Source organism: Aspergillus affinis (assembly GCF_023601865.1).
Source record: "Aspergillus affinis strain CMG 70 chromosome Unknown NODE_26_length_314309_cov_85_634089, whole genome shotgun sequence".
Classification (NCBI taxonomy): Eukaryota; Fungi; Ascomycota; class Eurotiomycetes; order Eurotiales; family Aspergillaceae; genus Aspergillus; species Aspergillus affinis.
In genome coordinates this window covers 1-268,311 of record NW_026515807.1, presented here as the reverse complement: position 1 = coordinate 268,311, position 268,311 = coordinate 1, and the positions used below count along the sequence as shown (strand labels likewise).

The following is a 268,311-nucleotide window of genomic DNA, read 5'->3' as shown; positions in this document are numbered from 1 at the left end:
AAATTCACATGACTTCGTACAGTTTTTTTTAAATCAAAACCAGGGACGGCGTGGACCAGAGAAGGGAGGTGCCTCCGATGGCAAAAAGCGCCATGGTCATCGCGTGTCCTTTTTCCTGCTGCGAGTGGATCCGGGAAAATGGCGATAGGGCCGTAAAACTAGATCAGAGATATCGCTGCAGCGTGCATCGATACTCCTTCCCTACCTACGGTACTACATACCTGTAAACCAGGACCCCCTGCCTACGTCCGGAGTACACCTCGTCCATTCACCCCGAGAGTAATTAGGTAGATCTGTCGGTGGCTGTTGGTTGGGGAAGAAGGATCCCCCCCCCCCGCTACCTGTTTCTCATTAGTATTATTGGTATTTTTTTCCATTGTGGTTTAAAGTTTGATTATTGACTTCTTCTTCTACCTATTATCATGTTAAGTGGGCTATAGACACAGAGTTAATTCACAGCATACGGAGTGAGCCTAAATGATGCGGTGTCTTTAGCAGTGATTCTTTTTTTTTTTTTTTTTGGTCTCCTTGATTTAGATCCCAGATTTTAATTTACATCTTACACTCCGTATCCCTGGACCCAAGCGATGGAAGGAATATCCCGCAGATCTCTATGACATTCCATCCGTACCAATGGAGAAAAATCGAATGCCGTTTGTTCTGACCACTACGGAGTACTAGTCAGAAAAGAAAGAGACAGAAATTAAAAGACACTTCGTTCACTGTGCGAGATTCACGATCGCCAAATCCCGATTAGACCCAGAGTTGGCCCGCGGTTGACCCCTTTACGGTACCAGACCGTTCAGGTACTCCATACAGTACCATGGTTGCGAAGGTTACTAATAACGTCGACGACAAGAAGTCTGACAGATAACTATTAGGGGTGAACAGGACCCAGAGCCTCCCGCCGTCCGGTGTACCGCGCCTGTTCCTTCTTCTGGAATCGAATTCCAATATCCACTGCCATTATACTATAAAGGAGTGACGCTGTGTAAGTGGCGTTCCTATAGTCTTGTCTTCTGGTACATGGTACAGATTCTGCGGCGGTCAGAGCCCCCTTCACCGGGGAGATGGCCAGATCCCTGGTTCAGCGATATGTTTATTCTTACTATCCTTATCATTGAGCATTGTCATTTTTTTCGGGGTTAATAGGGTGGGTACGAGTACACCGTACTGCTGGGTGCCTACCGCGAGGCACTGTGGCGTGGACAGGCTCCGTAGTAACGTTAACTAAATCTTTAGAATGACCAACCTCGTCATTAACCGGAGCGCTTGCAGAAACCTACTCCGTCAGGTCGTTCGCAGAAAGAAATGTCATAGATTGCACAACGGTCATCATCTTAATTAAACAGCTGGAAGGGTGGGATGGCCCAATTGATGAGTATACACTTGCTACTTGCATCCACATCCGATCCAAATCTTGTTCCAGCTGGCGGGAGTATAGATCGAACCGGATTCAACTCTCAACGGTTCAATACAGCGTAAACAAGCCGCAAGTCCGTCGAAGGAAAGGGGGGGTGGGGTGGCAGCCCAGGGATAGAAGTGGTTGTAGAACAAAGAAGCGCCTGGTCTCCCCCGAATCTTACCTTCCTTCATGCACGTAACTCGTTCCAGGGCGCAGAGCGGGCCAGATACGTATGGATACCGTAAGCCTGCATTTGCATTTTACATACTGTACAAAATGTTACCTACTCTTATTATTTTGAATTGTAATGGTAATAACAACAGCCTGGTTCTTGCCGTCTCTCAAAGCGTGGACTCCGGGCCTGCTTCTTCGAGGATCGATTGGCTTCGCATTCCTATCCCTCGTCGAACTGCAGCAATGGAATCCAACATGCTACTGTAACTCTATGCAGCTCGACCCGTCCCAGTAGGACATTTCCTGGAATCAAAATGTCGCCACCTCGGGATGCGGAGTTTTGACACCGGCCCAGGTCCACCTGCTGCAAAATATCAACATCTGCATGCTGTTCATTCGCTGTCGCCAATCCTACCTGCAGCTGATGATGCTGCTATTATCTATCCAACCGTACCACTGTAACTACGCGGCCCCGCACGCACAAAGGAGGAGGGGAAAAAAGCAATTTGCCAACAAAAACAAAATCACCATCCATCAAGGGAGTGACGAACAATCCGACAATATCATTCATACAGTCTACGCAAGGTCATGCTCAAGATTCATCCAAGGGTTTGGACTTGACCTTCGCTCGGTCTCGGGTTGACTGCTTACAAACCCAGTCGCTGCCTGCGCGCCCATTCATAGACGCCCCCATGGAGGAAAGATGGAGAATGAGCGGTGAGACTGCCCTGGCACAATCCTCGTCGTGACAGCTTTGACAGATATTCGATAGATATCGACGAGCAAGTATCTCGCCGAGTCTATTTCTGGTAGAATAGATGTATCGCTTTCGTATTCGGTACATCAAAGCATGGTTCGTTGCCACTTCCTGCTTCGTGGCTGTTGTTGTTTGGACCCCGTTGGTGGATTATGCTGACAGCCGCCTGTCTCTTACCTAGCTTAGAACCACATGTAGTGGGATAGTGCCATGAGGCTTCAAACTGCATCATGTCCATGTACCGGACAGAGGAGAAGACATTAGCATGCGAGATCACCGTTGCTCGTGTCCTTGATGTTGGAGGGCAGGCAGCCGCTTGGTCTTTCCGATTACCTTCTCTCGAAGTGCCCTCGAAGGCCAACAGGTACCGGATCGTACATTTTGTGGACAAGTTTTTAATCGATGCCTCTTGCAATCGCATTGAAACCGGTCCTTACACCGATAATCCCACACCATGCGTCCCATGTATGCATGGCCGCATCCCTTCGACCTTCGGCTGAAACCAAATTTGATATCATTTCTAGGGACTCAGACATAACCTGCTTTGGCACGTTCATTCCACTGGTCCTGTTGACACGGAGACTTCAAGTTGGGTTTATTGAAGGCCTGACGTCGGCGTAAGGGGCGAAGGGGCGAAGGGGGAACTGCATGGCAATTTGCCACAGAGAGATCACACGTTTTCCTAAATGGGTAAACAGATATGGGGTAGCACATTGCTTCCAAGAGACTCGGGTCTAAGAGAGCGAGAGGGGGAAAAGTACTCCGTATTCTAGATTCCCAGTCCAGGGGGCCTTCGGTGTATACTGAACTTCCTGCTGTATAGAAGTTGGTAGGGTTATGCAGGGCATTCCCGATTTGGCAGGTCGACAACTGCGCCAACTTGCAGGTCGATGTTTGGTGTCCAACAGAGAATTTTGGGTCAGCCAGTGGTACACCTCGTTCAGTGCTACACAAACCATGCTAGCCCAGGAACTCGGTCCGATCAGCCTATCATGGGATCCAAAGTATGAAATCATGGATTAGTACCTACATGATGCCGTGCCAGTTGTGATATCCTCGAATTCCTGCACGATTTGTCATCTCCGGTTTAACATTCAATGCGACGAGTAAATCCCGCAAGAGCAATGTATTCTATACTCGTCTGTGAGGATCTCAGGAGCAGCCAGTTTCACGCAAGGTATTCGCTCCCTTTTGCCTGCCGTTGACCCATGCAGGTGGACTTCATTCAATGTTTGCATTTTGCTTCAGCCATCCGGGAACCCCGACGCCACAGGGATCGGCATGTCAGCCTCATTATGTTCTTGCCACAGTGGCGGCGAGCTACTCCTAGCAGGCTAAGCCTAGCACCGTGCATCGCCACTAGCTTCACTAGCTTCACTAGCCTCGTTAGCCTCCCTAGCCACAGATGGCTGCATGGACCACCTGACGGTCTGAGTCGGTCCCTACAGATTATCCGATAATGAGGCCGACAAACGCTAATTTGCGCTCTGGGTCTGAGGATCAACGGCGCAGCTGAGTGTCTACACCGTGTCAGCGATTACACCACGCTGAACCACTGGTTGGATGAAAACCTCAGCCGGTAACCGCTGCCGAGGACGGAGTATTACGATTCGGGATATAAGAATTCAAGGGTACCCCATAATCGCCAATGGACGTCCTAATAGCGCTTTAATAGCAATGGCCACAGTATTGGGTGATACCGGGGTTACTGAACCAATCCGGGGCCGAAGCTCCTAAGAACTGAGGCTACGGAAACCATCCGCGTGCTTTTTCAATCAATCAATACTCTGCGTGCTCTCCCTGCTTTCTGGGAATGGTGGCTTTTCTTTGGAGTAAGATAGAATCTGGATTTGATCTGGGAGCTTCCCGCCCACCGGGCGCAAAGGAACCCTGGTTATTCCTTTTGCTCGCCGTAACATCTGAGATGAGTCGCTGTGCGGAGTTAAAATCTGCTTATGGATCTACGTTTGATTCACATTTGCGCATAGTCCTTTTTTTTTTTTTTTTTTTTTTTTTTTTTTTCAAGGAAAACTGCAATAATGACTAGAAGCTACGTTAGGGTGCTCACCTTAGTATAATTGAGGAATACTAGCACTCGACCATTCTGACATGATCGAAGTTGTAAAACTGAGCCCGTCAACTCCACAACCGGCAGCGCATCTAGATAACTCCAAATACTCGATTATAAATGCAACACAGATATTTGGTAGACATATTTGTATTTATTGATGATAATTGATATCCCTTGTGCTCCTTTCGCCAAAAGAATCGCCGGATAATGGCTAGCATACCGAGGATATCCTGCCAGTACGCATTCAATGCCTTGGAAGTACCGAGCACCTCTATGGACTTGGCTGAAGTTTGATGAATTACCGATGGAAGGTCACGACGCCTTAATATTAGTACACAGGCTTTTGAGATATACGCGGAGGATAGACCGGCTTCTTTGGGCCCTCAGAGGCTTCAGCAAAAGGTAGTCATTCGACATCGACCTTGTTCCTTTTATTATCATTATCTATATCATACTCTCATCAGTTCCCTAGAACCTAGTTCTGACCACTTAAGAATTGTGACGTGTCTAGGAAGCCCCGGCTTTCATCAGTTGGGTGCTGGATACCGTGTCCACACCTGAGTGTCTAAGAAATTTAACCGCTCATGCGTTGCAACGTCGGTTGTTTCCAATACATAAATGGTGTTTAAGATTCCTCATTTTAACTGCTTCCATCTCATTAGTATACTCCATGGTGGTCGGGATTCTGTGATTACGACATGTACATCGACTGGGGTTCCAGTATAGATTGACCTGGTGGTGTCTTAACGCGGCAGTAAATGATTCTGGGTCCTGCATGCGCCATACTCATCAGGCAGAAATATAGCAGAGACACGATGCCACAAGAGCTCGCTCAAGATGATGTTGGTGAGAGATAGAGTAATGGACTTTCTCAGTCCGGTGATAATTAAAATGGGGTCAATGAATATGTAATGCCTTGCTTCGACAATGCATTCTCGATGTACCTAAAATGAAGATAAATGGGTAGAGAATAGCGAGACCATTAGCCGTTTGGTAAGAAGACCTGTATTCTGAGCATCTATCCCAGTGACTACGATGCTGTGCCTTCCCAAATAGGCATGAACCGAAGGACCAAAATAGTTGAATAGTCATCATTAGGATCTAATGCTAGATTCACCCAAACAGACAGATTCAACGCTACCTACGAACAACCCCTCAAAGTCGTACCCGAAAGGTCCGCAATCGAGTACACCACCATCCCTTTTATCATCCCCACCGGCCGCTTCTTCATAACATATTCAGCATTGGCGATGTTCCCTATGGATGTGGTCACGTGCCGCGGACGGTGCATATGGGAATCTGATTGAACTCTGCCGACTATATAATGAGAGAATATAATCATACAAATGTCACTATCTCCACAGATCAGATACAGCCGTCGATCGCGTGATCCGGTAACAAGGTACCGATGAACCCCGAGCAACAGGTGCAGTCGGCGTTGTTCCTGATGACTTGCCACAGACCTTCAATGCTCGATGGGAGGTTATTTTCTCGGGAGGTGTTCGGTTGTTCTCATGTGGTCCGGGATTGGCGCACATAGCCCAAGAATGTTGGGATCCCATACAATGTCGACTTACTGCGGTCTCCGCCTCATCAAAATAATAGCCAGTTTGACTGGCTATAAGGAATTCATATCTTAAAACATATCGCAGGCGTCGTTATGATTGTCGCTATGATCCTCCTATAGTGAGAAGATGAGGATGTTTGAACCGAGGTCAGGTCAGCTCTACTGCGAGGTACGTAATAAGTCGAGAGAATAACAGGCATGCAAGTAAAACCTTATGTGCTGTATATTGTGATCAAACCCAGGCTTCAGATATAGCTTCACTATCAAACTGATATTCTCCATCTGCTGTGGATGAGCAGCGCTGGGTTTGTTGTCGCTATATCTGAAAGAGACTGATTACCTAGGCACCTGTATGCGGGCTTCCGAGATGGTCACTGCGTTGCTCTAGATGAACCATGTCTTGAATTGACCGCCAAGGAGGATGCAACTGTCAATGAATTGATGATCAAGAGCTTCACTCATTTGGATTCCCATGGTAAACGAATTGGTGCATGTCTCTGGGTGCTTGGTTGATTGCGACTAAGCTCACACCCTCGTGTGTATATACCTGCACAGTACCTACCATGTACCTACCAAGTACCTATACTAGTGGTTATGTCATGCATAGAGAATTACGAAACGCTTGGCTGTTTATGCTTATCATTAGCGTTTGACAGGGGGTACCGATCGAGTCCAGCGCACGTGGGAGACTTGTCATGTTGGCGTGATGTGCGCTTGAATCTCGTATGTAGGAAGTGATAAGGCGGGTTGGATCGAGAGGTCAAGATATACAGAGAGAATAGGTAGAATAGTCGGCGGTTCTATGATCTATCCTGACTGGATTGTCGCTTTTGAAGGTCTGTTTGGTGCTGGTATGTCCCGTGGATATATCTTTTTCTTTATTAATAGTATTCTTTATGATGTTGTCACTTGGTTTTACAATAATAATATTTTTCTTGGTACTATGAAGGCTAAAGCCCACGGAACTCCGGGAGATATTTTGATTATGCGTTAGGCAAAGTACTACATTTCACACACTTATGTAGTTCATAATATCTTTGAGCGTTTTCGGTCATATCTGACTCATGCCATATTCAAGGGCGGCGACATACGTATGTTTGGTTTACTTGTAGTTTAGTTATCGGTCAAGAATGAGGATGACATGCAACTAGAAAAACTGCTTTTCCGAACCCATGTTTCAAGCTGCATTCTATAGAGGCAAGGGCGCCTTCGCCCCGTGATTGTGGCAACCTGTGAAGAGAACCTCATTATTTAGAACGGAGGATATTGGTACAGTCGCACAGCCTGGCTTCATCATGATATCCTACCCCGGGGCGTGCCTATTATATAAACAATTGCAACCAATCCTTCTTTGGGCCAATGGGAAATATGTCGTGTAAATGAGCATAGCACGGCGGCTAGCTCGCTACAAACCATCGGACTGGATTGTGTCGATAGTCGATTCAGCCGACTGGGGATACTGTTGTGCTCGGGGCCATTTCACCTGGACTCGACTTCTATGGAGAAACGGTTACATCGGGATCTATGGAACCACAGCAGTAATAGGGGAGGGTTTTTGAAGATGCTTCGAGGCACTACGCATTCGAGAGAATGAATGATAAACGAAAATGGGAAAAAAAAAAAAAAAAAAAAAAAGGAAGCGAGAGAGCAAAATGGAGAAGAAAAGAAAAGGAAGAGAAGAGAAAGAAGGAGAAAAAGAAAAAGAATGCGAAGAGATATACCATCAGTGGAGCGAAATCGGCCGCATTCTGAAAGTTGGGTAGACTCCAGATGGAGAGTACTCCGCAGTGGCAAAGAAAGGGTAGAAAGAACCGTTGGACCAAGACATTAGAAATATCCATGATCATAGGAGCTCCTTCCTCCCCTCCACCGAATCAATGAACATGCCCAGGAGCAGGAAGATGTCGATCGCCAGCGATCAATACATCTTTCTGAGGTGCGTGTCCACGTCAGCGTCAGCAGCGGCAACTTCTGATTTTTCTTCTCCCCGGTCGTTCTTCCAGGCGGACAAATCAGATTCCTATCATCCAAGGTATTACACGAAAGAGGTGCGAAATCGAATCTGATGTGCGAGGGTTGTGTCTCCCCCCCCCCACACGGGTAGATAAGAGATGGGGGAAAGTTACTGCAGTCTGTTACTAGTGAGGCACTTCGCATCACCGATGCGGGGAGGTGCTTTATTGTACGAGGCTACGGGCTATTGGGAATAGTGGCAGAGATAAGGACGATAAGACTAGCAGGTGTGAATCATATGAATAATAATGGGATGAAATGGATTGACAGGAAAAAGGCCCGACGCAAGGATGGGACGAGACGGAGGGAGGGCCGCGAGTGAGACCAATGGCCACCGGAGGACACATGGCGATGGGGACAGCCGTACCCAAGAGCCGAAATAAGATGCATTAGTGGGAGTGCTTGGCGGCCGATCCTTCGAACGGGAGGGAGGGTGGTGGGTACACCGTCCAACCCTGGGTCGTGCAGAGTGCAGATGTCTGGTGCATTGAAGTCGGAGGGAGAAAGGTGAAAGGCGAAGGCGAAGGCGAAGAAGGAGGGAAGAGGGGGGAAGAAGCACGGCAAGTGAGGACGGACCACCGAGTGGCAATGGATTCATGGAACCGATGGAAGAAAAAAGCTTTGGATTGGTCCCAAAGGTTAACTCTAATCTCGGACTCAAGTCCCGATACCCCGGCTCAGGCCAATGGTACGTGCATCGGAGTAGACTGCACCGCGCATACCCTGGTGCATCTGTGCATATTCGACACTACTGTACGTGGATACTAGCAAGCTCTATGCTATGAGTAGTTGAGTACAGTAGGATCAAACAGCAAGGAGGAGACGGCCGATCGGAGGATATCACGTCGCAATGATGTCGTCGAGAGAGAGAGGGTGAGTGTCGCATGATCACATTGATCAACCCCTTCTTCGCACCCCACGATGACGGTAGAGTGGTACTCCGGAGATGAAAAATAAGATTAGTCCTGTTTTCGGAGGAAACAGGAAGAGAAGTTCCCCGTTTCCCCGCCTGGTGACTTGGCAATTTGGGCATATGGGGAGACCACCGGACCGCCCAGTTGGGTTAAGCGAGGGGCGATAGCTGATAAGCTGCGGTGAGTAAAATGATCTGATAACTGATACGAAGGGTCACGTGTCCACCGCCGGTCGGCATTCTTGGCAGGTGGTCGGCGAACTCTGTACTATACGGAGTACTCCTATAGAAGCAACATCCACTGGACTGGTTACATGTAGACTTTCACTGGACGGGATTAAACAGGAAACTGTCTGGTAGAAATATCCTCTCCCAGTCCCAATGTTACCTGGTCTCTGCCATTCCACGGTCTCCCGAGTAGAGACGTTGACTCAGCACGAGGATTTCCCGGAAGCCGAAAGCGGGCTGGCGGGGGGAGCGGGTTTCCGCCGATAGATAAGAGGAAAACTGTGACATTAAAGGATCGAATAACAGCCCGAACTTCGGACGTGCCGGCCATTCCGCCCTTTTCCCACCAATCGCCGCCCGGTGCAACCGTTCCTCTCGTCGGGCGTTCCCACACCCCGTCTCGTCCGACTCCGGCTGCCTCGCTTTCCTCCGCCGTGCCTTCCTGGAACATAAAGCCTCTTCTTTGTCCCTTCGATTCCCTCCTTCTTCCTTCACTCACTCACTCACTCACTCCTGCTCTCCATCTCTCTCGGATACCCAATTGACTCCTGCCTCTCTTGACTTTCTAGTCTTTTGCAGCACGGTCCAGAGTCTCTTTAATCCTTAATACTTCTCTCTTCAAAACTACCTTATCGCCACCTCCCTTCACAATGTCTAACCTTCCCATCGAGCCCGAGTTCGAGCAGGCCTACAAGGGTATGTCTCTTGTCGATTCATCTCAATCGACTACTTCCCCATCGCAAACAAGAATATTAACCTTGGCCCCCTGCAGAGCTTGCCTCCACCTTGGAGAACTCCACTCTTTTCCAGAAGAACCCCGAGTACCGCAAGGCTCTCGCCGTCGTCTCTGTCCCCGAGCGTGTCATCCAGTTCCGCGTCGTCTGGGAGAACGACAAGGGTGAGGTCGAGGTCAACCGCGGTTTCCGTGTCCAGTTCAACTCGGCCCTGGGCCCCTACAAGGGTGGTCTCCGTTTCCACCCCTCCGTCAACCTTTCCATCCTGAAGTTCTTGGGTTTCGAGCAGATCTTCAAGAATGCTCTGACCGGTCTGAACATGGGTGGTGGTAAGGGTGGATCCGACTTCGACCCCAAGGGCAAGTCCGACAGCGAGATCCGTCGCTTCTGTGTTTCCTTCATGACCGAGCTTTGCAAGCACATCGGTGCCGATACCGATGTCCCCGCCGGTGATATCGGTGTCACTGGCCGTGAGGTCGGCTTCCTGTTCGGCCAGTACCGCCGCATCCGCAACCAGTGGGAGGGTGTCCTCACCGGTAAGGGCGGCACCTGGGGTGGTAGCTTGATCCGTCCCGAGGCTACCGGATACGGTGTTGTCTACGTATGTTCTCCATTGGATTCTCTCTTGATCCTACATGACAGCAACAGAAGCTAACAATCGCACAGTACGTTGACCACATGATCAAGCACGCCACGGACGGCAAGGAGTCCTTCGCCGGCAAGCGTGTCGCCATCTCCGGTTCCGGAAACGTGGCTCAGTACGCCGCTCTCAAGGTCATCGAGCTGGGTGGATCCGTTGTGTCTCTGTCTGACAGCCAGGGCTCGCTGGTCGCCAAGGATGGCAGCAGCTTCACCCCCGAGGAGATCGACATCATCGCCAAGCTGAAGGTCGACCGCAAGCAGATCGCCTCCATCTCCGGCACCGACGCCTTCGCCTCCAAGTTCCGCTACATCCCCGGTGCTCGCCCCTGGATCCACGTCGGTAAGGTCGACGTTGCCCTCCCCAGTGCCACCCAGAACGAGGTCTCCGGCGAGGAGGCTCAGGCCCTGATCGCCGCCGGCGCCAAGTTCATCGCCGAGGGTTCCAACATGGGCTGCACCCAGGCCGCCATTGACATCTTCGAGGCCCACCGTGAGGCCAACGCCGGCGCTGCCGCCATGTGGTACGCCCCCGGTAAGGCCGCCAACGCCGGTGGTGTCGCCGTCTCCGGTCTCGAGATGGCCCAGAACTCGGCCCGTCTCAGCTGGACTGCCCAGGAGGTCGACGCTCGCCTGAAGGACATCATGGAGTCGTGCTTCAAGAACGGTCTCGACACCGCTCGCGAGTACGCCACCCCCGCCGACGGTGTGCTGCCTTCCCTGGTCACCGGTAGCAACATTGCCGGTTTCACTAAGGTCGCTGCCGCCATGAAGGACCACGGTGACTGGTGGTAAATTATTCCATCCAGTTCAGTCCAGTAAACTCATCTACTCTCCCTCAAAAACGAGAGGTGGATGATGTTCCAAAACGATCTGTGATCATGATGACGAATTTCGTTTGATGTTTTTGTTTCGGTTTCTCAAGCGCGTGATTCGGGATAGAGGCGCCGGTTTTATTTTTCCTTAATGTTCATGTAGATAGGACGTGTTTTTTATGCCAGTGCATATATTATGAATATACCTATTTTATTTTTATCAACTTTCTCTCCTTTGCTGTCTTTTTATGCTTTACGACATGGTAACTATCATGTACCATGTGGGTCCTGCGTTGTACTAAGAAAGTAAAAAGTTATAAAGATATAGTTAACTAACAACGTAATCCACGGCCGAGCCGTCCACACGGTCGTCCCGTCCACTTCCCCCGCAACCATCATGAATTTGAAGTTTTACGACTGACAACATCATTGAATTAGACTGTATGAAATATAAAACGAATAGCTATTTACTAGGGCAGCTTCGTATTGTATGTCTAACTGTCCCACAGCCATTGCAGCGTGATGGAGCGCGTTGGCGAGACACAGGTGTAGACTTATCAACCTGCTCATTAAGCTGCGTATCAAGCTGCTGAGTGCGGTCACGGCCTTCCTGTACAGATATAAAGAGATCATTTCCTACAGACGTGCGTTTTCTCGCTTCTTTATTTTTCGCTCATTTTCAGCTCGTAGAACCTTTATTTCTTGCCATTTGCGCAGCTTTTTCAAGATGTTGGATATGAGAGACTGGACTGTTAGAAAGTGTTCTTTTCTTTTGAAGACTTCTTTGTAGCCTTTGAACCTTACGATCAATCTGGCGAGAGTTCTGAGGTGTTTAAAAAGCCGATGATATTGAGCCTTCAGTAAGTAATGGTAGTGTTAGTGTGCGAAGTTGAAAGGTGATTTTCTCAAGAACTCGGTCTTGATCAAGTGGTTTAAGACCTGATCCTGCAAAGCCACTGCATCTGTTTTTTTGAGTCAAGATTTCTTCACGTGCAGAAGGATATAGGTGTAAAAAATCCCCCTTGTCAATATGGTTATTTCCAGCCGCCATCATCTTCTCAACTAGTTTTCTGTATGCGCATCTAAGCGGTCCAAAAATACCAACATCAAGTGGCTGAAGAAGATGAGATATATGCGGAAGCATACAAAGACAGATAATTGCATTCTCTCTGCAGAAAGTATCAAATTCTGCAGATTGATGACTTGAATGACCGTCAAGAATAAGCAACCGTTTTGCACCAGTTGAATGGAACTTAGAAAAAGGATTAAACACTTGCGTTAACCACTTTAGGCCTATTTCGGCTGTTGTCCAGCCATTGGTACTGTTGGTAAGCCTCCAATCTAGAGGAAGGTTAGGCTCTTGATACCGCGGAGCCTGGTGTTCTTTCCCTTTTAAGATAACCACTGGTAGTATAGCAATTCCCTTAGAACTCACACATTCAATAATTGTTACCCATTCGCGATTGCCTTGGATGACTCTTCGAGGTCTTTCACTGCGTTCCACTGCAGTAATAACCTTAGAGGTTGTACAGAGTCCCATTGCAAAGCCAGTCTCATCAAAATTCCAGATATTATCTTCATGTATGCCATGTTCTTGAATAGCTTCGCGTATAGCTTCAAACCATGGCTTTATTATTTTTGGATCCTCTTGCTTTGCCCGCTGATATGAAATTCTTCGATTTTATCTTGTACGTAGCTCAGAACAGCATTTAATAAATGAATAGGCCCAGTTGACTCCAAGAACTGCAGTCGGATCTTGTGTATGCTCGCGAAGTAGAGTCTACACCATTCCACGTAGAAATTCGGGTCGAATTGAAAAGCCTCGTTTATCTGCATCTAGCAGTCTCTTAACAAGGACTTCTTCTTCAAGAGCTGATAATTTATGGCCACTAGCGCGTGTTTCTGATCGTGATTGAATTCCATTGAGCCGATCAAGGAATGTGGTCTTTGGCACTCCAAATATTGCTGCAGCCTTTGATTTTGAACGAATTTTTTTGTTATTGTACGCAATGATTGCCATTTGAATTCGATTTTCTTGAGATAATGGCATTTTGAGAAATGGTAGTGATTAAATGACGCGTTGAAATATTGAAATATGATTATTGGGAAGTTGCGGGGAAAGTGGACGGGACGACCGTGTGGACGGCTCAGCCGTGGATTACGTTAACTAGTATTATCATTACTAAGTGAGGTATAATAACTAAACTGCCGACTTTACATCGCAGTATATGCTAGCTATGTACAGAACAAACAATTAAATTCCAACCTGGTTCGTTCGATCCAGATTGAACCATCCCTTTTGGTTTTCTTCCGAATCCTGAATCGGGATCCATCAGGTAGGTCCAAGCACTATGATTAATATCTAGATAAAAATAGATAGATAGTCATCTCTATCGGTCGAGTCTAGGGACCGGCTCATTAACTCCTCGATTATGCAAAAAGTCCAAAAAGTTGGTAGTTTTGTTTTTTTTTTTGTTCTCTTTTTGAAGATGACGGTCGTCGCCACACCGGGTAAAAAGTAGCCGTAAGAGTCGTAAGATTGGGGTATCATTGAAGTGAAGGGAAATTGGGATGTGATATAGAGAGATGAATAGAAAGAAAGAGAGAGAGGGGGGGATAGAGGAAAGCGGAAAGGATAGGAAAAATGGTAGGGAAAAGCGAAACCCTCAGTTTTCAGGCCACGGGGCCAGATCATGCATGAGTCCGCCCTGTATAGACGAGCGCTTGGTGGTCGGAGGGTTGTTCGATTGCGACCGCGACTGCGATTGATCGGGGAGATGTACAGTAGACAGCGGATCTGTCAGCACGCTGCGTCGGCGCGAGAAGACACCTCCGGTTGATGGGTTCTCTTTCTCTCGCTGCACGGCGTTCGGCTTGGCACGACTGCGGCGTCGATGACGGCGTAGATACTCGTTCGGAACAGGGTCGACTTGCTTCTTGGCCGCGGGCACCAGGTTCAGGTACAGCGGGAAGATGGCCCCGGCGCAGAACATGGCCACCAGGACGCTGTAGGAGAAAGAGCCGCTGCCGGCCAATTCGGCGGCATACTGGGCGAAGGGAAAGCAGGCACCGCCGCTGATGGCCATAGTCAGCAGCGAGGCGGCCGTCTTGGTGTGTTGCGCCGTGCCGCGCAGGGCAATCGCGAAGATAATGCTGAACGCGCCACTTTCAAATAGGTACACCATGAGTCCCATCGCGACGGCCGCAGAGCCGGTGGTCTTCATGCAGAGCACGGCGAAGACGATCATGCCCACGTAAGACAGAAGGAGAATCCACCGTGGTTTCAAGAACCACTGCAAGAAGGCGGCGAGAAATCGTCCCACGGCGAAGACCGAATGGCCGATGGTCAGATACTGGAAGCTATCTAGGCTGGATCTGTAAACTCTGTCAGTTACTGAGGCCTCTTTTATGAAGTGACATATCATCGAAGGGTGAGTTTTACCCAGGGTCAGACGTGTCGACAAAGCTGGCGAAGCTTTGGGACAGCACCTCCTGCCCGGCCACGTAGAAAAATTGCGAAAAGATCCCTAGCCCTAGCGTCACCCAGATCACGGGGACACCTAGCACCTTGGTCATGTTGTCTGCGCGGCGCCGGTTGGCCAGCTCCTCCAGATCCTCGTCCGAGGCTTCCGGAATGGGAAGGTAATAGAAAGCCACGGCCAGCAGCACGTCAAACAGCGCAATGCCCAGATAGGTCCACTGCACGTCCACCAAGGCCGAGACGTCGGTCACGGATCGGAACAGGACCTTCTTAGCCAACAGCGGTGAGAGGACACTACCGACCGCCTGAACACCCTGGGAGATATTCAGGCGAATTTCGGAGTTCTCAAGCGGCCCGCAGAGCGCAATGAACGGGTTGCCGGCAGTCTCCAGCACGGCCAGGCCGAATCCCACGATGAAGTTCGATATAGTAAAAGCGGAGTACGAGGTCAGCACGGCCGACGGCCAAAAGATCAGAGTGCCGCAGGCGTATATACACAGGCCCGTGATGAAGGTGGCTTTGAATCCCCATCGCTTTAGCACGACCCGACCGACTAAAGGCGGTCCCACGAAGTACCCTCCGAAGTAGACGGCGTGGAGACCCAGCGAACGCCACGCATCCAGTCGCACGATCTGCTGGAATTGACTATTGAGGATATCCAGCAGTCCGTAGGCAAAGCCCCATAAGAAGAAGAGAACGGTGGTGAGGGCCACGGGAGCAATCGATTCCTTGTTGCTCAATTTGAGCATGCTCGTCGGAGTTCGCATATTGACAAAGTCGAAGAACGTGATCGTCGGGGGGTAGGAGGCGCTGGTGATGGTTGCCGTATTGGTCTCTGCAGCTTCGGCATCCGCAGGCGCCGGGTCACGGACCGTCAGGAATTGGAGCATGTCCAAGGGTCCTTCTGTATCTCGTGGGCTACCGCTACTGCGACTTCCCGACGGCGAGTTGTGTTTACTCTGATGCTCGGTCTGCGGCATGGTATTGAGGCCGCTCGGAATCGCATTCGGAGACGGAGGCTGGACCATCTCTGGCAGCTCGGGCATGGCAGGGTCGACCGTCGGTTGCGAGCTGCCATCGGAATCGCGAATCAATTTGGGGAGGATGCGGGCTACCAGTGGTTTCAGACTGGGCACGCAGGCGCAAATGACCGACACGTTGACTTCGACGACGGACCACATGAAAGACAAAGAGGCAAACCCTAGACCAGTCAGCCTTGGAGCGGGGAGGGGGAAGGACAGGGAAGAAATACAATTAAAGTCGTCGCCGGGGGAATCTTGGAGGTGAAGCTCCTTAAGAGCCACTTGGCGCGAAGTCGCGGCATTCTGCAAATAGGCAATGCGGATGACATCGACAACGGCGACGAAGAAACCGAAACTGAAGGTGATGACCAAAATAATCTTCTGCTTGCGCGGGAGTCGCATCTGCGTGAGGATGGGATTGGGCAGAAAGAGAATGGCCAAGTCGGTTATGATATTGACGGGGGAGGACGAGAGGTATAGCGTAAGGATGTCGCTGCAGGTCGCACCGGGCGGCTTGGGGAAGGCGAATGCGGCGCCTATGGGGCGACATTGAAAGACATTGACCAGGGTCAGGGCCAGGCCGGCTGCATTCACGACGGCGAGAGTCACATAGTTGGCCCAGCGGAACACTTTTTCACCTTGCGTCAAGGTCAGGTAGAAGACGAGAATGGAGGTTTTAACGGCCATCAAAGCCGGATTCTAGCGACGGTAAGCGAAGGGGCACGTTGCCAAGCGGATAACGGCGGAAACCGAGTCCAAAGTCACTCACGTAGAGCACGGTAAAGGCATAATTGGCGCGATTGAGACTTGGACGAGCGGCGGCGTCGATGTCGGGATCGTGGAGACCCAAGCCTTTACTAGTCGCATAGAAGAGGGAGAAGGAGAAGCCAAAGTCAAGAATCTGGTCGCATCATTAACTCATCCATCCGATCAATCCCCTGTATCTTTTTATTTCTTTTTCTTCGTTTTTGTTTTTTTAATTTTTTATGTCCGGACTTAATCCACGTACCCAGGCCAACAACATCAAATAATCATGGAGACCGACTTTGCGCACAATGCAGAGACGCGATATAAAGCGCAGAGCGACGAATATGGATGCGACGACGAAGAAGACAATGGACACGACCAGTACTTGGGGGCGACGGTCGTCCATGCTGAGCGATCGGAGTTGGCGGAGGCATTAACAAGGCGGCGCGAGATGATTCCACGTTGGCGGATCCATGGCGAGGGATCTGGGGAGGTAACGGGATAAAAGCAAGCAATTCAATTTCAGGAGAAGGACCAAAGTACCAAAACAAAACCAAACGACAGAGAGGAGAGGAGAGAGGAAGAAGAGGAGAGTGAGAAAGAAAGGGAAAGCGAGATGAGGAGAAGCGGAGAAGGAAAGAAAGGGAAAGGGAAAGGATTGTGTGGCGGTGGGTCAAGGGACTTCTCTCTGGGTCGGTTCCTGGCCGGATGATGTTATCCTTACAGACTCATCCTGATTATTATTTAACATACGGGGTCGATCCGCAGGGTGGAATCTGGAATATTGAACATGGAAATATTGAATATTGGGCCTGATATTGCCAGGTATGATGCATCCAGACTATCGAAAGGGCCTGCAGCGGCGGTTGCGGTCTAAGATGCGACCTCCTCTGGCGCTCTCCATTTGGTCGTGAATTCTCCGATCTGATCTAAGACACACTCGGTCGACATAATCCCATTGTCTGTGGGACTCCCCCGGATTCGACCTGACCCCGTGTCGTGAATTGATGCTATTCCTTCAAAGGGTTGAGAATCCAATTGCCGGCCTGCGTCTTCTCACTCCCCGACCATCCAACATAAACAAACAGCCCCTAAATCCGCAAATCCTGGGGAAACCAATAATTTTCCTCCCTCGCATCTTCTGTCAAGCCACTCGACAAGATCGACAACGCCCCCGTGATCAGTCAGGGATGGGAGAAATGGGTCCAGTCCGCACGGCGTTGGACCCTTCGGTCCCTCGCAGACCTGCAGCGCGCTAATTCTGCGATCTTCGACTTCAGTGAACTTTGATTGCGGAGAAGACAATCCACGATGCAACCCATCGTCCATCACATGGGCGCCGAGGTGTTCGTCTTCCTATTCCCAAACGTAACGGTTTCCTCTGCTTCCCAGGGTTGGAATCGGATGCCGACGGATCTGAACGGAGGGGAAGCGAAACTATGACTATGAACTCGCTTGCGATGAACCTATCGGTCGGGCTATATAAAGTTAGCAAGATGGCGGGCTCGAGGGATGCTTTGAAATGGAATGCGATGAAGAATTGAGACTCGTCGCTTGGAACAGACTGATCTGGAAATGAGACCCGCCTTTTTGCTGGCTGCTCTGGCGTCGACTGGCGTCCAGGCCAAGTCCGAGTCCGACTGGGCCAAATCTATCTGGGACGATGTCAAAGAAGCCGTCACTTGTGCCAGCTGCGAGGGTCTTTTGGGCACTCTCAAACTGGTGGCCAACCTGGGCCAGGAGGCATTGATCCGGGTTGTCACGGACGTGTGCATTATCAGTGGCGTATGTTTTGCATTCTTGTCCTTTCTGTCGGGTCGATCTCCAGGGGATGCGATCGCGTCTGATCTGATCTGATCTGATCGCTGCATGTCATATATGCTGACTGTCGTCTCAGGTCGAAGATGTCGACGTTTGTAAAGGTCTCATCGCCGCGCAAGGTCCGGCCGTGTACTACGTGCTCAAGGAGCTGCACGTCGGCTCGCACACCTCCAAGACCTTCTGCGCGCACGTTGTTGGCCTCTGCGACTATCCCCCCGTGCAACCCGACCACCTCAAACTGCCGCCGGCGCCCTCCACGGCCACTCGGCCTCCTCCCAGCGGCCAGTCGCCCATCCGCGTCGCCCACATCAGCGACACACACGTCGACCATGCCTACCAACCGGGAGCCAACGCCTTCTGCTCCAAACCGCTCTGCTGTCGGTCCTGGACCGACGGCGACGCCCCCGGTCACAACGCCGCGCCCTGCGGTCCCCTCGGCGACCCGCACGGCGACTCGCCCGTGCAGCTGGAGGCCAGCATGATGGCGGCCGTCGCGGCGCTGGATCCAGCCTTCACGCTCTACACGGGCGACGTGCCGGCCCACGACATCTGGATGGTCAACCAATCCTCTGTGCTGCGCGACTTCAACTCCACCTACGACCGACTGGGCGAACTAGGCCTCGTCTACGCTGCGTTGGGCAATCACGATGCCGCGCCGCTGAACCTCTTCCCTGCCTCGGACACCGGCATCCCGGCCTCGCACCGACCTCAATGGGCCTACGACGCCCTGTCGGACGACTGGACAGCGCTCATGGGCGCCAACTTCATTACCCCGACGAAGAACCCTGAAGGCTCCTATTCCATCCTCCACGGCGACGAAAACAACAGCGACGCCACCCCCCTGCGCATCATCTCCTACAACAGCGTTCTCTACTACAAGTACAACTTCTACGCCTACACGGACCCGATGCCAGCCGACCCCGACGGCCTCTTAGCCTGGCTGATCGACGAGCTGACGGCCGCCGAGTCCGCCGGGCAGCGCGTCTGGCTTGTGGCGCACATTCCCCCAGGCGGACCGGACACACTACACGACTACTCCGCGGCGTTCGACCGGGTTGTGAACCGCTACGCCGACACCATCGCCGCGCTGTTTTATGGCCACACCCACACCGACCTCTTCCAGGTCTCCTACCGCGACTACGCCTCCGGCAAACGCACCGCCCACTCGGCCTCGGCCATCGGATACATCGCGCCGTCCCTAACGCCGACGTCCGGCCCGCCTGCGTTCCGTATCTACGATATCGACCCCGTGACATTCGCCGTGCTCGACTATACCGTCTACATCGCCGATCTGCCCACCTACAACTCCACCCACGAGTCAGCCGCTCACTCCTCTCTGCCAGCACCATCACCCCAAATCCAGTGGAGGAAGTACTACTCGGCAAAGGAAACCTACGGCGCGGTACTCTCGCCCCCGGTGACATCCGCCACGACGGAACTGACGCCGTCATTCTGGCACAACGTCACGGAGGCGATGGAGCGCGACGAGGCCGTGTTCCGAGGATTCTGGGAGAGGACGACGCGCGGGTACAACGTGAGTGAGTGCACGGGGGCGTGTGCGCGGACGGAGATCTGTGCGTTGCGGGGCGGGGATGCACGGTTTAATTGTCGGATTGGGAAGTTGGGGATGGATGACTTGGCGAAGAGGGAGAGTTTGCAGATGGATGAGCAGGGGGATGGGAAGGTGAATAGGCCGGGTTGTGATGATGATGGTTTGGGAAGGGTGTTGGGGGAGATGTTGAGAAGGCCTGGCGTGGAGAGGTTGATTCGGGAGAGGGCCGGGTTGGAGTGACGTACCTACCTGAGTGGTCAATTGTCATACGTGCATTGGCCACCGTCTATCTATACGGAGTAGGGAAGATTGACAGAGTTATGAGGTACATACATAGTAGAAGCAAGTACGAGACAAACATAGCCAGTCAAAGTGAATAAAGCAGATGATATTGTCAATATTGTCAAAATATCTAGAGCCAAGAATCTCAGGTTTGGACAAAACGCAATTGAATCAAGATCGATCTACGTAATCTCAAAACTTTTCATTGTTCATCGTGGCTCAGTCTCCCAGATAGAATTCCCGATTCTATCGACTTCAGCATATATCTATCGTAGCGTCGTTTCGGAAGGCGTTCCGCGTGTCCCCTAAACTTGTTTCTCGAAAAGCGAATGAAAAAAGAATTGGTTTAAATACCCCGAAAAAAAAATGTGAAGAGCTTTATCCACATGAAGAAGAAACAAAAGTCAGATGCTCCGTTGGAGTTCGTCAACGTGTGAAAATAAGTCATAAAAGAGTGACAAGAATATGAAGAAAAAAAAAAGTTTGGTATGAAGAAGAGAAAACAAGAGGGTATAAGAAGAAGGTCAAGAAGAAGAGAACACGCTTTCAGCGATCAACGCTTAATTGAACTTCCACTTGCCCTGCACGCGACCATCGACTGCGGAGGCCACGGCGTCGAAGGCAGCACGAGACAGATCAACGGAGCCGGCGTTGCAGCCCATACACTTGTCAACGACCTTTGCGGTTGTGGTCTTGCCGTTGTACTCGATAGTGATCATGCGGCCGCAGTCGCTGTCTTGCATGACCTCGTGGGACAACGCGACAACGTTTTCGGTCAAGCCGTCGTTGGTCCAGCCGCAGCTGCTGGGGCTAGTGGAGGAGGTAGCAGTGTCGTAGAAGGTCAAATCACCCGTGCTCCAAGATCCGCCACTACTGCTGCTGCCGCTGCTTCCACTGCTGCTGCTGCCACCAGTGGTGGGAGCAGGCTGAGCGGCGGCAGTAGTGGTGGGTTGTTGGGCAACGGCGGTGGTGGTGGGCTGCTGGGGTTCAGGCTGGGGCTCCGGGGTGTAAGTAGGCTGAGCCACAGAAGTCACGGCAGGCTGAGTAGGCTCAGGCTGTTCGACCTGGGTGGTCGTGGGCTGAGGCTGAGTGGGTTGAGCTTCCTCGCTGGTGGTCTCGGGCTCGGGCTCCGGGGCCTGGACAGTGGGAGCGGCCTGAGGGACGGAGACGACGGTGGTCTGAGCAGCCGCGGTGGGAGCGGGAATGTTGGCATAGATAGTGGTGGTGAGATCCACGGTGGTCCAGACGACAGTGGTGGCGGTCTCATAGACGACATGAACGTTGTTGCCGTTGTCGCGCTTGTTCAAAGGAGCGGCAGAGCCGAAGGCTGCCAGGAGAGAGCCGGCAAGGGCCAGGGATTTGGCAAGCGGAGCCATTGTAGTTGAGTTGTTGAATTGAATGGAGGTGTATAGAGAGAGAATTCGGTATCAATCAGCAAGGAATGTCCGGGTTGAATCGACAAAGGAGGGCGATCAATCCGACAGACTGCACAGCAGTAGATGGATAAGAAGGAAGGAACGACAGATAGAACTGTCTAAGATACCAATTGAAGGAAAGTGGGAGAGAGAGAACGTGGTGATGGAAGGAAAAGAAAGGGACAGGAGGAAAGAGCGGAGGTAAGGTATTTATCGACCTGCACCGGGGAAGAGACAAGCGAAGGTACCTACTCTAGACAGGCCCTTCAGGAACTCCAATGAACACGCGGTGGAGACTGGAAGCAAAGGAAAAAAAGCCCCGGACCCACCGAGTCCAGCTCGTGAACCCGATTTTTCATTATTGTTTTTGCGAGCATTCCATTCCATGGATTCCGGTCAGGCACCTCTTTGTGACTGGCCCTGTTCCCCTCCCTGACGTGGTTGACTCTCATCTTCCTCTCCTTCATTTCCTTCATCTCAGCCCATTTCATTTCATTTCATTTTCATCAATCAATCCAATCCCATTCCCTCCGAAACTGACTGTGCCGCCATCCTGGGTAACCTTTATTCCATCATCAAATTCAGGTACCCGCTTTTTTCTTTTCCTTTTTCTTCTTGCTTTTTCCGTCATCTAAACGGCTCCTTTTTTAATTTTCAATTTTGATCCTGTTCGTTTTTCCTATTTTTCCTTGCGCCGATCGTCCGATTGGCAGCCTCCACCCAACGCCGGCGTTACAGCGTGTCGTGTCTATTCCCTTTCCAGGGCATTTGGGCCTTGTTAACCTTCCACTAACCTCGTTAGCCCAGGCTTGGTCCTTGGTTAAAAGGTCTGCCTTCTGCTGGTCGGGTCCAGGGGGATCATCGTTATTGATTTCGGATGTCTACGCCACGCTATCTAGTTCGGCTGTTAGCCTCTTGGTCTGAGTCTAGTGCCTTTAGCTTTAACCGTTTCTAGTTGACTCGACTCGCGTCAGCTCCAGTCCGAGTTGAAAGAATGGAAGAAAAATTCAAACCACAGAAAGCACCGCGCGAAAGAAAGAAAGACCAAGAGGGGGTGGGCATGGATCCACTTGCGGCCACCGAGACATACGCACAAAAGAAGAGGATGAAAACGAAAGGACTACATAAGACTGACTGGGCACTAGACTCAGACTAGCAGACCGGTCTAAGACACGCACAACACAGCCAGAAGGCTCAGAAGCCGAAGGCTTAGACAGGGACAGGACTTCCGAGGCGCACCTCCAAACCTTTCCAATTCGATTAATCCATACAATGACCGCAATTCCCGCCTTGTGCGACCTGACTGACAACACGAACCCTGCAAAGAGGCCTCCGTGAAACAAGTCAAACAACCCTTCTCTGGGCTCGCTCCCAACGTTAGCGTCCCCGGTCGGATGGCGCGAGATCCCGGTACAATGAATTCAGGTCCAGACCGGACCCGGTGGGCGCAAGATGGTCTGGAGCAAAATCTCCTCCTGAGCCCTGCTAGTCTGTTGGCCACTCGATGGGTCTCGATCGTAAAACCCTCGGATTGGGCTGGGTGGCTCAAGAGCGCGTACAACGCCACTCTGGACCTGCCAATTGCTGAAGATGCTCTGAGGGGTCGGCGAACACGACCTGCATGGACCTGACTCACTCAGGTACTGCATCAATCATCGTTCAGCGTTGGGGAGGGGTTGCCTGGCTGGACCTGTCCAAGGCGGGGCTTCTGAGCCCTACTCGGAGTAGAGATTTAATTCACGCAGCCCGATGAATCTCGAGATTTACAATTCTTTCTTTCTATCCATTATTAATCTAATCGGCTTCGCCGTACGATGACCTCATCCAGGTGGTCCGAGCCCGACCGGAAATCCACGGACATTTTTTGTTCTCGTTCTTCCTGTAGACTGTCCGGAGTACTGTGTAGAATTAGATGCACCGCAGCACCGTCAATAATCATCTACGATCCGAGTCTGACGTGACATGCTGGGCGCTGACTTCCTGTACTGTACTCCACTTTGAACAACGCATCTCGGAAAACAACTGCCATTCGACAAGTCAATCTATCTAAGGTATAAGTCACTATCGCCATAAAATCCATCAGACATGAAATCAGCCATCCCAAGCCTTGCCCGGATGAGGTCTTTTTTTAGGTACAGAAATTTCGGATAAATCACAGCAAGGCCTTTAAGTCGACATGAAAAAGAAAAGTGAAATAGAGAAGAGAAAAAAATAGAACAAAAGAAATGAACAACAAAAAAGAAAACCTGATATCCATCAAACTCATGATATAATTACATGCAAAAAGTTAGCAGAAATGAAAAACGTCCCAGACGCCACCCATCCATATTGATCCCGTAAAGTTCTTCTAGCCCTGGCACATGACGCAGGCTTCCTTGTTCTCAATGCTACACTGGAGCACCTGCTGTGAGTAAATGTCGTTCTCCCGCTCCTCGCTCTTCTTGGCACTGTCCTCATCCTGGGCAGTGCGGTTCTCAACCTCCTCCTCGCGAGGGGTTGCGGCATCGGCGGCGATGGTCCGGGGGCTACCCTGGTCTTCAAGGGTGGCGTCTTCGCTGTGCCCGTTGACTTCGCCCGCGGAGGAGCGGGGAATCGCCGAGTACGTGTTGGACGCAGCGCCGCCAGTCCGCTTCTTGAGCGAGGCGCCGGCCCGAGCGATGTTGGTGTCAGCAACCTTGAGCTGCTCCTGGTCCACGGTGAACTGGATGGGGGCAGAGGCGGCCATGGTACGCAGGTAGTACATGCCGGTCTTCAGGCCCATCTTCCAGCCCGCAAAGTGCATGCTGGTGATCTTGCCCATGGTGGGCTCCTTCAGGTGGATGTTGAGCGACTGGGACTGATCGATGTAAGCACCCCGATCGGCCGCCATCTGCAGGATACCCCGCTGGGAAATCTCCCAAACGGTCTTGTAGAGAGCCTTGATGTCGGCGGGAATGTTGGGAACGTTCTGGACTGATCCACCATCCGCAATGATACGGTTCTTCATGTTGTCTGACCAGAGACCCAGGTCGACCAGGTCCTTGAGCAACCAGGGGTTGACAACCTGGAACTCACCCGCCAGAACACGACGCGAGTAGATGTTCGACGTGTAGGGCTCGAAGCACTCGTTGAAGCCCAGGATCTGACTGGTACTGGCCGTGGGCATGGGCGCCACCAGCAAGCTGTTACGCACACCGGTCTGCGCAATCTTGGCCTTGAGAGCATCCCAGTCCCAGAGGTCAGTGGGAGTGCGATCCCACATGTCGTACTGGAGGATACCCTGAGACACAGGAGAGCCCTCGTACGACTCGTAGGCACCATGCTGCTTGGCAAGGTCCGAGGAAGCAGTCAAAGCTCCGTGGTAGATGGTCTCGAAGATCTGAATGTTCAGCTGTCTCGCCTCAGCCGAGTCGAAAGGCAAACGCAGGGCAAGGAAGGCATCGGCCAGACCGTTAACACCGAGAGCAATAGGACGGTGACGGAAGTTACTCTTCTTGGCCTCAGGGACAGGGTAGTAGTTGATGTCGATGATCTTGTTCAGGTTGCGAACCAGAACCTGCACAACCTCGTGAAGCTTGCCAAAGTCGTACTCGCCACGAACAGCGTCAACAAAGGTAGGGAGGGCAAGAGAAGCCAAGTTGCAGACAGCGACCTCATCGGGAGCAGTGTACTCAACGATCTCAGTGCACAGGTTGGAGCTACGAATAGTTCCCAGGTTCTTCTGGTTGCTCTTCTTGTTGCAAGCATCCTTGTACAGCATGAAGGGGTTTCCGGTCTCGGTTTGAGACTCGAGAATAGCATACCAAAGCTTCTGGGCCTTGATTGTGCGACGGCCTCGGCCCTCCTTCTCGTACCTGCATCTCATTGTTAGTCAACCCGACATGGCACATGACCTCTCAAACAAACAAAGAGAAAACTTACTGTTCGTAAAGAGCATCGAACTCGTCACCGTAAACATCGGCCAGTCCAGGAGCCTCGTTGGGGCAGAAAAGAGTCCAGTCACCGTTGGCCTCGACCCGCTTCATGAACAGGTCCGGAGTCCAGAGGGCATAGAACAGGTCACGGGCTCTCACTTCCTCCTTACCGTGGTTCTTACGGAGATCCAAGAACTCGAAGACATCCGCGTGCCAGGGCTCCAGGTAGATGGCGAAAGCGCCGGGGCGCTTGTTACCACCCTGGTCAACATACCGGGCAGTGTTGTTGAACACACGGAGCATGGGAACGATACCATTGGAAGAACCGTTGGTTCCGCCAATGTAGGATCCGGTGGCACGGATCCGGTGAACATTCAGACCGATACCACCAGCGGTCTTGGAAATCATGGCACAGGTCTTCAGGGTATCATAGATACCATCAATGCTGTCTTCCTTCATATCGACCAGGAAGCACGAAGCAAGCTGGGGTTGAGGGGTACCGGCATTGAACAGGGTAGGGGAAGCATGAGTGAAGTACTTCTGGGACATCAAGTGATAGGTCTCGATAGCCCGCTCAATATCCTCTCCATGAATACCGACAGCCACACGCATCAGCAGATGCTGAGGACGCTCGGCAACCTTTCCATCCACCCGCAGCAAGTACGACCGCTCGAGGGTCTTGAAGCCAAAGAAGTTGTAGTTGAAATCCCGGTCATACACAATAGCCGAGTTAAGTTCATCAGCATGCTTCATAATCGTCTCGTATGTTTCCTTAGATATCATGGGTGCTGGCTTTTTATTTTTCGGGTTTACATAGTGGTAGAGGTCGGAGATGACTAGCGAGAATTGCTTCTTAGTCTGCTTGTGGAGGTTTGACACGGCAATACGTGCAGCGAGGATGGCATAGTCGGGGTGCGTAACGGTCATGTAAGCGGCAGTCTCAGCAGCCTGAAGAAATGGCATTAGCACGCATCCCTACAGCACCAGTATTATCCGGGAACCATACCAAGTTGTCCAGCTCGACGGTGGTGACACCCTGGTAGACACCAGAGATAACCTTCTGAGTGATAGCAGCAGCATCGACATGCTCAGGATCGAGGCTATAACACAGTCTCGATACACGAGCAGTGATCTTGTCGAACTGTACGCGTTCCTTGCGTCCGTCTGGTCATGGCGGTTGAGTTAGCAAAAAACTTTTCTCAAGCAAGTGGCAACGACGATGAGGAAACTATGGCCGCGGTAACCCAGGCCGAGTGTTTCCCCTCTTTCATTCCTCGAGGGGCAGTGATGATCAAGATTGCTTACCTCTCTTGTAGACAAACATTTTCACGGGTGGCAGGAAGTCGAGGTATGCGGGAACAGAAATTAGAAAAGAAAAGAAAAGATAGGAATAGTATTACTAGAATAAAAAAGTAGTAAAGCTCTGCAAGGGGTATGAGAAAGAGAAAAGTCGTTGAAAGATGGGGTGAGACGTTAGGATGGGAGGAGAGGAGAGGGATGGAAAGAGAGAGAAAAGAAGACAGAGGGGCAGAAGCCGTGGTAGATATTTGATGTCGCCGGGGCAAACGCGTTGCCGGTGGATTATCAACGCGAATTTTCGTGTTTGGCCCAAATGGGCTTCCCTTGCGCAGCCTAAGGCCTTCCTGCTCCGCCGGCGCCGGAAACACGCGGTGAGCGCGGGTCACGTGCCGACGCTCCTCGCTCCTCACGCCACAAGAACGCGGCCGACCCGATCTCGTCCAAGTATAGATCTACCGGAGCTGACTCGATGCCGAACATGCCTTACTCCTCATGGCTTCCTTGCGGAACTTTGATCGGTGAAAGCGGGTCTTGTACTCCAAAGTCCTCCGAAAAATTGATCAAATGAATCCTAGGAAATTATTTGACCGACTTTACAGACTATGAGCCACAGAAACATCTACCGTTATTGCTACTATACCACATAATATGAGTAGCTCATGAAACAAACAGAGGTTATTGGGTCATAATATCTTCGCAAATTGTACATTGCACTCTTCCTTGGCTAATGTGTTCCCATGAATAGGAAATTGACTAAGAAATGAAACACGAATTGAATGAATGTTACATGGTATAAATGTCGGGATATTGAATGGCAGTTGGGTCAAATAAAAGCGACTTCGGTCATTACAGTGTGGCGGCGAATCCGACGAAAACCACAGCTGCAAACGCAGCAGCAGAAACATGTTTATCGGACGAGCCAGCCGAGTTGGTCTGAAGAGGAGTTTCTTCAGAAGTCGAGCTGGGGCTGGACTCAGCGATGGAGCTAGATCCCGAGCCAGAGCCGGAGCCAGAGCCGGAAGTGCTCGTCGCAGACGCAGTCACAAACCCAGTTCCGGTCGACGCGGTCTTCGTGGACTTGGAGCTGCCAGTCGAAGTTCCGGTAGCAGTTCCGGTGGAGGAGTCTGCGGAAGATGACGAGGAGTTGATGGCTGAGTCGCAAGACTTGTTAGTATTTTTTCAATGCGACGGACGTCGACCAAATAGAACTCACCAACTTTGTGGCCCGCGGAAGAGCAAGTGTCGGCGAATTGCTTCAGAGCATCCTCCTTATCATCACCACTGCAGGCATTCGCGATCTTCTTCTGCACTCTGTCGACGCAGACGGCCTTCAAGTCACCGGGACTCTTCTCAGAGCTGTTGGTTGAAACTGTCAGCAGATGACCGGTGTTTCAGCGTTTCATTCCACGAAGCGGAGCTACTCTAGCATACCCTAGGGCCGAAAGGAGGCAGGCGGAGGAATCGGCAGCAACGGCGATGTTGCTGAGAGCAAACAAGGACAAAAGGAAGGCGGACTTTGCGAACAACATGATGGTGTCGGAGTAATTTGACCGTGGAGGCTTCGGGTAATACGCGATTAGGGGGCTGAATGGTTCAAGTCCGCGGCGGGGATCGCAATCGAAATAACCGGAGAGGGGTTAATAAAAGAGCGACTATAGCGATTTGAAGTGAATACAAAGAGCGTGGGTAGAGTATGAAAGAGAGACTGTTTGGTCAGAAAGAGCGACAAGCAACGATCAACGGGCAAGCACAACCATTTGAAACGCTGAAGAATGGAAGTGGGAGATGGAAAGATGAAGAGTCCCCAGCGGAGGAGTGACCCAAGAGGGCGACGACCCTGCCGATCCCTCGGCCTTACCACCACCGGCGGCACTCTTTCACGTTCGTGACAGAATTACCGTACGGCTTGGATTTCTCCTGGCGGGTCCAACTGCCCCGAGCAGCGCCTGGTGGCCACTCTGCTTGGCCAGCGCGGACTCCTCCAGTGGGGAACCCCGGGTGTTTGATTTTTTGCAGCGTAACACGCGCGGTATCACTCGTGTAAGGTAATATCAAATTTGCTTGATGCTCCTGAACGCTCAGCGCCGGGAAGTTGGAGGCCCTTGCCTGGAAGTAAGTAAGGTGCTAGGTGCCGACCTTACGTCGTTACCTGTTTTGTAGCAATCGGAATGACCCGATGATCCTAATCATGCTAAACCCATCTAGAGCTGCCGGTTATTGTGTGCCTTGCTCTCATCCGCTAGAATGGGGCGGATTCTCGGCCGTTGAGCATTCCATTAAATTCCAAAAAGTAGGTAGGTCACTATAAAATGGTGGGGGTACTGTCCTATAAGATTCTTTGAATTGATTAAACAAGATGCCGCCACGATATCCAGCACCAATAGAGCACTCTTGTAGACTTCTATAAATTCTGGAAATCTCTCTAACTGTTCTCTTATCAAATGTATGGGAACATGCAAATTTTCCTGAACTGCAAACGCAAAAAAAAAAAAAAAAAGAGTATAGCTGTATCTTCATGATCTCTTTCCATTCGTTGTCGTTGTCATCAATTCCATATCATAGCGCCCCTTTTACTGGTCCCACCCGGAGTCATAATTACTTGAGATGATCTCTTGCACCTCCAATCGCTCCTCGATGATCTCTTTGCCATTTACGAGATCATTCTCCGTCACGCGCTTGTCAGCCTCAGTCTCGTTCTGTGCAATCCCCGCCTTGACGTGTCTTGAGACCAGCCTCTTCCGAGCGACTTCGAAGTCGACCTCGACCAGCCAGAGCTCATCCATCAACTGCGCAGCCCGGTTCCACGGCTCTTTATTCAGACTGAGGTAATTCCCTTCGAAGAAGATGACTCTGCGACTGGCCGGAATGGCAATATCTCCATCCACCGGGTCCTTGACCGCATGATCGAAACTGGGGGCGTAGAGACTTTGCGACTCCGGCGTCAATGGATCCCGCAGGGCTTGCACGAGTTTCAGAAACTTCTCCCCGTCAAACGTGAAGGCCGCGCCGCGCCGAGCGACGGCGTACTCCGGGTCGGGCATCTGGGCCAACTGGGCTCGCGTGTAATGATATCCATCCATTGGGACGACTGTCGCCACCGGTGGTGAGTCTGGATGTTGTGTGCTATAGAGTTTGTTGATGCGATTGGCCATCGTGCTGGACAACTCTGTCTTCCCGGACCCCGGGATCCCACTCACTCCGATCATCAAACGTGCATCAGACGGCGTAGATTGAAATTTACCTTGAAGAGGCCTGTTAGTATATGTCTTGGCCTGGCTGCAGGATTTGCTACTAGGGAGGCCCCGAGGGGGCCGGGCGAATGGGTTGGATGCGCCAACGGTGGGAGTTGCACAAGGCTGAGACCTTTTACTTACCCCATATCTTATCCACGAGCCTGTCTACTTGGGAATCCATTCTTTTTAAGGTACCAATGTGCTCGGCAGTAGCTGAAGCAGTCCAAACGGTGGTAAACGACCGGAGAATATGGGGTTAAACGGTGGGAACCCCGCGTTGCTGTTCGCGTGATCGGCTATAGTGAGGGTCGCGTTCCGGCGGACGTACAGGCAATGAAACGACTATAGAATATAGACAACCGAGCCCCAGTAGTCAAAGCCACCCTTTTCCGCAAGACGATCGAAGAAATATGTTAGAATAGGTTAATGGGGCGAGAAAGCTCCGCGGCCTATTGACATAAATAAAGGCGAGCGGCGGGGCTTGTCATCGGAGTGGGGTTTTGCGATCTGTAGCATCATAGCGCGGACCAAGGCTTGCTTGCCGCTACGTCACAGGGGAGCTTCAGTTGATCCGGTCTCCCTCGGCCAAATAAATATTTTATTCCACTCCGAGCCGCTCTTATGGAGTACGGAGTACAAAGACAGGAGTTCCTGGGAGCCCCCCTTTTACGTATTGCATCAATATTACGAAGTGCTCGATGAATCAAGTGCTCATGAATATAATATCGAGAACCTTGGTCCTGTCCTCTGTCTTTTGATTTCCATGAATATGATTGTCACACTTCTGATGCCTTGACATGTCTTCTATGAAAGTGATATCAGAGTCTTGAAAACTACAAAGCAATGGTTTAACGGTTTAACAGGATCTGATCTTCGCCCATTGACGAGTTCCTTGCAAACTTGGTAAGCATGTTGTTATCGATTGTTGATCTGTAACAAATACCACAAAAATACATACAGGGAAACTGATCAATATGAAAGTTAACCCTCTTTATTGCCGAGTGCCTTCTCGCCCACTGCTGTAAACTGCAAGTCACCGCTTCAAAAGAACCCGAGAACGCCGAAATGTGATATCCCAGTCCACCCCCCACACCCCGAGATCGGGTAAAGAAAATAAGAAGAATTCTCAAAAAAGCTCAATATTTGACACAGAATCATAAATTATGTGAAGTTTTCTTTTACGGTTGTCTCAATGGTCCGTCTGCACCATCGGTGGTGGACTCATCGTTGGAACCAGCCCTTTGACCAATGGTCCGAGACAGCCCAGCCGCCGCCCACCAGTCGTCGGGGATATCCTCCCGGCGAGCGAGTCGATCCAGTATGGCCTGCATCTGATGAAGATCGGGGTCGGCGGAGGTATCGGGAAAAGCGAGAGAGATTGTAGGAATAGGAGGATGGTTGCCCATGGTTGACTGTTGTTGAATGTTGTGCGATCGTCTCATCATGTCGATCTGGCGCATCCGTCGCCGGTATCGTCGGAATAGAGAATTTTGGTTGATCTCTTCGTCAGACTCTAATTCCGAATCGGAGGAACTGGAGTAATCGCACGGATTGAGAAATTCTGGGTAGGGATCAAGGACCATCTGCACAGTTCCCGGGTTCGAGTCCAACGAGCTTGGAAGGGTGCCGAACGTGGTCGAGCTTCTGGAGGTCCCGTTCCTCGAGGCGTTCGTTCCGGCAGCCGTTGCCGAGGTGAAGGAGGAACTCGCGCTGGGAAGTGTGGTATCGGGAGTGATGGTCGTCAAAAGCGTCTCCCACGCATCGTTGGCATGGTCATCGTCAGGGCTCATGCTCCTTTGGCGATCTCCAAGACCATCAACAACCGACTCGCGGCTTGCGCGGTTTGCCTCGTTGATGGATCGTTGGCCGACTCGGCGCAACAGCGGAATATTTGATGCAACATCCCCGCCTAGGCTCTCGGGTCGGGGAAAGGGGGACAAACGCACGGCATCCGGGCGCAATTGAGGGGAACTAGTTCGATGGTGTACAACTGCAGGGGTGAAACGTGGCGTAAATGAGGGTGACTCTTGATCCTGTCGATTTGTCACATCGTCGCCAGGGGATGAGCGACGGTACAAATCAGAGACAGTCGTGTTACGCGGAATCCTCAGCCGCTGACCAGGACGGCTATGTCGGAGGACATCGTTCAGCAGCCGCTGGCCAGCCTCCCGAGCGCTGGAATCCGTGAGACCGCTGGTCAGGTCAAACGGGTCGTCGCCGGAGCCCGAGTTCGGAGCGAGAGAGCGCACATGGCGCTGGAGTCCGTTTGTTTCTCGTTCGATCTCATCCACAAAGGGGCGAGGGAAGGGAGGGCGCAGGGTTGCGCTGCGTAAAGCGGAGGAGCTACTGTAACGCGAAGGACGCCGAACGGTGGCCTGGCGACGGATTGCCGAGCGCGCAGCGGCACAGGGGTCTTTGATAGGATTGTTTTTGGCAGCCTCGGTAGAGGAGGGCTCGCGGAACATTCTATAGAAAGTCAGTCATTATGATGGCCCTGTGCGCTAGAAGAGCGACGTCGGCAGCACAACACCTCGCGCGTAAGTCCCCAACAGCAAATCCCCAAATAAAATGGTAAGAGCAAAAAGTCCAATACTCACGGTATACCCATAACTACAAAGGAATTGTGTGGATCAACCACTTTGGGGTGGGAAAGGAACGAAATCCGATCAGAAGAAAGACACCAAGGCCGAGTCACGCTAAAAGTGACGCGAAATAGAGGAGAGGAGGTTGCGGGGGGAGAGGCGACAAGATGGATTCTGTTGATGGAGCAGCGGCAAGATTTGGTTTTCCTCCTAAGGGTAAAAAGCGGAGGCAAAGAGATTTGCGCCTGAGGCGTTCCCCCGATCGCGCGGTCACGCCCAGAAGGGAAGAGCGAAGGCTGGGAGATGTGGCGCAACGGGAGGTGGCTCCGCGTACAACTCAGCACAGCCGCTACAGTGTATGAAGTGAACACAGATGAAGTATAAGTATGAGAGGACTCGAGAGTCGAGATAGATCTAGAGATGAAGGCGACACCTGAACGGAATCCGATGACGGATTCCTTTTCTCCAAGAGGAGACGAAGCGACTCTTTAAGTCACACAGCCTGTCTAGTTCGTTCTGTTAAACGCCGTCCACGAAAAACCACCCGTCCCGAATAGGCATAACGCCAAGTTTTAGCCGCCTGAGGCATGCACGAGTCACGGCCTTATCGCGTATCGCCTTTATCGGCAGCGCCTTCGGGAAACTCCCAGGATCGGCGGAGTTTTCGTCGGGAAAAGGGCAGCGTCGCTTGTGACCGGACTTATAAGGGTTTGCGGTAATTACCTGCCTCTATTATTGAATCCTCCCTAGCTCTTCGTGCTCTCATCCAATCACTGACCAGCGCCTTGGTCGATTTTCTATAATACCCAAATCACCCTACCCCGGGTTATGACATAACCACCTCCCATCTTGTCATCGAGAATCACATACTTGGAGGGATGATTGAGCTCGGCCTGAGTCGCATTTCCCGTCTTGTCCAGCAGACGTCGTTGAACTGGCAGGCCATTCATATTGCGGGAACAAATGGCAAAGGGTCCATCAGCGCCTATCTATCGCATCTGTTAACTTCCGGGGGTGTTCGCTGTGGCCGATTTACATCCCCGCACCTAGTCGACCGATGGGATTGCATCACAATCGGTGAAAGAGTCGTCCAAGAATCGCTCTTCCGCCAGATCGAGGCCCAGGTCAAACTGCGGGATCAGACCCTGGGTATTGGAGCCAGCGAGTTTGAATTGCTAACTGCGACGGCCTTTGAAATCTTTCACCATGAACAGGTTGAGGTCGGGGTAGTGGAAGTTGGCATGGGCGGACGGTTGGATTCGACCAATATCCTAAAAGATGTTCTCGTGTCGGTGATCGCGAAGATAGGGCTGGATCATCAGAACCTGCTTGGAAACACGATCGAAGAAATTACCCGAGAGAAGGCCGGCATCTTGAAGCGTGGAGTTCCATGCGTGGTGGACGGCACCAATTCTCCGGCGGTGATTACCACTCTCCAAGACCGTATCAAGGAACTCAATATCGACGCAACTTACACTCACCCGGAAACCCCAAATGAACACTCTCCGTCGCTTGGTCAACTCTTCTCCAAGCTGGACCTCTTGCCGCACCAGCAGGCCAACATGTGCTGCGCCGTTTCAGCTCTCAAGTTTGCCTTACCGAAGCTACGCCCCGACTCCGGGGTAGATTCGCTACTTCCACATCTTTCGAACGTGGAGTGGCCGGGGCGCCTACAAAGTATATCTCTGGCGCCTCTTATTGCTCGGGAAGAACCCATTCTACTAGACGGTGCGCACAACACCCAATCCGCCGAAGTTCTTAGGCAGTATGTGGACCGCAGACTCCGTCCGCAATCAGGGAACATCACCTGGGTCATTGCAGCTTCTCGTGGGAAGGATATACCCGAGCTGTTCGGTTCGATTATCAAAGAGGGCGACCGTGTCGTCACGACGGCATTTGGGCCCGTTGACGGGATGCCGTGGGTCAAGGCAGTTGAGCCCGAAGAGCTCGCCACCTGCGTTCAGTCGTTCCCTGGGATCGGAGAAGTCCAGTCGTATGGGAAGGACATTGTCGCTGCTATTGATTGGGCTGCAAAGGAGGCTAATGGCAGTCCGCTGGTCATTGCTGGCAGTCTTTACCTTGTATCGGACGTCCTCCGGCATCTGCGGGAGGCCAGGACGTCGTCATGGGCCATGCAGTAGTGGTCTCCATGGCAGCGGCCGTAGCAACAGTACCGGAATAGTTTGTATATACATTTTAACCTTCTATCAATTGTAATAATGTTATGGGAAGAATCCGGCCTGGACGTTGCTGCATCTGCGGTGCCCAATCATGGGCATTCCAAGGGTTACTAATCATATACAATGAACCAAGATTAATTTAGTATCTACTCCATAGTAAATATGAGACCGCTCGAGTCAAGATGAAGTGGGGAGCAAAGAAACTGGCAAGGGAAAAAAAAAATTAAAATAGATCGGCTTTTTTCGATAAGGCTGATCGGAGATACAGAAGCCGGTCGCTGCGTCATGCGCCAAACCGCCGGTGGAGAAGGGGAAAGTTCAAAACACTCTTCAATTTGCTACAGTTCCCTCCGCAGCCAAAACAGCAGGTGCCATATCTCGTTGGATCCATCTTGTCCGTCGATAACGGTGGGTTTTATCGACTAATTTCAAGTCCCACCCGGATTCGAGCAGCGACAAATCTCGAATGAGGAGCGACGCGTTGGTCGAACGCGGCTCTATGGGTGTGAGAGCACGAATTCCTTCTGTATGGCTCTTTCGCTTTTCGCTTTTTGCTTTTTCTTCTTCTTTCCTCCCGAATCCAGCGGTGATCATGCCATAATTCCCCCTCGGTGGATCTGATCATTGCTGGTGCTTTCTGGTGTGCTTTTTTTTTCTTTCTCGCGATGACTGACAATTCACACCCAAAATAAACAGGCTCGGCTGACATGAATGATTGCGATCGATCCCCTGGCTCCTGCCTGTCCACACCTGCCGTTCCTCACCTGAAACCCTGCATTCCGAGACAAATCGAATAGGTCGAAGTGATCCAACGATAAACGAGGGGGAAGCCGATTCACTACCTGCCCGACGATGGTCTCTCGAGCCAACGAGGGGAACGAGGGGCCTCCTCCATCCTCTAAAACCCCGAATGCCCCCGCCAAAGCACGAATAGCGAGACTCGGCACCAGCCCATCGAAAAAAGAAGATAAAGCAAAGAACGACCGGGTGATCAAGTCATCAGCCAAGGATGTTGCGGAACTTAAGGATTATGTATGGACTTGGACCCATGGTTTCTCTCTAAACAAAGATTCGGCCCGCTGACATACCGAAGCAACTGGGGGATTGCCTGGGAAAGGGCGCATTCGGGTCGGTCTATAGAGCCCTCAACTGGAATACCGGAGAGACCGTTGCCGTCAAGCAAATCAAGCTCGTAGACCTTCCCAAGAGTGAGCTGCGGGTTATTATGGTACCGAACTTTCATCCACTATATCCGGGTATCTGCTAATTTTGTGTGCTGCAGCTGGAGATCGATCTCCTGAAGAATTTGGATGTAAGATTTAGCATCTGACTAAAGTTTCGAGATGGCCCCCGGAATATTAGCTGACAAACTTTACTCCAGCATCCGAACATTGTCAAGTACCAAGGATTCGTGAAGTCAGTGGAAACTTTGAATATAATCCTCGAGTATGTCGCCTTCCCATCTCGGTTATGCGATGTTGAATCGCTAATGGCGTCAGATATTGCGAGAATGGCTCCCTCCACTCTATTGCGAAAAACTTCGGCCGTTTCCCGGAGAATCTTGTGGGCCTATACATGTCGCAGGTGCTTCATGGTCTCTTGTATCTCCATGAGCAAGGTGTAATACACAGGGACATCAAGGGTGCCAATATCCTCACGACAAAACAGGGCCTAGTCAAACTTGCAGACTTTGGAGTGGCTAGCCGTACCACTGGGCTCAGCGAGTCCAGTGTTGTTGGTACGCCTTACTGGATGGCTCCTGAGGTGATTGAACTTTCTGGTGCAACAACAGCCTCGGATATATGGAGTCTTGGCTGCACTGTGATTGAGTTACTAGAGGGAAGGCCTCCTTATTATAACCTCCAACCCATGCCTGCTCTCTTCCGTATTGTGAACGATGATCATCCCCCGCTCCCTCAAGGTGCTTCACCGGTGAGTTTCTTTCTTTCGTCTGTACCCGTGGAAGACGATCGGTGGTTTCGGTCTCTGACAAGGATACTAGGCCGTCAAGGATTTTTTGATGCAGTGCTTCCAGAAGGACCCTAACCTTCGTGTCTCGGCAAGGAAGCTGCTTAAGCATCCCTGGATAGTCAATGCACGTCGATCAGATTCAGTGGTCCCTAAAAAATCGACGGAATACGAGGAAGCCGTGAAAAGTGTTCAGGAGTGGAACGAGGCCCTACGCTCACCGAGTGCAGGAACCCTCCGGAAGCCATTTAAAAATGATCATCAATACACAGGAGGGCTACCTTCATCTCGAAATACGCCCACTAAAGACTCCCTTCCGTCGCCAATTGCTACTCATGTGGCAGATCAATTTCGGTCCCCGATCTCTCCGGAAGAGGACAATTGGGACGATGACTTCGCCACAGCCATTTCTCCCAGCGCTTTGCAATTGCCTCACCTTCGGCCACAGGACAACTTTGGAGGAATGCTGTCCTCAGAGAAGCTCAAGGCGTTTGCATCTCTTGATGGGACGGTATTGAGGTCAGAGGATAGCTTCGATGAATTTGAGGACTCCTTCCAGGGCTCATTCGATTCTGAAGACCTAGAGACCATCCGCCCTTCACCGCCGAAACGAGCTATCACTGAAGGCGGGCAACCACACAGTCGCTCGCCGTATAATTTTGCTAACGGCACATTCGCGCCTATGCAAAACGTGCCGATCCTAAATCCGAACCCGGTGCCGCCCATGAGGCAGCCACGCCCAGCGTCATTTTACAAGGAAAACTCAGTCGAAGATTATTCGGATCTGATCAGGGCCAACGAGGACGTCTTAGACCGTAAGCTGGGCGCTTTTCAGGTGAGTAATATTCTCTAATCTAACCATCGCCAAGTTTTGTTTCTTCTAACACCCAATAGGAGGTGGACGAAGACGCTGCGATGTTCGAAGACATGGCCTCGAAAGAGATAGTGCGATATCAACCCCGGTCCAAGGATAGGGGAGATCAGCAGCCCCAGCTTAGAAAACAGATTTCAGTCAAGCGCCACCGATCAGCAATAGAAATCCAGCGTTTCACGGAGAATGAAACCGATGAGGATTTCTCCGATATCTTAGGCACAGGTGTAGTTACTTTGGATAAATCCGAAAATGATCGACGCCCAGACCCAAGCACGTTGATGTTGAACTCGAAGCTGGCCAACAATTCCTGGCTCGGGGACCAGGATGATGAGGATGACCCCTTTGCCCAGCTAGAGGAAGGGCTAGATGAAATGGATCTGGAAGCTAACATCGCCCGTGATAAGCACGCTCGACTTCGCAATCAGGTCGAGGGGCTTGTGAGCTCTCTCAAAACTTCGCAGGACGAAGATGTTCTCGGGGAGATCTCGGAGCAGCTACTGACAGTCTTCTGTGATCTACCGGAAACGAAAAACATCATCATCAGCGCCCACGGGATGCTGCCAATTCTTGAGATCCTCGATATGTGCCGTCGTCGAGACATAATTCTATGCCTTCTGAGGATTGTAAATGCGATCATTTTCAACGACTACGAAATACAGGAGAATCTCTGTTTTGTGGGAGGTATACCTATCATCAACGAATTTGCGTCGAAGAAATATCCCCGAGAGATTCGGCTCGAAGCCGCGGCATTTGTACAGCAGATGTATCAGACTTCTACACTTACCCTACAGATGTTTGTCAGTGCAGGAGGATTGAATGTGCTGGTGGAGTTCTTAGAGGATGATTACGAAGATGAGCGAGATCTTGTCCTGATTGGAGTGAATGGCATCTGGAGTGTCTTCGAGCTTCAGGTAAGAACTTCCAGCAAAGAATGGGGGCGCGCGAAGCTAACAAGCACTCTAGGGCTCAACACCCAAAAATGACTTCTGTCGAATTCTATCGCGAAATTCTGTTCTTGATCCTCTATCCCTCGTTCTAAGTCGGGTTCTGGACGAGGACGGAGCGTTGGCCGAGGTCGTCGAAGGCCGGATTGCAAATATCTTCTTCATTTTCTCCCAAGCAGAGAACCATGTCAAGGAGATGGTCGCCGAGCGAACGGTCCTGCACAGTAAGACTTCTCTGAGGACTGATATCGATTGAACTTTACACTGACAGTTCTTTCTAAAGGGGTACTGAAAGAATTGAAGCGCATGACACCAGCGCATCAGATCACCATGTTGAAGTTTATCAAGAACTTGTCTATGCTGTCCACGACGCTTGACTCACTTCAGAATTCGAATGCAATTGATGTGTTAACGGATCTACTGAGGTCTACCATTAAACGCCCGCATTTCCGAGAAGTGTCAAACCAGATCCTGAATACGATCTATAATATGTGCCGCTTGAATAAGTCTCGACAAGAGGACGCAGCCTTGAATGGTATCGTGCCGCTCCTCCAGAAAATCGTGAAAACTGAGCGGCCACTGAAGGAGTTTGCATTGCCCATTCTCTGCGACATGGCGCATTCAGGCAAAGTTGGGCGGCGGGAGCTGTGGCGCAACAAAGGTCTCGCGTTTTACATATCCTTACTTTCCGACCCGTATTGGCAAGTCACGGCATTGGATGCCATATTCACCTGGTTAGTATGCACCCGCTGGAACCAAGTCTGCATGTAACTAATTCTGATTTCCATGAGCAGGCTTCAAGAAGAGACGGCCAAGGTTGAAGAGCATCTACTAGAGAATTGCAATGACAAGCTATCTTTCACCGATGCAATCATCCGGTGTCTGACCTTGTCAAAAGCCAACGCATTTGAGAATCTCCTGGAGCCTTTGCAGAAGCTTCTGAGATTGAGTCCTCCGATTGCCTCTACTCTCGCTCGGCCAGATCTGTTCACGCGGATTGACCAAAAATTGCACCACACCAAAGCTGCCGTAAGGCTGAATCTACTCCGCATCATATCCAGCATTTGTGATTCTAGCGAAGAGCAAGGCGGACTTCTCGCCAAGTACGGCCTTTTGGACGCAATTGGAGAACTTGAGCACGACCCCGCCATTCTCGTAAGAGACATGGCCGGGAAGCTTATCAAGTCTAACGAGAGGAGCGAGGCTTACAGTCTCGGTAAACGCAAGCCAGGTGTGAGACGGATGAGCATCTCCACCACGCCACCGGGCTTGCTCACCAACCAGTCTAGTCCCACCACCCCCCAGTTCAACCGGTCCAGCCAGTCCAAAGCATACTACGAGGGAAGAGAAAGCCAAAGACACCCGCGGAACGCCCTCAGCGGCTCGGCACTGGCACTCCGGCCTGGGAGTAGGGACGGCGCCAACCCTGGTCTTGCAGTGGGACTGAATGGAAGCTCCGGTCCGTCGAGACATCGGCTGTCGCGAGGGATTTCCGACAATCGAATGTCCCATGTCGACCTTCTACCCGAAGACAATACTCGACCATCAAATTCGGTGTCCCGTCGGCCATCAATTATCCCCCGACGACGGCGTACGGCGCCAGCCGACGCAGACTAGGCGCTACGGATATACGTTCCTTGTTGCTGCGTCTTCCACTTCCATATGATTTTCTTGTCTCTTTGTGAAACTTGGACATTGTAGCTGTCAATATTGCATGGTGACGGCGCTATGGCGTTGTGTTTATAGTTGTAGGTCATCCTCCTGGGTACTGGATATAAAGACGGGGGCAGGGGTTCTTGGACTTGTTTCCTGGGCATCCATCTGCCTGACTTTAAGAATGAGAAGAGATCTTTGGCTCCGCGTACATGTGTGTGTCTTCAGACGTAGATATACCAGTAGATCTAGAAGATTTGAGTGAGTTTGGCTCGGCCTCGGTCTGGACTTAAAGCGGCAAGTGGTGGAGCAAACCGGGATGGGGATTCTCTCGTGCCCTTTCCGCTCCGTTAGTTCCCTCTTCCTGACCTCCGTACTTCGGCGGACAACCATGGCCTGGTGTTACTACCGCAATTAACTGCGTCTCTGCTACCAGTCTCTTTCTTTTGTCTTGAATCTTTGTTCCCGGTCGCTCTCCGGACGGCATTGCCCTGGATCCGGTATGAGGGCGGCGCTCCGCGCTCCGCTGCGGGCATCTAATTTTGATCCCGCAACGGCCCTTCGATATTCGACTTCTACCCACCCTCCCTCTAGCCCGTCGTTGCTACAACCGCGAGCCCCTTCGATAATTCGCAAGCCAATTTCCTCATTTGCGCAAGGATTTCGGGAGTCATGTCGATACCGCGCCCCCGGGCAGATCGGGCCCTTCACGTCTTGCGCTCCTTTCTCCTCGAAAACGGCGACTTTGCTGGGAAATAGTGGCGGTAATGCCGGGGAAAACACAGGTTCGGGTCGATCACAGAAGAGGCTTGTGAAATATGCGATCATTGGCGGAACGCTGGTCGTCGGAGCCGTGGTGTTCTCGGACGACGCTCAGCATATCTACCGCGCCGCGCAGAGAACGGGGAGGGTTGTCGGCACATTAGCGGTGTGTATTAACGAGTAAGTTTTGAAGCCGGTGTTACGATCTGCTATATGGCGCCCCGTGTCCGCTCACACATGCTCGTATCCATCAGTTACCGAGTCACCCTCAAGCAAGAAAGCTCGTCGCCCGAAGAACGGAGTGAAAACATCCGGGCTTGCCACAAACGATGCGCCGAACGAACCCTGCGAGTTCTCGAGAAGAACGGCTCCATCTTCATCAAGCTGGGACAGCATCTGAGTAGCATGGGTTATTTGCTTCCACTGGAGTGGACGACGACCTTTGTTCCGCTGCAAGACAAGTGCCCCGTTTCGTCGATCGAATCCATCGAGCAAATGTTTGTGGCGGACACGGGCCGCCGCATCGACGAGCTCTTCTCTTCCTTTGACTCGGAGCCCATCGGCGCTGCGTCTCTGGCCCAGGTCCACATCGGTACGCTGAGGGAGACCGGCCAGAAAGTCGCGGTGAAAGTGCAACATCCGGCGTTGGCGGAATGGGTACCCTTGGACCTCGCCTTGACTCGGTTCACGTTCTCGATGCTGAAGCGCTTCTTCCCCGAATATGATCTGGAATGGCTGTCGAAGGAAATGGATTTCTCTTTGCCTCAGGAATTGGATTTCCGCATGGAGGCGGACAACGCTACGAGAGCGAGCGAGTACTTCAAGGCGCACTCGGATGCTCCATTGGTTATCCCGGATGGTAGGCCGTCCTTCTTATACTCCGTATTTGCCTGGTTTATACTAACGCCAATGCAGTTATGTGGGCTCAGAAACGGATCCTCGTGATGGAATTTATCTCTGGCAATCGACCTGATGACCTGGAGTACCTGGACTCCAACCACATCAATCGGGACGAAGTCTCCGCGACACTGGCACATATATTCAACGAGATGATCTTTGGCGACAATGCCCCTCTGCACTGTGATCCGCACGGCGGAAACATCGCCATCCGAAAGAACCCCAGTCAACGTCACGGCTTCGAGATCATCCTCTACGACCATGGCCTGTACCGCGATATCCCTCGCGAACTGCGCCGCAACTACGCCAAGATGTGGCTCGCAGTCATCGACGCGGACGAAGGGCGCATGCGCGAGTATGCGCGCAAGGTGGCAGGCATCACCGACGAGCAGTTCCCGCTCTTTGCTAGCGCCATTACCGGTCGAGACTACACCAAGGTTACGAAGAAGAACATCGTCTCTCAACGCACTAACGCCGAGCGTGACAGCATGTCCGGTGCCCTCGGCGAGGGCATGTTGCAACAGCTGGTCGAATTGCTCGGTCAAGTTCCCCGGATCATCCTTTTGATTCTCAAGACCAACGACCTCAGTAAGTTCACACAACTCTTTTTTTGTATGTACTCTTATATCCTAACATCGATTTCCATCAGCCCGCAGCCTGGACGAAAACCTTCACACCCGACAGGGTCCCGTCCGCACATTCCTGATCCTCGCTCGCTACGCCACCCGCACGGTGTTCGAGGAACAAATAGAATCGATCAACGAGACAGGCGGGATCCTGCGCATCGGGAATTTCCTCCGCTTCCTCCGTGCCTGGACCGGGTTCCTTCGCGTCGAGCTAAAGTTGTCCGTCTACGAGACCCTGCTGTCTCTGAAGTCGCGGTTCGCTCAACTCTGGTAGGGACGGGGCTCTTAGGTACCTAGTCGATCGATCACAATAGTCCACACACTTTGTATACATCCCCTTTTTTAGTCTGTTGTGTTTGTGTCTTTTATTTTGGTTTATACCGTTCTTAGTTTTATGGTTTGATAGATTGGCACGGGTGGGTAGAATCTGTGCATCAGATGGCGTTTTTCCCCCTTCTCCTTGATTTCCCCTGCTTGGTTTCCATATAATTGTTCCCCCACCGTTTGCTCTGATTGTTTGATTGTTTCCTTTATGGTTCAATAAAATATTGTATGTACCATACTCATAGAATCCGGGTCGGCAGGCAGTTTGCATCACCACTGTCATGTGAATAGATGAATAGATCCATAAATATCTTACGCGGTATCCGTTCGAATTCAGAACAAATAACGAGCTATTCAAGAATGAGGGGTGAATTTCCTAGTTTGTATAAAATCTAAAGATGGCATCGCAAGTCCAATCACGCCAGGTACCAGAATAGCAGAATAAAGAAAAGATGAATCATCACAACACGCAAGCAAGAGCATTCATTCCATTGAAAATAACTAATACAGGCGAACAAAAACACAAAGCTGTTTTCGCCTTGCATATCCTGAGTCAATCTGCCAGCGCGAAGTATTAAAAAAAAAAAAAAAGTCCGAAGAGAATGGTAGAGTAATAAGTGAAAAATCTGTACATCATTCAAGAAAAGAAAAAGGGGAAAACTTTCGGAAACCCGAATTTCCAATCTGAGTTTGGAACATGAAAAAAAGAAATTCAACACAATCAGGGAATCATATTTGGTATCGCCTTGTTCCTTTCACAACACGTTGGTGTTTCTTTTGGTTGGTGTTTTTGGGTAAGATTTGAGAATTTCAATCTTTTTTTTCGGTGGAGATTATTTTTGGTGTTTTAATTAAAAAAAATTTAAAGGCTAGCGGAGGCACCGCCAGTCTTCTCGACCTCAACCTCAACCTGAGGCATGGAGGCACCGGTGCCGCCGAGGTTGGTCGAACGAGCCTTGGGGTTCTTGGTGTAGTAGTCCGAGATAGCCGACTTGATAGCATCTTCAGCAAGCATGGAGCAGTGCACTGTTTCGGTTTCTGATTAGTCACTGTTTCTAAGCCACGAGAAAAGAAAGGATATCAACACTTACGCTTCACAGGGGGAAGGCACAGTTCCTTGGCGATATCGGTGTTACGGATCTTGCCGGCTTCCTCAAGAGTCATGCCGCGCACCAACTCGGTGAGATAAGAAGAGCTAGCGATGGCGCTACCGCAGCCGAAAGTCTTGAACTTGACGTCGCTGATCGTGTGCGTGTCCTTGTCGACACGGATCTGGAGCTTCATCACGTCACCGCAGGCGGGAGCACCGACAAGGCCGCTGCCGACGTCCTCGCCGACCTTCATGGATCCGGCATTTCGCGGGTTGTTGTAGTGGTCTAGCAGTGCTAAGACGGTCAGTATTTTCCTCGGGTCTTTTTCCTTTTGACGGGGTTGGAGGAGGTGATGGGAGGGCTTGAGGGTTCATTGGACCGATGGTGGCAACGCGTCCGCAGAGATCCCTGTGAAGAGCGACCGGGCGACTTATCTTTCTCGTGGTAGCCTCGTCGCTGAGGGGCGGGAGATGCGCGGAAGATGGGCTGCTGCGTTTGCAGGCCGGACAGGGCGGGTGTGATGCGAGGCGACACGAGGGTGCCGACGGAGCGAGGGGCGACTGTGACGAGACGACGGAACATGATGAAGGATGTGAAGAATTAGGAGAGAGCGGAGTAGAAGAAAGGTATCTTTGGTGATGAAAAGGCAATTCAAAAAGCCGTTAGAGACGATGGAGAATATGGGGTAGTGAGATGGAAGATAGAGAGAGGAAGGAAAAGGTTAGGTAGGTTTAGTAGAGTTGGATGTAATGTCGATGAAAGATCGATCGAATTAATTCATTGATTGATTATTCCTCGCCCTTAGACGCTAGGCCGCATTCGGAAGCCCCGTTGCCTCCGCGGGTCCGGCCTCGGAGATGACGTTCCCCCGAGCTCTGAAGTCCGGTTGTTATGACTTCTTCTGACTTCACCTTGAGTCAAGTGGATTCGATGAGTGATTGCTAGATTATGATTCGAGAGGATATTATTACAGATCATTCAGCACAATGTCATTAACCATTGACATTGACCTCTTTCCTGGAGCGCAATGGAGGGAGGGGAAATGCTCGAACGGACGCTCCGAGGAAAAGGAAAGAATTAGTAAAGGAAAGGCAGTCCAGCCCCGGCGGTTCGTACGAAACGTCGCTTACCCGATAGTAGACGGCAGTTGCATCCCTGTCGCAGGTCGCAACCAACGGGAACGCCTCCGAGGGAGTAACGCGTCCTGTAATCAATACCTTATCAGCCCGCCCCTTCGTCGCCCTCCATCTGATAATCTTCTCGTCACGGGAACTCCTCCTCACCATGTCCAAGAAGACCCTGGGTCGAACGTCGGGCGTAAGTCGGTTTCAATTTAATTTAATATCCTTTGATTCATTTCCTTTTCTTTCCTTTTCTCACACTCTCTCATATGTGTATGCATGTCACTTCCCACGTTGAACGTAAACATATATATACCCGGAAGCTCGACCGAAAAATTAACCCAACTCCAGTCACTCAACGCCCCCATAGCCGCCTTCACCATGGCCATCCTCCTTACGACCTACTGCGTTAGCTCTATCCGCAGCGCTCGTCGCGAAGCCCAGGTCTCGTCGGCGAGTCCTACTCCGGCCTCCCGTCCGAGACCTCCGGCTGACAGGAACGACCAGCCGGCCTGGGTTCGGCAGGCTCTCGAAGAAAGCCGGGACTCCGAGCAAAGGAACGGAAAAGCGTCGAGTTGAAAATCGAAACAGCTGGCTGGATGCTCTGGAAGTATCGTGTACACTCCGTACTGTTTGTACTAACTCTGGGGCTACGGCGATCGACATGCATCTGCGGAGTTTGTTGTGGCATTTTTCTTTCATTGTGACCAAGTGTCAAAACAAGTATTATATTTTTATCAAGTCTACTAGCTAGCGACAAAGCGGACTGTGTTTTCTCGAGAGAATACCTAGTCAATAGACGTTAGCAATGGGTTATTGCAGAGATAACAGCGGACAGATCAAATCAGGTTCGCCGTCATTCCAGGATCAGAATTTTCAGTGTATTGTAATAGTCATATCCGGCCCATTATTGGAACGCGAATCTCACATAAAAGGGTTCATCTTCTGGAATGGACGGGCGACAAGGGAGAAGGGAGGGAGGATAAACAGTACCTTTTCCCACTGCGCTGTAAGTGTTAACGTTGACGGTTGGATGATGGGTTCTACAGCAGAGAGCAACAGGTAACCAGAAAGGGGAAAAAGATCCTTGTTCCGAACGACGCAGAAATGCAGAACCCGCTCAACAAGGAGGACGAATTCAAGACATCTGATTGACTGCGTCTGCGCGGAGACAGGGCGCAGGATCTTCAATGTTTTCATCATTCGTTCCACCGACTTGTTGTTGTCAGGAAGTTTAAAAGGGGAGATCCAAAAACTGGAAATTTCGACTTTGTGGGTGTGTCACGTGGGCCCCGCCTGACATCATTTCCCAGGCATTAACAGCTCCGTCGTAGGGCATCAAGCCAGCACGTAACATTGGGGCTCCGCTTTCGTTGTCTACTCGTTCTCTTCAATTTCAGACATATCAAACATTTACATTAGCCCTTAGTGTAGCCGCTGGGCTGTCGAGAGGTCCTTAAGGCAGTAGGTATAAATGGAGGATTGTATGTACATTGCGAACACATGCAAAAAGCCGATTCAAAATCAACGCTCAGAAAAACATCGCAGTCTTTCGCCGGGTAAAGAAGCCCACCATATGACGGATGAAATCGGGAAAATAAAGATCTTCACATGTCAGAAGAGAGCCTGACCACTCTAGGGTTAACGCCATGTCCTGTTCACCATCGATGCCGATAAACGTTCGTTCAGTCGAGGCGGTTCCATGACCGTTGTGTAGACAAGAGGCAAGCTTGTAGCCGGTAAACGGTAGCCAGAGACGTAATAAGATATAAAGGATGCAAGAAAAAGAAAAGAGGAGAAAAAGAAAAAGAAAAATTCTAAAGAGGGCCTTATTCGCAGGTACGAGCGACAAGAAAACGCCGGAGCAAATAAATGGCTTCTTCTGTGGCCAATAGCAGAGGGTGCAGACCGTGTGAAAGGAGAGAAAAAGACCGCCGACTCGGTTCGTATCAGCCACCAAGTAATCTATTCGTCCAGTTATATTCCAAACGGATCTTATGGCGTTTCCTCCTCCATATTCCGCTTCAACGACCCCTCGTGCTGAAGGTGACCGATGTGCTTGCGAAGGTATTCGTAGGTCAGCATTGTGGTCATAGCAGCCGGAACGGCACGGAATAAATTGGTGCCGATTCCAGAGTAGAATGCGCGCCATCCTTCTTCTTTCAGAATGGTCTGGCATGTGCGGATGATCCCTGTGTATCGGGGTCGGTTAGGCATGCCATCAGACGATGCGGCACCCGGAGGCCTACCACGGTCCTGGGGATGGTCCAGTCCTCCACGGAATGCTATCTCCTCGGGCGATGGCGCAGGGGCTGTCCTTTGCTGCGTCTGCAGCCTGGTCCGTAGTACTTCGTGAGGGTATGTCACGGTGCTGGCGCATATTTTGCTCAGGAAGGTAGCAAAAGAGATTCCGATCCAGTGGGAGGTTCCATTGTCGGGATGCTCTCCGATTCCATATCCAGTTATAGCCATTTTCAAATATTCATACAGCGGGAATTGGATGGCCACGTGAGTCAGTCCTAGCAAGGCGGGCGAAAGTCCAGAGTAAAATGAGCGGATTCCTTCGGTCTTGTACATTTTGCGAGCCGCATCCCACGTGCCGGAATACTGCCATGGAGCCCGGAGACCCTCGCTATTGGATTTGGTGCTTTGGGACATGAGTCGTGTTTTGATCACCCAGATTGGATTCGTTGCTATCGTGGAGCAGGCACCGGCCGATATGGAAGCATAACCTCTTGAGAGCCACCAGCTATCTGTGCAGTGCATGAAGTTTAGCGGATCAATATCTCAAGCGGAGAAAACGGAGTGTTTAACGAACCGGTAGATTCATAAAAGTATTCTCGAGACCGGTCATAGACCGCCAGATAGACGGCCCACGTCGGCAGATATCCGAGAAGCATGGGGCCAAGTCCTTGGTAGAGGCCTCGAATGCCATCTTCACGCCATATCATTCTGCCCGTGCCTAGCATGCCTCGGTATAGTGCTTTGGTTTCAACCACATTAGGCCCTCTGCGTGCGAAGCCTCCCTGAGCCTGCAGCTTGGTCTTAATCACGTCGAGGGGGCATGTTACGATACCAGATGCCACGCCGGCACTGGCTCCGCAGAACGGCGCGATGTAGATGTCGGGAACACGCGTGAGAAACAGTTCGAGGCGAGTGACAAACGGACTTGATTGCGCTTCGGAAGTCCCATGGAGATGGGATGACGGGGAATTGTCGGGATGTGTAACCTGCTGCTGTTGTTGTTGTTGTTGTTGAGAGCCCTCGGCACCTGAAGTGCCGTGGCCTTCTGAAAACATCGTTTGAGTATCTCCACCAACACTCGAATCGATCTATCTATCCGTCTTAGTTGTCACGAGGGCTCCCGGACCCGAGCATATCGGTGCTCGCTCCGGAACCCAAAAGAATCTGTTTTGATCGCGGCGGTGACGGATTTCGTCGTTCGGGGAGCTTGTAGGTTGAGACGAAGGAGCGGAGGAGGAGGGCAGGAATTGCGTGCGAAGTGTTCCGATGCTGCCGGATTGTCTAATCGTTGGACGTTGCCCTATCCGAAGCACAGACGGGGCGGGGTCTCGTGAAAGCAGCGCGGCTCCTCGACAGGAGCTAAAATGACAGGGCGAATGATTCAACGGTTGACGACCATCATACCTATCAGTTCAAAGACAGCGGCAATCGAAGAAGGTTGGGGCCCAAGAGAATCAAGTCCGCTAGAAGTGTCGGGGAGAAATGCGAACCCGGGACAGCGCGGAGGATTGTGAACGAAAGTGAATCCAAGTTACGAGAGTCTCTTCCGGTCAGGTAGAGAGAGAATCCACCCCGGCTTCAAGCGCATGGAGGCCTGAGGCAGCAGTGAGACCATCGGTCACGTGTAGCCTGTCGGAGCGGGCAGGGTGAACCTTATGCCTCAGGCATGAAGGATCGGATGTTTTTGGGAAAGTCAGCCGTCGAACCTCCGTTTTGCACAATCTCCAACGTCGGGCCAACTCTCGCTCAGCTTGACTGACACTCCGCGAACCACCACCTCCTCCTCCCACATCATCCCGTCAATTGGACCCAGAACCTCCTCTTCTGGAATCATTCACCATGTCCGCTCCTTCTCTTGCCGGCTACATCGTCAAGCGCCCCTGGCTCAAGCGCTGGATGACGCCAATTGCCAACTGGTACACCGACGCTGCCGGCTACCGGAAACTCGGGTTGAGGTAAACGCCCATCCCTCCACGATTCCCAAGGGCAGGGACCAAATAGAATGGGTTTGGAGATGCGATAGAGCTCGATTGGGTTGTCGACCCTCTCCTTTTTCTATTCCTATTCGGTCTCTGTTCCGGGTCCCGATCTGCGCCTTGTCCGCGGAACAATTTTGATACCATTGATCCCCAAAGAAAAAAAAAAAAGTCGCAGAGCTGACCGTGATCAGGGCCGATGACCTGGTCCCCGAGGAGAGCGAGACCGTCCAGACCGCCATCAAGCGTCTTCCTCCCAAGGAGGCCTACGACCGTGTTTTCCGTATCCGCAGGGCTTTCCAGGTTCGAACCGACCTCCCATGATTCCGGAAGCAAATCAGCGAACTAACCCACCTTCTCAATCAGTGCTCTGTCTCTCACACCCTCCTTCCCGCTGCTGAGCAGACCAAGCCTAGCGAGGTGAGTCGATTTTCGTATAATCTCGCCTGCAATTCGTCCCCATACCTCCGCAAAAGCCATCGGCCAATCCCGTGAGCCGGATTTGTCACCTGATGCACGACCCATATCCGATCGATCCAACGCCTCGAAAGAGGATCAGATATCACTATAGGAGTTATCGAAGGGACTCGAGGCTGACAATTGTCAATAGGACGTCGAATATCTGAGCCCTATCATCCGCGAAATCGAGAAGGAGCAGCAGGAGCGCGCCGATCTCGACAACCTCGTCGTCAAGCGGTAAATGTCCAATCTCAGACATTACTGCCGCAAAATACAAACAGGAGCGCCGGGGAAATAGACAGGCTAGATAGAGAGACAAGGGGGGATTTTTTCTGACCGTCGCGCTTCGCTGCGATGGACCTGCGCTGGAAGTTAATTGACTTTGATACGTTCGATCACGTGTACTGATACTGTACAAATTCATTTGTCTCGATTTTGTTGACCATCACATCCTTGCACGTTAATCTTGACGAGTAATCCGTAGCACGAGATGAGGACAACGGGGTTCGCGCTGGGAGCATGGCCTACCGGCGCTGTTCGGGTTCATCTCCATACCCATCCCCAGGACAACAGTAATCTGGTGCTGGCATGACCGAGTGCAGGAAAGGCCATGCCATTCATGCATGCTGTTACCAGGCGGCCAAGATCGTGTCACTCAACACTGGTCATATAATACATGTTATACCAATCAAATCAATGGACTCCAACCGAATCCCATAGAAACAGTGGAACGAACGAACTAACGAGATGCTCTCACGTTTGGCTCATGGATTCAATACAGCAATGTCTACGTTCTCTACCCGCCACATGTACCACATGAAAAGGCTCCTACGTGTCCATGTGAGACTGGTGGCTCTTTTGTCTTCGCCGTGGACCGGGAAGAGGGGATTGAGGGCTCTGCACGTACCTGTATGGGGCGAATTTCGCTGCCAACTCCAACATGTCTTTCTCGGCCATATACTTGAACTTACCGCCTCCCTTTGCCTTGAGCTTACTCACATCCTTACCCACGAATGCGGCACAGCCTCTTCTGTTTCAAAATGTCAGTTCATGGTCGAAATCTGGGGGTATGGCAAGCACGGCACCGGTGCTGCCAGGCTTCGAATTGCGTAGAAAAAGGAATAGGGGGCCCGCTTACTGCACACCCAGATCACCAGTCGAGAACACATCTATGCGCTTCAGGGCGAAGCAGGCGAACATCTCGACGGACCACTGGCCCAGGCCTCGGACGGCGATCAGTTTCTGGAACAGTTCCTCATCACTGGCATTCACCAGCATCCGGGCACTCAGGTCCCCGTCTACGAACTTCTGCGAGAGCCCCTGGATATACTCGGCCTTGCGCTGGGAGAGACCTGCCGTCCGCAGCGTGGGGATATCAAGCCGGATGATCTCCTCGGGGGTGGGGAATCGAATATTCCCCCCGGAGTTCGCAGGATCATCTCCTTGACCTTCGGTCGTCGTATTGAACAGGGCGACGAATTTGTCGCGGATCGATTTGGCCGCCGCGCCTGACACCTGCTGTCCGATGATGCTGACGACCAGAGCGCGGAACGGATCGATCGGCTCGGCCAGTCCCTCGGGCGAGAAGAGGGGACACGGATGCTGGTTGATGACGGGCTCGAGTCGCGAGTCCGCGGCGATCAAGTGCGCGAGGGCTTGGTCTAGGAGCGTGCCCGTAGTGGCCGTCGGACGAGGTCGACCGGTCTTCCTGGGAGAGGCGTCCTCGGTGCTGCTACCGGGCGGATACGCAACAACCGAAGAGCCATGGGGCGTGAGGAGGGGGGCATTTGTCCCGTGAAGCTCGACGGGTCGGTCGAGAGGCGGAGGGGTAGAATGCAGCGACCGGTTGGTAGAGCTAGTCGTGGTGGTGGATGGATCGAAGATGTTCTGGGGCGCTGCTGCTTCATGTCCGCCCGCAGTGCCGTCCCCGGCTGCTGGTGCTGTTGTCGCCTTAGGCGGGAGGGGGGTCTTTTTCACTTTCGAGTTCAAGGCACCCTTGTTCTTCTCCGGTGCTTTTCGCGCCTTGGTCACTCCTTTGCTGCTGCTGGGCGGAGCCCTGCCGGCTTTGTTTGTCTGAGTGCGGGCTTGCAATAGGGGCGATGCGGCCTTGCTGGGTGTTGCGCTTAGGCGAGCAGATCGCCTGAGAACCATCATTAAGATGAAGGTCTATTTATATAGACTGGTCCGGGAGGTGACGGGTGTGTATGTATCGATTGACGTGGACTATAGCTATGAAGGTTGCAAGCAAACCGCGTCTGTTTGTTGGCAGGTATGCATTGATGTCTGGCGCTCTTGGGATGTGACGCATGTCAGCTCGGATAAGTCATCCATGCTTTGTTCCTGTCCACATTCTTGCCAACCCGTTAACGGGATTTTGCGGGGGGTTACATCTAAAATTTGATGGTTTTTCTTGGATACGAGAAGCAGATATAGACCAGGTTTGTACTACTGGTTCGTACAGACGATTCGTCCTGTGGCATTATGGAGTTCGGTAGTTCCTATTTACTCTCGACATTTGTATGTTGGCTAATCCGGCAAAACTTCGGCCACTACCAACAAGAATATTGTTTATTGGTCGCATAAGTTCAATTTGATCATTCAATATCCCTACTAAGTGCACTCAGCCCATGCATGATAACATACTCAGTAAAGCGAAGGCCACCCTCGCGTCTAGGAGCACTCGCACAGGTCAAAGGGTGTGGTAGTACTGCCCGCTACTCCTACCCCATAGTCGCCCAGCAGGAACGTTATTCGCCATGTCTCGCATTCTAGTCTGGTCGAAGTAAACCTTCTCTTGCAGGGTAAAATTTCCAACCTCTGTCTAGATACTACTAGTACTACGTACAGGGCTCTTTTAGGTCTCGTAAAGTGTAAACAAAGCCAGGCGAAACACGAAGCTCGCCCGGGTCGATCTCACGGGTCTGCGGTATCAACCATAAAGATCAGAATCAGAATTATATCTAGGTAACACAGAACAACCCCAGTTTGCGTCATCTGGCAGACGCAGCCCACCGGGTGAGTTTTCGGCCATCTATCTAAGACCCGACGGCCAGGTAAAGTACGGAGCATCGTCCTGTCAAACTGCAAAAAAACTGGCCCAAGAGGGAGGAAGTAATTAAACGGACCGCAACCGCCAGACCCTGGTGGAGAAGCCGTAATAATTAAAGCAGCTCAGGACGGAGCAGGGTCAGGCCGCCAAGGGGGGTCACTATCAAATTATGAATACTATTAATACGCGGGCCGTTGGTTCCAGACTCTAGTGAGGATCTCAGAATACAATGACAGCAGTCACAGGATGCAAAAGCCCCCATCGACAATTTAACATCGAAAGCTTCGCTCGGGAAATACTACTGGAAGCCAACAGCCCGATTCGGCATGCCAGTGTGGTCAGATAATAGCACCTCCTGCGTGGATAGCATTACAATTATCGAGCCAGTCTGGCCCGGAAGCACGAGAGTGGCACTGCTAGCAGGGGTGTAAGATGAGGATGGTCGGCCCCAAACTCTGCACTTGCATAACTATCTCCGACGAAATACAACCATCCAGAGGATAAGCAAAATACATACACAGTACGTGGTTGCACGAGCGAACGCTGTAGTGAGAACTATAATATTATTCTGTGATCATCAATTGATTGAATTATGCGCGTGTTTTTTTTTTTTTTTTTCTTTTCGCGTCGAGGGTTCCATCCATGAAGGGTTCTTCGTCCTCAGTCCTCGACGAGGCCATTAATCCTCCCTATCAAGCGTACAGCTACCTGTGCTTGGCCTCTGGTGGCGTTCGGGGGTACGTGCTGCTGGATGATTACATTATTCGATGATCAGACCCGACCTGGTGTAACTTGAAAGAAGATCACACCCAGACAAAGAAATGACATGGTCCTGAAGATGAGTCGATGAGACGAGGGAGTTTTGAAATTGACAAGAGACAATGATACTATATACAGCAGCAAGCGGGAGAGTCTCAGAGGCCGTGGAGTGTGGGCGGACTACAGACTTACAGGAGTAATTAAACAAATCCCACCCCCATAGGATTAATTGCAACGGATACGTTGTGGAGCAGACAAATGGGGCGTCCACGCCGGCGGAGCTGATAAGTGAGCAACTCTAAACTGCGCAAGCGATCGAAATAAGTGACCGACAGTCAGTGAGTCGACAGACAACAATGCTAAGCATTATTCATCTTATGAAGGAGGGCGATTCTCGAGCTGACCTCGAGTCGATGTCACAGGATCGAGTCCCGGTTGGACCTCCTTACAGCATCGAGTGGTTGATGCTATTTTCATGGACGAAACGATGAATCGAGGACACCCTCGCGTTGAAGCGATCACGACGCAGTGCTACATCATCAGTAACAGAATTCGTTGACGAAGGGAGGGAAGGGATCTGAAGGCGTCTATTATTATAAGTGACGATGATGAATATTTCCGCAAGTCGCGACTCGATAATTAGTTGGTGAGTGATCGCAAGATGACAATTTCAGGAGCTTTGCACAGTCCAAGTTTGCATGGTGGGCCGCGCGACAGTACAGTATGTAACGATGTGACAGAACCTGTTACCAGCGCGATACATCGACACGTGATTGGATCTGGACTTTGCCACTTTATTTTTATTATTCTCTGCTGGTACGGATACTTGTGACTTTTGACCATGATCCACCTCGTCCATGGTACCCGAACGCCAGCCGAATCCAAGCTTCGAGGTCCAGTCCTCGCACAAAAACAGTACACTGAGTATTTGTGATGATTGAGGATGTTCTCTCGAAGATACTTCGTAAAGTATGAATGGAAGAATGGGGTCCTGTCGGTCACCTGAATCCGCTACATTTCGCGACGAGGCAAATGGCAAATGCCAGCACCCCGCCAACTACCCGGCGTCGCATACCGTCCGAGTGGCAGGCAGGAGTCGCAGGACAACTGGGAATTCCCACCGTATCGGACCGATCACCAGGTTCTGACCTTGGAATTCTCCTAGCAACTTTTCTGCTGGATTATTTTGGTCGACTCAGCCTCTGGTTGGACCATGACGACGACGGTCGCATTCCAGTCGCCTTTCTAGAATACCTATCAAATGGGCAACGGTATCAAGGAGGATGGGATGGCCGGAAACAGAGGTCGACGGACGATCCGGCGGCGGATAATGATCGTTATATCGAAATGGCTGGATAGTGCCCCGTATAGAACTACAGATATACACATGGCGACATTTTGGTCGAGGAACGTCCCAGAGGAGAGTATCGGCCTGGTATCCGTACCGGAGTCTGGCCCCTCCTAGCGGCTATACTAGTCGGCTGGTAGATTAATGTTGCAACCGATCTTCACGATGATCATGAAAACTGAGCAAATCCGCTGTCGTTCACGCCAGGCACGGAATATCGTTGCTCTGTTGGATGGAACAGCTGGCAGAGAGTTTACTCGACAAGTAAATATGGGTACCTATTGATGTTGATGATTTACCTACTCCAGACGGGGAGGCTGCCCTACGCGAAGTGCAGAACTCTGATCGCTGAACCTCGAGAGTACATCGTACCGCGGATGGATTGTACCAACCGATGGCGAAACCCTCGAGATCAGAAATCATGATAATAATAGGTAACCACTGGAGGTGTCAGGCAAGACCAAACCAGACCAAACTGTTTCAGACATGAAAATGAGAAAATGAGCAGAAGCTAAAGGGGGTTCGGGGAGCGAATCAGCGGCGGGGGGCAGCCCCGACCATTGGCGAGGTGTTACAGGATGGGGCGGACTAGCCACAACGGACTCATTTCCGGCCAAAAGAAGTGAACGGGAAAAACAGGATTCCTGCGTAAGCCTGCGGGATGCGCCGCGGGTCTTTTTTTTTTCTTTTTTTTCTCCTCCCCGTGTGGTAGACCAAGGGGGGGGGGAATGAATTGGACAATTGTGGTTAATGGATTCCTCCCCCCCCCTGCGAGTTCCTGTTATTGTTGTTATTGTTATTGTTTATGAAGTGAGGAACCTGGAAGGGAGGGAATAGTAAATAGCAGGACAAGTCAATAATCGAGAGAATCCAGGACGTTGATCAATAAGAAAAATAGTAAACAAATTGGATACATACCATACGGTACCTGACCACGTCCTCGCCCTGACGGGATACTCCTGTACGGAGTACAGTACCGTACCTGATACCAGACGCCCTCGCAAGGAGAAACGCCCCGTCGCAAAAGTCTCAAAACGACCAGCTCCACTTCTCGGGCCACGACTGACTCCTTTCCTTGTCCTCCCTGAAAGTCTGTCTCTTCCTTCCCACTTCTGACGCCTTTTCTTTTTTGCCATCCAGTCCCTCTTTTTCTCTTTCCCTCTCCTCTTCATTCTTTGAGAACGTGCCTGCCTAATCCGTGCATTTCCCTGGACCCGGCCGTCTTAAGCTTCCCCTTCGTTTGAAGCCTCCTCTCTTTTCTTTCACTCGTTTATTTATCTTAAACCCCTTTTCAGCTCTTTCGCTGCCACTCTATATTGTCTTCAAAGGGCCCGTCTATCGCCCCGTTATCATATCCATCTCATCCATCTTTGGTAAGTCTCTGCTTGAACAGTACTCATCTTCTCGCAAGTCATGTTTGTTTACTTGCCCCTCCTATCCTCCTTTGCGGTCTTTTGCATTCCCTGATGGAGGTTGAGGGCTTGCGCGCTGTCTCGATACCAGATCGGAAAATGCTAACTGGGTTTCATCAACAGTAGTGCGAAATCACATCGAACAATGGGTTTCCTCAAATATGCTCTCCCCGCCTTGATGGCGACCCAGGCCGTCTTCGCTGCCGGTAAGTAGAGCACTGCGCAATAATACCTGGACTCAAGAGACCAGTCCCATTCTGACAATCGCGTAGACTGTGGTAGCAGCGGCAAGTCCATCACCATCGAAAACCAAGAGGATGCCGACAAGTACTCCAGCTGCAAGACCCTCAAGGGTGACGTTGAGATCAGCGAGCACGTCTCCGGCGACATCAACATCAACGGTGTTGAGCAGATTGCCGGCAGTCTGACTGTCGATGGTGCCAACAACCTGAGCTCTCTGGCCGCCTCGAGCCTGAGTTCCATTGGTGACACCTTCAAGCTGAACGGTCTCACCACCCTCACCACCCTCAGCTTCGGTTCTCTCAACAAGGTCGGAACTGTCAAGTGGGCCGCTCTGCCCCAGCTGCAGAACCTCGACTTCAACAAGGGTATCACCGAGGCCGACGATGTCACGATCACCAACACTGGTCTGACCAACCTGGACGGTATCTCCCTGAAGACCGTCGGTACCTTCGACATCACCGAGAACCTTTCTCTCAAGACCGTCAACGTGAACAACCTGAAGAACGCCACCGGTCTGATCAACTTCGCCGGTAACATGGACTCCCTGGAGATTGAGCTCCCCAACCTTGCCGGTGGTAGCAACATGACCTTCCGCAACGTTTCTTCCGTCTCCATTCCCTCCCTCAAGGAGCTGACCGGTCAGCTCGGCTTCTGGGGTGACAAGTTCAAGTCCTTCAGCGCCCCCAACCTTACCGAGACCGGTGACTTGGTCTTCAACGACAACCAGAAGCTCGCCAACATCAGCATGGGCAAGCTCACCAAGGTCAACGGTGGCTTCCAGATCGCCCGTAACAACAAGCTCGGCGAGATCAGCTTCCCTGACCTCGAGACCGTGACCGGTGCCATTGACTTCAGCGGCAAGTTCGACAAGTAAGTGTTTTGCTTCGTGGGACTTCTGGATTCATTCTATATTCATACACTAATTCTATCTCTAGGGCTTCCCTTCCTTCCCTGAAGAACGTCCGTGGCGGTTTCAACATGCAGAGCACTGGTAACTTCAGCTGCGACGCCTTCAAGAAGCTCGAGGAGGACAAGACCATCCGCGGCAAGTACGAGTGCTCCGGCAACAAGGCTCACCCCACCACCAAGGACGGCTCTTCCGGTGCCAGCGGCACCAGCGGCGGCAGCAGCGCCTCTGCCTCCTCCAGCGAGGGTGCCTCCCCCATGAACGTTGCCAACATGCCCGCCATGGGTCTGGCCGCCGTCTTCGGTGCTCTCGTCCAGTACGCTCTGTAAATGCAGATGCCGAGTCGATTGAATGTGTGTCTTTTCTTTATAACTTTATAAACCCTTGTTTATGGTCGTGTAGAGTCGTCTGATAACCATTGGGGCTTTTGTCCAGTACCTTGTTGTTCTTATGATAATAATTGAATCTCGTTTGAGCAAAATTCTTAATTTGGGATCTGTCCTCGGAACCTGTTGGCGCGGAGTTTTATACAATGTTGATTACCTCCCTGTGGGCCCGGAGCAGTGGCGGGTGATCTGCGATGTTGACTTTGCCGCAAAGCCCCATGGGCAAGACAAAGTCCAGGTTTGAGGGCCAAAGCCTAACAGTTTTGTTCTTATTTCTTTGATAGACATTCCTTTCGGAGTTTACGTTTACCTGTTTATGATAGTCGTCCTTCTCAATGACACCTTTTTTAACCTTCTACCACTATGGCTCACCACTAGACTCTAATTAAGAATGATCCAACCCCACTGAAGCAGGTCGACTCGAGAGCCGACGGTGACGAAGACCGCGTCGAGCTGAACCCGATGGATCCAGTGCCAGCTGTCCACCCCATGGAGCCACTGCAATCTGCAATCTGCTGCAATCTGCAACTGCAGGCCTTGGCAGAGGCCGACTGAAGAAACAAGAACAGATGAAGTCATGCACGCTTCGGGACCAGAAGTGAGTGATCTCATCTTCATCTCCATCGGGACGGGTGCGGCAAATCATGTACCGTGTATCTAACTTTCTTACCCATCATCTTCCTTCCCATGAGGAAGCAGGAAGGGCGACGGCCCGTGAAGGGTATGTGCTTCGTACATGGATGGAACCGTGCATGTGTAGGCCCGTACACCGTACATAACCCAGCGATCGAAGAAAAGAAAGTTTTTTTTTTTCTTCCGCCCCCCGAGATCATGAGACGATGGAGGCGAAATGACCAGTCAATTCTTCTCTCGCACGGGATTTTGCAGTCTGCGTCTCTGACTCTCGCCCTCGGGCTGTCTTGCTTGTCTGTCCTGTCTGTCTGACTGTCTGCATGCTTCGCCACTTTACGGAGTAGCCCGGAGGAGATTGCCACTTTTGAGATCGCGAAAAGACCCAGTCCTGGGCATAGAAACAGGAGACGTGCATGGATGAGCACCCATCCGGTGCTGCGGATTCTTCAGTCACGGGTTTCAACTACCTAGGACATTTACATATCTTGACAAACCTTGGGGTTGAGTAGTATAGGAGCATAGGTGGTTTCCCTATGATTCAACTCTCGGAGAATATACAGAGGGGTCTTTTTGAAAGAAAGCACGTGAACAATTCACAACAAATCTCATACAGAGTACATATGTATGTACGTATGTACGTATGGCATATGGAGTAAGTCATACGCAATTGCCTCTTTTCCTGGCTCTATCTCCCTTTCAAGTGGGTCGATCCATCCATGAGCCACCCTTCCCCTTCCCTTTCCCCTTCCCTTCTCCCCCCGGTCTACGGGGACATCCGTGATCGATCTCAATAGTGGGTGAGAGTCGGTTAGAGATCGCCAGCCAGTCCGGATAGACGAGGCCTAGATGCAATGCAGCCCTTTTTATTCGAGCTGAGGCTGTGCGGTTACTGGTCGGGTCAAAGATCTTAGGTTTTTGGACCTTCTAGTTAGGAAATGGAGGTCGGGTTCGGGTTTGGGTCGGGCTGGGTCTATTGATGATGATACATGGTAGGTGAGTGAGCGAGCGAGTGAGTGAGTGGATTTGGTGGAAGGAAGAGATCCAGAGACCCAAGCCCAGCCAGAAGTACCAGCACCACCAACACCACCAGCACCTGAGTGTACGTGTACGGAGTACGAAATACCTACGGCCGCCAAAAGGTCTGTTCTTGCTAGGTAGGGAGGCAGGTGCCTGTCTTGCAGGCACGAGAGAGTAGAATCTATCCAAATGCTCCTCCTGCTGCTGCTCGGACCGTGGAAAGCAGGCAACCGAATGGGGAGCTTTCATGTCAGATTTACTCCCCATAATATCTACTTGCGTCGTACTACGGTCACGCTAAAGAAAAAAAGGTGGATTAATCTAAACAAAATGGCACCTTCCAACCGAGGATATACAGTGCATACTCCGTACATTCACGAGAGCTAGAGAGAGAGAGAGAGAGAGAGAAAGAGCGCGAAGACCGAAGCGACGCGAACTGAACTGGACGCAGAGAAATCCCCGCACCGTAGCAAAGGACCGAAATGGGGGGATGCGATGATCTCCAACTTTAAACACGGCCAGGTTCTTTTTATTTTTATTTTTATATTTAGTTGGTTGTGTCGCGTCATCTCACGCGCTCTAGCACTTTTTTTTTTTTTGCTTTTTTATCGGTCTTGACATGGTTTTTATTTTTAGTAGCTTGCCTCCTCTCATCTTCTCCGAGGAAGGGCATACCTAAGGACAGAAGAAGGGGAACGAATTGAAGCATTCCAAATAAACTACATGGATAAAAGTGAAACTCTACGGAAGGGGAGACCGGAAACCGCGAGAACGAAAGAGAGAGACTATTTGGAATGACCGTGGTGAACCCATGATAGATAGATCGATGATACCTGTCGGATGCCTTGCATGAAAACGATATAGAGTTCTGGACCTGGATGCCTCAGGTTTCGTCCGTTAGGGCTTCGTCGGTACTTGCTGGCTTAGCTCATCCCGCGTACTTAGTCTCTAGTGTCTACGCCATGAGCGGAGAAAGAGAAAAAGAAAAGAGGAGACAAGACCGAAAAAAAGAAAGAAGAAAAAGCAAAGAAAAGTAAACGGGAATTGGGCTGTATCAGAATCCCGATCACGATCAGAACCGAGGATTGACCACCTGGTGCTTTTCCCCTGTCCTTCTCCAAGGTCCAGAACTTGGTCCAGTGGCAAGATGGGGATGAGGATGGATGGATTCTTCGATCGCATGAGAGGATTCTAATCCGGTCGACGGGGTCGCCGAAGTGATAGACGGAGAAGAACGAGGGGAGTCTCTCTGTCCAGTGAATCTAGATGTAATGCATGTACTGTACTTCCTATCTGCATACCCTTGCTAGAGAGGGAGGAAGAGGAGAGAGCAAGAGGAGAAGAGGAGGGAGGAAAGGAAAGTGGACTGTCGAAGGCGTACCTCAACCTCCACCCTAGAAAGAAAGAAAGACACAGAGAGAGAGAGAGAGACTCCCCCTTCCAATGGACCACCAGAAAGGAAACGACGCAACCTGAAACATCGCACGAGTTCCAAAGATCCCAAACGCAGCTTTTGGATCACCCGAGTCCATTCATTTTGGTTTTTTCTTTTCTTCCCTGCAGACTTCTTGCCATTCTTTCCCCGAACGGGGGCGTTGACGACGACCTCGCCGGGCGTATCGCCGGCCCCCGACATCCGACATATAGTATATACATACAGAGATACAGGAAGTAGTTTGATACAGGTTATGGAGATCTTGCATGCGTGGACCTAGCGTGCACGCAGGGAATCCCTGTCTATTCTTTTATTTGGTCGTCTTGCCGTCTTGGAAAAGAGGAAAGAAAGAGGGGGAGGAATCCACCGTCCAGTGTTTTGTCTTCGCGGGAAATGCATGTAGGATGCAGGTGGGCTAATATGTATACGCTTATGCATGAGTATGTGCGTTGGAGGGGGGAGGAGAAAAAACCCGGTAGAAAAAACAAAATAAAAAGGATGGATGGACAGGTCGAACAAAAAGCCGCGGATGGACAACGCATTGACATGGATTGGGTTTAGGGTCGTCGTTCGCCGGGGTGGGGATTCTGATATATCATTTCGGGGCGGTTGAGGTCAGTTGAGGGTGCCTTTATTGTTTTGTGTTTTTTATTTTTTATTTTTTTATTTTTTTTGTTTTTTTTACCAATTCTTCTGGGGAGGTCTCCAAGTGCTCAGATGATGGTATTTACGAGGAATTTACGAGGGATTCGATTTTGATGGGAGCATCAGACACAATGTCATATCACGATCACGCCGTCCCGATCATTCTATACATCTATCGAACTAAAAAAACTTACTCCCTGCCATGTCACCACAATCAACTTAATAAACTCAACCGGTCAGGAACCGCTGGTGTGGATGGGATCCGAGGACCACCAACCCCAAATAAACCGGAAGGAAAGAATGACTTTGACCTCCTCCCAAGGGAAAGGAAGCCCCTGCTATAGTTCCCCATTAAGGTTCATACCATTTCCCCTCGAGTCGTGGCCCTTGATTCGGCATTCCCAGAATCGATCATTCAACTGGGAAGCCCATGGATGATTCGAGACCACCATATATCGGAAATTATCAGAAACTCGTCGACTCACAGGCCGTTCGGACATTTTCGACTGGACTGGGCTAGTCAACAGAAATGTGGACAAGGCTATACTACCTAGCTCCCAGTACCTGCTGCTCACTCGGGTTCCTTCATGACCTTTCCCCGTGAGTTTCATCTGCAGTGGGTGATATCTAGTTTGGGAAGGTCGTTCTATCCCTCCATTGACTCTCGTATCACCAATTCGGCACGTAACAAAGGTTGTGTCTTCTATGGGGTATGATGAGCGATGTAACCGCACAAGCTCTGAGTTTAACCATAACAATAACATACTTTTTTAAATTTTCTTCCCCCATGTAGGTCCCAGAGAAAGGGAAAAGGAAATCGTGATCATGTTCATGACCAGAATCCCAAAAAAAGGTTCGTGCCTGGGTTGCGCCTCTACGTGCCACATGTTGAGCTCCTTCTCCCAGGAATTCAAACAGGGTTTCTTGTCGGATTTGTTTCATGCTCTGGATCTGGCAGGGTGGAGACGTCGATGGATGAAAGGGACTGCCAACTCATCCGCTTATGTACGTGCTATATTAAGAGCCTCCACTCCTAACCGTCTCCCTGCCTAGCGTCTAGGCGATTGGGAGTCCGGGACTAAGCTAGGATTTGCTGGGATATCGCAGATTCAACGGACGGACTACTGTCAAGTGTCAACTGTTGGCTGTTAAGACTAAGGCATCCTTAGCGATGGCCGAGGAAGTGTCAGTTTCCCGATCGGGTAAGATTTGCCCTAAGTCAATCACAACATCTACCATCATAGAGACATTCCCCCCCTTTCGCCATGACTTTCTGTCCAGACTAATACAGAGAAGGGGATAATAGAAAAAGGTTAGGGCCAGACGTAGATCCGGGAATTGAATCAGGTGCTCGATGACGAATATTATTGGACTGGTTCTCATTTCCCAAGGGCTGGTGGCCGGAAGGGTCAACGTGGGGCTGGCTGAGAAGGAACCTACGGCCATGAGATCCATTGGATTCTTCATAAACTCGTCTTCAAATCTTATAGATCCGGAGGCCACGAATATGACAGATCTTATCCGCCTGCCATGCAACCCACCACCCCCGTCCTGAGGCGTAGCAGTTAAGTTACACATCACTATTGTTGCCCTTTGGTTCGTTGGTTCCGCGTCTCTCTCCTTTTCCCTCCCTGTTGCCCTTTTTCTTTTTCTTCTTTTCTGTCCCTTCCTCTGGATCATGACGTATACGGCTTCTGTTGGCCCGTCCCCGCGTAGTAAGGGCTGGAGATCCAGGTAGCACCACCACAGTCGACGGCGTCATCGTGGCGATTTGCCATGCCATTATTATCATCGATGCAGGTCTGCGTATCAGCCTCAAACGCCATTTTTCTTCCTTTTTCTCCAATACATTCTCCTCTCCTCCTAGGCTCCTCCCTCCGATCGTTTCGAGCGGAGATGCCCGAATTCGTCCGTTGGAGATGTCACTCCCCAGATGATTCCAAATCATTCCTGACCGGGTCAGTTGGTCACGACCAAATTAACTCGCCTGGGCGAAACGGAATAGCCTGAACTGGAAAAATCCAGAACTAACGACGACTGGGTCTGACAGCCGTCAAACCCTGGTCACTGGGATCTCCCGGTGACCCAGTTCGATGGGTCCCTTGCCCCCCTCTCTATCGGTCTATCCTCTCCAGTCCCCTCGGGGCTGTGGCGATCAAGAACGAAGGTCTTTTTTATTTTATTTTATTTTTTTCGGCTCCGCGTTTGGACCCTCCCTTGTTCCAGATGTGACCCCCGAATTGATTATTTCCTTTTGTAATTAAATTGATTCTGTGCGGGTTCGGTTCCATCCGGTTTGTATGTACGCCATGGGCCAGGATATTTAGGATCCGATCAGCATGGTGCCGATTGATAGAGTGATCTTCCACTTCGCGGTCCTTCCAGTAGCTACTCCGTGCATAGTAAGCCCACCCGTCGTAATTGGTGCCCGTTACTCCTCTACTGCTGCCTCCTCGCAGGAGTTGTCTCAGGTACTTTTGTCATCAAGGCAAAGTCCTTGCTTCGTGCTATTGGGCTCAGATCATCTGCGGAGTGATGATCTGCCCTCGGGGAGCTTCCTGTGCGTCGGATGTTTATGTATAGTACTCCGTATACTACTAACTATCTACTCAGATGGGTTCTCTTGCATCCTTCACGGCTTTCCGGTTTGGTTTTTATTTCCCATATTTTATTTATTTTCACAATCGTACTTCTGCCCTCTCTCGTAGAACAGATCCGTCGTTTCACTGGGCGGGTTACTACTGCAACTTATTCTGGTGAGTACGTAGGGGTTTCCAGGTTCTTTGGTTCCTTCTCTCTCGTGATGGCTAGTTCGCCATGCTATTGACCATCTGAAGACACACTAACTTTCATGTCTGCTTCGTCTAACTTTATAGTAGCTGCACGCATGATGTTCCTGAGGGCTTGGGGGGATACAATTGTACACATACGGTAGTATGCTCTCTTTCTGTCTCATCTGGGGAAAATACATTTGCCTCACTCTACGATCCCTTCTCACTGCTTCCTCATTTTTGTTCTATTTCCCCGGGGAAAAAAAAGCCTCTAGGCTGGCCACCTGGTTAGTTAAGCGCCGGAGCGCAGTTCCGCAACAAGCCACAAGGCATGGCGAATCCAGAAACACAAAGGAGATCGCGCTTGTTCAGGACAATGGAAACGTTCTGGAGCTCTGGGGACGCCCCCGGGGGCGCTATTTTCGGGGAGAAGACAAGCAGCAGGCCGGTTGGGTCTAGGCCTATACAGGAAGGGCAGGGAAGAGAAGTACACACACACATACACAGGTACTTTCCACCTGGTCGAGGGATTAGGAACGAAACGAGAGAAACATTAAATATTAAATAGAACAAACGATCGAGAAAGAATAAATAATATATAAAATAAGAAATAAAATAAAAAGGAAACCAGGTAGAAAGTGGAAACTCGGTCGAAATGGTCCACGATCATTGGCTCGACGACACTATTGATGGCTTCGATGCAAGGGGAACCGAATATACTCCATTTTCTGCCCACTTCTTCCCTCTGCGTGTATTATTCACTCCCCCCCCCCCCCCCATCGTCAGGACTTACCTGGCTAGTTACCTAGTTACCTAGTTACCTGACTTACTGACTATTTTACTTGCCTTTGGACCCGTGTAGATCGAAAACCCGCTGCAGCGGTGACAAATCAAGGGTCTTGGATCCCTCCCCCGTCCAGACCGGTTTGTCTATCGCGATCAGAGCACGTTGATTCGTCGATCTGGACAGGGCTCGGTGAGTGATAGAGAGCGCGAGAACGACAGAAAGAATGAGTGTTTTCGAACGTACACTCCACTGCTCGTCGAACTCTGCCGGAATCTTCTTTATGGTTCCCCGCGTCCTTCTGGACTCGCCTCCCCTCTCTCTACCTTACCCCCTTGGGAAGGGCAAAGGTGTCCATGACGGGAGAAGGGGGGCTAGAAGGACCAAAGTTAACGTCCGACAGACAAAGCAAAAGCCGGATTTTGAGGACAAGAGGGGCCTACACTACTGGGGTGGGTTGCAGAAGGCGGAGGGTCCGGTTTACAGAGTACAGCTACATTACATCCAGACGTGCAGGCAAGGTAAGGAAGGGTAGGGTAGGGGAAAATGGAATTTCGAAAATGAGAATAATAATGATTAAAATAAATTTAAATAGATTGAAAAGAAAAGAAAGGAAAACAGGAAGAAGAATAATGTGAAAGACCGTCATAATAATAGCATGGTTGAAAATCGATCTGTATGTCATCGCCAACCCTAATTTGCATCCAACTTTCCCGGTTGAGGTTGTCGCAGATCTGCTGGGTTGATACATCCTGCTGGGTCGGTACTTTCTCGTCCGGTCGACTATCCGTCTTGTCTAGTGCCCATCAGATTCTAGTATCGATAGATTGCTGCAGTTCATCGAGTCTGAGCGCCACTCTAGTTCCTCTCCCCCCCCTCTCTGCCTCCGTCGCCATGCCCATCCCCGAACAAGCCCCTCGTTCACCTTTCTGCATTCGAGATATAAAACATGCAGCGGATCGCACCGTATCCCTGGGGAAGCAAGCCTGTGTTCTTCATCTTTTCTGCACCTCGTGATTCTCTCAATCTGAATTCGATCCTCTCCTCCCTTTATTGTTTCTCGCCATAGCAACCTCCCTTGATTGTATATTGTCGCTGACTCCTGACTTTGCATCCTATTATTATAATTCCTCTAATCTATTATTATACATCGATTCTTTTTCTCTGCCTTTTATTGTCATCATCATTATATCACTCGTCGTGTCTGGACTCAACCGCCTCCCTGGATCTCTCCTACATATACCTCTCTTGATATCCGTCTCAGACATCCACTTCGTACATACATATCCATCCTCCACCTAAGCACATACGCAATTTAAGACATACATATCCAAACCCCTCTCTCATTTTACTCGCGGCCTATCGTCCAGTGCCATTCTCAAACAAGGACCATAATGATTGAAAACATGGGTCCTGTCTCAGAGATCTCTCAGCGTTGCTCTCTTCCGTGAGTTTCCCGCTTTACATCCTTACCTCCCATCTCTCCCATGCAATGCATAGCTGACAGGTGTCTCTTTTTCTTGCCAATAGCGGTGTTCGGTCCCTATCTTCGAGCACCTCTGCGGCTGCAGAGATGACAGAAGACCGCCGGCTACCGCCGCTCCCCCGCGTGGATCCCCTGCCTCGGGGGCCCTTCAACCCTTTTGACTCGACCGCACTGGCCCATAGTCCCCAGGGCTCCCAGGACTCGTTTGTGGTCAAATCTTCGCCATGGCCTGCTGCCGAACACATCGTGACGCCTCCGTCGCCGGCCAACTCCGCCGACAGCACGTGGCCCGAGTCGCAGCAGCCGCAGAAGGCCTTTGAATGGCCCCAGGAACTCACCGCATCCGATCTGATGAGCCTGATCGCCCCGAAGGAGATCAGCCGGAAGCCCCCATTGCAGCAGCTGTGCGGTCGCAAGCGAAAGGGAAGCATGATCTCCGGGGAATCCGACGATCAGCGGGAGAAGCATCGCATTGCGGAGGGCAACCGACGAAAGAACCTGAGCCACCTTCACCGGGAGTTGGACAGCCGCATCCATAGCTGGTTCCTTGAGCGCGCCGGATGGAACCCGGCCAAGAGCCTGCCGGAATCCAAGGAGCACATCGTGCAGGGAGCCATCTACCTCATCGACTTCATGCTGCTGGTCATCATCCACCTCATTCGCCAGGAGAACGAGATGCCCCGACAGCTGGCCGAGAAACTCCAACCGCAGCTCCGCTGCATGCAGCTTCAGCAGTTAGTATCCAACCTCCAGGAGCAGAACCAGCTGGCTCAGCAGCAGATGAAGGCGATGAAGCAGGAGAACCAGATGCTCGAGGAGCGCAACCAAGCCCTTGAGATCCAGCTGAAGTCCTACGAGCACATGTTCCGCTCACCCAAGACGGAGCATTCAACCCCCCAGTCGCTGGCACCGCTTCCCGACAACAGGCCTCGCCACATGCTGCCCGGTCTGCGAGTCTTTTGCGATGAGATCGGTGCTCCCGGAACGGAGGCATCGCGGCTGGAGCCCTTCCCCACGGTGACTTCGCAACCCTACAGTCACCATATGATCAGCCACACTCCTCCCATGACGGGGCCCTCGTCACCGGTTTTTGTGCCGGCCTATTCGGTGCCTCATTCCCGTCGTCAGTCCGTGATTCCTTCGCCCTGAGGGGGTCCTGAACTGGCGCGTCTGGTCGGGAGCATCCCGCCAGGAATTTCTTTTGCATAACACATAGACTGGGGATCTTCTGGATCTGGAGCCAATGCTCTTTTACTTTTCCGTTGTTCTTTTTTGGGGTTTATGTTCAACCGTCCTTTCTGGCATAGCGTGTGCGTTGTATCATCAATTCTTGACTTATTTTGGGGAGACAGGGGGCAATCTCACACAACTCCCCCTGTCTCATCGAGTCATCGAGCAGTGGCATTCTACCACTGGCTCGATCTCTCTCGCTTCATTCGTTTCCACTGTATTTTAGGCGAACCTGGAGAAGGCGTGACGTGGTGTACATCCAAAAACCAAAAAAGTCGGGTCGGGGCATTTATGGGTTGGTTATCTCTTGTTTCCTTGTTTCCTTTTTTTCATTTCCTTTTTGTGAATCTCCTTTTTCATACATAATTATCCTTTCGCTGTTGATATTGGGAAGCAAAGCCACTACAGCTGGCGGTCTTCCTATTGTGATCCTCTCATGAGCGGTCATCCATATATATAAACTGCCTGTCTATTAACAAACACACATACATACACGGCTGATTTCGGGGGGGGGTTTTTTTAATTGAATTTGCCTGTCTGACTTTATTGCGATTGCCTGTACGCGTTCTGTGGGAGTTTCTGGGACCAAGCGACTGTTGGTGAATTATCGGTGTTCTGAGGCAATACTTGTGGGAATTATAGAACGGGAGTGAGTGGTGTTTCGACGAGCAAGGAGGACCGAAATATGGAGAGTCATGCAAATGAATTTCATTTCCTATTGATACTATCTTCTAACTACACTCTGTATCCTATAAACTCCATATCAAGGGCTAGAACTACTCCGGACTCCGTAGGCTAAAGGCAACAAAAGCCCCTATTGCGGGTGCCAAGAAGGAGCGAATCCGCCTCGGACTGGTCCAGGCGCGATGGATGTCCACCGAGTTTGACACGACATGGTTCGGTTTTCCCACGGGGTAAAGGGAAGATACTAGTAGTTATATGGATTGTGGACGGTCGCAAGATAGCAATTCTGAGCATCAACCAAGAAGCTCTCTCGTAGATATCAGACGTGTATCCCATCGTTGTTCCTGGCCGCAATCGTAGGGAAACGGGATTGCGACGTGCTATAAAAAGCAACGGGCCCAACCGACGAATCTCGTTCGAGCCTCGTCGCTGCTGCCCTCTTTCTCTCGCTCGTTCGCTCTTTCGCTGTCTCGCCTTCCCTCTTCTTCTTTTCTCTGGTCTTTTTCTTTCTTTTTGGTGCCCTCGTTGCCCTCGATTGCCAGTCCATTCGTTTTATGTTGAATTGAATTTGGTTTAATTTCCTTTTGGTGGTTGTTGATTCCCCTGCCGCGTCCCGCCAGTCAACCTCTTTTTTTTTTCTTTTTTCTTTTTTTTTTTTTTAAAAGCCAAACCAAACCCTTTTTCGACCTTCCCGGCGATCGCGGATTTTCCCCTTCTCCATAATCGCATTAATCGACCTCCTTTCGCCTCCTCTCCGCCATCCGGATCGTCCACTTTCTATCGCCTCGAGGCTCTTTGGCACCGGAATCCAAACGCCACTGCCTGGCCTTGTCGACGGTCGCTCCTTAATCTCTCCCCCTCCGGCCCCGTCTTGCCCCCCCTCGACTTCCGAGTCGTGTGCTTCCGCTCGCAGGGTGACTTTTTAACGACCGTTTTCTGATCGATTCCTGCTCGTCCACCCCCAATCTTTCCCGCGATCGTCGCCTATCACGGGCGTCGACAGCTTGTCATCCGTCGATAATCCGGTCCATCCACTTCGTCTCTTCATCCCTCTTTTCATTCCCTTCTCGCGAGGATGCTTCTCCCCAAGGGTGGTGTGACGTGGAAGTCGGCTAAGGCTCGATTGCCTCCATGGAGGGCCGTTCTTTTCCTGGTGACGAGGACTCGCTTTCTCGTGTCGGTTGCCCTGACTGGCTTGATGATTCTGTTCTGGCGTGGGATTAGCAGGTCGGCTTCGGAAATGCAAAGGTAATCTCTTCATTTTTTCTTTTTTCTTCCTCTCCCAGGCCCCGGGACACGTTTCATTCCGACCGCTCGGTCGCGAGCCCGTCCGATTCGCAATCCTGGGGAAAGCGAGGGCGATTGAATCTGACTGACTCGCGGCGCCTTCTAGTTTCTACTGCTACGGTCCTCCTAAATCCCCTATGGAAATGTCCTTGAACGAAATGGTCGAATGGAACAGCCATGCTCAGTCGCCCGTGCTCCTGAATCACCACAAACCCTACGAAGTCAACTCGAGCACCATCAACCAGGTCGAACTGAACGGAATCAACTCGAGTCCCCAGGCGGTCGCCAACAACGAACGCGTTCTTATCCTGACGCCGTTGAGAGATGCGGCTCACTATCTGGACAAGTACTTCGAATTGCTCTACAAGATCACGTACCCTCACCATCTCATCGATCTGGGCTTCCTCGTCGGCGACTGCAAGGATAACACCCTGGAAATTCTGGTGTCGGAACTGAACCGGATTCAGGAGCAAGCCGATAAGGTTGCCTTCCACAGCGCGACCATCGTGAAGAAGGACTTTGGCGCCGACGTCGAGATGAGCGTCGAGGATCGTCACTCGTTCGCCGCCCAGGGACCGCGCCGTAAGGCTATTGGTCGCGCCCGCAACTACCTGCTATATTCGGCCATGAAGCCGGAGCATTCCTGGGTGTACTGGAGAGATGTCGATATCACGGATAGCCCGGACTCTATCATCGAAGACTTCGTGGCACATGACCGTGATATCCTTGTTCCGAGTATGTTTATTTTTTATTTATTATTTATTTTTGGATTTCCATGCGTTTGTCGCGTTGACCCCCGAGGCGTACGCTAACTGTTTTTGTAGACATTTGGTTCCATCGGTATCGCGATGAGGTTGACATCGAGGGCCGCTGTAAGTAACCAAAATGAAATTTGACCCGACCACCGACCTGGATAGTTTACTGACCGCGCACAGTCGACTACAACTCCTGGATTGAATCCGACAAGGGACGCCGTCTCCGCCAAACCCTGGACCCCGATACCGTCTTGGCCGAGGGCTACAAGGAGTACGACACCGGTCGAAAGTACATGGTCGGCATGGGTGACTGGAGAAATGACAAGGATGAGGAGATTGAGCTGGATGGCATTGGTGGAGTTAACATTCTTGTCAAGGCCGACGTCCATCGCTCAGGTATGTTATAACTCTTTAATCCTTGTTTCATGGGGATTATGAAGGAGCATGGCGCTAATGATGGCTCAGGAATCAACTTCCCCGCGTACGCCTTTGAGAACCAGGCCGAGACCGAGGGATTTGCCAAGATGGCCAAGCGCGCAGGATACCAAGTAATCGGCCTGCCGAATTACGTCGTGTGGCATATCGATACCGATGAGAAACCTGGCAACCTCGGAAACCGGAAAGCATACTAGATCTGACACCTCGAATGAGGGGCGTCAGTTTCACTTTGTCTATCTGTTATTCTACCACTAAATACCCGTTACCGTGTATATCCGACGCCGTGACTGGGGCGGTTACATTGCATGGAGTCTTCCCTTCGCTGTCATTTCTGCCTTCTTCGTGTTTTCAAAGTTTTCTGTCACATTTTCTTCCACGGACGCTTGAGACGGAATCTCATGATTCCGGTAATTATTCCTTTTAACTTCTTGTCGCGTGTTGAGGATTGTCCGCCTCTTTTTTATCTTTTTTTCTATTTTTCATCTTTTTTTTTTCACTCTTGTTGGCGCTACGGAGAACAGTGACGTTCAGCGGTATTGAGGCTCATAGAGAGAGAGGGGATGGGAGGGTTGATTTGAGCTCTTGTCATGACTGGGACTGTGCCATGATCTTGCGTTGGGAGGCCCTGCGGGCTTGGGTCGTGTTCTTGGACAGCTTCCGATGTTCCCCTTCGTCAGGTCTGGAGGCAAGATACCTCTGTCGGCGGAAAGGTGATCTGCATGATGCGTCTCATCTTGCGTGGTTCACAAAAATACCATGTTGGACAACGTCCTCGGAGCAGTTGTTCAGAAACAGACCGGATTGATGCCGAACGTGAGGAAATAGGCATATGGTGCTTGGCGTCCATGTACATACATATATAGGCTACAATTTGTCGGGCTGTTATGATTGATTGACTGATTGACTGATTGATGGTACCGGGTTAGGCTGGCTGCAGCGAGGCCGGAGTATTGAGAATTTGTAAAATGCATTGATATTCCATTGATATCCGATTGTGCTTGACTGCCTGAGGCCAAACAACTTGCAACCCCACCCGAATCATCCACCCCTCATCTCCATCCACCTTCAGCTATTCCTCAAACTCCTCACTGCTACCTCCTTAGTGCCTCCTTGGTAACAAGAGTTCTTTTTAACGATCTCCAAGATCAATACATAATGGCTCCTCTGAACGAATTCCTTTGCATCATTCCCGACAAACCGGGGACCTTGGCGAAACGCCTAGAAGTTCGCCCGTGAGTATCTAGGTCTTTGCAGTGCAATTTGGAATAATTACCCAGAGAGGACTTATCAACTGATCAATGGTACTTTATGGACTGTGAAGACAACATCTTGAGGGTATTAAACCGCTCGTCGAGGCCGGACAGGCTGTTTTGGGTGGTATGTTTATCTTCACTTCCTTTTCTTTTCTTGCCGCATACTACTTTCATCTTTGTGGTTTTTGTCTTTGTTTTTGATCTGTTATGCATACATTTCATATTTCTTCTCTCCACCTTTTTATCCTCTTTTGTTTTACTACCTAGCTACCTACAACAAGACTAATCAATCCCCAAAGGAGCCATGTTCGACTCGCACCCCACGGAAGGCCAAACCCCTTCCTTCAAGGGCAGTGCGATCATGTATCTGGCCGAGAGCAAGGAGGCCGCCATCGAGTTGATGAAGAAGGATATCTATACCGTCTCCGGCGTGTGGGATGTTGAGAATGCGCAGATTATTCCGGTATGTTCTCTTCTTCTTCCCCTTTTTGGTTTCAGTTCGTGTTGCTCTTTGATTTGCGTTCTGGGGTTCGTGGGGCTAGTTCTATTACTTGGGTTTGAATTTACTTTGGTTACTATTGGAGATTGGAGAGGAAGAAGTAGAGAGCTCTAGAGAGGACCCTGATGCTGATATTTGATATGATATAGTTCAAATCCGCCGTTCGGGTTGGGCTGTAAGGGTCTGTGCTTTGGGGATATTCTAGGTAGTATACATATAGGTATTCTCTATAGCATACTCGTACCATGCATGCAATGCCATTTCTCAGCCCTTGTCTATAGTTTCGCCTTTGGCGTCAACATCGTCTCTGCTACTTTGCGTCGTTGGATCTTGCCCGTGGCGGTCTTGGGGATCTGCGCTACAATCCAGACCTGGAATGCGGATTAGCTTTCGAGAGCCTGTAAAGCCTCGTGTCTTGAGGCCTGAGTATTGCAATGAGATAGACTGACCTTCTTCGGAGTTTTGAATTTGGCCAATTTACTCTCCACCCAGGCCTTCAGCTCCTCTTCTGTCGCGACGTCGCGACCCTTCAGCACCACGGCCGCCCCAATGTCTTCTCCGTAATGGCCCTCATCCGGGATGGCGAAACACACGGCCTCTGCCACCTGGAGATGATGCAGGAGGGTGTTGTCCAGCTCGATAGGGCTGATCTTCTCGCCGCCCTTGTTGATAAGTTCCTTGATACGTCCAGTGATGATCACGTAGCCGTCCGCATCCAGCTTGCCCTGGTCGCCCGTGCGGAAGAACCCATTTGGCGTGAAGGATGATTGGTTGGCCGCCGGGTTGTTCAGGTATCCCTTGGTGACGTTTTCGCCGCGCACGCAGATCTCGGCCTCGTTGCCCTGCGGCACCTCTTTGCCCGCCTGGTCGAGGATCTTGATCTCCACGCCCTGGCCGATCCCGACACTACCAGGTTGTCGCTTGCCCGGGGGAAGCGGGTTACTGGTCATCTGATGGGCGGCCTCGGTCATGGCGTACGCTTCCAGGACCGGGGCGTTGAACGTTCGTTCCAGATCCTGGAACGTCTTTGGGGATAGTGGGGAGGAGCAGGAGCGGATGAAGCGGATCTGGGGGATGGGGTTGGGCAAGGGGGTCTTGAGGAGGACTTGGTGGATGGTGGGCACGGCCGTGTACCAGTTGGCCTGGTAGGTGACAAAGTCCGACCAGAAGTGCGAGGCGGAGAACGTTTCCGGCACAATCACCGATCCCCCGGCGTAGAGAGGCGCCAGGAAGGCTGCCAAGAGACCGTGGACGTGGAACAGCGGCATCACCAGGTAGGTGCGATCTTGCGGCGTCAATTGGTACGTATCGCGGATATTTTCTACATTGTGGTTAGTTGAGCTTATCAGGAACGGTACGGCGACAGGATCGAGGGAAGTCACGGACTCATCGTGGTAGTGAGATTCCTATGGGTGAGCGGAACCTGCGTCGATCAGCGTCATCCTGGTAGTAGGTAAGCGGACTGTATGGAGGAAACGTACGGCCTTGGGCCTGCCAGTCGTTCCACTGGTATGCAACACGAGAGCAACGTCATCGGGCTGCGCATCGTGGACCCCGACACCTCGATTGCCAGCCAGCTTCCCTTGCTCCTTGACATCTAGAACGATTTCCGCACCATCCCAGTAGCACTCGGCGATCGCCGCATTGTATTTCCTCGCCGCCCGGACGGCCGGACCATTCTGCACAAACGACCCCCGGGGAATCAGCACCAGGGTCGAGCTGAGATCGTCGATGTAGAACTCAAACTCCTCCTGCTTATAGGCGGGGTTGAGCGGAGCGGCGATGGCGCGCTGCCATGACGCCGCTAGGAAGGCGACGATGAACTCGTAAGAGTTGACGAGAGCCAGTGACACTGCACCACCGTGGGTAACTCCCAGGTTAGCCAGCTTGGCCTGGAAATTGGCGACCTGGGCATGCAGCTGAGAGTAGGAAATCGACAGGGGGGCGGGAGTCTTGGGGGTCTTGGGAACCAGGATGGCGACGTCGTTGCTGTCGGACGAGAACGACCGAGCCAAAGTAGTGGCGACTGTCATTATGGGGGTCTGTCTTGGCTGGCAGGGATCAACAATGGAGGAGAAGCAGTAGTAGAGTAGCAGAAGTAGAAGCAATCCGAAGTAAATAATGGTATATTGTATTTGAGTAGAAGAAACTACATTTAAGAAGCAGGAGAAGAGAGGAGTTTCAAAAGTCAGGCTACCGGATTGTTGGTTTGACACCGACTCACTTAATCAATCATTTTTATCCATTTGCAGCAGTGACTCCGGAGTCCTCCGCGGAGAGAGCAGAGACCCAGGGGACTGAGCTTCCGTCTTTCCACGAGCGAATGCACGTAATTACGCCAGGACGGAGCGAGCCCACTTGGCGTCCGTTTTGGCGGTGGACGGTGGAGCTCCCCGAGGGCTGAGTCAGCGGGTGACGGCAAACCCATCAAACTCGACAAACAGCCCAAACCCAACTCTTGTTCCTTACTACTACGGAGTAGTGTTCACGGAGATCACGGAGTAGATCTCATTGACATCCTCGTCTATGCAGCCATGACGTCCGACTCGACCCCCTCAAAACCAGGGGGCATGCTATCTCTATACGCTAACCTCCTGGACCCCTCCGCCGACTCTGCGTCTCCCGGTACGATCTCGCGGGCCCCCGTGGTCTTCAAGCAAGCCGAGGGCGAAGCGCCGTCGGATGAATCGACAGCCAAAAAGCAACAGCAGTTGAACTCTGGTAGATACTCCGTCCTCCTTCAGATGGCAACCCTCCTTTCACAACGTTGATTTGCTCACTTGTGTCCGTCCTCGACTCTGATATCAGCCTCTCTCCGATTCCAACCGACCAAAAGACCTCAGCTCTCCGCGCAGAAACCCAAACCGAAACCGAATCTACCCAAGACCTCGCAGCTCCCTGCTGCGTCGAACGCCTCGGTCAAAACATCTCTAGCAGACTGGGCCGCGACCGAGGACGACGATGTGAATGGATTCTATGCCGGCCCGAAGCGACAACGCGGCGGGCGCAAAAAGCGCAAGAAGAACCGAGATGCCCAGGAGATGATGCAGAACTGGGACGATATCTACGATCCGTCACGCCCCAATAACTACGAGGAATACAAACACAGCGACGAGCAGGTATCCGAGGTGCGGGAATGGAAGGATCGTCTCTATGCACATCGCATGGCGCGATCGCCGAGTCGGGATTCGCTGAGTGATGATGATTATGACAGGCCGATGAACCGTGCGTTTATACTGATTATGCCTTGCCTCTGTTTGAGCGAGAGAGAATGTGTCGAAGGCTGATATTGTATAGGGCAATTCGCCCCTCCGAGTAACTTTGCGCCACCTCCGAATCTCAACGACCTCCCACCTCCTCTACCACCGATGGAACCCCCCGTCTCCGTTCATTCCATTCCCCCTCCACCTGCCGGCCCTCAGACAACGGCAGAACCTGCCCCTCCGACTCGGTCCTTGGATGCGCTCCAGCCGGCCTCGGCGACGATATCCCGTGCGCCGGTCCGATACACCCTGCCTCCCCCTCCGAAAGACATTCCTGCCTCGGAGGCGGAGCTCGAGGAAGTGTTTGCGAAGGAGCAACCGGTAGAAGACGAAGCCGAGGGGAACGGTCAGCGATCACTTCGGCCGGGACAGCAAGGATTCGCCGAACGACTACTGGCCAAATATGGCTGGACAAAGGGCTCTGGATTGGGCGCAACGGGCTCCGGCATGGTCAATCCGTTGCAAGTCAAGGTCGAAAAGCAGAAGAAGCGACCGGATTCGGAGGGTGGTGGCTTTGCTACACCTGCTGGCAGGGGCAAGATCATCGGCGGCGCGAGGAAGAAGGAAGACGAGGGCAAGTTCGGCCCCATGAGCGACGTCATCATTATGAAGGGCATGCTCGATGGCATGGACCTCGAGGCCGAGCTGGAGGACAACCAGGGGGGCGGTCTGATGCGGGAAATCGGAGAAGAATGCTCAGAGAAGGTAAGATATCTTTACTCAGTCCTTTCATGCAGCGTTTCTTGGATCTAACTGGCCTTAGTACGGCAATGTGGAACGAGTCTACATTTCTCGCAGCTCGGGTCCTCCCGTGCCGGTGTTTGTAAAATTCACCAACCAGCTATCGGCTTTACGAGTGAGTTATCAGACATTGCAGTGATATTGTGTTTCTGTTACTGTTACTGACAAGTGGGCTGGCCAGGCTGTGAATGCTCTCGAAGGACGAATATTCAACGGCAACGCCATCAACGTTCGATTTTTTGACTCGCAGAAATTCGAGCAGGGAATCTATGAATGACCGACCATAGCATAGAAATGAATATCATGGAACTGATCAATGAAACCGATGGCATTGTTTCATGACAATGTTGGCCGAACATATTCTCAAAATCTCGTCAAGGGTTATCGGTTTCTCCCAAATATTTGCGTCCCTCCCAGAAAAGCATGAAAGAAGAAAGTCCAGGGAATGAATCCCAATCGTCAAAAGGTAATTCTATTAAAAAGATCCATCTCCTCGCCCGCAGTACGATTTGTACAGCGGAGGACTGGCGCATCATTCTCGATCGGGGAGCCGGTTGGGCTTCTTTCGTGTATGCTTGTAGTTGTGGAAGATCGCCCGTCTGCCATCAGGGCAAATAACTTCTTCTTTTGAGACCTGTGACTCTTGCACTCGCGACACAGGCCGATCATGGGAATTTCGCACATTCTGAGTCCAGAACAGCTATAACCCGTTCGGAGGATACTCTGACATGCAATGCGCGAATTATAGCATCGGGTAGTGTGGGAACAGATAGCATGATACCAGATAATTGCATGGCACATTGCAGCAAATCTCTGATCGTATTATGCCGTCCTACATGAACCAGGAGGAGAGAATGGTATTTATGATAATGGACGTAATAAAAAGGCGTGGTAGGACAAGGGAAATATCACATAAGATATGAAAGATGGGGCATGTATGACATGGTCGGTTCTCTTGGCCTTTATATTGGGGGGACATGATCGCCTCAGTCTACTTGTACAAAGGTAGGGCAATGGGCTCCCAAAGATGCCCAACACCCACAAGGAAGCCCTGTCCTGGGATTTGCCCTGTTGTTGTCCACGAGTCTTTATTCGATAGATCGCCGCATCATCAGAGGTGTGGCTCCTATTGATTCCTTTGTGGTATTACACAAAGACCTGGGGACAGCAAACAAAGTGAGGCAGACGCCATAAGCTGTTCATATTTCATAGTTCCATTCATAGTTAGTAACGCTAGTTTATAACTGCAGGTGACCGGGAGCTGGTCAGGTGACTGGCCCGCCCGTGATTGGCCGTGGCGCATCCAACCCGCTGTACATCCGGGCAGCCTTTCACTTCCTCTGCCATCTTCCTTCTTGTGCCGTCACGAACTGCTTGCGCTTTTCTTTCTCTTGTATTCACTAGATAGTATTCTTTCCTTGACTGCCCTCTTCTTCATCTTTTCTTTTCGCTACTTGCATCTGCCTCCCGAAACTTCCATCTCCTTTCATTGGCATACTACTGTACCTCTTCAAGACCACACTTGGATCTTTCTTTACTCATACGATCTCAAATCGCTCCGTCGCAAAGGAAAGCTAAGAGCCCAGCGAAAATGTCACTCTGCCAAAACCGCTTGACTGAGGAGAGGTACGTAGCAGCCTCGCGCCATGGCCTGTCGCATCATCTCCAACTTCCGACCTGATGGTAGCCGCTAATCGCGAACTTTCGACCCCGCACAGGAAGCAATGGCGCCGTGACCATCCTTTTGGCTTCTATGCGAAACCCAACCGCAACGCCCAGGGTGTTCTGGACTTGAAAAAATGGGAGTGCGGTATTCCGGGAAAGAAGGATACGATCTGGGAGGGTGGAATGTTCAAGCTGGATGTCATTTTCCCCGATGGTGAGTTCTTGCCTCTTTTTCCGGTGGTGTACTGGGTGGTGCTATGATTGGAACTTGAGACTAATCCTACTGTTTCTTCTTACAGAGTATCCCACCAAACCTCCGAAATGTACGTCTTGCTGAGCCCTATGTCATGGCCTGCAAAATTCAGGCAGAGCACATACTCCGCTTCCTTGCTTTTTTTTCTTTTTACCTACGTTGCGCCTGTCTGGGAGAAAGAAAACTGACCGTGTCCATTTGCGCTATCGCAATTAGGCAAATTCAACCCTCCACTTTTTCACCCTAACGTCTATCCCTCCGGCACTGTCTGTCTTTCGATTCTCAACGAGGAAGAGGCCTGGAGACCCGCCATCACGATCAAGCAAATTTTGATCGGTATTCAAGAGCTCCTCAACGACCCCAACCCCGAATCGCCGGCGCAGGCCGAAGCCTACAACATGTTCAGACGGGACCGGGCGGCGTATGAAAGCAAAGTGAAGCAGATCGTGAAGGAGAACCCTGGGCATTGAGAGAAGGAGCCGGGAAATTAATGGACATGCGCTAGCTTTCTTTTTCCTTTTCTGTTCCATGATATCCTCTCTTATGTCCTTGTCCTTTTTTCCTTCTTCATTTTCTTCACCATCTTCCGTTAGATTGTCACATTGCATTTTGCTCTTTACCTCCTAAATCTGTGTCGAGATCGGTGGAAACTCGGGTTGATATCGGGAACCTGCGAGCGGTGATGCTTGGGTGGATTGCGCGCAAGACACTCACTCCTGGGGCACTGCCGTCATTGAGAATCAAGCCGCATATCGCAAGTCGTGGCGATGGAACATCTTTTTTATTTTATTTTCTTCTAGCGAGCAAGGAGTTTATAATGAACTGAAATGGGTGGATGAGCCAGGCGTTGAAGACTATGATTGGTTTTGGTTTCATTAGGGTTCTTCCATTTCCTTGGGTTCGTACACAAGTTGGTCGTAAGTAGACCGCAGTGCATGCCGGAAGTAGCGCAGAAGAGTGACGGCCAATTGTAACTGGTGGTTTACAAGCAATTGAGCGAAGGGATCGCAAAGCATGGGTGCATTCACAGTGGGGACAGGGGACTTGCCGGGAGCGGTTATCTTATCGGTGAGTCAGTCGAAAGATTTGTGGCCGAAATCGCCCCTCGATTCCCGCCCCGCCGAACAATTTAAACCAGAATTTCCCTCGCTGCTCGCTCCCCCATACTTAGTTAATCACAACCTCCTTGCCCCCCTCCATTCCTCTCCCGCGGATCTTCGCTGTCTACTTCTGTGCTTCTGTGAAGTCAATTGCTTGTAGCCAGCATGTGTGGTATCTTCGCGTGTCACCAGTATGTCTCACTTTCTCTTTTTCTCTTTGTCCAGGCTCGGTCAAGCCCCGCGAAATTCCGGGGCAGAAGAGGGCCGCCCTTATTATAGTGTCATTCGAGCTGATCATCATCCGCGACAAGTCATCCCGATGTGCAAAAATTCAAGCCTACGGCCCTGCGCATGGCCAAGGCGTAAGTCTTCCCTTTCTTCTTGCCAGCTCGCAGAGTTTGGTACTGACTGTCTGTTCTTTTCAGTTTGCGCCATCGCGGTCCCGATTGGAGTGAGTCACACCGGTGCTCGGTATACCGGAGCCGTTTCATGTTAACCGAACGACAATAGGTGGAAACTTCATCTCCGAGGGTACTCAGGGAACCGGTCAGTTTGACCCCCAAGGAAACAACAAGCTTGCTGAAAGCTAATTGACTTCGCAGTCCTTGCCCACGAGCGTCTGAGTATCGTTGGTGTCGGTACGTACTATGCCAAGAGTCCCGCTGCCGAGTTTGCTCGTTTAACACCCTTTTCCACAAAGATTCCGGTGCCCAGCCCCTGGTCAACGACGATGGCTCCCTCGCCCTCGCCGTCAACGGCGAGATCTACAACCACCGTATCTTGAGAAAGCAGCTCAAGACCCAATATACCTTCAAGACCCACTCGGATTGCGAAGTGATCATCCCTCTGGTATGTGCAACGGAGGTCGTGAGGCGCAAGGGAGGAGTGCAGAACACAAAGCTGATGAGCTCTAGTACATGGAGCATGGCCTCGATGCCCCCAAATACCTGGACGGCATGTTCTCCTGGGTTCTGTATGACAAGAAGGAGGACCGCGTGATCGCTGCGCGCGACCCCATCGGTATCACCAGCTTCTACATCGGCTGGTCTTCTCAGACTCCTGGTGCTGTCTTCTTCGGCTCCGAGCTGAAGTCGTTGCACCCCGTTTGCGACAAGATCGAGGCTTTTCCTCCTGGCCACGTTTATGACTCCAAGACCGGCGCTATGAAGCGGTACTTCGAGCCCAACTGGTGGGACGCTGAGAAGATCCCGTCCACTCCTGTCGACTATAAGGTCATCCGTCATTCCTTGGAGAAGTCCGTGCGGAAGCGCCTGATGGCTGAGGTTCCTTACGGTGTGCTGCTCTCCGGTGGTCTGGATTCCAGTCTGGTTGCCTCGATTGCTCAGCGTGAGAACCTGCGCTCGCAAGAAGCTGCTAAGCAGGCGCTTGAGAACCAGACGGGCGACTCCGAACTGGTCGGTATTGACGACAGCAACGAATTGTCCAGCGTCACTACTTTCCAGCAACTGCACTCTTTCTCCATCGGTCTTCCCGGTGCCCCCGACACGGAAGCGGCCCTCGAGGTCGCCAAGTTCCTCGGAACGAAGCACCACGCTTTCACCTTCACCATCGAGGACGGTCTCAACGCTCTGTCGGATGTCATCTACCACCTGGAGACGTATGATGTCACCACCATCCGTGCCTCCACTCCCATGTATCTGCTCAGCCGAAAGATCAAGGCCATGGGTGTCAAGATGGTTCTGAGCGGAGAGGGTAGCGACGAGATCTTCGGTGGCTACCTTTACTTCCACGCTGCTCCCAACCGCGAGGAGTTCCACAAGGAAACCGTCCGGAGAGTGAAGAACCTGCACTTGGCGGACTGCCTGCGCGCCAACAAGTCCACTTCCGCTTGGGGTCTGGAGGCCCGTGTGCCCTTCTTGGACAAGGAGTTCCTCGAGGTCACCATGGGCACGGATGCCAAGGACAAGATGATCACCGGAGACCGCATCGAGAAGTACATCCTGCGCAAGGCCTTCGACACCACCGACGAGCCGGACAACAAGCCCTACCTGCCCGAGAAGATCCTCTGGCGCCAGAAGGAGCAGTTCAGTGACGGCGTGGGCTACAGCTGGATCGACGGTCTCAAGGACCAGGCCGAGAAGCAGGTGACCGACGAGATGATGAAGAACCCCAAGCCCGAGTGGGGTAACGACATTCCCGACACCAAGGAAGCGTATGTTCTGCCTATCTGAACCCGGCGAAGCCAGTGACAAGACCGGATCTGACTGACTTGAAATAGGTACTGGTACCGCACGATGTTCGACGAGCATTTCCCGCCCTACTGTGCCGGCACAGTCGAACGTTGGGTTCCCAAGTGGTCGAAGCAGACCGATCCCAGTGGAAGGTAAGTGCTGTTCAAAGCACGGTTTCAACTATTTCCCCCCTCTTCGTCAGTAGTAGCTGACAATTGTGCCTCCAGAGCCATTTCCACCCACAACGCCAAGTACGACAATGCCGAGTAAATTGTATGAACGTTGGGATACATCCTGTTTGGGGTTTGGATTTTTGGCATAGAAGCATGCATAGATTCGTTTCTACCCGAGAACCTAATTTGGGGGGCCTAAAAAAGCGTTATGTTGCTGGGATAGATGCAGATGAGATCCATCTGCTCTCCCGAGGAAACAAAATCTAATCGATTCTCCTTATTTCTAGGGTTAATCTTAGGGGATAAGACACCCCCTCGAAAGTAAGACAGTAAGGTTTATGAGCCTTGGCCATGATTAGCGGTCCTCGTAAACTAGTAGGCTAGATTAAGTTCTTTGGTGGTGGTGATCATGGGGCTGGGTTGGCGAGAAATCCATGGATACCGGAGAGAACCACCTGCAGTTCCAGTCTGCCAGCTCAGGCTGTACACCGTATAGGTGGAAGCGGAACGGCGGTCAAGGGAGGAAAGATGGAAAGGAGTGCTCCGTCTGGAGTTCTGGCGTCGAGGTGAAAACAAACCGCTGGTCCATGCCAAACGCTGCCCAGTGCTCGGCTGAGTCAGACTGCAAGCCCCAGGCATCGAAGTCACGGGACTTTGCGGCTTTTGCCGGCAGCCGGGCGCCAGCCAATCAGAGGGGCAACCGGTTCCCGTGGCTTTCCCCATTGTTTGGCGACTCTCAACCTCATCTTTCCCCCATCGCTTTTCTCTCCTTCCCTTCCCTCTTTTCCCTCCCCCATCATCCTTCTTACTTCCATTCTCAATCCGACGTCATCCCCCTAACGTCCCTCCCTCTTTTCAAAATGTCTGCTCCTGCTGCTTTCTCCGACATCGCCAAGGCGGCCAACGATGTATGCCCTGCTGAAATCCCAGTCCTCTTACGTGCTGTCGACCTTAGCTGAGGACAGCTCCTCGGGAAGGGATTTTCGTGCTAACACTCGACGCAACAGCTCCTTAACAAGGATTTCTACCACACCGCGGCTGGTATGTATCTTATCGCCCGCTTTCGTTCACCATTGCGATTGCGATTTCCAACTCTAGAGTGCCTTTCAACTAACGGAATTCCAATTTAGCCAGCCTCGAGGTTAAGTCCAAGGCCCCCAATGGCGTCACCTTCAACGTCAAGGGCAAGTCCGCCCACGAGGGTCCCATCGCCGGCACTGTAAGTTCGGCCCGGCCGCCTAACCAACCAGATGCAATACAGAATCGCCTCTAATATGTCTCTCTGAAAATAGCTTGAGGCCAAATACGTCGACAAGCCTACCGGTAAACGCCCCCTACGACGCAGACCACCCGACCCCAATTGCACACCGCTGCGCAAGTACAAACCCATGGAGTTCATGTTTTCGTGTGGTCATGTCTTGTCCAAGCGGTTTCTATTCTTTTTCACCTCAAGGATAAGTGATCATGCAGTCAGGCTAATATTCCGTCCTCGCTCAGGCCTCACCCTCACCCAGGCTTGGACTACCGCCAACGCCCTCGACACCAAGCTCGAGCTGGACAACAACATCGCTAAGGGCCTGAAGGCTGAGATCCTCACCCAGTACCAGCCCGCCAAGCAGTCCAAGGGCGCCAAGCTCAACCTCCACTTCAAGCAGCCCAACCTGCACGCCCGTGCTTTCTTCGACCTGCTCAACGGTCCCTCCGCCAACTTCGACGCTGTCCTGGGCCACGAGGGTTTCCTCGTCGGTGCTGAGGGTGGCTACGACGTCCAGAAGGCCGCCATCACCAAGTACTCCGCTGCCGTTGGCTACAGCGTTCCCCAGTACACCGCTGCCATCACCGCCGGCAACAACCTGACCGTCTTCGCCGCCAGCTACTACCACCGCGTTAACGCTCAGGTTGAGGCCGGTGCCAAGGCTACCTGGGACTCCAAGGTCGGCAACTCCGTCGGCCTTGAGGTTGCCAGCAAGTACCGCCTGGACCCCTCTTCCTTCGCCAAGGTAAGTGATTTTCGCACCCCCGCGACAGGCTGCACACTCTGAACCAGGCTAATCACTTTCCGATGAACAGGCCAAGATCAACGACCGTGGTATTGCCGCTCTGGCCTACAACGTTCTCCTCCGCCCCGGTGTCACCCTCGGCCTCGGTGCTTCCTTCGATACCCAGAACCTCAACCAGGCTGCCCACAAGGTTGGCGGCAGCTTCACCTTTGAGGCTTAAATGTGTCCAATACCATTGGCCCCCCGTTTACTCCTGAGGTCTTTCGTATAGCCTGAGGATCGCAGATTTTGAAACATACATAATAGCTAGATATGCCGTCACGTTTGCGCTCTGGTTGGTCCTGACGAGAGGAAATGTTCTGGAGAGTGTGGGTCGTTACTGAATGTCATTTCTATCTAATCATGTATCGTAGTTGCGGACGATAATTGTATATCAATCCAGTCTAAATTTCCTTTGCTGATCTAGAGAGACGGCCCGAATTACAGTACTTGAGAGTTCTAAATGTGGATTATATATAATCTATGTACAGTGGGCCTACATCATGTGCCGTGAGTGAGGCATGTCAAGAATATCTAGTCATCCTTCCGACGCGTAGCGGCCTTGCGTGCCTTCTTCTCGTCTCCAGATGATCGAGTGATTCTCGCCACACCAGCCGATGCCACCAGCATGCCACAGACGATGATGAACCGCATCACGAAGTCCCCCGAGGTGGGGATATGCTGCTCATTCATCGTAGAGCCCATTTCACGGGATCGGCGCTGCTGCCGCCGCGCATCCTCCGCCGTCTGCGTGCGGTAGTGACCGTGGGCATTAAAATGGTATACGGGATTCCGATGAATAAACGACATAGGATCATCTTCATGCACACGACTACCACCACCACCACCACCACCTGGCGCCCCAGCGCCAGCGCCAGCCCAGGCTCCTGGCCCGGCACCCGGCGGTGGTTTCCGATTCCCGTAGCCCCCATGGGCATAGAAGCTCGGCGGCGGGCCACGGAATTGACCGCGGCGTTTACTGAGGCCGCTGGCAGGTCGGGACCCGGCGTAGGATCCGCCCTCGTTATGGAGGTTGGCGCTGTAGCTGCTGTGACTGCCCATGGGGTGTTGACCCGGGTGGGCGGTGCTGTGCGTAGAGGAGGACATGTGCTGGGCTAGGATGCCGTGGTCGCGATCGTAGGTGGCGCGTTTGGTGTGGTTGCCGAGGACATTGTAGGCGGAGGAGATGCGGGCGAAGCGTTCGGAGGCGGTGGGATCGTCGCGGTTGCGATCGGGGTGGTGGCGGAGGGAGAGGGAGTAGAATTCTCTGTGGGGGAAGGAGGGGTTAGGATTGAGGGGAAAAATAAGTAGGGTCTTCTTTTTCTATCTCTTGCTTGCAATTGGGATTGGGATTGGGATTTGTGGGGAAGGGAAGGAGGATGGTTGGGTGGTGAGTAATGGAGGAATAGTGGGAGATCAGATAAGATCTGTAGGTATGTGTGCTTCATTTGATGAAGATCACTTGAAGACCAAAATTGGGGCAGGTCAAGCACAAGAAATTGGGAAAATGAAGGCGCTCACTTCTTGATCTCCGAAGCCGATGCTGTCACCGGTACTCCGAGGATATCATAGTAATTGGGTTCTCGGTGGCCATAGCGAAAGGAGGCGGTGGTAGAGAAGGTGGCTGCGAGTTTGGGAAGAGGCGAATGGCGACGACTACTGCGAAGGGCAATCCGTAGTCGAGGGACTGTCATCACGCGGGAAAAGGGCATGCCGGAGATGGGAAGGGTTCACATTGGGGAATTGAGGTATTGAAGGAAGAGAAAGAAGTCAATAGGGAGGGAGAGAAAGAGGGAGGGAGGCAGAAGGAGAGCGAGAGCTAGAGCGAGAGCAGAGGAGGAGGGACTGAGGCAAGAAGGCAACGAGGCACGAGGGAGTGGAATTCCGCTGATCGGCCCTGCGTCATCGCTGCCTTAGAATCGAGGATCGCGTCACCCGGCTCAGGAAGGGGATGGGAGGGTTCGGTGGGGACAAGTATGATCACGGCAGACGAGGATCTGGAGACCCGAGGAAATCTGAGATGAAGAATGAGATCGGCCTCTAGATCGCCCTCAGATGTGTGTCGTCAAAATGTCGAGAGTATAGACTAATTATAGAGTATAGTTAGTCGGACTCTTGATTAAGTCAGTCTTGGCGCCTGAAATCCCGATTCTTCCTGCGGCTTTCCCCTCATTTTTTCTCTCTTCCGCTACCTCAACGTCTGCCTACCCTCAACCACTCCACAACCATGGCTGCTCAGGCTAGTGAGAACCTGCAGAAGCTTGACCGTAAGTGGCTATGTGGCTCCCCCTTTCCCCCCACCGGTTAGATTCCGAACATTTTTCAATTGATAAGATTCCTATAGTGAACGGTCAGAGCGCCGACGCAAAGGCCGACGCTCCTGCCGCCGGTCAAGCCGAAGCCGGAGAGGCGGACGATGATTCCGACGACGATGCTGATGACGGAAACCCTGCTGCCGAAGGCGCTGCCAACGGAGGTATGTCTGTCGAACGCTCCCCCGATCGGGTCTTCCCCTCCCCCGCCATGTGCTGATTCCGGTTCTTTATCCGCCACCCAGCTGCCAAGAAAAAGAAGAAGCGCAAGAGCAAGAAGAAGAAGAAGGGCGGCGCCAAGGTCCAGAGCTCGCCTCCGCGAGTCCCCGTCGCCAACCTATTCCCTAACAACCAATTCCCCGAGGGCGAGATTGTCGAGTACAAGAACGAAAATTCTTACCGAACCACCAACGAGGAGAAGCGCTACCTCGACCGCATGAACAATGATTTCCTGCAGGAATACCGCCAGGGAGCCGAGGTGCACCGTCAGGTCCGCCAGTATGCGCAGAAGAACATCAGGCCGGGCCAGACTCTGACGGAGATTGCGGAGGGCATCGAGGACTCCGTGCGTGCTTTGACCGGCCACCAGGGTCTTGAGGAAGGCGACAACCTCAAGGGTGGTATGGGATTCCCCTGTGGTCTGAGCATCAACCACTGTGCTGCCCACTACACCCCCAACGCCGGCAACAAGATGGTGTTGCAGCAGGGTGATGTGATGAAGGTTGACTTCGGCGCCCAGCTGAACGGCCGGATTGTCGACAGTGCTTTTACCGTGGCCTTTGATCCGGTGTACGATCCCCTTTTGGCAGCCGTCAAGGATGCCACAAACACTGGAATTCGCGTATGACTATCCCGGACGCCTTTGTATCTCTTTCTCCCAGGAACCCTGCAAACTAACGGCTCGATATAGGAGGCCGGCATTGACGTCCGTATGAGCGATATTGGTGCTGCCATCCAGGAGGCCATGGAGAGCTACGAGGTGGAACTCAACGGCACCATGCATCCTGTGAAATGCATCAAGAACCTCAACGGTCATAACATTGACCAGCACGTTATTCACGGTGGCAAGAGCGTTCCTATCGTGAAGGGTGGAGACCAGACCAAGATGGAGGAAGGCGAGGTGTTTGCCATCGAAACCTTCGGTAGTACCGGAAAGGGCTACGTGAGAGAAGATGTAAGTCGGAAGAACCTGGTGTCCCTGGACCTCTAGATAGACTAACGCCGGCTGTTCCAGATGGAAACCTCTCACTATGCTTTGGATCCCAACGCGCAACCCGTTCCGCTGCGTCTGTCCTCGGCGAAGAATCTGTTGAATGTGATCAACAAGAACTTCGGCACTTTGCCCTTCTGCCGCCGGTATCTTGACCGACTGGGCCAGGACAAGTACCTCCTCGGGGTAAGTTAAGACTGAGGATTTGATGTATATGCGACCGACTAACGGTGGCTTTCAGTTGAACAACCTGGTGTCGTCTGGCATTGTCCAGGACTACCCGCCCCTGTGTGATGTCAAGGGCTCATACACGGCCCAATATGAACATGTAAGATCTCGGTCCTCCCTTGTTCGACCCTCATAGTGTAGACTAACCCATCGATGCAGACCATTCTCCTGCGACCCAACGTTAAGGAAGTGATCAGTCGTGGAGACGATTACTGAGCAGGTCTTCATTGGATGACGAGGACTTGGATGGATATACTCAATGAAGCGAGATGTTTACGAACGAACTGTCTATAGTAGAAATTCCCAAAAGCAAATGACACATCAAGTATCTATACTTCAAACAAATCAAAGAACACATTGAACACTGCCCTGAATGCCCTGAAATCGGCCCATCGGTGGCGACGGGTACCTAGCCCCACGTGGAAAGCGTGACTCCGAAAGGCTCACGTAGCGGCGATTAATCAGAGCACTCGGATCACTCCACCCTCGTCCACTTTCTCTGGCTTTCGCTTGCTCTCCCTTTTCCCTCTCACCTCCCGTCCATGGCGTAAATTCTCTTCATCCTCTCAATCTTGCCGCCACCCCCTCGTCCTCCCATTTCACCATGCCGTCCGTCGTCGCTACGGCGCCCACACCGCAACTCCGCGTGTCCGCCGCAAAGAAGGGCTCCGCCGCCGATGAGAAGCTCTCTCCCCGAATCCCTCCCCCCGAGACGTCCGCCGTCGATGATCATTTCTTTTGGACGTATACAGAAGAACCGCATCGGTCTAGACGTCAGGCCATCATCAAAGCCCATCCCGAGGTACGGCCGCCGTCCAATGGACTCTTACAATAGTTGGCCTTTCTAACCGGTCTTCCCTTCTAAACAGGTAACGAAGCTATGCGGACCCGAACCGCTGACCAAGTATGTGGTCCTGGGCGTCGTCTCACTGCAGATCTGCTGCGCATATCTGCTTCGTGATACGTCCATTCTGTCCTGGAAATTCATCGCGACGGCGTATATAATTGGTGCGACGGCGAACCAGAACCTGTTCCTGGCTATCCATGAGATCTCTCACAATCTGGCCTTCCGGTCTCCTTTGGCCAACCGCCTCTTGGCCATCTTTGCCAATCTACCAATTGGAGTGCCTTACAGTGCTGCGTTCCGGGTAAGTGCTAGCTTGCAATCCAGAAGGACCTGAAGTGTTCGTGCTAATGTAGACTCTCGGTCCGATAGCCCTACCATCTCACTCACCACAAGTCCCTCGGCGTCACCGGCCTCGATACCGATCTTCCCACGGCCGTGGAGGCCTTCCTCCTCGATTCCCTCCTGGGCAAGGCCTTCTTCTGTACCTTCCAGATCCTCTTTTACGCCCTCCGTCCCATGTTCGTCTACAGCCCTCCGTTCACCAGCATCCACCTCGTGAACTTGATCGTGCAACTATCCTTCGACTTCGCCCTCACTAAGCTCTCCGGTGGGTCGCTGCAGCCGTTCTTCTACTTGATCGCTAGTTCCTTCCTCGCCGGCTCGCTGCACCCCTGCGCGGGGCACTTCATCGCGGAGCACTACTTCTTCTCCCAAGTACAGCACGGCACCGAGTCCATTGAGTACCAGAAACAGAACAAGAAGCAAGAACCCCACCCTCTCGACTCGTTGCCACCCCCGGAAACCTATTCTTACTACGGCCCCCTGAACATCTTCACCTACAACGTCGGCCTGCACAACGAGCACCACGATTTCCCCGCCATCCCTTGGACGAAACTGTACGCGCTGCACCGTATCGCTGCGGAATTCTACGAGCCGCTGCCCTGCCACCACAGCTGGGTGTGGGTCATCTGGACCTTCATCCTGGACAAGAACGTCGGCATGTGGTGTCGCGTGAAGCGGGCCCAGGGCGGCCGGGTCGTCGGTGGAGGCGGTAGTAAAAGTGGCCGTGGTGGCGAGGGCATCTCTGCCGTGTCGGCTGGTCCGGACGAGTCAGGGGATGGGTGGAAGGAGAGCGAGCTTCAGAGCTGAAAGTCTCGTAATTAAGTTTCTTTCCTCTTTGCCATCTGTTACATTATATGATATGGTCTGTTGTTACCTTGGTGCCCGGGGTCTTGTCGATATGGATATGGGCGATGAATGTATCAAAATATACTAGAATGATTTGATGTACTGTACTTCTGACAATGTTTCCTTGCATGTTGAATGTTTTTTTATCGAGATAGATTTCTCTTGAATACTACCTTTACCGACAGGAGCAGCAAGAAAACATACGCAAACAACATAAGATACAAGGTAGCAGCAACATACAAGTAGAAACCGACACAGAAAAGTAAGTACACATACATACATAGACCATTAACTAGCGTCATCATAATTGGCCGACGTGTCTGGGGTAATGCAGGCAGACATTCGTCTCATTAATTTACTCGCTGTTAGGAAACAAAAGACAAAGGAACAGACCAGATCAAGGGGGAGGTTTATGACGTCGAAGCGTAAAGAAGAGATGAACAAATGAGAACAGAGCCCTGGTGCCTGAATCCGATCATAACAGATCTCATATCCCCTGTGCACCACTGCGGACATAGTAGGCATACCGTGCCATACTGAATCCTGTCGGGCAACGGTATGAGAATACAGGCAGCGTCTGAGAAGTTCTTGAATGGATATGGGTGTTTTTTGGTAATCGAATTTATGATGGAAGTGGACTCGCTACTCCCACTTGGGTCATCTCGTAATAAGGCGAAAAGGGAAAAGGAGAAAAAAGGAAATGAAAAGCCACGACGAGGGGGAGAGTGATAATGAGCTGGGCACATAGACAGTAAAAAGAAAAAGAAGCGATCAAGAACATAACTTGATGCTGATGCCAGCGGAAAAGCAGAAAAATGGAAAGAAAGGAAATAGGAAACACTTCAGAAGGGAATACAGTTGGTCTGTAGAGTAAAATGGGTACTAGAAAATAGAGGGAGTTTGCAGAATTGAATCAAAGCAGGAATGAAAAGGAGAAAAAAGTGGAAATGAAGCGATCGGTGGCTAGAACAAGAAGTAGGCGATCAGGAAACTTAGCAGACACAAGCCCGCAACCACCTGCACCGGCACACCGGCCTCGGCGGGCTGGGATTGCTGTTGCAAAGCTGGCGCGGTGGACTTCTCGGTCTCGCCGGGGATCTTCCTCTGCCTGAGGCCCTGGTCCGCGAGCCTGTCCTTCAGTCTCTGGATCTGAGAGTTGGCGTCGGCAAGTTGCGATTTCAGGTCGGTGCTCGACGGAGAAGTGGCCATTTTCGAGGACGTGGCAGGAGCCCCGGTCTGTGGGCTAAGGAGTTCGCGCTTGGGCTTATCGCTAAAGTCTGGCGGTGGGATAGGTGACGTGTCGTTGGCGGCTTTGCTGGTCAAGCCCACGGCGGGGGTCTCGTAAGTAGCGTTAGGGGAAGTGTAGGCGGGGGGTTCCTCATCAGGGACACTCTGTAGCAAATGGTTAGCTATTAGCCCCTATAAAGATTGGGCACGTTGCGTGAGACGGAGAAACGTACGGTGCCATTGGCTTCAGCCCCTTGCTCGGTAGGTTCAGCGTCCTCCATAGACAACCAGTTCACACGGATCTTGCGCTCTTGGATCGCCGACTTAGAGGCTTTCTCGAACTATGCAGTAGTTAGAATTGTACGTGTGCGAAATCTATAATTCCGGGGAAGCTGGCGTACAATGGAGGTGACATTCGAGAATTCCATATCACGGGTAACTGCGACGGTCTGGACAAGGAACTTGTCCTTGCACTTGGCATCGGTGGCAGGTTCATCCTTCATAGCCTGCAGAAGGACTAAATAGAAGTGTTAGCAAGATTGTCCCCGGGAAAGAATATGACATGTGCCAAAGAACAACCCACCCTGGACCTCCACATTCTTTCCAGGCTCAATGCGGCCAGAGTTCGGGCGAACACAGTAGCTAGGAGGTGATTAGTTGTCATCCAACAGTCGGAACGGAGGGAGTAAATCGGTGCGTACTGCTTCGGTGCGGTGGTTTTGACCTATTCACAGAGTCCATGGTTAGTATGCGATCAAGGATTAGAGGGGGTTCTGGCATCCATACCTTGAACACAACGGGTTCGGCGTTCTCGTTATTCAGGTGCAGGACCTGGCAGACTTCACGGTTGAAGGGGCCTGTGTCTGATCAGTCCGAATGTTCCCAGAGATAGGGAGGTCATGATTCCGGGGCAGCACTCACGCTGGAAGCCCAGCTCAGGCGGGTCGAGGATGACAGACATTGCGAAGGCGAAAGCGAAGGTGAAGGCAGCAGCGCGAAAGGGTTAGGGATGCGCGGACAAACAAAGTGGCCAGAGAAGAGCAGTGAATCCAAGGGTTGAGGACAGAGGGTAGCGCGCTGTGGGGAACAATTTAAGCGGGCGAAGGGCGGCCAGACAAGAGTGGATAATGGGAGGGATATTAACACGGCCGACAGATTATTATTAGAAAGGCGTAGGGGAATTGTGATTGAAAGTCGTTTGGCTGTCTTGCGATTTCAGGTGTCCAAGGTGTCGACACTGGCTGACTCAGCAGTCACAGGGCCGCCGGTCAGGTGATGTCATCACGGGGATCTCCTGTTCCTTTTCGGCGGCTTCCTCTTCCCTTCCCTCACTCACTCACTACACCGGAGTATTCTCATGGCTATTAAGAGACGCGATGCCTTGACTTTACTATCAATCTAGACATTCCTTTTCAATGTCTCATATCTCTCACACCCACCCAAACTGACCCAGATCGAATTTCCCCGTTCGGACTATTGTTCTTCGGGATCCACCGGTGCACATCCTCGGAACCTTTTCCAAGAGTCTCCTGAACCAAAGACTCGGGGCACTAAACAATACATGTGATGAGGATCTTGCATCAGCTGGAGTCGCTACTTCACGGCTAATCTGGTTTGATGATATAATCGCCAGTCTCTTAATCTAAACAATAACTTCATTCACCTAAACCACCCGCTAGAACTAACTCCACACCGAACGACCTTTTCACGTGGTTGATATTGACGGTATTCAAATGCTATTGGTATTGTTCAACTAGCTACACTGTACTCAGATAGTGAGGGACGGACTCTAAGCGAAGGGATCTCGCTATACTTGGACCCCTGTGGAATATGACCTGCTGCGTCCGATCGAAGAGGATGTTGAGTATTGCTTCCTTGTATTTTGCTGGCCATCTATGCCCCTGAAAAGTAGACCAATACGTCAAGAATATTCCCATTCACCAAGCAATCTGGCGTCTTCCGTAGGTCTGCTCATTCCGGTAGAAAGAAGTATACTTCTCCGAAGTTTCAGCGCAGTGCGGGTCCTCCGCTCGTTCCATCGTTGCTAGCGATACGTCACCTGCAAGCTCACCTGTTCTGATCTCTTCACCTTTACTACCTCTACGTCGACCGATCATCCTTGTCTCCTTTCTGTACTTCCACATTATCTCCTTAATTACCGAAACACTTTGTCCCTACAGCTACCTTTGCATTTTCCGGACAACGCGCTCGCTTGATATATTACCCCGCATCCTAAAGCGTCACGTCTCGATCGCATTCTTTCACCTTCCATCTACCGACATCGTTGAGTTCAGTGCAAAATGGGCTCCTCCGATCTAGACCAGCTCATTGAGATGGGCTTCGACAAGGAGAGGGCAGAGCTGGCCGTGGCCAAGAGTGGTGGTCGTACGTACTTCCCGATCAGCGTTTGCTACAGTGACTTGGATCGTTTGAGTAACCCTCACTAACCCCGAACCACCCCCAACAGTGCAAGGCGCGCTCGAATGGCTCGAGCAAAACCAAGACAAGTCAATCGAAGAGATCAAATTGACTGCAACCAACGATGATGCGGAGGAGGGTCCCCCGTTGCAGCCTGGCGAAGAAGCGAGAAGCTTGGTTTGTAATAAATGTGGCAAGAAGTTCCGAAGCCATGCGCAGGCCGAATTCCACGCCTCCAAGACCCAGCACGTCGACTTTGAGGAATCCACGGAGGAACTGGCACCGTTGACCGACGAGGAAAAGAAGGCCAAACTGGAAGCGCTTCGGGCGAAGTTGGCCGAGAAGCGGGCTGGACAGTCTGAACAAGACAAGGCCGACAAGAAGAGAAACGAGGTAAGCGGATACATGCAGGCAAACTTCTTCTAGGCGATGACAGCCACTTACGCACCCTTCTTTACCACAGGAAATTCGACGAAAGGGCAACAAGGATTCGCAAGACGCTAAGGAGGAGCTCCAGAGAAAGCAGCAAATGAAGGAGGCGGCGAAAAAGAAGCAGGAGAAGCAGGATGACATCGAAGCCAAACGACGCGTCAAGGCCAAGATTGAGGCACAGAAGGAAGAACGGCGTTTGAAGGCCGAGCAGGAACGAGCAGAACGAGCTGGTGCGGCGCCTCCCTCTCAACCGGCAGCTGCTCCTTTGCCCACCAGCTCTGGCCCCGTGGCATCCAAACCGGCTTCAGCGTACACGGAAACTCGTTTGCGATTCCAGACCTCTAAAAGCAACGTCATGAAGACACTCCCGGTCACTACCACTCTATTCGAGGTTGCTTCGGCTTTGGAACAGGAGGATGGCATTCAAGTCCAGAGCTTCTTGCAGACATTCCCGAGGAAGGTGTTTGATCAGGAGTTCTTTGGGGAGTCTCTTAAGGACCTTGGTCTCATTCCCAGCGCTAGTCTCGTAATCCAGTGATTTTAGCTGCTGTGGACCTACGTCACATCTAGTCATAATGAAAGAAATATTTGCTATGAAATTGAACAGAATTAAAGGTAACTTGAAGAGTTTAAAATAAAAAAACAAATAAAACTTCCCTAATGGCAACATCTGGTATTGTCTGTTAAATGGGAGATGGCGGTTGTGACGACAGAGCACGTGATGTCGCGATAAGGCCGTGTCGCTATCGGCTCCTGCACGCGTCTGCCTCAACAGCTGCCTGCTCTCTCCTCCACTTCATCCATCTCTCCTATATAACTCACTCGGAAGACCATTGGATGGTTGATTATCGCGGAGAATAATTTGTCCTACTATTATGCCCGCGTGAGTTTGCCACAGCCCCCCTTATCCCCTTCCATCCACCCCGGCTCTAACTAGAGCTAACCGCGTCCGTAGCGTTGGTGACCAACATCGCGGTGGTCCAAAGAGCGTCATGATGCCAAACGCGAACGGATCTACTACAGGAAACCCTTTCGAGGAACCCCAGCGACGCATGAACGAATATACAGCCCAAGAAATCGCCACACTACAAGCACGCCTTGATAAGAAACTGGGCCCTGAATACATCTCGTCGAGACCAGGTGCGGCTGGACAAAGGGTGCACTATCTATCTGCCGACAAATGCATCAACCTGGCGAATGAAGTGTTCGGGTTTAATGGCTGGTCCAGCTCGATACAGAATATTCAGATCGATTTCGTATGTCTCATGGCAATCATCGCCCGCGGGGTCGACCGAGGGAACCGCAATGCTGACCTCAAATAGGTGGAAGAGAGTCAACATACTGGCAAAATCAGCTTGGGATTATCCGTAATCGTTAGGGTTTCTTTGAAAGACGGAACTTTTCATGAGGTATGTCGACTTATTGTAGCTATTTTGCCTAGCTCAAACCAGAAGCTCATGTGTTTATTACTTCCAGGATATCGGTTACGGTCACATCGAGAACTGCAAGGGCAAAGCTGCAGCTTTTGAGAAGGCGAAGAAGGAAGGAACTACCGATGCTCTTAAGCGTTCGCTGAGGAACTTCGGTAACGTCTTGGGAAATTGTATCTATGACAAAGATTATGTTTCGAAAGTCACCAAAGTGAAGCCCGCACCGGTATGTGTTCATCCCATAAGTACACTGTACGCCTTTACCTAACAATCCTGCAGGCGAAATGGGACATGGATGATCTTCATCGGCATCCCGACTATGCCCCGATCAAAAAGGAACCCGTTCAACCACGACCGGCTCCAGAAGATGACGACCTTCCCCCTCGTCCTGCGAATGCTCAGAGGGCAAACAGTTCTAAGGATTCTGCGACTTTCGATGGTGACGGGGAATTTGGAAGTATGTCAAAAGAGAAACCCCTAGGCAAACTATACTTGCTAATGACAATAGGTGATCTATTTGATGAAGCTGATTTCGGGGAGGCCACGAATGGGAACCCAGATGAAATAGTGCTAGGCCCAGAAACGCAGAAATTCCAACAACCTCCCACTCCCCTAAACGGACCAAATGCCTACCGGGGACCCCAAGGGAACTACGCCCGGCCTCCGGTAAGGCCTAATTCTGCGGTCGTGACACCTTCCAAACCGGAAAGGCCCTCTCCAGCACCTGGGGCCAGGCAAATACCTGCACCCGCGCTCAATGCCCGAAACGTTCCCAATGCGGCTCCAAATCCGCAACAAAACTTTACCAATGCAAGGCCCATGCCACCAGGTCAGTCTAGACCAAACCAAGCCTCTGCCTTAGCCGGCACAGGTGGTCAAGTGCCGATCAAACGAGAGCCGGGGCCACTGTCCAATGAAACCAAACCACAAGACATGCTTCCTCCCGGGAGCTCACCCGCTCCATCTGCTGGCTTCTTTTCCGCCCGGGCGGTCGACATGCTCAGGGACAATCCGAACCCTATGGCGAATGCCGCGCCTGCCTTCGATCCTCATGCCGAAAGTCCCTCCATCCGCAAAACAGCGGGCGTCGACCACACCAAAAGCGTGCCGATTTCGCGGCCTATGCTGGCAGCGGCCTCGCCATCTACTAATAATTCCCGAGACTTTGTGAATCCCTCTACAGACGCACATCGAAGGATCGGCGCACCCGGGGCTAGTGGTGTCGGCAGCCCCATGAATAGAGGACCGTCAACTTCATCCTATCGCCCACTGACGCGACCCAATATCGACCCACGCAGCGTCAACAACAACGCAGCAGCAGCATCAAATGGGGCCAATATAGGGGCCCAGGGTATGCCTCATAATATGAACGGAAAGCGACCTCCCCTAGGGGATGTGACGAACGCAACTCACCCCGGTGGAGGCAGTAGTGGGCCTGTTCCCAATGGCATTAATGATCCCAAGAGGGTGAAAATGGCCGATGGTTCAACGATTCAACAACCGCCGCAACAACCGCTGCAAAAACCACCCCAACAACCCTATCAGAGATAATAGAAGTTGAATGGGTGATAAGAGAATATACCCAACTGACCGCCTTATGTGATGATTGTTAATTTTAATTTCGGTACTTTGAATGGTGACTCGGCGTTCAGGATGCAGGGCAAGGACAAGGACCGGGGTCAAGAAATGGCTTCTTTTTTGCAGGATTGTTGATTTGATTTGAACTTTTATTTTCATCGATTGGCCTTGTGTAATTTCGTTTCCTGGCTATTCCTCCGTTTCCCCTGGAGTGGCATTTTTATCTTCTATATGGAGGGGCATTACAGGAAGTTGACAGCTACCTGTCCAATTGTCAAAGGGGAAACAAACCATTGATATTAGACATAGTTAGGCAGTAACTTAGTTGAAGAGAACGAACCATGTCTTTGAGATGGAGTTCTATCGTACATGCATGACATTTCCACAATTCCATTAGATGCCCGTCTTTATTTTTCTCTCTCTCTTTTTATTTTTCCGTCTCAGTGGAGGAATTAGAGTATCAGTGAATGTCAAAGAAACAAAAATGTGCTTGTGAATACATAGAACACAACAAGGTAGAAAAAGAAAAGATCATGACAACGAAGAAATAAATGCTGATATGCGCCAGGTGTTCCCCTATGACCATGAGGGTTCAGGCGATGACGCAGCATGAATTGACAGCTACAATGCTTTTTAATTAGGGTCTGTCATTCGAACAGGCTTTGATGGGGCTCGTCGACGGAAGAAAATGCTGTCGGTCACAGGAGGGAAGGGGGTCTCCGTTTTGCTGGCAGACGGCCAGATCGGGGATCTACTGGAACCTTCAGATGCATCTGTCAATGCCCGATGAGATCGCTTGCGCGATTGAACTTCGGATTTCACTATATCTATACTTAATAGGGGTAGTTGTCTTGGTGAAGGGTCTGGGATGAAGATTAGAACTAGAATGAGGGCTGGAGCGAGAGGGAAGACATACCATCATCCTTCATCCTTGCTGTTACCTCCATACGTTCACGTCTACCTTGGCTACCAGGAAGCATATTCCAGTTGCCAATAAGGCTAGGCTTGACCGCAGGTTGTATTGTCGGCTGTTCCTTCTCAACAGGTACCGCAAACTGCGATGAACCGCTTGAAATAGTGCGCGTTGGCGAACGATGATCTTTGAAAGATTGTGGAACAAACGCTGCGGCCTTGACACTCAGGCGACTTGGGGGACTTAATGCCGAAGGTCTATTTCCAGTCGGGGTGCTGTCCGTAGATTGATTGGGTACCTGAGAACCCTGGGTCCCAAAGCGTGGAGGTGTCGGTGTTTGCGGATCGTTCAAGAGCTTGCTTTGAAGCTCATCTTTGCATTCCTGCAAATTTTCTTTTTGTTTATCAGAAATGCTTGTTGATTTTAGAAGCTTACAGAGCATCTCCATATCCTCACTTCTGGATGACTCGTTCCCCTTGGCCATCGCTGAAACTGCATGGAAGTCAATCCGTCTTGCCGGGGTCGGCTGAGTTGGTTCCTGTTTTGGGGTCTGAACCTGCTGCGCAAAATCTAGACCTTCCAGGTCTTGAAAAGAAGGACTCATTAAGGGATCATTCTCATTGCCATTCTGTGCGGAGCTCTTTGTAGGCGTGGCGTTAACATCCAGAAGTATTCCATGCTTGTCTTGGGCGCTCTTAGCGTTGGATATCTCTTTCAGTGGTTTTGTAGAGCCTTCAGAAGACATTTCGAACTTTATCTTTGGCACAGAAGTTTGTACAGGCTTTGAAGGTCTTGGTGTTATCTGCGGCTCTGGGTTTATGACACGCTCGGAAATCGGTGTTGAATGAGCTTTGTCATCTTGACGCCCATGAACCGAATAGTTCGAAGAAGGCAGTCGGACCGTCACGAGAGATCTTGCAGCCGATTCATGTGATCCTTTGGGGTTAGCGGTCTTCTCATCCTTGAAAATACCACTCGAGCGAACCGAGGAAGTTGCTGACCTATTCTGAGGATGGTTTGCCGGGAGGTTGGAAGGGGCATGGGAATCGGCAGCACTGTCATCTTTAGGACTGTGAGTCGAGCGAGTCAGGGAAGTAGCCAGCTCCGTCGTGGGATGCTTAAGGACCATCCCTGATGGTTGCCTAGGATGCATTGTGGCGTCATTGGTCTTATGGATTGAATCACTCAGGGAAGTACTGGGCTTCTGAGAAGTAGGGGCCTTGCTGTCATGGGGGGCCTCATGGGCTTTTTGATTCGATTGAGTAGTCATGCCCGGAAGGACATATTTTTCGAACAGCTCAGATGAAAGGTCTTGACGAGACTTCTTGTCATCGGCAGGCTGGTGAGTTGATTCACTCAAGCCCGATGAAGTGCGCAGCTTCTTCTGCGGAGGCTGTTTTGTGCTTAAGGGAGAGTTGTCGCCACTGCCATTATTAGAAACAATTTCATCAGCAACAAATAGACTCTGTGAAGGCTTGGGGTTCTCGAGACTGCGCTTGGCTGCGTCGCGCGCAGCTAGGAAAGCTGCCGGTGAACTCATTTCCACAGCAAATTCGGGCCTGTTGCTGGGATCAGATGGGCAGACTGGGCAAAATAGTGAGACTTACGCTGGTCTTCTGGTCCTCAGGGAAACAGGAGGTGGTTTTTTGAATGCTGAAATCGTGGAGAGAATGTACTCAGCTTTGATACCCTTCACAACTTCATAAGACAACGTACCTCCTTTGTTCACATTGTGCTTCTGGTTCTCATTGCTAGCTCCCCGCAAAAGATTCACAGACGGCTTTCGAGATAGAGTGGGTTGTCTCGAGGATGCCTCGCTATTCTTGCTTATAGCAGACACACTAGCACTTCAAGGTATCAGCCCGCGTATATTATTAGACCAAGAGTTATCAACTCACCTGCGCAGCGAGTAGCGCTTCGATGTCCCCACACTAGTATGATTTCCTGCGTGCATCGAAGGTTTTGGCACCGCCTTCGAAGCAAAGTTGCTTCGATCAGCTCCTTGTGTGTATGATGGAACATTGCTTCCGCGAATGGCAGCATTCAACTGGAACCGATGGCTCTGCCCGTCGAGAAGGCTGTCCAAGTTTTCCAAATCTTCGGTGTCACCTATGCCTTTGTGGACGTCTTCCCTCGGGTGTTAGCTACAAGAACCGCTTAAATGACTGAGTGCAAAGCGAGTGCACTTACTGGCCCATGCTGAGAGCTGTTCCTTGTTGGCTTCGGCTTTCCGATATGCGTCGGAGCCCTGCACATTGGACATGCGACCGGCCTCTAAGAATTGCAACGAAACGTTGTTTCTTCTTTTGATGTCTGCGGTGGAAATGTACTCGCGTCTGGCAGACCCAAGGTCCTCCTGTGGATGATATGGTCAGAGTCCGACAAACACAAGTGATCATGAAAGGTCTATGGAAATGCCTACCATCTGCAGCTGCCTGAGCCGCTCAGCGCGTTTTGCGGCTTTCTCATCTTCTGGGTCCATGATGTCTCTTGTTAGATGACCAGAGGTATGAAGATAGACCAGAGTACCCAAAAGTGATGGGGGGATTCAATGTTAGGGAGAATTGAGAAAGGTAAAGAGGGAGTAGAGTGAGTAGAGGGAAGGTTTGAAACGAGTGAAAGTGTTAAGGAGCAAGGACAACTGCTTGCCACGTGAGCAGGCGAGGCAGAAAATTAATGATTGATGGTGTAAACGCAAAGAGAAAACGTGCGGCGTGAGACAGTGAGACTTGTGGAAAAGGTAAACGAAAGACGGCCGCCTGAGGCCTTGAGACACGGGACAGAAGGCGGGCTTGATGGAATGTTTCTGTTATGGCACGTTCGACAACATAATGTGGATGAATGAGATATTTCTACACAGAGAGAGGGAGAGAAGAAAAGAGAGAGTGAGTGTGAGGGAGAGGGGGATTGGTAAAGGTGAAGATCAGATGGAGGTTGGAGGGGGAGAGGAAAGGGAAGCAGAGGACAAACGCCGAGAAGAGGAACCATACTTCTTGTTTTGCAGTGTGCATCCTACACAGTCTTAGTCCCGTTTGCATCAAACGTGAATACCGGTATGGCAATCTACACTGTATTTTGCACGCTATAGGATATGGATAGACCCGGTTTATTGCGGCTAAGTGAAGAATTAGAAATCACCACTTCCACACATACTGGATATTCCCATTTATTTTGAAGAAATTACCGGAGATTGTCTTACGAGACGCATAGCCAAATCTACTGATTGAAGCCCATGTCCAGGACTATCAGCCTCGTTTATGAGAAGTGCAATCCACCAGGTGTTAAATAGCATGACCTCCAGATGGCCCTGTGGCGCAATGGCTATATAGAAAAGCGTTTGTTACATTTAATCTCATATAGTGTAGTAATACATCGAACTTCCTTCCAGGTCGGGGAAGTCAGAAAGGCCAGGCATGGTGACCCATAGGAATCTGGGGGATTTGGTACGGGTATAGCTATCTTTATGTACAGTTGCCTGGTAGCAGCGAAAGCAGAATTCTATCCGGCTAATAAGACACAAATTTACACTGGCTAGGCACTACAAGTGCTTGCGCCTCCGTCATCTATCAGGCGAGGGTCAGTTGTCAGTAATCTCATTCTAGAATGTGGTAGATGAATGTTGGTCATATACGCACTTCTGATCATTTTGGCAATTGCCTGCAGTAGACTGACACCCATGACGGTTATTCCAAAAGCAATACACACGTACGCCGGTATCTTTGCCTTCCGACTATTGTTACTCAACTTGATGTAACATAGAGGCGGAAAGATGTATGCCAATGCCGAGGCACTGGTGGCCCCGATTAGCTCAAAGACTGCGCCGAGATCGCAGGTAATGAGAGCCATGGCCATCGAAGTCAAAATCAGTGCGGTGGTAAATATCAGATGGCGGTTCATATTGAACGGCTCGTCCGGGAAATAATAGGTTGTCATGACTGATCGACATACAAACGCCTCCAGAGGCAAGGTCGTGAGCATGTTTAGGCCAAAGCAGCTATTGCGGTTAGCTCGACCGAAAATCACAATAGACCGCCAAGGAACCTTACAATCGCGCAATGTTAACCATGATGTTGTCGGACGGAAAGTTGTTGAGCACATTGCCTTGGGTTTTCGAGCCAAAGAAAAGGAATCCCGATATCCCCATTGTCAAGCACATCAGCAGCGAGATTCCCGTGGAGTAATGAGTCACCATTGCGAAGCGATCCATAGTTGGTTTTTTCAAGGAGCCGTAGATGAGAAGACTGTTATGGTCTGAAGCTAGTCAGTTTGGGTCGCTGTCTAATCCAAGACACAGGGCTACCTACGGCAAACAAAAGCTGTCCAGTGTTAGCTTTACGGAAGTTCTTAAGTAGCTGGTACGGTGAGAGCGTGACATACCAAAAGAAATCACACCGACAGCTTGGAAAAAGCCAGAGTTTACCAGGAGCAGACTTTTGACCTCTCCTCTAGAATCCGACGTGACACGGAATCCTTGAGTGAGCACAGCCACCAGAATCACAATCATACTTAGTAAGGCCAGTGTGGAAGCTTTCGCTAGCTATATGACTGTTAGAACCTGAAAGCCCGATAGTGTAGGAGACCAAACCTTCGCAATATCTCGATACAAAGAGAGCGGGTACGAAACACCCAGGACAAAAAGCACGATAGTGGCGCGCCTGTCGGTAAGAAGCCAAAGGAACGACATATCTCGGAGGGAGGGGAACAAGGCGCTGAATACATGTGGAATGGTATCTCCTACAATAATACAAAATGCAATCATGCCACCGAACGCAAAAGCCCATTGGGCAATCGAGATAGCAATGAGGCCACTTTTGCCAAAGCAATGCTGCATCGTGGCCTGAAAGGAGTCCGCGCCGCTCAGCTTGGAGTTGACCACGATGAGACGGATTGTCCAATCCACCACAATGGTCAGAGCAATCAGAAGCGCAAGACCTGTTATCAAGCCTGCCTGCTTCAGTGCGTAGGGTTGACCTATGATTCCGGCGCCTATGATGCTGTTGGCCATGTTCATGAATGCCATGCGCATTCCGCTCCGGGGGCGGGCATCTTCTAGGTATTGTTCGGGAAAGAAATCCTCAGACGTCGCGAGAGTCACACTCGGGGCTTCGATATCGGTCAGAAGAGGCACCATCTGTCCCCTGTTATTCCTTCCAGATCGATTTCCGCCGTCGCGAGCGTAATCTTCTTCCTCCAACCACGGCGAGTCCTCCGAGGTGCGGGTATATGCGGCCGGTTGCTGATCATCTTCTGGGTCGTCCTCAAGATCGAATCGAACCCGGTTTGTGGTGCGAGGAGGGCGACGTTGTCCGTCAGGCGTAGGTTGAGATATGGAGGATTGTTGCGGCGTTGCATTGGGGAGTGCGGAGGGCGAAACCGGGGTTGCGTTGACGGGGTCAGGACGGGCTACAAGCTCATGTTCTTCGTTAGGGGTCCCTGGAAATGAGAGGGATCCATCTGGCCTGTCAAGGCCATCGTGGTCAGCCAAGAGCGATTCCTGTCCTTCATCCCTGGGCATTGCGGGTTGTGATGGATGATTCTATTGCCAGACAGATTACAACTCCACGTGTAAATGGCATGTTTTGGCGCCAGGTAATCACGGGGGAGACACGTGATGTCTTATCGATAAGGAGCTATAGAGATAAGATAAGCTCAATAGCCCGCCGATAACCGTCAATAGACAGACTCGCGCTCTCTTCTTCTTGTCTCTTCAATCTCTCTTTGTTGACATTCTAGTTATCTATCTATCTATCTATCATCTCTAATTCTTCGATCGTCGGAATACGGCTCTATACTTTCCATCTCCCACGACTGCGCGCCCCTCTCCGCAAGGCAAAAATCCAATACCCATCAGATATTGCACACTCTTCTCCAGAGCCATAACGGTGTCTTGTCGGTATAAATAATCGCCGATTTGATCCTTCGGCGGGACTGGGGTCAATTGCCAGTCATCGGCATCAATACACTGGAGCAAAGGCGTGAAGGGGTGATCCAAGGGATTCTGGTCAACTTGTTCCCGTAAAGAGGCGAGCCACCGCTGATGATCTTGTGTGCCAATTCGAAGGCCAGTCTGGTCACTTAGAATGTTGCAAAACTCATATACGGTGATGCCCTGTCGACAATCGACAACGCTTTTAGTGTTTTTATGGAACACCCCTGCAACGACGAGAGATGCGATCTGATCAGCCCCAGCAACGGGAATCCACAATTTCTCCAAATCTTCGCTCACGGCGCCGAGTGATACAATGCAGTAGGCCAGGCGCCATAGGAAATCCTCCGTGTGGGCGATGCCCTCCCATCGTGTGCCGACGATGAAACCTGGCTGAACAATCCGAATTCGAGGCCACTCGAGAGATTCTTTTGATTCGAGGCGACTGTTATATTCCTCGATAATCAAACGCGAAAGGTATTTTGTTTGGTCATATCCGCTCGCTGTGGAGAGCTTCTCTCCGATTTGATCCCTCGTGTCTGTGGGAAGTGGGAGATAGCCCCCTGACACGTAGGTGAATGGACAAGGCACTGGCCTATAGGAATATGCTTGCAAAAGCGCGACGGTACTGTCGACGTTGGCAGCCTTCAGTTTGTTGTAGTCTTCCAGCCAATTGACGCGTGCCCCGTTATGGATGATACCATCAATATGTAGCTCCGGAGCCCTCCCACGCAGGCAATTCCAATTGTTCTGGCTCAGACCCAGTTTGGGCTTCTTTAGATCGCCCAACCAGACAATAATTCGGGAATCAAAGTCACCCTTCCACCAGCCGCCAGCCGCTGCCTGTGCATGAGTTCTTTCCCTTGCATCAATCTCGCTGTCTGCGCGTACCAGTCCAACTATGCGATCGACTTCTGGATTATACAAAAGAAATCGCAAAATCTGAGTGCCGAGAAAGCCCGTCATTGATGTCAGGAAAATTGTCCGCCCACGGATATGCAGATTGGGAAATTGGGTGCTCTGCATCAGGTTGTCGAGTTCCCGAAGAATGTCCCTCTGCGATGCGCCTTCCGCGCTCTCAAGGTTCTGTAGCAGGTGCTCCTCCAGCTGACATACAGTGATGCCGGATTCCAGCAAAGTCTGGATGCTAACACTTTTCTGCCAACGGCGACGGATCCAACCAGCTAGATATGCCAGCTGGATCGAATTCAAGCCCACACTGGAGAGACTGAAGTCTAAGCCCTGAAGAGTCTCCGAGCTTGAGTCCTGTGAGCCGATGATCAAATCCGAGATGGTTTTGCTAATCTCAAGAGCTATCGCACGCCTATGGTCAATCTTCGGCCATTGATGAAGTGCCTTGCCACCAGGTCTCAGCGCCACGAGCTCAGTGGAACTGAGCTGCGTGAACAGTGATCGCAGCTGGGGCCGATCAATCTTTTTGGACTGATTGCACGGTAGCTCTGGCAGGGGTATGTACACCGTCGGTACCATGTAGCGTGGCAGTGTTGACCGTAACTTCTCACTTAGCTCGCCAGCAGAGACTGATCTAGGATCAACGTTGCCCACTTCCACAAAGGCAATAATCTCCGTGGTGTCATGCCGGTCATTGCCCCCCGCCGCTATCACAGCTGCACGTCCGTGGTCAAGGCAAGAGCTCATCGCTATCTCCACTTCCCCAAGATCGACTCGAAATCCCCGAATCTTGATAAAACCACTTTCACGCCCGCAGTAGGTGATACTGCCATCCTGCTCACACCGGGCTAGATCGCCAGTCCTGTAACATCGAAGGCTGGTGTCGCCTCCTACCTGAGCGGCGAAGTTGGGAGCCGGTAGGAACACATTTGCACTTGTCGCGGGCTCATCTAGATATCCTCTCCCGAGGAAGGGGGTCTGGATAAGCAACTCGCCCTTCACGCCGACCGGCTGCAACTTGCTGACATCGCTTGGATTGACGACCCAGCAGTTGGCACCAATTCCCCGACCGATGTTCTTTGCGCTATCGCTGCGGATGATCTCGAGCTGAATCGTATCCCATATGCCAGTTTCACTTGTCCCGTAAATGTTGCTGAGCCGGACATGATTCGCCCAGCTGTCAATAATTCTTTGCGAGGGAGCCTCGCCGCCAATGTAAAGATTTCTAAGACAAGGTACTTGATTGGCTTGGAGTTGATCTAGAACGACTGGCGTTAAGGAAGCGTCGGTGACTTGAAGGGCCTCCATCACCGATTCAAGAGTCTCGACTCGTTGTTTCTCAGATGGCACGCACACCTGACCTCCGGAGACAAGGGGGCCAAGTATCTCACAGATACTAGCGTCAAAGGCAAAATCTGCAAATTGAAGAAACTTGGTACTTTGATTAAGCCCGAAGCTTTTCACAATCGCTCGTAGCCCACCGGAAACCGCATGATGCTCATGCATCACCCCTTTAGGCTTGCCTGTGCTGCCGGACGTGAAGACAATATATGCGAGACTGGAGGTATTGAGGTTAACTTCTCGATCCCAAGCTTTGGGAATCAATTCCAAGTCCAGAGAGGCTGGGTCAATCATTTGAATGCCTGACAAATCGATGTCCTCGAATCTCTGCTGAACGTGTCTCTCGGCGATGAAGAGTTTCGCCTCCACTCTCCCAAGGATATCGGACATTCGATGAGCAGAGCAACCCTCGCTGATCGGTACATATACAGCACCGGCACGAAGAATTCCCAGGATCGTGATGATGGCTAGTGTAGATTTGTTCATGCAAAATCCAACTCTACATCCAGGCTGAACACCAGCCCCCCGAAGAATGTCAGCAATGACGGCTGATTTCTGCCCCAGCTGCTTATATGTAACTTGTTCTCGAGTGTTCGAGACTGCGACTTCAGTTGGTCGCTCTCGATAGTGTCGACTGACTAGATCGTGGATGCAGGGTGATCGTTCTTCCTCACCACATATCGCCCATGACCGAAGTCGCTGAACATCATAAGAACTGATCAAGTCGAGTTCTGTGATTGGTGTTTCATTGCTATCCATGGCATTAAAGCTATGCTTCATAGTACCGATAATAGCTTGAAGAGGTATGTGAAACTGTCGGTCACAAGGCGAATAGACGCCGAAGGAGAGGCATTGGCTTGTCGGGCACACCGTCAACAGTAACGCAACCTCGTGAACTATCAGCAAGAGATAACGGCATCAAGATAATTTGGCTCTGACAAACATTTCCCAACTGCTGGAATAAAGACTCTAGCTCCTTGTGGTAGCAGACAGCATCCGTGTCGGAGGCCTCGAGAAAGAGGACTGCCGTATTAGAAGCTGAATCCTTGTCAGCAGACTCCCCACGTGTATCCTTGGCTTCTGAGAGGGCTTCCTGCAATTGTTGAACACTCCATTCATGCTCAATCCGAAGAGAAAGACTCTTAACAGCATTCTTTCCCAGCGGCTTATCTTCTGGACCGGCCCTCGCCACGACGAAGGAGACAAGAGGCGTATCGAAATATCTGTCAACGAGGAGAGCCCACGCAGATAGAACCCTGGTTTCTGCATCGCGGAATATCAAGCTTTGATCCCTCAGCACCAGCTCACGACCAGTCAGACGTCCAAAGTTCGCATCAACGGACTCTGGTCCATCCAGGCAGTAACGAGCTTCCACAACTTCTGACATTTTGATGATTGTAACAATCAAGTAGAACTTGCCTTCTTCAAACACACAATGCCTCCCATATTTATAGAGCTTCTTTGCCTCTCCGATAGGTCAAAATTCAGGGGGTGACGTAGAGACTATAAGTTGATGCAAGATCTGAACATTCCTCGATCTCAGAATTTTAGGCAACAAAACCTTGTATAGACCCTCATGACTGTACCAGGGTTACCATTTTGATCTTTCTGCACATTGATCACGAAAGAATTCTCTCCCTATATCAGAAACATAATGTCATTGGTTGTCATAACTATACTGTCTACCTCGGTAGAGAAGGGTTCTCCGGTCTTACCGAAGATCACAGCATGCGCCTTGCCTTTGGGTCCTTCCTTTTAAGGAAGTGCAGAGTCATGGAACTCAAACTCTTAGTAGGATTTACCGTGGACTAATTATTTGTCTCGTACTGTCATGCTGTATAGATACCAGCGAACTCCCTTGCATGACCTCAGCTCGACAGCATTCCCGTTGAACATGCAGCCCAACAAATTCGGTTTTGGATTGATAATGGAAAGTCTGAGAGGGGTGCCCTTATGCACGCTGTGCAAAGTTACTAATTAACGAGGTATGTCAGTTGGATCAAAGGAGAAAATCTCCAGCCTTATGAGATTTCATCAAAAAGTTTCGTCATTCCTCGGGAAATTGGTTTACAGCCAATAACCTGTTCGTCAGCCCCAATACGTAATTGGCATCTCTGTGCTTATTGCTCACATATATACTAATGCTGAAAGCTTATAACAGAAAGATGACCACTGACCGATTCAAAATATCTTGAATGTCTGCACCTCGTTCTACTACCATTCAGCTAGTCAAGCTCATATCTTTATTTTCTTTTCTCTCAACTGGCATTGTCATTCAATCGGTTATTATGGCCGACTTACTTGGTCTTGGAGATGTGCCGCCTCGAGGCATAGATCCAGCTCTCGCTGAGAGCTGGATCTATGAATCCCAGGCTCAAGATATAGCCCCTCATCGGAACGTGGGCAGGTAGGTAATAGTCGTATCTGTTTTTTCTTTTTGTCTTTCTACTAATGCAAACCTATCACATCACCTTAGCTTCGTCAACACTGCTTGCAGCGAAACAGCCCAGAACCTCACCAAATTGAACTTCCAGAAGAACCAGGCCTGTGTCGAAGAGTATGCGTCTATTTCAGAGTATGCCAGCTCGTTAGGTCTTTCGAATCTCATCAATTAATATCCTCGTCAGATGTGCAGAGAGATGCCTGGCGATCATTGGCCATCTGTGGAATTATGAAGGCGAAGATCCAGTCGCCGGGACAGCTACGAGTGGATCTTCTGAGGCCATAATGCTCGCTGGCCTGGCCATGAAGAGGTCCTGGGAGGAAACGTCTGCCAATGCAGGGCGCCCCAACATTATCTTTGGCTCGAATGCACATGTATGCGTGTTCAAGCTAGCCAACTATTTCAACATGGAAGCGAGAGTTGTCTCAGTAAGCGAAGCTACGGGTTTTGTATTTGATGTATCGAAGTTGCCAAGTCTAGTAGATGGCCAGACCGGTGAGCTTCCTGTATATCCGAGCAAGATCTCTATTTCCAACTAACTGAATTAGTGGGAATCTTTCTTACCCTGGGTAGCACATTTACTGGTCATTATGATCCAGTCGCCGATGTGTCACAGACACTTTCGTCATATAAGATGAGCACCGGTCGGCATGTTCCCATCCATGTTGACGCGGCAAGTGGTGGTTTAGTCGCGCCATTCGATCACGGCTCCAGTCACCGTCCCTGGTGAGTATAAAATCAGTATAGCCAAGCGGGAATACAATGACTGACAAAACATATACCACCCCAGGGATTTTCGGAACAGCCATGTGCAGTCGATCAATACGTCAGGACACAAGTTTGGCCTATCATCCTGCGCCGTAGGCTGGTTAATCTGGAGGGACCGGTCTTGCGTTCCACGGAGTCTCCAGATCGAATCAAACTATCTGCGAGGAACACGCACGGACTTCTCTTTGAGCTTTTCTCGATCCACTGCTCCCATTGTGGTCCAGTATTTCAATTTCCTTGTACTGGGTTCTGAAGGATACCGCTCGAAAGTCCTTGCCCTCCTTGATAGCGCACGTTCATTTGGAAACTTGCTTGAAGGCACCTCGCATTTTCGCTGTCTTAGCCCTGTACAGCGTCAGTCATCCATGTTGGCACATTGCAAAGATCCGTGTCGTTCATGCTCGGAAAATTGTGCGGCAAATCAGCCGCTCAGTCACTCTCATTCCCAGGCAGGGATCCCTGTTGTGGTATTTACTTTCAAGCATGACTACCAGACAAGCCATCCCTTCGCGGCCATTTCCCGCCTGAGTGATTGGTTATACGAACGTGGATTTTCTGTCCCTCGTGAGTCTCATCCTGTCCAGTAGATCTTCTCAAATCGACCTATTGACGCTGATGGTTGCCAGATTATGTTTTGAATGGCTGGGGGATGAACGGCGATGACATTCACGTTCTTCGAGTCGTAGTACGAGAGGATGTTGTTCCTGAAATGCCAGTGTTACTCGATCTCCTACTAGAGGGAATGGCATATCTCGAAGGGAAAGGGTGGGAATGAGCGGGTTCAATTAGATTCCACATGACTTGGCTTTGTCTTGCCTTAATGCCATGTCAGGCCGACAGGCATCCAGCTAGTATCTTTCTTTTTCGGCTTCGGAGACTCCCGTTCAACCCAACATTTGGTGTACTCTCGTTTCTCTTTTGGCAGCCCATCTAGAAAGAAGTTCCTCGTAATGACATTCCATTTGAATCTCGGAGCAGAAACCTTCTCTTCATCCAGCTACGACTTGAATCTAGCTCTCCACGCCTCGGCCGAACTTTCCACGCCACCAGGAACTTGGAACCCATGGAGTACAGAAGAGTCTTTTAGAAAGGAACTCATCACAGGAACCATATGGGTCGATCAGGGTGCCTATTTCCAATTGCATCTCTACATCACTTTCGATTCGGAGCCAGGCATACTGCTTGGCTCAAACTCGAAGTTCTTTTCTTGGTTAGGTGATATTCTGGGCAAGTCGAAGGTACGGTACCTACAAACATATGTCCTAGGAACCAATTCGCATCTCCTTGTGCATCCATTCATCTCACAAAGTGAATTGACACTGCCTACAGTTCTGGTCCGAACTCGGTCTCGAAGTTTCATTCGAAGGTCCCAACAACATTCTACATGAGCAGCACCTCCCTCCGAATCCCTACCTATCATTCAACTTCCGCAAAAGCACCGGAAAATCTCCAGCATCGAAGACGTCGAGAATCCCCACCGCACTACAGAGCCCCTGCGACGCGCTCCGTGTCGATATGATCCCCACTGTCTTCCTATCGTCAATCACCGTCAGACTAGAGTATACCAGTTCCGGCCAGCGCGCTCGCCAACTCCTACCGTCGTGCTTGGCCACCGAAACGGCGCAAACCCCTATACCGGATACCACCCTCTACAACCGTCCAGTGGGCACATTCCTCCACTACAATCCACCCGACTTCTCCTTCGACCCGCTTCAAATACCCACAGACAAGTTACAGTATATAGAAGAGGAACTGGAAGCCTTCCAGTCCCTGATCTCAGATACTGAACCACCTCCTGGACCTGGATCCAGCCCGCCGAGCTGCTTGCGCGAGCTAACTACACTACTCAACACCGCGTTGGTAACTTTGATCGTTGGAGCACGAAAATCCACCCGCAAAGGCCTTCCAAGCGAGCAAGAAACCCAAGAACAACACCTGATACCTCTCTCCCGCATTGCGCCATCGATTTTCAGTCCTGGATACCGCGACGTGAGTTCTCCCATACCCTCTTAAATCCACACACATGACTCAACCAGATCAACCGCTAATGCCATTCTGAGCCCCTACAGTCCATGAACCAACGAGCCCAGTTCATCCCCTCCGTCGCCAAATCTATCACGTCGATCATAAAACATAGTCGGGATCCAGGCCTCCAGAGCAACGCCATTGGATTCCAATGTTCTAGCCAATCTAAGCCAGAGGTAGAGGCCGAAATAAGCAACACACATGGCCATGATACCGCTACAGTGGGTCTCAAGAGCAAGCTAAAAACCTCGTTTTGGCGCGTCGCCGCCAATCAAGTTCTTACGACGCAGAGGTGCCGAAAGAAAAAGCGCAGTGTCCTGATCTTGGTCCCCGAGGTGGAGACGGAGAGCGAAGACGAACCGTCATTTGAAGATGAGATTTTGTTTGCTGCGACACCCACAGACGAGATTAGATACTCCCTAGGAAATGAAATTAATGGGGATGGGGGAGACTCTGATCGGTACTTAGGGACTGAGGATGGGGGTTCTATCTGTGATGGAACCGACGCCGAATCCTTTGAGACGATTGATAACGAGTGCAGTGATTATTCGGGAGATTTAATCGACTGTCATGAGAGGGAGATAGGCTGCGTCGACGGGTCTATATCTTTTTCAGAGGGTTTGGTGTATCATGGTCCGCAACGCAGTTGCGAATGGCAGTCCGATGATCTGAAACATCCACAAAGTCCTCTTCTCTTATCGGATGGGCCAATAATCGAGAACAACCCTCATGAGGAAGCAGACGAAATCATGCTATGCGATAACCTATAATCAATGTATAATTAGAATCCAAGATAGCTATATAGTGGAGATTAGTATCATATATCGAGCGCTTTCAAGAACTGGGCCGTTCTAAACTTGGAAAGCTATGATGCAGCAACTCCCCGGTCATGGTGACACGGGATGATCAAAGTCTCGTTTGGGAGTGCAGTAAAGAGCTAAGCATACGTGATCATAAAACAAAGTCTTAAATGAATCAAGAGAAAGCAAATAAGGGACCAACCCATTAAGGTCTCCGTCTGTCTAAGCCGGGGAGGAATGAAGACAACACCAACAATAATGAAACAAGCGTATCAAGTCCAGCATAACCTCCAAGTCCAACACGCTGCATCTTTGTCTTTGTCGGTATCAAAGTAGGTAGTAGTGGTTTTAGGAAGTCGAAAGTAGATAAAACATATTATAATGCGCCGGCTCAATGCACTGGTCTTTGAATTTCAATCAATAATTCGGTGAGACTTGTTGAAAAATTCGCTCAAGATGGGTGAAAAAAGACAAATCGGGTCGTAAGGTCATCATTACGCAGCGGGTAGCTGTCGCTTAAGACACTCTGACTCCGTGAGGCACAGGAACAAGATGTCTAGGGAGCTTTCCGTTGCGTTCTTTCTGTTCTGGAGGTTTGGTAGGCTGCCACAAAGCTGCGCCGGAGATTCGAGCCGAGGGAACAAGCCTAGATGCATCGAATTCCTGGATGAACTTCTCGTCTAAAACTCTAGATTTGGGCCATGAGTAGTTTCGGTATTCGCTGAGAGCGTCGCGTAGTTCCCATCCCTGAAGTTTTCGGAAACAGGCCACCATGCAACCAGTACGATGCTAGGCAGATAGTTAGTTCCCGGAAGCCTGCGGAGTTGGTAGTAGCTGGGGACTAACCTTTCCCTTATTACAGTGGACAAGGACGGGATGATTCGCCTTATTGAGAAGGATTTTGAGCATGTCAATCACAACGCAATCGGAAGTTTTAACAGCAGGATCCTTGTTGGCCAGGATAGGGATGCGAAAATGTGCGATGCCGTTGTCTTCGAGAAATCTCGCGTGACTTGCGGTGTACGGCTCATCCACCAGAGTGCTGTGATCGTTAGACCTTTGGGCTCCAAAAGTACGATGATTAAGCCACATACACAATAGTTTTTAATCCCAAAGGCCTGAGAGCCGGGAGGTTCCAAGGATGAGGGAACGCGCTGCGATAGATCCCCTTGACAACCTCCCCGAAGTTGGCGGGCAGCTCTGGATGCAGAAGCTCGGGTTCCATCGATGAAGTGACACGACAGGCTTGCTTCTCTGTCACAGAGTAGATATATTAGTGCACTCGTGTTGATATTGCCAAGGAAGGAGGTGGTTTGTTTCTCTAGATCTTGCTTTTGGGGGCGGGGAGGGGAGGATCAGGAGACTCACCATTTTGCGCACCAGGCGAACCGTTAGCAGTACCCTCCGTCAACGGAGGCTTTGCCACACTAGTAATCATACAAACGGAAGAGCTTGAACTTGAGCTCCCTGAAAACGGGTTGATGGTTTCCATGTTGAAGTAGGTAGAGCTTCGTGGACAGTCTCGGGACGCGGTATCTCGGAATAGGGAACACGAACGCTGTGCGCGCGAAAATTTCCAGGCACAACTTAGCCTGATCAGGACCCAGTTGTTTTCCTAACTGGAAAATCAACAGATCTCGAGGGAGGCGAAGAGACGCAGTCTAGTCAACCTGAGAAAGACATGAGAAGTCTAACCCGGAGGTTCAGATAGACACGAGAGCTTGAAGAACCAACATTGTGAACAATGGGGAAGAAATTGTGGAAAACGACGATAAGACGCGTAGCGAAACGTGCAGCTCAACCACAGGGTAGTTGTCAGAAGCAGCAACAAGGAGGCGATAAAATGTTGACGGTGAAAGAGAAGAAAAAGGGAAGTGCAGTTGCAGATATGGGCGGTGAGCTGATGGGGGAAAAAATGAAGGGGAAAAAAAGGAAGCTGGGAAGCTGCGTTTGGAGGCTACTGCCGGGTGCAGGCTCCAGCAAACAAACCTCAAGCAGGAAAATATCAGGACGTCAAGATTGAAGAAGATCTAGAATTCAAGACACAAAAATAGTTTGAGAGGGTTTATTGGTGGGGAGAAGCTCTCTAGCTATTTTACCCACTTCGCCTGCAGAACGTGCTTTCCTCCGCAAAGGAAGTTTCCAGGCCCGAGATTGACTCATATCTTCTCGTCGGACACTGGTCAATCTGCTGTCATCGAGACCTGAAGAAAGCCACGGCTAGCCACTGGGAGCGACCCAGGGTTCGGTTAAATCAAGGATGAGGGACAAGGTCATTTCGATTGATTAAACCCATCGCATCCGTGGGAGAACAGAAAGGCTAAATAAATGTCTTGAGCAAGCCCAAGACAGAATTTATGTGTGTATTTATTAGACGAAACGGCAAGAAAGTAAGTGGTTGATGTCTACGCTCTAAACCAAAAGTGAATAAATAAAGAAAAAGAGATAAATCATCCAGATGAACAGGGTGTCGCAGGCTCATGGAAGATATACGCAGACCTTCGATCTACGACGCTTCTTCGCCAAGTCCGAACATTCGAATAGAGTTGTTCCACGCACTAGAAAAGATTAATCAGGTTAAGAATGGAGCCTCCGCGGAGTGGAAAGGTACGTACGCTTCGCACACCTCCTCCACGGTGATGCCCTTAACTTTGGCGATGACATGGGCGACATGAGATATTGCCACAGGCTCGTTGCGACCCTTGACCATGCATCCCTTCTGCCATCTCTCCTTCTTGACGGTCTTGGGGAGCGCCGTTGCCCCTTCCAAGTATTTGGCCGATGCGTGGGAAGGTCGGATTTCGCACTGCGTTCCAAATACAGTCAGCAAGCCGGTCGCATCCCAATTTCAAGCCCCAGAGATTCCACAAACCCAAGGACCATCTGTCTCGATCTGGATTCGGTCAAGCGGAATGGATTTGACCACTTCTAGGTTTTCCTCGGTCTTCAAACTGCACCCGTTGACCCCGATGTCGAGACCAATGGCCACCATACGGTTCATCTCTTCCAGCGTGCCCGTAAAGCTGTGCACCAGACCCCGTTTGGGAAGTTTCGCCAGGCGAGGCGCTAGTAGCTGCTCGAAATCCTCACTGGCTGCTCGGGAATGGAGGAAAAGAGGAAGCTGGATCTCCACCGCCAGATCTAACTGGGCGGCGAAATATTTGAGTTGAGGTTCTTTGGGACTGAGGAACAGGCGATCGTAGTCGAGACCGATCTCCCCAAATGCAACGGCGTGTCCGGCCTGTTTTGACTCCAGCGCCATAGTCTTCACTTTGTCCAGCATTTTTGAAGCACCCTCGGGATACTCATCAAATAGTTTTGCCTGACATGGATGTACTCCGACCGTCGCATAGCAGAAGCCCGCTGGAATCTCGCGTGTCAGTCAACTCTGTCGGACGTAGAAAAGAAGGCCCACGAAGGTATTGCACACATACGGTAGGCCTGAGCAAGTTCAATAGCACGCCGAGACTCCTCCAGATCCGAGCCGGTGACCATGAACTTCTCGCAACCGCCATCCCGAGCACGCTGGATGATATCGTCTAGGTCACTGTCATGGACTTGTCGTCCATGGTATTCCCCTCTGAAAACGGGATCGCTGAGATTGATCCCAATCTAGAGATTAAGGGGTCCTATCAGTTACAAGAACTAGATGTTATCCGTTAAGAGAGGGGCAAACCGACATCGACATATTTTAAAGGCTTACTAGAGTCGCCCATTCTGATCGATGCTGCGCTTCTGGGGGAGTCTGTAGAGAAACTGTGTCTGGTCTGAGCAATCAAGAGAGACTGATGCGGGACAAAGAAACTACTGCCAGATACTGCTTCTAAAGTGAGCACGAGACCACCGATTCGCTGCCCGTCTTCAAGGAGACATTGTTTAGGTGTGCGAAACATACCTGGTCTGGAGAGAGACAGGCGTTGATGCAACCGAGCAGTGTGTTTTACGCAGCCTAGAAAGGGCGTATTACTATTCCCAAGAGATCTCAAGAGACTGCCTACACCAAGAGCCACGTGCATTGAAGAACGTTAAAAGACTTAAAGTGCCGCCTTTGATTGTGGACCAAAAACCCTTCGGCAGCGCAACCCAAGATCCACACTGCGCCGATGATGTTGGAGGCAAAAATCGCGGGATCTCCAGCCACGGTGGCTGGTGCATGTGGTCTGACATAAGCGCCTCTCGGGCAACCAGTCCGCGTTCCTCGTCGGCGTTGGTCCGATTTCAGGCACCCAGGCACTCAGGCATGTAGGCATCCAGGCACCCCGGCACCCCGGCACCAGGTGGACGGAACTTACACCGTCTCGCTTCTCCAAATCAACTCGATTTATCAGTCACAGCATTGCATTAACCCATTTCTAAGCATATATTCACCTTATGAATTATACACCTAATTACGACTTCCTAATCTCGGGCCTCTCGCTGGTCTGCACCGCTCGGCGTCTTTTACCCCGGACCTCAGGCCGCAAGTGGAACCGGCGAGCATCAGTGGTTCTCCACTCTCGTTTTCCTGATAATGCGGAGGAGCTGCTTCTCCTCTGCGACTTGGGTCTAATTCTCTCTCAGACTCAATTACATTCGCTTTGATCGCGCCATCTTTACCAGGACTCTTCTTAACCCAATCAGCACCCACGCTGCGTATTTGAAACCGACAGACTGGAATTAGCTAGGGAGAATCTCTGTTTACCATGACAGACAATAAACTAGTGTCGACCAACCAGGTCGCAGGGCACAGTACTCCCGAGAATTGCTGGATAGTGGTCAACAAGCAAGTGTGGGATGTGACCGACTTCGTTGAGGACCATCCGGGGGGCTCTAGCGGTATGATCTACTCTGTAGAGCCTATCCGACTATACATGCTAATCTGTCTGGCTCCACGATCTAGTTATTCTCAAATATGCCGGCCGCGATGCCACCAAGGCCTACTCGGAAGTCCACGTCCCCGGCCTTCTCAAGTCCAATCTCCCGCCGCAGAAGTACATGGGCATACTGGACGAATCGACCATCGACGACGAGTGGGTCAAAGAGCCCCCCGCGGAGAATCCGCAAGTGATCCTAGAGAATGAGAAGCCGCCCCTCCACACGCTGATCAACTCGTACGACTTTGAGCTCGTGGCCTCCAAAACTGCCAGTTCAAAAACATGGGCCTTCTTTTCCAGCGCTGCGACAGATCTCCTCACGCGCGACGCGAACAAGTCCTGTTTCGACCGGATATGGTTTCGTCCGCGAGTGTTGCGCAACGTTCGATCAGTGAATTCCAAGACGACGATGCTAGGGGTCGATTGCAGTCTGCCGTTGTTCGTAAGCCCGGCGGCCATGGCCAAGCTCATTCACCCGGAGGGCGAGCGGGCCATTGCCAGAGCGTGTGAGAGTAAAGGGATTATGCAGGGGGTATGTTCATGAAAATATCAAAAAGAAGCGATGCCTGTCCATCTAAACCCTGAAACGAGCAGGTCTCCAACAACTCCTCGTACCCGATGGAAGACTTGAGGGAAGCCGCCCCGTCGGCCAGCTTCTTCTTTCAACTGTACGTCAACCGGGACCGCGCCAAATCGGCGGCACTCCTCCAGCAGTGCTCCGCAAACCCCAACATCAAAGCAATCTTCGTGACGGTGGACGCCGCCTCGCCGGGGAAACGCGAGGCCGACGAGCGCGTCAAGGCCGACGAAACGCTGTCGGTCCCCATGGCGCCCTCCAAGGCGAAGAACGACAAGAAAGGCGGCGGTCTGGGACGGGTGATGGCCGGGTTCATTGATCCCGGTTTGACGTGGGAGGACCTGGTTTGGGTACGGAAGCATACGCATCTCCCCGTCTGCCTCAAGGGCGTGATGTCTGCCGACGACGCCATCCTCGCGATGGAGGCCGGGCTGGACGGCATCCTCCTGAGCAACCACGGCGGGCGCAACCTGGACACGAGTCCGCCATCCATCATCACCCTGCTGGAGCTGCACAGGCGCTGTTCGGAGATATTCGACCGCATGGAGATCTACGTGGACAGTGGGATTCGACGCGGCACGGATATTCTGAAGGCCGTTTGCCTCGGGGCCACCGCGGTGGGCATGGGCCGAAGCATGCTCTACGCTGCCAACTACGGTCAGGACGGGGTGGAGCATCTAATAGACAGTAAGTACCGAAGCCACCCTATCCCCGTCTCGGTGGACAAGTTGCTAAGAAAGCACACCGCACAGTCATCAAGGACGAATTGGAAACGGCCATGCGCAACACCGGAATTACTTCCTTGGACGAAGCCGGCCCCGACCTGGTGCATACAGGAGACGTCGACCACCTGGTGCCTCTTGCCCGGCAACATCCATATGCGCGCAAGGTCGCTAAGGGACGTCGTCGACCGGCGACCAATTCCAAGCTCTAGACGGGTTTTACACAATCTAACGGAATTTACGCCACCACGCTCACATGAACCACATGAGTACACATAGATAGATACAAATCGCCGACCAACAGGATCAAGGGGAAATACAGTAAACTAATGCAACGGGTTGCATAGCCTTTGGATGCCAAAGCTGAACCATGCTTTGTTTTTATCTTTGCACCGGCACTTGACAAGGCTTTTGTTTTTCTGCATGCGATGCTGCAGAAATGCCTAAAACCCAGCCGAAGCTCGAGAGGAAATATCTTTCTTCGGGTTGTTGATGTGTCCTAGATAGAAGGGAGGCCGGAATTTGTAATTCAATCAATCGATACCATTTGAGTCAGCTATTGCGTGCCAATGGCTGTGCAGTTCCTTTTCGAGTATGCGCCTTCATTCTCCGCTAGAGAGATCGACTACCTGGAGTATGCGACCGGCCGCAGTGGCAAGCGACGACGGAGCGGGAAAGCAAGACGAGGGCAAAGAAGGAAAAAAAAGGGGAACAGACAAAGGATCCAGGGGGTGACCCGATGCGGCCTAGTGATGCGCAATAAATAGGAAGCGACTCCGCAAGGATCGCCCTCACGTGCGCCGCCCTCTCCACTCACCGCCTCTCCGGCCTCAACAGTTGAGAAAAGTCAGGCAATCAATCAGCGCCATTCCAATGATAATCCGATCCGTCATCAATAATTTATTCTCGTTTCTTAAGTCCGACATGGGACTAGTCCTGGTCAGCCTCTTTGTCCAGAAGAATTACTCCGTACGCTCCTCCACTCGACCGTGGAAAGCGTTGTACTTCCCCGCGGTCCTTTGGAGAATCATTGCGTCACCTGTCCGGGGGGGTAAACGGAGAGTTACCTTAGTCCCTCCCAGCTGTCGGTGAAACCGTGCAATAGAGCATCCATTCGGAGCACGGAGTCGGTGGTGAAGGAGGGCAGATAAAACACCACACCACCCCTCCTTTATACTCCGGATCTCTTTTCCTCTTTCGCTCACCTGAGAGCTCCGAAGCCCTACACAGTTGCTTATGTCTATATTGTTTTTACCACGCGAGAGCATGACACTCGGCGTTACGACCGAGCCCTCCGCGTCATGACCGGTATCGATTACACCTGGACTAAGACAGGTCTCATCGACGAGCTGAACCTAAACCCACCTCGTTTGAGCTGGCATCGCCCCTCCAAGGCGGCATCATGTCGATCGGTCGTTTGCTCGTTAGCTCGAGCCTAGCGATATCGAATGATCGATAGCATCGAGGAGTAGCCATCCGCGGGGCTGTTTGTAAAAAAACCGTAAGAGATCAACGGTGACGATGAAACATGTGGAAAGTCGTGACTATCTTTTCCGTAGACGAAGAATTAAGGGACAATGAGAAGGATCATCTTCCTATCACGATGCGAGATCGTCGTATTTCCCCGAGGTGGGTTACGGGGACAGAACGCAGAGTCCCTCTGGACATCCAACCGGACCGGGATGGGAATGGAAGAAAGACGGAGGAGAAGGAGGGGAGCGATGAGCGATGAGGGAGATGAGTGGCCAATGCGATGGGGGATCATCAACTGACCTTTTCCTTCGGTGAAGACGAGGAGTCATGGAATTGTCCGTATTGTCTGATCGATTGGCCGTTTGGACGCCCGCGGCGCCGGGAGATATGCAGGCTTGACAGTAGGATTTATAAGGGTACAGTGTTGTTGGCTACTGAAGGAATTATTTTCTTGAGTATGTAATCTGTACGGAGTAGTGTTGGTGATTGATCGGGTGGTGTATCATAGTCAATAAAGAACAACGTATTGTAACACTGGGAAGAGGGGGGAGGCTACTAGTATAACTGCCGGGACTATGGAGCTACAATAGTACTGACTACTGAGTAAATAAAATGGAAGACGGAGGATTCTTGCTAGAAGGACGCGAAGGGATCTGCTGGAAAGGCCAGACTTGGTCGGCCCCACCGACCCCCGGTGGAGCCCAGTACCTTCTCTACTGTGTAGATTGAATACCTTCTTACCTTACATGTCGCTCTCATGCTCAACCCCCCCAACCATTTGTCTGTCCTCTGCCCTTTTAAGTTGACCGACTTCCCTCCTCGTCTCGTTTTCTTCTTCCCTTCCATTCATCTCTTTCCCCTGGTACCTGTACTCCCCGTGGTTCTCACTTGACCAAGCTCTGTCCTACCCGGCATCACTTGGTACTACCTCAACTATACATTCCTGAGCTCAACCGATTTATTTATCCTTGATCCATCGTCTCTTCATCTCTATCTCATCTATCTATCCATTTATTCCCCCTTGTACATCGTTTCTTCATACACATCCACATAATGGCTGCCCCCCGATCGACGTCGTTGCGTGCTTTGCGCCTGCTGTCTCAGCAGCACGCTGCTACCCCCAGCATTCGCCGAGGGTTACACATCACTGGTGCCAACTCGGCCCAACCGGCCAATGTCTCGGATAAGAGCACTTTGTATGCTGCTCGCAGTCTGCCCGACCTCAAGAGCGAGTGCCAGAAAAGATCTTTGAGGGCCAACGGTAGCCATCCCGAGGTATGCTTGAAACCCTAGGTCCAGTCCACTGAGTACAATCGATGGCTCTTTCAGACCAGCTAACCATGTCTTTTCCTTCAGCTCGTTGAGCGTCTTGCCAACCATGACTTCCTTCAGTCCCGGGCCTTCAGCATTGCCATGCGGAGAATTAATGGCAGCCCCACTTCCGAGTAAGTTTCCCATCTACCGGTCGTCGATCATCATCGACCCCTCGGGGAAACGGCGGAAAGGCTGACATCACCTTTCCATCTTTTAGGAAAACCTCGGGTCGGCAATTTAATACCTCGCGTGCTCAGAAGGCCGTAAATGACTCATCTACTGTGGACTTTGCCTACCTGCCGTCCCTGGCGGACATTGACCCTCCTGCACCTCGCGCCGATCTGCGCATCCCGGTTCTTCCCGATGCCTACAACCACCACGAGACCGTCCAGACCACCGGCAGCTCGCCGATGCGACCCCAGGTCTACACGGTATCCGGGGAAGGGGCCGACGTCTCCGTCAGTCCGATGACGGAGGTCGTGGACAACCACTCGGTGGACATCGATCCGTTCTCCTTGACAGAGGCGGTGGGCAAGTCTCGCTTCGAGGCCGACCTGCAACAACAGAAGAAGTCCAGCGAGCCGGGAGTCGTTCGAGAACTGTGGACGGGGATGTGGGAAGACATCTTCAGTCCTAAACAGTCGAGTCATCACAAGCAGTGATTCGAAATGATCTTGTTGGTTTATATTAGCGATATGTTATTTGTCACGGGTGACATTGTTTCATAATTCAATGCCCTACTGGGCTTATCTTGGGATATCTTTGAATCTAAATTCATGATATGGTCTTTCAACTCTTTTTAGTAGTCACTCTGGTATGTCATCACTAGTACACCGTACGTCATACATCACGAGTAAACAAACAAAAGCACCACGACCAGCGTCTAGGACCCAGCCTAGGGAGAGCAATTTGCCGATCGGAATTGATCATCTAATCTTGATTGATAGTTGATTAACCTAGGCAGAAGCATCTCGGCAAAGATCAAAGGAGACGAGAATGACGAAGAGGAAGTGGGTTCCAGTCCTCCGATCCCTTCCGACGCGGACATTCTCATGTGAATCGCGCATTCTTCACATGTACGAGTAGGGACAGTAATTTTGTTCCAATGTTCAATTCGTTTTTCTATCAAATATTTAGATCTTCTGTGTATCGTTCAATTTGCACAGTTACGACGAATACATCTGACCCCGGATGTTCAAACTCAATTCGTGCTGCATTTCGTCACGGACTCTAACTGTAGTTCACAGGCATCTTTACTCGGAATGCATTGATCTACTCCAGTGTATATGGTTAGATTGAATGAATGTAATCTACCAAATCCCCCCTCCCTCACACAGTCTGTTCATTAAGTTACGGCTTTGCGCAAGGGATGTTAGCAACGGTGGCGGTCCGCAACTCACCCACCCCTTGATTCCATCAATTCTCCGTGTATGTAGGCTGTGAGTATAATTAGTATGCAGAGAGTTTATATCTTATGTAGCGTAGTGCAGATTACTATACATAATATGGAACGCCTTTGATTCTTGGCATAGCCGGGGAGGGTATCCATTCTTCTACTGACTATATGTTGTTCTGAAGTATACCCGTAGCTCTGTGACATCATCACCATCATCACTTCCCACTGTACCTACAGTGACTGACCCTCTAGTCCGTTGAAGAAGTCTTACACTAAGTCTCAATTACTACCACTCGTCTACTGGCAGGATCGACCGGACAGAATCATCCGTGGTCAGTTGACGGATTGCGATGCGTTCGTCAAAGCTTGGCGGATCGATTCCACTCTTCTTCACTCGCCTGAGTCGCTTCTCGGACGAGAGAGAAAGAGAGGGCGAGAGATGTCAACGTGAGGTCATCCTCATAGACCCAGTATAAATATTTCCTCAGTATTCATCCAGATTTGTCTCTGTCTGCTTCGATTATCATTCTACTACTTTATAATTCATTTCATCTGTACCGTTCTTCTATAAATTGTATAGATAAGCAGAAGGAAGTTTATACAAGATGAGCGACCCTACCAATCCCAACATCCAGCATCGAACCACGCCGCAATGGGGTCTTTACCAGCGGGAGAATTTCTTGAAAGTCAACGAGGGACAGACAGTGCCGTTTAATACCGGTAAGATGTCTTTCTCCATCCTCCCTTGTCCAAAGGGCATGGCAACATGAGCAACACGAGCAACATAAGCAGCATGGGATACCTTCTCCCCAGAACAAAACCATCCGAATACCTTACCAAACAGATAACTGACCCTTCACCATTGCCCTCCCTAAGACCCCCTCAAACTCGAAGCTCTCGCACATCAAAAACTCAGCCAAGGCGGCTGGCTCTACGCGTCCTCGAACGCGGGGATGTCGCAAACCCACCAAGCAAACCGACAAGCCTTCTACCGCCACCGACTGATCCCCAACCAGCTCGTCGACACAAACTGCCGAGACACCACGACCACGATCTTCGGCCACCGGGTGTCCGCCCCGATCGGGTTCGCGCCCATCGGCATCAACAAGATATACCACCCATCCGCGGAGTCCGCGGTAGCGAAGGTCGCAGGCGAACTGAACCTCCCCTACTGTCTCTCGACGGCGGGATCGACGCCCATCGAGAAGGTCGGGGAAGCCAACGGTCCCGGAAATCCGCGCTTCTACCAGCTCTACATGCCGCATGACGACGAGCTGACCCTATCCTTGCTCCAGCGGGCCTGGGACTCCGGGTTCGACGCGTTGCTGCTCACCACAGACACTTGGCAACTGGGCTGGCGACACGACGACGTCGCGGGGTCAAATTATGCCTTTTATCGCGGTCTAGGCGCGGATCTGGGGTTGTCGGACCCCGTATTTAGACAGCGATGTCAGGCCGAGGGCATTGATCCGGACAAAGACGTTGTGGCGGCGTCGACCAAGTGGATTGATTCCGTGTGGCATGGGCGCGCGTGGTCGTGGGAGAAGATCCCCTGGTTGCAGGAGCAGTGGCGACGGATTTCAGGGGGCAGGCCGTTCGCGATCAAGGGGATTCAGAGCGTGAGTGATGCGCGACGGTGCGTGGAGTACGGGGTTGATGGGATCGTGGTGAGTAATCATGCAGGACGGCAGGTGGATGGCGCGGTGGCGAGTCTGGATGCGTTGGAGTCGATCATTGATGCGGTGGGGGATCACATCTACGTGATGTATGACTCTGGGGTGCGTGGTGCCAGCGATGTGGTGAAGGCGTTGGCGCTGGGGGCGAAGTTCGTGTTCGTGGGGAGGTTGTGGATTTGGGGGTTGAGTATCATGGGCGAGGAAGGCGTGAGGCATGTCATGCGGTCGTTGTTGGCGGATTTCGATATCCTGATGGGTGTGGCGGGGTTTAAATCTGTGGAGGAGTTTGATCGGTCGATTTTAGGTGAGTTTACTAACCCAGCGCTCTCTTCTTCTCTCCCTTTATGTATACGGATGGAACTGATGATCCGACAGAGTCGTCTCCGAAGATGTATTCGTTGATTCCGGACAGGGTGCTGTGATGTGGATGGAGTATGGCACAGGAAAAATGAATAATGGTTTCAGGTTCCAGAAATGTATCTGGTAATTATCTGAATATGAATATGAGTAAGAATATGTATGTAGATGTGAAGAAGTATGAATATCACGGTAGGACCATGTATGCACAAGTTGTGGCCCTCACCAACTCCCTTCTGTCTAAATCATCCCCAGTCCAACCATGCATAGCACCGCCACCACCGACCAGGGCACTCTCGGCACGATACCCGCCGCATCGCCAGAAGCGTCCGTGGCGCTGGCCGAGCTTCCCGTCGAGGTAGCGGTCGAGGTGGCCGATGAGGTACCCGAGCCAGAGGTCGTACCCGAGTTGGAGTCGGAGCTGGAGCTCGATTTGGAGTCCGAGTTCGAGTTGTCGTCTCCCTTCGAATCCTCGTCGCCCGGGTACGCCCGCTCTGCCAGTCCAATGCGGTTCTGATCGTAGTCAAACACCGTATACACGTTCTTCAGAAAGACATCGCCCACCAGCCAGACGTCGTCCCCGAACAGCGCATGGCCCACGATCGTCGACACGCAGCCCGACCCGCTCTTCGACCCCACGTAGTCCTTGGGCGATATGGTGTATTTTGTGCCGGAGAAGCTCAGCTGCAGCTCGGCGGAGGAGTTGCAGGGGATGATGTAATTGCGCTCGCCCTGGGCTGTGGCGCCGGGAATCTTGTTGTTCAGCACCTTGGCGTCGGCCGGCGGGATCAGGAGGTAGGAGGTGCCGGTGTCGATGAAGGCGGATTTGCCGGAGAAGCCGCAGGCGCTACCGTCGACGGTGGCATCGTCGAGCGGGATCTTCCAGTGGTCCTTGGTCCCGACGGTGTTCGTGTAGCTAATCTCACCCTTGTACTTGGAGTCGTCGACGCCGCCAAAGGTGACAGAGCCGTCCTGAACCTTGGCGGAGCCGCGCGACAGACTGAAGCTGACGATGTTGGACGGCAGCAGCTTCTGCTTGGCGACGACGTCCATGAACGAGTCGTGGCCGAAGACGCCCTTGCTGGCGCGGCCGAGGCCGATGATGCCGTCCATGGGGTAGGACTGCAGCTCGTCGGAGGCTTGGGAGGCCAGGCCGAAGGTCATGTCGACGGAGATGTTGGCAATGGTGAGGGAGTCGGAGCCCAGCAGGCCGCTGACGGTGCCGGTGCCGTAGCCAACCTTCCACTTGTCGCTGGTCATCTTCAGGCTGGCGGAGGCGGCCTCGCCGAAGGTGTTGTGCACCTGGCAGGCCTTGGAGGTGCAGTCGGAGGCATACAGCCAGGTGTTGGCGCCGCCAGTGTCCAGCATCACCCAGAGCGATTGGTTCTTGGAGCCGACCTGCACGGCGGAGAAGTAGGACAGGTCGTTGCCGTCCTGGTTGAAGGGCGTGGTGTTGGGCTGAGACGAGTTCTCGGAGCGCACGATCTTGTACTGATTGTTGCGACGGTCGAGGACGGGGAATCGACGCAATTCAAAGGTCTTGGAGGTCGCCGGCAGCTTTTCGCCGGCGGACGACTCGACGTCATCTTGGAGACCGTCGGTGAGGGACCAGGGCACGAAGCGACGCTCAGGAGAACTGGAGGAGTCGTCGGTGGAGATGTCCAGCTCAATTGTGTAGGGAATGAAGGCAGTGACGCTGGCGGAGAGATAAGGGACGACAAGGAGCCATCGCAGCGGAAGATGCATTTTCGATTGCTATACTTTCATGGAGATCTAGTTCGGAGATAAAGATGTAGTATGGATAGGATTCATGAAGCGATTGGCTGCGGAATATTAATTAATGGGGATAGATAAGAGAATGTAAGAATGGCAATTGCAATAGATGGCAGATGGATCTATGAACTATTGGAACGTGCAAGGCTAAATAAATCAACCGCAGGATATAAATAGAAGAAGATGCTAAAACGGGCGCTGAAGATAACAAAGGAGATATGCGAGGATTGGACGAGAGAAGGGAAGGGATGAAAAGGAAAGGGAAGATGCCGGTAAAGGATATTAAGAAGAATAATAATGAGAGAAGAGGATGAAGAAGAAGAAGAGGAGAGAGAGCGTTCCCCTCGAACTGGACTGACCTTGGAAGCGGAGACCTGGACGGGTCTAGAGTTCGTCCGGCTCTACAGACTAAACGCCCGGTGGAGCTCGTTTTCTCTCCTGAACTCCTCTCTCTCCCTCGTCCCCCCAGGCTTCCACTGTTCTCTGCTCGCTTTTCGAATCCTCTCGTTTGACCCTCCTACCGTGCCAAACCTTCCAACATTCTCGACCTCCGCTCAATGGTGCACATTCCCAACGCCACGGCATTCGAAACTCGTCCAAGAAGTCCTGCCACACCCCATTTAAGATCAACCGCTGCCCCCACCGGCGCCGGAGGATCAACCGTTACATCGCGGCCTCTGCTTTGCCGCCGAGACTCTTGGGATCGTCTCGCCAATGGATCTGTCATCGACGACCTGATTTTCAGCTTCCTCGTCCCGACCCACCGTGGACTCATCATGCATTCAGATTCAGGCTTTCAGCGCTCTTGCCACTGGAGACACGTACTCCGTCAGCCTGTCCACTTTGTACGGAGTATACTCCATCAGTATACATGACATGACCACTCCGCCTCGGTCAATTTATCTTAGAAATTCCCGTGGATGATGGATAAACCTGGTCGGCCGAGAATCCACAGCCCGAGCAGTCTGACCAATGTCTTGTCTCGCTGGGACTGGGATGTTATTTTATCTCGTCGCAACTATAAAGAAATATGGTTGTAACGTAGGATTGTAGGCGTAGACCTGAATTTTTCAGGGTGGGCGACCGTTTGGAGGAAGATTGTGGAGGATTCTGGACGACCCCAGAGTACGCTTACATCCGCACGACGCTAGCTTGGCATGAAGCGCATCCTACTGTGCAGACTGCGGAATCAATTTTATACCAGCAGGTCCTGATGAAGATATCCCTAAAGGAATGCCGACTGCTAAACGCTTTGGCGTCACCCGAGATGCTCCGGCGACCTCGGGAGTGCCGACCGGCCCGGTCGCCGCGTAGACTCACTTGCATACATCTTTCTCGTCCATCAACCCATCAACCCTCCTGCATCTTACATAGACCACCTGCGTCCGATCGACATCGAACCATCTGGAGCTAAATCATCATGCTAGGCCTAAATTCTCGACGGTCCGCCCTCACGCCTGCCAAATGTCTGGCTTCCGCCCGCAGTGCAACCGTCTCGCGGACCCGAGTCGCATCGCCGTCATGGATCGCTGCCAAGGACTTCCACTCCAGTCAATCCCAGGCCGCCTTCCGACCGACCTGGATGCCCATGCGGGTGAAAACGCCCTGGGTTGAGGCCTTAACGAAGAGTCGCGAGAATGCGCAGTCCGGCCAGGCCTCCTCGACGGCGCTTGCCAAGCCGGACTTGACTCCCAAGAAGATGTCGGACAGCTTCTATAGCGCGGTAGGGACATCCCTCCGATTCCGTTCGTCGGTATGCCGTGAGCTAATCCATCATTCGAGATAACTAGGTCCTGCCTTTGGCTCAGGACAAGTGGCTGCTCGATAGCTATCTCAATGCCTCCGGGCATATTCGGTACGTGGGATATAGATCTCCATCTGTTGGTTGACTCGACTAATTCGCTTCTTAGACTGGGGTCTTTGTTGATGGACCTGGATGCTTTGGCCGGCGTCATCGCCTATAGACACACCGGTGACTCGGCGATGACCGTGACCGCCGCGGTGGACCGAATCACCATCGAGCATCCCTTGATGGAGATCTGCGACCTCGAACTGAGCGGCCAGGTGACCTACGCGACTGGTCGATCGAGCATGGAGATCTCGCTGCAAGTGACCAAGGTCCCTTCTCAGGGCCAGCAAGCGAAGCCGGAGGACGTGCTCATCACCTGTGCGTTCACCATGGTTTCTCTGGACCCGGCCACTAAAAAGTATGGACTTCCTGTCTGCTCCACCTGAGGTCAAAGGCACTTTACGTACTTACACATCGCCCAGGCCCGTATCCGTTGCACCGCTTTTGGTCGAAAACGCAGAGGAGCGTCTTCTCTTCAAACAAGGCGAGGAGAACTATCAGGCCAAGAAGTCCTTGCGAACAAAGAGCTTGCTCCAGAAGGCCCCCGGAGACGAAGAGAGTGACCTAATCCACTCCATGTGGACCAAGGAGATGTCATACCTGAGTACGCATCTAGCCTCCAATCCAAGGGCCGAGGGTAAAATGCTAATTAACCTTATACAGACCCCGAAAACCCCGCCCAACGACCCTCCAACATGATCTTCATGAACGACAGCGTACTAAAATCCGCCATGATCATGCAACCGCAGGACCGCAACCGCCATAACTTCATGATCTTCGGCGGCTTCCTGCTGAAGCAGACCTTCGAACTGGCCTTCTGCTGCGTCGCTTCCTTCTCCCACGCCCGTCCCAACTTCATCTCCCTCGACCCCAGCACGTTCGAAAACCCCGTCCCCGTCGGCAGCGTGCTGTACCTGCGGGCCACCGTGGCCTACACGGAGCCTCTGGAGCGCGACGGCAGCAAGTTTACCAAGGTGCAAGTGCGCGTGGACTCGAAGGTGCGAGATGTGGAGCACGGCACGAAGAAATCGACCGGTCAGTTCAACTACACCTTCCTAGTGGAGAAGGACATTCAGGTCATGCCCAAGAGCTACGGCGAGTTCATGCTCTGGACCGACGCCCGTCGACGCTCGCAGAACGCCGCGGCAATGACGCCGGGATCGAAAGAGCCGAGTGCTCTTCGGAGTATCAAGGATAGCGTGACGGAGTAGATGGTTGGGTATTTCGTTTCTGTCTTATTTCCTTGTGTTTTCTGTCATATACTTTTCCCTTTATACCATATATATCGCCGTACATAGACTTGTTTGATCGACAACCACCACAATTGATACAGAATTCCATGAATATATTCAACTTATCAACGCTATCCATAAATGACATCCAAATATGCAGCATTCCCACTCCATACCCAAAATCAACCTAGAGGTAAGTATGCAGTCACATGACATCATCGGGTCCCATCTCCCCCACAATCATCGATAAACATCGTTATCGTCCATCAATCCAACACCCACAAACAAACCACACCCATTTCTCCCTACTCATTCCCTATTCAACAGATTTCACCCCTTTCACATGTATTCATAGACCCAACCCTTTTTGATCCTTTCCCCATATATCCCATCCCCTACTAGAAATAGAATGTCCCTCCCCAACATCTGGCATCTCCGCCGAGTCGCGGACACCGCCGCCCGGGCGTGCTCCATCTGCCACAAACCGTCCAGCAGCGTGCTGATCACGCCGGACAACAAGGACTTCTTCTACGTGTGTCCTGTGCACCTGAAAGATCGCAATTTCTGCTCGCCGGTCGTGGATGCGGAGGAGCAGGGGGAGAAACGTAAGAAGGAAGCCATGGCGGCGGAGATTGAGAAGGTGAAGAGGGAGTATGAGGAGAAGCAGAAGCGGAAGAAGGAGAAGGAGAAGTCTAAAGAAAAAGAGAAAGAGGAAGGGAAAGATAAGGAGGAGAGTGCGAAGAAAGATGATCAGAAGTCGGACGAGAAGGATAAGAAGGCGGATGAGAAGGAGAGGGATGATAAGGTATGTTTCTTCTTAAGTCTTTATTGATTCTATTGTGTGGAAATATTCGTCGAATGTTTTTCTTTCGCTATCATTTAGCCCGGCGAGTTGAATGGCTGGCTGACTGGAATCACAGATCGCATCCATTGAAAAGTCCGAAACCACGTCTTCAGCTAATGATTCGCCTCGTATCTTCGCTTTGCACAAGTATGTTATGTTTGCCCATTTAACCGGTCATGCATACATGGCATGGCATGGTCTTACTATCTCCCATGGCCTGACTGACCTGACCCAATCTAATCTGATCAACAACTAACCGTACATCCTCTCTCCCCGAATCAAAGGAACTTCTACGCCATGCGCCTCGAAAGACTGCGTAGTGCCGAAGTCGCTAAGCGTAATCGACAAAGAATGCAGGACCCGTCTTTCTTTCCGTCCGTCCCGTCTAGTGGGATTTGATTGACTGATTTATTGATTGTTGCCTGGAATGCACTTCATCTTTCCTCCTCCTCTCCAGTGGAACCGTTGCTTATCTTACTCTATTCTACTGCACTTGGAGCTGGACCTGGATTCGGACATGATGCATGACTCATCCGGATCGAATTGGGATCATGCAGTGTGATCACCCCCAAACCACCAACCGCCAACTTCTCTCCACTTTTTCTCCTCTTGATTCTCTCACACTGTACATTAACGTCCCCCCCCCCCTGTGCCGACGAACCACCACCGCCGACACTACCTCTCGAAGGGGGGAATATAGCAGATAGCAATCAGTCATGACATGATAAATGCCCTGTCTCACTAGTCACGAATCTGTCAGATATCCCATCCACCCTACAAGTCATTGGAAGACAGGAAGATCAACTCCCAATACCAATGTCGATCTGAAGTGTACGCTGTACGTGCATCTAACGGGCATAGGCTTGACTTTCACGCTGTCTGTCCCCATCCAATAACTCAATCGAATCCGTGAACGGCGGTTCTCTGGCTCGGCGTTTGTGCACAACTCTAGCCTATGGATGCTGGATCATCATCTGCAGCTGCTGTGATTAGGCAACTGATGGGCTTCTGAGAGTTCAGTTCAATTGTCTGATGAGAGGGTTGGTAAAACGACAATGGATGGCATAGCCAATTTACATACTATTTAGCCAATGTGCTTCGCTGAATCTTTTCGGTCTTGATATGTAGATAGGTCAACCATTTAGTCGAGATACATAGCTTTTGAAGATCCTCGGTCCGTTTCAAACTACATCTCCATACAAGACACGCTTGTTGATCGGGGTAGGCAAATTTTGTTGTATCCCTTTCCATATACAAATATTCTATGTACACAAGCCCAGCCCGGGATCATACGCGTCTAGGCACAGGGGTAAGTAATAGCAGACAAGAGAAGCTAAAAAAGACAAAACTGGGTGGAAGGGCTCCAAAGTGCAAATCAGCCAAGGTATATCAAACAAGGCAAGGGAAAAACCAACAAGAGAAGTGAGCCAACGTAACAAAACAAGCCAGAAGAAAAATCGCAAGCCAGTTGTCTAAGCAACATGCAGAACAACCCAATACAGCCTCCCACCAGAGATCCCCCCAAAGACTCCAGAATTTTCCATCACCAGTATCCAGTATGACCAAAACCAATTGAAAAGCAAAAAACAAAAACAAAGAGTCATGTCACATCAATCACTCCCCGGTCATTTCAAATCCCCCCTCAAGTCTTTTTGTGTATCCAAACAGCCGCCTATACCATGTCATGACGATTCAAACCCCAATGACGCAAGAAATGAACGATGTCGTTGGAAAATACAGGCCATAGATAACAGAAGAATGGTAACAAATTACTCGAAAGAATCATTCCGAGATTGCCATGGAATCTTTAGAAAAGCGACATTATGCCAACTTTCAGAAAGAAAGAGAATAAGGGATCAAAATATGAAACAAAAAGTTCAGAGAACGATGCAGTACACATATTCCGGGGTATTCTTTTCGATAAACAGCCCGACTCCGGCAAATCGTCTATGAGATAAGGTAACCATGGGGATCAAAGAGACTTCGTCGCACTCCAGAATTTGAGTCGAGGATCATCGTGATCCAGGAGAGAAATCGTACACCAATGAAGGGCACTAGTTGTCAGCAACCACCGAGAACATCGTTGATTTTATTTGACGCAATGTTGGAATTCTTCGGCTCCGGAGGCGCTTCTTCCTTCATGCAAGCATTCTCGAGAATATTAGTCCATTTGCCACTCGTGCCCGCATGGCTGTGTTTAAGATGTTGTCTGAAATGATCGGCGCGGAAGAATTTCTTTGCATTGTTGCACTCCCCAAACTTATGCACGGCAGTCAGATGCTCGAATCGGCGATCCCAATCCGGTTGGGGGAAATTAGAAAATTCTTCACCACAATAACCACATGTGTCATGGGAGGGCCCCGAGTTCGTTTGGGAAGCTGGGGACGAAGAAGGATGGAAGGCAGCTTGATAACCTGGTAACGCTGCACATGACCAAGAGTGACGTCGCAAGTGAAGGGAGTTCTGATGACGCTCCGCCTCGTTCTTGTTCTTGAATCGATTGTTGCAGAATAAACACGAATATTGCTTCTCCATCTCATGGGCCCTGTTTTTACAAAAGAAACATGTTAGACTTGATTCATTCGTAAGATTTGTGTATTTTTTTTTCTCCAACACTTACCGGAGCTCTTCAGGATTGTCAAACTTCTTGGGCTTCTTGGGGCAGCAATCACAAATATACAGCCCTCCCATCTTCGGGCCCGCGGGCTTGGGTACGTTGAGAGTCGTCTGCAATGACATTTTCCGTGCCGTATTTGCGCTCGAAGGCTCCAGCGTATTTTGGTTTTGGACCGCCCTTGCGACCGACGGGCCGATAATTCCATTGGGAGAGCTGGGGTTGAGAATCGCTTTCTCGTGAAACGGATCCGCATCCGATTTTGGCGAATGGCCTCCAGGCGACGGGCGATCATAGGCGGATATACTTGTCATGCTACTCCCTCCGGCGGAAATAGCGGCCGACGAATACGATCCCGATGTTCGAAGGCTTAGTGAGGAAGCAGCCGAGAGACTCCCGTGGCTAGGGGCATAACCACTATTGACGGAAAGGGTGTTGGTAAACGGATGACCACTGGTTCGTCTCTGGGAGAGATCGCCATTACTCGTGGTGATATGGAGTGTGCGCCTATCATCGCCTATCGGTTCCCGGGGTGGTGAAGAGGCTCGTCGCTTGGTGCCCGATTTCGAAACTTCCAGGTACGGCGGCGTGGCTTCCCGAACATGAAATAACCGAGGCGGCAGATTGTCATCGGCCGAGAAGTCGCCTTCAATGTCCGAAAAGACGCCCTGGTCATAGCTGCCTCTATTCGATCGGCTGGGGAGGCTGAGAGTTTCATCGTACTGGGGCGTCGTCCCACCCACTCGGCGGCGGCAGGCATCTCGAAGGTAGGTCGAATGGTCATAATCCACCGCAGACGATGGAGCACTGCTCTCGACACTTGGACTCCGGTATCCGACGTACTCCCTCCAGGCGACCTTCGTTCCGGGCGATACGGCCCCCTGGGAATTAGTGGACCATCGGACATCGAGTGTAGGGCCGTCAGAGCCCCCCGGGGAAGGTAAGCTCCCCAGGGTTCGTGATGGAATTGGAAGGGTCGACAAGGAGCTTTTGTTCTCCGTTCCAAGACTGATGGACTGTCGCGGGGAAAGCGGCTTGCCTATTTTGGACAAGAGATGCTGATCGTATGCATCCGACGAGTCTTTCACGCTGCGCCGAGAGAAATCCCGCTCGCCTTTCAAGATCGGGCTGCTGTGATTGAGTTGCATAGAATTTCGGAAGCCTTCGTCAGCTGGCGGTGGCGGCTCGATCTTGATGTGAGCCTCGGGACTTCGAGAGATAGGTAAGCCGCTTTGCCGGCCGTCTAGTTCATCGATCATCATTCGATCACCCTGCGGGACGGATTCGGGACGGCGGTGAGCTCCAAATAAGCTCGAGCTTGGGCTGATTGGTGCAAGTTTGGTGGTTCCGACGGGGCTTTTCGGATTCGCATGCAGCCATCCAGCGTCATAGCCATTTTCCAAATCGCTGATACGTGGCGGCGGGGGCAAAGGCGGCGGGGCAAACGTAGCTATTGAGCTCGTTGGAATGGGCATGGGCCCATGAGGTGAGTATGATTGTCCAGGCATAATGTATGGCGATCTTTCGGCAGAACGAGGATAATCATAGCGGTTATTGATGTCATGCACGTGAATCGAAGGTGGCGAAAGTCGTGGGAAGTCCATCGTAGAATCGGATATCGAAAAGGACTATGCCGGCATTCAAAAAGGAAAGACAATTCACAGAGCGGAGCACCAGAACTTCATAGGAGGTTGGCGGGCGATACGGGGGCGAATTTGCCTCCAGTCGTTGAAGCCGGATGCGAATACTTAGATTGCCTCGGGCTGTTCGATGCTTCGATAGAAGATCCCGCTTCTAAGACCACGAACCCCCTCAAAACGTAACCCGCTGCAATGACTCTTTAAGGAAAGAAGGAACTGAAAGGTTTTCAAGAACAGAGATAAAAAAGGTTAAGGAATGATGGGGAGGTACGTAAGACCACTCCGTTGTCGCGGAAATGGATTTGGTGGAAAAAGGTTATTTGGGTCTACCAACGCAGTGAACCAAGGTGTCAGGCAACTTTGATGAATAGGCAATAGGGCTGAAGGATAAACGTACCTCGCCCAAAGATTTGGAGGTTAATGTTTTTAGGAAGATTCCCAGATGGTCGAGCCAGCTATTCGCTACCGTAACGGCTCTCTGCAACAGTCGCGCGCAACCTTGCGAAACCGGTAGTGTGCCATCAATTCGCCGGACAGCGGCAACTTAATGACGGAGAACGGCGCAAGGACCACACAACATACTGGAAGCTTGATTCGGGGGGGGGGGGTCGTGTTTTAAGTGTCGCTATAATATCAGAGGGAAGCAAGCAGTGTTACAGCGGAGAACAAGCCGGGTATGCAATGAGCGGCCCTCGAAAAGAGGAGACCGAATGGGAGAGATGTTAGACAAGAACTGCGGTTTCCTCTGGAGCAAGCGTCCCTTTTTTTTTTCCCCGTAATGATAGGTTGTGTCGGATGACAGGGAATAAATTAATAAAGCGGGAGAGAGCAGGAGATGACGGGGATGCAGAGGAGGATAAGAAAAGGGAGAGAGCGCACGTGTCGGAAGCGCTTTGCTCGCAGGAAGCGAATGGAAGGGAGAAAGATGGGAAAAGGTGAAGGCAAAGTAGAATCAAGCGACGGAAGGACCAGTTGTAGTAAGAAAGGGCAGGCGCTGAGGAGCGGTACTTCACGCTTGCCTCCCGTTCTTGCAAATTACGGCGGGGAGTGGAAGAGCTGTAAAGTTGAAAGTTGGAAGTTCGCCCGGTAACAGCAAGAGGTGTACAGGTAAGGCGTAAGGGTAAGGGTAAGGGTGTATAAGGCGAGACAAGGTGGGCTCCGATGGTGGTGCACCCGCCCGCCTGATTGGTGCCTCTGAGGCTGGGGAAAATGAATGGGTGTACGGCGTAATTTGGGTGTGGGCAAAAAAAAAAATCAATTCCCTTCTTTTGGATCTTCTACGGTGTAAGTAAACCCGAATTTACCTTATTGTTTTCAAATTCATCTTCATTTGATCCTTACACAGCAGATAGAAGTGAAGAGGAAAAAGTTTAAAGGGTCATCGCCTTCCTCCGAAATTATAGGGCAAAGCAGAGGTCGACTACCTGTATTCAAGATGATACAACGCTGGTACTTCAGGATCCGCTCCAAGCTGCAGTTTGGTCTGAGTGGGCCACTGTACCAGCTTGGACGGACCAACTGGGATGAAGTCCCTTGGACCAGGAGAAGGGAAACCGAGTACTGAGTAGATGAGGGAAGAAAATGACCCGACGCATGGAAGTAAGTAGGAGAAGCCCCTGTGGTCGTCGTTTAGCCTTGCCTTACGTATGTACGGAGGCAGTTTTGCCCTGGTTGTCAGATTCTTGCAGGACAAGCAAGGTAAAGTATACGGGCTCGTACGATAGGTATACGATGCATACCTACGGTACGCGCGGACTGAAATTTTGTAAAATGGCCCCGGGAAGATCGCTGGCGGTCATCTTGACGAACTGAACTGCCAGCATGAAAGGCAAGAGAATAACAGGTAAGTCAAATGAACAATCATAATGATAGCGATGGGGTCGGTTTAAGGCACCGACATTCTATTTTAGCTATGGACGGTCTAGTATTCTCGAGAGTGATCCTTGTCACCTAGCAGCAAATTAACCTAATCTTCTACTAGTCTTTTAGAACTCAAGAACCACGCCGTTTCATAACCCGCGCGGGATGGCAGGGCTAGAAAAGGGCACCACGTTGGAATGGATCGCCCGAGAACGACTAAGAGTCAGCGACTTCTATCCTGTCCACTGAGTAAGAGGATGACCGCGGTATATTGCCCATCAGCCCTCTCCTCTCGACCCGAGGCTTGATCATAACTCCGTAATCATCCTCCTCCATCTACTCCGTACGGAGGACTGAGGATTGGAAAGGGCAACGCAACGCATCCAGGAGAGTTTCTGTGCCAATCGAAAAGGGGTGGGGTGGATTTGGAAAAAGCTGTTCCAAATCCAGGATGCCCATCAGCCAGTCCCCGTGCGGCCAAATTATTCATCAATTTATCGCTGAGATCGGTGCCCCGGGAAGGACGTCACTACTATCAAAGTTCCCGTCCGACTATCTTAGTAACTATCTACTTACTCCATAACTTAGTTAGGTGACGATGTCATTCAACCCGTTCGATACTCGATCGACTCTCGCCTTTTGATCCTCCATGGCAGGATAGAAAACAGAAAATGGAAAGACGGATGGTTCTGTTCCACCTAGACCAATTCCAGAGCGGTGTGCATCACCCAGGCTAGCCGGGGTTTAGTCCTGACAGTGGAAGGCTACGGACTGGAGACGGGTGGTTTGGAATGAGGCAGTGCTGGTAGATTACCAGCTAGGAGCAACCACTGACAATAATCACAATAATGCCACTCGACGCTTGCTCCATTCGACCCCATCACGCTATTGGAAGTCTGAGTCTGAGTATGGGGACACAATCAAGGTTTCTACAACTGACTGCCTAATAATGATGTCTGATATTCGGATCTTGCCACGAGTTTTTTCCCCTTCTCTTTTGCCCCCCTCTTTTACTTCCCTTCTTAACTCCGCGGTTATGGGATTCTCGCTGTGAATCTACTGACTGATTACTGTAAATGTACCTTTTTATTTTTTATTTTTTTTTCTTTCTGATTTAGCTTTTAAATGCTTTCTAACATTTCACTCCCCCTCATCACTTATCCATGTGCTTTTCCTTGCTTACCCTGCGTATTCCAGCCTTTCCAGGTCGTGTGCACCACCAGGTGAAGAAGGTCTCTTCCGGAGTACAACCGTCCATTGCGGGTCGTATCGAGGCGACATCCGATTCAATTTTTGAGATGCTGTTAAACACTCTTGAACTCTCCCGTCTTCTTTACTCAGTAGTCAGTACATGGTAAATGCGCGAGTAATTTTATCCATTTTTCGCCTCTATTTAATATATTTCACTTTCCCCTCCGTTCCTTTTCGTTACCAGTAACCAGGAAAAAATTAAAATTAAAAAATTAAAAAAACCTTTGATCGAAGGGCCAGGAATTTTCCGAATTGCAAAAAAACCGACCCGACTGAGTCATTACGAACGTACCATACCAGGAATCGTCAGCGTCATCACCATATGGCAATCCGATTCCAGAAGGAAACACCACAATTTCACCCAGGGATTGATTGAAAAGGGCCCAGGGCCAGAAAAAATAAAAAAAAAAAGAGCAAATTCCCAGGGTACCGAATACATGCAACCCGACTACATGCACCAGGCCCCACCTTGAATTTGTGCCGGGCAGCGACAGCCAACGATCACTGGCCTTGTCGAGCTTGACCCGCCGCCAATGCTGGTCTAGTGGGTTCCACTAGCTCCTTAGATACATGCACTGCCACATTGCTGTCATTTGGCATTTCCCGTCGCACCTTGCGATCCGAGGAGCTCCCTGGATACGAACGGATAATATCCTGATACATGAGAGAAAGGGGGGAGGGGAGAATTATAAAATATGAGCCAAAAAAAGATTTAGAAAAATTTGAATTATCAGGAGGGGGGGAAGGGGAAAAGACGAGATCCTGAGAGAAGGATCTGCCTTGGAAAATATGATAGTATCCCATCTCCAATTATTCTTGGGAAGAGGAATTGGATCGAGAATATGAGTCAAATAATATTCTATTGGGCCTTTTCCAGAATCCAAGTCATTTAATCCGGGCCTCATATCCGGTTTTGTATACTCCGTAGGGCAATGGGCCCTGCGGTGAGAGGGAATATACGCAGTAAATGCCCGTCCAATTTATTTCTTGGGATGGAATATGTAAGACTTACATTATTCACCCAGAAAAGCATTTTCATGGTGATTTCTGGTTTAAAGAACAAGCTCCACACAATCTACGGAGTACAGGTACACACACCCCTTTATCAGCCTACTCTCTCTCTTTCTCTCTCTCTCTCGTCGAATCCAAAGAGTCCATCCATGTCGATTCCTCAGTTCGAATAGCTAGCGCAAACAGGAAATCATATTCGAATCATGACATGTTTAAGCTATTCTTCCAGTACAAATAATGTACATGCTCAAATGGACCTTTCTAATAGGCAATACCAACCCAAGGCCCAAATTAAAATAAATTAAAAATCTCCCGAAAGCGAAGAGGCAAAGGAGGCAATCAAATGGATCTGCAAGACATTTCGCGCCTTGTTCCGCTTTCTCTGTACACCGTATGCGTACACCGTGGGTGTATATCAGGAATTTTGCTCTTATAGTTTATTTACCATCTACTGTACTCCGTACGGAGTACTGCTCCCAAACCGTTGCCACTCGCCAATGGTGTCTTACGGAGTACACAACGTCGGCAATAACCACAAGACGCGGCATCAAGACTCATTCAATTCCAATCGCCATTGACGGTCATTATTCCCTACCAGTGAGGGGGAGAAAAAAGCCAAGAAACTCATGCTCACCTTGATCATGCAGTTTCTTTGAATCTTACGAGCCCACCGACCAGCACACGGACAGGACACGCATGCATGCATCCACAGGTGGCAATCCAATGGGTTGGATTGGATTCATGGTGCTAGCTTCCCGCTTGTAAGGCCAGAATTTAGCTTTTTTCCTTCATTTATTTAAAATTTTCTATTGAGATATTGCCCTGGTTGTCTCAGTATCATTCATCAGGGGCCGACACAACACAGTAAGCAGGGTTTTTCAAATCACGAAAATCCTTGCGGGCTGTTCACGGAGCATATCACGATTCTTGGCTAGCAGAATCAGTTACTAGAAATGGGAATTGGGAATCCCTCGTACACTATATATAGATGTCGATGTTGGGCGGAATCTATATCTGTCGTGCCAGTCAGACGGTTACGATGACTGGATGACGAAAGTTCCCTGTCTTTTACTGTACACAGAATGCGCGTCCAACAAACACAGCGACAGGGAATGTACGAGGCGGGAGGGCAAAAAGACAGCCAGTCCCCCAATTTGGTGAAGTCTGTTCCGTAGCCTGTAAGAAGTGCCGTCAGCCTTAAGCCCTAACAGGCTGCAGACCAAGTCTCGTGCACAGGGTATTCTTCGGCGGACAGGCTAAAAGGACTAAAAGTATACCTATGACCCGAGGGGCTGTTCCTTATTTTTGATCGCTCTTCGTATGCCTATTATTGCCCCCCCCCCCTCCATCATGTAGCTTACACTGTACGGGAAAGGTCAAGCATTATTTACCTAGCCAAATAACTGTAGTGACATCTTGGCCCGAGCCTGTTGCACGTTGTCAATGTCGCTCGAAAGCCCCTGCAAGTACTCTGGCAACTCGGGACCCAGTTACAGATTGACTAGGGAGCAGGTGCTGGACATTGTTGGTTCGACCTGTTAACTAATGGAGCAGGAATGAAACCGGCGCTAACCGATACCTAGATAATAGCCCTGAGCGTATTGAGTACTCCGTACATAGTTGGTATAGTATTCACTACGGAATACTCAGTATAAGAGAGGGTCGCACAGGACTGTGCTTGGATGATCGATCGACATGGACTTTGTATGGCGCGGTGCATATCTGAAACCCGCCTTTGAATCCTTGGCGCTAAGGGAACACCAATCATGCCGTGAAGAGTCTTGAGGTTATCCGGTGCATTCCCGCGTTCCAATTTCCAGAGACACGACGCTGTTTGGATAATGGATATCATCTTGGTCCGCGGTATTTATTTTAGGTTTACGTCAGTCGTACGTACTACCTAGACACGGTAGGGGTGGCTGTATCTTTCGGCTTCAAGATGGATTCCATGGCTATATGTACGTAAACGATCTTTCTCCTAACCAATCGCTCTGTCGTACCCGAGCTTAATAGGGGGTTTGAGAAGGTCGGGAGTGGACCCCCGATGTTGTGGTATCACCTGGACTCTATCCCGTCCTCGCCAGGCAAAGATGACACTTTTTGCAAAGGCAAATCCAGCATCGGGTCACACCAAGGTAGGTGACTGGAGTTACAGGCGGGATGAGGGGTAGCTTCAAGATGTCGGACGGATTTCGGGCTCAAGTGTCGCTCACCTCCAAGACTTCCAAGTTCCAACGCTAGATCATCTCTAGCGGATGGTTAGGGCCTGGAGAGATTCCTACCGGACCAACTCTAAGACGAAGCCGGTAAGGATGTTTGCGGGGTCTCCGATCATGCATGCCTCAGGATTCCACCGACCGGGCCTTGGCCGGCTGCTCTGCCCTTGCCCTTGCCCTACACCCTAGCTGCGAGCCGCTTTGGGCACACTGCCGTTGCCGCCATGCGATCACATGCTGGAAACCAATCAGACGCGGCACCAAAAGTCTTGGCTCCAGATATCGCAACGTCTAACCCGAACCAGCGGCGCCATCATCAGCAAACACCCTATCATTCTGGTCCTTCTTGTGATTGTTTCATCCCTCGTAACAAGTACATTGCATCGCCGTCCACTTTACCGCCCTCGCCTTCTATCGAGTTGGATTATATCACCCCGTTCCATCAACCATGGCCATGGATAAGATTCCCGGCCAAAATATCTACATAGGAGGGTACGGTCTCGCCTTACCCTGGGTAGCAAATTTACGTCGTGATCCCGAAAATAGCGGGGCATGATTATCTGCAGACGCAAGGGATCACCATGCAGAGGGGGGTTTGATGAACGCATTATTGATGGTTTACAAGCTGACTGATGGGTCTGAACTGTAGCGTTTTCGCGCTGAAGAACAAAGCGGCCCTGAGTCGCGCAAATATCACCCATATCCTTTCAGTGGTTCGACTACAACAGGTGGATGACATTTTCTCATCTTACCAGCATCACCAAATCGATGTAGATGATATGGACGATGAGAATCTCTTAGAGCATTTCCCGTCTGCCATCAAGTTCATTCAGTCCGGCCTGGATGCTGGCGGAAGCGTGCTTGTTCATTGGTTAGTTGGCTCTCTTTTACTTGTTTTGGTTTTTGAATATCTCTTCATATATATGTGTATTGCTCCTTCTTGCATTCTCGTTTCTTTCTTGCTCTTCGCCTTGACCTTTATTGATGTATACCGTGTGCCACGTCACGTGGTTTCCATGTTGATCATCCCGAAACTGTATTCCTGCTTCACGGACCTACTACGAGTCATGACGATGAATCTTCGCCGTCAAAAAATATCTCGCTAACTTTAAATAGTGCCATGGGGAAGTCCCGCTCGGCCGCTGTCTGCGTTGCCTATTTGCTCCACCAACAGCCCAGTGCACTAACACCACAATCCGCGCTTGAGGTGATTCGTCAGAGTCGAGCATTCTGTGAGCCAAATGACGGATTCATGGAGCAATTGTCTATCTACCATGAGATGGGCTGCCCGGATGACGTTATGAATCATCCTCTCTACAGTCGGTGGCTCTACCGTCGCGAAGTTGAAGACAGCGTAGCATGCGGACGGGCGCCGGAGATGACGTCCGTGCTTTTCGAAGATGAGCAGCAGAGATCGCAGGAGACCACGGATCGAACAAGAGAAATTAAGTGTCGCAAATGCCGGTGAGTGTCCTGCATCTGCGGCAGCCATGGATTGCTCCCAAGACAGGCCATCATTGTCACACAGTCGCAACTGCTAACCAAGTTTCGAATAGGCGGACGCTGGCAACCACGCCATTCGTCATCCCGCATGGACAGCAAAAGGGCGCGAATGCATCGAATGATTGTGCCCACATCTTCCTGCATCCGCTGACATGGATGCGTCCATGCCTTTTTCCCAACAGTACCCCTGACGCTTCACCTTCCGAAGAGGCGCCGCTTTCCGGGCGCTTGACATGCCCGAACACAACCTGCGGGTTCAACATTGGCAAGTTTGCGTGGCAGGGCATGAAATGTAGCTGCAACGAATGGGTGGTACCCGCCATCGGGCTTGCTAAGGCCAGGGTTGATATTTTTGATCGAGTTAGCGCGGGACATGGACCCGGGAGGTTGCCGCCGGCAGCGTTGGGCATCCGGTTGCCACCCGGTATGAGACCCAATAGCGTTGACAAGCAGAATGGGGGGCGAGGGAGTCTGTGAAGACCAGACGGTGACGAACACACGCTAAAGACAAATCAGCGTGGCTGAGTCCATCTCAAGACTCAGTACACGAAGGATCGCTCGAACACTTGAAAGAAAAAACAAAATTTAGAAAAATTTAGCAGCCACATTTAACGCGAGGCCTTGCATCCACATACGTCACGTGGGATTACGATCATCGCCGGCTCTCTTCACTAATTAGGCCGAGGGCTGGGGACAATCTCACAAAGATCAACGCCACAAAGCCTATTATTTTCTTCCGTTTCTTCTGCTTTCTTTTTCTTTTTTCTCAGGGGTTGGAAGCAGTGGGCCCGTTAAATTGCCAAGGGAACGAGCAAAAAAGAAACAAGGATTCTAGATCGCTAGATAGCAAGAGGTCCGAAAACTTATTTGGACAGGAGACTGCGGGCAGTCCGGCAGTCATTGGAATATAATAAGAACAAATGAGGCTAGACTCGAGAGCATTGACAGGTATCTTTATATCTGGACAATAAACTAATAGTACTACAACAATAGGGTCCGGTCTAGACTTTTTTCAGTCTGACTTTGAAACTGCGCGTGCGTGTGATTTCATAGGACCCTGATGTCGATCATTCCCGAGCGGCCTAAGACGCGCCGTTAGTCGTGGAGATAATAGATAGGAAACAGGAGATTGCAAGTCTCCCTTTCACCCGACAACGACCACCCAAAGAGGAAGCACGGATTTCCTCCCATCGAGACGAACCGTGTCCGACTATGCCAACCGTCGTCCTCCCTACAATTATGTCTTCCGCACGGTGTACCTGGGGATGGCACCACCCATGCCTACCAGTTTGCCTCGAAGCGCTAGAAACCTGTCAGGATCCAGGGCTCAACCCCACATCCCCATGAGGCTGTTTTAAGGCAGCCCCACGAGAGCGCAACGCGGCCAATCAAGGCGGGAGCATAGACCCGGGATCTGCACCGTGGGAAGATCGGGAGAACAAACTTCGCAGTCTTGCACAGTTCCTGGGCCAGATTATTAAGCCGGGGCGGGCAGTAGTAGCCGCCTAGCTTACCCGGTTAGGACTAGTGTGGTACTGCTCCTTGGTCATTGCGTAGCCTAATGGGGGGAGGGGGAGAGGGGAGGGTAAACCAAGGTTAGTGGTGGTCTACTAACGCAGGACTTTTTCTTTTTTTTCTTTTCCATTTTATTTTATCTTCCTTCCCTGAAAATGGGAGAATAGGACAGGTAGGGGGACTTAGGGGGGGCGAGGGAGAGACCGACTTGGTCTAGCCCTTTTTCCTTAGCTCCGGCACGGGGGCTGTGCAAACTGCTCTTACGCAACTGGGGCAGCCAGAGACCCATGGATGGAATCGCTTCCGTTGTCCGTATCCATCCATCTTACCTATCCCATCCTAGCCTTACCCAGTACCTACCGAGTCGGGTCTAGTCCCGCCGGTACCTTAATCTGCAAAAAGCGACGGCGCCCCGGACGAAACTTACCACCGTACCAGCGTATTTGTCTCTGGGTAATTTTCACTTCCCCCATCCGGAGGGCCCTCTCCTCCACTTGGTAATTTCAGTACGCGGACCAGACCGCCCTCTTTTTCCCTCCCTGCACTTTTGATCCATTCTGAAATCTGAATCCTTCGCATTCCTCAGATCCAATATACTTCGAGCAGAAAGCGTTGACTGATTCGCTTGGCCCCCCTTGGTTTCAAGACTACGTTACTCATCGCATGGCGGAAGAGGACCCTTCCAGTCTTTTCAGTTTCTGGATTCTGGCCCGACCGACCTGGTCACTCTTCTTCCTGATTCAGATATGCCCTCTGCAATCATTGCCTGAATGAACACATCCGAATGGAGTAGGTCTGTCTGCATCTGGTAAGTGACGTCACAACTTCTTTTTCATTTTCATTTTCATTTCTACTAGTTAGTAGTAGTTAGACTACTTGTCGCTGCGTCACCACTGGATGTGCCCGCCCCTTCGAATTAACTCCTCGGAGGGGACAAAAACCCTAACCTAGACTCTTTCTCTTTTAACTCCAAACGATGATCTCCATAATCTCCCTTCTCACCGGACTAGTCTGATAATCCAGGTACCAAGTTCTCTGTCGAGTAGATTACAATGTCAAGCTCACCCAGTAATTTGTAGTCTCTCACCAATCAGTCTCTTGGATTTTGACTCCATTACCCCCAGTTCTCATGGCTTGCCTAATTATATTTACCCGACTATCTACCATCTACTGAGTAGACATTCGAGCCTCAGTCTAGTATAGAAACATAATACCAGGCCATAGAATTCTCCGCAGCCTGTCTCATTGAACCAAGATCACGCCCATGACCCTGCACCAACAATAGCACTTCTCTACCTTCCCCTGTTCCTTAAAAAAAACCCCCCCCCCCCCCCCCCCCCCTAACTACCCAGTTTGCCTAGGCAAGCAAGACTCCGTCCGTTGCCTCAACCAATTTCTCTGGAAGAAGCTAAAACATGCACAGCCTCCTTCGGTCCCCACTATCGAAGTACATACGTACTGTATCTACAGGACAACTTCCCTCGACTCTCCTCTCTCGACTTCCTGTCCCCCTCACTCTGTTCCTCCTCTAACCGTGGGGCCTTATTTTTTCTTCTTAATTTCGATTTCTGTTCCCCCACAGGGAAAGCTCGTCGGCTCGGATTCTTGTTGCATCATGGCGTCAGCTGGGAGGTGAGGAGAGGTTTCTGGGCGTCGGTCTTCTACTTGCTACTCCGTACGAGGTACTCTCGTCTCCTCTTTTCTGCTATTTCCGTCCGTATGGGATGGACTGGGTCTGTTGCCTACTACGTACCTCCGTAGGACCTACGGAGGGACCCTGCATGCGTACTCCGTGATCCGAACACTCCGTAAATAATGGCTGAGGATGACACTGAGCCCGATATAACTAACTAGCCCAAGTACATACGGTGTAATGTAATAGCCTACTGTACGCCGTGTTCCTCCCTGGTCATTCGATGGGTTCCGTCTCCGGAGTATATACTCCGTACTACGTGCGGATGACACTGAGCCCTGTCTACCCAACTGCGTACTCAGTATCTAGGTAGCAATGTTTAATAGCGCTGTAGTGGAACAGAGAATCACAATGAATTAATTATTCAGGGGCAAGTAAGTTAGAAAATAAGTCATTAAGTAAAATCAGTAACTACCTAAGTAAAGTACTGTACATACCTACCTACCTACCTACCTACCTACCTCTCACCCAACAATCCATCCCAACAAACGATACCTCTCAACCCAATCCTCCGTTTCATTACTTCACGTGGTACACGATACAACATCATCCTCACGTAAAGGGAGAGGGAAAGGGAAAGGGAAAGGCAAAGGGGCCAAACGTCTGTACAAAACGACGTGGCTTCCTCCCTACCTAGCTATCCTAGTCCTCATCCATTCTCCACCCTGTGCATGCCATTTGTTAATCCCCGACTGTCTCGTTTTAACGATGACAGGGGCCGAATAACTAAGTACCTGAGCTATAGTGTCGCATGACATGACTACATAATAAGGTGTATGAAGGGGGGGGGAGCTGGAGCATCGGATGCTGTTTATAGAGCGGTTCTTCGTCTTGTCAGGGGCCGAGGAACAGGGGTTATTACTATGTAGATCATGGCGGGTCTGGTCTTGGGGTTTGGGCTGTGCATGGGGTTGGTAAAACTGTCGGGTGTCTGTGGGTTGGGGGTTTGGGGGTTGTTATGTGTTGGTGGGACGATGTGTGATACGTGTATGTGTTTAGATAGGGGTCCGGTACTTTATGGTCAAGTGGGGGATGGGGTGGGTTGAGAGATGTCTGGTGACTTTATAGGTATGTATATACTACACTACATCTATAGCTAGGGTTTGTCTGAATAGAATAGTTATATATATTTGTCTCTTTTCTTGATCGGTGAGGAATATGTCGAGTTGTCGAGTAGAAGAACCCGTGGACTGTCTCTAGAATATCAAAAACTCGGCGGGGTATCTTGAAGAGGGCCATATCGACCTGTTCTTTGCTTCGAGTTGGCTCATGGTCTTAGGAATGAATGGTACCTTTGTGTAGACTCCTTGGGCTGAGAGACTAGGTCACATGGATGTATATATGCTAGATTAGGCGGCGTGGGTTTACGGACATCCTCACGTTAAGGTCTCTCAAGTTGAAGATGGTAGCTCATGATATACTCATTCAGTACAACATGCTACTCTCCCTTCATTAGTCTTCTGCGCATGAAATTGCCAAGTAAACAAAGACCAAAAATCTATTTGAACAGCCTCCACCGGCAAACGCCAGAGCGATACATACTATACTCTAAAAAAGCAGGTCGTGACTTTTCAGCAACATTGTTTCGAGGGAATGGTAAAAAAGCCCCATAATACACTGGCGAAGTATAGGAAAAAAAAAAAAAAAAGACAGACTACATTGCATCAATGCAGGAAAATGCGCAAAAGCCCCAAATGCAGAAATAAAATGTCCGTCCATATCATCCATAGAACGGAATGCATAACCTACTCGCTCGTCATAGTTCATTGCTGGTTTATTTTGTGGACGTCTCATACTCAATAAGACTAGCTGCCTCTCTGGCTAGCCGGAGATCTTTTCCGACAAGTCCAATGTCTTTGAGGTAAGGGTTGAATGCAGATAGAAGATCGCTGAGAGAGTGCTTCAACACATCGCGAACAAGATCCACTTCCGGCACCCGTCGTGCCTCCAACTGGTCCTGGGGGCTATTTTCTGACGGGAAGTAGATATCTGTCCAGTGCACATTCATTCCCTTGTTGACGAACGTCTCCAGAATCAAGATCGTATCGGTGTAAAGACGTACGACGGCAGGAACATCCGCCTGGACCTTGCCGTATTGATCTTCCAGGAGACTAGCCACGAGAAGACGAGTTAGCGAGTCGATCGCATCGACAATAGTGCATGCGGTGGAATTAGGAGAGCCGAGGACGACAGCCGACAGCCGGCGGGCATAGGTTTGTCGAAACAGCCAGCCAATTGGGGAGCGCAGGAAAAGGGCGACGAGTGAATGAACGTTGGCCGGTTTGCCGGCCGACATGCCCGTGAGAATCTTGAGCTCCCGGTAGGATGTCGAGGCACGGTTGATGGCGTCACGGGCGCGAAGACTGCTTCCAGGTGACCAACCTGGCCAGTCCGGAGTAGATTGGCCGTAAGACTTGGCAGTTGTGCTGAAGGCCTCCTCAAAATGCTGTCGGCGTGAAGTTGCCTTGGGGGAGGGCGCAAAAATGTCTTGCGCCTTGGGCGCTTCGGTGAGACGGGGCAGGGTCTGTAGAACGGGAGGCGGCTGCTCTGGTTGCGGTTGCTTCGAGCCCGGTTGAGGTTTCGTTTCTTCTTCAATGCGAGCCGAGACGCCTTTGATCACATCGCTGGCAGATTGCAGGATTTGTGTCCACGCCGGCGCACCTTCACGATCGATGTCGTTGAAGATCGCCTTACGTCGGTCAGGGAATTGTTGACTGATGAAAGACAACTCCCAAAAAGCAAAGGCACGAACGGCTTCTTTTTTCGCAATTAATCCGGTCAAAAGGCTGCCGTTGGGATCCTTCGCGTCTGCTGTCAATGGTTGGCCCCTCTTCAGAGGCTCCTTGCTGAGGAACACAGAGAAGAAAAGGTTGGCGGTTTCCCAGCAGATGACGAGGAGTGTCCCCGACCACAGAGGTCGGAACACATGCCAAAAGCCGAAGGTCTTGAGTGATGGAGGGTCTGCGGCGGATTGCGGGAAGTTCCAGAACAGTTTGGCGAAAAACATAGCGAAGCTCCAAGCTGCGCGCCTAAAAAAGATCACGTATAAGAAAGGTAGGATAGCGGTGACTTTGACCACCCGCTTGACTGCATCAGCGACAATTCGAGGTAGCGCCTGTTGAATCTGCTTGGAAATCGGCGAGACGGGATGCCTCCGCTGGTCAGCAGCACCAGTGGCTGGCTTGGCGACGGGAATGGGGATGAGATCGAAATCATAGTAGAAGTGGATTGCCGACTGCACAATTGCTAAGGCAAAATTGCAGGCGTAGAAGTAGACCGTCTGCTCGTTCAAGGACACTCTTTCGTGGGGCCTAATTTACTGTCGTTCAGAGAGAGTCCAGCTTCCCAATGGAGCGTTGTGTACCAGAGAGAAGAACAACGTACCTTGCTTGGTTTACCCATTCCAGATTTGCGCTTCTAGGAGACGACCACGTATAGATTTCACTGAACCACCAGGCCGAGAACAGATACCACCCTGTAGTCTGGATCGCCTTAAACGGGAGGGAGTCTTGCAGAGTGAAAAGCGGAGAGGTGGTGGTTCTCGAACCAATGTGCATCTGCCCAACACGCAGGACGAAGACAACGAGACTAGAGATGAACAAGAGGACTGTACGAATTCCACATGCTCCGATTGGAAACCATGACCATAGGACTAAGTGCACAAGAAAATCAGCAACTCATCAACGACTCGACAACTAAATTTTTTTGGGACTTTCCCTTCGGCGTATGTCAGGTGCGCTACTTACAAGATGATTTATCACCAATGAGGAATGCAATTAAATAGTTGACCAGCAGCGCCAAAGCTGAAGCATGAACAAATCTTCGGTGCAGGGCAGACGTCAAAATGCGCCGGTATGGGCGCGGCCCGCCAGCAGCCATGATGGGAGATTAAGCGAAGGACTGCAAAGTCTCTGGATGAGAGAGGAGGTTAAGACCAATTCACAGCATGATCAGCCGGGAAGCGACACAGAGAGAATGACGGAGGGTGAATGAGCTGTGACCCGGAGGCGCGGGGAGCATGCGACAAGGTGAAATAAAGCTTTTTGGACCGAAGCTCGGGAGAAGCAAAGCATCAAAACACACCAGCCACATTCACACCGCCCGCCGTTCTCAGGACTCAGGTGACTGCCCACCCGCCACAGAATTGCATCATGTGATGGAGGCCTGCAATTCCGGGCATCAATCCTAGGCAATGCCGTGTTGACGCTACTCCTCTCCTCTCTTCAATCTACCCTTCGCAACTTTCGAGTCCCCAACGAATAATCCTCGTCATGTCTTTCGACCGCTTGAGCTCGCTGGAGTCCCAGCCTACTACTATGCGCCGATCCGATGATCCGCAATACCGCGATGACCCCGAATTCTACCGCCTCACCGAGACCCTCTCTAATCAGCTGTTCGGCCTAACCTCCAACATCACCCGATTGTCGGATCAGATCGCTCTGCTAGGCACAAGGAGAGACACCGAACGAGTGCGCGAAAGAGTCCATAATCTCCTTGAACAGGCCCGATCGGGGTTCAAGGAAGTCGGAGAGGGGATCAAGAAGGTTCAAACATGGGAGGACGTCAACGTACGTTAGACCCGCATGACAGGCCCCTTCATCTATGCCATGTGACTGACCCATATCATCTAGCCATCCCAAAAATGGACGCAGCAGAAGCTGTCTTCTGAATTCAAGGCCACTCTAGAAGAATTCCAAACGGTTCAGCGCCGTGCTCTAGAGAAACAACGTGCCTCTGCAGTAGCGGCGCGCACTGCTGTGGATGAGGGTGAAGTGCCCCCCGAAGATGCCGAGGCGTATCAACAGCAACAAGTACAGCAACTTGAACAACAGCCTCGACTGGCGAACCAAGACGAGGTGGATTTCCAGGAGACCTTGATCATCGAACGTGAAGCGGAGATCCGCAACATCGAGCAAAGCGTCGGGGAACTCAATGAGTTGTTCCGCGATGTGGCCCATATTGTCCACGAACAAGGCGGCCAGCTCGATATTATCAGTGAGAACGTCGAGCGTGTCAACAACGACACGCGAGGCGCAAATGTCGAGCTGCGCGGGGCTAGCCGGCATCAGAAGAATGCAAGGAACAAGGCCTGCTGCCTGCTTGTCATTCTTGCAGTCATTCTTCTCATTATCGTGCTGGCAGCCACTCTTGGTTGAGGTGCGTTGGTCCCATGCTTGAATTGCTCGAGTGAGAGCCTTTGCTGCGCATCTGTGATGTGTTTTGATATGATCGCTTTTCTCTTTCTTCCATGATATCCTCGGATGTACGGTTATGTGTACCCCTACACTTTTGTTTGTTCTTTGCGGTTGGTTTTGTTTTTAGTTTTGTCTCCCCTATACGGACTTTTCATTATCTTATGACCGGCGGGCGTTAGGATGAGGGAAGTGCTATCTGCATTTGTTGTTCTTCGATCGTCGCTCCTCTAGAGACGAGTATCATACATAGCTGCTGTTATACAAGACTTTATACATCAGGATCATTGCCCAAACCCGAAACCCAAAACTCCACTTTCGCCATCTATATGTGCATCATGCAAAGACGTGGACGGCGCGAGTTGCCTTTTAAAGCCCCGCAAACCGACTAAACCTCAACCTGCAGCCCTCCCAGCTGTTCAGTTTCGGTCGAACGTCCAAGTAGAAACTCAACTTGCCCGGTCCAGCGTTGGCTGCCAGGCCTCCCGAGGAATTACCACCGGATGATTTCCCTTGGTAGAAATCAATCACATATTCGATCCTCTCCCCACCGCACCTTTCCACCACCCAGTCGTGTCGGTCAAAAGGTAGCTGATACCCCATGAGACTGTTCACGCGAGCGCGCGGACTCAGGAACTGGGGATCCGTACCCAAGCCACGGAAAGAGTACAGTCGCGGACCTCCACATTTCTTGCTCCCGGGGTCTGATCGGGGACCCTGTTTCTCCCACTCGAGGATTTGATGCCAGGCGCGCTCGTTGACGGCATTGTGGATGGGGATGATTGATGCCACTGAGGTGGCTAATTCAGATGCGGAGTTGGTGGAGGAAGGCGTGTTCCCCTTGCGCATCAGCGCTTCGAAAAATTGACGCTCGGAGGGATAGATCCAGTTTCCAGTATTCTGATCATGGCCCGTTTCGGTCTCCGCGTTCGATGGCGTTCCATGCGATGCAACGGACGCGGCCGCATATGGTGACGGCGCTTGATCGGCGGCCTCGGGGAATTGTTTCGTCGTGGCAGCATCGATGGCCCGGGGTATCGTGCTTATTTCGCGATCTGTGGACAGCGGACGTTGGAATTTCTCCTTGGGTTTCTCATCGTCCGGAGGCATCGGATGGGGAGCACCACCCGAAGCCTTGTGTTGTTGCAACCAGACCTCCCTGGTTTTGTGATCCACTGGACATGTTGCCGGCTGAGAGGGCTCAGGAGGAGGGGGCGACGGAGTGCTTGCACCAGCTCCCATTGTGAGGGGTGGAGGGAAATCTTGCGATTGACAAGAGAGATTGAGGACGAGTGGAAAAAAGATAGGAAGAGAGCACGAACGACAGATTATTAATTGCGACTCTGGGAAATCCCATACGGCAGGCGGTGGGGAATTTCTGGTTTCTCACCGCCCTTGGGCCCCAACGGATTTCCGGACCGGGTAATCCTATTGTCTTCATCTTTCCCCCTTTGCGCTGCCTGCCCCTCCTGCCTCCTTTCTCGCTGCAACTTCACTCCACACACTCACCATGGCCGCTTCTACCCAGAATAGCCAGGTCTTCCGTGCCACTACCACGGCTCCAGTCAACATTGCCGTGATCAAGTAAGTTTGTCCAGTTTTAGATCGATATTTACCCCTCTTCAAATCAGTACGGGTGTTTTGCTAGTTCCGGTGGTGTTGATCATATGTCTGTATAGATACTGGGGAAAGAGAGATGCCACCTTGAATCTTCCTACCAATTCTTCCCTTTCCGTCACCCTGTCCCAGCGCTCCCTCCGCACTCTCACCACCGCCTCCTGCTCCGCCAAATACCCCACCGCAGATGAGCTCACCCTCAATGGCAAGCCTCAGGACATCCAGTCCTCCAAGCGTACCCTCGCTTGTCTCTCGAACCTGCGCTCGCTCCGTCAGGCTCTGGAAGCTGCGGATGCGTCTCTCCCGAAATTGTCGGCTCTTCCCCTCCGCATCGTGTCGGAGAACAACTTCCCCACCGCTGCCGGTCTCGCCAGCTCTGCCGCCGGCTTCGCCGCTCTTGTTCGGGCGGTTGCCGACCTATACCAACTCCCCCAGTCTCCCCGTGATCTTAGCCGGATTGCTCGTCAAGGATCTGGATCCGCTTGCCGGTCTCTGATGGGTGGCTACGTGGCGTGGCGCGCTGGTAGCCTCACCGATGGAAGCGACAGTCTGGCCGAGGAGGTTGCGCCTGCCTCGCACTGGCCCGAGATGCGTGCGGCCGTTCTGGTGGTCAGTGCCGAGAAGAAGGATGTTCCCAGCACCGAGGGTATGCAGACCACGGTCGCTACATCCAACCTCTTTGCTACGCGGGCCACGTCGGTCGTGCCTGAGCGAATGACCGCCATTGAGACTGCGATCCAAAACAAGGACTTCCCTGCCTTTGCGGAGATTACCATGCGGGACTCCAATGGCTTCCACGCCACCTGCCTGGACTCCTGGCCCCCGATCTTCTACATGAACGACGTCTCCCGTGCTGCGGTTAGACTCGTGCACGACATCAACCGTGCCGCTGGTCGCACGGTTTGTGCCTACACCTTCGATGCTGGCCCCAACGCCGTGATCTACTACCTCGAGAAGGACTCCGAGCTCGTTGCGGGTACGATCAAGGCTATCCTCGGCGCTAGCGCCGACGGGTGGAACGGCCCCTTCTATGAGCCCCTGAAGAACCTCACCGCTCCCGGTGTCCCCCTGGATAGCCTGGACTCCCGGGCTGTGGAGGTGATCAAGGATGGCGTCAGCCGCGTCATTTTGACAGGCGTCGGAGAGGGCCCTATCAGCGTGACTGACCATCTTGTGAGCGAAACCGGCGACATCCTTTCTCAGTGAGGTGCGTCAGACGAGCCTGCATAAAACGGGTTTTGTCGTATTTGGAAAGCTTTGATTCGAGCGTCCTTTTGCATGAAGGGATTCAGCTGAGAGCAGATACCCACCCACCCAAATCTCCTTTCCCTTGCATAATTTTGCTGTCGTGTCGTACAAAAGTGGCTCAACCCATATTGTATGCCTGATGTTTTCAACAACGAAACAGAAATTGGATTTTTTTTTTTTTTTTTTTTTTTTTTACATATGGAAATACCATTGTATCTCCAGATTGGTTTTAATTTAAGTTTGTCTATATGAACTCCTACGAATTCGATTTTATCTCCAATAAAGAAAAAGTTCAATCATGAGGGGGAAACACCCGTAAGACTTTTGAAATGCCTGAACCTATTTTGAACCAGGCTTGTGCAAGAAGAAGAAATTATTCGGCCACATGACGGATTCCCTCCTTCCCCTTCTTCCTTGCTTTTGTGTCGTCAAGTCATATTTGGAAAAGAAAACGAAAGGAAGCCCAATTCAGCTCAGTTCAACAAAGCCGATTGCTTCATCAATTTGACCGTCGGTATTTGCAGATTCTGCGCCGACGCAAGGCTGTCTGTCGCCACCATGGAAGCCTCGAACTCATTTCCCTCTTCCGGGTTGTCGTCGGGCTGCTGCTGCTGTTTCTGCTGCGAGGGTGTCTCAACACCGACAATCTCCTCGCGGCTCTCAACGCACAGCTTGACCACCTCCTGCATGGTCTTCTCGACGGCGGCGGCACGCTCGCGCATGTTACGACGCAGCAGCGCATCCACCAGCGTCTCGACCTCAGGGATAGTGGTGTTGACGCGCTCGATGAGTCGCCGCACGCTGTTCACCAGGTACTCTTCCTCGTAGACGGTGCCCTTCTTGCCCTTTGCGCGCTTGCGCTCCTCCCGGCGGCGGTTCCGCGAGGATTGTCGCGACGAGCTCGTCTTGCCTGTCTTACTCGTGTTTCCTGTGTACCGCGTGAACATGCTGCGGCCGGCCAGGGTCGACGCGTCCGTCGGCGCCAGGGATACGTTGTCTGGGATGTCGACGCCCAGCTCGCCAGTCGTGGGGTCGCCGCCGAAGTAGGCCAAGGGATCGGTGATGCGACGTACACGCAGCTCCCGGATGCGCGGCACCTGTGCGTTCAGCTGCGAGCGGAAGTCGGCGAGGAGGTCGGTCATGGTGCCCATGGCGTCGGCGAGCCCTGTGTCGACGATCTCGGGGATGAGGGCCTGCTGGCCGTGTAGGGCGAGTAGTCGCGTGGCCTCGGCGAAGCGCGAGCCTCTGCAGAGGAGTCGGGCGCCGGCTGGCAGGTCGTGCAGGTACTCGGCGTGGATGGTTGCGGCCGAGACGTAGTCCCGGCTCTCCTCGGTGAGGGTGGTGGCGAGCGTGACGGCGTGATCGTGCAGGTCCTGTTCCGAGAGAGGGACCATCATGGCGCAGTACAGGGATTCGCGCCAGAGATGTGCCAGGTGGTAGCATTTGTATGCGTCGGTGAAGATGGAAAGGGATTCGTATGCTGAGCGAGGATATTAGCAGCCAGGTTAGATAAGAGTATTGATGTGTTAATGAAGAAGAAAACGTACCGATGCCTGCTTCCTTGTACTTCGATTCGTCGTAGAGGTAATCGGCATAGGTTTTGGTTATGTCGTGTAGTTGTTCAGGCTGGTACTTGTAGAGATCGATAGCGTCCTTGTAAAGAACGTGCTTGATTGCGTATGCCCGAAGCTCGTCGTGGGCGTTGAGCGTATGAAGATGTTTGATGGCCTTGCTGTGCCGGGTCAGGTAATTGTCGATTTCGAACAGACGTCGGGTTTCAGGGGCCTGCTGGAGCTTCCGTAGGAATGGAACGTATTCGCGGGGATCCTGTGTACAGTTAGCTTTGGAAGCTGTGAGGATTCAGGCGTGGCACGTGCCCTTTGAGCTTGCTGAGCGACCAGTAGCGTGAGCTCGAGATCGTAAAGCCCCAGTGCATGATCGTAAAGGCGATTAGCGTCAGTCAGGAAGCACATGTGCTCGATTGCATCGTCCGCTTGCTCGGGGGCTTGCTCTAATCAATTGGTTAGTATCAGTGCCAGCAAGAGTATCATCGATCCTGGACCTACGTCTCAATCGTGCAACCAATTGAAGGCCAGCCTCAAGGGCGGGTGGCGACTTGCAAACGTGAGCAGTGATAAGGTTGTGCAGGTTGGTGTCTAGCCGCTTCTCCAGAGTGGCCAAAAATGCATCGCAAATGCGGTTTACTTTGCTACCCTTGGTGGGAAGGCTGGCGGCTGCCGCTTCTTCAGCCTTCTTCGGTAGCGTATCCTTGTAGAGAGTTTGGGTGACATCCTCCTCGCTGGTGGAAGTTAATACAATATCGCCAACAGGCTCTTAGGAAGATGACATACCTCAAGCGCGAGATGAACTCATCGATGAAATCGATGCGCTTAACTTGATCAATGAACAGCGGGATGTTCTCCATGAATTGCTCGGGTGCATAGTCATGGATGATGTTCATGTCCACCATCTGGCTACGGCAGCTGAGGAATGCATTCCGGTAGTCTTTTCTATCGATGAAATTCCGGATACCGGCAAGAACCAAGGCGCGAGGATAAATGGTTTCGATATTACCACGAGGCATTTGCAGGACAACGGCAAAAGTGGTGGGAACGACGCTCACCAAGCGCCCTCCACGTTCGATGCTTCTGCATCTTTCATCTAATTCGGGGGTATCGAGGGGTACATCCATGGCTAGAGTTGGAAATTAGTTATTTGGAGAAAGAATTTAGCGAGGTTCTTACTCACCTTCTGGTCTGGTCAGATGAACGAATTTTAGAAGGTGTTGGGAGGTGGTAAACACGATGTGGGCTTGAGTTGTCACGAAGGATGTGCAATTCTTCGCGAGCAGGGTTTTATTCGCATATAGAGCGCCAGTTCTCGTCAAAGACACCAGGACATGCTTGGGAGAGTTAGCATATTTATCAGAGTTCAAGGAATCGGCAGATATCACCTCGTCTTCCGATATTTGAGCAGCTTTAGCCCAGTAGGTATCGGCAGTAGGGCTAGAAGTAAAGGGGGCAATATCAACCTCGTCCGGGGAGATTGTGTTGATGTAGGAGTAGGAGATCGGTTGACCAGGTTTGTTAACGTGCGAGAACCATAGAGTCTCTTGGCTTAGAGAGGGCAGGATAGAAACAACCTGCTCCGAATCGGCTGCCTGATAGACGACACCGGTGTCTCGAGTCTCCAATGTCGTTCGTTCGATATCGGTACTATTGGGTCCGCTGCTTTTGAGAATATACACCTCAGTCTCATTGATGAAGGCGATTTGTCGAGGTCGACTGTTGGGTGTGTTTGACAAGGGGTAGCTCGATTCAAGTATAGGGGTGGCCACGGGTCTGGTCTTGAAGGACCATAGGTAGATAGAGAAGCTGTTCTCCGTGAGAACGGCAATACGCGTGGTTGTTTTGCTAAACGCCACATCGATGACGTTCGAGTCCAAGGCGAGTTCATTGTGGGCCAACGGAGGCGGCACCCCCGACAACCTCAACGGGGTCAATTTCAAGGTTTCTAGGTCGAGTCAGATATGTACTTTCGACTTCTGTGGAAAGGGTCAAGAACTCACTCCCGTCGATAACAGCCACAGCCCCGACATCACCCGGGGAAACCGTCGAACTATGAGCAACGTCGAAAACAAATTCCACGTCGAGTATTGAGTCTATCAAAAAGCATTAGCTGAGCCAACGATCTCTCAAAGGACATAAAATACCTGAGGCGCCGGCCACAAAGCGCAACGCTTTCTCATTATGCCATTTGAAAGCAAAAGGATGCGAATATTCATGGTTTACAACCACGGGGACCTCCTGTTTGAGATAGTAGTGGTAATTGCCCATCGTCCAGAAGTGGACCTTGTCCTGGAACTGAACGGCGAGCACCGTCGAATCGATATTCCAGCTAAGATGAATGTTTGAAGCCCAAGATGCTCGTTCCTCCTCGGTCAATCGCAGGGTAAACTCGCCATGACGCAGACCATTTCTTTCGAAGAACACGACATCAATTTTCTCCTCGGACCGCTGGATACTTGCAATGAGATTGCCATAAGGTCGCCAGCTCAAAGCTCCCTCTAAGCCATCGACGGGCTCGCTGACGCTGTCCAAGGTTCCCTCTCGCGAATACACTCGGATAGCACGACGGATACCGGACTCGACACGGTTCACCGCGACGTATGCGCCATCCCCGCGCCAGCTGATGGAGGTCCGTCCGTCATCATTACTGCTTAGTTTTCCCTCGTCCACCTTCTCGGGGACGGTTGGGTCACGCATAGCCTTGGCTCTCTTACCCTGAAACTGCGTTTCGCGCTTACCCCAGCCCACCGACACGTGCTGAGATTGCTGCAGATTCTCGGGGGTTAAAGTGATGTCGGCCACATTCTCAAATTCCCTCGTCATGTACAAGAAGGTGTCGGCGCGAGTAGTCAGAGCCAATAGCTCCTCGTCCGGCGACCAAGCCGCCGCCGTGATACCCACATCGACCGAACCCACAATCTCGATCTTGTCCTCGCCGGGAAGCGGTTCTTCGCGCACGGTGACAATGTCGCCGCCTTCGAGCACCAGGCAGGCCGTCAGGTTGTCGGCAAAGTAATGCAGTGAGCAAACGCGATCACAGGGCAATTCCGGCAAAGGACAGGGCGCATCCCAGGACGCGATACACTCAAAGGTATCGGCCGTTACCGGGTCCGAAAAATAGGCATCGGCACGCTTTCTTCTCAGTTCGATGACCGGGTTGGCCTCTGTGGGACCAAATGTGCAAATGACAGCATCGGAGGCAGTGTCCCAAGCCGTCGCCGTCAGAGGAAGCTCATTCTGGAGCTGCACCTCGGCGAGGCGCACGTTCTTGAGGTTGCGCATATTCTAGAGTGGAGAGTGTATGAGGACTCTTTTTTACCCCGCCATGAATCGACCGCAATGTTGGCGGGAGGGAATGACGGACTAGCAGAAATCCAACCGGGAAACCAATCGGGAATTCAAAATTCCCAGGATGTTCGATAGTCGTCCTCAGTCCTGGAGTTTGGGAGATATGCGGAAGGGAAGGGGACCTTTCCTTTGGAGATGGGCGGAGCCGCAAAGCGATGCGATGCGGGAAGAAAAAAAAAGAAAAATTAAAAAGAAAATCAGCCAATGACTTCATTCAGATTGAAGATTGCATCGGCCCATCCACAACGACTCCGTTTCCACTCTCTACACCGTTTACATTCATATCACCTTCTGTGAGTCTCTACGGCTTAAGGGACATTCCTCCGCGTCAAAAAGAAAAACATCTCCATTCCCCCAATTTGGTCAATTCGCTAGCTTTATACAGGATATCCGACCGCTTCCATTCTAGGGTACATTTTCGACCATGTCCCCAAATCCCATGGTGCGAAGAAACACGGCGCAACACGGCATTTACCGGGTCTTGTAGGTCTGCCAGACTAGAGAGGAAGTAATGTTAGTCAATTGAGCACCGCAATGCGTAGTTGGGATCGTCAACATACCGGCAATGCCGAAGGGAGCACCGAATCCGGTGACTAAACGGAACCAGGGTATTAGCATAATCCATCGCGAAGCACCCCGAGTATCCATCGATTGGGTCGGCTTACTCATGAAAGCCCAGTATCTGAAGAAGAAATACTTGGTGTGAGGGTTGAAGGGGATGTTGGAGCGAGGACCCTCGGCGTAGTGGTAAGGGCTACCGAGCTGGGCACGGGTGGTGGAAAAGCCACGGCGGGCGATGAAGGAGGTGGCCATACGAGCCCGAAGAGCGGCGGCGGCGTTCATTTTGGAATTGGACGGTAGGAGACAATGCGGAAAAGAGAGACAGTCGGAGAGGAGAGGAGGGCGGAGGGAGAGCGAGCAACTTGTCAAAGGTCAAACCATCAACGGGAAGAGAGTCGAGGCATCAGGTGAGCTTCCGGTCGGCGGCGTCCCCGGAGTCTGAGCACGTGATTTATTCTCCGAACGGCAAGTTTCCCCGGCGGCGAAGTGCAATTGCCGTCGCCCATCCTCTCGCCGCCTTCCTAAAAGAAACATTGAAATTTCTCCGGTTGAGTTTGAGGCAGCACAAAGAACGTTTCGTCTCAACCCTCTCGTTCGCTCATTCCCCTGCTGTGCCTCCCAGGTGGCTGACCTCAGGCAATGGATGAGCTTTTCGACGTTTTCGATGACCAGCCCCAACAGGCCAAGCCCGTCGGGGGTGCGCCGAAACGGTCCAAGAAAGACAAGAGCAAGAAGCGGCAAGTCAACGGCAATGTGAAGGACAATGGCGACGTCGCAAAGGTGGAGGAGGTGGAGGAGGACGCTCCCGTTGTCGATGCGCCAGTCGCGGAGACTGCGGAGGAACAGACCGAAGACGCCCCGGTCGCCAGCGATAGCAACGACCAACCGGATTCGAAGCGGCCGCGACTAGAGAAGGAAAAGGAAGAGGATCCCGTTGTGGCAGATTCGTTTGAAACCGCTCAAGAGCGCGAGATCGCTAGTTCTGCTGGCCTCCAGGCGGCGAATGACTCGGCGTCAGTGGTCGTATCTCACCAAGTGCGACACCAGGTTGCGATTCCTCCGAACTATCCTTACGTGCCCATCTCCCAACATAAACCGCCCGAGAACCCCGCCCGAGTGTGGCCGTTCACTCTCGATCCCTTCCAGCAAGTGTCCGTAGCATCGATCCAAAGAGAAGAGAGTGTGCTGGTGTCGGCTCATACTAGTGCCGGAAAGACGGTCGTTGCCGAATATGCGATTGCGCAGAGTTTGAAAAACAACCAGAGAGTCATCTATACTAGTCCGATCAAGGCTCTCAGTAATCAGAAGTATCGAGAATTTGCGGCCGAGTTTGGAGACGTAGGTTTGATGACCGGTGATGTCACCATCAATCCTACGGCAACTTGTCTGGTCATGACCACGGAGGTAAGTTTGTTCATGGGAATCTACGACCTACTTATAGGAGCTGACGGATCTGCGTTTATAGATTCTTCGATCTATGCTGTACCGTGGTTCTGAGATCATGCGCGAAGTTGCGTGGGTGGTTTTCGACGAAATTCACTACATGCGCGATGCGAGTAGGTTTCCCCGAAATTGACATTGATCTTTGCGATCACTAACAGACGACACAGCGCGAGGTGTGGTGTGGGAGGAAACTATCATTCTACTGCCGGATAAGGTCCGATATGTTTTCTTGTCTGCGACAATCCCCAACGCCTTGCAATTCGCCAATTGGATTACGAAAATGCACAATCAGCCTTGTCACGTTGTATACACCGACTTCCGACCGACACCCCTGCAGCATTACTTCTTCCCTGCCGGATCCGAGGGAATCCATTTGGTTGTCGACGAGAAGGGCATGTTCCGGGAAGAGAATTTCCAAAAGGCGATGAGCACTATCGCGGACAAGAAGGGCGACGACCCCGCCGATGCAATGGCCAAGCGGAAAGGCAAGGGTAAAGACAAGAAGCTGAACAAGGGTGGCAACGAGGGTCCGAGCGACATCTACAAGATTGTGAAGATGATCATGATCAAGAATTACAACCCCGTGATTGTTTTCAGTTTCAGTAAGCGTGAATGCGAGTCATGCGCTCTGCAAATGAGCTCGTTGGCCTTCAATGATGATTCGGAGAAGGAGATGGTTTCCAAGGTCTTCAACAGCGCGATTGAGATGCTGTCGGAGGAAGACAGGAATCTGGGCCAGATCCAAAATCTTCTACCGCTTCTGCGAAGAGGTATCGGTGTGCATCATTCGGGTCTTCTTCCGATCTTGAAGGAAACCATCGAGATTCTTTTCCAGGAGGGGCTAATCAAGGTTCTCTTTGCTACCGAGACGTTCTCGATCGGTCTGAACATGCCTGCCAAGACAGTCGTCTTTACCAGCGTGCGGAAATTCGACGGCTTTAGTCAGCGTTGGGTGACGCCATCTGAATTCGTCCAGATGTCTGGTCGTGCGGGAAGAAGAGGTCTTGATGATCGTGGTATTGTGATCATGATGGTTGGCGAAGAGATGGATCCCGCCGTGGCGAAGGAGATTGTTCGCGGTGAACAGGACCGATTAAATTCGGCGTTCCACCTGGGTTATAACATGATTCTGAATCTCATGCGTGTGGAGGGAATTTCGCCCGAGTTCATGCTGGAGAAATGTTTCCATCAATTTCAGAACACGGCAGGTGTTGCCGAACTTGAGCAAGGTACGTTGACCTACATCCATATACCCTTCAAACGAAGGCCAGGGCGTTGTTAATTAACTTCCATACAGAACAACGCCAGCTGGAAGAGAAGAGGGCTAGCATGGAAATATCCGACGAAGGCACCATTCGCGATTACTACGACTTGAGAAAACAACTCCGCCAGTTCTCGGATGATATCCAGGCAGTCATGAGTCATCCTAACCATTGTCTCTCCTTCTTGCAGCCGGGTCGATTGGTTCACATTAAATACAAGGACCTAGATTTCGGCTGGGGGGTGGCCGTTAACCACAAGCAACGTAAACCAGCAAGAAATTCTTCCGAGCAGTTTACCGACAACCAGAAATACATTCTCGACGTTTTGTTGAACATTGCTGACGGACCATCGGTGGCCACGAAAACCCACGAGGACTTACCTGCCGGGGTCAGACCCCCAACGGAAAATGAGAACACTCGGATGGAGGTTGTTCCTGTTACTCTCAGCTGTCTTCAGGCCATTTCGCACGTACGGATATTCCTACCGAAGGATCTCAATTCCAAGGACTCGAGAAACGGTGTGAAGAAGTCCGTGACTGAGATTAAGAGGCGTTTCCCCGATGGCATCGCGGTGCTCGACCCGATCGAAAATATGAACATCAAGGATGAAGGGTTCAAGAAAATGCTCAGGGTAAGACAACGCGATTTCTTCTAGATGCAAGGATGTATGTTTAGATGCTAACATGCGAGGTAACAACAGAAAGTGGAAGTTCTCGAATCCCGCTTGCTCTCGAATCCTCTACACAATTCGCCACGCTTGCCCGAGCTCTACGAACAGTATTCTGAGAAGGTCGAACTGGGTAACAAGATCAAGGCCACGAAGAAGAAGATCTCCGAAGCGATGTCGATCATGCAGCTTGACGAGTTAAAATGCCGCAAGCGAGTACTCCGACGATTCGGGTTCATCAACGAGGCCGAAGTCGTACAGCTGAAGGCACGAGTTGCTTGTGAAATCAGTACGGGTGACGAGTTAATGCTCAGCGAGCTCCTGTTCAACGGTTTCTTCAACAAGCTTACCCCCGAGCAAGCGGCGGCCGTTTTGAGTGTCTTTGTGTTTGAGGAGAAGACAAAGGAGACCCCTGCGCTGACCCGAGACGAGCTTGCGAAACCCCTCAAGGAGATCCAAGCGCAGGCTCGCATCATCGCCAAGGTGTCGCAGGAATCTAAGTTAGCGGTCAACGAGGAGGAGTACGTCCAGAGTTTCCACTGGGAGCTGATGGAGGTCATTTACGAATGGGCGAATGGCAAGTCGTTTGCCGATATCTGGTAAGCATGCATTTCCCTCAGACGAATGACGTGGGTCAAGATTGCTAACGCAGATCGAAAAACAGTCGGATGACGGATGTCTACGAAGGCAGTCTAATTCGAGTTTTCCGCCGATTGGAGGAGTGTCTGCGACAAATGGCACAGGCCGCCAAGGTGATGGGAAGCGAGGAATTGGAGAGTAATTTCGAAACGGCATTGACGAAGGTGCGTCGGGACATCGTTGCTGCCCAGTCCCTGTATCTGTAAATCAAAACCAAATGGAATCCCATCCAGGGAGAGGTTGTATGTATTTAATGATTGGATTGGATGGATCTTTCCGTCGCACCTGAGTCCTTTGTCGGATGAGTGCGGCGTTTGTCGCATTTCCCTGGCGTTGGAGTTGCGAGAAGGAAAACAAAAGAAAGAAAGAGAAAAATGAAAGAGCGAACGATTTCCAGTGATTTTCAATAAATAAATATTCTATTTTTCTAATGATGATGTCCGTACTTCGTAAAAGTGTTAGGCCGAGAGAGCATGCAGGTGACATAGTTGTGATCCATGGAAGATGTAACGACTACTAACAGGAGTAGTCCGTACTCCGTAGTAAGACTTAACCTGCGCAGATGGTGCACGTTGCCTCCCGCAACCGCCTTCCCACCGCTTCTCTCTTTCTCTCTCTGACTCTCTCTCTCCCTCTCTCCCTTCCCCACCAACCCATCTCGGTCTTTCTCCTTCTTCTCTTCCTATCCTGCATTTTGTCTTTCCCTTGCATTATCTCGCTCTCTTTCTCCTCCTTATCCTATCTACTCCCCCCTACCTCCTATTCCCCTACCCTACTGCCTTTCCTTCTCCTCGTGTCCACGTTTTGAATTTCCTGTCACTCTCCCGCTTCTCAGCCAGCCCAAGACGGTTCCGTTCATTAATTTCTTGTCCCATCCGCCGGCTGTCTGTGGTCAGTCATCATGAACAGCTTGGTGGCCACACCACCTGTGCCTCCTCATTTTTACGAGTACTCTCGTCTGTCGTCTCCTCGTCCAAGTAAGACTCGCTCGTTATTCACCGCCGTCGTTGGTTTTTTTTGGGCCGGCAGTTTTACTGACGAAGTTCCTCTAGTGTCTACACCAAACCACACCCCCAACAACCGAAAACGGAAGGCCGACGATGATGGCAACGATCATGATGGGAGGATGTCGGCCTCTCCGACCAGCTCGCCTGCATTCACTCCTCGATCTCTTCCGCCCACGAGAAACTTGAAACGAGCCCGTCCAAATGTGAGCGGAAGGCCTCTGGCTCTCCCCCGGTTGCTGGAGACTCTGGATACCGATGCTCTCCGGGGCGTCCTCCGATCAATGTGCGAACGTCACCCGGCTCTAGTCGACGAGATCGTTCATACGGCTCCTCGCCCAAGTGTCTCGGGCGCTCTCCAGGTGCTCCGTAACTATCAATCCGCTCTTCAAACCTCATTCCCCCTGGGTGGCAACCCCGAATCGGACTACGCCTACAACCGAGTCCGACAGCCTCTGGGCAATCTGCTCGATGCCCTGGGTGATTTTACGCCCCATTTTCTTCCTCCCAACGAAACGCAAGCCTCGATATCTTTGAGCTACCTGGACGAAGCCACCGAGATCATCCATGCATTGCCACGATGGAACACCCCCCAAAACAACATAGAGCGGGACTCTGCGTACGACGAAATCTGCAAGGCCTGGATTTTGGTGATTCGGGAGGCCGCCAAACGCGGCGGAGGAATCCAATTACAGTACGGTAGCTGGGATCAGAAGCTTGCGAAACACAACCAAAACTCCGGTGGTAAGCTGCAGGCGGCCGTTCACGAACTTGGATCCAGCTTGGGATGGATGCATGGACCTGATACCCAAGTCTATGGAAACCCAGGAAACAGCAACGATTTTGGTTCCATCCGAGATCAACTTCTGTCGGGCACCTACGGACTCGGAACTCCCGTCAAAGTTGGGCCATGGTAGAGCCCCTATTTCTCGACGACCTATCCTCACTCCGCAATCATTCACCATCCAAGCTCATCCACAAATATTTTCAAGAGCTACTGTGTGGATCCGCGACCGCACATGTCCACGTATGATACGATCACGATACCAACCGCATTAACTAGACAGCTGGGGGTCAGCTTGGCGTTTACAGTGTACTGAAAGACATCTTACGTCTTTTCCATGTCTTTCATTTTGTGTTCATTTCTTCCCATTTCTTTTTATCTCCCTTATTCTTTTTCTTTTTCTATTTTGGTGTGTCATATCTTTCCTCAAGCCCAAGCCAGATACTTCACTTGTTTTCCTCAACATTCCCCACCATTCTTTAGATTTCCACCTGATGGCTCGGGGTCTCATTATTAGCCTGTTTCATCGCATCATGTCATCGCATTGATCTAAGAAATTGCGGCTTTTGTCATTCCTTGATACTCTTATTTTCCTTTCTGTCTTTTTTTTTTTCGTCATCCACAATCAACATTTCGGAAGCTTCGTGAATCTTCACGTATTACTGGGACTTTCTGTATGTCTTGTATACCCTTGTCATTTTCTTCCTTATATGTCTTTTCTTGTCCTTTCGTTCCTTTATTTTTCTTTCCCTGTACTTTCCCTTAATGTTCTGGTGGTCGGCCTTTTGTTTCTACTATTTCCTTTCCATTGTCATTTTTCATCTGTTGGGAGGATGAGTTAATACGGCAAAAAACATCCAATCACTGGGTCGGTTACGTGTCAAGTAAAAAATGAAGAATACCCCTATGATTTGCGTCGGTGTTTATAGGCAGATGACGTGAAGATGAAACCAGCCAACTCATACCAGGACCCATTACGCATGCAGGGGTGCGACTAGCCAGAGTGAGGCGAATTGATGGTTCCGTCAATGGGACCAGGAGAGGGCTAGTGCTATTTGGAGGTAATGGAGGTGTCGATTCGATATAGGTAGTTTGGCGAAAGAATACACAAAGAGATGCAGCTTGTTATGAGTTGTTATTTGACCCGAGGATAGAGTCTACGTTCAGCACTCCGTAGATATGTAAAAAAGGTATAACTATATAATGGGAACGGTTCCATTCTGGCCTCAAGACAGGCTCGTGGTATTTTGAAGAAGTTAAACGAATGAGAAGAGATACATGCGCCTTTTAGTTTAGAAGAGAGATAAGACAAATCCAGGCCTGCTTCTACTCTGTGAGGTCAGATCAAAAGGCGTTTCACCGTCCGGAACAGCCATCCGGCATCCTCCCAGCCTCCCAGCTCTCCAGGCTTCTCGCCCACGACGCTGACCTCGACTCCGCTGGCAATGGACGCCCCGTCGTCATTATCCCCGGATCCTGGTCCTACCGTATCGCCGCCTTGGCTTTCGCCGATCATCAACGGCTCCTCGGTCGTTATTTCCACATGTTTTGACGGACGCTCTGCAGGATCACCGGAGGACATCAGCGGCCAGTCTTCCACGCCGAACAAGGTCCATTCCACCATGCGATCGATCCAGCTGCCCAGCCCGAAGCCTCGCTCCCGCGTAAGACGCTGCAGTTCCCGCTCATCCATCTCGTCCTCCGAGTCCCAGGACCCGTCCGACTCGGACGTCAAATCCTCCTCTGCCTCCTGCTGGATGGATTCCAACTCCGCGCGGATTCGCTCGTCCACAAAGTCCGGTACCAGGTGTCGTCCTTCGCCCGCCGGACTGACATGACTGCTGCCACCAGTCTCGCCCCTGGCGGCCCCGACTGAACTCATATCCAGACTAGTCATGGCCAGATCCGGTCGACTATTCCGTCGACTGACGGCACGCGAGCCCCGTCGAGAATGCGCGGCAGGCGTAGACCGACCCGACTTCGACCGTCGATTCGACCTCCCATGCGACCCTGCGGCTCCGTCCCCGTCATACTTCCCTTCGGAGATCAGACTCGTCGAGCTCTCCCTCTTGGCAAGCCAACTCTGACCCTTCTCCTCGCGCGTCGACGACGCCAACGCAATCCCCGCCCGAAGCATCCACTCCGTATCGCGACGGCCCGACGACTCAGATGGGTAGTGGCCTCGTCTCGTCGACGAGGAAGCCCGATACTTCGACTTATCGTCTCCATGGTGATTTTCCTGGTGGCGGTGATGATGATGCAACGGCTGACCAGCGGCGACGCCTTGATCTTGGAGATTGGTATCGCTGAGATTCAAGCGCCCGGAGCTCTTAGTGCGTCGGTGGTGCCGAGCGCGGGACCCGCTGCGGGAATGCGAATGGGAGAGCACGCCCGGGGTGCCGGGGACGGAGTAGCTAGACAGGTAGGACGACCGGGGTGAGAAGGCGGACTTGTCCTGATCCTGGGTGGAATGAGGGTGGGAGAAATAATCTCCGCCCGCTCCTGCTGCGACTGGCCCCGACGAGAGGTCATCGTCGTCATCGTCGATGGGGAAGCGAGGCGTTAATGGGGCCAGCGAGATGTGGTTCAGTGATGGGTACGAGCGGCGCGAGCGAAACCCGCCCGGGGAACGGGAAAACTGGGGAATGGCCATGATTATCAGTTCTGTTGTTGTTTTCTTGAGTTTTGCTAGGGTTGCCCCTTAAGCTAGGATTAGAGTAGGTAGGAGGTTGGAGGAGGTGATCCACGTACGTCCATCTAGAAGGGTAGGGAGAGGAACGGGAGTAGATATAATAGTGATATCATGGAGAAATCAAAAGACGAAGAGATGGCAAGAGGAAAAAGTCGTCTGATTGTCGAGAAAATCCAGCAGGGAAGAAGGAGAAAACCGGCGGCAGTCGGAGGCATGTGAAATGCGGGCACCAACGGACTGCAACTGCTCTTCTTTCTTGTCTTCTGCTTCTTCTGCTTCCTCCTGCCACTGACGACGTGGTGTGGTGCTTTGCGGTCTGTGCCACGGCCGATCAATTCAATACCATAATGGGCTGATCTACGCTGATGTTGATGTGATTTGATTTGAACATTTCGCTTCTGGCATTATTGCTATGGAAGGACTAGGATGATGCTTTTGATACTTTTGATCTCGCTTTCTTGCAATTAGAATTTGCCTTTCTTCTGTTTTTTCTTCTTTTCTTTGATTATTTTTCTCCTTTACTCAATCTTTCCCTTGTTCACAACGAATCCCTCGAGGGCCGAGATGGCGGCCCACAGACGATTCTCCGCCTCGGGGAACACCAACGACCGGTTGCTGTAGAACACCTCGTCGCTGACTTCCTCCGGGTGTCGCGGCAAGCAGTGCATGAACTTCCAGCCCTCGTTGGCCCCGCCCCGCTTGGCAAGCTCCGGGGTGATCTGGAAGCCCTCAAAGTCCTTCAGCCGTTGGATCTTCTCGGCTTCCTGTCCCATCGAGATCCAGGTGTCGGTCACCAGGACGTCCGCGCCCTTGACCGCGTCCTCGGGGACGTTGGTCTGGATCAGCTTGCCGGGCTTGGGGGCCGACTTGCCCGCCTCCGCAATGATCTGCAGCATCGAGGCAGGGATCTCGTACCCCTTCGGCGTCGCCACGGCCAGGTCGACGCCCATCTTCGCGGCCGCGATCGCCATGTCGAACAGCACGTTGTTGGCGTCGCCCACCCAGGCGATCTTCAGGCCCTCTAGACCTAGGCTGTTCAGGTGATGGGCCTTGGGCGTGAAGTTCTCGTAGATGGTCTGGAAGTCGGCAACCGCCTGCAGCGGGTGGTAGGAGTCGCAGAGGGCGTTGATCACCGGGACCGTGGAGTGCTTCGCGAGGTCGGCCACGTCCGCGTGCTTGCCCACCCGGGCGACCATGCAGGAGACCATGGACGAGATGACCACCGACGTGTCGTACAAGGACTCGTTCACCCCCAATTGAATGTCGTCCTTGCCCAGGAACATCGGATGACCGCCCATCTGCACCACGGCGCCCTCCGTGGAAATCCTCGTGCGGGTACTCCGCTTGCTGAACATCATGGCCACGGTTTTCCCAGTCAAGGCGCCGAGCAGGTTTTGGGGGACGGAGCCGGACTTGATGGCCCGCTTGTGCGAAGAGGCATTGCGGACGAGCGCGGCGAATTCGGCGGGGGAGAGGTCACCGATGGAGAGGAAATGACGAGGAGCGAAAGGGGATGTGGCAGGAGTCACATGAGAAGAATACTGACGCACAGCATTGAGAGGAAGTCGCTGGCGCAAGGCGCCGCACCGAGCGGCGGCCAGGTTAAGACTCATGTTGCGATAGCGGAGGCGGAGAATGATGGTAGAGGACAGAGGGGTAGGTCCAAGGGAAACCAGGGATACGGATAGATATAAGATTAATTGAATAAAAGAAGAGGGTCAATCGCTAGTCACCAGAGATGTAAGGGAGTATTTAGCCTGACTCAACCCGCCGAAGAATCGGTGGCTCAAGAAGCAATCGATAGTCCTGATTTGAATAATGACAATTATTCTCACCGCCTTGTCCCGATCGGGGGATCTCTCCACACCGCACCTTGTCCCAAACAGGCCTAGCGCTGGCCGTGACGATCCCTGCTATCTTGGGCCAGCTGTGGCCTGGACTTGACGGCGACATCTCATCATTCAACATCCTTCGTCCTTCTCCATCCCGTCTGCCCGTCGCTGCAGGGCTCCTTCGATCGTTAATTGCTCCTGTCTATTATCTCTCTCTTTGTTTTATCTATTATACATTAAGTTCGAAGTATCTTCAAACTTTCACTTAGTTTGATTTCTACCCTTCCCCCCGCGCTGTCATTGTGTTGCCTCTCCACATCGTCCTCCCCACATCCCGCGTCCAGCCATCATGGCTGAAGAGGAAAGTAGACCTCTGTTGGATGGGGATCACAACAGACCACCCCTTAATCAGTCCACTTCCGCAGACACATCGTTCCCGTCAGGCCAGGCCGAGACCTCTCGACCATTCGTACTATCCTCGGAATCGACTCCTCTGCTGCATCGCCGGGAAGACGAGCCGTGGAACTATGGCGGCGTTGAAACGAGAAGGTCCTCATCATCAGAGGACCGCGATGCCTCATCGTCGGACGAGAACCTCAAATCCCCCCGACGCAGATTGGGCTGGCCCCTTTTATGTATCGTCCTAACGTTGACCGCTATTCTGGCTATCTTGATCTTCGCCTTTGTGGCACCAGCGGTTGTGAAACAATACGTGAAGGAAGCTGCCGTCTTCCACCCCACGAACGTGTCCATCGAGTTCGCCACGGAGGATGGTGTGCAGACTAAGATCCAAGGCGATGTCGTGCTGGAGGCAGGCCGCGTACAACGAAGCTCGGTGCGGAACCTGGGTCGATTTGTCACCTGGATCGGGAGAGAGGTGGAAACGGGCGAGTCGGACGTCCAGGTATATCTACCAGAGTACGGAAATATCCTCGTTGGCACGGCGTCGCTACCTTCGATCAAGGTCAACATCCAGAATGGTCATGTGAATCATGTTGGTTTTCTGGCGGAACTGGTCGCTGGCGACATCAAGGGGATTCGCGCGGTGGCGATGGATTGGATAGAGGGAAGGCTTGGGCGGCTGAGAGTCAATGGAAAGACAACAGTGAAACTAAGATCGGGGGTGCTAGACTTGGGACATCAAACGTTGATGGAGTCTTTCGTATTTGAAGGTCGGTCTCGGAAAACTTAAGTCCTACGAGATGGGGTTGTCTTTACTGACACTATCTTTTCAGGAGACGATGTCCCTCAACTGCCCGCTGTTAACATCTCCGAGTTTAATGTACATGATGCAGATCCCTCGAAAGGGAAGGGGGCTATGGAAATCGACGTCTCTGTCGCATCTTTCATCGACTCGCCCTTTGCTCTCAGAATCCCTCCCCTGGGATTCAATGTACTGGTCCCTAATTGTTCACCTAATGACCCCTATATTTCCATCGCGGACGTCTCGACTAAGGAGTTTCCAATTACACCCGGCGAGATGACTTCTGTTGACGTCGTTGGGATCGTCCGGGGTCTCTCCAACGAATTAACGAGCACCTGCCCCGGAAAGAAGAACTCGCCTTTAGACTTCCTGGTGAAGAGTTATATTCGCGGTCTTCGAACCACGGTCTATGTTCGTGGAGCTGAGACGCCTACCTTGGGCACTCCCGAATGGATGGTGGATATCTTGAAAAGCGTGACGGTTCCCTTGTCATTCACGGGACACGCTCTGGATAACCTGGTCCGAAACTTCACCATGTCAGATGTACACTTTGCCCTGCCGAATCCTCTCGCGGATCCAGACTCCCCCGAGTCTCAGCCAAGAGTGTCTGCACTGCTTAAAGTACTGATCGGGTTGCCGAAACAGCTGGATCTTCAAATGGATGTTCCTCGCGTTCGCGCCCTCGCGGACGTTTACTATCATGGGAATAAGCTTGGTGTTCTGAGATTGCCAAAATGGCAACCGGCTAATTCAACCATCGTCGAAGGGAAAGATTCCCCTAACTTGCTTGTGGAGTTTGCCATGAAAAACGCTCCTCTTGACGTCACGGACGAGGACGTCTTGACCGATGTTCTACAAGCCCTGATCTTTGAAGGGGAACCAGTCCAGCTCACGGTCGCCGCAAATGTGGATGCTAAAGTCGCCACAGGATTAGGGAAATTTGCCATTCGTGGGATTCCAGCAGAGGGCGAGGTGAATGTCAAACGTAAGTTAATGGTGAAGATCATACCAAACTCAACAGCTAATCGTTAAACTATCAACAGCGCCGTACGGCGGCACCATCGACCAATTCAAGCCGCAGGTAGAGTCACTAGCGCTAGGCCCTACAACTGAATCGTCGTTTGTTGTGAACACCAAAATCAATTTCACCAACCCTTCTCCGTACTCGGCTTCGGTACCATTTGTGGATCTTCTGCTGGTCTACAACACCAGCAGAGTCGCCCATGTCACTGCGCGAGATCTTACGATTGTTCCGGGAATTAACTCGGGCCTCCCAGTTGATTTGAAGTGGAGCCCTCTTGAGTTAGACGGTTCCGCTGGTCGAGATGCCGGTCGAGAATTAATGTCACAATATATATCAGGTAAGCTATGGGTGCACCTGAAGGTGTATTTGGACCTGTCTGACTCTTTCGCATTTCTAGGTTCAAACACTACCGTCATAGTCCAAAGCTACAACGGAACAATCCCCTCGCTACCGCAGCTTGGGGAAACACTCTCCAAGCTCAAGTTCGATGTCCAGATCCCCAGGGTACCCGTTCGACGGGCTCCTGGCAAAGAGCCGGAAGACAATCAGGGACTGAGCTTTATTCAAGATGCCACGGTATTATCTACTTTCATGGAACTTGTTTCCCTTTGTGACGATTACAATTCACAAGAATCCGTGTAGCCTATGGGCATCTGCTTAAGGACTGTGCTTCCAGAACAGAAATCTTTCCGCTTTGGCTAACTTGCAGATTACCCACTAGCTACATCTCTGGTCATCAACAGCCGAATTCACACTATCGTCGCCTTTACCGAATACCACCATCGAGATTACCTCGATAGAAGCCAAGGCATATTATGAACACGACGAAGAGGTTGGCAGCATCGACTATTATCGCCCCTTCGAGGTACCGCCGGGTCTCTCAGAGACCCCCCGAATACCCGTAAACTTGGACTTGGATGGAATTGGCTACAATGCTCTCAAGAAAGCCCTGGGAGGCTCGCTCGCATTGGATGCAGTCGCCAAAGTCGGCGTGCAGGTTCGAAACTACAGCGATATCATCATATATCACGGCAAGGGAATTAAATCGCGGGTTCGAATTTAAATATTCCCCTGGGCGTTATACTTGTCTGGCATATTTAGCTTTCTTTACTCTGTTTTTTTTTTTTTTTTTTTTTTCCGTGCTCTTTCCCGGCCACTATTATTCTTGCTATCTTCGGGGTGTCCAGGTTCCGGGGCTGGTGTTGATTGATAGATTTGATGATTTTCTGACAGTCAAGATTGCCTCAAGCTTTTCGATAAATTAAATTTTTGGTCGACTCCAGCGGTGGCTTATCATAATTTGGTATAATCTTGTTGTGTCGTTCGAACCATGTTTTATTTGGGACCCTTACAATAGGACCGTATCCCTTTGCTTACGAAATCTCCATAGGAGGATATAATTCAATGAAATGAGAAAGGTCCAAGACCGATGACATATGCATTCAAAGCAATCCAGCTGGGGTTCAGAACTGGAGCCGATGGAAGATTAAAAGATACAGGAATAGTAAAAGAAAAAGGAAAAAAGAATGCAGGAGGAGGTGCAGAATACCTGATTCTCGAAGCATTGAGGGGGAAAATGTTACAATCGAACTAGCTGCTTTAGAAAAACAAATCTCTTCATATCGGGCATGGTTTTCTGTTTTTACTCTTTTAACCGGGAGGGAGGGTGCTGGCATCGACGACGTCAGCAGCCTCCTTCTCGATGTCCTCATTGGGCTCCGAGAGAGGAGAACGAGGCAGAGCCATCAGACCGGTTCGGGTGGACTCCAGGACACCGAAGGGGCCGATGAGCTTCATGAAAGAATCGATACGGTTGGGTTTGGCCGAGCTGTTGGCAGTGGTTAGCATTTGCCCATTGTCTCGTCTGGTGCATGATGAAGATTCTCGGTGCAAATATTAAAAAGAAAAAAAAGACGAGAAAAACTTACAGTTCCACAATGCAGTTGTTGGTACTGATATCCAAGACCTTGCCGCCGAACTGATGAGTCAAGCGAGTGATAGCATCAAGATGCTCGTGCTTGTGTCTCAGGGCCTGACTGTGAGGCAGGTTGCGAGGGTGGTATTCGGGCTTGCGCTCGATGGCCGCATCCTTCTGGCCCTCGGGGGCCTCGCCGGGGGTGGTGATCTCGCGGTGGTGCTGGAGCAGCTCCTCGAAGAACTCCGGGCCGAGGATGCTGACCTTAGCCAGGAGCAGCTCGCGCTGCACAAGCGCGGAGTCCGTGTAGTCAAGCACCGCCCACACGGGGACGAGATCGTCGAGTTGGCGACGGGCCTGCTCGACGACACCGTCCTGACCCTGCAGCACGATAGTCATACGAGACAGGTCCTCGACCTCGGTGTTGCAGACGACCAAGCTGTCAATGTTGAAGCCTCGGGCGGCCAGAATTCCCGACACGCGAGAGAGCACACCGGGCTCGTTCTGCACCAGGCAGTTCAGAACGTGCCGCTTCGGCGGGTTGGTCGGAGTAACGGGGGTCTCGTAGAGAATCGACGAGACGGCCGTGGGGGCGTCCCATTGTGGGGAGGCATCCGACACAGGCAGCGGAAGGGGTGAGCGGCGGTGCAACGCCTTGTAGGCGAGGGCGGAGGTCGAGCTAGACGAGGCGCGAGAGGTGGTGAATCGGGGAAGCGTAGCTGCGACTCCAGAAGTTTTGCAGGCCACGGACCGGAGGGGTGCCGACGCTGTCGACGACAGCACCAGGGGGCGTCGGAAGGCCATAATCTCCCGGATTAATACCTGCAACCGACAGACAGGTAGAAACTTGGGGGGGGGGGGAAGAAAGGGAGAGAGTGAGACTGGGAGAAGGAGGAGACCTCTGACTGGGGAAGAGATGAGGATTGCAGTCATCGATCGCATTTTATCACTGATCCGGTCCGACGTCGGCGGGTGCTGACTCATGCTGCTGACTTGCCCGTTGGGGTTTAGCGGTCATCTACGGCACATGATCGCGAGCAGCTGCACGCTTCGACTCGTCTTCGCCTTGGCCTTCTTTTCGGACTTTTTACTCTTCGATCGGCTTGTCGAGTGTCTGGACTCTGGTGGCGTGTGCTTGATACCGTTTTCGCTTTACCTGCGATTCTTCTGCCAAATCTCCCTGGCTTTCTTGACCGATCTGATCAATTTCTCCATCACCATTGGCTCTGGCGTCCTTCTGCTGCGCTAGCGTCCACTAACCAACCGGACTGATTGTCTAAACTCCACAGACCTCCGAGAAAGAAAGTCCTTCATTATTGTTCAGGCCTATCTGACTCGGCTTGCCTGTTCCTGCAGCGCATCCGCTCTCTTTCCCTTCACCACCCCCTCAGATCTTCGGTTACCGTTCCTAACTAGCGCAAAAAACTCATCATGGCCGACGACGACCGACGTCCCAAACGCTCTCGCTTCGATCAGACCGAGCCTGAACCGCGACGACCCTCTCGATTCGATCGTCGTTCTCGCTCCCCTTCCTCGCGACAATCCGAAACCGCGCGCGCTCGCAGTCCTCTGAGTCGAGAAGCGCGCAGTCCCAGCGCCAGTACCCCGAAGACCTCCGCCTCGGACCCCGCTGCTGCCGCCGGTATGATAAGACTTTCCTTGATGCGTCATGAGAGGTGGTGATCTCGGGCAAGACTGACTGTGGAGGAAAATATTACAGCTGCCGCTGCGGCCAAGATCAACGCCCAGTTGCAAGCCAAAAAGGGAATCCAGCATGTGGACGTTCCTCCCATTCGTGCGGTGAGTACACTACCGCATTGCGACTCGGTCATTGGTTTTTTTGGGTTGCTAACCGTTCTGTTTCCTACCTAGACTGCGAGTCCCGCGCCCCAATCCGGTTCACCGTCCAGCGGAGAACCTTCAGGGAAGTTGAATGAGGAGATATATGTTGCCGATGGTGATTATATCCGGGACATCGAGATCAATGACCTGCGCAATCGCTACACACTGACTAAAGGCTCTACTCAAAAGATGGTAATTAATCCTATTGCATCCGCTGATATTCCAGGCACCTTTGCTCGCAAATTGGCTTTGCTGTGGCCGTTTTCTCTCGTCTTTTTTTTCTTTTTTTGCTTCTGTTCTTCTGTTCCTGTCACTCGTTTGGTCATGGCTAAAGCTTACCCGAGTTTTAATCATTCATAGCTTCCCACTTACCCTCACTTGCATCTGCTAACCTCCGCTGCGTGACATCTAGATCAAAGAAGAAACTGGCGCCGGTACGCCTTCATTCCATGTTTTCCTGTTGTCAACTTTTTACTTTCAGAAGGAAGCTCACAACTATTTAATTAAGATGTCACCACTCGAGGAAACTATTATCCGGATAAGAGCATGGCCACTGCTGCGGTATGTGATATCGCTCCTCTTCAGGTGGAAAAACTTGTCTAACACTCGGACTTTGGGCAGAACCCTCCGCTTTACCTGCATGTGACGAGCACGAACAAGGACGGTCTGGAAAAGGCGGTGGTCTTGATCGATGACCTCATGAAGAAGGAACTTCCCAACCTGGTCGACGAACGGCGGTTCCGTCGTCGGGAACCAGAGCCGGTAGAGCGTGATGAATATGGCCGTGTACGAACAAAGCCCAGCGAGAATGATATTCGGGGGCGATTCGCTAATGTGTTACAGCGCAAATGGCCGGAGGAGCGAATCCCCGTGGACCTCGAGCCGCTTCCTGGCTTCAACCTTCGTGCTCAGGTTGTCGGACAGGGTGGCGCATATGTCAAACATATCCAGCAGAAGACTCGGTGCAAGGTCCAAATCAAAGGCCGCGGCTCCGGGTTCATGGAGCAAAGCACCGGCAGAGAGAGCGATGAGCCCATGTACCTGCACGTAGCGTAAGGATGCTTTTCGCTGCTTTGACGAATCCGAACATCACGACTGACTTGACTGTGACATAGTGGACCTGACCCGAATGAGGTTCAGAACGCGAAGGAGCTCTGTGAGGATCTTCTGGCCAATGTCCGAGAGCAATATCAACGCTTCAAGGAGAACCCTCCGCAGCAAAACTACGGTGGCTACGGCCAGCGTGGCGGCGGCGACCGCTATCAGCATGGCGGGAACTATGGCGGCGGCGGCGGCAGCGGCGGTGGATATGGAAACCACCAGTACCAAAACTCGCCTTCTGCCTCTGCTACCCCTGCTGCGCAGGGAGCATCCACGGCGTCAGGAGCAGGAAGCCCGACGGACTACGGCGCACAATATGCGCAGTACTACGGATCCTCCGACCCTTACGCTGCGTACGGCGGCTATCAAAACTACGTTGCCTACTATCAGTACTACCAACAGGCTGCTCAGCAGCAGCAGCAGCAACAGTCACAAAGCCCTGCTCCTCCTCCGCCTCCTCCTGCCAGCGAGGCACCACCTCCGCCGCCCCCTAGCTCGGGTTCTCCCCCTCCCCCTCCGCCTAGTGGCAGCGGCTACAGCGCCGTAAGAACCCCCCTAGTCCCAGTATCTCGGGCAAAGCTAGATTCGCTGACTATTAATTGTACAGGTCCCTCCGCCACCCGGGCTATAGAGCTCTAAAACCTTCATAGCAAACCTCATACTCCCAACCTGTTAGAGTTTAGCCAACATAGCCATATTACTCCCAGCAATGGCACAGATTCAACGTTCCCGCTTTTGGAATCAGAGACAATGTGAGAATAAGAGAAGGAGAGAGTCGAGCTGACGAACCCCCATGACCCCAATTCCTTCAAGCCATAGCTTCATCGATCCGCGTTCCGATAAATAAAGACCATATCGCCGTTCGACTGGAACGGACGTCAAATACGGCGACTGTCTTTCTTCTTTTCTTTTGTCCGCTCCTCTATCTCTCTCCTTTACTGTAAACTTATGCTACCTGTTCTTCCATCTAATGATTGATTTACCTGTCAAAGCCTGAACAACAAAAATTGGAGTCGAGTATTTTCCTTTTTTGTATTGCAAGCCTGCTTTTGAGCCAGACGTGAATTCGTCTACTTAGAGGCTCCAGTCAAGGCTCACTTGCATCCTAAATCCTAAATTTTCAATTCTATTGGCCTTTCCTCTTGAATTTGATCATGGTCACATTAACTAGTAAAACATAAGTCCCGGTACACCGAACACCACAATCTCTCGATACATGTACATGACAGAAGAGGTAGAATAACCCCCCCTCCCTCAAACACCAAACGACCCTGGAAACATGTCCCGCATGTAATAAGCGACGCCAGAATCCATGTAGTCGCCCAGATCGCTCTCCGGTGGCATTGTGGCCTTGCGTTTTGCCAAACCCCCGGGTCCTTCTTTGCAGAAGTCACATGCAAAGTCACAGGGCGAGGTGGTGTTTCCCGGACCGGACTCTGTCGCGGGAGCTTGCGAACCCATCATCTCGAGTTCTAGGTCACCGAAAAACTCCTTGATCATGTCGTGACGGCATCGCGACGTCGACTCGCAGTACTGTATGACTTTTTGGAAACTCTGGAGGCGCGCATATTGGTTTTCCATGTTCGAGTGGCGGTTGCTATTGTTGGGGTTTCCATTCCCTGCAGGTCGAGGTCCCCCGGTGCGGTTGTACGCGTTCTCAACGTCACGGCGAAGTCGATCGAGTACACGGTCTCGCTCTTGGGTGTTATAGTAGACGATTGAGGTGGCGGCGCGGCCGTCACGACCGGCACGGCCGGATTCCTGGACGAAGCCCTCAAAGCTGCGCGGGGGGCTCCAGTGAACGACGAAGCGGACGTGCGGGTTATCGATGCCCATGCCGAAGGCGTTGGTCGCGACGATGACATAGAATGATGGGGAGGGGTGACTGGCATCGGGATCCTGCGTGGGATTGGGGGAGGTCCACTCGGTCTGGATGCGGGTGCGATCTTGAGAGGAGAGACCGGCGTGGTAGGCTACAGCGCGGATATTGCCGCCCCACGCCGACGACAACACGTTGGCAAGCTTTTCGGAGATCGAGCGTAGCGAGACGTATACGATGCCTGAGATTGGGGGTAAGGAAGCGGCAGCGGTGGCGCCCAACCGCGCTTCTCGGCGGCGCTGGATGGCCTTGAACCACGAGAGGAGGTCCTTGGTCTGGAAGTCCTGGGGGTCTGCTGCGTCTTCGACGTAGTCTTGAAGGAATCGGATTCCATAGTGAATGTTAGGACGGGCTGAGGGGGTGTTGAAGACTCGCAGATGTGCCGGATCTAGTCCGAGCAAGCTGATGATATCTGAGCGCACGCGCGGAGTGGCTGTGGCTGTGAGGGCGCTGATGGGTACAGAAGGGGTATGTAGGACTCGTTTAAACCATGAGAGCTCTTTGTAGGCAGGACGGAAGTCGTGGCCCCATTCGCTGATGCAATGGGCTTCGTCGATGGCAATGCGACTTAGCTCTCCCTGACTATGGATGGTCTGTAGGTTCCGTCGGAAGATCTCAGTCTGACAGAGTTCTGGCGTAACGTAGAGAAGTCGGGTTCTGGGATGGCCTGAGAGAAGATCTGCCATTACTTCTCGTCTCTCTGCGAGTGGGGTGGTCGAGTTGATGGTTGCTACCGGGACGCCGATTGCTTGGAGGGCGTTGACTTGGTCTGTCTGCATGGTGGGCTTTAATTCACTGGTCTTCTTTTTGTGTAGGGTCATTATTTCATGTGCTACACCTACCATTAATGCAAGAAGAGGTGAGATGACAATGGTGACTAATTAGAACGAACGCCGACAGCAAAGCAGTCTAAGTCAGATGGAGTTCTCGAATACATGTAGTGGAGGACAAACCAACCGCCATGGCTGATTACCGCGGGCAATTGAAAGCACAAGCTTTTCCCAAAAGATGTCGATGCCTGTAGAAAGATATCATGGCCTTCGACGGCTGCTGTAATCACGTCGCGCTGTAAAGGACTGTCAAATGAGATGGAGGGCTTTCGTTAGCTGATGGCGGCGATGCTGTCTGGGAGTTACAGTACTACTCACCGGAACGACTTTTTACGGAAGACACGGTGCAGGTAAAAGTCCAAATCAACCTTCCGGCGCTTTATATTGCCGCCGACCATTTTATCACTCGGGCATCTCTCAGACTGGCCGGAATGAAGGGAAGTTGAGGAAGTCGAGGATGGATTTACTTCGGTGGGAACCGCGCGGCGCGAAGAAGAAACGCGATATCACGTGGGGGTCTTAATGACCCTTCGGTTCAACCTCACTTGTGAACAAGGCAACATCTACTTGGCAGATTAGATACATGAGATAACATATAGATTCATTGAAGTAGAATATGAGATTTAAATAAGTATCTGTTATAACACGAACCCGTTCACTGTACAAGATCAAGATATGCAAAAGATCGCCATGGGTTTGCGGCTGGTGGGTATATAACAGGTCTATTATAATGTACATGCACCGGAAATCCTTCTCTTACCTTCCCCAAATTCTTTCTTAATTCGGTCTCCGATTGATTTGATAATCGAGCTCCTCCCTGACAGCCTGCACGTCCAGCGCTTTGCGTTTCTGGGGCTGCCATAACTTCTCCATCCGCAGCCAGACTTCCATGACCGACTTAGGCCCGCAACAGGTGCCAAAGGCTCGGAGAATAATGATGATCATCCGGCGGCCCAGGAATACTCCGTTCTCGATCTGACGTTCCAGAACGGCGAGATGGTCGGGTTCGGAGTGATCATGCCGTGTTGATCGGTCGAGCAACTCGTCCGCATCCACCTCCTCCCCGGTTTCTGTCGTCTCATGCTTGGCCTTCAGCGTGTTCTCTTCTGGCGTTGTGGTTTCAATATTTTCTCCACGATCACCGGCCGTCGTGCGGTCCGACGGCAACGGGGTGTATAAGCCAGTCGGTGCCCGTGTCCAAGTACGGGAATTCCCTGGAGAACCGCTTTCCAAAGGGTTCTGCCAGACCAACGTCCCCGGCTTATGGAATCGCTCCGCGTACCGAGACCGAGATTCGTAGAGGACCGCGAGATATGCTCTCCACGTTTCCTGAAGCCTCTCCGAGGTCCAGCCCTTCCGCTTTCGGCCGTTGTGGGCGAACCCGTCAAACAACAATAGATAGATCATCCCTCGAGGAGGAATGGTGAATGTCATTTCCATGTCCTTCAATGTCGACATGAATGACTCCAAGTTGCCGGTTTGATAGGCATAATGGGAAAGGAGGATGTGAAAAGTCCGCGTGTCGGGAACCATAGGAAAAGCCTGCTGTAGGGCACGGTGGTGTTCGGGTAGTCGGTCCTTCAGAGGCGAAGCTAGTTGCAACACCTGATTGAGCCTCTTGGCTTTATCTCGATAATCGATAAGCTCCGATGTGTAGCCTGGTCCATAGGTGGTACGGGGCTTCTCAGTCTTCTGGCCGTGGATCATACGACTATACAATTCCTCCGCGGTCTCTGCCTCTCCAGCGCGAAGAAACGACACCAACAGACAGTTCAGCACCGCCGTATCCACGATCTCTCCGCTAGACACAAACTCATCAAACGTCCGGTGGATACCTTTGGGATCCTGCAACATCCCGTGGTAGTAAATTTTGGAGACCTTTCCCGTGCGGCCAAAGCTGATCTTTCGCCTCGCCATCTCCTCCATGAGGCGGTCCGCCACGGTGAATTGGCCCGCTTTGATGGCTATGTCGAATAGAATGGTGAACACAACCCCGTCCCCCCGGATCCCACCTAAATGCTCCATCTGTTGCCAAATGCCGATAGACCTCACGAGGTCCGCCTTGATTACTTTCCCCGATGCTCGGCCCGCCAGGTGAATCGCGGAGCTCCACAATGATCGAGACAGGGGGAGTTTGGAAGCGACCATATCCTCCACCAAAGCGAGGTAGCGGCGAGCATCCACCCAGCGACGATTCGGAGGATTGGCGAATCGGCGCAATAGGGCACCTCGTGAGCGCTTCGAGAGGTACGCTACTCCCGGATGAGGAAGGTCTCTGTATAAGCGAAAGATATAATGGGTGGATATCGTTTCATCCCACAGAGCGTCAAGCAGCTTCTGAACCGACAGAATGTCGGTCGCATCGTGTCTCCCATCCGCACCGAGTGGTCGCGGCTCCAACCACCTATCATCTAGGACAGCCTTCAGAGCTGAGTCGCAGTCAAGTGATTTCCCGAATGCCTCTGCAAATAGCTTGTTTGTCGATCCCAAGAGAGATACTCGGGGGCTCTTCCTCCCCTTGTAGCGATGGCTGACAAATTCTTTCGTCTCTTTCGCCGGCCGCTCCCCTATTTGATCCTCCGGAATAGAATATCCGTCCGCACCATGGTCCGAATCACCACGGCTCACGCTAGATGTCGGTTGCCTAGGATGAGAGTCCTCCGAGACTCGCTCTTGTCGATTTTCGTCCGCGTCTTCGCGTCGATTCGATTCCTCACCGTGCGTAGCCGACGGCGTCCCCGGTTTTCCTTTCGATAAGACCATTGGCTCATTTTCGTCGTCTTCTACCCTCTGCGCGACTCCAGAGCCGAACATCCGGTAGGGTTTCGAGCTCGGCACTACCCCCAGACGATGACCTGGCGACTCGAGATACCCCAGACGTTGTCGCGGTACCTGCCGGGTGTTTACTGTCCTCCGCTGCTGCAACCCACCCCTATGCTCTCCCGTCTTCGTCGCAATGGTCGACAGCCCTCTACCACGAGGGGAATGATCATGGCAGTACCCAGCCAAGACCAAGGAGCCGACAAAAAGGTCGGCTATAGAGGCGACCGTCGGGCGAGGGCGTCTGGACTTGAATCTTCGGACGGACGCGGACGCATTGTGGGCGAATGGCTCCGGGGTAGCCATGGAGCTTCGTTGGAGGGGTAAGCGTGTATCCAACCCCTGCGATGACGGTATTCGCAGGTTGGGCGAGCTCTGGGACCTATTGGGAGGAGGCATGAGATGGCAGACATCGTGGCATCGAATTAGCCCTGCATGTCCCGAAAAGGACTCGAACAGCTTGACAAAGGAAGAGCCAACGGGCTCCTCCAGAGATAGGGATTGAGAGAGAGGACAAAGAAGAGGTGGAGAGGTGGGGGGGAGAGGGGAGTGAAGGGGAAGAAGAGAGCCCAAAAATGGTGAGAAGGAGAGAGAGATGTTATGTTTCTTTTTCTGCCGGCGTCTCTTTTGCAGAGCGGAGCCGCCGTGGCCCAATCGGAGGGCGGCATTGCCAATCTCTCTTTTTCAACCGCCGAACTTCTACTTCCCCATTCCCTTCTCTCTGCCCCCGTCTCGACCTCCCCCCCCTCCAATTCTCGCCTTTCGCCATGGGTAAATACAATCTTACGGCTCTGCGCGTGCGCCAGACCGCCATCCAGCAGAAGGCCGCCGGCAAGATCTCAAGAACGCCTCCCTGGGTGGCCGCCGTCGCCGATATCCCTCCGACCCAGGTTCTCGTGCGAACCCAACCCCCACAGCATCAATTGGTCCAGCAACGAGTGAGGACGCTACCCGGGACCAAGAAGCCGCAGGTCGTCTTCGAAACGCAGGAAAAGCTCAAGAAACCCAAGAAGGCGAGCCGCATGTTCCAGCCCGTCGAGATCAAATACGAGGAAGATCAGCTGCGACAAGAGTTCTTCCGCGACCATCCCTGGGAACTTGCCCGACCGCGTGTGCTGGTCGAGACCTCCGGCAACGACCATGCTCGACACAACTGGCGCCGGCTTCAGCAGGCCGGCAGAAAACTAGACGGAGAGAGGTATGTCGATTGCTGAAGGCCTGCCACGATTTCGGGGTGATTCGGACCAGGATGCTAACGAACGGACCCTTTCTTTCCCTCATTTAGTGTGGTTCAACGACAGCTCTGGCTCCTCAATAATGTTCCTAACATGACCAAGAGTGAGTCCTACGATATCGCTCGCCGCGAATTCTACCGTCTTCGACTCCAGGAGGACATTGAACGCCGAGTTGCGGCCGAAGAAGCCGAAGCCACCGGAGCCGTCTTTGGACCGACCCGCCTGCAAGTCGGTATGGAACTTGAGAACCGAGAGTATGAGCGCTGGAAGGAATGGGCCAAGCTGGAAGCCCAGGTTCTCCTCCAGAAGCAGGCGGCCTTCGTTGGTGCTCCCGAAAGCGCGGGACCGGAGGAATCGCTGGAAGCAGAGGCCGGCGAAGAGACGACCGCAGCGGCATGAAATCAGAAAACCGAGAGCAATGGGTATAATATTTTCTTCGCCAACTGGTCAGAGGGGTGTTCTAGACACCTTGCTGGCCCATGTATAGTACGGGATTCTTGTTTATTTTTATAGTTGTTGTTGGCCTTGGGGGTATTCTTTGTGTCTAGTCCATTTCATTTTGTATTTCTTTGCCATTTATGATACGCCCTGGGTGTTGACGGACCGACTTCTTCTACTACTTCATCTATCGTATACTACCGTATACTAGGTAGGTAAAGGTGCCTAGGTGCCCGGACGTAAGCCCAGAGTGGCCGCCCGGCCAATCAGCGGAGGCAACTCGTTCCGCCCCGATCTTCTGTCTCTGCGGCCTCGCCTTCTCTTCTTCCTCTTCCTTCCAGTCCGTCCACTCGACCCTTGACCATTGTTCTCGTTTCTCTCTGTCTTCCTTTCATTCTTGGCTTATCTCATGCTTTCTGCTTCCCAGGCGATGGTCAATACCGGCCGCATCTGATCGATCGCCTTGCGCTGTCCTCTTATTTGACAGCGGCGCTTTTTCTCCGCGTTTCACTAGTCACCCTCCCGACTTGCCCGGATTTGAGAAGATCAGATTCGAAGATCGAACCAACCGACTGCTCGCCTTATATTAATTATTGATCGCCTCGAATACAACCTGTCAGATTGACAACCCCATCTGTCTGCATTTTGCCCTCGGTCGCTTCTCCTCCTGCCTGTCTTTGCGTCTGGGACGCAGCCTAGTCAATTTGGAACCCAACGGAACCCATCGGGCTGTGGCTTTCGAATTCCAGGCGTACCCTCGCGGTCTTTACCTTCGCTCCGATTCATATAATCTCTTCGCTTTCGACCTTTCGATATTACTGCCGTAGCAGCGCCCTTTGATCATGCTTCGTCGCGGTCCTCATGCACGTCTCGCGGATTCTTTAGTCATTTAAATCGATCATACGAACCTTTTGCGGATTCAGGCAAGCAAAGCAAGGCATCAAGTGAACGTGGAGGATTTCCGAATTAGTCGGATCGACTAATTTCGTCATTGGCCATGCTTTCCACGATGGTTCGACCCGAAGACGCGATCAGAATGCCTCGTGCATACCGTGGCGAGGCCGAGGAGGATGACAGAAGCAGGCGAACGCCGGAACAGAATGGTCCTTCCTCTTCCTCTTCTTCGTTAAACAGCGAGGGACCAACCCCACAGGACGACGAACCGACGACGATAGTTACCGGACCTACGGGCGATGGAAACAATAGCCAGAGCAACTCTCACCCCGGCCCCCGAACCCTGTCTCCGGACGAAACCATCGAACTTGCTCGACGCGCAGTGGAAAATGGAATCCAGGAGACCAAACGCTCGTTAGCCGGAAGTGAAGCGGTCAGGGATGTAGTCAAACCGAAATTGACTATCGACTTAGGTCACTCTAATATCATCCGTATTCCCGAGGCCGTGGTGGACGCCATCAAAGATGAAGTTGAAAGGTAAGCGCTACTTGTACCCAAGGGTATGGCCAGTACAAGGGCTATGCCTGCCGGGTCTCTCGGGCCAGACGGTCGATTAACGTGCGCCCCAGGCTTTCTCTCTCGAACAATCAACTATTCCACATCCCCTATCGCTTCGCCGAATGCTCTCATCTGCGATATCTCAACATCCGTTCCAACAACTTCCGCGAGTTTCCCAAGGGAGTGAGTGTCGCCTGGGTTTCTGCGGCCTGAATATGCCCGACTGACTATCATTCCAGGTGTACAAACTGCCGTTTCTAGAAATTTTGGATCTCAGCCGAAACAAAATTAGCCATCTACCAGAAGAAATCAAAAAGTTGACCTCCTTACGAGTTTTGTCGGTGATGTCAAATCGCCTTGATGACCTACCCCTCGGAGTTTCGGATATGAACAAACTTCAAATCCTGAAAGTGGCTGGAAATCCCTTGCGCTATCCTCTGCGGCGCCTTCTTGAAACCTCGGACACTGAAATTGGCCCTTCCACCATCACCGACAACGAGAAGGAGGTAGCGGTTACAGCCGAACTCAAGAAGTTCCTGAAGACCAAACAACCCGTTGCCGCGCCGGAACTTGATCCGCGTCTAGACATGAGGTATGATCCCGGAAGATGGTCTTTCCCTCCCCACCTGTCTGAACCCTTCTAATCAGGATGATATAGTGAACTCATGCTGGATACCCCGAAACCTGTCAAGCGTGGCATGAGTAGTCGCTTCCCCGTGATTCCGAGCACAGGGGACTCCTCATCTGATCCTAAGTCGCCATCATTATCTCGACCTCCGCCAATCCCTCTCAAATCCCACTATCGCAGACAGAGTTCCATTTTCCAGAGCGGGATGCTCCAACGACCCATCGCCACGCTAAGTGAGCGCAACCGCAGTAACAGCGAAGGTATCATCCAATCATCCTCCTACGCTGCACGAAATAAACGTATGGGGGTCATCAACCGGAAGAATACCGACCTAGGGACCCTAGACGAGACGCGACCGTATCGGAACAGCCATTTGCGAGGATTGAGTTATGGATCAATTCTCCGGCCGAGAGCGACGGGTGCCGCGGGCGGCAGTAACTCTTCCAGTCCGAGCAGTCCAAGAGAACGCCGACGTCTGAAAGATGGCTTCGTCAATCGAATGTCAAGCTTACCGGAACAAAAGGCCGAGAGGGAGCCAGGCGAGCCTGTCATTGAGAGTGCTAAAGGAATCCTATTCGCTCTTTTCCAGGTCCAATCCCATGTTTCCGCTCTGATCAACGTTATCAAGCGAGACGATGCCCGACGTAACAGCCTTGAAATTGTATTCTACAACGCATCCACCCATGTCGACCGGCTCAATGAAGCGTTGGAAAGTGTGGAAAAGTCTCGACCTGGCGACGCGGAATCAAAACGGTTATCGAAGGAGACCGTCAAAAGGGAATGCGAAACGTGCGTCATGGCGTACACTCACGTTGCAACGCAACTTCGCAACAGCCTCGATAAGATCGTGGCCAATGGGGACTCGCGCTACGTACGTTCGCTGATGCTCATGATCTATGGCAGCGCCATTGAGTTGCGGAATGCTTGTGTGAGTCTAGGAATTCCCATTGCTCGTCAACAGCCACCGGCTGCCGCCAAACCGCCCATACCTGCAATCCACAAGGAGTCCGTCAGCTCCGACCGGTTCCCTGGCCCGACCGTGACGCCCACTAGAGGAAGGGCACCGTCGTTCGCGATTCGACGGTTTCGAAGCGACACTACAATCCAACATCCTCAAATCCCTACGAGTGGGCCCCTGCCTGCGGCGGCCCATTTCCAGTCTGCAGTCAGCTCGCCCGGTCTGGCTTCCACCCCATTCAGCTTTGGAGCACGCAGTCGGTCGAGCAGTCGGTCAAATCATATCAACACATCAGTGCCTTCTTCCCTCGCAACGCCTCGCTCCGGGGAGTCGTTCCCCCCGATGCCAAACACCGTTATACCCCGTATCAATCCCCTAACCGGTCTGGATGAGATTGAAGAGGAACGCATTTTCGAGCGAATATTCCACCAACTTACCTCGGCATATACGGCTGCGCTCCAGGCTTTGCCGTTGGCGCGCCGACAGTTTGTGCGCTGTCTGGAGGTGGCGGAACAATCACGGGAATCCGAAGGCATTCAACTTCTTTGGAACAATCTCATTCGCCGCTGCCGAGTGTGCTTGGAAGTCTCCGACGTACTCGGGCAGCGACTCTCCACCATGAAGGTCAAGGAACCAGGCGGTGGGCTGCGTAACCAGCGCGAGTTCTGGCAACTCTGCAAAGGGTTTATGCAGTCGTTTGTTGACCTGGTGACGGATATGCGTGAAGTCCGAAGTATGCATCTGTTACCTTCGGATATCATTATCCTCCTTCGGCCGGTTCAGAGGGCGAGCAGAGAGGCCGGTCGTTTGATCGAGGCTTCCCCGTGGTCATATCTCGCCGACATGGCCTCGGCTAATCCAGCCAATATATACGGCCCCCCTTTGCCATCCCAGCATTCGCAGCATCCGGGATCCGTATCTACGGCGAACTCCTTCCACATTAGTTCGAGCTTGTCGGCGCAGTCGACTGCCCTTCCGGCGACGCCTCTGAGTGCTGCCCTGGGACCCGCTGCGCAGGCCACCGTGCCCTCTACGCCTGCAAGTGCATACAGCGACAAGTTCTTCGAGGGCGATGTCTTCCAGCGAGCCGATTCCTTGCTCTCCATGCCGAGCCAGACCCCCTTTTTCCGCCGGTGATGTGGAAGGACCGCGATCATCAACCCCGCTTCTGGCCTTCGTTCCCCACGGAATTTTGTGTTCCCTCGCACACCTTCTTTGTGCTACGTTATAGAATCTTCCACCCCTTTTTTCTTTTCGTTCGTTGGCAGTCTGAAAGGAAGAGGGAGTTTACAACCCTTCCCCCCTCCAATCGACGATCTACGGAGCTTCAATTCTGACTGGCTCGGAATGCTCTGTACCCACACCTCAACCGGCCGCATGCATTTATCGACACTAAAATAGAGACAGGGCAAGCTTATGCCCGAGGCCGGTTGCGATCAGTCAGGGCGGGCCTTGGCCTCCATTTTCCGACTATGATTTGGTCGAATATTCTTAGATGCACATCTACTCTTCTATCATTTCCAGGAGAATTGGGGTTTTCTAAAACAGAAAGGAGAAAAGAAAGATGGGAAAAGTTACATAAGACCTTAAAAGAGGACGGCGTCCGGATCTCAAGCGTTGATTGTCATTTTTCTTGATAATATTCTGCATAGCGTGATTTCTTTTATAGTACAGTATATTTTTAACGCCTGATGAAAGCCAAGGAAAGGGAAGGAAAGGAAGGGAAGGAGATAAACAAAATCCATTATTGTCATCGCCATCTTCAACCTCAAACATGTCAGCAATCAAGTAGTCCATGTCCCAGCGTCAAGACCAAAGACCGGTCCACGCGATTGGCAACAAACACCCCTAGACCTTGTTGAGGGAGTACGACAGAAGGAAATTAACGGAATTTAGAAAAGGAACCTGCCTCCTTCCACTCTCGAAGGGGACACGAACCTCTGTACGCCCGTTCGCTCTCTGCTTCGGTACCGCCAAAGCAGCACGTAATGTAACCAACCCTCCAACCCATGTTTGACACCATGTCCTCCTTGTTACCTCGGTAAAGGAAGAGTGAGAAAAGAAAATCATGAGTGGTCGGGGAAATAGAAAAGAGCAATGCCTAAAACGGGGCAAAAGGCACGCGGTCCCCGTCAACAGCATGTAGTATCTTGTCCTTTCGCCTTGCCGTCTCTTTGCCGTCCCTGTCTAGAAGAAAGCACATCGATGACTGGAAGGAAATGGATGTCGAATCCAATCTGACTTGGTACGACTTGAGTAGAGCGGATTGACATATCTTGGCTTGAGTTAGCTTGAATTAAAGGAAGGCAGGCGGGGAGAGAGAGAGAGATTGGAGCCGGCAGGATCCGAAGGCAACGGGCAACTTGAAGTGTTACAAACACCAACGACGTCGGCAATGATGCAGCATTCTGCATAGATAAACTTTTGATTCATCCTAGCACTGCTTGGGGATTCTCTACTAGTTAGCTTGCTTACCTACTTGCATGCTTAGGTAGTTATTTGCCGATACCGGCGGTGCAGAAGTACCTATTTACCTACAGTACCTCCTCCTCCAGAAAGATGAATCAAATTTTGAACGTAGAGATACAAACGAGAGGGGAGGGGAAAGGGACATATAAAGTCGCACAAGATTCCACATTGGATGCGACATACTCAATCACGCCGCGTAGGGGTGGTTGGAGTGTTACATTTTCCCGGTGCGGCTGTTTTACCAGGTTACGCTGTACTACTTACTAGGTATGTCTGTTTTAGTATGAGAAGGTCTGCAAACGAGGGAGAGCGTCTAAACTCTAAGATCAACCGTGGCTTGGGAGGCCATGTCCCTCCAACGGGCAGTCCAGGGGTTGTCTTACAATAATAGATCCGGGCTGGGGATCCAACGTGATGGTTGTGAGCTTGCGAATCCTTTGGAGCTGGGTGGACGTAGATATTTATGATATCAAATCTGATAGTCGAATGGAGTAAGGACTATATTTATAGAGCAATCATTGGTGATTTCCTTCTGGGTAGGAGCTTTCAGCTGAATACAGAATAATTGTGGTTAATTAAGCACATAATCGGCAAGAACTAGTGACTGGTGAAGCTATAGAAACCATTCTGTATAGGGCATCTCCATCTTCCGGGACACAAGCAACGAAACATGTGCCAGTCCATGTGGAGTGGGACTCCGTGGAAAAAATCGAATTGCACCACCCGATCTGTCTAGATTTCAGATGATAGCAGATTTGCCCATTTGGCAGGGAGATCGAGATGCCTCCCAAGCAGCGAAAAGCAATACATGGCGACTAGGGCTCAGGGTTAGGGCCGTCCAGTCATGGGGCAATCACGGGACAGCCTCATCGTCGCCTTCCCTCTTCTCTTTCCTTTCCTTTCCTTGCAAATCTCCGTCCCTTCCATGTACCGATGACGTTGTCTTCCTTTATCAGTACTGGGCACTCATGAGGGCTGACGCAGCATTGGGACTCGTGCGGGACTCATCCTCCAGCCGGAGAAAGTAAAAGAGCAGATGCAAATCAACACCGCTCTTTACTGAAGCTTCAATGCAAACGGGCTTGGCTTCCCAAGTGACTCTTCTCCGACCAGCCCCGGAACAATGAGGCGACCATGCGTGGAGTGATCATGGTGATCAATGCACTCCGAGAGGGACGGAAAAATTAAAAACAAAATATACCAAAAACCAAAGTGAGGCGCCAAGCGGGCTTTCCCATGCTCCAGGGCTGTCCAGTGTCCACCCCTTATTATTCATCGATTGATTTCGTGCCGGCCTTCGCGAGCATCCCTTAGGAATTCACACGGGAAACCCGAGAGATCCGTCTCTTGCCTTTTCCCTTTATTTCTTTCCCTGTCAACCCCTGACACGGGTGGGACACGGGTGGGTGGTTGAAGATTCCAAGGCGTTCTTAATCTTAGGAGACTCCGAGTTTAAATGATGGAATCCATGTCGATCCACCCAGGTGTATCCCGAAGGAGTTCAATAGCCTGGCAGTCCGAGTGGCACCGCAATTCCGCGCGGTAAATCTGCGTTTGCAGGGGTCAAAAGTCCAAAACCCACTAGATCCTTTCACGGAGCCATGGTGCCAACTCAAATCCCACTCTGAGTCTCCGGCTAGCCTAGCGTTCGTGAGGATTCTATCTATCAAATATCTCTCTGTTGAGGTGTGGGTCATGACCTGGCCTTAGGCTCCTGCAGGCTCCCCCATGTTCCAGGGGTGAGAACAAGAACAAGGAAAAACAAAAACAAATCGAAAATGCCAAAAAAAAAAAATAAAAAAAATAAAAAAAAATTTCTTCCGCCACCTTCTCCCCTGTTCCCTGTCGCCATTCGCCATTCGCCATTCACGACATTTCTGGGACCTCCAAAGTTGTAGCGCATGATTCCGACTGCGGGCTCAGACAAAACATGAATGCGGTCCCGAAATGTCGGTGGGAGAACGGATCCGGCTGGGCTGGGGATTTGGTCGCGTCCAAGACTACGTACTCCGTATGGATTCTGGAGTAAACGATGACGAGGGCGCCGTCCATTTAACCACTAGGTATAATAACAACAACCAGGGGCGGAGGTGCCTTTTTAAACTCCATTCGAAGGGAAAGCCGAGAGGATGCCGACGAGCTCATTCGGCCACCGATCGGGTTGCCCAGGATGAACTATGAACTAGGGTCCTATTCCTAACGCCTAACGACCTTGACATGGCCGCATGACACTGTCAATCATGCTTGCCGCAATAAGCCGTGGTTACACGCTACTGGATAGACCCTGGCACGCCTTTTTTTTTTCTTTCTTCCGAGCTGTGGCCATACCACCAGACAGAAGGGAGCAAGGGAAGTCCTCCCCGACCACGGTGTACAGTAAGATGCATGTATGTACTCCTCCGTACGAGGGGTCCATTGCTCGGAGAGCCACAGGATACAAGAAACTTTTAGGATGAAAGCATGAAAACCGGTGGTCTTGCGCGCGCGCGCTTTGAAGTCGACGGATCGAGACTGGAATGTCCACTCGCTATGCTTTTTAACCACCCCCCCTGCTTTCGGCCTTGGTCTCCTTTTTCCTACGAAAGGGGAAATCCAGCATAATACTCCAAAATCTATGGTCAAAGCCATCTGAACACAGTGGCGGCAGGCTGCGTCAATCTGCACATTGTGGATGAATACACCGAGGGAGGACCTTTCCCCTATGGCAAGGGAACGAAGTTGTACACATTTTTTCCTCCCGCCTTTTTTATTTTGATTTTCTTTTTAATTCTTAAAGCCCCCTTTGTTTTTCCAATTACTCCAATGGCTAATAATGCATCTCCGACAAAGAAACAGGTGGCGTATGGAGGGGGGAATCAATCCTTTCTCCCTTCTCTCTCTCTCTCCCTATCACATCTCCCTGTTTCAAGGACCAGTCGCTTTTGCCGGGTAGCAGCATTGTATCTGGCACACGCCCGGCCTCAGATCGTACACGATACCGTGCCCTGTCATTGTGAGGAATGTTGCTAAGGCCCGCCGCAAAACCCACCTGGAAGTCTAGGGATTCGACTTTTGGAGTTTGGCCTTTTCTTTTGCCTCCCTCGCGGCCGTTAGGAATGATGCTTTTTCCCCATCCACCGTACCCACTTGACTAGCACTAGATCGGAGATGAATTCGAGCCAAGGGCCGAACAGGCAATAATGCACCTAATTAGCTTTGCGCGGTCATGTTACTTTACCTACTGCTTGCGTTGCGCCCGCTGCGACTGCTGCGACCAGCGATCGGTTTGATCGTGCCATCTAAACACCCACATACATAACTGTTTCCGAATGGAGTTGCTTGTATTTTGGGTTTTCTGCACATTTTCCTAGGACACTACACAAGAGAGGGCAAAAAGCATTACTAAATTTTTGTAGGCAGCTGCAAGCGTTTTACCCAGATCTACTTAACTCAGCCTCACTTTTTTATTTTTATCTCTGATTCCCTGGCCACTCCAACTAGTTCAATGTTGTTGCTCTGTTCTCGATGCTGAACCCAGCATTTCCCCGTCATCGTCTCTTGGCTCCTTTTTTTTTTTTTTTTCCCCCTTCGATCATCCAGTTGATCTTTCATTAGTCCGGCTGTTCCAAGGGTGGTCAAATTCTTAGACCTGATCCCCACCGCATGGTTGTGTTCTAATGTCCGAATGCCGTCATAAGTCCTTAGTTTATATCCAGAGTCTTATACCCTTCCACCCCGGTCCCTTTGTCAATTGCATTTCGCCGATTTATTGGTCGCTGTCAAACTGTATTTCCTGTTCGGTATTGCAGCAGTGAAGCTGTCGCCGTTTGTTTGCTAATCAATCGTCGGCCCTGCTTCTACTTCGTGCTTCTGCTTCCCTCTTTGTTTTATTATTATCTTTTCTCCATCTTTCTCTCGTCTTCTGTCTAGCCTGAGTTGGCTGTCACATCGATCGAAAATTCCCAGAAAACAGAGGCGCTACACTCCCTTTCTTTCTGGCTTTGTCCCTACGGGCTTGGAACAAACATATCTGATATCCATATTCCCTTGAACACGTCCTGAAGTACAGTACCTGGAAAGGACTGACATACTTACACCACATTGATCGCCCGAAAGCGAATCCGAGAGAGAAAAAAAGAATACATCATTTTTATTTTTATTGTTATTTTTTATTTTATTTTTTGGCAGGAACTATTGCCCGTCCAGGATCGACATTGCCGATCGACGCCGTTTGTCCAATATCAGGTGAGAACTATTCTTTTCTCCCTCGCCTGGTTGCCCCTCGACTCCCGGCAAGGACTAACAGGTGTGAAAGGGCGACTGGTGTAGGGCTGCGGTGCCTTGCTTCCCTTCAACAAGAAATGCCCGTGGCCTTTACGATCTAACGCTGCAATTCTCATTGTCTTGAATTGTCGTTGTCGTGGACACCCGTTCGTCTCCAACCACCACCACCACCACCACCACCACCACCACCTTCTCTCACTCCCCCGTTATCCTCTTCCATCTGGTATCCCCTACTCTCTCCTCTTCGTGCGAGCGTGCAAACGCTACGGGGTCTTTAATTCGATCTGCAGCAAACGGATGGAGATGGACCTTCAGAAGACGAAAGAGGCTCGGCGGGATACGCCTGGGCAACAAGAGGAAGGTACAGATTGTCCCCTGGAGACGTACGGGGCAGGTGGTCACTCCAAGGACTCGCCGAAGAACGATTCGCTCGGCCATCGCGATGCCAGCAGCTCCGGCGCATCGGCAAGTGGAAGTCAACGTCGCCGACCAGTCGAACTGTCCTACAACCATGACGCATGCCCGAACGAGTCGGCGCCCCTACCTATGACGGCCAGACTCCCTCTCCCGCCGTCCAGAACCATGATGAAGATCCCCGAAGCTTTGAATGTGGGTGCCAAGGAACAAAGGCTATTGATCTCGGCGAAGAGACACCCTCCCGTCACCAAAGGCACGCTGAGCGAGCTCGACCTACCCTGCATCATGAGCAATATCAACCTTCGCATGGACGCCAACTTCGATCGCGATCTACATTTCAAGCCCGATCTGGATGGGGAAAAGGGAAGACGCAAGCGGAAGGAAGCGATGGACTACTGGGAGGCCATGGCGGTCGAGATTACCATCTACGGATATTACGCCGCTCAAGGCGAGGATAACACGAGTCGAGATGTCCCGGTCGATCGGCGAGGGTCCTTCGAGCCCCGGCTACCTGCCATGTTCGAGACGTTGCAGGAAGTCTTGAAGACTCTCGTTCCGGAGCGCGACCACCCTAGCGTGATGCAAAACCTTGAGGTGGCGCTGCTGATGCAGCAAATACAAAAGGGCGTTCTTGACATGGTCGGAGTGGCCAAATGGCTGGCGGCCCTGCTCAAAACCCATTGCGCCCCCATGCGCGATGAATGGGCCGACACGATGGTTGAGCAGATCAGCTCGGGGTCGCGATCACAGAATTCCACCGAAGTGGTCAGCGGTCTCCAGACGCTGTTTGCCATTCTGGAAGCGATGAAATTGGTAAGGTCGGAGTTGCTTTCTTGACATTATTTCTCGCCAGGAGAGAGAGAGGGAAAGACTAATGAGTTGGGAATCTAGGACGTTGCGAACCATCAAATCCGCGCATTTCGGGTACTTCTCATTGAAGACACGATCCCTTTCCTACAAGATTACTTCCGAGGCAAAATCGAAAGAGACAACTTTCGCGTCGAATCCTCCCGACTCTGGTATCTTAACCTTCGCGACCGAGAGCTGCGGCGCATGGAGAAACCCCAGACCGACGCATTTTTGCCCATCTCGCTATTGTTTCGAGGCGTGGCCGAATCCCTGCTGCAGTTCCATAACCCTGAGGGATTCCCCGAAACCTTCATCTTTGACTCGGACCGCTTGTGGCAGCTGCGCGCATGTCTGCAGAACCTCATCAACCTCGACATTTGTTGGTTCATCTTCCAATCGTACATCTTCATGCAAAAGCGCTACCTCTCCGCACCGGAACAGACCTACGCCACGTTTCGCTCGCGCATCGGGTCGCTGATGGAGGAGAATGAGGACTGCTTCCGAGGGTCACCGCAGTGGACGAAAAATATCCGCTGCATTGCGCTGGAAATCGCGCGATTTGCCTGTGCGGCATGCTCCTCGGACGCCATGGTGTCGGACGAGCTGATCGCCACTATCGAGCGGCCCTTGGTGTGGCACCTGTCAAACGAGCGCGAGGTGTTCCAATTCTTCCAAAATTCACTGCAAGAAAAGCTGCTGGCCGCCACGTTTGCGTCGGCCAAGAAGTACCTGAATATGTCACCGCTGGCGATCTGCGAGTCCCAGCGAAACCATCCCCCGTCGCCCGTATCGCAACAGCACTACTACGACGTGGAGCGCATATCCATGCGCCTAGCACACATGGGCGTTCTTCACTGGAAAGTGTGGGCGCCAATTCTTTACGTGCGCGAGAGCGTGTCCCCGAGTGACGTGGCGACTCGTCCTGTATCGGTGATGATGACTGACGTGGCGCGGTCATCGTCGCGATAATCCGAAAAAATCTCGTATTCTCTTTTCTCATCTTTTTCTTCTCTTAGTTTCCCCTCTATTAACTCCCTCAGATTTGTTTTCTCCCCCTCTACCCTACATTTGGATCATTGAGTGGAGTGGACCGGTGTTAATTATATCTGTCTGCTTTTTTGAGACCATGACTTGCAGTTCAGCGCTTTCTTCTTTCTTCCTGTTTTGCATTAGGTATTGGCGTCCAGCTTTTGGAAGGGTATTCATATCACGGGTTTTTGGGATTCGGGGCATTCCAGTTTTCGAAGCATTGAGTTCCAATAGACTGGGGATGTTTATGTTTAAACATGGGGTCACCCGATGCCAGCGCCGGTGAATAGTTAAGAATGTAGTAGTAATATCATCGTTTGAATTGTTGATGAATGGCATATTGCATCCGGAGGTCATGTAGGTCTAGCTGTGAGCTCACTAGTAACTTAATATTCTGTATAGTCTGCATTCTGATCTATTCCTTTCTCCATACTGTACTATCTATACTTATGGCCCCTAATCCGATAGGCGGTCAATAAAGCAGCAGGCAGAATCCGAGGTTTTGTGTATATAGTTATGTAATTCGAGATACCGCCCATTCACCCCATCGTCAACCTTCTCTCTACATATCATGCGCCTCTCCCGACGTCTACTCGCGGAGTTGCGATCCAACTACGAATACAAACATCCGTGGCTCCAGACCCTAAAACTAACCCGATTGACCGACCTCGCCCAAGCAACCGGCATCCGGTCCGCAGGTCCAAAACCGGCTCTATGTGAGCGACTTGATCGCGAATTCCAGAAATGGGATCAGCAGGGATCGACTAGAGTCGCGGACCAGGGTTGCCTTGAATCTAATGGTAGTAATAATAATAATGCCGATGGTTTGGGGTCTTTGAGTTCTGGTCTCAGGACCCAGTCTACTTTGGATGTAGACTTCCATCGAGGATTGAGTATCCTGAGCATTGATATGGGAATTAAAAATCTGGCTTATGCACATCTTGTCGTGCCGGGGATTAAAATGGATCATGGCCGGCGCAGACATGCTTCGAAGCAGAAGCAGCAGCAGGAGAGGAAAGGCACGGAGGCAGAAGAACACCCGCTTCCTATATTGAATGCATGGCGCCGGATCGACGTGTCGCGGCTTCCGAGTGACTTTGCGGCCTTGTCGGCGACGGCGATTGCGACGACAGAGGTGAAGAAGGAAAAGAAGAAGCATGCCAACAAGTCACTTCCTTGCAGCCCCGAGCACACCTCTTCGACCCTCGTGGATTCCATGGTCAAAGAAGACGAGGAAACCGCCAATGAAAACAGCAGCAATAGTACTCCCACCCCCATCGAAGACGAGGAATTCTATCCCCTCGCCCTCGCCCCCCGCGCATACACCATCGTCACGGAACTCCTGGACGCCTATAAGCCGACGCACGTGCTCATCGAGCGCCAGCGCACCCGCAGCTCAGGTGGCTCGTCAGTTCTCGAGTCGACGCTCCGCGTCGGCGTCTTCGAAGGCATGCTCTATTCGATTTTCTTGACGTTAGCACGGGAACGACCGTGGATGACGGCGCCGGTGGTAGTCCCGGTGGAACCGCAGCGGGTGGCGCGGTTTTTGGCGCAGAAATGTGAGGAGGACGTGCAGGGGTATCGGATTAGGAGTATTGAGACGGAGGGAGAAGAGAGTGTGGATGCTAAAAAAGATGAAAAAGAAGGAACGGGAAGTGCAGACGAGAATAACAATAAGAATGAGAAGCGGAAACGGAAACGGAAGGGGAAAGAGAAAGAGAAGGAGGAGCAGAAGAACTCAGAGACCCTTCTCCTCCCAGAGAAGACAAAGACACCGAAACTAAACAACCGACAAACGAAGATCATGAAGATTGACCTGGCAGGCTTGTGGCTGGCCTCAACACATCAATCCCATCATTCGGGATTCGATGCATCCCCCGTTTCAACCATCGTCGACAACTCCGCCGTCTTCGTCTCCCAATCCAAGTTGGAAATCGCCCCGGACGGCCTCCTGCACCGCTGGGTCGATGCATATCTCAACAAATGGCCCGGACTCGGCAAGGGCTCCTCTCGTCGGCGATCTCCGAAACGCAAGGTCCTGGATAGGAAGACACTACACGAGGATGAGGTCTTGCGCGAGGTTCCGAAACTGGACGATCTGGCGGACTCGCTGGTCCAGGGGGTTACTTGGCTGGATTGGATGCGGATGAGGCAACATGTGGTGCGCGAGGGAGAGAGTATGTTGGTGCTCAATGACGGGAAGCCGAAGAAGAAAGAGTAGTTAGTAAAGTTCGGAGATGGAATCTTGGATGGAGGTACTTCAACTGTTGTGTATATATCTTTGACCAGTCTGTACTATACTGTATAATACCCCCTGGTGCATGTTGTGAGCGGAATTGGTATATAAAAGGCCATTTGTGGTCATTAATTCAATGGATGAATTCAACCTGATGGATGAAGAAGATGGTTGTTGAGGAAGAGGTTCTACAGTAGGTAGCGACGCAGGAATGATGAAACGGACTGACGTGAAGCCATCGCAACATCCCTTCTTCCTCGTTGGTGGCCCGTTGTGTTGTCGGCAGGTGCAAGAGCGTAAGGTTTCCTGGTACCCATAAGTGACTGTCCCTCGCCCGTCTTCCTCTTTTCTCTTTCTTCTTCTTCCTTCTTCCATCCAGCTGCAGTGACCTTGGCCGAGCCATCGCATTGCTCACTTCCTTTCCTTTGCTTTCGTAGTTGTATATTGCTTTCCATAAAGTATACAGGTATATAGTTTTCCTTTGTAGATCGCAGTCGTAGTCGTAGAGAGCAAGCTGTAAGCCGTAGAATGATGCTTCCCGGATACCTCGTAGCGTAGTCGTAGCGTAGGAGTGGTACAGGTGAAATGGCTTGGCATATCGCACCTCATGAAAATCTCTAGGCGTATCGTTGATTATTACTGTTTTTCTCATACGTCCGGAGTACTTACAAGAACTACAATTCTTAGACCTACGATGAGCTATTAAGGGATACTGAAAAGGTATAGAATAAATTCGCTATCATATCATATATGTGATCATCATGATTTTTGCATCGGAAGGACAGACCAGGTCGCACCTCGCTCTCATCCCAAACCCCTAAGACCAGAATATTGGCAAGAAAACACGGAGCACGTCTTGTCGGTCGTTCCTATCGGCCGTCCATCTGATATACCAAGGTTCCAAAGACAAGTCTCTTCTCCGAGGCACGAGCGGATAATGACAGAAGTCAAACAAGGATAAGCAAGCTCAAAGAAGAAAAGAAGCTTCGTTTGCTAAGAAAGAGCAAGGAAGCTCGGATGGCTTGGCTTCCAAGCCGAAGAAGTGAAGAAAAAAGAGCAACCACCGATCCGAAGACCGAAAACGGTTCAGAAGAAGCAGAAGTCTAGAGATTTGGATCGAAAGTGGTTTCTTTCAAGGTGGAAAAAAAAACGAAGTTTGTACCAGAATGTTAAAAAAAAAACTCAGGAATTTATCCCTCTCGTAGATACACTGCCTGCGCGCATATGTTGCCGCGGAGAAGAAACACAAGGAAACTTAATTACAGGCGGCCCCCCCGTCGTGTATTTTGACTGATTTAGAGGTGACGGCGGCGGAAGCCGGTGGGGAAGGCCGCCTTGCTGCTCGTCAGGAAGCCGGAGGGCGAGGGGACGGCGCTGCTGCTGGGAGTAGGGATAGCGCTGCTGCTGGGGGTGTGGATGGGGAAGCTGCCGTTGCCGTAGGGAGGTCCGCTGGGGGCGGGGATGCCAGTGGCAGTAGCCTCATCATCGGCACCGTTGCCAGTGTTCGAGGGCGCAGCGCTGGAAGTGGTGTCCTCATCGATGATGAGGTTCTCACCGGGCTTGTTGGTAGCAGCAGGGGCGGCAGTCTAGTTAAATAAATTAGTATATGGCCAGCGTCAATCCTAGGATTCAACGGTCAAAGTCTTACCACAGTGACGGTGTCGTGGGCAGTAACGGTAACGGTAGCAGGGCCACTGCACTGTCCGTCCGAGCCGCTGCCATTGCCGCTGCCCTTGCCGTTCTTGCCGGTGTCGACGTTGTGCTCTTGGCCGATAGAACCGGTCGAAGAGGGAACGGCAACAACGGTGACAGTCGAAGTAGAGGTGGAGGAGAGAGTGGTGACCTTGTCGGAGCCGCTTCCAGAGCCGTTGCCGGAGTCGGAGCCAGAGCCAGAGCCGGAAGAACCAGCGTTGCTAGCACTCTAAAGATGAGGTTAGTAAGGGTGATCATTTGACTGAAACTTGAAGGCTGGTCAACTTACGGCGTAGACGGTGTTCCAGTTGGTAGCGGTCTTGTGGATGGTGGTGGTGACGATGGACTTGGAGACGCCAGTGCCCAGGGTGTAGGTCAGAGTCACATCCTCGGATCCGGAGAAGATATCGCTGGCGCTGGAGCCGGTGGAACCGGTGCTCAGAGGGACGGGAGCAGCGGTGATGGTGGAAGAGCCCTGGCTATCAGCGCCGGAGGGGACCTTCGAGGACGAAGGGTAGGGCACCACGATGTGGGAGGAGCTGGCGGAGCTCGAGGAAGCGGAAGAGATGACCGCGGTGGAAGTGCCGGGGATGGCAACGGCGGACGAGGTGGGCACCGCGGGGGGGGGAGGGGGGATGGCGGAGGACGAGGTCTCAGCAGCGGCGGCGGACGTCTCACCGGCCACGGAGGTCTCGGCAGCAACGGAAGTCGACTGAGAGACGGCGGTCTCAGCAGCGGAAGGAGTCTCGACCGCGGGGGCGCTGGGAGTCTCAGCCGCGGTGGGCTGCTCCGGGGCAGCGCTGGTCTCGGTGGGAGCAGCAGCCGGGGGAGTCGGGAAGACGGTGACGGCCGAGACGGAGCCGGGCTGGTTCAGGGCACGGTGGTGCAGGTTGCGACGCACATGGCTGTTGGCCTCGGAGCCGGCAGCGAGAGCAGCCAGCAGGGCGACGGAGATCTTGGCGGTGAAGTGCATGATGATGATGTTGATGATCGAAGATGCGACAATCAATGCCTAGAAAGGAAGTATGGACTAGAGAGGAGTCTGCCTGGGGTACTGCAAAGAGTGTGATGCGAAATCAATTCGCACGAAACACAAAAACAAGCTTAAAGAGCGACAGTGAATGAACACCAGAAAGAGCGTGGAGGCAGAACGAACTCTGAAGTCGAGAAGAACGATGGGAGGGAAGAAGAAGAAGAGGAAGAAAAGGAAGGACGAGAACGGGAAGAGGAGGTAGTAAAAGTAGTCCGGATCCACGGGCAGGTAAATTAGACAGGAACCCCGGCAGGAAAGGAGACCGAATCACACGGCCGCGTTTGACGAGGGTTTGATTAGCTTAATTAATTCTACAAAAAAGAAAAGCAAAAAGAAAAACAAAAAGAAAAACACCCCGACTGGGCCTGGACCGTGTGGGAGATTAACCGGTAACCCGCATGGCATCACCGCCATTCAGCAGGTCTTCTTTATTAAGTTCGATGTACAAGATATTCACGAAGTATGTATTCTACGGTCTTCCTTTGGCCATTGGCCTGGAGGTGACTTGAGAAGGCACTCAAAGAATTAAACCAAAAAAAAATAAAAAATAAAAAATAAAATAAAAAAGCAAGTGATTCCTTCCCTCTTCGGCTGCTGGTTCCTTCCTGTACTTCGCAGTTGCATCACAAGTGGGACCAGGCACTGCGCTCTGAGTGGCCACCCAGACACCATCCCGTTTCACCTCCCCGCAGAGCTTGCCATTGATTGGCCCACGCGGGGCCGACTTAATCTCGCCGCGTGCCCGTCCAGACTCCAGACTCTCGTTGTTGCCCGCACGGTTCGGCTGCCTTGCATTTTTGACTTTCTCCTTTGTCTCGCCTTTAATTTCTGTCTCTCGTCCTTGCGATTTGGTTTTGTTGTGTTTTATTTTCGGGTTTGTTGTTGTTTCACTTGTACTCCGTAGTCTCTCTCGATCACTGATGGAAATCTATCCCCCAAACTCCCTTCAATCCTGCATGTTTTGGGGCCGCAAATTCGAGATCCTCCTGGGTGTTGGAACGGCGACTCCGGAATACCGAAGGAAGCACCAATTCCAACGGTGCTGGAGGGGACAAAATGCAAATAAAGTGCTACGATGCGCTAGTGCCAGGGGACGGTGGCATCATAAGTTCAACAAATGGGCAACTTTAATTAATCTATCGCTCCTTGGGAGGACGGTGTAGGACAAAGTACGGTACATCCAAGATCCTTGGAATTCACCGCGTTAATTTGCATTATTGATTCATTGTCCGACGCTATCGATTTTCCTTGTGCCACGGCGGAAATGACAGCCTGGGATGTTGGGATGGTAGGCCGAGTGGATCCGGTATCCTGGACATCACTCTCAATGATATATTAATTTTCAGGAGGACGGCAGAGCTCGAAGGAGTAGTACCTTGGGTGATTGCGACCGAGAGAACAAGACTCGCCCTACGGTGTACACCTACGGAGTAGTGGGAGTGACTCCATCCCGGAGGAATCATGCACTGACAGACAGGCAGACACTTTCGCCTCGCTGGCGCTATCCATTGCCACTCGACCCGAACCCATTTCGGCCTGAAGCGATGGAGGTCAAACTTTTCCTTAGTCTCGAGTCATACCTTAAGCGAGAAACACATCCTCTTAGTCTTGGGCGTCCTGGGCACCTTGACAACGCAGAGGCGAAAAATCGAGAAGTGAAGAAAGGAAAAGAAGAAAAAAGCAAAAAAGGCCTTACGGTGTGAATTGCCATTCCTTTCTTTCCTTCCGATGGAATGCTACCGAACGCATTGACAGATGCCGATCCATCGTGGAAATCCTAACGGGTCACGATGATCTCGACTGGAAGAAGTGGGGCCTCGGTCCTGCAGTCTAGACAACTCGGCCGCTGCCCTCGAGCTCATTCTCATCTCGTCTTCTTGGATAGGGGGGCCTGATTGATGTCAGACTCAGATATATCATCTCATATCTGATGCGCATCTCACCCCGTAACTAGCTCCTGCATTTCTGGAAGACCCTAGACCCCGGGGGGACCCTCGCTACCATCGCGACATTCCTGAATATCGGAAAAAAAATCTCTCAAAAGCGGCAGCCAGCGTTTCAGGCAGATGAAGGTTCGGTGGTTCTCTAGATTGTACAGCCCCCGTCTTCGCAAGCCGCTTCCACTCCCCTTCAAGAGCCGAAATTACCACCCTCTGCTATCGGTGCTTGTTAGTCAACAATCAATATCCACAATATTACGGAGCATTGGGGGGAGACTAGCGAGATAAACACTGTAACCGAGTTGATGAGATCGGGAGAGTCCAGAGTCAAGACCTGAGAGGGAGAAGTGGTCTGCGGTAACGCGGCACTCGAGTGGATCGCTTGCCGTATATCGGTTTCAGGTGGCCATGAATGATGAATGGCGATTATAATATCATTGCCCTTCCTTGAGTGCCTTCACAGTCATCCAGACGGTCCAGCCAAAGTTGATCTTGATCTCGGTATTTTAATTCAATCAAATACGGCTGCCTTGGTGACTCACTGATCACCGTCTAAAATTCTAGATTGATCTGGTCCTTTTCGCAAAACTTCCTACGTATCCACGGCAGTATTTGACCTGTAGAACACTGATAAGTGACGAGAGGTGCAGATATCGTGATGACCGATGATCTCTCGTATTGACCCTGCAGCCTGCTGCCGATATTTCATCCTTGGTGCCCTTTGGCGCTCCACCTGTGCTGACCACGGTTTTCCCTCGGAGAATGACCTCATCCAGACAACCTAAATCTTACGGCATGAGGGGTGAAGCTGATGCTAGAGCTAGGGACGAGGTTCCTGAGAATCCGAAGTCTACACTGTGTACGTCGTGATCGAGGGGGGAATTGGGGCAAGCCCGAGTCACATGAGAACGACACCGTCAAACCCACCGAAGAGTTGAAGACATCGCATCGCATCGCATCGCATCTTCTCGCTTCGTCCCTGAAACTCTCCCCCTTTCATCATGTCTACCGCCTCGTTCCAGAGCCTCCGGGCTAAATACGGGACTGCGTTGAAACAATTCATTCAATCGACCCGCAACTTCGAGGTTCTGGGCTCTGTCTCACTCTCCCCCGAGCGATCCCACTCTTCTCCCCCGCAGGTGCTGTACGTGCTAGATTCATCTTTTAACCCCCCGACCCTGGCCCATCGCCGCATCGCCAGCTCCGCTCTTTTAGAGAATCCCGACCGCCCGTCTCGGCTCTTACTGCTGCTGGCAACGCAGAATGCCGACAAGCCGTCGAAACCGGCCAGGTTCGAGGATCGTCTGGCGATGATGGAGCTGTTTGCTCGGTACCTGATCTTATACACGAAGAGCCTTCTACCGGCACCAGACCGGCAGTCCCTTCCCGACGTCGACATCGGGGTCACCAAGAAGCCGTACTTCGTCGACAAGGCGGCCGACATCGACGCTGCCAGCGTCTACCCCGCGTCGCTCGAGCAGGTCCACCTGACGGGCTTCGACACGCTGATCCGCATCTTCAACCCCAAATACTACCCACCCACGCATACGCTGCAGCCCCTGGAACCGTTTCTCTCGCAGCACCGCCTGCGCGTGACCATGCGTCCGGATAGCGACTGGGGGAGTCGCGAGGAGCAGGAGGCCTACCTTCGTACGCTGGCTCAGGGCGGTCGCGAGCAGGAGGGCGGGAAGCGTGAATGGGCCGAGCGCATCCACCTGGTAGAAGGCAAGAAACCGGAGGAGCGATCGGTGAGTTCGACGAAGGCTCGCGAGGCCGTGGAATCCAACAATCCGCAGGATCTTGACTGGCTGGTTCCGCCCGAGGTTCGCGACTTTATTCTTGCTACGGAGCCATATAAAGAGTAATGATGTTGCTGCCAACGATGCCTACGAATTGCATACGCCCTCGACGTCATTGGCAAAGTAGAGAACTTTTGCCGCGCGCTGCGCAACATCCTACTGCATTAGACGCTTGTGTTTGTTTCCCTTTCGTTTCTGAACCTGTAATGTACATATGAACCCTCTGCTTGGATCACGAAACAATTCGACGGAATCTGGGCCCCGTATATATTATGATACAACCGAAACACCATGCCCGCGACGACGCCGACTCCACGTTCGAAAATTAAGAAAGTCGTAGTAGTATGACCACATCCCGCAATATCGTTACATTCTCCACATGAAAGCGATTTTATCAAGTTTCTTCTTTCCTATTCCTCCTCATCCTCCCTCTTGCCGAGCGCATAGGCAATTCCGCCACCGACAAGATTGAGGAAACACAGACCCATCGTCGTGCCGCGAACGATTCCGCGAGCGCCCCATTTCTTCATGAACGGCTGTTGTCGCCGACCGGCGAGAAGGAGGTAAACTCCCGACCAGGCGGCGCTGATTCCGGCGGTGTCGGTCTTGTAACCCAGGATGTTCGCATAGCTCGTGGTCAGCAGGACTGGAGCGAACATTAGAGGGAACAGCTGCAGCGGACGGGCATGCTGGGCGGTGATGAGCGACGCCACCAGGGTCGGAGGGAACGGGTTTTCTGCGAGAAAAGCGAGTCAAAAGAGATCAGCTATGCTAGCTAAATAAATGCCTCGGATTGTGAGTTGTAGATGAAGCTCAACAGAGCTGCGCAAGACGAGCTACTAGGGACTCACCTCCCCACGCTCTGGCCTTCTCCAAGAGAGTAGTCTTTGTCTCTTCCACGGTAGACTCTGAGCCGGCCATGATCGCTGGTGCAATTGTGTTTGTGTAATAATAGCAATAAAAAAAGAATTGCGATTAGGAAGATTCCGTAGCAAGCGACCGCATACTCCGCCGTAGTTGCAGGCGGAGGATTGGCAGGCGGGCGTTTTTCCTGACTAACGCCAACTCTCCGCTTAGCGTCAACATCTTAACTTCCGAAAGACACCACGTTGATCTCGATAGGTGTAAACCACCGTCCCTGCCCCGGTCCTAGACCCAACCAACGTCCTCGAATCCGGCAGCCCTACTCGCCGATCGCCGCACCTGTGCGTCGTTTTCTCTACCTGGCTAATATTCCTGTCGGCGTCGGACTGCGGCAAACCGCCATCGACTTCTCTACGGTACCTCTTCTCTTACTCGTCCGCTTTTTCCCAGCGACCGCCTTCCTATCTTTCGTTCGGCGGCCCTGAAAACGACGAACCCCCCACACGTTAGGAGGGTAAACAAAGCCGGAGTCATACGGAGACGAAGAAACACACACATCGTCGAGGTCTATTCGCCATGCCGTCCGCCACTGCATCTGGAGCCGACACTGGGGGCTCTGCGAAATCTCGCGAGCATAACCAAGGGAACCAGGACCGCAAATACACCCCGGACCAGAAGGCCGCCGTGCTCAGAATCCGCAAATGCTCGACGACGGCGTTCTACGAAATCTTGTCGTTGGAGAAGACCGCCTCGGATGGCGAGATTAAGAAGGCGTATCGGAAACTCAGTCTGTTGACACATCCGGACAAAAATGGTTATGATGGGGCAGATGAGGCATTCAAGTGTGAGTCTATGGTTGATGGAGCGACTGAGGATGAGAGATGGGGAGAATTAGAAAGGAAAATGAACCATGTTACTGATTCCGATGGATGATAGTGGTATCGCGGGCTTTCCAGGTTCTTTCGGACCCCGATAAAAAGTCGAAATACGATAAGTTCGGAGGAGACCCCGATAGCAGATTCACGCCCAGCGCGGGTCCCTCGGGAGGCTCGCCTTTCGGTGGCTTCGGCGGCGGCGGCTTCCCGCGGTCTGGAGGTGGCCCTGGCTTCGAGGAGGAAATATCGCCGGAGGAGCTGTTCAATCGGTTCTTCAACGGGGGTTTTGGGGGTGGGTTCAGTCCGTTCGGTATGTCTTTTCCCTGTCGAATCGAGAGATGCGCGACGACGTGCGTTCCGCGGAGTATTTGCTGACCGTGTCTTGCAACAACAATACTACAGGGGGCCCGCAGTTTGTCTTCAACATGGGAGGAGGCCCTGGTTTCCGAGTTCATCAGTTTGGAGGCGCCCGGCCGCGGAGACGACCTCGTGAAGCCAATGCGCAGTCTGAACCAGCTCCGTCGGGCTGGGCGGCGTTCCAGCAACTCTTGCCTCTCATCCTTCTCTTCGTCCTTCCTCTGCTTTCCTCGCTTTTCTCTGGCTCCTCTTCTCCCTCCGGCCCTACGTATAGATTCGATACTGCGGTGCCTCCGCATACGATGCAACGAACTACACCCAAACTGAACCTCAACTACTTTGTCAACCCTGGCGATGTGGAAGACTACAGCGCCCGGAAATTCCGCCAGTTAGACCAACGAGTGGAGGTGGACTACGTCTCCAAGCTTCGATACGAATGCGAGAGCGAAGTACACGCCCGGGAACGAATGATCCAGGAAGCGCAGGGCTGGTTCTTCCCCGACGTAGAAAAGATGAAGGAGGCGAGAGCCATGGAGCTGAAGAGTTGTCGGCGGTTAGACAACCTGAAAGGAAGGTATTAAAGCGGCCTTCCGAATATGACCTGCGCATTCTTATCTAGCCATGTCCTCTTTTTTTCTTTTCTCTTTCATACCTAATTGTGTTTCCCCTATCATTTCGTTTTATTGCATTGTTTTATCCTTTTTTTTTATCTCCTTGGGTCTGGCATCTCCTAGATGATCAAGTGATGCTAGGGGAGTCTCCTTTGTTTTACTTTTTTTTGACGGCGTTTTCTGGGCTGAGATGAAGCTTGCCAGTCGAGAACGAACATTGTGTGGGATATGACATGAGTAAACTGCCTTGTATATGAGAAAGAATCCATCCATCCACTCTATAGAATTAATCTGGTGCATCAATACCTAGTTATTCAATAAAGAAGGGTGAGATAAGCAAAGGCGGTCAACGAGGGCAGCTTAGTTAATGCCGGCGAAACCTAGCGACCAGTACAGAATCTCCGGCGAGTTTAACTAACGATCGTCGACTTGAGCCATTCCTTCTCGCGCTCCTCTCCTCTCCTCTCCTCGCTGGCTGCGGTGATAAATAGGCATCGCTGCTTTCCCATAGCCCCATCACACCGGCCCATGTCTTTCATTTCACCCAGAATTTAAAAACCTACGTTGTTGAGACTCCGCATTCTAGCCAGCCCCGCTAAAGTGCAAGTGCCATCACAATCCTCGTCGGAGATGTCTGACGGTCTCTCTGAGGCGGACAAGGTTCGATCACCCCCATTTTCTTCCCTTATAAGACGTATACTTTATTTCATCATTAGAGGTCCCTGTCTAAAATGCTCTGGTCATACTAGATCCGTAACAAGCGTCTCGCAAAGTTGGGGAACCCGTCTCCACCATCACCAGTCGAAGGCGCTGCAGACTCGGCATCCAGCCAACCACCCACGCCTTCACAGACTGTTCCATCTCGGGAAGCTTCAAGAACGCGGTCCAATGTCGGAAGTGCCGCCAGTTCCCCGGCGCCATCGCCTCGCCCGGATTCACAACAGTCAGAAGGGAAACGGATAAAAATCACACCGGCCTCCACAACTGCCGCCGCCGAACGATCACGACCTGCCACGCCAGTGGCTCCCAAGGCGGAAGAGACCATCGAGACCTTCGAGGACCGTACCCTAAGTGCGATCTTCAAGTTGACTCTGAACGAGGATCGACAGCGGGATATCCATGGACAGAGGCTGAACTTTTTGCCGGGACTGCGGAGCGAGCTGCAGGATGAAGGTCGGGAGCTTCGCATCGACACATCGGTTCTGGACCAAGCTCTTCTAGAGGCTGCGTCAAACTCTCAGCAGAAACCGTTGAACTATCTGCTTCCGTGCTGGAAGAGGATATCCAAGCTTCACAAAGGGTTCCGCCGCGCTCGGGATGACGACCCGAAGTTCTTGGTGCTTTGCGAGGCTCGCCGGCTCTGTTTGAGCTACTGCATGTTTGCGATCACGATGCCGGAAATGTTTGGGTGCGTCATTGCTGTTCTTTCATGTCCTCATCACTCAAGACATAGTCCCAACTAATAAGCGTTGCTTCTTTTTAGGATCGACCCGTCGGGACGGTCGACGTTAAAACCTTATCTACTCTTGGATCCCGAGGATGAGAAGGGCGTGGACTTCGAGTTCATCAGCGAGGCTGTGAAGAGATTTGATGAGGACGAAAATATCAAGCCGGCGTTTATAGCCGCTGTCGAGGAAATGAGCCGAGAGCTGTCCGCCCTGAACATCAATGATGACTATAAGCCCTACGTGACAGTACGTTTGAAAAACCTTTCGGCTGTCCCTGGATTACTCACCAATCTCTTTCACAGGCTCTGCGCAACCTGGTGCGTCACGCCGTCATTGGAGCTGCCATCACGGAATCCTCTATCTTCAACGCGTCTCGCGATCCTGCCCTGTTTGAGAAGGAAACATTGATCGGGCCATGGTTCCGCCTATCGCCTCTGCAGGGCGATGTGACTATGCAGTATTTCTCAAGCCCCAAGACGAGAGACCAGGCCTATATTCTCAATGCGCAACGGTCTCTCCGGATGATGCAGCAGATCCTTAGCTCAGATCTTCTAGACATTATCAACCACATGATCCGGGCGTCGAAGGATGCCAGAGATAGAATTTTGGACTGGTTCGCTGCGGCGTTGAACATCAACCACAAGCGACGGGCTATGCAGGTAGACCCTAATTCAGTGTCGTCAGATGGATTCATGTTCAACCTGACGACGTGCTTGGATCAGCTATGTGAGCCTTTCATGGACGCGAGCTTCACCAAGGTTGGTGCATTGAAGCCCTTGATGGAGCCCGAAAAGACCGCCAACTGATTCATTTCTACAGATTGACCGCATTGATGCAAACTACTTGCACCGAAACCCTCGGGTTGACTTGAGGGACGAAACCAAGATCAATGCCGACCAGCACGCTTCGGATGCGTTCTATTCCAAACCGGCCGAGGGCACCTCAAACTTTATCACCGAGATCTTCTTCTTGACCGTTGCCGCTCATCACTATGGCAGTGAATCTTTGACATCGAAATTGGATCAATTGGAGAAAGACCTTCGCCACATGGAATCTACTATCACTAAGTTTGAGGCAGAACGGCACAAATGGATCAACAACCCGATGCAGCTCCGGGTATTCGAAAATGCTTTGAAGAAATACAAGGACAAGTTGGACCTCGGCCTTGCCTTGAAGTACAGTCTCCAGGGTGTCTTGTTCGACGACCAGTGGCAGGCCCGCTCTATGTTGTTCATGCGCTACGTGATTGTTTGGCTGCTCCGTCTTGTCTCAGGCAGGAACTTTCCCAAGGAAGAGATCAAACTGCCTCTCCCCGAGCAGCAACCAGAAGTCTTCAAGTGTTTGCCGGAGTACTTTGTCGAGGACGTTGTCAGCAACTTCAAGTTTATCATGTGGTGCATGCCTCAGATCATCACCGCTACCCAGGGAGATGAGCTTGTTATGCTTTGCATTACCTTCTTGGAAAGTTCTGGTTACATTAAAAACCCCTACCTCAAAGCAGGCCTCGTTTCGATTCTTTTCCGAGGCACGTGGCCGCGCCCTGGTGGCGCCCGTGGTGTCTTGGTGGACCTCCTTAACTCCATGCCGTTTGCCAATGATCATCTGCTTCACTGTCTGATGAAGTTCTACATCGAGGCCGAGCACACCGGCACTCACACGCAGTTTTTCGACAAGTTCAACATCCGATATGAGATCTTCCAGATCATCAAATGCATCTGGCCAAACACCTTGTACCGGAACAAGCTGTACAACCAGTCCAAGAAGAACCTCGACTTCTTCGTTCGCTTTGTGAATTTGCTCTTGAACGACGTGACCTTCGTGCTCGACGAGTCGTTCGGTGCGTTCATTACCATCCACAAAACCCAGACGGAGCTGCGCCTTGAAGGAGCGACCATGGATCCTACCACGCGTCAGCAAAAGGAGGAAAATCTGGCCTCTGCCCAGCGGAATGCGAAGTCCTACATGCAATTAACCAACGAGACGGTTTCTATGCTGAAGCTCTTCACCGACGCCTTGGCGGAGTCGTTCACGATGCCTGAAATCGTCCAGCGATTGGCAGACATGCTGGACTATAACCTGGATGCCATGGTGGGTCCCAAGAGTTCCAGTTTGCGTGTGGAAAATCTCCAGGATTATGGATTCAACCCGCGAGCATTGTTGAGCGAGATCGTCGATGTGTACCTGAACCTAATGAGCAAGGAGAGTTTCATCGTTGCCGTGGCTCGAGATGGACGGTCTTACAAGCCGGCGAACTTCGAAAAGGCCGTGGAGATCTTGCGCAAATGGTCTCTCAAATCTCCTGAAGAACTCAAACGGTGGGACAAACTGCTGTTTATGGTCAAAGAGGCCAAGGCGGTCGACGACCAAGCGGAAGAGGATCTTGGAGAAGTTCCTGATGAATTTTTGGGTATGACCTTCCTCACCCAGGGTCTATCGATCAATCAACTGACTTTTCCCGCCAGATCCTCTCATGTATACCCTTATGGAAGACCCGGTCATCCTGCCTGGATCGCGAGTATCCATTGATCGCTCGACCATCCGGTCTCACTTATTGAGTGATCCCCATGACCCGTTCAACCGAGTTCCGCTCAAGATGGAGGATGTCACGCCAGGTGAGTCATTGTCCCGCGTATATGTATGAAATGAACCGGCAGCAGCTAATCTCGAATCATCTGTAGATACGGAACTTAAGGCTAAAATCGAGGCATTCAAGGCGGAGAAGCTGGCCGAGCGGAGAACGGCAAGGGCACAGGGCGCACCCGAGTCAATGGACACATCTACAGGCTAATTCAACCTGTGCTTTGTTTTCCTCTTCAGGCGTATCGCGGTATAAACTTTCTATCAGGCAAGTTTGCTGCGTACTTGGCCTCGGTATGATTTAGAATATGACCTATTTTCTTCTATGTTCATTTTCTCATGGGATCGGATTGGAGAAGGCGTTGATTTGAATTCTTGTTTCTTGTGTTCTTTTGCTGTCTTATCTTTGCTCGTTGGATCTGTTGGAATCTGCTATTTTCCTTGATCCTCAGTGACCTTTTTACACAGACCAGAAAGACCCCAACAATGCAATGACTGAATGACCTCATCTGCGAGTGAATAGATCACGTGATGCGATATCCCGTGACATCATTGCCCGATGTAGAAAGTCTCTCAATAAACCCTCTTTGGTCCTCAACGTAACTCCCTTTCCTTCTCCCGGGTTTTTCGGTCTTGTTATCGACCCATTGACTCGCTGATCCTGGGACTGAGCTTGCTTTATAGTTTCTCATCATTCACTTCGTCAGTACTTGTCCTCCCAGATACACGCAAGAATCACATGTTGACCCTTTTTGCAGGCAAGTAGACACGAGAAACCAACCAAACAACCATGGGTTCGGCAATTTCTTCTTGTATCCAAACCCTGCCTCCTCTGGGGGATTTCCTGCGCCCCACGCTGGATGCATATCTGGTTTCGCTCAACGTCTTCCAATACTTCCCCCTGGTAGGTTCCAAGCCTCCGTATCCAAGCATCAAAAACTGATCCCCTTCTAACCAGGTCTCTCTCATACAATGGTGCACGGCCTTCCATCCAGCCGGGAAAACCTCGCTGAAGAACTCGTACCTCAACTTCCCCGGCCGACTTGGCTGGTTCATCATGGAGGTCGTCGGTCCCGTCAATCTCCTCTACATCCTCTGGACGCTGCCTCCCCCCCTGAATATCGCCTCCCTCCCGCTGCCTAACAAGCTGGCTGCCTCGCTCTATGTCCTCCACTATATCAACCGCGCCATTGTCTCCCCGTTCTTCGCTGCACCCAGCATGTCCCCCATCCATGCCTTCGTTGTGTTTTCCGCCGTTCTGTTTAATTGGTTCAATTCGACCTGTCTCGCCGGTTGGATCGTCGGATATCAGATCCCCATTGTTCTTCCGGCATACTCATCTACCTCTAAGCCTGCTACGATGCCATCCTCTCCCCCTTCCTCCTCTTCTTCCTCTTCCTTACTCATCCCCTCCCTAGGCCTATGTCTCTTCCTCCTCGGAATGGCAGGCAACATTTACGCCGAACGCACCCTCTTCCGACTCCGTCGCGAGGGAGCCGAAACCCGTCCGACCAAGAAACCATCCTCCTCATCGCAATCCACCACCACCGATAGCAAGAACCGCAACAGCAACAACAAAAACAAATTCTCCAAAGTCTACGTCATCCCCCCTCCCACCGGCCTCTTCCACTCCATCCTCTACCCGCACTACGTTTGCGAATGGCTCGAATGGCTCGGTTTCGCTCTCGTCGGGACGGCGGTCCTCCCTGTCTCTTCTTCTTCTTCTTCGGTCCTTGGGAGTGCGTCGGTCGCGACTACTTCTTCATCGCCTATCGTCCTAGCACCGTGGATTGTGCCGTTTGCTCTGGGAGCGGACAAGGCGGGCCTGAGATTCCCTCTGCCGGCTGTGCTGTTCTTTGTGAATGCAGTGGCTAATATGTTGCCGCATGCGCGATGGGGACGGAAATGGTATGTGGAGCGATTTGGGGCGAAAAAGGTTGCCGGGAGGGGTGCCGTATTGCCGTTTTGTGGGTGCTTGTGATGGGACTTCTGTCGCTTTTTCTTATTGGTATCGTCAATGAATTTGATATATAGTCGGGTCCGCCAAGTACAGATACACGTGACCTCCGGCGAATTTGGTGAGCATGCATGAACTTACAGACAACAGACTACCAAGCATTAGTTATGCTTTGCTACTAATGAAAGAACGACTTCTAGAAACAAGATCTACGAGCAGAAGATAATCGGGTTGCAATACTGCCTTGTATGCATTGAAGTAATACTAATACTAGGTGTGGATGTATCACAACCTTCCAAGTGTGATATACACATTGTTGAAATTGGAAAAAATTCACCAGCAAGAGCTCAAATCTCCGGCACGCCCACACTCGGATTCCCCTTCACAATTTATGCAAAGAGAAACCAATTTTATAAAAACAAATCAAACCAAATGTTAAAACCACGCCTTGCAACGGAGAATCCGAAGCGTTCACAGACATGTCGGTTTGATTTGGGCTCTCGCCAATGTTGAAATTGTCAAATATGTTGAAAACTCCGTTGACCCCCGGATATCTCTAGTGCAAACCATGAACCCATATGTTGAACTTTTGGTATCATCATCGTAAACTCATCACATTAAGAAAAACGAGACGAAGAACGTCTCCCCCCTTCGAGGCGACAGGTTGAGAATGTCGCCCCCATCATGGGTTATTTGGTGTTATTAAACAAAAACATGCCATTTATTTGGCATGCTTCTGGCGGTAGAACTTGGCCGCGTTGACCATGTTGGTCAAAGCAGCCTTGGTCTCGGGCCACTGGCGGGTCTTCAGACCACAGTCAGGGTTGACCCACAGCTGGTCGACACGGAGGTAGGCAAGCATCTCCTCAAGGCGGTCCTTGATCTCCTGCTCGCTGGGAACACGGGGAGAGTGGATGTCGTAGACACCGGGACCGATGTGGCGGGGGTAAGCCTCGTCAATGAAGACCTTGAGCAGCTTGGCGTCAGACTTGCTGTTCTCAATGCTCAGAACATCGGCATCCAGCGCGGCAATGGCGTGGAAGAAGTCCTGGAACTCAGAGTAACAGAAGTGAGAGTGGATCTGAGTGCCGTCGGTAACGCCGGAGGTAGCCAGGCGGAAGGCACGGACAGCCCAGGACAGGTAGTCCTCACGCTCCTTGCCGGAGCGGAGAGGGAGACCCTCACGGAGAGCGGGCTCGTCGACCTGGATGACCTTGACACCGGCAGCCTCGAGGTCAACAACCTCGTCACGGAGGGCAAGAGCCAGCTGCTGAGCCTGGACGGACTGGTGGACATCGTCACGGGGGAAGGACCACCGGAGACAGGTGATGGGTCCAGTGAGCATACCCTTCATGGGCTTCTTGGAGATCGACACGGCGTACTTGGACTCCTTGACGGTCATAGGGGCGGGACGAGAGACGTCACCGACAATGATGGGAGGACGCACGCAACGGGATCCGTAACTCTGGACCCAGGCGTGGGTGGTGAAAACATAACCGGTGAGACGCTCACCGAAGTACTGGACCATGTCGTTACGCTCGGGCTCACCGTGGACGAGGACGTCCAGGTCGAGCTCCTCCTGGATCTTGACAACTTCCTGGATTTCCTTCTCGATGAACTTCTCGTACTCCTCGGGAGTGATCTCACCCTTGGTGAACTTGTTACGCTGGATACGGATCTCCTTGGTCTGGGGGAAGGATCCAATGGTGGTGGTGGGGAAGAGAGGGAGGTTGATGGACTTGCCCTGCTCAGCGTGACGGACAGGGAAGGCAGACTTGCGGTTGTGCTGCTCATCGGTGACGGCAGCCTGGCGCTGCTTGACGGCGGGGTCGTTGGTACGCTTGGAAGAGGCACGGGCCTGGACGGACTTGGCGTTGGCCTCGAGCTGCTCACGGACGGCAGCGGGGCCCTCAGTGACAGCCTTAGCGATGACAACAACTTCGGCGGTCTTCTCGACGGCGAAGCTGAACCAGTCACGGACCTCGGCGTCGAGAGTCTTCTCGCTCTCGAGGGTGTGAGGAACGTGGAGGAGGGAGCTGGAGGTGGCAACGATCACGCGGTCCTTGCCCAGCTTCTGGATGGCCAGCTCAACCTTCTCGATGGCAGCCTTGTAGTTGGTCTTCCAAATGTTACGACCATCGACAACACCGGCAGAGAGGACCTGCTTAGGGCCCAGACCAGCGACGACGGTGTCAAGCTGCTCCGGGTTGCGGACCAGGTCGATGTGGATGGCGTAGAGGCTCTGAAGGGAAGAAAGGACATCAATGTTGTGGACGATGTCACCGAAGTAGGTAGCAAGGGTGATGCGGGGGGCCTTGGCACCAAGGGCACCGAGCTTCTCGTAGGCGGGCTTGAAAGCAGCCTTAGACTTGGCGGGCAGGTCGAAGACGAGGACGGGCTCGTCAATCTGGACATCCTCAACGCCAGCCTCCTTGAGCTTGGCAAGCAAGTCAACGTAGACGGAGACGAGCTCATCGATCTTGTCGATGGGGTCAATGGTCTGGCCACGGTCGGCCTTGGCGAGGGTCAGGAAGGAGACGGGACCCAGGATGACGGGACGAGTGATAACGCCGGCCTCCTTGGCCTCAAGGTACTGAACAACAGGCTTAGGCTGGTCGGCCAGCTTGAAGGTCTGGTTGTTCTGGAGAGTGGGCTTCACGTAGTGGTAGTTGGAGTCAAACCACTTGACCATTTCCTATAGCGGGGTTGTGTTAGTCAGAGTTCCACTGCTAAAATCTGACGAGAGAAGTGGGGGGTGGGGGAGTAAGCGGACATACCAAGCTAGGAACATCGATAGCGGCCTCACCATCCTTGGCGGGCTTCTGGAGACCACGACCCATGGCGAAGTACTCGTCAATGGGGTGGAGGTTGTACTTGCTGTATCTCTCGGGGATGACCTATTGTGGAGAAAGTGAGTCAGATATTGGCTCGCATTTCAATGCCGGTCGGGGACTGCGAGGATGGAACATACACCGAAGAGCTGGATGTGGTCAAGGACCTGATCGTAGAAGGCAAAGTCGTTGCTGGGGATGATGTCGACACCAGCATCCTTCTGGATCTTCCAGTGCTCCTGACGGAGTCTCTTTCCCTCGCTCAAGAGCTCATCACGAGAGATCTTGTCTCCCCAGTACGCCTCGGTGGCCTTCTTGAGGTCACGAAGCTTTCCCATACGGGGGAAACCCAAGACGGAGCTAAAGTAGCGGGTTAGCGGGATGGACAGGCATCAATGACGAGAGATGAGATGAGAATCACGTACGATTGAACCATCCTGACGGTTTTTCTGGTGTGAAGAGGAAGGAGGGGACGGGAGAGAGAGTTGAGGAAAAACGAAATGATTCACAGGAGAGGGTGAATCAAAGAATGAAAAGATGAACAAGAGACGGATGAGAGTCCCCTGTACCAAAGAAAAAGATAGGAATGGGGGGAGAGAGGATGGAGAGAAGAAAAGAAGAAAAAACAGCGAGGAGGGGGAGGAGGGGAAGGTTAAAAAGGACGGGAGGATCGAGACTGACTGCCCCTCGTTAGATAGCCACAGCACTAGTCCCAAGGGGGCAAGAATCCTCGGGGAATCAGCTCCAGCGCCAAACCCGCTGGGGAAATGGGAGCAAATGGCGTGATTGCTTACTTCACTCCAACTTGTCAGCGGCTGCAGTGCCTGCTGTGCCTAGTCCCACATCGGCCTCGCATCGGCGTCCGGGATCGGCTTGCCCTGCTGACTCAGCGCGATTCCGCCGTGGTTCGCGCCAAGAGGGACGATGTTTTCTTCTACTGTACATACACCTGCAACAGGATGTCCTACTCAGTGCTCGATCATGTCTCCTCCTTACCTACCACTCACTCAGTATATCGTGTGGGGTCTTACCCAGTCCTCAGTAGGTTACCTCTTGGTGATTCGTACTTGCCTAAATTCCATATAGTATCTACCATGCCTGCTTTTTCGGTGCCTACCACATACCTACAATGTCAGGGATGGTCCTTCCCAATGTTCTGCAATTTGCTGTCCTCAACACCCGTACTCTCTTCCCAGTAGCAACGTATCTCCATCATGACCCGTCATCTCGGGAAATGATCACCCATCTCCTGTCTACCCTGCAAAGCCCTTCATGAGGATCTTCTTTTGTCCTCGGTTCTTCAGGAGCCGTGCTTCTTCGGCCTCGTCCGACAGTCCGCAGACTTCCCGCTACCAGCTAGACCGGTTGGATGTGCCGACGACTCCTGATCGCCATCCGGAAGGTGACTATGCGACCCATGTCCCATCTTCTGCTACCCCGTCTTGGATTTGGAGTCTCTGACCATCGGGTGTAGGCATCTCATCGTCAAGGGAGCATGCACATTACCCTGACCGTCAGAGCGATTCCTCCGAGGGATTCTCTGATAGACTGCGGAGACGGTTTTCTCGAGAAACACATGGCTCACACATGCGGTCTCGAAAGGGTGACAAGAAGACTGGTCATTCTATCTTCCCATTCACGACCATGACCTTCAATAATAACCCCAACCAAATAGCGTCTGCGGATATAGGCAGCAGTCTGATAAGTGAAAGGGGTTATGACAGCGATGCGCAGTATATAACTACCCCCAAGCAGACCGGCCAGTTCAAGGAGGAGTTACACCCCAGACCCGGTGTCTGGAGGAACATGTCGCCGCTGGACCAGCCCTATCACGGCGCGGACCAAGAAGCTGAGTATGGGAGGTCTCCTGTGCCGATGGATGAAAGTGGTCGAATGGGAAATTACAACTACGGAGGTCACCGGGAGATGGAACGATCGCAGACATCGTGGCACTCAAGGAATCACCCACGTTGGGGTCCACCACAAAGCCACTCTGGTCCTCGCAATGTCTATGAACATCCTCGAGGGAGGGTGGGAAGCCCTTGCCCAAGCATAGCCAGCAGCGTTTCCCTAGACACGACGGCAGATGGGAAGTCCGCTACCCATGGCTTCTATTATCCTCGACAGCGACAAGGCTTAAAAAATACTTCGATGCCCGGCAATTACCCTAGAGATGACCGTCAAAGAGATGACCGGCAAATTTTACCGATTAAAATTGGAGGACAGAGTCTAAATTTGCCCAACTGCACACCCGGCTTGTCACAGCCGTATACAACGTCCGCGGAGTCTGTAGCATATCCTCCGTCCCAAATCTCGGTCATGAAAAGGAGACAGCGGCATCAAAGGGAGCAGGAGTCGGATGGACCGTCCATTCACTTAGTCGACATGAATATACCCCGAGCATTGGCGTCGCACTCCATGTCGCCTCACATTTTATCTCAAAACCAGTCACTGGACGAGAATGGATGGAGCAATAGAAGCGAGGTACAAGGTACCACCCAGCCCGGTCACGAATATTCCAAAATGGAAGCGCCAAAGACTCCGATCCACAACGGAGGAAAGACGAGCAAGGAGCCTTCGTCGTCCTATTCCCGCAAGACGAGCATTTCCTCAGAGTTTCCAGGATACCGTTGGGAACCCAAAGCGTTTAACAACTCTTCCGCCAGCCCTGACAAAGGATCTACTGGAACTGGTTTCGAGGTAGCACCAAATTGTAGACAAGCACCACGGCCGCGGGAAATGCACACTGGTCAGTCGAGCGAGCTCAGCCCACGTGATCATCGCAGCGCCGACACCGTCGATACCCAGAAGAGCAAATTCATAGGCCAGCCTAGTCCAGATCGATCTGTCTCATCCCCGGTTCCCTGTGCCAGTCGTGGCACAAATGAAAGCCTCGCATCTCCGCGCAAAGTCAGTGTCGGCTGGATGTCAGGAGGTCGTCGCCTTGGTTACGGCTACACGATGGTACCGGCCGACGAATCGGCCGAGCAACCATCTCACGGAAATCCCACAACCCCCGTTAGAACTGATGGCATGCAGGGAAGCGAGAGAGCAAATGTTAGTCATAGCAAACAAGGCTCGGAGAAGATGGGAAAGATTTCATTGCGGATAGGAGACTCGACATACGACATCTCGAATATCATTCAACGCTTGAATCCACGCCATAGGGCAGCGACATCCGCCGAGATCACCAATCGCAGCGACACGGCGAGTTGTGACTCCGTAACCTCTTCGTTATGGGAGAAACTTGGATACCGGAAAAGAAGCCACAACGAACTGGATACAGATGTCGATAAGAAGTCTCCATGGAGCCATTTCTGTGGAGTAGGTTTAGATCAGACGTCGCGAGAGCCACCAATTCTAAGCAAGGACTCGTCTACTTCGGCCGCGGGCGAAGATACAGGGCACCTGGCGCTGCGTCGGGCAAAAACCATCTTGGCTAAAGGACGCAGCGTGAGTGCGATTGCCCGCGATTTGGAGCATTCCATCGTGCAGAATAAAGGGACAAGGGTCATGAAATACAAAATCCGTGACCTGAGGAACAGACGCCGCAAAACTGACGACGACGGCCCGATTTTTACGGACAACAGAAAGGGTAGCTATGGAAATTCGCAGGATGGAGAGGAAAGAGAGTCGAGCCCGGACGTGATTGGGGTTGGTCAAAACGAAGCTGAGGAGCCCAAGGAACCGAGTTTCGATTTAGTGTCAGATGACTGGATTGACAAGATCCACGAATGTCTGGATATCCAGCCCATCCCCGAGTAGATGAATCAGCACGGGGTTGCCTCATGGTGCGTACAGGTTGGTCTTTTTTTAGAGGCACATTCTTTGGGTTTCGCGTGAACAACTTGGCAAGTTATTTCTTGTAGCCGGTAGGATATCATTTCGCAGGAATTGGTTGGGAGTATGTAAATGATAGCGATCCACACAGTCGTATTGGAATCAGCAGAGTATTAGTGTCAATTGACAGTATTTTGGCCCAACGCCCGAACATGTTCATAGTAGTCGTACATAGGTATATTAAAGCACACAAAAACGCCCAAAAAAGAAACCCCAGAGTTGTATCCTCTTATTTCCTCTGCCGCTTCGAACTCTTATCGCTTGTATTGCTCAAGACACTGGCGGAGCGCTTATTGGAGTTAGTCTCCCGATCCTTCACTGGCGTGGCACTTGTAGCATTCGCCACAACGCCCGGGTCAGCCTTGCTTTCCCCTTCACCGGGAGCGTCGACGCCCCCTTCGGCAGCCGGGGCCGCAGACGTCGACTCGGGGGCTGCGCTCGCCGTAGGCACAGAGTCATCCTCCTGTTCCGCCTTTACCTGGGGGTTCTCCTTCTCTCTGGCCTCCTTAGCTTTCCGCTCCCGTTCCTCCTTAGTGGCCTCGAGGACGCGGATCTCGCTCTCCACCTTCTCGGCCACTTTGCGGGCATCAAGCAGCAGGTTCACCGAGTGGATCAGTTTCTCGAATTCCTTACAGACTCGTTCCGTGGGCATGACGAGACGGAGAGGGATCTCCAGTTCCGCGAGCGCGGCAGCCAGCTTCTGGGTCTGGACGTTGGATTTGGCCTGCGTCAGCTTCTGGGCGCGGTCACTTCGGAACTGGACGCTTGGAGCCAGACGATCGTGATGTTGGACGCCGTATCTAGCTTCCTCGGCGGGAGTGAGAGTTTTGACGGCTTGTTGGGTGTCCTTGCTTGCGGCGGCGGCGGCGGCGGCAGCCGCTGCCGCTGCTTTCTTGTTCGTGGGCGGTGCAGGCGCTGCGGAGCTAGGTGTTTCGGCGCGGCTTTCCCGGGCAGCAGGATTGCTTGCGCTTGGTGCTGGGGTCTGTCCGGCTGGGCTGGGTGCGGCGCCCTCCGGACCGAGTATGGAGCGTCGCTTCTTGGTTTTGTCGGCCTGGAGAAGGTTCTGGAGAAGCTGTGATAGTCCTTGGCTGGATTGATACATCGTGGTGTTGCCCACACTGATGGGAGCTTCGAGGCGGGAGTATAGTTCTCTGCGTTCGGCGATGAAATCCTGCTCGTTGGCAGTGATGCGTTTCAATTCCTCCAAGAGAATGCTTTCCTCGCGCACCTCATCCGCGGTCCGGTTGAGTTGCAGCGAGGCGAGATCCTTGCGGGCTCGCTCGCGATCGGGGTCAAATTTCATCATCTTCTCGTGCAGTTCGAATTCGGCTTCGGACATCTCGGATGGCGGGTGTTCGAGGGCGAGCATCGAGGCAGCAACGAAATAATACCGTGCCTTCATGGTCTCCATCGTGCGACCGCGCTTCGCCGGCACAAGCGCAGTGGCGTTTTCCTCCGCATTGACCGGATGCGACTGGTAGTCGTAGCGATCGGCGATCACCATCCATCGGAGATCGTAATCTTCGACCAGATCCATCAGGTAATCGGTCTCTTCCCGCGTCCAGTCGTCGCTCTTCAGATGGCGGTTGTATTCCTCGTCGGTGTACCGGTTCGGCAGTCGCGCCTTGACGTTGTACTTGGCAAAGTTGTATTCCTTCTCTACGGGTTTGTCGGCATCGTCTTCCTGTTTTGGTCCGTCGGTTTCCATCTCAGAGCCCTCCAGCGCCGCGGGCTTTGCGGTTTCGTGTTGTCTTTGCCAGTGGCGGAGGACGAGGCCGTCGGATCGCGCATCGTTGGTAAATGGGGCCATGGTCCTAAGGACGGAAGAAGCTGGTTAATCACCTGCTCCGGTCAGGCACAAGGAACCGGGGGGGGCAATGTCACGTACCAGGGACGGACTCGCAATTTGCTCATCCATTTTGGGCGGCCCTTGTATCGATTCTCGTTGATGGCGATCGGAGGTGCTCTTTCGCCAAGCAGGGCGTAAAGCTCGCGATTGATACCCTCTGAAAAAACCAATGCGTTAGATTTGGTTTGCTCTTAATGCACATGTAAATATAGTGTTTGCAGGACACCAACGTACCTGGTCTCTTCTCAACCGCCTTCTGCTTCTTATGCGGTCGGGGCTGTTGGCCCTCCGCGGGCAGGTCCAGCATGTCGCGAACATCGGCGGCAGCCATGGTGGATGGCTCCCCCCCAGGGATCGGGCGAGACGAAAGAAACAGGGGCGAAATAAAACAAGTCGGACAAGAAATCCAACAAGAACGTCTTCGGCGACAGAACAGATGGACGCAGATGCACCGGGATGGGAGAAGAAAGAGGGAGGAGGAAGCAGGAGGGCGGAGGAGGTCGAGAATTCGCGCCAAGACTTTTACCCGCTGGAGCCAGATTAATCGCTTCTCTTGTTGTGCAGGCGTCTGCTGCCAGGGACGGGCCTCATTATTCCACCTTCCCTTCCTCCTCCTCCCTCTTCTCCCTCTTCTCCAACGAAAAGTCAAGTCCCCTCGTCATGGCTCCGTCAACTTCGTCAGCCTCATGGCTGTCATCCGTCCTGGCTTTCTGCGCCATCCTGTGCCTGTCGGTACCCGTCAACGCCCTCTACTTCTATATGGACGGGCGTCAGACCAAGTGTTTCTTTGAGGAACTCCCCAAGGACACCCTGGTGGTTGGTACGTCACTAATCTCGCAAAAAATCCCACTTCCAATGCCCCAGCTTGTGTCCATCCCATTAACCTTCACCGTTTTACAGGAAGCTTCTCCACCGAAGTCATCAACCAGCAATCGAACACGTATTCCGTTGACCCCAACCTGAAGGTGCTCATCACCGTCGACGAGATCTTCGACAATGACCACCGGGTCGTGTCCAAGCGCGACGGCAACTCCGGCCGCTTCACCTTCACCGCCGCCGACTCCGGCCTGCACAAAATCTGCCTGACGCCCGAGACCAACGCTGCCACCGGCGGCTGGATGTCCGGGGGCCCTGGCGGTGCCGTACGCCTGTCGCTGGACATGGCCATCGGAGAGACCAGCAAGATCGAGACCGAGGACAAGGGCAAGATGCAGGACATTGTGCAGAAGGTCAAGGACCTGAACAGTCGGTTGCAGGACATTCGTCGCGAGCAGGTCTTCCAGCGGGTATGTTGTTTTACCTCCCTTGTGCATGGCTTTATCTACCCTAGGCCTTTTCCCCCCTTGATATGATGATCTCCTGGTGGTGGTTATATCTACCGGGGAGAATTGTTCGCGAAGGAAACCTGTCGACCTTTTACTAATGTTTATCGCCTCTGTATAGGAACGTGAAGCCGAATTCCGTGACCAGTCTGAGGCTACCAACGGGCGTGTCGTTCGCTGGACCCTGATCCAGCTCGCCGTGCTGTCGGCTGCCTGCGCCTGGCAGCTGTCTCATCTCCGCTCGTTCTTCATCAAGCAGAAGCTGACATAAAACGAACTCGGAGAACAGAGACGGAGAGGTCGAGAGGGGAAAGAAAAAACAAGGAAAATTTAGCAAAGGAACGAAGTATGTGGCGGTGATATTGTGCGGCGCATCGTGAGCATGGGATTATCTGGTTTCGCTTCTTCTGATTATCCTACCGTTCGATTCATCTTGAGCATCAATTGAGAAAGTTCTCGCTGTTCTGGTTCTTTGTTGGTCGGGGAGGGTTTGGCCGTAGATCGGCCACGGTGGCATTAGACAGGATGTCCTAGGCTTGTGCGTTTGGCAGCATCTGTGATATAAATGAGTTGATTGATGGGATATGGATATAATGACCTTAGCTTTGTTTTTAAGCCAAGTTACTCTTCTACCAGCCACTGCAGTTGTATTATCCCAGTTATCATTCTATCTATCTCTATTGTTGGTCACGAAAATGAATCATCAATATTCCAGTATCATTTCTATATGTGAATTATTAGCCTGATGCATTTATGCACCTAGTCTTTCTCCCCTATTCAAGTTATGGTCATTATGTGATGCCAGCATGTTGCTCATAAATACATCAGGACTTAAGATCTCCAGTCGCAATCCAGATTTCCATGTCGACTGTAATCAAATATGTGGAATGTATCCAAAACGGCCCAAATAAAGAGAACCCAGGTATATAACGGAAAAAAAAAAAAAAAAAAAAAATCAAAACAAAAGAAAGAGAGAGAAAAAGGAAAAGGGTCATTAGGGAGAATAAGAGCCCCTAGATCACTGGGTTTATTATCATGAGTTCGTTGATCCACCAAAGGGCGGCGGTGGGTTACCACAGAACCCCTTAATCAATCGCTCCAGGTCGGTCAATTTGTACGGCTTGGTCATATAGCCTTTCATGCCGACCTTAGACGCACGCGCCAGGGCCTCATCCGTAACATCAGCGCTCACAGCTAGCACTGTGGGTGACGAAGGTGCGGAACCGCTAGCTGACCGACCAAGCTGAGGATTAGGGGCGATTCGACCGTGATATTCGTCGACCAGTTGGAATATCTTGGAGGTGGCCTGGTACCCATCCATTTCTGGCATCCAGAGATCCATCAAAATAACATCCACTGGTTTCAACTTTTTCGAGTGACCGGAAGAATCAGAGACTGTGTCGTTACCAGCAACATCTACGCCTTTCGGCACTTGCGGCTGGTCACCATCAGGTGTCTCTGCAGGCTCTTGTGACGTGATGATGTTCTGCATGATCCGCACGGCCTCTTTTCCGTTACATGCTTCGTAGACGTCTTTGTAACCGAGTCTCTTCAGCATGTTCACGAGTACCCGCCGATTGATTTTGTTGTCTTCAGCAACAAGGACGGTGAGTGGATGTTTTTCGCCTAGTTTGCTATCGTAGGTGCCACCGCCTATAGGGCCTTGCGACGATCTGGCAGCAGGCACCGAACGAGCAGGTGTGGACGAATGTGTGGACGAATTCGATGACTCGTCCGTGAGGCTGGGGGATGGCTGCTGGATCGGTTGGGCTGGGAGAGGCGAAGGGGGGATCAGCGAATTAAACGCTGACTTGCCCCCGTTGCTTAATCCCGATGGATCGCAGAGCTGAGGAGAAGTTAAGAGTTTCGTGACAGGAGTAAACTGCCTGGTAGAAGGTTCAGACTGGTAGATCGGGATTCTAATCTCAAACTCCGACCCACGGTCAGGACCAGAAATCGAGGAGCGAACGCAAATCAAGTCACCACCCATTTTCCGTGCAAGGCCCTTAGCTACCAGAAGCCCAAGTCCAAGTCCGTCTTTGCTCCGGGTCGTCGATGCGTCCTGTCGAGCGAAGGGCTTGAACAGCTTCGGTAGGAAGGCCTCCGGGATACCTGACCCCGTGTCCTGCACACTGATCATGATATCGTTGGCGTTTCGGCCAACCTTTGCATGTACCGTAATCGCACCACTATTGGTAAACTTGACGGCGTTCAAAAAGACACAGGATATCAACTTGGCAAGATCGCGGTCGTCGACGTATAATGTGTCTGGTAATGCTGCATCAACGGTCCAATCTATCGTTTTGGAAAAGACCTCTCTACCGGAAGACCGCGACCGCACTTCGATCTTTTCTCCGAGTTCAGTCGCATTCGTCACAGCAAAATCGGGTCGACCGCCAACGTGTAATGATTCGTTGATGACCAGTCGAAGGAGATCACGAAGCTTGGTGGATCGCACCGCCGGTCCTCGGTTGTTGAGATTGATCCCTTCCAACATGAGGTGAGACGCCGATCGTCGCGCCGCCAACGAGGGACGCGACTCAACCATACTCGCCATGACAGCCTCGATCTGGTGTACCGGGGTCGTCTGGAGGATTTTGTCGCTCTCGTGGACCGCGTTCTTGACCTCTTCACTTCGAGGTGAGAGCCCTTTCGGGCCCAAGACACGCGCGACTTTCTGCTTCGAGGCCGGCCCAGCGTTGTTATCGATAGGGTTGCTTCGTCGCCGTTTGTACGGATTTACCGTGATGTTGCTACCTTCGATAAAGATATTTGGGCGGGTTTCGGGCGCATTGACTGGCGACTGGACGGGCCCGCCGAAGCAGTCATTCTCGCGTTCAAACTGGGGGGTTTTGGGCACCTGCATGTTCAAATCATAGGCATGGACCACATTATCGGCGGCCTCGACCGCCCGCCTAGCACTATCTTGAACCATCTCGATGCTCTCCTTCAAAGTTTGGAAGATACCCCCTGTTGTAGGCGGCGGCTTTCCAAGCATAGCTTCGCGGACAGTGGCATGCATGACGTCTAGCATTCCAACAATTCCCTGCATCGGAGTTCGAAGCTCGTGGGACAGGCTTCGAGCATACGGCTTGAGGGCATGAGAAGAAAAATCAACATGCCCCTGCACAAGGTTGATATGCGTGTCCTCCACGATTTTCTGGCTCACAGAAACAGCATGGGCCTCCCGGGTAGGCCGATCAAATTTTGCATCGTCTACTTCGTCAGCAATTCGCTTGATGATCAGATCTTCCAGCGAATGCAGAATCATTTCCAGAAATTGCCAGGAGAGCGTCCGTTTCTGCAGGCCGGGTCCAGACCACATAAGCCCAAGGTAGGCCGCACATTTAGTTTCCGAAAACAGTGGGACTGCCAAATAACCTTCCGCAGCAAACGGGAGCTTGTCTTGGTCGAATGAGATAAATGACCCCAGGTTTTCGGGAATTAAGCAGGCTTTTCCGTGGTCCATGTGAGATTGCGGGTTGCCTCCTGCGAACGACCGGTTCCTGTACATTCCCACCGTTTGATGTCCATCGTTGTAGTAGAACGCAGTGCCGTGCAAGGAAGGACTTCGGCCCTCTACATCCTTCACGGCATCATTTTCGCGAACTTTTCGGGCCACAAAGGTGTACTGGGAATTGCAAAGTGAGGCAAGTTGTTCCATCAACTGAGTCCAGAACGATTCCGCGTCCAATCCTCGGAGATCTTGTTTGAGTTTGACCAATCGATCGACTGCAACGTTCTGCGGTCCACGGACATGTTGACTAATCGACGGGTCGGCTTGCGCGTCGCTGTTCCGCAGGGTGGCAGCGGAAGTGTCGCCAGGAAGGCATTCAGATTTGCAGGGAAGAAATGACGAGGTACGTCCAGAGCGAAAGGAGTTGGACCATTCTGATTCGATCGAGTCAGACATGGCGAGACCAAAGAACGCCTTTTGCCGAAATACCAATCGGCCAGTTGAGAGGTTCCGGAGGCGTCAAATTCCGGACGTAGTCGCCTGAACTAGGGTATAGGAGGGCGCCAGGAAATTGTTAGTGAGCAGTAAGCGATCGATAAGTCACGAAACGAATTTTTGAACAAGACAAAACGCATGGCTCTCTGTCTGGAAGGAACCACGGGTTTGATTAGCGACCGATCTTATTGCGGGCATAATTATGAAAGAAGGAAAATTGCCAATAACCCAGCAAATTTGCGGTTCCCCAATGGTGATCGAGAACATACATGACCCTAGTCTGACAGGGAAGACGAAGCCCAAGGCGAGCCTCACCGCGAGGATCGGGCGCTCGGCACGCTGGCACCTTTGGGTATTGCGGAAGAATGAAGCCGCTCCGTCTTCGAGTGTTCCAGCGTGAAAATAGGCAGATAGCAAATGGGAAGTCGAAATGATAATGTCGCCTTGAATCGAGTAAAAGGGACGGGTTGTATTGATCGGTTTCACGATAATTCCGCCATAAAAGAAAAAATTCAAGACAAAAAAAAGGAAGCACAGAACAAATGCCGGGCCAGCGATGGGGTCGAAAAAAGGTGTCCACACAAGACAAGAGCGTCGAAGCACCGATGGACGGGGAGAATTGGCGGATCCACCGGACGATAAGAAGCGACGACAAGCAAAGGTCGAGGGGAGCAAGTGGACGGAGGGGAAAGAAGAGGGAGAGGAGGGGGAAAGGAGGGAAGAGGAGAAGAGAAGAGAGAGAAAGAGAGAGAGAGAGAGCAAAGGGAAAGGAAGGGGAGGACGAGGAGGGGAGAAGGAGAGAAAGTCGATTTGCCGATCGGCCGGTCTAGACGCGGGGAGGCTGAAACCGATCGTTTCCCTCGCCTTTTCAGCGGTGAGTCTTGCTTTTCTATTCCTAGTACCTAAGTATATACTTAAGACTCTTTCTTAAGAAATTCTGTCAGAGAAATGAGAAAAAAATAACGAATTCATGGCGAGATTAATTGTGTGCAAAAGATGAACGTGGCCAGACCCGTCGAAATATATTTTTCCACCGCAATTAATCAATTTTAATAATGTCTCCTGACCGACGATCCTCATCGACCCCCTCAGTACGTGGAAGAGATTCCACTCGACACTCATAGAAGGGAATGTTCGGCAAGCTGCCTAAACCCCAAAAGACTCCAAAGATAGCCATCCAATAGCAACATCTTGTTTTCACTAGCAAACATCTCTCCCACTTCACGTGGATCGAGGTTGTGGTACAAGTGACACAACCAACCGAACGATAAAGAACGCCAGGAAACACAGAAACCATGGCAAACCCATTTGAAATCGCTGTCTCCGATGTACAGCTGCAGGCTCTGCGGCAGAAACTCGAAACTGCCTCCTTTCCCGATGAATTGGACGATGCTGAATGGGACATGGGCGTCCCGTTGGCGGAGATGAAACGATTGACTGCGTACTGGCGCGATGGATTCAACTGGCGACACAAGGAAAAGAAACTGAACGAGGCATTGAAACAGTTCCTCGTCCCCATCACGGTATCGGGCTTTGGCGAATTGGACATCCACTGCCTACATCATACCAGTCCCAACCCAAACGCCATCCCATTGCTCTTTATCCATGGCTGTAGGCCTCCCCGGTCCAGTCCTCTTCCAGGCTCGCAATGGCAATAGTAACAAATAACGCCGTCTCCCCAGGGCCCGGAAGTTTCCTTGAAGCAACTAAGCTCATCCCCTTGTTAACAGTGGGCAATGATCAGCCAGCGTTCCAACTGGTGGCGCCTTCGTTGCCCAACTTTGGCTTTTCCTCGGCCGTGAAAAAGGTCGGTCGAAATTCATTCTGAGTCCGAAACCAACTGAAAGTCGTCACCGGTATAGAAAGGCTTCGGTCTGGTCCAGTATGCGGAAGCCATGCATGCCGTCATGGCTGCCTTGGGCTATCACGAATACGGTCTGTTGTAACCAACCCCGTGCAGCTAAATTGCCAGTTAAACGTAAAATACTCATGCCTTGACAGCCATCCAAGGCGGCGACTGGGGAAGTATCATCGCTCGTGTGATGGCAAATCGCTATCCCGACCAGGTCAAAGCCGTGCATATCAACTTCCTGCCCGTGATGCCGCCCCTCCCATGGCGCAACCCACTCCTGTTTCTCCAGTCTCTCCTGACCATTCCGTTTTCGTCCAAGGATAAGGCTCATCTTGTCGCTACTAAGGAGTACCTGACGGAGGGGAACAGCTACTTCCGTGAGCAAGAGACCTGTCCTCAGACGTTGGGGTATGCTCTCCACGATAGTCCCGTAGCGCTGTTAGCTTGGATCTACGAGAAGCTGCATGCCTGGACCGATAACTATCCGTGGGCAGATGATGAGATCCTGACTTGGGTCAGTATCTATCAATTTTCAACCGCAGGGCCTGCGGCGTCTGTTCGGATTTACTACGAAGCGGCTCGAAGGGACTCCCCTTCTGCTTCCCCGGGTCTCACGACGGCCGACGTGATGTCGACCGTTGCCCCCCACAGTGTCCGGTTCGCCGTGGCCCAGTTCCGCCGAGAATTGTTCCGGGTGCCTCTGTACTGGCGGTCGCTCATCGGAAACGTCGTTCGGGCCAATGAATATGACTGCGCGGGTCATTTCGCGGCCTGGGAGGTGCCCGAGTTGCTGGCTTGGGACATCAAGGCGTTCCTGGGGAGGAACGGCCAGGCCCATGGTGCTGTGTCAGGGAAGTCCGGGTACTGATGGTAGTTTTATGCAATTCATATGTTGTGGATTGTAGACAAGAACCCGGGCAAGGGTGCAGAGATCTAATTTGTGTAAAAAAATCACCGTCTTGTTGTCGCCTTCCCTCGTATGCCCTCACTCTCTACTCTGCCTCGTCGCAATCGACAGTATGTAACATCAAGTGGAGACCGCAGACGCCGGAAAGCCGCTCCCGACCGGCAGAATATCAATCAATGGTAATGGTGCGTTAAATTAGAACATTGAACAGCGTGATTCAAGAAACAAAGGAAACAAAAATTCATATCCCGATTTGGACCGCTCTAGTCCTGTCTTCCCTTCAATAACCGCTTGGTCACCTTGTCTTTCTCTATGATGTATACTTGAGCACCCCAACCGGAGAGGGCGTCTCGGTCGACGGCACTGAGAAGGGCCTGAGAAATGGTTTCGAACAGGTCATCGGCCTCCTGGTAGACGTTAGCATCGGTCGGGCATTAAATCACCGTCGAGACATATCGTCTCTTCATGAACCCAGAAGACTTGGGAAAATCAACATACCAGACCCGGCTCCCACAGACCCTCACAAGTACCAAACAGCTGCTCGCTAGCCGTCCCGCTCACGATGAAGTCCTTTGCAAAATCGATACATCCGATGCTGTCGAAGCCGCAGATGAAAGGCTTGCCCGTCGTCTGGTTGATACCAGCCACCACGGGGCTGACGAAGAAAGGTCCGAATCGCTTTTCGTACAGCGATGAACTGACCAGGTTGGCTAGGGTCTGGGGGGCGATGTTCCGTTCCTCACGGAGTCGGTACATGTTGACCTTGTAGCGGAAGAGATCCGAGACAGTCGAGACATCGGTAGCCAGACCGGTCAAGCCGAGGAAGGTCTGGGGGCCGTAGTTGAAGATCTTGGGGAAGTTGTTGGAGACGGTCAGGGCCTGCATACCCAGGCGGAGATCACAGGCAATCGCGACGCAGTCCTTGCCCACCATGGCAACACAGGCACCGCCATCTGTAGAGCGAGAGGGTTAATACGGCGACAAATGATGGGGTTCAGATGGGAGACGAGGAGCACGGCATACTGATGTCGAAGGGAGAGCTCTGGGGAGATGGTCAGCTTGCTTGCTTGGTCAGTCAGACAGAGGAAGGGCACGGCACACATACCATGATTGCGGCAGGAAAATCCCAAAGATCGGAAATTACAGGAAGCTTCCAGGAGAGGTTGTAAGCCGAGAAATCGTTGAAGCGAGAGAATTGGGAATGGGAGAGAGAGGAAGGGGAGGGAGTTGAGGGGGACGGGGAAGAGGATGGAAGAGTGGAAGTTGGAGTTGACGGAAGCTCTCTCTGCCTGTCCTGCCAGCAACGCGTGGAGCCGCCGAGCTTCTGCCGATGACGATGCGCCCGCTGCCTATTCTTTCCTCTCGTCTTCCGGCTTCACTTTCACCAACACTTCGAGCCTTTCTTTCCTCTTCCACGGTCTTCTGTAGCACCCTTCTGCGCAGGCGCTCCCTCATATTAACCGATCGGTCACAACCTTAAACTCACCCACCACATTCTCTTCCTCTTTCTCTTCATCAGCCCCGCAGTATCAAAGCGGCCATTCTGTGAACCATGAGCTCCCATGTCGTAGTCCTCGACTCGACAGCTCGGAGAGCTACGATCAAGACGACCCCCGGGAAACATCTGACCGATATTCTACAAGAGGGGTGCAAGAAATTAGGCGTTGACGCCAGCCAATATGGGTTGAAGTAAGGTCTACCACCCAACACTCGATTGTACACCTGAGTGCTGACTTCGTCCAAGACACAAGGGAAAGCAACTCGACCTGTCTCTAGTATTTCGACTATCCGGCCTAACCTCCGGCGCAAAACTTGAACTGGTCCAACTCTCGCGATCGCCCTCCGTGGTCACCGTCGCGCTGCAGCTCCCGGAGTCCGAAGCACGAGGCACTCCGAACGGACGCATCTTGGACAAGTTTCCCAGCACGACGACGATATGGATTATCTTGCGCAAATTCGAGGCCGGAGTTGCGGGAGCGACTTCCACTCGAAATCTCACAGCCCGAGGCGTCCCCGTCACGAGCGGTGATACTGGAGCCGGCAGATTGTTCTACGAAACGCCAGTGGTGCAAATAATGGAACGAGAGCTGTCGACCTTCACTGATTTGCAGAAATCCCTAGCCCAGCTGGGCTTCAACAATGGAAATGTTTTGCTCAGATTAAGTTTCCGACGTACAGAAGAACCGCTGGAAGTGGCGATGGTGAAAATCCAAGATTATTTCAAAGCGTTTGGCGACGACGATGCCCCTGTGAAACAAGAATCGCCGGTGGAACAGACACAAAAGGCCGGGGAATCGGCTCAAACCGAACAGCAACAATCAATCTCTACCTCCGACGTTACCACGGACACACCTGCCGCATCAGCGCAACCAGAAATTCAAACCGATCCCTCTCCTGCCGCTGTTGAATCGCCGGAGTTGCCGACGGATTCCTCCCGCTCTATAACCGTTTTCGCCCCTCCGTCCAACGACACACCCCAGTCCGCGCAAGCTTCATATAATGACAGTGATTATGTTCCATCGGTGGACCATGCGCAAGCGCACCAACGCCGTCTCAACATGGCCTCCCAGAACAAAAAGCTCCTATCAGACGCAGAAATCGCCGCCAAAGCCGCAGCCGAAAACGAGAAATTGGCCGCAGTGCAAGAAGTCGACGTGAAAGTCCGTCTACCGGATCAGAGTCAGGTAGTAGCGAAGTTCAAGCAAGGAGATACAGGCAGAACCCTCTACGGTTTTGTGAGGAACTGTCTTGCTGGACCGTTCGCCTTAGAGAAGTTCATTCTCACCCACCTGCCCGCGGGCCCGCCTGGCACAGGGGGAAGAAAGATCCAGAGCGTGGTCCCAGACTCGGAGACGAGCCTCTTGATAAAACACCTCGGCATGACAGGCCGAGTCCTCGTCAACTTTTCCTGGGACGCCGGTGCATCACCCGCTGCGCGACAAAGTCGAGCTGTCCTGCTCAAGCCGGAGCTCCAAAACAAAGCACGACAGCACAAAGTAGAGCAACCGCCCGAGGTCATGGACACCTCGGAAGACATCGTCCAGCCAAAGCCAGGGGCGGGCCGACAATCTGGCGAGAAATCTGGCACTCGCAAACCGGGAACACTACCCAAGTGGCTGAAGTTGCCTGGAAAGAAATAAAATCGCTGATTGGTCTTGATCACGGCGTTTGTATGTGACTATGCCGTGCATGTCCTTAGATATGATTGCGAATCATTCCATTTAACGTTTCTGATGATACTTTTTATGCCGAGGACTCTCCTGGCGTTATACGAGTAGTAGCGTATGCGAATGGTAGCTAGTCCTAACAGCAGCCAGTTGCTGTTAGAAGAAAAGCCAATATGACCCCGCCGAAGACTACCATGACTACGGAGTGTCGCCAGGAAAACATCCTGGATGTAGAGTGTAGTCTAGACCCTCAAGTCTGGGGTAATAGCATGGGCCTCTTTCTCTACGAGTTCTACTGACAAATCCCCAACCTACAAGACCAAACAGACCAGATGAAAAAGAAAACAAAATCCCAGTGGTATTGAATTGATGTTCCAGCGAACCATTCATTATCGTCCTTTTTGCATCCAGTTTGTCCAACGTCTACGGGAATCAAATCCTTCGGCGACAAGAGGCAGGGGAAAAGCACAGACAGAGCAGCACAAGACACAAAAGGCACACTCTCGCATCCTTGATCCTGCCAGACCAGTGATCTTCTCCCCCCGGATAGTGGGTATTAAATTTCATATTATTTTTGATCATTTCCCTTCTACAACGAACACACGTCATTGCCAATCAGCCACACGAAGAGGGTTTAAATTCATTTTTGTTGTGTTCTCGTCATCTCGTTCTTTTTAAAAGGTCTTGGCTAATAGGAGAAAACTTTCATTGGAACGGATAATGAATTTAGTGAGCACCCGTGCGGCGGGCCTCGGCGATGACACGCTGCATATCCTCAACCTTGGCCTTGCCACGGGAGAAAGTACCGAGCTGTGGAGAGGTAGATGTTAGCTGGGATGTGCTTATGTGGAGAAAGACAAGGTGGTGAGGGCAATGTCCGCACTGCTCTGGTTCAATGGGAATTGGAAGCCTTCCAATGGATCGGTAGCCCGTCAATGAATGTCCTGACTACGCAGATTATCCCGAGATAGACTCCGTGCGAAGATCCCGAGCCGAACACATTGCAGAATATCCCAACCATTGAACCAGAACAAATAACCAGACACACAAATCCCTGCCACCAACTGCCATATCACTGTCGATCAGATGCGGGACAAGAAAACGTACTCTCTTCTTCGCGAGCTTACGAGCACGCTTGTCCTGAGTGTTTCTCAGGAGTTCGATGATGCGGCGCTCATAGGGAGCAAGACCAACAACCTCACGGGCGATCTCACGGACGAAAGCGGTGCGGCGAGAGGACTGACCCTTGGTGCGGCTGATGCGGTTCTTGGGGGTCTGGAAGGGGGTGGTTTTCTATAACAGGAAATTTGGTATTAGCATGGCTCCATGGCATAAAAGTCACTGATGAAATTTTCTTTGGTCCCGTCCGGTCTTGGTTCAGTGAGAGCGCGGTTTGTCGGATGGATTGGTGGATCGAATGTGTCGAGTTTCCGTATTGAGTCCAATTCCAATATGAAACCCATCTTTTGCTGTGTCCCCGTCTCTTGAAATTTTCCTCCTTCTGCTAGAAGGCCCGTGCGATAGCAATATCCCATCCCTGTTCATTTCGCTTTCTCCCTTGTTCGAATTCCAGGTACCCGGTTTCCATCCGATCCAAATCCAATCGACCGACCGACCAAGCTCGACTGACCATAAAAAAAGACCGGGCCAAGCATCAAGAGAAAAATCATCAGATCTGGTTGCAGAGAGAACCTACGTGGCCCTTGTTCAAGCCGACCACGATTCCGGAGCGTTCTTGCGCCATCTCGACGGTTGTGACTGGGTTGGCGACGACGGTGGTTGCTGAGGGAGTTTGTCGAGTCGAAGGGCGTCGGTGCGGACGGATATCGCGATGGAGTTTGCCGGATTTTGGTTGGCTCGAGCGTTCGTGCGTAGCGAGTTCTAGGGCTTAGGGCTTGCCAAGCCGCCAACTTGATTCCTGAGGCAGAAGGGCAGAAAGGCATCGACGGGCGGTGGGTCACGGGGTTCGCAGCAGTGGATTGCCATGTTTGGCTTAGTCTGTTATTCTTGTTTCTTATCATTGTTCTCGTCCATTTCAGCTACTACTATACATGATCTTCACGCTGGGAGGTTCATTCGGCGCGGATTCCACATCCACCTCAACGGTCTTGATGATCTCCATCCCCCCGGGCCTAGTTTCTTCCTCGCCGACGACATTCTCTATGGGCGGGCACCCTACGTTGGCCTTGGCTGTCGCATAGCTATCGCCCTGGTATACTTGCAACTGACAACCAGGGGTATGGATGTGTGAGGTCTTCTAAATGCCAATTGCTGCGAGGCACCAGCTCCACGGCGCTGTGCTGAGGAAGAGGAATGTCTGTCTTCCTCATGTCGTCTGATGAATTATCTCGTCGTTTGTGAGAGAACCAGGTCGCGGGTCTCCGCACCACATGCTGAAAGAACGTAGGAAAGATCGGTAAACAGCCGGTGATGAACCTAGAGGTCACTTGGGCTGCACTGGACTGCTATTAGCATTTCATGTCGAACAACAGTAGGGTCCAAGAAGATATACTATCGACAAGATAGATAGTATTGTACGTACGCCCTGAGAAACCTGGGTAACGTGGGAAGACACCCCTCCGCTCTGTTCTTTCTGTTGTCATTCCAGATACCAGCGGTGAGATACATCATGCTCCATATGCGCCTAAATCATCGCAAGTACGGAGTAGACCGAAATTTATTCTCGGAAATGCGCAACCGGGGTTTCCTTTCTCTAGAAGACCGGAAATATGGACAGAGGATTCTTTCTAACACTCAGTTGACCGCAAAGTTTCCCAAGGCTACACTACATATTCCCTGCTCGAGACTCAGAATTGACTAAAACGTAAAACAGCCTAGAACAGGGGATATTTTAATTCTATCCGATGTAAGGGGGCCCGATTAGAGCACCTGCAGAGTTGCATAGGGGGGAAAATCTCTCACGAGGTCTTCCCCGGGTGACTTGGAGAATTCCACGGTAACGGATACTTGTCAATATTATACAACCCTATTCCAGACCGTGTGGATGCCAGGTGGTCAACGTTGAAAGCAGTAAGGGGTAGTTCGGTCCCCCTTGCAGACACCGGTGACTCGTGGGATAGCGGTCAGGCTGGTTGGTAATGTATGAAGAGCAGGAAACGGTCCCGGGTGTTCAAAATGATGTAATGTCTAATAAGTGTATGGACAGATGTATAAATGTTGGCTATACGAATATGCCGTTATAGAGTAACGGCAAACAGTCCGGCAAGCCCTTCTTCCCAGCTCTCCATCAACTCGCCACAGAACATCTCTACCGCAGACGTGTCCATGGTCTTCTCCAGCTCAGCCCGAAGCTTAGGACCAACCTCGCTCTTACCATCACCACTTCCGACCAGGTCAATCAAGGACCCAAGCATGCCAGGTTCCGAAATGCGCGACTTCAATGCGCGGACATTGACTCGGATCGCTTGATGAACTTGGCGTGCAGCTTCGCCCAAACGTGCTACTTGGTCTTTGGGTACCTTGGGAACCTTGGGAGTTTTCCTAGAGACAATGGTCGCGACAAAGATCACCGCCTTCAGAGACTCCAAAACGACAAAAAGATTATGGAAGCTCTTCCAAGACGGAGCAGTCGGGGTGTCCGACTTCAAGAAAATTGCGGTGTTCGAGACGGCGTTAGAAATTTGGCCATCTTCCACAGTAAGTTGCTGAGACTTCTCGTTCAACCATTCCTCCACCTGGGTCAAACTGTTTTCGACTTGTTCAGAGGAAACAGCTTTAGATCCGCTAAGGTATGCTGCCACCTTAAAGAGGTTCAGGTTGACCTTGACCCCTTCAATCTCGGGCTGGGTCATCTCGGAGGCCGCATTGGATCCCACGAGGTCTTCGAGGTTAGGCAGATCGGGTTGAGCAGTGATGGGTTTCTGGAGTATTATGTCCTTGAGGAGCCCAAATAGTTCATCTGCCATTCTGGTCGATTTCACCCATTGCTCCTGTTTTCTATTAGAACCATCCCGCAAACCCAGCATACAAGAGCCAACTCACCTGAGGCAAGGGTCCCGAGCGCACCCGCTCTTCCAAGGTTGGCTTGCCCGAGGCCTCGCAGTTCATGAATGCGTCGAATACACGCTGATCGACCAAGGGCGATGTGTCTCTCGCTGTTGTTACGTGTAAGCAGCTACTTGTTGCGTAAGATGCGCCAAAACTTACCGATCTCTTCAAAACGACCCATCGGGTCGCCACCGACCAGCCTCTGAATGCGTCGCACTTCGAGCGCCCAAAGCCTTCGGCAGATACTATTTTTAAGGCGCTTCTGAAGATCAATGGTCCCTTCGATGTTCACGTAGCTGCCATAGTCCAAACCGTTAGATCGGTGCCCAACTGTGGTAATTTCGGCAGTCCGGTAAAAGTTAAGGGCCTGAACGAAGGCGGACTGGGGGTTAAAGTCCTTGTACTCCGCACCCTCGATAGGCGGGGCCGACTGAGGGTGGATTGTAGCAAGACGTGTGAAGAGGTTGTGGGCAACGGTCTCGAATTGTATCTGTTTAACAGAGAGCTTGCTGAACGTCTTCAGAGCCAATGACCCTGCACCAAGGTGCAGATAGATTCGCACGAGAAGAAGTAGCGCTTGGTAGTTATGGGGAGAATCCTGGAGGAGGCGTTCCAGGATGGCTGCTGCGCGAATATGCATGAGATTCAATACTTGTTCCTGGCTGTCGGAAACCAAGGTTTCACTAAAGCGAATCAAGCTCATTGCAGCGATCAGCAGCAGATCATCCCTGGGCTGGCTCTCAATCGTAGACGACGCAGCATCTCGTTCCGGCCGCTCGACCTTCCGGTACTTTTGCAGGCAGCGTGAGGCAAAGTCTTCCACCTTTGACTTGGTCACATTTGCTTCGTCGGCCGATAGCAGGAAGCAATACTCGAACTTCAGCGCATTGATGACAGCAACACCCTTGAAAGGGTCATTCTTTTTCTGCGAATTGTTAGCGTTGCGGTAACAAGAGGCTGTGTTTCAAGTAACACATACATCGCTCGTTTCCTCTTGATCTTGAGCTGCGTACTCCACATATTTCGACAAGGCGTCTTTATCCAGTGCTGACAAATAAGTTTTCAGGTCACCGAAGCAGTAAAGTTTGTTCTTGTTACGATCATAGTACCCTTGGCAGGCAGCTACCAGATCATCCGCCTTCAGGATGCCCGACTGGAACTTGAAATGAATCAGATCCAGACGGGCCAATTGTGCATTGCGCGACTTTGGCTCATATTCTATGAACCCGTTGATGAACTTTTCAGTTTCCTCAAGAGTCCTGAAACGACCTGTTAGCAATATCCTTAAAGGTACTGCGCACGGAGAGGCTCATGACATACTCCTGACTGTTGATATTCCGGACCGCAGCAACGAGTAGGCTCCAAACTGCCCAATCGTCATGCTCCTGGAGAGCCTTACGCTCATCTTCAGTGGTGGGAATTGCGAGCAGGTCCTTTGTGTAGGACAGGCCCTCAGTCCACATCTGGGCCTTTTCAAGGTTATCGAGCTTCACCCCGACGAAGGACCAATCGTTTTGGATGATTCGAGAGCTAATTCCAACGGTTTGGCTATTAAGGATATTCACAAGTTCACCATGCCGCCCTTGGGATTCAAAGATTTTGGCGAGAAGAAGAAGCTCCTCGGCATTTTGAATAGCTCGTGGGGGGCTTAGCAGCTCTTTCTGTTTGCATGGCATTAAACATTAACGACATGTCCCCAGAGCCACTGCATTATAGATCTGAACACCAGCGGACAGGGTTCCAATGCATTGAGGGGGTAGAGACGGGAAGCTGAGGTCATACCGGATCAGAAGGCACACTATCAGCAGCCTTCGACGCCATGCGATAGGCCAAGGTGCCGAACAGCTTACGTTCGGGTTCCAAGCTGGACTCGTCGACGGCGACGAGGTAGCTGAGGAAGATGGCCCAGAAGTAGTACCGTCGGTCCTTAGGGAAGTTGCTCTGGAGTGTCATGGCAGCCTGTTTCCCACCGCATCAGTTACCATAAACCCTAATTGTCGTACGATCGAGTATCCCGAACCTTCTGTGCCGATTTCCAATCGTCACCATCGAACGCAAGTTCGAACCATTTCATTTGAAGATCCAGATCCTGGGGCTTGGCTTTCGACGCTCTCTCCCATATACTTCTCATGGCATCTGCCTGACCCCCAATCTTCTGCAAAGTCTCGTAAAGGATGTCCAGCGTATCAAGATCGGTCGCTGGGGGGTCCACTTTGCACAGGTCGAGGGTCTCAGCGATACCGCGCTGACGATGGGTGTCGTCGGCATGCCGAAAGAGAACGTGGGCCTTCCAGACCTAGTATATGACCGAATGCACACAAGTCAAATGATCAGCCTCTTGTTGAGATAGATGGAACCGACCGACTACTCACTTTGAGAAACCGGGTGTCCTCTCCCTTTTTCATGCGCTTCTCAATCAGCTGCAGGGCCTGCTTGAAATTCTGCCCGTCAATGGCATCTTGGATTGGCTTGTTCCGGCGGTGGAACACGGCGTCATTGGTGGACATGACGGAAGACAGCCCAAATTTTGATCAGTGGGCTAGAGGATAGAAGATTTCGGGGATTTCAGATCGACAGCGAAAGCAGGAACCGGGCGTATGCTGCGCAGCCAAGCACAGCACACGATGTGCGGGGGAATTCGTGGTCGGCGGGATGGTGGTGGTTCCGCCTCTGCCTGTATCGTCGGCGGTTTTTCAGGGCGGGCGGCAGTTGAAAGGCGGTGATGGCGGTGTCCTCAGGAACCACTTGTTTTGACTCTACGGAGGTACTTTAATTACTGTCTTTCTATATTTTCTATGCATCTACATCGTTGTCCTAGCGCCAGGTATGGTGACGAGCATTACCCTGAGAGTATTCATGGTCTCCTCAATTGCTTCATATTACGCTAGTCGGTATAGAAGAGCAACGTCATTTGCAACAAGAAAAATAGGTAATATACATGTAGGTACTGAACAACCATCCAGGATTGGGAGACTGGGGCGAAGTATGCTGGGATAGCCAATGCAAGAAGAGACAGGCGCTTATCTGGTAGATCAACTAGTAAACAGATTTCGAGTTCAACAAGATCAATGGGAATGACATATGTTTGCCTGCAAACTCAATGCCACTCCGTCTCGATGCGTATTGATGGACTGAAGGGGTGGTCATGGTCCAGTTTTCTGTCTGGTATCAAGTACTTCGGCTCGTCAGTCATCATAGATCTGGGTAAATGCCCGTTTAAGTGACCTCAAGATAACGCTGCTTTGTTCCAGGACCCAAGATACCTTTGGAAAGTGGCGGTCATCATAGTATCAAAATGGGACCTTGTCACGGCATTTTGGTAATATGGCCACCATTATTGCTTTGCGGCCGGAGACCCAGCAAGCTTCTTTTGCGTCAACTTGAAAAGGTGTTAGCTAAAAGACTAAATTTGGGCACATTGTTCTGAAAAACTAGGCCCTTGGGCAGAGAATTAAGAAAGATTCCGTGCTCTAGCACAACAACTTACCCACTGCTTTTTACAGTCGCGATAAGCTCTAAACTATCTAGTTAGCGGTTCTTCTCGCAGATAAAGGGCCATCGAGGATGAACCTACTGGAAATAATCATGACACATCTCGCGGTCGAAAGCATTCCGCTTCATACATTTGAGACTACGGTCTGCAAAATCCTGGCAAGGATCAAAGTACTCGCTTGCAGTTTTACTGTAGGTTGGGCGTGATTAGTTTCAACGATAGAGATTCTCGAGGATGGGGTAGCTGCGAGTATTTTATTATTCCATAGCCTAGGTCGAACTGCAGATAGCGTCCATGTCCTAGAAGGTATCTGCTTGGGGAAGTAGGCAACTCAAACTTACTTGCTGAACTTGCGTTCCACATTTCCCCAGGAGTTGGGGTGGTCCTGGTCTAGCGACTTCTGTCCTTCTTGGGATGACATTGCAAGCGATATTCAAGAGTTCAGATGAAAGAACGATGGAGGGGATGAAATCCAACGAAAGAAGGATACTATACGGAATGGCGGAGGAAAGAGGGCGATGGAGGTTTGGTGGGCTAAACTGCTTCTGGCGATCCCCGGGTCTTGGCGCGTCGAGAGCCCATCGGCTTAGTCACCCGCTCGCAGCCCTAGGATTTGGAGGTATACAGCGAGCATCTTTCGGGTCATTGGCTCTTGTATTACTTTGAAAGCTGAAGAGAAAGTTGGCATATCATGCGACTTGTTAGAAAGTTCCCACAAATGGTGAGCCTCAAGACTTTTCTCACAAGACCCATCATCAATCAAAGTAATCGCTATTTATATATTTATGGCTCTATGTGTTCAATGTTTCATCTTGGGTGTTACAGCTGTGATTTGATCGAAAGATGACGGCCAGTGCCAGGGTTTGAGTGATACACGTAGTGTAATTTCCCTATAATCAAGCATTCCGCGAGTATATGACGGTATATCTCTCGAATAGAGTTGATACCTGGAAAAGTGACAGAGTCCAGTTAACCGGGGTAGTTGCATGCAGAAGCAAGTCAAGAAATCGGTTCGAGTGATTGACATTGTTCTAACCTCGAAATTTTCAAACAAGTCTGGGGGCTTGCCATATGCTGAAGGCCATGTTCGAATGGAACACGTGCACGACCAGTATTGCCACGATTTAAGCGCCCAGTTCGGGCCTTATCACATCTGGCGATTCCACCGCCAAGCAATTTAACCCGCGGACGCAGGTTGGAAGAACGCAGGGCGAGACGAGCAACATGCAAACGTAGAATTTCCAACAAGTCACCGTTGCAGCGGCTGTGGCTTCGGGTCTCTCTTTGTTGGTTTTCCTGCTTGGATGTTGAGTTCATACGAGAGGGAGCTTAGAGACCCGTGTAGAACTTCTACTCCGTATACGTAACTACCTGATTCATATCGGTGATTAGATCAGAAAAGATCGACAGGCAGGCGAAACGACACGATCAGGAATCGAATGAATCTAAACTGAACTGGTGAGCCATCATGTCTGTTTCATTAATTCGACTCCTCCGAGTCCATCAGCCGATAGAGACGTGGGTGATGGGAGGCACCGGCGTGAGGAATTATTGTGAGCGAGGAATTTAGCCAGCCAAGGAGATCACGGCGTCAAGAACGGCAGCGGACGGGGTTAGTTAGGATCTGCCCTGCCAAATGGAGACCAAATTAGACCGAAGTTGGCTGTTGGATTTGTTGGACTGATCGGCCCTGTGGGGTTGTTGCAAGTGCGATCGGGCTGGAGCGTCACGACGACCGAAGCTTTCAGTCGCGCGTGTTTGTTCGGTTTGCGCGCGGAGCGTTCCGAAAAGAAAAGTTCCTGGCAGTTCGACCTGTCCAGTGTCCATCCTCTTCACCTCGCCTTTTCCTCTCCTCCGTCAATAGGTAAATACTCGAAGGAACCCTGACGTTTCATTCCTTCCCTCCGACCGGACATCCTCCTCGCCCGCTTCCTTTCGCCTCCGTCTCGTCACTCCCAGCTCAAAGAAGTGCCTGGACAACGCCCCCGGCCAACAGTTGTCTAGACACTTCTAGTACAACCGGAGCGAAAAGTATCTTCTTCTTCTTCCCTCTTCTTTTCCTACTTTCTCTTTTCTCTTCCCCTGACTCCTGCTTCGGTCTCGTGTCATACCACAAACTCTCCTGTCGCAGCCCAACGAAGATCGAAGACGGACAGAAGCTGCCTCTCGTCCTTCGGCTTGAACACCAAACGAAAATACCAGATGTCGAAACCAGCACCCTCGGGGCCAACCCCAAGCAATAGCTCCCGCGATGCGATCGGGACGACAACTGCCGCAGAATCGGCTGGGGATACTTCCGGGGTAAGCTGTTTTTTCGAGGAGCAGAAAACTGATGTGTATTCTAACGCGTTGTCTAGCTCTCCCAAACTTTACAAGGGCACGTGGATGACATTCGCTCTCTGATCCAATGCGGCATCTGTATCAGGCCCTTATACGAACCCTTTACACTTGGTTGTGGACATACGTTTTGTTATACTGTAAGGCCCTGAAGAATCCGGCTCATGACGAGTATACGAAAAAGACTAAATAATTACATACCAGTGCTTGACCTCGTGGTTTGGAGGGGGGAGATCAAATAAGACGTGTCCTGATTGTCGAACACCGGTGAGATCGGAGCCGTCGCCTGCATACCTGGTACGTGAATTCAAGTCAGACCGTCCTAGGCAGTAGCGAGATAAAGATACGATGAATACTGACATGTTCAAGGTTCGTGCAGTTGTCCAACTCTTCACAAGTCGTGCCGAACTTCTAGACAAGGGCGAGACTACGGCGGAGCATATACACCATCAACGCGAGGAGGCTGAAAAGATCGATAAGGATAAGAAGAACCCACATCCTAGAGAAGGGGGGTTGTTCAAAGGCACATTCAGTAGGGCAAGAAACTCTACAGCGCCACCCGTCGTTGACCTCGAGGACGGTGTTCTTCGATGTCCGCAATGTTCCTGGGAGCTTGAAGAAGATTCCAATTGCATACAATGTGGATATCGGCCGGGGGGGTCGGTTACTGATTCCTCGGATTATTCGAGTGATGATCTGGATGAGAATTCTGAGATGACAGACTATTTTGATGACGAGGCCGAGGACGGACTCAACGAGGTGGATGATTACGGTTGGAACGATCTCTATGCTGGAGTGCCCATTGATGCGTTGCCGTTTGATATTCAACACTTATATGAACTGCATCGCAACCACTACCCACACCAACCACGCCATGTTCTTCCGACATCCGGACCTCGCATACCAGCGGGATATTGGAATCAGAATGATACCCACGACAGCGAAGAAGAGGAAGAAGAAGAGGAGGATACTGACATGGATTCTTTTATTGATGATGATGAAAATGAAGAGCATTATCCAGTGCGTTATGACAACGGGGAATACGACACCGGATCAGATCGATCTACGGTTGTTGGGGGCCCGGAATACATCACGCAAGAAAACCGCTACGAGGAACGCCACGACTTCCCCATGTCTCAACTCGGGGATTTTGTGAGTGATAGCGTGTCAGAAGTCACAGGAACCGGAGAAGAAGAAGAAGAAGATAACTCGGACGATGATGACTCGGACGATGATGAAAGTGATGATGACGATGAGCCAGTCCGACCTGCCGTCAGCGGAAATCGACGCCGACCAATTCCTTACTTCCAGATTTCAAGCTCTCCAGTGCAACCACGATTGCTGACTTCGAATGGCCATCCGGCTCAATCACGCACAGCATCCCGTGCTCGAAACGCACCATCAGCTGGAACCTCAGCGTCGAATGCGATCAGATTGGAGGATGACTCTGACGAAGGGCCCGTGAGACCAGCCAGGAGAGCAAGGCGATGAGAAAGTTGTCAGATTGGGCTTGTTTGATCAAATACGACTTCATGAATTACCCCCCTGGCGTTTTATTAGCGAATTTGTTAAGGTCTAGTCTGAACCGACCTTTCAAGTGCGGTCTGGGGACACAAGACGACCTTGAGAGAGGTCTTTCTCCATGTGCTTTATCTCCCCTTTTTTCCGCCATTATTTCTTCTGACTTCGGCCATCATAGATATATCCAGTTAACCAGTGGTATGGACAAGGCAGGACTGACTCGTCTTGTCCTCTTGTGGCTTCGCTTTGCTTCGTTCCCCCCGTGATATTTTCTTTAGGTTTCCTGCCCCGCGGCAGCACCATCTATTCTTCTTTCCCCCTGAGAACTAATTTTTTCATAAATACCCAACTTTATCGAACTACCAAATGCTATACTTCTGGTTTCTTCATATGCCGAAAATGAGCTCTAATACAATACTAACGCTTGCCGGAGGTCTTATACTTCCATGCACAAAACATCATTCTGTATAAAATCCTTGGGGTTGTGTTTTCCAAAACCAGCAGTATGCACCAGAAATGCAAAAAATCTCAATCGATGCCCCATGGCATCTTATGTAAGTGCCTGTATGAACCCACTGTCGATCAGAGTCATGAACCGATAATAGTACTTGACTCTCATCAAGAATCCACTCGATTGCGGGTTGACACTACTGTCGAGCCAATAAGAACCGCATCCTTCGAGTAAATCGCGTTTCCATTCCTTCAACTCCTCGAGATCCGGACAAGTCGTCCAGAAACCATGCGGTAGACCCTTGTAGACAAATCTCCGGGGCAAAATCCCCTCGTCCTGCAACAGCTCATCGAATAAAAAGTCTCGTCCCGACGGGGGTCCTACCCGCAGACATAGAACGCCGCCCGGAGAGCTATGTTTGCGTGGGATTCGAAGAGAAGCGGCGAGAGGCGTTTATCACTAGGCGGCGCTCCGTACTTCTCTGCTCATTAAGATTGGCTGTTAGGACCTCTCACTCACTCGTGGTTTGGATTAGGGTCTTGCGGAATCGGGACTCACTGGCGAAGTAGTCTATTGATTTCCTCATCAGGCCCGGCGCATCGTTGATCTCATCTACGCTGAGGATTCGATCCCGGGATTTCTCTGGTCGGGCGTCCGGGTGGCAGAAGCTGCCTGCTAGGAAGAGCAGCCCGGTCAGCTTGGAAGGAAGGTTATCTTGGGCTGCTAGATGGGCGATTCCGGCCGTGAAGTTTGCGCCAGCGGAGGTGCCGCCTAGGATGGATCCTTTGCTTAGGTCGGTTGATAGCTGCTGTGGTAAATCGTACTTAGTACCCACTTGGGAGTGGCTGTGGGGCCTGTGAAGTACTTGCTGCTAACATACCTGATCAAGACCGTAGAACGGTAGCGAGTGAGGCTGTGTTTCTTGGTCGAGAAGAAAGTTCGTGATAGCGGTGATTTCTTCTATTACAAGAGGCGGAGGGATTCCTGACATCCAATCTCTTTCATCAACCAGACAGAGCCTGCCATGTCACCCGGCATTTCTTCATTCTGTAACTTTCAATGCGTTTACTCGCAGATATACCTACCCGCAATATTCACATCACACTGGCAACATTGATAGACAGTCGAGATTATTAGATCATATCTCGATCAATGGTTATATCGTACACACAAATGATCCCAATTATACCAAGAATACAGATTTTCAATTCCAACCAGTACATTCGAAATAAACAGTAGAAGAAGAATTGTCTTCAAATAAAGTTGAGCACTAAAATCAGCCTTGCCAGTGATCATGTGACAGGCAGCCACCTCGTGTCCAAAGTGGCGATGCTACAATTGCAACCTTGACTCATTCTCCGTCGTTTGTAATCCTCACGGGATACGATTACTTTGCTTCTATATGTTCTAGTGTCTCAGGCCTCAGGTAAAGTGTCAATTCTGTGCGTGTTGCGTGTTGCGAATTGCGAGTCAGAAATAATGCCTGCCGCACCAGGTCCACAAGTGCTGGTCCTCCACCCCGGCAAAACCGAACGCTTGAATAGATTGGAAGATGATCGCATGCTTCAGACTGTATTTAGACTGGAAGATGAGAGCAGAGTAGCCCCGTACCACTCCAGACGACCTCACAAGAAGTCCAGGGCAGGTTGCATAACCTGTAAGAAGCGAAGAGTCAAAGTGTGCCCGTCATATCTCTAGTACTATTCATGTCGACAAGGCTAATTCTGGTAATATAGTGCGACGAGAGCAAACCGCATTGCCGGAGGTGTCAAGTTCGTGGTGTTGAATGTAGCTATGCGTCGGGGTCCGAGTCCTCCGGGTCTGACAATAATAGCCCTCTCGAGATGATATCAAGACCTCAGAAGCCTAGCACAACGGACTTTTCCTTGACTCTTGCCAGCATGACTGCGCAGATCGACGAGAGCCTGAGCATTGGATCGGACTTTAACGCCCCCAGCCTAACACAACCCTATAGTCTGGTGGCGTTTCAGCACTTCATGAAATGGTCTACGGCGTCAGTCGGGCTTCCTGCCATTAGGGCAGTGATGGAAAGCGATATGGTACAGGTGGCATTCAGTGTGAGTCTGAGCATTAATGTTTTTCACCCCGAGGATCTGGCGTCGCCTCTCGTTACTAAGGCAGTAACATAGACACCATACCTACTGTACACAATCCTTGGAGTCGGCATGCTTCATTTGAATCGTGCCTCCCGATCAAGAGACGCTGGCCAAAGATGCGCAGAGGCCCATTTCTGGCAGCAGGCCATCCGACTATACCAAGACGCATTACTACCAGGAGTCAATCAGAAGAACTTCGACGCCCTCATTTCGACATGCATGTTCATGGGCGTGGTGTCCATCTGTCCAGAGAACTTTGAACCTACCGATTCCTGGGTCCTTACGAACAACCCGGCCGACATGAACTGGCTCTGCCTGCAGAGTGGTCTGCGGTGTCTATTGGAACCAGCCGCTCGTTACCTCCCCGGGAGTATCTGGGAAACAGCATTCAAAGGATACGAGGAAGTCGAGTGTCAACTTTTCAACTACGATGACCAAGTCGGGCGACAAGGTCTCGATCCACTCTTTGCGGATTTTTGTGGCATTGATGACCTTTCTACTGCCATGACTAGCCCATATTATACTCCACTTAGGCAGATCACCACGCTTATTCAGTTGGATAAGAATATGCCTAATGCTGCCCGATGTACTACATTCATGGGGCGACTGGAATTTGAATTCCTGGATCTGCTTCGAAGCAGGGACCCGCCAGCTCTGATTATTCTTGCGCACTGGATGGGCTTGATGTGTTTGCTGACTGAATGGCAGCCCTGGGTCGAGGGGAGGTTGAGGAAAGAGTGTGCAGCCATTTGCATGTATCTGGAGCGCAGTTCAGATCCTCGGATCCCACCGCTGCTTGAATTCCCTGCTCTTGCATGTGGCTATGTCCAGCCTGTGAGTATAAGTTGATCATGAATGAATATTGCGTTACGAATGGGGGTTTGCGTTAGCGAGATTATCGCAGGAATCAATTTGGGCATCCAATGGATAGAGTATAGAATATTGCGTTATAGTTGCAAGAATAATCTGGATCGTGGTATGCCAACCACCTTACTCAACCTCGAATTCTTCTCGTCAGACTGAACAGATCGTTCGTTCGTGAGTTCACGTAGACCCCCAGTCTCTTTGGGAGAATTGCGCTTTTCCACGCGGTCAGACAGCAATTCTGCACTCTCTAGGTCATGGAATCACTCGGTACAGCCATTTCTTCGTCTCGATCAAGGAACAAAAATCAGGCATAAACCCTTCGCAAATATCTGGTATGTAAATAGATATGTACATCCGGACCTGTCGGTCCAACATCACAGCAACCTGGGGAAGCCTTCCAATGCAAAACTTTTTGAAAACAATATGCAAAGACCGCCGATCCGGGAATAGCCAAGGTACAGAAGAAACAATAGTAAACCAGACAGATAGAATACATACGCCACATCACCGTGATTCATCCCATGGACAAAATTACGCCTCCTTCGAGTTCGCGCCCGGAATGAACGGAACTTCGAATACAACGGCCCCATTGCGGCCATCCGCTGCGGACCCGTCGTGGTAGTTGTTTGCAAAGCACTTCCAACGTCCAAAACGGTGCTCTTTGCCGACGGCTGCCACTATGCAGAGACCGCGGGGCTCAGACTCCGCGGACTTCGACTTCGACTTGGACTTGGGCTCGGTTGATACCTGGCCGGGCTTGACCGAGTCGGCTCGTCGCTCGAAAACGGCAATACCGTTGACGACGCCCTTAACCAGTGGCTCGGGGGTGTCTTTGGACTCGTCGGTCTGTGGCGTATCGACAGCCATATGATCCGGGTTGGCAGGGGTGTCGAAAGCAAGAGACTGCTTCAACTGTGCGGACGGCGTATCGGGGGAGGACGCGTTTCCTCCTCCAATAGGTCCGAGGGGAATAATCGTCCGTTTATCTTCAGAAATCTTCCAGGCGCGAATCCAGCCATCCCAACTTCCACTGAGAACGATATCCGTACCCGGAACGGTGGTCAAAGCAGTGATCCAGCGAGGCATCCGTCGAAGAAAACGAGAATTTGCCGATGCAACCTCCTGGTCAACTTCATTCGAGAGCTCGTCGAGAGGAGGAATGGGGTCGAGTCCGTGGGCGAGCGGGATTGTATGGAGAGGCTTTTTCTTGTGAGTCGACCAAAGCGAGAGAGCACCAGAGTCTGAGCCAGTAACAAAATGACTAGGAGGTAGAGGAGCGACACAGTCGATGTTGTTTTCCTGGTATGAGTCTTTCTTGGATCCACCGCGGAACACCAGCTGCGATTCATCCACAACCTTCCATAGTCGGGCCGTACGATCGCGTGCGCCCACACTGATGCACTCGTCGATTGTCATTGCCGCCAATGACGAGACATGGTCCTGATGTCCAAACAGCGTCTCAACATAGGCGTGACCTGCAGAGCTCAAGGACCACGTTTTGATCGTGCGGTCAAAGGAACCGGAGAAGAGTTGTTCTCCAGAGCTCATGCTGGAAATATGACGAGCAAAGGCAAGCCCGCTGACCGAGTCTCGGTGCTGTGGAAAAGTCTGCAATGGCTTCAAGGTCGCTCCGTCCCAGATAATCAATTTGCGATCCTCCCCACCAGTGGCCACGAACTTCCCCGACGGCGAAACGGCGACAGACAGGATGCTCTTGGTATGGCCGTGCTCTTCCTCGCTCTCGGCGACCTTTTGCAAACCTCGCACGAACTTCACTTGCTTCGGCTTTTTACGCTGCGGTTTCGGGGGCCGTTTCGATGCGGTATCCTGATGGTTCGTCGTGTCGGCCGGGGTTGCAAGTTCCCACTTGATCAGCGTTTTATCCTTGGAGACCGTGTAAGCATAGGGCGGATGGACCGCGATAGATGTAGTCGTCTGGGTATCTGCTCGAAAGAAGGTAGGTGACGCTGTCGAGAAAGCCAAATCCGACGCAATTTGGCGGTACACTCGCCCTTTGAATTCGTCCTTCCGGAGCGTTAGAAACGCGCGGACCCACGAGAAAAGCACTGTATATCAATACATACCACATCCTCTTTCAGTCTCTCGGCAATCAGATCTCGGTCGATTTCCGCCGCATCGAACCCGACATCATCCACCTCATCCCGTACATTTTCCAGATATCTCTCGGCAAGTTTCAATCTTCGGTCCGCGGCCGTCTCTCCTTCGTCGGAATCCGAGCCACTCTCCTCGGACAGGGCTGATGCCTGGCCTGCCACGTCTTCCTCATCCAAGTCACTTCCCGAAACCGAGTCATCCCGTTCCCTCGAATTCTTATCTGCATCGACTCCTCGTTTCTTGGACGCGGGGGCTCCGGCGCGGTCTTCTCTCTTGCGCTTCCGCTGAGAGGCGGGCAAGGTGAAAAAGGACGACATGGCCCAGGATCGCTATTCTGGAGATTGCCGGAAGTCTGATTTGCGGTGATCAGCCAATTGGGACAGGCGAGCGTATGCGAACGGGAGAGATCCAAGTTGATCGGAAATGCATGAAGCTTTCGCTCTCACTTTTTTTCTGCCGGTGGCCCGTGCAGGCGGAAAGCGCAAGAATGTTACGCCTAAATGCTGAGTCACCCGCCCAGCTCTCCGCCTCAGGCTCCTAAGCAGCTCCCCAAGGCAGTCAAGCTCCGCGCGGCCAACGAGTAACCCAGACCCTTCCTCCAACTACCCCATCATCCGCCGTTTCTCTTTCTGCCCTTCTCCTCATTACCTGACCACCGAAATCAACCATGTATGTTCTAGGATCTCGTGCCAATGGATTTCACCCCCAGCTAATCGGTCGTTTGTTAGGGAGGTTCTACTGGGTATCACTGGCAAGGACTTTGTCCTTCTGGCAGCGTCTAAGGCCATCATGAGGGGTCCGACTATTATCAAGGCCGAGGACGACAAGACACGACAGCTGAGCAAGAACACCCTTATGGCTTTCTCGGGAGAGGCAGGAGACACCGGTTCGTATAACCGACCCAACCGCCGATGAGTTGTTGCATAGGTGAATGGAGCGGGCAAGCTGACATGGACCCGGGTACTAGTACAATTTGCGGAATACATCCAAGCCAACATCTCGCTTTATACGATGCGAAATGGCACCGAGCTGGGCCCGAACGCAGTGGCCAACTTTGTCCGAGGAGAATTGGCACAGAGCTTGCGATCGCGCAGTCCGTACACTGTCAACCTGTTGCTGGCTGGCGTGGACTCTATCTCCCAAAAGCCCTCGCTATTCTGGATCGATTACCTGGCCTCGTTGGCCCCCGTTCCCTACGCAGCTCACGGATACGCCCAGTAAGTGGAGAACCGGATGCCGGGTCATGTTGACCTCGGCGTTAAGCGCCGTCGGAGGAACAGGAACTAAACCTTTCTAGATACTACTGCTTGTCGACCCTCGATAAACATCACCATCCCGATATCACGCTCGAACAAGGCCTCAAACTCCTAGAGATGTGCACGGACGAGCTGAAGCGCAGACTACCGATCGACTACAAAGGAGTATGTTGCAATGGATATACCGCTCGATGGATACGAATTTTGCTAACAACGTCTAGGTCCTAGTCAAGGTCGTAACCAAGGATGGCGTGAGGGAGCTGGACTTTGATAATGACAGGATCGTCAAGAGTGCGTAATGCGGTGTTGTATCATACCAATATCATCATGTCTTTTGTTTTCGGCTTTACGGGACCTGGTTTTCTTTAACATTTTTTTTTCTCTTCCTTATTTTTCAAGAACGAGTGCATGGCAAAAAATCAATTCGATGAAGTAGAACTCGACCGTAGCTGTCATGGTAGATCCCGGCAAGGCGATGGTAGACCAGCCATATGTCATAGTGTCGGCCGGCAGTTTGTCTTGTTTGCACCCCACCGCCCATCGCGTTTTCGCCGGTTTCGATTCCCGCGCCGGTTCCCTCTTTCAATCCCCTTCACCAAATCATGATGCCCAAGAGACAAGCGGAGTTGTCGCTGGAGGAAGACCTCCCGGCAGGCTCTCCTGCATCCAAGAGAGTCCGCGTGGAGGATGAAGCCTCCGAACAAGAAAACCCGAGCCACGGGGCCCTACCGCTGCGCCGAGCCAGTGGACAAGAGACCGAACAGCACGAGCGCAATGAAGAGAACATCCTTGCTGCAGCCGATCAGGAGCAAGAGGTGCTAGCCGAAGCAGCACAGAAAGAGGAGAGTGAGTCCTCCGACGGCGACGAGGAGGACGACAAGCCGGTGATCGCGGCTCCGCAACGCCAATCGCAACCCATAGAGGGCTACAGCGACCTGTACCTCGACACCATTAATCGCGGCATCCTCGATTTCGATTTCGAAAAGCTGTGCTCAGTCAGTCTGTCCAACATCAACGTATATGCCTGTCTCGTGTGTGGCAAATATTTCACAGGCCGAGGACCCAAATCGCATGCCTACTTTCATGCTCTTGAAGTCGGACACCATGTCTTCATTAACATGGGCACCAAAAAGGTCTACGTTCTCCCGGAGGGATACGAAGTCCAGAATAAGAGTTTGGAGGATATCAAATACGTGGTGGACCCTTATTACACCAAAGAAGAGGTCTCGAAATTGGATAAAGAGGTCCACGATGCGTTCGATCTGGCTGGGGCCCGCTATAGACCAGGTGAGGATGGAATAAAATGCTGCTCCCGACCCCCTTAGTTCATGGCACTAATTCTGGTTTTAGGCTTCGTGGGAATGAACAACATTAAGGCGAACGATTATTTTAACGTGGTGGTTCAGCTCTTGGCCCATGTTTTCCCGGTTCGCAATTACTTCCTGCTCCATGATTTCCCAGCGCTGGGAACGCCACAATTAGTCCATCGCTTCAGCACCCTCGTGCGGAAATTATGGAATCCCAAGGCCTTCCGATCCCATGTCTCGCCGCATGAACTATTACAGGAGATCGCTATCCGATCATCGAAACGTTTCACCCTCACCCAACAGTCCGACCCTGTAGACTTCCTGTCATGGTTCCTCAACAACCTACATTTAGCCCTCGGAGGTTCCAAAAAACCCTCGAAGAACCCAACGAGTGTGATTCAGGCCGCTTTCCAGGGTCACCTGAAGATCGAAAGTCAAGCGATCACGGCTCATTCTGATACCCAAAATGCCCGTCTGGTCTTCACCGAGTCTGGCACCATCAACAGCCAAACTATCCCCTATCTTATCCTCACTCTGGATTTGCCGCCGACTCCTCTATTCCAGTCCTCCAATCGCGAATCCATCATTCCCCAGGTCCCGTTGACCACTCTCCTGAACAAATACAACGGAATCACAGCCTCGGAGAAACTCGCTCATCGAGTTCGGCATCGTCTCCTCCATCCCCTCCCGCCTTACCTCTTCTTCCACATCAAGCGATTCAGCCAGAACCGGTTCGTCTCAGAGCGGAACCCCACGATCGTTACCTTCCCGTCCCCTCGCTCCCTCGACATGTCTCCCTACGTCGAACCTAAACCAGAGATCTGGCCGCCAGGCGAGCCGATCCTCTATGACCTTGTGGCCAACATCATTCTTGACCCCACGGTGGCCGCCCCTGGAGCAACCGACGAGGCGGCAGCAGATAAGGGCGTCAACGCGGCCGGCGGGTCATCGTCTTCGGGGGCCGGCGGAGGCAGCGAAAAGGTTGCCTGGCTCGTTCAGCTGCACGATAAGGCGATGGAGGCGGAGAACACCCGGCACCAAACCCAGCATGCTGGAGAGCAGCGGGGACCGGAATGGTTGGAGATTCAAGATCTGTTTGTGAAGCGAGCCGAAAGTGAGACTTTGTTCACCAGGGAAGGATATTTGATGGTCTGGGAGCGCCGAAAGGTTCCGGGCATGTCGAATCGAAAGGGCAAAGCTGCTGCCAAATAAATAATGGGCAGTTGATAAGATAAAACAAAAAAGACATTTACGCATGTATTTTTTGACCGGGAATCTTCGACGAGACTTGGTGTTGAGGTAGCTTTTGTATAATTACAAGTCATGCTTACGATAGGCAATTTTCTCTTTCACCGTGCATTGCGATTTTTTTTTTTAAAAAAAAAAAAAAAAAATTAAGAACAGTAACACGGGAAATGAAGCTCCTTCGACTAAATTGAACTAGAACTGATGTTCTCATTAACTGATAGTTGTAATGTATACTATACAAGACTCATAGAGTGCCCCAGCCACAAAACTTCCTGCCAATTTTGATAGCGGTGCCGGAAACGATGCCCCAAACGCTAGCATTCACAGCGGCTTGCATGCCTACCATCAAGGCCATTTTCCCCATGTAGGCGGTGATATCAGTTCGCGAGCCACCGCCACCCCATGCACCCAATTCACGAACTTCAGAGCTCAACGCAGGAGATCCTACGGATGATAGATAGGCGGAAGCAACCGAGCGCAGATAGAGGGATTCGAGCGGGAGGAAAAGCACACCCGTGATCATAGAAGCAAGATGGGACGCGAGAGAGTCAACAGGGTGAGAAGAAAGAATCGTGACTCGGTGAGCGATGGAGGAGGTAGTACTAGCGGCTGTTTGTTGGCGAACATTGGGGTCGGATATCCGGGGGTATATTTCTGAATCGAAGTCGTTTTCATGGGCGGGTTCCGTCCCAGGGTTTCCATCATGGTTGTCCTCTGGGCCTGGCTCCTCCACACTGTCAGGCAAGATGCTGCCTAGCGTTGACACTGGCTCTGGCCCAGTACCTGAGGTCGTCTCTGCCCTTGGGTTCAACTGATTGGGTGTAATGACCATTGGGCTTTGTCCGGCTTCGGGTGAAACAGCGGCGGTTAAGTTAGAGAGTCCATCACTGTCAGCTGTGTCCGGGTTGACAATAGCGGCCTGACCTTGGTTGGCTAGAAGTGCATCCAGTACTTCCGAGAATGATCGACGGCCGGTTGGTATACCATTAGCATTGGCCTGGTCGGCGTCAAGCGCCGTTCTGGTGATAAGTTGGCCATTTCTTGGTGTATTTCGGGGATTCAAAAGTTCTAGCTGCATTGTGATAACCTCTGAGTTCTGGTGGATTAAGGAAGCTCGAACACGAGGTGAGGTTGGAGAGGACGTTGCGGGAGATGACGGTCGAGAAAATAGAGTATTAGAGCGTGAATTCCGCCGGCTCTCAGAGACATCTTCGCGGCGATTCTCCTCTGCGTCGTCCGCAATGGCGGATGAGTTGTTGATGGGAGCCACATCATTTACTCGGTCCAGTAGAGCCAAGTCAGGGAATTCCCCAGCACTCATTTCTGCGGGTGATTGAGAAATGGGATTTTCTTCACCATGCAACACTCGATCGCGACTAATATCGCTCACGTTGGCTGCCAGTGTTCCAGAAGCGACTGGTTGAGCACGGATCACTTCTTCCGGGGGAGGAGGAACCGTCGACTGAAGCTGTAGTTGCCGGGCTCTAGTCTGTCTTTCGTTTGACAGTTGCTCCACGCTTAACGGTAAGGATTCGAGCCATTCTCGCCTGCGTCGTGTATCTGACACTTGCTCTGGTGCCCGTGATATCCGTTGCTCCTTGAAACCAAACCAGGATAGAACCCATCTCCGAAGGAAATTCACTTCGTACAATATGTCCTCGGCAAAGGACATATTACTCCGGCGGTTCTCCTCTTCAGACCGTCGCCCAAGGGTTGGAACCATCCAGTCGATAAGGTCGTTGTCAGATGCCACTTTGATAGAAAGCTCATCGGCTAGCGTAGGCTTAGGCAACCGCCTCCGGATTAACCGATAGAGCCTTATTTCTATGACCGGGCGCAGGTACATATAAACATAGAGCAAGAGCGAGGGCGCTTTTGCCAAGGTTAAACAATATCCACCAAGCGACTGAAGAGAGAAGTCTGCAGGTAAGGGGGGGAATTGAATAGCGGCCATTTCACCGAACGGGATGAGAAACCTAGCTGTCGGGAAGAACGACGAAGGCACGAGATGGAGGGCTTGTAATAATGAATACATGTATGTCTGCACAGCTAAAACAAGCAAGGTTCCTCTTGTTCTATAGATTCTGTTAGCTGTCGGCTTTTCAAGGGATACCGCGATCTACACACGCAGAATGCAAGATATTGAAAGATGCCCGCACAATCTTAGACAATGCATCGTCATCAGGAAAGCGGCTTTGAATCAGTGAAATTAGACGCTCCAGTGGATGATGTCGGCAGATAGACAGGCATGTCCACATAGCCCAGGCCGGAATCCCCGCGAAATAAAATCCATGTATCCCAAGGAATGCACGCTCACGGCCCATGATGCCCAGCAGAGGAGCGTGCGTGTAGCTTTTGAAAGTCTAAAGATCCAACGTAAGTTTATTATGAGGAAACCAACATTTGGTGACTACAATTCAGCATCAGACTTACTTGTATCCGGCCTGCTAGTGACGACGTCCACCATGTGCCAAGGAAAACCGAAACTTGGTCTATGGTAGCCATCACCAATCCGTAATCATTCTCAGCAGCCAACATCTCGGCTCTTTGCTGTTCACTAGGGCCACCAGTGTTCCCATCTTCGCTAACGACGATTCCCATGGTGGAAAGAATGTCATTTTTAGCTCTTCGGAGCTCTCTACCGAATACTTTGGATTCATGATTGACTGGATGACCTCTTTCATCGTAGTCTTGGACATAATCGTCCGCATACAAAGTTGATCTCCTTCGCTGGGCTGAGGGAGCAAGATCTGCGGTAGATCCTTCGGGACGCTCTGGAGCTTCATATGGGGACCGGCCCTGGAACAAGTTCGGTTAATCAAGCATCCCAAGATGATGAAGCCAGGTTGCGACATCAAGAAATAGATAGGTTGAAGATCACGAGTGTAACACAATCGTATAGTATTAAATACAGCGCAAGAGAACATGCATCAGGAGAGGCAGAGTACAAGACTTCTATATTTTTTGGTTTCAAATATGGGATATGCCAGAACTCGAATACAAATGAGAGCATCAAGGGACAGGGGAGAACACTATGACGCCAAATATCAAAGCTGCAGTAAAGGCCCAGGATCAAGGATGGGTAAGAACAGAAAGTTGGAGCCTACCAGAGCCAGTCTATTCAAATACGCTTGTCGCCCCATCACGTCGCAGTATGATGGAGTTCATTCCCGGAACTCAAGCAAGCATTTTGTCCGGAGGAAGTAGAACTTGCTGATGATGGTCAACGAGGAAGTTGTCGATTTGCCCGCCTCGGTCTTTCGTTGCAGCGGCTGCAGCGGCAGGGGCGGTTGCCGCACGGGCCACTGCCGATCGGGGATTTTTTTGCGACAAACAGACCAAACATCTCGAAAAAAGATTCAGAAGTTTCCGCGCAACGACACCCTCGACGCTCAGCAACTCCCTCGCTTTCGATCGGTGCGGTTTTGTCTGGAGTGTATGATGGCGCAGTAGTTTACCAGAATCAATCCTGTCGAAAACCCCCCACAAGCCATGTCGAAAGCTGTTGTCAAGACGACCTTCGAGGCGTCTCGGACCCTTCGTCCTATCTACACCGGAGGAAGTACTGCGCTGGATGCCAGTGGGCGATTGCTGGTCACCTGTGTCGGTGAAGATGCCCTTGTTGTGGATCTTGAAACCGGTGATCAACTGGCCAGCCTCGAAGGAGTGAGTCGCATCCTTTTTCCCCCACTACGAAGCGCAATTTGTTAACGAAGTATAATAGGATGGAGAAGTCATTATCAGCTTGGCCAGTATGTAGTTGAGCAGTGTCTTTGACTGTTGGATTTTACTAATTTTTCTTTTCTTCAGTCACTCCGTCGGCCTCCCATGTCATTGTCTGCTCGCGCTCAATGGCCATGCGCATTTACTCTCTGACGCCTTTCGATGACACCTCTCGGACGATTGAAGCGGAACTTGTTCGAAGCCTCAAACCTCATACGTCGCCGGTTGTCACCACCGCAACGGATCCTACTAGCACATTTGTGGCCACTGGTGCCGCCGACGGGTCTATTAAGATTTGGGATGTTCGTCGTGGCTACGCTACGCATACCTTCCATGGCCACGGCGGTGTCATTTCGGCTCTGTGCTTCTTCCAAATACCGTTCCACGACCAAGAAGACAAGTCTTCTTCTAAGAAGAAAAAGTCGAAAAGCAAATCAAATGATGACGATTCGGATGAGGAGATGGAGGATACCGGTCTCAACGGTGTGGACTCGGCCGATATCCTTCGGTTGGCCTCTGGAGACGAAGAAGGCACAGTACGAGTGTGGGATTTGAAAAAGAGGAAGCCCATAGCTACACTTGAATCCCACGTGTCGGTGGTCCGAAGCTTGTCCTACTCTCCGGCGGAGAATGCGCTGCTGTCTGCTGCGCGAGACAAGACCGTGATCGTTTGGGATGTTCGCACATTCAAGACGCGTAGGATCATTCCGGTCTTGGAGAGTGTGGAAGCGGCTACTTTTGTTGACGACAGTGGGCTGTGCGTGGTTGGAGGCGAGAATGGTAAATTGCGCGTATGGGACTGCAACCGAGGAGGAGAGGTGACCCATGAGCAAGAAGCGGGAGAGGATTTCGAGGCAGTCGTGGCCATTCAATATTCCCCGGGTATGCCGTTCGCTATAACAGTCCATGCGGACCAGACACTGCGTCTTCACTCGCTCGAACCTCTGTCCAACCTCAAGCCCGGCTCTTCGATTGAGCCGCTTCCCGTTATCAGGCGTATCTCTGGTAACGACGACGATATCATCGATCTTGCTTATGTCGGGCCTGACCGGTCCATGCTTGCACTTGCTACAAACACCGAGAGTATCCGAGTCGTTTCGGTAGGACCGTCAAACGACCGGCCGTCTGTCAGTGAAGAGGATTATTTTGGTGCGGACGTCACTCATCTGGAAGGCCATGACGACATTATCATCTGTATCGATGTGGACTGGTCCGGTCACTGGTTAGCCACAGGTGCCAAGGATAACACGGCACGTCTTTGGCGTTTAGACCCAAAGACTTCGTCCTACGCCTGCTTCGCAGTCTTGACGGGTCATGCTGAGTCTTTGGGCGCTATCAGCTTCCCTCGCGTCCCTCCGCCAGCCAACACCCCGGCGCATGATGACCCCGTGAATCACCCCCCATCTTTCCTCCTCACTGGTTCCCAAGATCGTACCATCAAGCGATGGGACCTGGGAAAACTGACCCCTCTTCAATCCTCGAAACCACACTCTGCTAAGGCGATATACACCCGCAAAGCTCACGAAAAGGATATCAATGCCCTGGATGTCAACTCGTCCTCCACCCTATTTGCGTCTGCCTCGCAGGACCGTACAGTCAAGATCTGGTCCGCCGACGATGGAGAGGTAATTGGTGTCTTGCGCGGTCACAAAAGAGGTGTCTGGTCTACACGCTTCGCGCCCCGGGGTACTCCCATTCTCACCACCGAAGCTCGGAGTAGCACAAACAGAGGTTTGATTGTCACAGGATCTGGTGACAAGACCGTCAAGGTCTGGAGCTTGTCGGACTACAGCTGTCTCCTTACGTTCGAAGGTCACACCAACAGTGTGCTCAAAGTCCTTTGGCTCCCGCCTCCGGACCTGTCTAGCAAGGATGAGGATGAAGAAGATGAGTCGGCCCCGACTCCGAACGTGGCAGCTCAAGCACGGCCGCTCGTTGCGTCTGCTGCTGCCGATGGTCTCGTCAAGGTCTGGTCTCCTTATAGCGGAGAACTAGAAACCACACTCGATAACCACACGGATCGAGTGTGGGCCCTCGCCAGTCCCACGCCATCTGGCTCGCGTGCCGATGCTTTGACTTCGTCCACCCAGAACAGCTCTTGCCCCTTTGCGCTTGCCTCTGGCTCTGCCGATTCCACCGTCACATTCTGGACCGACACTACCTCTGCCACCTTTACTGCCACCGTCAGCGCAAACTCTGCCCGCGTCGAACAGGACCAGCAGCTGGAGAACTACATCAGGGCAGGCGCTTACCGCGAAGCCATCACGTTGGCCCTTCAACTCAACCACCCAGGACGACTTCTTTCTCTCTTCACAGCCGCCATCGATGCCGCTGATGACCCTTACTCCACTGATCCCAAGAAGGAAGAACGCGCCAACAGCTTGACCGGCGATCCCTCCATCGATCACGTCCTTCAAACCCTCGGCTCCGAACACCTGCGTAACCTCCTTATCCGCCTGCGCGACTGGAACACCAACGCGCGCACCTCGCGGGTGGCTCAGCGCATCCTCTTCGCTCTATTCAGGTCCTATCCCGCCTCGACTTTCACCGAGCTCGCAAGCTCCACTATCGCCAGGCGCAGTGACAACGGCCGTACCGCAGCCGCCATGAAGGACATCCTACAGGCATTAGCCGCGTACACCGAACGTCACTATCGTCGGGTCGAAGAGCTCACGGACGAGAGCTACCTTGTTGAATGGGTCTTGGGAGAGATGGACGGTGGAATCGGGTTAGGGGCACTGGGTGTTCCGGAATCGGACGATGTCCCTGAACATGAAAAGGATGTGCTCATGCATGGAGCATAAAAAAAAAAGGGAACTTCCTTCTCCTTTCCCCCCCTGTGAATGAGGCTATGTAAAAATAGACAGGATGGTTTTCTTTATTACTCGGCGCGTTCTACTGGAGTCCCATTTGCTTTTTTTTTTTTTTTTGGTTTTTTGGCATCTCAGATTTCTTGGGAGAAGATAATGTATAAAGGAAAAAAAGTTCTTTTTTATGTCTATCAGCGTCTCGCTTCTATATATACTTATTTGGATTCCCTATTGACAAACCTTTCGACATGGTCCAAGGTGCGATTTTGGTGGCTTGCATCTGGAAAGCTTCGTCGAGTGCTGGGTTGATACGGCACCGTACGTGAACAGATACTTCTATAGACTGTTCATTAGGCGTATTCTGATTTCCCAAGTTCCTAAACCGTGTTCGACGATCGGTTCAAGTGACGGATTATGCCTGACTCTTGAGGGTCTGGTCGTGGATACCAAGAAGTGGTTACTCTTGCAAAATTGGGTCTGCCTCAGGCAAGATGCTCATATTGGTAGAATATAACGATATATGTGGATTTTTATGAGGCCCGATACCATCAATCGTCGTATCTTCTTCGACGGTGCGAGTCGCGATCACTGTCTCGGTCTCGATCCCGGCCGTGTCTGCTAGAAGTACTCGACGAATGTCTCGAGCTATAGCGATCATCATCTCGATAGCGATGGCTCCTATCACGATCCCTATCACGATCCCGGTCTCGGTCACGACGGTCGCGGTCGCGATCTCTGTCTCGTCGATGTCGGTCCTCTCTCCGGTCACTATCAACCTCACGGTCATCGTATTTCCGCCTCGAGTACCGATCCCCAGAAGATCGACTTCTGTCTCGCCGTGAAGACCCCTTCTTCCGTCTGTCGTAACGATCGCTGTCATCCTCATCGTCGTAATCCCGCCGGCGATACTCCCGATCCCGGTCTCGATCACGGCCATTCTTTTCCAGGTTGCGATCCCGTCTCTCTTTCCAGTCATCGTCGTCGGGCTTCTTGGCCTCCTTCTTCGCGGCCGCGAGCTCTTCTTCCGTCGTAAATGAGCCCGTCTTCTTATTCTGCATGAGGACCGGCATATAGACGCCTTCGGTATTATTCTCGCCCTCCTTCCCCGCCTTCCTAGACCCCTTGCGCATCGCAGCTTTTCCCCAGGCCCCAAATTCCGCCTCGGCGCCCTTCCCCTTGATAGATGTATCCTTCGCGCCAATCCCCAGAAATCCAGGCCGACGCTCAGGAACCCGTGGTTTATCCGCGCCCGCCGAAGGAGAGCCGTATTTCCCTTTTCCGACCGATTGACCTTCCTTCCAGCCCATACCGCGGAGCAAGGCGGCGCCAAACTCCTCCACGGGCACTGCATTGTACTGATCCAGCGACGCGGGCTCCGGTCGCGCCGCAATGTCCGCCCGGAACGAGGACGTCTCATCGAAGCGGGAATCCTGGTCCGCCGACTCAATCACCAGATCCGACCGAGCCTCCGCCTCCCCTTTACTCTCGCGGATCAGCGCATTCATCGCGATTTCATCCTGTGTGAGCGGTTTGCGCGGTTCCCGCTCGGCATCCGCATCGGCGTCCTCCATCGTCTGATTACCATTCGTCGCCGTCTCCGTCACCGTCGCGGATCCCTCAAGCCCCTCTGCCTGCGGCGCCGTCTGCGCAAAACTCAAACCATAAGACACGCTAGGACCACTCGTCTCGAGATTCTCGCCCGCGACCTCACCGCGCTTCTCAGCCTCCCGCATCGCCTGGACTTCCTTTGGAAGCAAATTCTTCCCCTTCGGCCGAAGGTTGACGCCCGGGCGTCTGCGCCAGTTATTGTTGCTTGCGACGGGGATTACCAGTTCGCGGGGCTCGTTCGATCGGTCCGCGGGGATGGCGGTGCCGGTCATGGTGTCGAAGCCGGTGACGGCCTCGTGAGCGGGGCCACGGCTGTCGGCGTCGTCATCGTCGGACTCGTCGTCATCCTGTAGGTTGTGGGGTCGGCGGGGGAGATTTCGTTTGTTGGAGGCGTCGGGCTGCTGTCGAGGCGTCGATTGCATGTTGAATGAGGTTTTCTTGGAGCCATTCGCAGCTGGTCGGCCGCCGATGGACATGCTGAATGGTTTTGCTGAGGAGGATTCCGACGGCCTGTCGCCGTCCTGCGGCGGCTGAGACGAGGACATGGCGGGAGAGCCTCTGAATGTGTTACTTATGAAACAGGCAGACGCGAGTTGGCAAGTATCAAAAGCAAGAGGGAAGCGTGACGGAGCGGGTGGCGAAAGCTCCGGCTTAAGCGCGCGCTTAAATATGATCGGCCGACTGAATATGGAGAGCTCATTACTACTAGCTACACATTAAATCGATTATATCTCGGGTTCTGCTATTCTTTTCTTTGCTCCGGAACACTAATCATACAATCGTAGTGGTATTTCATTCCATTCCATTCCTTGCGAATTCCAACCTTCCAATCCAATCCCCGTACCGTGGTAACCGCTTTATCAATACATGTAGTACAAAACCTTGGGAAAATAACAAAAATAACTTGAAAATGACGATAAAAGGCCCGGAGGAACAAACATACTGGTCTTATGTCTAGACGGCCAGAAGTTCCAGGCAATTCAATGCATGTCGGTGCAAAACTAAACCCGAGATCGACCCCAAGGGTAGAGCCATCATGGAATAGTTCGTCAGAGAGAAGGGCGGAATAGGGATTAGGAGGTAACATGGGTGAGGGCATAAATGGGCCAGACAGCATAAAGGTGAACTCCATCAGTTGCATTGAACCGAAAGACAAACAGTGGTTGGGGTAATAAAAGGGTATGGTGAAAAAGTGACAATATTTACAGTTGAAAATTAGAAGAGAAGTGTAAAAAGGGAGAGTACAATCGTGTGATGTCCACCTTAGTTCCCGGCAGTCTGTGCCTGCGGTGGATTGGGGCTCTTGCTTGAACCAGGCATGGGTCCAGCCTGTGCACTACCGCTGCGTTGATTCTGCGGCGTTGCGCTTCGACTAGGCTGGGGAACCGTTCCGTTCATAGCAGGTGAGCTTCCGACGCCAACTCGGCCCTGTTGCGTATTTTGTGCCACGCGCATCATGGGCGAAAAGCCTTGTGCTTGCGGTACCTGCATCCCCGGGCCCCCGTTCATGCCAGATTGAGGAGGTTGGAAGTTGCCATCGTGAGATACTTGGTAATTGGCCGAGACAGCTCCGATATTACCGGCGGCAGCGGTCATGGCAACTTGGGACATGCGCGATTGCTGATATTGATGCAACCTATCCGTGGCAAGTTTGTTCACCTGCTCAGGGGTCATGTTTGGATTGTTCCTTTGTATCTGATTTTGAAGGCTGCTGATGGTGGGTACAACGCCGTTTGAGAGGAGATTGGGCTGGCCCATGCGAGGAGAGGGGGTCGACACGCCTTGAGGTGTGCCGTTGGGGAAGGATGGGCTTTGCATGCCGCCTCCGGCTTGAAGAGCAGCCATCATAGCAGGGTTGTTCGGGGCACCATTGGTATTAGACATATTCAAGTTGGGAGAATGCGATCCCTGTGGCACAAACTGCTGCTGGTTGTGGAACTGTTGCTGAGCATGCTGGGGTTGAGCTTGTTGAGGCGGTTGCGGTTGCGGCTGTTGTCGAGACTGCAGAACCCGTTGTTGCTCCTGCAAACGGTTTGCCTCGCGAAGGACTCGCGCATTGTCCGGGGACGTCTGCATTGGCAGAGTAGTACGATTTCCTGCATTCTGGGCCATACCGGACTGCGGCATCATTTTCATCGCCATGGGATTTGGAGGTACCGAGCTATTCACAGGTCCACCGGGCATTCCTTGCATTTGGGGTCGTCCTGAGTTCACTCCAACCCCAGGTGGTATTCCATTCGGTAGTCCATTCGGTAGTCCATTAGGCATTCCATTCGGCATCCCATTCGGTGTACCACCGGGCATTGCAGGGGTTCCTGGGTTGTTAGGCACACCATTCTGGTTTCGCCCAGGAGCATTCATCATTTGTTGTTGGTTGGGAATCTGACCAGCGCGCTGAGCCGCCAAGTTCGCCTGAATTTCATGTCAGTCCAATCCGAAATGCCAGACACAAAAGATGGGCACTCACTCTTTGCTGGGCGATCATTTGCTGGCGGTAGTGCTCTTGCCTCTCTTGCAGCTTCACATCCCGCTCATACTTCAGCCGACTGAACTCAGCTGGCGTCGACAGTGGCGGCTTCGGTTGATTTGCTTCGTTGACTTTCCTAAGCGATGCCAATTGAGAAGCTAAACCCGGTCGCGAAAATTAGTCAAATTTGTATTAGATGCAGTCAGCGTTGTCGTTCTTACCGTGTTGCTGCTTTTGCAGCATTGTTTCACGTTTTTTTGCCAACTTCCGCATTGCGTCAAGCATGGCGAGGTGCTTAGAAGATCTTCTCCGATCAACACGAACTGGTTGTGTGGTTCTTCTCCTGACTGGCAGCGGTGCCTGGGGGTTGGCGTTGCCCTGTTGTTGTTGCTGCTGCTGTTGCTGTTGTTGGGCAGCCTGCTGCTGTGCTAAGACGGTGCGCTGCGCTGTCTCCAATCGTTGATGATAAGCTCGGAAATATTGTGTCTTCGACAAGTCAGCTGGCAATCCTTCCAAGCCAACCCAACGTTCGAAACATTCCCAAGGTGTTCGTCTCTCTGCCCCAGAGGTGAATTGAGATGAATGGGTAAGGCAGCTTGAGATGAGCGACCAGTTGTAAGCATATTCCTTCACAAGCCGGCGCAATTCATCATCTTCCGCATAGGTCCACTGGGACGAATTTCGTGACTCAAAAAATCCCACTGATGGCATGCTATACTCAGCCGGCGGTCTGAAACCATGGCCCGGGTGGATCCGATCACGGATGTGCTTATTCTCGGGCCGGAATAATGCTACATTGGTTTGCTCTGGAGGAAGCTCCAACACGCGATGCTCCGGGTCTGATTGGTACTGCGAATAGTCATACCGGCTCCGCTTGCGAGGCGGTCCCTCTTCGTTGAACGCTATTTTGCCTGGTACGTACTTCGAGAGAGGCAGGAGCTCGGTCTTCCAGGAAGAATCCGGGGGCTCTTTAAACTCCGGAAGGTTTGTATCAGGGGCGAGATTGACGGGGGCATAGATTGGCAATTCATCCAAGAGCTTCTGGGCTGCCGGTGTCATATCGAGAGAGAAATTAAACTCATCGGAACCAAGCGAGAATATTGCGGCTGGCGCAACAATATCATGAAGATCATGACGAGGCTCGTCATTGTAACCCTCGCTAAGCGAATCGTCCTCCATCGAGGGGACTAGATCCGGAGTGGGATGGGATATTCCAAGCACTTCATCGCCGGTCTCGTCTGGAGGCGACATAATATTTGATTCGGTGGCTTCCTTCAATTTCGGCGCTGAAATTCTGGCGTTGACACGAAGCAAAGACCGATGTTCTTGATCACTATTGACGAATTCCGCACACCAGTCCGCGCAGCTTTTTGCGGCGGCGATCTTCCACTTTCGCTCTTCTCGGAAATCGGTACGCATCCACTTCATATGATCCAAAAGAACATCCCAATGAGAGCCCTGGCGAGGTGGCTCCACGGATCGCTTGAGTTGGCGCAAAGGCCATCTATTCGCATTTTGAAGAGCGTAGATGCGCCGCAAGGTGCGACTGTCCATTTGTTCATGATACTCAAGGAGGTGGTTTTCGGTTGTCAATGTTTTATGCGCGGATGCTAATAGAGTGTTAAGAGTCGAGCCTCGAGGTGGAGTATAAGCCCTGTTTTGAAACAGAATGTAAAGGTAATCTTGCTCCTCATTTAGCCTAGCAAGCTCACCGGACTGCTGACGAATAAGATCCATCGAGTCATTTTTGTCTGGTTGCGGTGGTTGCTTCGGAAACACAACTGTGGACAGCTTGCTCCGTTCTTTCTCTCGTGCTTTTCGGTCTTTGAGGCGCATCTTAGCTGCAGAGGTGGACGAAGAATCAGAGGCAGATCGTGTGCCGTCGGCGGGCTTTTCAGTAGCATGGCCTTTATCGAGGGGTGATAGAGCTGATTTCGGGGTTTCTCCAAGGATCTCAGACACTGACTTGTGCCTGATGGCGCCCGAGGATACTCTAGTTATCATTCTCTCGGGTTGGGACGATACTGACGGGGCGGGCGGAGTGTCTTTCTTCGATAGCGGAGTTGCTGGCCCTGCGGTTGGCTCGACCGGAGATGTAGTCTGCACGGGCTTCTGTTGACTCAAAGCGGGCGATTCCTCAGCGGCTGCAATCGCTCCCTCAGGTTTAATAGGCTCGGGTGGTGCGGGTGCAGATACTGATTCTTCGCGCTTTTTCGACGAATCTTCGGGACCTCCCAGTGCCGGAACAACATTCTCCTGGATCACTTCGTTTGTTGAGGGTAAATCATCATCGTCATCCCCAATGGCCTTACTCGCCGCAAGAGTGTTTTGCTGGAGTGACTGGGCCTCCTCTAGGCGAAGCTGTTCATCCGGTGTGGAAGGAACCAGCGTTGGGGGAGCTTGGGCAGGCGTTTCAGGTTTCTGTTCTGGAACAGCGTTGTTCGAAGTCTCGATCGAATCCTCAGCAGGGCTTGTATCTGGAGACGCGCCGGCGGGAATAGGCGTGTTGCTGGAGTAGGGACCACCCGAGGAAATGGGAGAGAGCGGCTGCTCAACGTGAACTTGGCTTCCAGTAGTGACAGACGACCGTTTCCCGAGGTCCTTGCGCAGGGATGACACTTCACTGCTTCCCGGAGCAGCATCGACCGCGCGATTCGGTTTCGATTGAGCTGGCGAGACATCACCCACTGCGCCTTCCTGGCCTTGGGTACTCGTTGGTCTCTGGGGAATCGACTGAGGTATCTTCAGTTCGAAATCAGACTCCGTCGGCTTGTCAGCTACTGGTGTGGATACCTCGGGTCCTTGGGGTGTCTCAGATGCGATGGCCGGTGGGGGTTGAGTAGGAAGTTGGGTCGCTTTCAATTGTTCTGGCGCAGGAGTCGCGGGCTTCTGGTCTGGTAGCTGCTGGGCTTGTGCTTTCGGACGATCTGTGCTCGCGACAGGCTGAGGAGCAGAGGGCCTTCCTGCCGGTGGACTGATTGGGGTGGCATTGTTTGATTCAGACGGCACCTCAGCAGGCGGTGCTGTTTCCTTGATCTCGCGTTGTCGGAGCGCTGCATAGTTAGAGAAGGGCGGTAGCGTAGCTTCGTTGAAGAAATGGCCTCTGTAATATAACCATCAGCAACGCGCGCATGTATACTATGTAATGAAACAGTACTATAGAGATAATTACAAAAAACTAAAGACACAGAAGTGAAGAGAAGGGAAAAGACAAAGATAAACATGAAGATGAAGATCAATAATATTGAGTGAAAGAAGCCAGAAAGAAAAAGAAAGGGAACGCGCAGGGTGGGACTTACTTGGAGAGGTCGTTGGCGTCGAGGAACGCCTGTTCTTTCTGGTTATATAACGGGTCCGCCGAAGCGCTCTCGGTCGCGCCCGCGAAGCCTACGGTCGCAAAGTAGAGCTCGCTCAATTTGCGCTTCCGCGACAACAAACAACGTCTAAAATTCCAAATAAGCGATAAATCGACATTGGGGAAGGTAGAGTAGAGTAATGGGTCGCCGGGAGAAATTAAATACTTACGCGATCTCATCGTTCTTAGACTGGAGAAGCTCTTCCCGGAGCATCGAGTCTATTTCGGGAACACAGCATCCGATTAACGCGCTAAAATAAAGGGGGATGGATTGAGCGAAGTCATCCAGATGGAAAAAATCGCTCGAAAATGATGGAAATGATGTGGTTGTGTTGTTATGGGATGTGAAAAATCAAGACGCGCAACGATATGGCCTGAAGGGATTTTTTTTTCTGAGGGGGATTGGTAGAGAGATCTCAGACGGGTAGCAACCTTTTGGGGGGGGTGGGATTGTGGTTGGTTGGCAGGCAAGTCAGAATAATGGGAGGAGGGAGCAACACTAAAGGTCTCAGAGAAGAACGGGGGGAGAGAGTAATGGAAGGGCACCGGGAACAGCTACGGTGGTAACAGTACAATCGGCGCGTTAGACTTGGTATGCTGCAGTGACGGCAAGACAGGTGGCCTAAGGCAGCTACAGGAAGCGTCCGGAGGTGAACGTGGATGCAGGTCACCACGACCCTTACGTAAACCTAACCGTGAATGGCCTAACCCAGTTTGGACGTCACATGACTTT

General features: G+C 51.7%; 86 protein-coding genes across 86 annotated transcripts; 45 read left to right on the top strand and 41 right to left on the bottom strand.

Annotated features, from left to right (window-relative positions):
- Positions 1–9,778: 9,778 nt before the first annotated feature.
- KD926_005436 (glutamate dehydrogenase) lies at positions 9,779–11,296 on the top strand (the record flags this gene model as incomplete). Its single annotated transcript, XM_053098661.1, has 3 exons — positions 9,779–9,824; positions 9,901–10,463; positions 10,529–11,296. 3 exons carry the CDS (start codon positions 9,779–9,781, stop codon positions 11,294–11,296), a joined length of 1,377 nt encoding a protein of 458 aa, XP_052957562.1.
- A 2,686-nt stretch (positions 11,297–13,982) lies between these two features.
- On the bottom strand, positions 13,983–16,972 carry KD926_005435 (putative MFS monosaccharide transporter; the record flags this gene model as incomplete). The annotated part of the gene is made up of 4 exons (XM_053098660.1): positions 13,983–14,691; positions 14,759–16,518; positions 16,589–16,720; positions 16,829–16,972. 4 exons carry the CDS (start codon positions 16,970–16,972, stop codon positions 13,983–13,985), a joined length of 2,745 nt encoding a protein of 914 aa, XP_052957561.1.
- Positions 16,973–18,141: 1,169 nt separating this feature from the next.
- Positions 18,142–20,179, top strand: KD926_005434 (sphingomyelin phosphodiesterase; the record flags this gene model as incomplete). The annotated part of the gene is made up of 2 exons (XM_053098659.1): positions 18,142–18,351; positions 18,464–20,179. 2 exons carry the CDS (start codon positions 18,142–18,144, stop codon positions 20,177–20,179), a joined length of 1,926 nt encoding a protein of 641 aa, XP_052957560.1.
- Positions 20,180–20,781: 602 nt separating this feature from the next.
- Positions 20,782–21,597, bottom strand: KD926_005433 (RlpA-like double-psi beta-barrel domain-containing protein; the record flags this gene model as incomplete). The annotated part of the gene is made up of 1 exon (XM_053098658.1): positions 20,782–21,597. One exon carries the CDS (start codon positions 21,595–21,597, stop codon positions 20,782–20,784), a length of 816 nt encoding a protein of 271 aa, XP_052957559.1.
- A 2,386-nt stretch (positions 21,598–23,983) lies between these two features.
- KD926_005432 (ribonucleotide-diphosphate reductase subunit RNR1) lies at positions 23,984–26,853 on the bottom strand (the record flags this gene model as incomplete). Its single annotated transcript, XM_053098657.1, has 4 exons — positions 23,984–25,469; positions 25,537–26,477; positions 26,536–26,693; positions 26,835–26,853. 4 exons carry the CDS (start codon positions 26,851–26,853, stop codon positions 23,984–23,986), a joined length of 2,604 nt encoding a protein of 867 aa, XP_052957558.1.
- Positions 26,854–27,674: 821 nt separating this feature from the next.
- KD926_005431 (putative GPI anchored cell wall protein) lies at positions 27,675–28,357 on the bottom strand (the record flags this gene model as incomplete). Its single annotated transcript, XM_053098656.1, has 3 exons — positions 27,675–27,979; positions 28,042–28,184; positions 28,260–28,357. 3 exons carry the CDS (start codon positions 28,355–28,357, stop codon positions 27,675–27,677), a joined length of 546 nt encoding a protein of 181 aa, XP_052957557.1.
- Positions 28,358–29,398: 1,041 nt separating this feature from the next.
- On the bottom strand, positions 29,399–30,242 carry KD926_005430 (kinase-related protein; the record flags this gene model as incomplete). The annotated part of the gene is made up of 2 exons (XM_053098655.1): positions 29,399–30,069; positions 30,203–30,242. The coding sequence occupies 2 exons, from the start codon at positions 30,240–30,242 to the stop codon at positions 29,399–29,401; spliced, it is 711 nt and encodes a 236-aa protein (XP_052957556.1).
- Positions 30,243–31,239: 997 nt separating this feature from the next.
- KD926_005429 (uncharacterized protein) lies at positions 31,240–32,526 on the bottom strand (the record flags this gene model as incomplete). The annotated part of the gene is made up of 1 exon (XM_053098653.1): positions 31,240–32,526. One exon carries the CDS (start codon positions 32,524–32,526, stop codon positions 31,240–31,242), a length of 1,287 nt encoding a protein of 428 aa, XP_052957555.1.
- Positions 32,527–33,521: 995 nt separating this feature from the next.
- Positions 33,522–34,784, top strand: KD926_005428 (dihydrofolate synthase; the record flags this gene model as incomplete). Its single annotated transcript, XM_053098652.1, has 1 exon — positions 33,522–34,784. The coding sequence occupies one exon, from the start codon at positions 33,522–33,524 to the stop codon at positions 34,782–34,784; it is 1,263 nt and encodes a 420-aa protein (XP_052957554.1).
- An 891-nt stretch (positions 34,785–35,675) lies between these two features.
- On the top strand, positions 35,676–40,226 carry KD926_005427 (serine/threonine-protein kinase; the record flags this gene model as incomplete). The annotated part of the gene is made up of 10 exons (XM_053098651.1): positions 35,676–35,855; positions 35,917–36,051; positions 36,106–36,135; positions 36,205–36,269; positions 36,323–36,755; positions 36,826–37,626; positions 37,686–38,576; positions 38,629–38,833; positions 38,893–39,343; positions 39,404–40,226. 10 exons carry the CDS (start codon positions 35,676–35,678, stop codon positions 40,224–40,226), a joined length of 4,014 nt encoding a protein of 1,337 aa, XP_052957553.1.
- A 538-nt stretch (positions 40,227–40,764) lies between these two features.
- On the top strand, positions 40,765–42,821 carry KD926_005426 (ABC1 kinase family protein; the record flags this gene model as incomplete). Its single annotated transcript, XM_053098650.1, has 4 exons — positions 40,765–41,204; positions 41,279–41,883; positions 41,940–42,509; positions 42,571–42,821. 4 exons carry the CDS (start codon positions 40,765–40,767, stop codon positions 42,819–42,821), a joined length of 1,866 nt encoding a protein of 621 aa, XP_052957552.1.
- Positions 42,822–43,733: 912 nt separating this feature from the next.
- On the bottom strand, positions 43,734–44,544 carry KD926_005425 (putative iron-sulfur cofactor synthesis protein (Isu1); the record flags this gene model as incomplete). The annotated part of the gene is made up of 3 exons (XM_053098649.1): positions 43,734–43,897; positions 43,963–44,256; positions 44,355–44,544. 3 exons carry the CDS (start codon positions 44,542–44,544, stop codon positions 43,734–43,736), a joined length of 648 nt encoding a protein of 215 aa, XP_052957551.1.
- Positions 44,545–45,246: 702 nt separating this feature from the next.
- On the top strand, positions 45,247–45,662 carry KD926_005424 (uncharacterized protein; the record flags this gene model as incomplete). Its single annotated transcript, XM_053098648.1, has 2 exons — positions 45,247–45,279; positions 45,435–45,662. 2 exons carry the CDS (start codon positions 45,247–45,249, stop codon positions 45,660–45,662), a joined length of 261 nt encoding a protein of 86 aa, XP_052957550.1.
- Positions 45,663–47,078: 1,416 nt separating this feature from the next.
- On the bottom strand, positions 47,079–48,382 carry KD926_005423 (putative mitochondrial carrier protein; the record flags this gene model as incomplete). Its single annotated transcript, XM_053098647.1, has 2 exons — positions 47,079–47,836; positions 47,902–48,382. The coding sequence occupies 2 exons, from the start codon at positions 48,380–48,382 to the stop codon at positions 47,079–47,081; spliced, it is 1,239 nt and encodes a 412-aa protein (XP_052957549.1).
- Positions 48,383–49,166: 784 nt separating this feature from the next.
- Positions 49,167–50,003, top strand: KD926_005422 (ubiquinol--cytochrome-c reductase subunit 7; the record flags this gene model as incomplete). The annotated part of the gene is made up of 4 exons (XM_053098646.1): positions 49,167–49,282; positions 49,498–49,606; positions 49,670–49,723; positions 49,914–50,003. 4 exons carry the CDS (start codon positions 49,167–49,169, stop codon positions 50,001–50,003), a joined length of 369 nt encoding a protein of 122 aa, XP_052957548.1.
- A 523-nt stretch (positions 50,004–50,526) lies between these two features.
- alkA (DNA-3-methyladenine glycosylase II) lies at positions 50,527–51,916 on the bottom strand (the record flags this gene model as incomplete). Its single annotated transcript, XM_053098645.1, has 3 exons — positions 50,527–50,590; positions 50,670–50,792; positions 50,901–51,916. The coding sequence occupies 3 exons, from the start codon at positions 51,914–51,916 to the stop codon at positions 50,527–50,529; spliced, it is 1,203 nt and encodes a 400-aa protein (XP_052957547.1).
- A 2,686-nt stretch (positions 51,917–54,602) lies between these two features.
- On the top strand, positions 54,603–54,929 carry KD926_005420 (uncharacterized protein; the record flags this gene model as incomplete). Its single annotated transcript, XM_053098644.1, has 1 exon — positions 54,603–54,929. One exon carries the CDS (start codon positions 54,603–54,605, stop codon positions 54,927–54,929), a length of 327 nt encoding a protein of 108 aa, XP_052957546.1.
- Positions 54,930–56,475: 1,546 nt separating this feature from the next.
- On the top strand, positions 56,476–57,809 carry ecm33 (GPI-anchored protein Ecm33; the record flags this gene model as incomplete). The annotated part of the gene is made up of 3 exons (XM_053098642.1): positions 56,476–56,536; positions 56,603–57,443; positions 57,509–57,809. 3 exons carry the CDS (start codon positions 56,476–56,478, stop codon positions 57,807–57,809), a joined length of 1,203 nt encoding a protein of 400 aa, XP_052957545.1.
- Positions 57,810–66,724: 8,915 nt separating this feature from the next.
- Positions 66,725–67,786, top strand: KD926_005418 (putative HLH DNA binding domain protein; the record flags this gene model as incomplete). Its single annotated transcript, XM_053098641.1, has 1 exon — positions 66,725–67,786. One exon carries the CDS (start codon positions 66,725–66,727, stop codon positions 67,784–67,786), a length of 1,062 nt encoding a protein of 353 aa, XP_052957544.1.
- Positions 67,787–69,626: 1,840 nt separating this feature from the next.
- KD926_005417 (ANP1/MMN9/VAN1 family protein) lies at positions 69,627–71,225 on the top strand (the record flags this gene model as incomplete). Its single annotated transcript, XM_053098640.1, has 5 exons — positions 69,627–69,799; positions 69,945–70,573; positions 70,663–70,710; positions 70,774–70,989; positions 71,059–71,225. 5 exons carry the CDS (start codon positions 69,627–69,629, stop codon positions 71,223–71,225), a joined length of 1,233 nt encoding a protein of 410 aa, XP_052957543.1.
- Positions 71,226–72,186: 961 nt separating this feature from the next.
- Positions 72,187–72,962, top strand: KD926_005416 (uncharacterized protein; the record flags this gene model as incomplete). The annotated part of the gene is made up of 4 exons (XM_053098639.1): positions 72,187–72,263; positions 72,353–72,408; positions 72,584–72,747; positions 72,933–72,962. The coding sequence occupies 4 exons, from the start codon at positions 72,187–72,189 to the stop codon at positions 72,960–72,962; spliced, it is 327 nt and encodes a 108-aa protein (XP_052957542.1).
- A 96-nt stretch (positions 72,963–73,058) lies between these two features.
- KD926_005415 (acyl--CoA ligase) lies at positions 73,059–74,816 on the bottom strand (the record flags this gene model as incomplete). The annotated part of the gene is made up of 3 exons (XM_053098638.1): positions 73,059–73,154; positions 73,233–74,189; positions 74,265–74,816. The coding sequence occupies 3 exons, from the start codon at positions 74,814–74,816 to the stop codon at positions 73,059–73,061; spliced, it is 1,605 nt and encodes a 534-aa protein (XP_052957541.1).
- A 501-nt stretch (positions 74,817–75,317) lies between these two features.
- Positions 75,318–77,064, top strand: KD926_005414 (putative G-patch DNA repair protein (Drt111); the record flags this gene model as incomplete). The annotated part of the gene is made up of 5 exons (XM_053098637.1): positions 75,318–75,504; positions 75,592–76,008; positions 76,081–76,751; positions 76,810–76,902; positions 76,969–77,064. 5 exons carry the CDS (start codon positions 75,318–75,320, stop codon positions 77,062–77,064), a joined length of 1,464 nt encoding a protein of 487 aa, XP_052957540.1.
- A 1,403-nt stretch (positions 77,065–78,467) lies between these two features.
- On the top strand, positions 78,468–79,175 carry KD926_005413 (E2 SUMO-conjugating protein UBC9; the record flags this gene model as incomplete). The annotated part of the gene is made up of 2 exons (XM_053098636.1): positions 78,468–78,666; positions 78,922–79,175. 2 exons carry the CDS (start codon positions 78,468–78,470, stop codon positions 79,173–79,175), a joined length of 453 nt encoding a protein of 150 aa, XP_052957539.1.
- Positions 79,176–80,156: 981 nt separating this feature from the next.
- KD926_005412 (uncharacterized protein) lies at positions 80,157–84,390 on the top strand (the record flags this gene model as incomplete). Its single annotated transcript, XM_053098635.1, has 14 exons — positions 80,157–80,167; positions 80,231–80,256; positions 80,316–80,351; positions 80,408–80,443; positions 80,506–80,654; positions 80,720–81,978; positions 82,045–82,149; positions 82,225–82,263; positions 82,667–83,078; positions 83,178–83,211; positions 83,301–83,389; positions 83,463–83,580; positions 83,668–84,170; positions 84,241–84,390. 14 exons carry the CDS (start codon positions 80,157–80,159, stop codon positions 84,388–84,390), a joined length of 2,967 nt encoding a protein of 988 aa, XP_052957538.1.
- A 353-nt stretch (positions 84,391–84,743) lies between these two features.
- On the bottom strand, positions 84,744–85,921 carry KD926_005411 (DnaJ domain protein; the record flags this gene model as incomplete). Its single annotated transcript, XM_053098634.1, has 2 exons — positions 84,744–85,476; positions 85,731–85,921. The coding sequence occupies 2 exons, from the start codon at positions 85,919–85,921 to the stop codon at positions 84,744–84,746; spliced, it is 924 nt and encodes a 307-aa protein (XP_052957537.1).
- A 515-nt stretch (positions 85,922–86,436) lies between these two features.
- On the top strand, positions 86,437–88,175 carry KD926_005410 (methionine aminopeptidase 2; the record flags this gene model as incomplete). Its single annotated transcript, XM_053098633.1, has 7 exons — positions 86,437–86,476; positions 86,554–86,685; positions 86,767–87,362; positions 87,432–87,695; positions 87,756–87,917; positions 87,973–88,059; positions 88,119–88,175. The coding sequence occupies 7 exons, from the start codon at positions 86,437–86,439 to the stop codon at positions 88,173–88,175; spliced, it is 1,338 nt and encodes a 445-aa protein (XP_052957536.1).
- A 388-nt stretch (positions 88,176–88,563) lies between these two features.
- KD926_005409 (sphingolipid delta(4)-desaturase family protein) lies at positions 88,564–89,955 on the top strand (the record flags this gene model as incomplete). Its single annotated transcript, XM_053098631.1, has 3 exons — positions 88,564–88,761; positions 88,829–89,107; positions 89,176–89,955. The coding sequence occupies 3 exons, from the start codon at positions 88,564–88,566 to the stop codon at positions 89,953–89,955; spliced, it is 1,257 nt and encodes a 418-aa protein (XP_052957535.1).
- A 1,002-nt stretch (positions 89,956–90,957) lies between these two features.
- On the bottom strand, positions 90,958–92,182 carry KD926_005408 (putative integral ER membrane protein Scs2; the record flags this gene model as incomplete). Its single annotated transcript, XM_053098630.1, has 7 exons — positions 90,958–91,386; positions 91,455–91,562; positions 91,623–91,738; positions 91,805–91,863; positions 91,923–91,945; positions 92,008–92,078; positions 92,143–92,182. 7 exons carry the CDS (start codon positions 92,180–92,182, stop codon positions 90,958–90,960), a joined length of 846 nt encoding a protein of 281 aa, XP_052957534.1.
- Positions 92,183–93,521: 1,339 nt separating this feature from the next.
- On the top strand, positions 93,522–97,052 carry KD926_005407 (DNA repair protein rad52; the record flags this gene model as incomplete). Its single annotated transcript, XM_053098629.1, has 8 exons — positions 93,522–93,606; positions 93,689–94,032; positions 94,103–94,605; positions 95,027–95,327; positions 95,394–95,480; positions 95,548–95,727; positions 95,781–95,958; positions 96,010–97,052. The coding sequence occupies 8 exons, from the start codon at positions 93,522–93,524 to the stop codon at positions 97,050–97,052; spliced, it is 2,721 nt and encodes a 906-aa protein (XP_052957533.1).
- Positions 97,053–97,712: 660 nt separating this feature from the next.
- KD926_005406 (uncharacterized protein) lies at positions 97,713–100,474 on the bottom strand (the record flags this gene model as incomplete). The annotated part of the gene is made up of 6 exons (XM_053098628.1): positions 97,713–97,942; positions 97,996–99,551; positions 99,600–99,839; positions 99,891–100,119; positions 100,183–100,348; positions 100,415–100,474. The coding sequence occupies 6 exons, from the start codon at positions 100,472–100,474 to the stop codon at positions 97,713–97,715; spliced, it is 2,481 nt and encodes an 826-aa protein (XP_052957532.1).
- A 1,049-nt stretch (positions 100,475–101,523) lies between these two features.
- Positions 101,524–107,558, bottom strand: KD926_005405 (putative amino acid transporter; the record flags this gene model as incomplete). The annotated part of the gene is made up of 8 exons (XM_053098627.1): positions 101,524–101,555; positions 101,628–101,986; positions 102,039–102,243; positions 102,297–102,308; positions 102,370–102,529; positions 102,578–103,499; positions 103,785–106,940; positions 106,996–107,558. 8 exons carry the CDS (start codon positions 107,556–107,558, stop codon positions 101,524–101,526), a joined length of 5,409 nt encoding a protein of 1,802 aa, XP_052957531.1.
- Positions 107,559–108,366: 808 nt separating this feature from the next.
- Positions 108,367–112,177, top strand: KD926_005404 (uncharacterized protein; the record flags this gene model as incomplete). The annotated part of the gene is made up of 9 exons (XM_053098626.1): positions 108,367–108,578; positions 108,648–108,746; positions 108,799–109,109; positions 109,163–109,340; positions 109,405–109,946; positions 110,009–110,147; positions 110,215–110,620; positions 110,712–111,371; positions 111,452–112,177. 9 exons carry the CDS (start codon positions 108,367–108,369, stop codon positions 112,175–112,177), a joined length of 3,273 nt encoding a protein of 1,090 aa, XP_052957530.1.
- A 546-nt stretch (positions 112,178–112,723) lies between these two features.
- yphA (tyrosine phosphatase family protein) lies at positions 112,724–113,699 on the bottom strand (the record flags this gene model as incomplete). Its single annotated transcript, XM_053098625.1, has 4 exons — positions 112,724–112,996; positions 113,054–113,249; positions 113,302–113,461; positions 113,576–113,699. The coding sequence occupies 4 exons, from the start codon at positions 113,697–113,699 to the stop codon at positions 112,724–112,726; spliced, it is 753 nt and encodes a 250-aa protein (XP_052957529.1).
- Positions 113,700–114,713: 1,014 nt separating this feature from the next.
- KD926_005402 (3'-5'-exodeoxyribonuclease) lies at positions 114,714–115,923 on the bottom strand (the record flags this gene model as incomplete). Its single annotated transcript, XM_053098624.1, has 5 exons — positions 114,714–114,765; positions 114,823–115,013; positions 115,080–115,570; positions 115,642–115,819; positions 115,888–115,923. The coding sequence occupies 5 exons, from the start codon at positions 115,921–115,923 to the stop codon at positions 114,714–114,716; spliced, it is 948 nt and encodes a 315-aa protein (XP_052957528.1).
- A 966-nt stretch (positions 115,924–116,889) lies between these two features.
- KD926_005401 (putative mitochondrial cytochrome b2) lies at positions 116,890–118,571 on the top strand (the record flags this gene model as incomplete). Its single annotated transcript, XM_053098623.1, has 4 exons — positions 116,890–117,022; positions 117,087–117,592; positions 117,655–118,324; positions 118,390–118,571. 4 exons carry the CDS (start codon positions 116,890–116,892, stop codon positions 118,569–118,571), a joined length of 1,491 nt encoding a protein of 496 aa, XP_052957527.1.
- A 2,314-nt stretch (positions 118,572–120,885) lies between these two features.
- KD926_005400 (uncharacterized protein) lies at positions 120,886–121,808 on the top strand (the record flags this gene model as incomplete). Its single annotated transcript, XM_053098622.1, has 3 exons — positions 120,886–121,107; positions 121,189–121,277; positions 121,364–121,808. 3 exons carry the CDS (start codon positions 120,886–120,888, stop codon positions 121,806–121,808), a joined length of 756 nt encoding a protein of 251 aa, XP_052957526.1.
- Positions 121,809–123,147: 1,339 nt separating this feature from the next.
- On the top strand, positions 123,148–124,640 carry KD926_005399 (L-lactate dehydrogenase; the record flags this gene model as incomplete). Its single annotated transcript, XM_053098620.1, has 3 exons — positions 123,148–123,262; positions 123,419–124,522; positions 124,594–124,640. 3 exons carry the CDS (start codon positions 123,148–123,150, stop codon positions 124,638–124,640), a joined length of 1,266 nt encoding a protein of 421 aa, XP_052957525.1.
- A 175-nt stretch (positions 124,641–124,815) lies between these two features.
- On the bottom strand, positions 124,816–126,321 carry KD926_005398 (pepsin-like aspartic protease; the record flags this gene model as incomplete). Its single annotated transcript, XM_053098619.1, has 1 exon — positions 124,816–126,321. The coding sequence occupies one exon, from the start codon at positions 126,319–126,321 to the stop codon at positions 124,816–124,818; it is 1,506 nt and encodes a 501-aa protein (XP_052957524.1).
- Positions 126,322–127,768: 1,447 nt separating this feature from the next.
- On the top strand, positions 127,769–129,408 carry KD926_005397 (putative acyl-CoA thioester hydrolase; the record flags this gene model as incomplete). Its single annotated transcript, XM_053098618.1, has 5 exons — positions 127,769–128,101; positions 128,157–128,203; positions 128,259–128,555; positions 128,620–128,801; positions 128,861–129,408. 5 exons carry the CDS (start codon positions 127,769–127,771, stop codon positions 129,406–129,408), a joined length of 1,407 nt encoding a protein of 468 aa, XP_052957523.1.
- A 430-nt stretch (positions 129,409–129,838) lies between these two features.
- On the top strand, positions 129,839–130,529 carry KD926_005396 (AAA-ATPase Vps4-associated 1 family protein; the record flags this gene model as incomplete). The annotated part of the gene is made up of 2 exons (XM_053098617.1): positions 129,839–130,234; positions 130,350–130,529. The coding sequence occupies 2 exons, from the start codon at positions 129,839–129,841 to the stop codon at positions 130,527–130,529; spliced, it is 576 nt and encodes a 191-aa protein (XP_052957522.1).
- A 1,805-nt stretch (positions 130,530–132,334) lies between these two features.
- znfA (putative C2H2 finger domain protein) lies at positions 132,335–134,491 on the bottom strand (the record flags this gene model as incomplete). The annotated part of the gene is made up of 2 exons (XM_053098616.1): positions 132,335–132,818; positions 132,894–134,491. 2 exons carry the CDS (start codon positions 134,489–134,491, stop codon positions 132,335–132,337), a joined length of 2,082 nt encoding a protein of 693 aa, XP_052957521.1.
- A 6,822-nt stretch (positions 134,492–141,313) lies between these two features.
- On the top strand, positions 141,314–142,845 carry dspC (dual specificity phosphatase YVH1; the record flags this gene model as incomplete). Its single annotated transcript, XM_053098615.1, has 4 exons — positions 141,314–141,357; positions 141,515–141,736; positions 141,982–142,329; positions 142,422–142,845. 4 exons carry the CDS (start codon positions 141,314–141,316, stop codon positions 142,843–142,845), a joined length of 1,038 nt encoding a protein of 345 aa, XP_052957520.1.
- Positions 142,846–147,350: 4,505 nt separating this feature from the next.
- KD926_005393 (nucleoporin NDC1) lies at positions 147,351–149,455 on the bottom strand (the record flags this gene model as incomplete). Its single annotated transcript, XM_053098614.1, has 3 exons — positions 147,351–148,887; positions 148,961–149,228; positions 149,323–149,455. The coding sequence occupies 3 exons, from the start codon at positions 149,453–149,455 to the stop codon at positions 147,351–147,353; spliced, it is 1,938 nt and encodes a 645-aa protein (XP_052957519.1).
- A 392-nt stretch (positions 149,456–149,847) lies between these two features.
- KD926_005392 (SNAP receptor PEP12) lies at positions 149,848–150,732 on the top strand (the record flags this gene model as incomplete). The annotated part of the gene is made up of 2 exons (XM_053098613.1): positions 149,848–150,144; positions 150,208–150,732. The coding sequence occupies 2 exons, from the start codon at positions 149,848–149,850 to the stop codon at positions 150,730–150,732; spliced, it is 822 nt and encodes a 273-aa protein (XP_052957518.1).
- A 405-nt stretch (positions 150,733–151,137) lies between these two features.
- KD926_005391 (cytochrome c1 heme lyase CYT2) lies at positions 151,138–152,010 on the bottom strand (the record flags this gene model as incomplete). The annotated part of the gene is made up of 1 exon (XM_053098612.1): positions 151,138–152,010. One exon carries the CDS (start codon positions 152,008–152,010, stop codon positions 151,138–151,140), a length of 873 nt encoding a protein of 290 aa, XP_052957517.1.
- A 268-nt stretch (positions 152,011–152,278) lies between these two features.
- On the top strand, positions 152,279–153,591 carry mvd1 (diphosphomevalonate decarboxylase MVD1; the record flags this gene model as incomplete). Its single annotated transcript, XM_053098611.1, has 2 exons — positions 152,279–152,352; positions 152,448–153,591. The coding sequence occupies 2 exons, from the start codon at positions 152,279–152,281 to the stop codon at positions 153,589–153,591; spliced, it is 1,218 nt and encodes a 405-aa protein (XP_052957516.1).
- Positions 153,592–154,106: 515 nt separating this feature from the next.
- On the bottom strand, positions 154,107–158,483 carry KD926_005389 (Elongator subunit IKI3; the record flags this gene model as incomplete). The annotated part of the gene is made up of 8 exons (XM_053098609.1): positions 154,107–155,113; positions 155,181–155,460; positions 155,532–155,644; positions 155,700–155,932; positions 155,985–156,327; positions 156,382–157,146; positions 157,202–157,294; positions 157,346–158,483. 8 exons carry the CDS (start codon positions 158,481–158,483, stop codon positions 154,107–154,109), a joined length of 3,972 nt encoding a protein of 1,323 aa, XP_052957515.1.
- Positions 158,484–159,020: 537 nt separating this feature from the next.
- On the bottom strand, positions 159,021–159,392 carry KD926_005388 (cytochrome c oxidase VIIc family protein; the record flags this gene model as incomplete). The annotated part of the gene is made up of 3 exons (XM_053098608.1): positions 159,021–159,046; positions 159,110–159,142; positions 159,215–159,392. The coding sequence occupies 3 exons, from the start codon at positions 159,390–159,392 to the stop codon at positions 159,021–159,023; spliced, it is 237 nt and encodes a 78-aa protein (XP_052957514.1).
- A 357-nt stretch (positions 159,393–159,749) lies between these two features.
- On the top strand, positions 159,750–163,327 carry KD926_005387 (ATP-dependent RNA helicase MTR4; the record flags this gene model as incomplete). Its single annotated transcript, XM_053098607.1, has 6 exons — positions 159,750–160,514; positions 160,576–160,666; positions 160,721–161,782; positions 161,851–162,446; positions 162,516–163,081; positions 163,147–163,327. The coding sequence occupies 6 exons, from the start codon at positions 159,750–159,752 to the stop codon at positions 163,325–163,327; spliced, it is 3,261 nt and encodes a 1,086-aa protein (XP_052957513.1).
- Positions 163,328–166,248: 2,921 nt separating this feature from the next.
- Positions 166,249–167,562, bottom strand: KD926_005385 (DUF3984 domain-containing protein; the record flags this gene model as incomplete). Its single annotated transcript, XM_053098606.1, has 1 exon — positions 166,249–167,562. The coding sequence occupies one exon, from the start codon at positions 167,560–167,562 to the stop codon at positions 166,249–166,251; it is 1,314 nt and encodes a 437-aa protein (XP_052957512.1).
- A 557-nt stretch (positions 167,563–168,119) lies between these two features.
- Positions 168,120–169,214, bottom strand: argB (ornithine carbamoyltransferase; the record flags this gene model as incomplete). Its single annotated transcript, XM_053098605.1, has 1 exon — positions 168,120–169,214. The coding sequence occupies one exon, from the start codon at positions 169,212–169,214 to the stop codon at positions 168,120–168,122; it is 1,095 nt and encodes a 364-aa protein (XP_052957511.1).
- Positions 169,215–169,782: 568 nt separating this feature from the next.
- On the top strand, positions 169,783–172,724 carry KD926_005383 (uncharacterized protein; the record flags this gene model as incomplete). The annotated part of the gene is made up of 5 exons (XM_053098604.1): positions 169,783–170,605; positions 170,669–171,622; positions 171,681–171,998; positions 172,059–172,237; positions 172,383–172,724. The coding sequence occupies 5 exons, from the start codon at positions 169,783–169,785 to the stop codon at positions 172,722–172,724; spliced, it is 2,616 nt and encodes an 871-aa protein (XP_052957510.1).
- A 587-nt stretch (positions 172,725–173,311) lies between these two features.
- Positions 173,312–174,560, bottom strand: KD926_005382 (acetolactate synthase regulatory subunit; the record flags this gene model as incomplete). Its single annotated transcript, XM_053098603.1, has 2 exons — positions 173,312–173,489; positions 173,590–174,560. The coding sequence occupies 2 exons, from the start codon at positions 174,558–174,560 to the stop codon at positions 173,312–173,314; spliced, it is 1,149 nt and encodes a 382-aa protein (XP_052957509.1).
- Positions 174,561–175,007: 447 nt separating this feature from the next.
- On the top strand, positions 175,008–177,150 carry KD926_005381 (KH domain-containing protein; the record flags this gene model as incomplete). Its single annotated transcript, XM_053098602.1, has 8 exons — positions 175,008–175,218; positions 175,297–175,376; positions 175,449–175,610; positions 175,831–175,852; positions 175,927–175,979; positions 176,040–176,470; positions 176,534–177,062; positions 177,127–177,150. 8 exons carry the CDS (start codon positions 175,008–175,010, stop codon positions 177,148–177,150), a joined length of 1,512 nt encoding a protein of 503 aa, XP_052957508.1.
- A 623-nt stretch (positions 177,151–177,773) lies between these two features.
- On the bottom strand, positions 177,774–179,177 carry KD926_005380 (putative RecQ family helicase RecQ; the record flags this gene model as incomplete). The annotated part of the gene is made up of 1 exon (XM_053098601.1): positions 177,774–179,177. One exon carries the CDS (start codon positions 179,175–179,177, stop codon positions 177,774–177,776), a length of 1,404 nt encoding a protein of 467 aa, XP_052957507.1.
- An 828-nt stretch (positions 179,178–180,005) lies between these two features.
- KD926_005379 (pentatricopeptide repeat protein) lies at positions 180,006–182,447 on the bottom strand (the record flags this gene model as incomplete). The annotated part of the gene is made up of 1 exon (XM_053098599.1): positions 180,006–182,447. One exon carries the CDS (start codon positions 182,445–182,447, stop codon positions 180,006–180,008), a length of 2,442 nt encoding a protein of 813 aa, XP_052957506.1.
- A 368-nt stretch (positions 182,448–182,815) lies between these two features.
- Positions 182,816–183,682, top strand: rsm25 (mitochondrial 37S ribosomal protein mS23; the record flags this gene model as incomplete). Its single annotated transcript, XM_053098598.1, has 2 exons — positions 182,816–183,246; positions 183,334–183,682. 2 exons carry the CDS (start codon positions 182,816–182,818, stop codon positions 183,680–183,682), a joined length of 780 nt encoding a protein of 259 aa, XP_052957505.1.
- Positions 183,683–184,730: 1,048 nt separating this feature from the next.
- On the top strand, positions 184,731–187,896 carry KD926_005377 (putative cell morphogenesis protein Sog2; the record flags this gene model as incomplete). The annotated part of the gene is made up of 4 exons (XM_053098597.1): positions 184,731–185,152; positions 185,245–185,356; positions 185,413–185,765; positions 185,832–187,896. 4 exons carry the CDS (start codon positions 184,731–184,733, stop codon positions 187,894–187,896), a joined length of 2,952 nt encoding a protein of 983 aa, XP_052957504.1.
- Positions 187,897–193,788: 5,892 nt separating this feature from the next.
- On the top strand, positions 193,789–195,726 carry KD926_005376 (TCP11 family protein; the record flags this gene model as incomplete). The annotated part of the gene is made up of 2 exons (XM_053098596.1): positions 193,789–194,721; positions 194,800–195,726. The coding sequence occupies 2 exons, from the start codon at positions 193,789–193,791 to the stop codon at positions 195,724–195,726; spliced, it is 1,860 nt and encodes a 619-aa protein (XP_052957503.1).
- Positions 195,727–196,357: 631 nt separating this feature from the next.
- Positions 196,358–198,007, top strand: KD926_005375 (uncharacterized protein; the record flags this gene model as incomplete). The annotated part of the gene is made up of 1 exon (XM_053098595.1): positions 196,358–198,007. One exon carries the CDS (start codon positions 196,358–196,360, stop codon positions 198,005–198,007), a length of 1,650 nt encoding a protein of 549 aa, XP_052957502.1.
- Positions 198,008–199,317: 1,310 nt separating this feature from the next.
- Positions 199,318–200,687, bottom strand: KD926_005374 (uncharacterized protein; the record flags this gene model as incomplete). Its single annotated transcript, XM_053098594.1, has 3 exons — positions 199,318–199,608; positions 199,671–199,943; positions 200,004–200,687. 3 exons carry the CDS (start codon positions 200,685–200,687, stop codon positions 199,318–199,320), a joined length of 1,248 nt encoding a protein of 415 aa, XP_052957501.1.
- Positions 200,688–203,688: 3,001 nt separating this feature from the next.
- Positions 203,689–204,552, top strand: KD926_005373 (nicotinate-nicotinamide nucleotide adenylyltransferase; the record flags this gene model as incomplete). The annotated part of the gene is made up of 1 exon (XM_053098593.1): positions 203,689–204,552. One exon carries the CDS (start codon positions 203,689–203,691, stop codon positions 204,550–204,552), a length of 864 nt encoding a protein of 287 aa, XP_052957500.1.
- Positions 204,553–204,896: 344 nt separating this feature from the next.
- On the bottom strand, positions 204,897–205,407 carry KD926_005372 (uncharacterized protein; the record flags this gene model as incomplete). The annotated part of the gene is made up of 2 exons (XM_053098592.1): positions 204,897–205,222; positions 205,338–205,407. The coding sequence occupies 2 exons, from the start codon at positions 205,405–205,407 to the stop codon at positions 204,897–204,899; spliced, it is 396 nt and encodes a 131-aa protein (XP_052957499.1).
- Positions 205,408–205,926: 519 nt separating this feature from the next.
- On the top strand, positions 205,927–211,429 carry KD926_005371 (ubiquitin-ubiquitin ligase UFD2; the record flags this gene model as incomplete). Its single annotated transcript, XM_053098591.1, has 10 exons — positions 205,927–206,194; positions 206,287–206,535; positions 206,628–207,156; positions 207,784–207,853; positions 207,943–208,601; positions 208,677–208,887; positions 208,944–209,399; positions 209,461–211,048; positions 211,104–211,253; positions 211,320–211,429. 10 exons carry the CDS (start codon positions 205,927–205,929, stop codon positions 211,427–211,429), a joined length of 4,290 nt encoding a protein of 1,429 aa, XP_052957498.1.
- Positions 211,430–212,008: 579 nt separating this feature from the next.
- KD926_005370 (3-oxo-5-alpha-steroid 4-dehydrogenase family protein) lies at positions 212,009–213,199 on the top strand (the record flags this gene model as incomplete). Its single annotated transcript, XM_053098590.1, has 2 exons — positions 212,009–212,122; positions 212,177–213,199. The coding sequence occupies 2 exons, from the start codon at positions 212,009–212,011 to the stop codon at positions 213,197–213,199; spliced, it is 1,137 nt and encodes a 378-aa protein (XP_052957497.1).
- Positions 213,200–213,896: 697 nt separating this feature from the next.
- Positions 213,897–216,442, bottom strand: KD926_005369 (5-methyltetrahydropteroyltriglutamate--homocysteine S-methyltransferase; the record flags this gene model as incomplete). Its single annotated transcript, XM_053098588.1, has 4 exons — positions 213,897–215,870; positions 215,953–216,072; positions 216,147–216,366; positions 216,432–216,442. 4 exons carry the CDS (start codon positions 216,440–216,442, stop codon positions 213,897–213,899), a joined length of 2,325 nt encoding a protein of 774 aa, XP_052957496.1.
- Positions 216,443–217,278: 836 nt separating this feature from the next.
- Positions 217,279–219,771, top strand: KD926_005368 (uncharacterized protein; the record flags this gene model as incomplete). The annotated part of the gene is made up of 2 exons (XM_053098587.1): positions 217,279–217,408; positions 217,481–219,771. 2 exons carry the CDS (start codon positions 217,279–217,281, stop codon positions 219,769–219,771), a joined length of 2,421 nt encoding a protein of 806 aa, XP_052957495.1.
- Positions 219,772–220,075: 304 nt separating this feature from the next.
- Positions 220,076–222,026, bottom strand: KD926_005367 (SANT/Myb-like DNA-binding domain-containing protein; the record flags this gene model as incomplete). Its single annotated transcript, XM_053098586.1, has 3 exons — positions 220,076–221,660; positions 221,735–221,852; positions 221,930–222,026. 3 exons carry the CDS (start codon positions 222,024–222,026, stop codon positions 220,076–220,078), a joined length of 1,800 nt encoding a protein of 599 aa, XP_052957494.1.
- A 329-nt stretch (positions 222,027–222,355) lies between these two features.
- On the top strand, positions 222,356–223,288 carry KD926_005366 (emp24/gp25L/p24 family protein; the record flags this gene model as incomplete). The annotated part of the gene is made up of 3 exons (XM_053098585.1): positions 222,356–222,515; positions 222,596–222,981; positions 223,139–223,288. 3 exons carry the CDS (start codon positions 222,356–222,358, stop codon positions 223,286–223,288), a joined length of 696 nt encoding a protein of 231 aa, XP_052957493.1.
- A 762-nt stretch (positions 223,289–224,050) lies between these two features.
- KD926_005365 (sensor histidine kinase/response regulator) lies at positions 224,051–226,930 on the bottom strand (the record flags this gene model as incomplete). The annotated part of the gene is made up of 1 exon (XM_053098584.1): positions 224,051–226,930. One exon carries the CDS (start codon positions 226,928–226,930, stop codon positions 224,051–224,053), a length of 2,880 nt encoding a protein of 959 aa, XP_052957492.1.
- A 1,334-nt stretch (positions 226,931–228,264) lies between these two features.
- KD926_005364 (epoxide hydrolase) lies at positions 228,265–229,689 on the top strand (the record flags this gene model as incomplete). Its single annotated transcript, XM_053098583.1, has 4 exons — positions 228,265–228,580; positions 228,652–228,776; positions 228,832–228,904; positions 228,971–229,689. The coding sequence occupies 4 exons, from the start codon at positions 228,265–228,267 to the stop codon at positions 229,687–229,689; spliced, it is 1,233 nt and encodes a 410-aa protein (XP_052957491.1).
- A 302-nt stretch (positions 229,690–229,991) lies between these two features.
- pup3 (proteasome core particle subunit beta 3) lies at positions 229,992–230,836 on the bottom strand (the record flags this gene model as incomplete). Its single annotated transcript, XM_053098582.1, has 4 exons — positions 229,992–230,135; positions 230,227–230,681; positions 230,752–230,770; positions 230,834–230,836. The coding sequence occupies 4 exons, from the start codon at positions 230,834–230,836 to the stop codon at positions 229,992–229,994; spliced, it is 621 nt and encodes a 206-aa protein (XP_052957490.1).
- Positions 230,837–231,280: 444 nt separating this feature from the next.
- KD926_005362 (putative UBX domain protein) lies at positions 231,281–232,868 on the top strand (the record flags this gene model as incomplete). The annotated part of the gene is made up of 2 exons (XM_053098581.1): positions 231,281–231,417; positions 231,473–232,868. 2 exons carry the CDS (start codon positions 231,281–231,283, stop codon positions 232,866–232,868), a joined length of 1,533 nt encoding a protein of 510 aa, XP_052957489.1.
- Positions 232,869–233,621: 753 nt separating this feature from the next.
- KD926_005361 (60S ribosomal protein eL36) lies at positions 233,622–234,639 on the bottom strand (the record flags this gene model as incomplete). The annotated part of the gene is made up of 3 exons (XM_053098580.1): positions 233,622–233,705; positions 234,003–234,188; positions 234,592–234,639. The coding sequence occupies 3 exons, from the start codon at positions 234,637–234,639 to the stop codon at positions 233,622–233,624; spliced, it is 318 nt and encodes a 105-aa protein (XP_052957488.1).
- Positions 234,640–236,092: 1,453 nt separating this feature from the next.
- KD926_005360 (MDM20/NAA25 family protein) lies at positions 236,093–239,410 on the bottom strand (the record flags this gene model as incomplete). The annotated part of the gene is made up of 8 exons (XM_053098579.1): positions 236,093–236,845; positions 236,898–237,010; positions 237,063–237,828; positions 237,883–238,162; positions 238,224–238,564; positions 238,686–238,862; positions 238,924–239,199; positions 239,276–239,410. The coding sequence occupies 8 exons, from the start codon at positions 239,408–239,410 to the stop codon at positions 236,093–236,095; spliced, it is 2,841 nt and encodes a 946-aa protein (XP_052957487.1).
- An 827-nt stretch (positions 239,411–240,237) lies between these two features.
- On the bottom strand, positions 240,238–240,817 carry KD926_005359 (coiled-coil-helix-coiled-coil-helix domain-containing protein; the record flags this gene model as incomplete). Its single annotated transcript, XM_053098577.1, has 4 exons — positions 240,238–240,282; positions 240,391–240,418; positions 240,478–240,585; positions 240,738–240,817. 4 exons carry the CDS (start codon positions 240,815–240,817, stop codon positions 240,238–240,240), a joined length of 261 nt encoding a protein of 86 aa, XP_052957486.1.
- A 1,781-nt stretch (positions 240,818–242,598) lies between these two features.
- KD926_005358 (uncharacterized protein) lies at positions 242,599–244,224 on the top strand (the record flags this gene model as incomplete). Its single annotated transcript, XM_053098576.1, has 4 exons — positions 242,599–242,697; positions 242,754–242,873; positions 242,938–243,030; positions 243,103–244,224. The coding sequence occupies 4 exons, from the start codon at positions 242,599–242,601 to the stop codon at positions 244,222–244,224; spliced, it is 1,434 nt and encodes a 477-aa protein (XP_052957485.1).
- A 992-nt stretch (positions 244,225–245,216) lies between these two features.
- Positions 245,217–245,696, bottom strand: KD926_005357 (alpha/beta-hydrolase; the record flags this gene model as incomplete). The annotated part of the gene is made up of 2 exons (XM_053098575.1): positions 245,217–245,513; positions 245,586–245,696. The coding sequence occupies 2 exons, from the start codon at positions 245,694–245,696 to the stop codon at positions 245,217–245,219; spliced, it is 408 nt and encodes a 135-aa protein (XP_052957484.1).
- Positions 245,697–246,184: 488 nt separating this feature from the next.
- Positions 246,185–247,671, top strand: KD926_005356 (Zn(II)2Cys6 transcription factor domain-containing protein; the record flags this gene model as incomplete). The annotated part of the gene is made up of 3 exons (XM_053098574.1): positions 246,185–246,277; positions 246,442–246,783; positions 246,856–247,671. The coding sequence occupies 3 exons, from the start codon at positions 246,185–246,187 to the stop codon at positions 247,669–247,671; spliced, it is 1,251 nt and encodes a 416-aa protein (XP_052957483.1).
- Positions 247,672–248,220: 549 nt separating this feature from the next.
- KD926_005355 (ribosomal RNA-processing protein RRP9) lies at positions 248,221–250,121 on the bottom strand (the record flags this gene model as incomplete). The annotated part of the gene is made up of 2 exons (XM_053098573.1): positions 248,221–249,714; positions 249,774–250,121. The coding sequence occupies 2 exons, from the start codon at positions 250,119–250,121 to the stop codon at positions 248,221–248,223; spliced, it is 1,842 nt and encodes a 613-aa protein (XP_052957482.1).
- Positions 250,122–250,304: 183 nt separating this feature from the next.
- Positions 250,305–253,579, top strand: KD926_005354 (snRNP assembly factor; the record flags this gene model as incomplete). Its single annotated transcript, XM_053098572.1, has 7 exons — positions 250,305–250,384; positions 250,533–250,690; positions 250,772–251,021; positions 251,102–251,225; positions 251,282–251,351; positions 251,574–252,347; positions 252,411–253,579. 7 exons carry the CDS (start codon positions 250,305–250,307, stop codon positions 253,577–253,579), a joined length of 2,625 nt encoding a protein of 874 aa, XP_052957481.1.
- Positions 253,580–253,859: 280 nt separating this feature from the next.
- On the bottom strand, positions 253,860–256,758 carry KD926_005353 (uncharacterized protein; the record flags this gene model as incomplete). Its single annotated transcript, XM_053098571.1, has 5 exons — positions 253,860–255,690; positions 255,743–255,808; positions 255,860–255,978; positions 256,049–256,414; positions 256,723–256,758. 5 exons carry the CDS (start codon positions 256,756–256,758, stop codon positions 253,860–253,862), a joined length of 2,418 nt encoding a protein of 805 aa, XP_052957480.1.
- A 349-nt stretch (positions 256,759–257,107) lies between these two features.
- Positions 257,108–260,142, top strand: KD926_005352 (U3 snoRNA-associated protein UTP13; the record flags this gene model as incomplete). Its single annotated transcript, XM_053098570.1, has 3 exons — positions 257,108–257,281; positions 257,340–257,367; positions 257,426–260,142. The coding sequence occupies 3 exons, from the start codon at positions 257,108–257,110 to the stop codon at positions 260,140–260,142; spliced, it is 2,919 nt and encodes a 972-aa protein (XP_052957479.1).
- Positions 260,143–260,696: 554 nt separating this feature from the next.
- Positions 260,697–262,301, bottom strand: spp2 (spliceosome ATPase-activating subunit SPP2; the record flags this gene model as incomplete). Its single annotated transcript, XM_053098569.1, has 1 exon — positions 260,697–262,301. The coding sequence occupies one exon, from the start codon at positions 262,299–262,301 to the stop codon at positions 260,697–260,699; it is 1,605 nt and encodes a 534-aa protein (XP_052957478.1).
- Positions 262,302–263,019: 718 nt separating this feature from the next.
- eaf1 (MYB and HSA domain protein) lies at positions 263,020–267,792 on the bottom strand (the record flags this gene model as incomplete). Its single annotated transcript, XM_053098568.1, has 5 exons — positions 263,020–264,168; positions 264,224–264,381; positions 264,445–267,326; positions 267,523–267,666; positions 267,749–267,792. 5 exons carry the CDS (start codon positions 267,790–267,792, stop codon positions 263,020–263,022), a joined length of 4,377 nt encoding a protein of 1,458 aa, XP_052957477.1.
- Positions 267,793–268,311: the final 519 nt, after the last annotated feature.